Source organism: Carassius carassius, chromosome 23 (genome assembly GCF_963082965.1).
Source record: "Carassius carassius chromosome 23, fCarCar2.1, whole genome shotgun sequence".
Lineage (NCBI taxonomy): Eukaryota > Metazoa > Chordata > Actinopteri > Cypriniformes > Cyprinidae > Carassius > Carassius carassius.
In genome coordinates, this window is record NC_081777.1 from 7,501 (window position 1) to 225,000 (window position 217,500).

At 40.5% G+C, this 217,500-nt stretch overlaps 3 protein-coding genes across 4 annotated transcripts; 1 reads left to right on the top strand and 2 right to left on the bottom strand.

The window, feature by feature from the left end:
* Positions 1-16,387: 16,387 nt before the first annotated feature.
* On the bottom strand, positions 16,388-28,736 carry LOC132101839 (uncharacterized). 2 transcript variants are annotated; one of them, XM_059507053.1, is made up of 15 exons: positions 28,589-28,736; positions 28,154-28,301; positions 27,341-27,528; positions 27,159-27,263; positions 26,965-27,079; positions 26,699-26,834; positions 25,048-25,177; positions 22,232-22,387; positions 22,111-22,148; positions 21,977-22,006; positions 20,987-21,159; positions 20,365-20,786; positions 17,228-17,327; positions 16,862-17,111; positions 16,388-16,775 (listed from the first exon to the last, which is right to left on the bottom strand). In XM_059507053.1, the coding sequence occupies exons 2-15, from the start codon at positions 28,283-28,285 to the stop codon at positions 16,711-16,713; spliced, it is 2,040 nt and encodes a 679-aa protein (XP_059363036.1). In that variant the 5' UTR covers positions 28,286-28,301; positions 28,589-28,736; the 3' UTR covers positions 16,388-16,710. The 2 variants fall into 2 exon arrangements, with proteins under 2 accessions (XP_059363036.1, XP_059363037.1); XM_059507054.1 differs by having other exon boundaries at positions 28,154-28,346; positions 28,589-28,726.
* Positions 28,737-44,520: 15,784 nt separating this feature from the next.
* Positions 44,521-55,783, bottom strand: LOC132101173 (transaldolase-like). The gene is made up of 8 exons (XM_059505882.1): positions 55,618-55,783; positions 46,824-46,947; positions 46,642-46,749; positions 46,191-46,322; positions 45,841-46,016; positions 45,154-45,351; positions 44,934-45,079; positions 44,521-44,638 (listed from the first exon to the last, which is right to left on the bottom strand). Exons 1-8 carry the CDS (start codon positions 55,712-55,714, stop codon positions 44,606-44,608), a joined length of 1,014 nt encoding a protein of 337 aa, XP_059361865.1. The 5' UTR covers positions 55,715-55,783; the 3' UTR covers positions 44,521-44,605.
* A 41,031-nt stretch (positions 55,784-96,814) lies between these two features.
* LOC132101174 (tetraspanin-4-like) lies at positions 96,815-186,503 on the top strand. The gene is made up of 7 exons (XM_059505883.1): positions 96,815-98,230; positions 160,851-161,042; positions 173,318-173,392; positions 185,108-185,209; positions 185,326-185,457; positions 185,635-185,718; positions 185,789-186,503. Exons 1-7 carry the CDS (start codon positions 97,922-97,924, stop codon positions 185,855-185,857), a joined length of 963 nt encoding a protein of 320 aa, XP_059361866.1. The 5' UTR covers positions 96,815-97,921; the 3' UTR covers positions 185,858-186,503.
* Positions 186,504-217,500: the final 30,997 nt, after the last annotated feature.

Genomic DNA, 217,500 nt, shown 5'->3' on the forward strand with positions numbered 1-217,500 from the left:
ATTTAAATTCAAATAAAACTTTCTCCAGTTTAATTTAATTGTGCATTGATTCATTCATTTGTAAGAATCATTATTATCTTTATTATTATTTTATCTGTGTAAAAGCACGAGAAAAACCTACACACCAGTCTCCTCACCTTCAGGCATTTGCCCTAGAGTGAATATTTAAAAACAAAGTCATTTCTGAAATAAAATACTTATACATTTTCAAATAGAACAGAATAAAAATAATAAATTCAATCACAGTGGGGGAGTCTTCTTTGGTGTGACTGTAAATAATTTATTTTTTCGGTTGGTTTTCACAAAAAGAGGTAGTGAACACGTGAGAAATACATTGATAGATTTATATTATATATATTGTATATTCTGTTTATTAGATTCTACAAAAATACTACATATAAAAAGGATACTCGACAGTGCAGTACCTTTGTGTGACCACAAGATGTAGATGTCACATAACGTGTGAACCTGTTAAAATCATATACACGTGAAAAGGGAATGTTGTATATGTATGTATCTAAATGTATATTTAAATATATAGATATATAATTTTTCCAATAAGACTTTTTTACATACCATAAATATATTGTGACAAGAGACAAATATCTGTTTTTTTTATTTCTATAAAACTTTGATTCATAACATGAAAATCTTTTTTTTTAAGACAGTAGTATGACAATTTAATTCTAACAAGAATGAAGACAAAACACAAAGTCATTTCTGAAATAGAGCACTTATCGTATTGCAAATAAATGAACGATTCGCACCATACATGATGCCCCAAAAACACTAAGTCCCACCCATACATTCGAAAATCAAGTAAGTGATCAACTCCATATCTCGGCACCTGGTGGCGCTAGACCGACGAAACCAAGTGCAATCGACTGGGGAGGGGCCAAGGAGTATGATAAACCACGTTTCAGCTCTCTAGCAGATACGGATCACAAGATATGGGGGGTCGATCAATTCAAAGGTGATCAATCTTCGCATTTATCCCTATAACCTAACCCTAACCTAACTCTAACCCTAACTCTAACCCTAACCCTAACCCTAACCCTAACTCTAACCTAACCCTAACCTAACCTAACCCTAACCCTAACTCTAACTCTAACTCTAACTCTAACCTAACCCTAACCCTAACCCTAACCCTAACCCTAACTCTAACCCTAACCCTAACCCTAACTCTAACCCTAACCTAACCCTAACCTAACCCTAACCCTAACCCTAACCCTAACCCTAACCCTAACCCTAACGCTTATAGGGCTATTGGTGGGATCGACCCTGTAACTCGGCTCCTGGTGGTGTTAGAGAGACGGGACCGCCCGCGATCCAAAGCCCGCCCCCCGACACCCTACCTGGGCCCGCTCTGGTCTCCGTGGGACCCACAAGGCCCCGGGTATAGGCACCGAACCATATGTGATGCCTCACTCGCGCCACTTGTGCCAAAACTCAACAGGGCTCATTTTGAAGTGGAACATGACAGAGACGCCGGACCACTTACGTCGCGATCGGGACGAGCCCCTCAAAGACCCTAAACCCCTAAAGACATGAGAACCTGTGAAAACCATATACATACATACACAAATATACATGCACATATGCATATACACATATGTATTATACATCAGTTAAGTGTGATTTATCAAGATGAGTTTATTTTTTATCAATGCTATTGTAAATACATTTAAATTCAAATAAAACTTTCTCCAGTTTAATTTAATTGTGCATTGATTCATTCATTTGTAAGAATCATTATTATCTTTATTATTATTTTATCTGTGTAAAAGCACGAGAAAAACCTACACACCAGTCTCCTCACCTTCAGGCATTTGCCCTAGAGTGAATATTTAAAAACAAAGTCATTTCTGAAATAAAATACTTATACATTTTCAAATAGAACAGAATAAAAATAATAAATTCAATCACAGTGGGGGAGTCTTCTTTGGTGTGACTGTAAATAATTTATTTTTTCGGTTGGTTTTCACAAAAAGAGGTAGTGAACACGTGAGAAATACATTGATAGATTTATATTATATATATTGTATATTCTGTTTATTAGATTCTACAAAAATACTACATATAAAAAGGATACTCGACAGTGCAGTACCTTTGTGTGACCACAAGATGTAGATGTCACATAACGTGTGAACCTGTTAAAATCATATACACGTGAAAAGGGAATGTTGTATATGTATGTATCTAAATGTATATTTAAATATATAGATATATAATTTTTCCAATAAGACTTTTTTACATACCATAAATATATTGTGACAAGAGACAAATATCTGTTTTTTTTATTTCTATAAAACTTTGATTCATAACATGAAAATCTTTTTTTTTAAGACAGTAGTATGACAATTTAATTCTAACAAGAATGAAGACAAAACACAAAGTCATTTCTGAAATAGAGCACTTATCGTATTGCAAATAAATGAACGATTCGCACCATACATGATGCCCCAAAAACACTAAGTCCCACCCATACATTCGAAAATCAAGTAAGTGATCAACTCCATATCTCGGCACCTGGTGGCGCTAGACCGACGAAACCAAGTGCAATCGACTGGGGAGGGGCCAAGGAGTATGATAAACCACGTTTCAGCTCTCTAGCAGATACGGATCACAAGATATGGGGGGTCGATCAATTCAAAGGTGATCAATCTTCGCATTTATCCCTATAACCTAACCCTAACCTAACTCTAACCCTAACTCTAACCCTAACCCTAACCCTAACCCTAACTCTAACCTAACCCTAACCTAACCTAACCCTAACCCTAACTCTAACTCTAACTCTAACTCTAACCTAACCCTAACCCTAACCCTAACCCTAACCCTAACTCTAACCCTAACCCTAACCCTAACTCTAACCCTAACCTAACCCTAACCTAACCCTAACCCTAACCCTAACCCTAACCCTAACCCTAACCCTAACGCTTATAGGGCTATTGGTGGGATCGACCCTGTAACTCGGCTCCTGGTGGTGTTAGAGAGACGGGACCGCCCGCGATCCAAAGCCCGCCCCCCGACACCCTACCTGGGCCCGCTCTGGTCTCCGTGGGACCCACAAGGCCCCGGGTATAGGCACCGAACCATATGTGATGCCTCACTCGCGCCACTTGTGCCAAAACTCAACAGGGCTCATTTTGAAGTGGAACATGACAGAGACGCCGGACCACTTACGTCGCGATCGGGACGAGCCCCTCAAAGACCCTAAACCCCTAAAGACATGAGAACCTGTGAAAACCATATACATACATACACAAATATACATGCACATATGCATATACACATATGTATTATACATCAGTTAAGTGTGATTTATCAAGATGAGTTTATTTTTTATCAATGCTATTGTAAATACATTTAAATTCAAATAAAACTTTCTCCAGTTTAATTTAATTGTGCATTGATTCATTCATTTGTAAGAATCATTATTATCTTTATTATTATTTTATCTGTGTAAAAGCACGAGAAAAACCTACACACCAGTCTCCTCACCTTCAGGCATTTGCCCTAGAGTGAATATTTAAAAACAAAGTCATTTCTGAAATAAAATACTTATACATTTTCAAATAGAACAGAATAAAAATAATAAATTCAATCACAGTGGGGGAGTCTTCTTTGGTGTGACTGTAAATAATTTATTTTTTCGGTTGGTTTTCACAAAAAGAGGTAGTGAACACGTGAGAAATACATTGATAGATTTATATTATATATATTGTATATTCTGTTTATTAGATTCTACAAAAATACTACATATAAAAAGGATACTCGACAGTGCAGTACCTTTGTGTGACCACAAGATGTAGATGTCACATAACGTGTGAACCTGTTAAAATCATATACACGTGAAAAGGGAATGTTGTATATGTATGTATCTAAATGTATATTTAAATATATAGATATATAATTTTTCCAATAAGACTTTTTTACATACCATAAATATATTGTGACAAGAGACAAATATCTGTTTTTTTTATTTCTATAAAACTTTGATTCATAACATGAAAATCTTTTTTTTTAAGACAGTAGTATGACAATTTAATTCTAACAAGAATGAAGACAAAACACAAAGTCATTTCTGAAATAGAGCACTTATCGTATTGCAAATAAATGAACGATTCGCACCATACATGATGCCCCAAAAACACTAAGTCCCACCCATACATTCGAAAATCAAGTAAGTGATCAACTCCATATCTCGGCACCTGGTGGCGCTAGACCGACGAAACCAAGTGCAATCGACTGGGGAGGGGCCAAGGAGTATGATAAACCACGTTTCAGCTCTCTAGCAGATACGGATCACAAGATATGGGGGGTCGATCAATTCAAAGGTGATCAATCTTCGCATTTATCCCTATAACCTAACCCTAACCTAACTCTAACCCTAACTCTAACCCTAACCCTAACCCTAACCCTAACTCTAACCTAACCCTAACCTAACCTAACCCTAACCCTAACTCTAACTCTAACTCTAACTCTAACCTAACCCTAACCCTAACCCTAACCCTAACCCTAACTCTAACCCTAACCCTAACCCTAACTCTAACCCTAACCTAACCCTAACCTAACCCTAACCCTAACCCTAACCCTAACCCTAACCCTAACCCTAACGCTTATAGGGCTATTGGTGGGATCGACCCTGTAACTCGGCTCCTGGTGGTGTTAGAGAGACGGGACCGCCCGCGATCCAAAGCCCGCCCCCCGACACCCTACCTGGGCCCGCTCTGGTCTCCGTGGGACCCACAAGGCCCCGGGTATAGGCACCGAACCATATGTGATGCCTCACTCGCGCCACTTGTGCCAAAACTCAACAGGGCTCATTTTGAAGTGGAACATGACAGAGACGCCGGACCACTTACGTCGCGATCGGGACGAGCCCCTCAAAGACCCTAAACCCCTAAAGACATGAGAACCTGTGAAAACCATATACATACATACACAAATATACATGCACATATGCATATACACATATGTATTATACATCAGTTAAGTGTGATTTATCAAGATGAGTTTATTTTTTATCAATGCTATTGTAAATACATTTAAATTCAAATAAAACTTTCTCCAGTTTAATTTAATTGTGCATTGATTCATTCATTTGTAAGAATCATTATTATCTTTATTATTATTTTATCTGTGTAAAAGCACGAGAAAAACCTACACACCAGTCTCCTCACCTTCAGGCATTTGCCCTAGAGTGAATATTTAAAAACAAAGTCATTTCTGAAATAAAATACTTATACATTTTCAAATAGAACAGAATAAAAATAATAAATTCAATCACAGTGGGGGAGTCTTCTTTGGTGTGACTGTAAATAATTTATTTTTTCGGTTGGTTTTCACAAAAAGAGGTAGTGAACACGTGAGAAATACATTGATAGATTTATATTATATATATTGTATATTCTGTTTATTAGATTCTACAAAAATACTACATATAAAAAGGATACTCGACAGTGCAGTACCTTTGTGTGACCACAAGATGTAGATGTCACATAACGTGTGAACCTGTTAAAATCATATACACGTGAAAAGGGAATGTTGTATATGTATGTATCTAAATGTATATTTAAATATATAGATATATAATTTTTCCAATAAGACTTTTTTACATACCATAAATATATTGTGACAAGAGACAAATATCTGTTTTTTTTATTTCTATAAAACTTTGATTCATAACATGAAAATCTTTTTTTTTAAGACAGTAGTATGACAATTTAATTCTAACAAGAATGAAGACAAAACACAAAGTCATTTCTGAAATAGAGCACTTATCGTATTGCAAATAAATGAACGATTCGCACCATACATGATGCCCCAAAAACACTAAGTCCCACCCATACATTCGAAAATCAAGTAAGTGATCAACTCCATATCTCGGCACCTGGTGGCGCTAGACCGACGAAACCAAGTGCAATCGACTGGGGAGGGGCCAAGGAGTATGATAAACCACGTTTCAGCTCTCTAGCAGATACGGATCACAAGATATGGGGGGTCGATCAATTCAAAGGTGATCAATCTTCGCATTTATCCCTATAACCTAACCCTAACCTAACTCTAACCCTAACTCTAACCCTAACCCTAACCCTAACCCTAACTCTAACCTAACCCTAACCTAACCTAACCCTAACCCTAACTCTAACTCTAACTCTAACTCTAACCTAACCCTAACCCTAACCCTAACCCTAACCCTAACTCTAACCCTAACCCTAACCCTAACTCTAACCCTAACCTAACCCTAACCTAACCCTAACCCTAACCCTAACCCTAACCCTAACCCTAACCCTAACGCTTATAGGGCTATTGGTGGGATCGACCCTGTAACTCGGCTCCTGGTGGTGTTAGAGAGACGGGACCGCCCGCGATCCAAAGCCCGCCCCCCGACACCCTACCTGGGCCCGCTCTGGTCTCCGTGGGACCCACAAGGCCCCGGGTATAGGCACCGAACCATATGTGATGCCTCACTCGCGCCACTTGTGCCAAAACTCAACAGGGCTCATTTTGAAGTGGAACATGACAGAGACGCCGGACCACTTACGTCGCGATCGGGACGAGCCCCTCAAAGACCCTAAACCCCTAAAGACATGAGAACCTGTGAAAACCATATACATACATACACAAATATACATGCACATATGCATATACACATATGTATTATACATCAGTTAAGTGTGATTTATCAAGATGAGTTTATTTTTTATCAATGCTATTGTAAATACATTTAAATTCAAATAAAACTTTCTCCAGTTTAATTTAATTGTGCATTGATTCATTCATTTGTAAGAATCATTATTATCTTTATTATTATTTTATCTGTGTAAAAGCACGAGAAAAACCTACACACCAGTCTCCTCACCTTCAGGCATTTGCCCTAGAGTGAATATTTAAAAACAAAGTCATTTCTGAAATAAAATACTTATACATTTTCAAATAGAACAGAATAAAAATAATAAATTCAATCACAGTGGGGGAGTCTTCTTTGGTGTGACTGTAAATAATTTATTTTTTCGGTTGGTTTTCACAAAAAGAGGTAGTGAACACGTGAGAAATACATTGATAGATTTATATTATATATATTGTATATTCTGTTTATTAGATTCTACAAAAATACTACATATAAAAAGGATACTCGACAGTGCAGTACCTTTGTGTGACCACAAGATGTAGATGTCACATAACGTGTGAACCTGTTAAAATCATATACACGTGAAAAGGGAATGTTGTATATGTATGTATCTAAATGTATATTTAAATATATAGATATATAATTTTTCCAATAAGACTTTTTTACATACCATAAATATATTGTGACAAGAGACAAATATCTGTTTTTTTTATTTCTATAAAACTTTGATTCATAACATGAAAATCTTTTTTTTTAAGACAGTAGTATGACAATTTAATTCTAACAAGAATGAAGACAAAACACAAAGTCATTTCTGAAATAGAGCACTTATCGTATTGCAAATAAATGAACGATTCGCACCATACATGATGCCCCAAAAACACTAAGTCCCACCCATACATTCGAAAATCAAGTAAGTGATCAACTCCATATCTCGGCACCTGGTGGCGCTAGACCGACGAAACCAAGTGCAATCGACTGGGGAGGGGCCAAGGAGTATGATAAACCACGTTTCAGCTCTCTAGCAGATACGGATCACAAGATATGGGGGGTCGATCAATTCAAAGGTGATCAATCTTCGCATTTATCCCTATAACCTAACCCTAACCCTAACTCTAACCTAACCCTAACCCTAACCCTAACCCTAACCCTAACCCTAACCCTAACCCTAACCCTAACCCTAACCTAACCCTAACCCTAACTAACCCTAACCTAACTCTAACCTCTAACCCTAACCCTAACCTAACCCTAACCTAACCCTAACCTAACCCTAACCCTAACCCTAACTCTAACCTAACCTAACCTAACCCTAACTCTAACCTAACTCTAACCCTAACCCTAACCCTAACCCTAACCTAACCCTAACCCTAACCCTAACCTAACCCTAACCCTAACCCTAACCCTAACCCTAACTCTAACCCTAACCCTAACTCTAACTCTAACTCTAACCCTAACCCTAACCCTAACTCTAACCCTAACCCTAACCCTAACCCTAACCCTAACCCTAACCCTAACCCTAACCTAACTCTAACTCTAACCTAACCCTAACCCTAACCCTAACCCTAACTCTAACCCTAACCCTAAAACCACCCAAAACCTAACCAAACCACTCCAAAAACACTTGGGGACCCCCGAAAACCACTGGAAACCACTCACTAAGTCCAACCATTGACTAAGTCCAAAATTCCCTAAAAACACTAAGTCCAACCCCCACAAAAACACTAAGTGCAACCATATGACTAAGTCCAAAATTCCCAAAAAAGACTAAGTCCAACCATATGACTAAGTCCAAAATTCCCAAAAAACACTAAGTCCAACCCACCCAAAAACACTAAGTCCCACCCATACATTCGAAAATCAAGTAAGTGATCAACTCCATATCTCGGCACCTGGTGGCGCTAGACCGACGAAACCAAGTGCAATCGACTGGGGAGGGCCCAAGGAGTATAATAAACCACGTTTCAGCTCTCTAGCAGATACGGATCACAAGATATGGGGGGTCGATCAATTCAAAGGTGATCAATCTTCGCATTTATCCCTATAACCTAACCCTAACCCTAACCCTAACCCTAACCTAACCCTAACCCGTCCCTAACCCTACCCTTTCCACCCCAAGACACATCATTTTACCCCACCCATCCTAACCCTACCCATTCTACCCCTAATAAATTACATGGAGAATAACCCCACCGTCCCTAACCCTACCCTTTCCACCCCAAGACACATCATTTTACCCCACCCATCCTAACCCTACCCATTCTACCCCTAATAAATTACATGGAGAATAACCCCACCGTACCTAACCCTACCCTTTCCACCCCAAGACACATCATTTTACCCCACCCATCCTAACCCTACCCGTTCTACCCCTAATAAATTACATGGAGAAGTATTACCCATAAGTATTAATAATAACTATAAAAACCTTAATAAATAACACTTATTATTATTAAAAAAACAATACTCGTTCATACGTTTAAAAATCTCACTATCTGTGGTTCAACGATAAAAAGACCAAATATATGGGTGGTGCAGCGATGGGCCTAGGCCGTGGGGGCAGGCCTCGGCTGAGTCGGGAGAGCGGCCAGAAGGAGTATTGAAGGACTGCGCATTACCAGAGCTGGACTGTGCTTCAGCTCTTGGATTTTTTCTAATTCTAACTCTAACCCTAACCCTAAAACCACCCAAAACCTAACCAAACCACTCCAAAAACACTTGGGGACCCCCGAAAACCACTGGAAACCACTCAAAACCACTCAAAACCAACAAAGACCCCACCAAAACCACCCAAAACGTGACTAAGTCCAAAATTCCCAAAAAATACTAAGTCCAACCATATGACTAAGTCCAAAATTCCCAAAAAACACTAAGTCCAACCATTGACTAAGTCCAAAATTCCCCAAAAACACTAAGTCCAACCCCCACAAAAACACTAAGTCCCACCCATACATTCGAAAATCAAGTAAGTGATCAACTCCATATCTCGGCAACTGGTGGCGCTAGACCGACGAAACCAAGTGCAATCAACTGGGGAGGGCCCAAGGAGTATAATAAACCATGTTTCAGCTCTATAGCAGATACGGATCACAAGATATGGGGGGTCGATCAATTCAAAGGTGATCAATCTTCGCATTTATCCCTATAACCTAACCTAACCCTAACCCTAACCCTAACCTAACTCTAACCCTAACTCTAACCCTAACCCTAACCTCTACCTCTAACCTAACCCTAACCCTAACCCTAATCTAACCCTAACCTAACCTAACCCTAACCCTAACCCTAACCCTAACCTAACTCTAACTCTAACCTAACCCTAACCCTAACCCTAACCCTAACTCTAACCCTAACCCTAAAACCACCCAAAACCTAACCAAACCACTCCAAAAACACTTGGGGACCCCCGAAAACCACTGGAAACCACTCACTAAGTCCAACCATTGACTAAGTCCAAAATTCCCTAAAAACACTAAGTCCAACCCCCACAAAAACACTAAGTGCAACCATATGACTAAGTCCAAAATTCCCAAAAAAGACTAAGTCCAACCATATGACTAAGTCCAAAATTCCCAAAAAACACTAAGTCCAACCCACCCAAAAACACTAAGTCCCACCCATACATTCGAAAATCAAGTAAGTGATCAACTCCATATCTCGGCACCTGGTGGCGCTAGACCGACGAAACCAAGTGCAATCGACTGGGGAGGGCCCAAGGAGTATAATAAACCACGTTTCAGCTCTCTAGCAGATACGGATCACAAGATATGGGGGGTCGATCAATTCAAAGGTGATCAATCTTCGCATTTATCCCTATAACCTAACCCTAACCCTAACCCTAACCCTAACTCTAACCCTAACTCTAACCCTAACTAACTCTAACCCTAACCTAACTCTAATCTAACCCTAACCCTAACCTAACCCTAACGCATTTATCCCTATAACCTAACCCTAACTCTAACCCTAACACTCAAAACCAACACAGACCCCACCAAAACCACCCAAAACCTAACCAAACCACTCCAAAAACACTCAGGGACCCTCGAAAACCACTGGAAACCACTCAAAACCACCCAAAACCACTCAAAACCAACACAGACCCCACCAAAACCACCCAAAACCTGACCAAACCACTTCAAAAACATTCGGGGACCCTCGAAAACCACTGGAAACCACTCAAAACCAACACAGACCCCACCAAAACCACCCAAAACGTGACTAAGTCCAACCCCCACAAAAACACTAAGTCCAACCATATGACTAAGTCCAAAATTCCCAAAAAACACTAAGTCCAACCATATGACTAAGTCCAAAATTCCCAAAAAACACTAAGTCCAACCATATGACTAAGTCCAAAATTCCCAAAAAACACTAAGTCCAACCATATGACTAAGTCCAAATTTCCCAAAAAACACTAAGTCCAACCATATGACTAAGTCCAAAATTCCCAAAAAACACTAAGTCCAACCATATGACTAAGTCCAAAGTTCCCAAAAAACACTAAGTCCTACCCCCACAAAATAACTAAGTCCAACCATATGACTAAGTTCAACCCCCACAAAAACACTAAGTCCAACCATATGACTAAGTCCAAAATTCCCAAAAAACACTAAGTCCTACCCCCACAAAATAACTAAGTCCAACCATATGACTAAGTCCAACCCCCACAAAAACACTAAGACCAACCATATGACTAAGTCCAAAAATCCCAAAAAACACTAAGTCCAACCCCCACAAAAACACTAAGTCCAACCATATGACTAAGTCCAAAATTCCCAAAAAACACTAAGTCCCACCCCATTTAACCCACCCCCACCCCGCAACCGACCCTTACCCAAGTAAGGGTGCAGTACCATATCTCGGCCCCTGGTGGAGCTAGAGCGACGAAACCAAGTGCAATCGACTGGGCGTCCTCGAATTATTATACACACCAAATTTCAGACCTCTAGGTGCAAAACTTCAGGGGGTGCAATACCATATCTCAGCACCTGGTGGCGCTAGAGCTACCAAACTAAGTGCAAACGATCGGGCGCCCTCTAAATAGTATATATACCAAATTTCAGGCCCCTAGGACCTATAGAAACGAAGTGCACCCCACCCTATAGGGGGGTGCAATTTCGCATTTTACCCTATATACCTAACCCTAACCTAACCCTAACCCTAACCCTAACCCTAACCCTAACCCTAACCCTAACTCTAACCCTAACTCTAACCCTAACTAACTCTAACCCTAACCTAACCCTAACTCTAACTCTAATCTAACCCTAACCCTAACCTAACCCTAACGCATTTATCCCTATAACCTAACCCTAACTCTAACCCTAACACTCAAAACCAACACAGACCCCACCAAAACCACCCAAAACCTAACCAAACCACTCCAAAAACACTCAGGGACCCTCGAAAACCACTGGAAACCACTCAAAACCACCCAAAACCACTCAAAACCAACACAGACCCCACCAAAACCACCCAAAACCTGACCAAACCACTTCAAAAACATTCGGGGACCCTCGAAAACCACTGGAAACCACTCAAAACCAACACAGACCCCACCAAAACCACCCAAAACGTGACTAAGTCCAACCCCCACAAAAACACTAAGTCCAACCATATGACTAAGTCCAAAATTCCCAAAAAACACTAAGTCCAACCATATGACTAAGTCCAAAATTCCCAAAAAACACTAAGTCCAACCATATGACTAAGTCCAAAATTCCCAAAAAACACTAAGTCCAACCATATGACTAAGTCCAAATTTCCCAAAAAACACTAAGTCCAACCATATGACTAAGTCCAAAATTCCCAAAAAACACTAAGTCCAACCATATGACTAAGTCCAAAGTTCCCAAAAAACACTAAGTCCTACCCCCACAAAATAACTAAGTCCAACCATATGACTAAGTTCAACCCCCACAAAAACACTAAGTCCAACCATATGACTAAGTCCAAAATTCCCAAAAAACACTAAGTCCTACCCCCACAAAATAACTAAGTCCAACCATATGACTAAGTCCAACCCCCACAAAAACACTAAGACCAACCATATGACTAAGTCCAAAAATCCCAAAAAACACTAAGTCCAACCCCCACAAAAACACTAAGTCCAACCATATGACTAAGTCCAAAATTCCCAAAAAACACTAAGTCCCACCCCATTTAACCCACCCCCACCCCGCAACCGACCCTTACCCAAGTAAGGGTGCAGTACCATATCTCGGCCCCTGGTGGAGCTAGAGCGACGAAACCAAGTGCAATCGACTGGGCGTCCTCGAATTATTATACACACCAAATTTCAGACCTCTAGGTGCAAAACTTCAGGGGGTGCAATACCATATCTCAGCACCTGGTGGCGCTAGAGCTACCAAACTAAGTGCAAACGATCGGGCGCCCTCTAAATAGTATATATACCAAATTTCAGGCCCCTAGGACCTATAGAAACGAAGTGCACCCCACCCTATAGGGGGGTGCAATTTCGCATTTTACCCTATATACCTAACCCTTCTAACCCTAACTCTAACTCTAACCCTAACTCTAACCTAACTCTAACCCTCTAACCCTAATCTAACCCTAATCTAAACCCTAACTCTTTTTTCCTAACTCTAACCCTAACCCTAACCCTAACCCTAACTAACTCGGGGTATAAGAAGCTGCACACACAGCTCCCGAGTGAGAAGAGGAAAATAGATGATTTTTTGCTCCACCACATACATGGTGTTTAGAAATAAAAATTAAAAAAATTATATTGAGCCCTGAGAAGAAAAGATTTATTTTACACAAGTCATGCCTGAAGAAGACACAGAAAGCTGTCGAAACGTCGCGATAAAAGGCTTGTGTACTTGTATATAGTTTAAAATCTCCTCCCAAAAACCAACCCTAACCTTAACCACTTAGGCCCTGGGCAATAGAGCCCGGGACATTAGAGCCCTGATTGTTAGAGCCCTATACTGGGTGATGGGACACTCTGGTGTGTGCCAGTATGAAAGTGGAGCCTGCTTGGTGACCATGGGTGGGATGGACAGTGCAAAACCCAGTCCGATGCCCTTTGGGCATTGGGTCTGGGATCTATACTTAACTAACTCTAACTCTAACCCTAACCCTAACCCTAACCCTAACCCTAACCTAACCCTAACTCAAGAAAGGTGACTTCAAATGCTAAAAACAGCTATTTATCAGTGAAAAATTCCTGGGAAAAACAATATTGTCTTGCCAGACATATTTGTAGAAGCACAAGATGAGTCTAAGCTCAAAAATAATTTTGTATTGACCATCATATAAAAGTGTACGCAAAAACACAAAAATAGAAGGCCATTTGTAATATTGTATTTTTTAGAAGTTATCACATCCAACAGTTTTCCTTCTGTGAGGATAATATATAATTTTTTTTGTCATAACTTCTAGGATTGAGGTCTGGTAGAAGCGTGATGCCCCGGATTATTGTTTCCTGCTACCTCAAATCAGCTAGATTGAAGGAAATGTTCAAGAAAACCTCTTCAGTTGTGTACCTAAAGACCAGTGTACTTTCATGCACATTTTTCTGTTCCAACCGAGTGAAACACACCAATTTGAAAAACTAATGGAATGCATAGTCGATATAAGAAAACTGGCTGATAATTTCTTACTTCTAAATTCTGAAAAATAGAGGTGTTAATAATTGGACCTAAAAACTCTGCATGTAATAACCTAGAACACTGTCTAAGACTTGATGGCTGAGCCATGTTTCTAGCATTTGTAAAACTGCATTTTTCCATCTCAAAAATATATCTAAATTACGGCCTATCCTCTCATTGTCAAATGCAGAAATGTTAATGCATGCATGTATGACCTCTAGCCTTGAGGTCAAGCCTTGCTGCTGCAAGAGTTCTTACAAGAACCAAGAAGTATGACCATATTAGCCCGGTCCTGTCAACACTGCACTGGCTCCCTATCAAACATTGTATAGATTTTAAAATATTGCTTATTACTTATAAAGCCCTGAATGGTTTAGCACCTCAGTATTTGAATGAGCTCTTGTATACATTATAATCCTCCACGTCCGCTGTGTTCTCAAAACATTCTCAGGCAATTTGATAATACCTAAAATATCAAAATCAACTGTGGGCAGCAGATCCTTTTCCTATTTGGCACTTAAACTCTGGAATAACCTACCTCACATTGTTCGGGAGGCAGACACACTCTTGCAGTTCAAATCTAGATTAAAGACCCATCTCTTTAACCTTGCTTACACATGACACACTAATGTGCTTCTAATATCCAAATCCATTAAATGATATTTAGGCTGCAATAATTAGGTAAACCGGAACCGAGAATACTTCCCATGACACCAGATGTACTTGCTACATCGTTAGAAGAATGGCATAATCTAATATTAATCAGTTTTTCTCTTATTCTGAGGTCACCGTAGCTACCAGATCCAGTCTGTATCCAGATCAGAGGGTCACTGCAGTCACCTGGATCCACTACATATCCAGACCAGATGGTGGATCAGCACCTAGAAAGGACCTCTACATCCCTGAAAGACAGCGGAGACCAGGACAACTAGAGCCCCAGATACAGATCCCCTGTAAAGATCTTGTCTCAGACGACCACCGGGACAAGACCACAGGAAACAGATGATTCTTCTGCACAATCTAACTTTGCTGCAGCCTGGAATTGAACTACTGGTTTCGTCTGGTCAGAGGAGAACTGGCCCCCCAACTGAGCCTGGTTTCTCCCAAGGTTTTTTCTCCATTCTGTCACCGATGGAGTTTTGGTTCCTTGCCGTTGTTTCCTCTGGCTTGCTTAGTTGGGGTCACTTCATTTACAGCGATATCGTTGACTTTATTGCAAATGATTGCACAGACACTATTTAAACTGAACTGAGATTACATCACTGAATTCAATGATGAACTGCCTTTAACTGTCATTTTGCATTACTGACACACTGTTTTCATAATGAATGTTGTTCCGTTGCTTTGACTCAATGTATTTTGACTTGATTTGACTGGAGTGGAACCCAGTGTGGTCTTCTGCTGCTTTAGCTCTTCTGTTTCAGGGTCCAACATGTTGAGCGTTCAGAGATGGTTCTAAGCATCTGTACACAATTCCTGGAAGCTAAAAACATCCCAGTTCTAGCATGGCCAGCATACTCACTGGACGTGTCACCCATTGAGCATGTTTTGGATGCTCTGGATCGGCGTATACCACAGCATGTTTCAGTTCCTGCCAATATCCAACAACTTCACACAGCCATTGAAGAGGAGTGGACCAACATCCCACAGGCCACAATCAACAACCTGATCAACTCTATCTGAAGGAGATGTGTTTCACTGTGTTAAGCAAATGGTGCTTACACCAGATACTGACTGGTTTTCGGACACCCCTCTCCGGACCCCCAGTACAGTAAAACTGCACATTTTAGATAGGCCTTTTATTGTGGCCAGCCTAAGGCACACCTGTGCAATAATCATGCTGTCTAATCAGCATCTTGATATGCCACACCTGTGAGGTGGATGGATTATCTCGGCAAAGCTCACTAACACAGATTTAGACAGATGTGTGAACAATATTTGAGAGAAATAGGCCTTTTGTGTACATACTAGAAAAAGTCTTAGATCTTTGAGTTCAGCTCATGAAAAATGAGAGCAAAAGCCAAAGTGTTGTATTTATAATTTTGTTCAGTGTATATAAATATTATTATTATTTTTTTTTTACAACAGCCCCAGGTTAATGTCCGCTTTCATGATATCATAAGGAAAAAGATACACATCAACATTATGATAAACATCAGTCTTTATTCCTTCATACTGGTTTGGAAAACATGATTAAACTGTGATTTATTTCATTTATTCTTGTTTATAAAAGGCATAATATTATTATAGTTGCTTAAAAATAAAAGATTAGAAGAGCAGGAGTTGATTTGTTTCTTGATGCTACCTAAAACTTGTTAATGACTGTAAAGACATGAGGTATGATTTCCTACAATATGTGCTTTTTATGTGATTCAAGGATATGTAAAGAAACATCATAATGGTGGTTAAAATATAATTTTGATTAGTCACCAATTAACTGCTCTACAAAGTTCTCCAATGCATCATAACAGCTCAAGGGAGATGCACTAACACAAGCAATGACAGAGCAACCACCCAGATTGCACCAGTATCCAGAGCTGAAACAGAGAAAAGCAAAGATATTGTCAAATGTGCCGTGTAACAGAAATGTCCACAATGGCAATGTTAGTTTTAAAGCACTCACGGCGAGAAGCAGTAGCTGTTGTGGCCTGGCCAGTGGAAGGCTGAGCGACTGGAGTAGCAGATTGTGGTTTAGCTGCTGTAGTGCTGATTTCTGTGGCTTTAATGAGGGAAACGGGCCCTGAGCGCACAGTGTAGCTGCGGGTCATAATGCTGTCTAATATGGTCGGGTCTGGTGTTCCCGTACAGGGATCAGAACATCTGTCAGTTTGTTTCGTGGTAACACAAAGGTGCACTACACACTCAACATACATCTAGAAAAACAACACAATAGGGTTTAACAACAGGCATGCAGGAAGGAACCACCTTCACACACAACAGATATAAAGAGCCTATAGAGCATCATAAAAACACAGATAATGAAGCATACCGTGTCTCCTTTTATTCCCAGATCACCGAGATATAAGCGGAAAATCCGAACTGTTGAAGTTGATGTCAGGATCTCCAAGGTTCCATTTCCAGATACACAGCTGAAAAACAGAGCCATGTGACTGATGAATCTAGATTAAAGATGAAACAGGATGTGATAAATAAATAAAAAAAATAAATAAAAAAAAAGCATTGTGTACATAAATCAAGAGAAAAGGTGCTAAGAAATTGTGGCAGGGGGGCGTGGTTTAGCGAAGCTGGCAGCGGGAAAGAGAATCAGGAGACGAACAGGAGACGGCCTGGTCGAACGATTTAATCGCACACTTAAATCCATGATCCGGAAATTCGTTCAAGAAGATGCCAAGAATTGGGATAAGTGGCTAGAGCCCTTGTTATTCGCTGTGCGAAAGGTCCCACAAGCCTCCACGGGGTTTTCCCCCTTTGAGCTTCTCTACGGACGCCAGCCTCGAGGGGTGCTGGATGTACTGAGAGAAACTTGGGAGGAAGGGCCATCTAAGGGCAAAAACTAAATTCAGTATGTGCTGGACTTGAGAACAAAACTCCACACTTTGGGGCGGCTATCAATGGAGAATTTGTTACAAGCCCAGGACCGCCAAAGCCAGCTGTATAACAGGGGAACTAGATTGCGCAAATTTGCACCGGGAGACACAGTACTTGTATTACTCCCCACGTCGAGCTCTAAGTTATTGGCTAAGTGGCAGGGACCGTTTGAGGTCGCACGACAAGTCGGAGATCTCGATTATGAAGTAATGCGGTCCCATAGGAACGGGGCACATCAGATCTACCACCTCAACCTCCTCAAAAAATGGAATGAGGCGGAATCAGTGATGTTGGCAACGGTGATTGGCAAAGAGGATGATCTCGGGCCAGAGGCGAATGTCAAACCACAATCCCTCGCCCTGGCCCCAGGAGGAGATCACCTCTCGCCGTCCCAACTCACTGATCTAACGAAATTACAGGTGGAATTCGCCGACGTGTTCTCACCCCTACCGGGCAGTACCAACCTCATTCAGCACCATATCAAGACGGAGCCGGATGTGGTAGTTCACAGCCGTCCGTATCACTTACCTGAGCACAAGAAAAAGGTAGTTCAGTTCAGTTGAATTAGGTGCAATGCTCGACATGGGGGTAATAGAAGAATCCAATAGTAACTGGGCGAGCCCGATAGTTTTAGTTCCGAAAACGGACGGCTCAGTCTGGTTCTGTGTGGATTACCGCAAGGTGAATGCTGTGTCGAAATTCGACGCATATCCAATGCCGCGGGTTGACGAGTTGCTTGATCAGCTAAGCTCGGCTCGTTTTTATTCGACATTGGACTTAATGAAGGGTTATTGGCAGATCCCCTTCTCTCCATTATCCAAAGAAAAGACCGCTTTCATGACAACGTTTGGATTACACCAGTTTGTTACACTTCCATTTGGGTTGTTCGGGGCACCGGCTACCTTACAGCGCCTCATGGATAAGATTCTGCAGCCCCATGCTGCATATGCGGCTGCCTACCTAGATGATATCATTATATTTAGTAATGATTGGCAGCGGCATATGCAGAGGGGGGCTGGACTCACGGCAACCCAAAGAAGTGTGCGATTGGGCGTGTGGAAGTAAGGTATTTGGGCTTCCACTTGGGGCATGGACAGGTGCGTCCCCAAATTGACAAGACAGCCGCTATTGCGACCTGTCCACGTCCCAAGACCAAAAAGGAGGTAAGGCAGTTCTTGGGGCTGGTGGGATATTATAGACGGTTTATTCCTAATTATTCAGACCTCACCAGCCCTTTGACTGACCTTACTAAAAAGGAGGTGCCAGATACGGTCCAGTGGACGGAGCCATGTCAGCAGGCCTTTACCCAGGTAAAGGCTGCCCTGTGTGGCAGGCCGTTGTTACACTCTCCTGATTTTTCTCTCCCTTTTCTGTTGCAGATGGACACATCAGACAGGGGAGGGGCTGCAGGCCGGATGGCTCCCCGGCCTGAGTCAGGCAGTGGGGGTATGTGGCAGGGGGCGTGGTTTAGCAAAGTCGGCAGCGCGCGAGAGAATCAGGAGACGAACGGTAAGTGAGTGGTTTGGACGGAAACGATCAACACCTGTTTCTTGTTTCAGTAATTGGCGTGGAGAGAATATAAAACGCCAGGAGAGACAGAAGCAGTCGAGAGAGAGATAGACTGCTGAATGGAACCGGAAGGAGTTACCCAGAAGTGTTTGGCGATAGTGTGTGTGCTAGTGTCAGAATAAAACCATTGGTGTTTGTAAAGATTACTTTTTGTTTTATTATTAAAAACTTGTCAGCAGTCCATCCGACCCCTTGTCCTCTTACTTTCCTCCTACGAACTTATTACAGTAACTTGATGTGAGATTCCACCCATTATATCACAGAAATGACTATTAGTAATATTCAGAAGTGCCCTTTTGCTTTTTACTATTATTACGTATAGCATAGAAGTCTCTATGATACAGTCATGTATTTATGGCAGTGCAGATAGACTAAGAATGAACATCCTATAAGGGTAAGTCAATAAATAAGATTCAGGGGGAAATCATAAAAAAAATAAATAAAGACATAAATTTTTCCTTAACAAGCCATCTTTACATTAATAGTCATGTCGAGGATGAGGCATTGCTGGGCTGTTGTGGGTTTCCAGGGTGCTGATATGCAGCCACACAAGGTGTCTGAGGTTTTTAGTTTTTCTAGTGCAGGGTGGTTGCAAAAATCTCCATTCTTTTGAACACTTATTCAAATTACTAGTGAAAAAAAGATAGTAGGGAAAACGGGGGGGGGGGGGGGGTTAAAGTGAAATTTGGCCAAATAACGGGGAACCATACTTGGAATTTGTGCTCTGCATTTAACCCATCCAAGATCACACACAGAGCAGTGAACACACACCAAGAGCCACTGGAGTTCAGTTCTTATACAAGGGTCTCATCTCAGTCATGGGATTGAAGGTGGAAGAGAGCACTGTTTTTTCACCCCCCCACCAACAATCCCCACAGGACCTAAGACTCAAACCCACAACTTTTGGATCACAAGTCAGACTCTCTAACCATTAGGCCATGACTGCCCCGATAACTGATGCTATTAGCAGGAGAAATAGTTTTTATTTTGAGTGATGTTGCTACTAACCCTTGGTTCAGCAGTGGCCTTGCATTTGTTAAGTCTTCTGTTTCTGATTCTACACAGCGGCCCACCATGAGCTCAGCTCGAGCCAAAGAGCAGTTGGAGAACACATGCAGATCCAGCATGTCCATCCGGTCTGAAGCGCGTAGCTCTCGAGCCCCACGCACTGGCGGTGAGCTGCGCAAATGCGGCAGACTAGTCTTGCTGGCCATAGGACCCTTTCCGGGAAGGTGGAACTCCAGCCAGAAAGAAACGGCACCAAACGTCTTCACTTCTTCAGGAATGGAGATTTTAAAAGCTGGACCTTTAGCTTGTTGAGCAGGAATCCGGCAGGCGAGGGGCAGGATGAGAGTGGCCACGCGGCTTATAGTGGTGTTAGGATTGATGCTTCGTAAAGTGTTGGTGTACAGCAATTCTGATCCTAAATGCTGGATAATATAAAAAAAACAGATAACAATCAAATTAAATTAAAATGAAAAGACAGAAGCAGCATCATTCTCACCTCATGGTGTTTATTGACTTTCTTCTTTAACCCTCATTCTCTTTGTAGATTAAAATTTTCAATGCGAGATTACTTTACTATTAATTCCATTTATTAATAAATCTATTAAGTGAGAAGGTTTCATACCATCCTCTTGGTTCCGCAGCCCGTCAGAGGGAAGGTGGTGGTTACGTGGGTTAAGTTATAAAATACTGGACAGGTCGGATCATTCAGCTGGAGAGCAGAGAAATGCAGCTTCTCCAGGAAGGAGATTGGCAGCACTAGAGACATCTGCAGCTCACGCTCCTTACATTTCAACTCTAACAGGGAAATTTTCATGAAAATTATCTTTACATTTAAATGAAATGAGGGTGAGACAAACACGATGAGTAAGACTTCTGAAGACAGTCCTGCGCTTAAACTAATCATGATGGTTTTGAAACAACAGATATAGGTAGAATTGCTAGTGTTTTAGGTTTTTTGTGTCATGGTTTTATAAAAGTTTTGTATTTTTTTATTCTCTTCAAATAAAATATTGAATTTTATATCAGAAAGAAAAAAGAATAAAGATAAAATCAATCCAATACCTTTGGATTGTAATGGTGACTATAGCTGGTTAAATATATAGATGGAACACAAACAAAGTATGATTAAGAATGTAAACAGATGTAAGAATATCATTAATTTATTATGCAAACATTGACATTATTTGCTGACAGTTGAATGTTTTAATCTGTCGGGGGGGGGTTCTAAATATAAATTTTGTACTTCTAACAAATAAACAAAAAACAGAAGACATCTTTAGTGTTACAAATCATTATTGCTGCTGACATTAGGTATCACTATAGTTCAACAGGACAGTGCATTAGAGTATGTTTTGGTTGGTGTTTTTTGCTCTGTTCTGATGTGTGTGAGTTTAGTGTCCATGTGCTCTGTAATAAAGCTTTAGTTTGTTTCTGATTTCATTACAGATGCCTGTCACTGTTATGTGCAGTATGACATTAGGAATACTGCAACATCTGAGGCTTACAGTATCTGCAAAACCATTCTGCATATTAAGCAGTACAGGCTGAAATTGTGGAAGTGTAAAGCTTAGGTTTAATGATTTACAACAAAACCAACTAACGTCATTATTACCTGTTCCAGGCGGCAGAGGGTCTGTTTGCACTGAAAGAGAGTGAAACTACATGAAATAAAGATCACAGGCATTTGATCTCCCATTGCCAGTTTTTTAAAATAATAACAGGAAAACGAGAGTTAAACAATCTTACTTTGCTGAAGCCATATACACCTGATGTTAGACTGCAGGCTGTGAAACAAACAATAAGGTGTTTAACTGAGCTGTCAGTTGTATATTTGTTTTATAAAGAATTAGAGTTGATTGCTGACTACCTCTGAGTATTAGCAGCGAAACAAACGGACAGCAGATGGGCGAACTGATTCGGACCTCGGACCCAGGACAGCTTCACGGAGCTCTGGAAATTCTGGCCTATTTCCATTGTTGATATGAAGAGCCCCGGCGGACCAGTCACACCAATTTCAGACAAACTGCATTGAGAAATGACCAGGGATTTCAACTAATTTACTGAATAAATTATTTAGCTTTAAGTATTATGGTGCTTGTGTTTTTGAGTTCATAATGTGTGAATGATGTGAGAATTTAGATGATTCCTTTCTATTAATTAGAAAAGCATAAAACCAAATTGAATCATCAAAAATTATAACGACTACACACTTCAGTGCACCAGTGTGTTTATTCTGAATGGAGCAAACTTATCAGAGTAAAAGGAATTAGGAATTAATTCATGCACGCTTAGGGCCCTATTTTAACGATCTAAACGCAAAGTGTAAAGCGCATGGTGCTTGTGCACTCAGGGCGTGTCCAAATCCACTTTTGCCATTTTAACGACGGAAAAACGGGTGCCGTCTTAATAACTAATGGGCGTAACATCCAATATACCAATCAAAGTGTCCCTTTAAGAGCGAGATGCGCTCGCGCCATGGCGGATCACTATTTACATGGCGGGATTCGTTGTCGGAAAAGCTGAACGAAGAAACTGATCTGCTCGTGCGCAAAGTTAAAGCGCACGAGCAGATCATCCACGGTACAAGCAGTAATCCAACAAAGCTCCGCGCGATGAGTCAGTTAATATATATATGTTGTGTATTGGCATGATTGTTCAATTAATTAGCCAATTTCCTTCGTCATTATAAGTAGTAATAGGCTGAATTGCAAATAGGTAGCCTAATTCTAATACACACAATGACTATCCATCATTACATTTTTATATTTATGTAGCCTACAAAATAATATTCTTTTACACTGTAATCCTTTTGTTTTAAATATTTGGCATGTTTGTGTGATGCGCATCTGTGTGTAATAAGCAAAGTCAACACGCACTGTGGACCCGCCCAGAGGCGCATTTTCTACCAACGCGCTCTTTAAATAACAAAGCTCCTTTAAAATAGCAATACGCCAGCAATGTGCCTGAACACACCTCTATTTTAGACCAGCACGCCCATGGGCGCACAAATGAGTGCAAATGCATTTGCTAATTAAACAACGTGGCGCTGGACGGGAAAATGCAAACGGCGCCGGATTGAAACTAGAAAACACTTGCACTGCGCCTTGCATCGCATTGTGCCGGGTGTATGATAGGGCCCTAAGTTTACTGGACTTAAGTAATTCGGGTCAGACCAGGTGGAGGATGGATAAGAACCTGATCTAGATTACATCCCAGTCTTCTTCAAAATGTCAAAATGTCTTTTTATTTTTATTTTTTTGTTCAGCAGTAACAGCTGTTGAACATCTGGGCAGAGGTGATTCAAAGGAACCTTGACAACACATCTCTCTTTTTATAAATAAAACCATTGAGCAGTCTATAATTGTTCTGAACTTCGATTATTGTGCAAACAGACGATGTGTGTGTGCCAGGTTCAGGGCTGCTAATGTACTGTACTGTCTCTGACATGAATTCCGCTTGAAAAAACCTTGAATGTATTACTGCTGTGCCTGACTTTGTGCCCTTTTCATTTATTTTATGTTTTTTTTTTTTTGGACAAAATTCTGTCTATAAATAAACAAACCTCTAGCTCTATCATCAATATTACACTGATTTAATATTTAATAGCCAAATTCTCATCTCAATCATTTAAATGAAGCTGTTCTTGGAAATTGCAAAAAAAAAAAAAAAAAGAAAAAAAAAAAGAAAATATATATATATATATATATATATATATATATATATATATATATATATATATATATATATATATATATATATATATATATATACATTACATTTACTCATTATTTATTCATTATTCATTCATGAAGCAGACGCTTTTATCCAAAGCGACTTACAAATGAGGACAGTGGAAGCAATCAAAAACAACAAAAAGAGCAATGATATATAAGTGATATAACAAGTCTCAGTTAGGTTAACACAGTACACGTAGCATGGGCTTTTAAATAATATAATAAATAAAAAGAAAACAGATAGAATAAAAAAAGAATAGAGCAAGCTAGTGTTAGAGGTCTTTACACACACACAGAGACACACACACACACACTCACACACACACACAACACATATTTATATATATATATATATATATATATATATATATATATATGTATACACACAATTGCATAATAAATTAAAAGAAAATAGAATACAAAAAGATTAGAAAGGTAGTTAGATTTTTTTAAGAATAGAATTAGAATAATGAGTGTTAAACGTTAGAGGGTAAACGTAAATAAAGATATGTATATATGAGACTGCCACGCAAAAACATAAGTTTATTCAATAGGGTTAGGTTTTTATTCCACATCTTAAAATTCCAAGTGTCAGAACACTAACATTAGTACAATTACCATGTTACTACAGACTATATGTGAAAGTGATTGTGTCCTTTAATCTTTAAAACAACGGGAAGAAATGTAACATAACGATTTCATCATATATATATAGGCCTATAATTATAATTTGAATCTATTACTTGAACAGACAATGAACAGAGATGTGGTCTGCAGATGAGCTTCTGGTGTTTGAGCTGTGACATTGACAGCACTCGAATCCAGTGGACGTTGTAAATATACAGGAAAAACATGGCAGAGAACCAGACAGTTGAGTAGGTGTGTGCTACACTGTCAATCAGCGTATGACATCAGCACAAGATATAACTGTCCTGTGCTGTCAGCTCACCTCTGTACTCTTGAGTCCACTGTAATGTTGACATGGACCTCCTCAAAGGGCAGTACGTGGATTACAGTGCCTCCTGCTGGACTGACCCCTGTGAACTCCGGCACAACTGAGCAGCCAGCTCCGCTTTCAACTGCAATAGATCATTACACACTGTTAAACTGCCTACAAATGTGCATGGAACAGTCATATCTTATTCATCTTTTTATATGTTTAAATATATTAATCAAACGCTTTTTGTATTTTACATTTATGTATTTAGTCTCATATTTGGTATCACTTTAGTCACATGACACACAAAACCTTCAAATACACAGACTACACTCTAGTGAGATACATTCAAAAACACTTACAAAAGTGTATGACTATTAGAGTATAGCATAAATACAGGAGTGCAGATACAGTGAAATTTAACAATAAGCTTTAAGGTTTCTTTATATTACACTAATGTAAAATATATTTTACAGTAGATAAAAAGATTAGGAAAGATAGGTTGAGATATAAAACAACTGAATATTAACTCAATGCTCAATTAACTCAATTAACATTGTGCAACACAACACCATATTCACATTTACATTTAATCATTTAACAGATGCTTTTATCCAAAGCGACTTACAAATGAGAACAATAGAAGCAGTCAGGTCAACAAGAGAACAACAACAGTAAACAAGTGCCATGACAAGTCTCAGTTAGTCTAGTATAGAATGCCTAGCCAGGTTTTTTTTATTTTTTTTAAATTTCATATAATGTCAATTGTTGAATTCAGCATCCTCTGCCAGAAAGTATTACAGTGTTGGTAATGATCTTATTTGCCGTACTAGAGCAGTTTCTTACTATTCTGACAAAACACTCTCTATCTCCCATAGACACTCATCCAGCAAGAACACAGCACATGTAAGAAGTACAAATCAGTTCATTAGTTCATCAGTTAGGAGTTTGTGGGTGTACGATGTGCTAAAGTACTTACTGTACGTAGAACAGTACAATTTCTCTCATCTAAAGTGTGTTCTGTAATTACACTGTATGTGTAATTATTGTAAAATCCCTGTAGATGAGACTGTAGGCATGCATCCCTCATGCAAGAATATGGTCAACTATAGTGCTTTGCATTTCATCAAAAACAAATAACCTCTAACCCCTTCATTTCTCTTTCCCCTCCTCTTTCTCTTTGTCTCGCACCTCTAGGATTAATTTTCCCGAGATAAATGCTTGCTCTTTGAGTTCTTTGACACTTGAGGTAATTGGGCCAAGTGAATCATATATTGTGTGTCAGCAATCGAAGAGAAACTGTGATCTCACGGCTCTAATGCAAGTGTCCAGCAAACATGGGAACATCTTTAGTACTGGTGAATGAAGTTGGTTGAGAGAATCTGGATCATTTTTATTTTATTTGTTTGAACATTTGTTCTCCACATAATTCCTATATTTCAGATATGTTATAGAAGCAACATAATTATTTCATACCTTTATAACTTTGTTACTAAATGTTACTATATTACTAACTATTATGAAAAATATGACTGATAGAATGTATATATGATGTAGTTTCGCCCATTTCAGATTTTTCATTAGTTATATTTTTGAATATTTTTACAGCTTCAAGCTAGGGTAATTTATTAGTTCACTGTGAATATTCAGATGAAATGCTGACCTGTTATTAGGAGATGCACAGGTACAGTGGATAGCGGCTCAGCCTTGCTATCAGATGAAGGAAAATCCTCCACCATGATCAGAACTGAATACTGACCCAGACGGGCTCTACCTTCATACAGCAGTGTACATGTCTCCTTCCAGGGTTAAACACAAGCATTTTGGGAAGAAACCACATAATATTAAATATTGAATGTATTGAAAAAAAAATTATGTTACAATTTCATTGAAACAAATGCAAATATAGGTAAAGTAAAGATGTCTGACTTCATTAAGCTGCAGAAATTCACCAAGTTCAGTATTCTTAAAACGGCAGCGAATCTCATCTCCATCCAAATCCATCACATTCACCGGGATTTCTTGAGGACAAGCAGCTTGTAACCTGACACAAGAGAAGCACAGGTTTAAGACATACAGTATATTTTCGGTCAGTATTTCTGGGCATGGGAAGCACTGTTCACCTAACTGGAGGAGGAAGAGCCACAAACGGAGGCTGGTTAACACGGTTAGTGTCAGCTCTGACAGACAGATCTGCTCGTGAATCCAGTGGCACGGCTCTTTCGGATCTGAAGGGAGTGAACACAGTGTGAGATTTCAGTCGCTCCACAGGTGAGGGACACAGACAGAGTGCGTGATCACTCACCCGAGCTGAAGGGCAGATGTGTGGTGTTCAGGGATGTTCTTCTGCCACTGATGAAGACACCAGCCAGGTGAAGGTAAAGCCCCTGTCAGAGGAGAGGAGCTGAGCTGATCCTTGCAGTCTCCTCCGTTACACAGCTCATCCAGGGCCGGACACGGCAGACTGGACACCACACTGTAATGAGCCCTGACCTGCAGCACACAGCCGCCAAAAATTTAACACAATAAGCCCTGCCTGTGGCTCTTTATCCCTTGTTTGGCCTATGAGTGATAGTTCAGTTCTTTGTCTGTTCTTGTGTGTATATATATATATATATATATATATATATATATACATATTGTCTTTGTTTTAGTAAAGAATAATTTTCAAATAGTTTGAGCCTCAACTATCTTCTTCTTCACAACACAATGTGCCAAGCATAAGCTGCATCTAAATGTTAATAGTAAAATACTTTATTTTTAAAATCAATATCACATTTGCGATTGTGCAGATAATCAGTGAAACATCACTCTTTTTTCATGTGGTATTACTTAAATACATCATATGACATAAATATTAGACACAAACTCACTCATGGGAATTTATTGAATTCTTGGGTAATTTCTAACTGAATTCTCATAGGCTTTAAAGTGTGCAACATGCTCATGTCTACCCTCATTTCATTAAAACAATCACAATATTATTAAAGATGATACAGATGAACAATAAAGAGGGTAAATAAATTATGCCTGAATCAGAGGTTTTAAATCAAGACACATGGGAAAAGATACAGAACAGAGAAAGCAATATTGTGATTGTAGTTGTGATGGGTCTCACCGGCTGGGATCTGTCCTGGTCAAGCAGCTCAATGTTAACAGCTGCACCCAAAATAGATCCGGCAGTGATTCGGACAAATGGCAGCAAAATGACGGCCAGAAACCAAACACTGCAGCCCAGATCCAGCTTCATCACTGCTGTGCACGGGCTGATCCAGACCAACACAAACACAAAATATCCTTCACATTTCTCTCTGCTGACAGTAATATATTCAAAGTGTTAACCATCAAGAATCATCTAAATAGAATCTTCGTTAACTTAAGCTCCTAATTCAGTTTTATTATGATTTCCTCACAAGAAAACACATTTTTTCCTTATCAATCTTCAGATTTTAAAATACCTTGTACAAATATGTTAAAGCTTGCTTTAGCAGTTTAGCAGTCCTTTAGCAGAAGTATCTCATGTCATGATTGTGAAAGAATCAGAAACACTGACCTCCTGATGTCTGTCAGCCTTCAGAATGGTTTCCCTTCACTCTAATTATCGCTGGTTTGTCAGTAACTTGGATATTTTGGATAAATTAGAGAATGTCCCAAACTTCTGAACATCTTGTTTCCTAGCATCAATGTGAAAGTAAATTGTTGTAAAAGAGGGGAGCAAACTGGCTTGGCGAGATTTGTGAAGGCATTTATGTCTATTGTTAAGTGTTCACGTGTCAAGCAGTGTGAATGCCAGGAACAGACAATGTGTCGTGAAGCTCAACAAAGAAAAAAAACCCAAAACAAAACAAACAAAATACTGCTTCCTCTTTGAATCTCATAGACAGACACAAAACTCACAACTGCTAATGGCCAGTAAACTGAGAAAATGTACCGGCTACAAACATTAAACAGACATGAAGCTGAATTCTGTGATTGAGCTCTTAATTCTTCACACGTCAGTGAAGATCAAAGGTCATATGAGCTCTGTGTGCTCATGTTTCACAGAAACTGGTCCGGTCACATAAAGAAACACCCTCATATTTAACACAACTACACAAGTTAAATAACTTTCCACTGAGATGCTGGAAGGTGTCTTCTGTAGTTAATGGATTTTTTGTCTTTAGCCTCAGGAAGATGTGATGCCAATTCCACAGTTATAGTATTGGTAGTAATTTAATTAGTACATAAAGAAGCAATAGGCTAATTGGATGTTATAAGTTTAAACTGAAAAATATTGCTGTTTTATGAGAGAAGTCACAGACAATTCTGACAGCAATTTAATGACTGTAATGGGTTTGTTATCAAGGCACATGAAAATATGAAGATTTCTCCAGAGTATGTTGTGTTGGATGTTGAGCTGCTTCACTGCTCTCATGCATCTTATCATCACTGTTGCCAAGTCACCTTATTATACGTGACTTAGGGCTTATTTGTTCTTTTTTGTAAGTTGCGTGAAAAAAATCCCAGGTCGCGGGTTGTGTTTTTTTTGGGCTTACAGGTGCCTCTCAATAAATTTGAATGTTGTTGAAAAGTTCATTTAAGTAATTCGTCTCAAATTGTGAAACTTGTGCATTAAATATATTCAATTCACACAGACTGAAGTAGTTTAAGTGTTCGGTTCTTTTAATTGTGATGATTTTGGCCCACATTTAACAAAAACCCACCAACAAATTAGAATACTTCATAAGACCAATAGAACAACATATTAGTGAATTGATGGCCTTCTGGAAAGCATGTTCATTTAGTGTACGTACATGTACTCAATACTTGGTAGGAGCTCCTTTTGCTTTAATTACTGCCTCAATTCGGCATGGCATGGAGGTGATCAGTTTATGGCACTGCTGAGGTGGTCTGGAAGCCCAGGTTTCTTTGATAGTGGCATTCAGCTCATCTGCATTGTTTGGTCTCTTGTTTCTCATCTTCTTGACAATAGCCCATAGATTCTCTCTGGGGTTCAGATCAGGTGAGTTTGCTAGTCAGTCAAGCACACCAACACCATGGTCATTTAACCAACATTTGATGCTTTTGGCAGTGTGGGTAGGTGCCAAATCCTGCTGGAAAATGAAATCAGCATCTTCAAAAAGCTGCTCAGCAGAAGGAAGCATGAAGTGGTCCAAGATTTCTTGGTAAACGGGTGAAGTGACTTTAGTTTTCAAAAACACAATTGACCAACACCAACAGATGACATTGCACACAAAATCTTCACTGTCATCTTGGACAGTGTTTTCTCTACTTCCTTTTGGCCTTCTGTAGCTAATCGTAGCTCAGTGTAGCTGTTTTTATTTATTTTATTTTTTTTCTCTAGAATCTTTATTTTACCATCACTCTCTGTTTTTTAAAGTGATAAAATATAACTTAATTCACACCATATTTCTGATATTATCGATCAATCTTATCAGATTAATTTTGATCGTTCACTTTTGTTTTATATCCGTGAGTGCAGTACACCTGCAAAGCATTAGCACTCGTTAGCTTGTCATTAGCGTTTTCATTCGAACCTATCGCTGTTTTTCTTTTCTCCTCTCACTCGCTCCAGTTTTTCACAAGTTCATCAAACAACCGCAGTAAGAATATTTAATCAAGCACGGTGAGTAATGGCTTCTCCTGCTATTGTTATTTGCACCTCTTGGCACATGTACAGTTTATCTATCTCTGTCGCTGATGAGGGATTCACATGTGATAAATGCAGGGAAATAGTTAGGCTGACAGAGAAGATTTCAGAATTAGAGACACACATACAAACTTTAATTGAGGACAGTAAGAATGTTAGGTCTCTAGATATGGCTTTGGATGCGTCTAGCTCAGGGATTCCTGTACATTGTTTGGTTCCGGCAACAGAGCCCCTGCAGCTGGGCAACTGGTTGACAGTGAGGCAGCGTAGTCGTGGGTCAAAACACTGCTCTTCTGTTCCGATCAAAACATTAAACAGGTTCTCCCCACTCAGTGATGCACCCACTGAAAAACCTGATGAAAGTGCTCTAGTTATTGGTGATTCTATTGTACGGAACGTGAATATAGAGACACCAGCCACCATAGTCAAATGTTTACCGGGAGCCAGAGCGCCTGACATCTTGGCAAATTTAAAAGTGCTGGCTAATGCTAAACGTAAATACAGTAAGATTGTTATTAATGCCGGCACTAATGATGTTCGACTTCGCCAGTCGGAGATCACTAAAAATAACATTAAAGAGGTGTGTGAACTTGCAAGCATGATGTCAGACACTGTAATATGCTCTGGTCCCCTCCCTGCTTACCGTGGTGACGAGATGCATAGCAGATTGTCATCACTCAATGGCTGGATGTCTAAGTGGTGCCCACAGAATAACATAGGTTTCATAGACAATTGGACGAGCAGACCTGATTGGGGCAGACGTGACCTGTTGAAAAGAGATGGTCTTCATCCCTCCTGGGGTGGCGCCACTCTTCTCTCTAGAAATATGGCAAATAGTCTTAGTGTTTATACTTGACTAACTGGGGCTCAGGTCAGGAAGCAGACAGACTGGCTAAACCGACCGTCTGCTAGCTGCCTCACGTCACACAGGTCAGCTAATTCTCAGCACATAGAGACTCTTTCACCTAGATATCATACTATAGAGACTGTGTCTGTTCCCCGAACTAGAAAATACAAAAAACGTCCAAACCAAGTTAAGATTAACAATTTAATTGAGGTTCAACAAATAAAAAACAGATGCAATATGGATAAACAAATGATAAAGCTTGGCTTATTAAATATCAGATCCCTTTCTAGGAAAACACTTTTTGTAAATAATATGATCACTGATCATAATATGGATGTGCTCTGTTTGACAGCAACCTGGCTAAAACCTGATGATTACATTATTTTAAATGAGTCCACCCCCCAAGATTACTGTTATAAACATGAGCCGCGTCTAAAAGGCAAAGGGGGAGGTGTTGCTTCAATTTATAACAATGTTTTCAGGATTTCTCAGAGGGCAGGCTTCAGGTACAACTCTTTTGAAGTAATGGTGCTTCATATAACATTATCCAGAGAAACAAATGTTAATGATAAATCCCCTGTTATGTTTGTACTGGCTATTGTATACAGGCCACCAGGGAACCATACAGACGTTATTAAAGAGTTTGATGATTTTACATCCAAGTTAGTTCTGGCTGCAGATAAAGTTTTAATAGTTGGTGATTTTAATATCCATGTTGATAATGAAAAAGATGCATTGGGATCAGCATTTATAGACATTCTGAACTCTATTGGGGTTAGACAACACGTTTCAGGACCTACTTATGTCGAAATCATACTCTAGATTTAATACTGTCACATGGAATTGATGTTGATAGTGTTGAAATTATTTACAAAATTGTAAATTCTACTTCTTGTTACAAGTATGGAAGAACCATCACTTCTACCACAAAAGACTGCTTTTTAAGTTATCTTCCTGATGTATCCAAATTCCTTGGCATATCCAAAACCTCAGAACAACTTGATGATGTAACAGAAACTATGGACTCTCTCTTTTCTAGCACTTTAAATACAGTTGCTCCTCTACGCTTAAGGAAGGTTAAGGAAAACAGTTTGACACCATGGTATAATGAGCATACTCGCACCCTAAAGAGAGCAGCCCGAAAAATGGAGCGTAGCTGGAGGAAAACAAAACTAGAGGTATTTCGTATTGCTTGGTGGGAAAGTAACCTGTCCTACAGAAAAGCATTAAAAACTGCTAGATCCGATTACTTTTCTTCTCTTTTAGAAGAAAACAAACATAACCCCAGGTATTTATTCAATACAGTGGTTAAATTAACAAAAAATAAAGCCTCAGCAAGTGTTGACATTACCCAACACCACAGCAGTAATGAATTTATCAATTACTTTACTTCTAAAATCGATACTATTAGAGATAAAATTGCAACCATTCAGCCGTAAGCTACAGTATCGCATCAGACAGTGCACTATAGACCCCCTGAGGAACAGTTCCACTCATTCTCTATAGGAGAGGAAGAATTGTATAAACTTGTTAAATCATCTAAACCAACAACATGTATGTTAGACCCTATACCTTCTAAGCTCCCAAAAGAGGTGCTTCCAGAAGTCATAGATCCTGTTCTATTATTAATTCCTCATTATCATTAGGATATGTGCCCAAAACCTTCAAACTGGCTGTTAGTAAGCCTCTCATCAAAAAAACACAACTTGGCCCCAAAGAACTAGTTAATTATAGACCAATCTCGAATCTCCCTTTTCTGTCCAAGATACTAGAAAAGGTGGTATCCTCACAATTATATTCCTTCTTAGAGAAAAATGGTATATGTGAGTATTTCCAGTCAGGATTTAGACCGTATCATAGTACTGAGACTGCTCTCCTTAGAGTTACAAATGATCTGCTCTTATCATCTGATTGTGGGTGTATTTCTCTATTACTTTTATTGGATCTTAGTGCTGTGTTTGACACAATTGACCACAACATTCTTTTGCATAGACTTGAAAACTTTGTTGGCATTAATGGAAGTGCATTAGCATGGTTTAAATTGTACTTATATGACCGCCATCAGTTCTTAGCAGTGAATGAAGATGTATCATATTGATCACAAGTGCAGTATGGAGTACCTCAAGGCTCAGTACGAGGGCCGCTACTCTTCACGTTTTATATGTTACCCTTGGGAGATATCATCAGGAAACATGGTGTTAGCTTTCACTGTTATGCTGATGATACTCAGCTCTATATTTCTTCACGGCCCGGTGAAACACACCAATTTGAAAAACTAATGGAATGCATAGTCGATACATAAAAAACTGGATGATGAGTAATTTCTTACAGCTAAATTTTGAAAAAACAGAGGTGTTAATTATAGGACCTAAAAACTCTGCTTGTAATAACCTAGAAGACTGTCTAAGACTTGATGGTTGCTCTGTCAATTCTTCGCCATCAGTTAGGAACCTAGGTGTGCTATTTGATCGCAATCTTTTCTTAGCCACGTTTCTAGGATTTGTAAACCTGCATTTTTCCATCTCAAAAATATATCTAAATTAGGGACTATGCTCTCAATGTCAAATGCAGAAATGTTAATCCATGCATTTATGACCTCAAGGTTAGATTATTGTAATGCTTTATTGGGTGGTTGTTCTGCACGCTTAGTAAACAAACTACAGCTAGTCCAAAATGCAGCAGCAAGAGTTCTTACTAGAACCAGGAAGTATGACCATATTAGCCCGGTCCTGTCAACACTGCACTGGCTCCCTATCAAACATCGTATAGATTTTAAAATATTGCTTATTAATTATAAAGCCCTGAATGGTTTAGCACCTCAGTATTTGAATGAGCTCCTTTTACATTATAATCCTATACGTCCGCTACGTTCTCAAAACTCAGGCAATTTGATAATACCTAGAATATCAAAATCAACTGCGCGCGGCAGATCCTTTTCCTATTTGGTGCCTAAACTCTGGAATAACTTACCTAACATTGTTCCGGAGGCAGACACACTCTTGCAGTTTAAATCTAGATTAAAGACCCATCTCTTTAACCTGGCTTACACATAACATACTAATATGCTTTTAATATCCAAATTCGTTAAAGGATTTTTAGGCTGCATTAATTAGGTAAACCGGAACCGGAAACACTTCACATAACACCCTATGTACTTGCTACATCATTAGAAGAATGGCATCTATGCTAATATCTGTCTGTTTCTCTCTTATTTCGAGGTCACCGTAACCACCAGATCCAGTCTGTATCCAGACCAGAGGGTCACTGCAGTCACCCGGATCCAGTACGTATCCAGACCAGATGGTGGATCAGCACCTAGAAAGGACCTCTACTGCCCTGAAAGACAGCGGAGACCAGGACAACTAGAGCCCCAGATACAGATCCCCTGTAAAGACATGGTCTCAGAGGACCTCCAGGACAAGACCACAGGAAACGGATGATTCTTCTGCACAATCTGACTTTGCTGCAGCCTGGAATTGAACTACTGGTTTCGTCTGGTCAGAGGAGAACTGGCCCCCCAAATGAGCCTGGTTTCTCCCAAGGTTTTTTTCTCCATTCTGTCACCGATGGAGTTTCGGTTCCTTGCCGCTGTCGCCTCTGGCTTGCTTAGTTGGGGTCACTTCATCTACAGCGATATCGTTGACTTGATTGCAAATAAATGCACAGACACTATTTAACTGAACAGAGATGACATTACTGAATTCAACGATGTACTGCCTTTAACTGTCATTTTGCATTACTGACACACTGTTTTCCTAATGAATGTTGTTCAGTTGCTTTGACGCAATGTATTTTGTTTAAAGCACTATATAAATAAAGGTGACTCGACTTGACAGACTATGGAAATTTAACACTGGACTCCAAGGCAAGGCAAGTTTATTTATATAGCACATTTCATACACCATGGTAATTCAAAGTGCTTTACATACAGAAAAATAATAACAAAAATAAAAACAAGCAATTTTAAAATTTTGGAAAAATGATTTTAAAATGGAATGCATTTAAAACAGTTAAAAATATAAAATGATTTTACATAAAATACAGTGAATACCTAAAATACAGTTCAATCGCTTCGGACATCGCACAGTGCTCATTCAATAAATGCACAGCTAAACAGATGAGTTTTGAGTCTAGATTTAAATGGGACTAATGTTTTAGCACATATGATCTCTTCTGGAAGCTGATTGCAGCTGCGGGCGGCATAGATATAAACGAGTAAAAGTACTTTAAAATCAATCCTAAATGTAACTGGAAGCCAGTGTAAGGACCTGAGGACTGGTGTGATTTGCTCAGATTTTCTGGTTCTAGTCAGAATCCTGGCAGCAGCGTTCTGGATGAGCTGCAGCGGTCTAATGGTCTTTTTGGGAACTCCAAACAACTTGGGTTATGAGCTTCTCCACGCTTCCTCCAGACTCTAGGACTTTGGTTTCTAAATGAAATACAAAACTTGCTCTCATCTGAAAAGAGGACTTTGGACCACTGGGCAACAGTCCAGTTCTTCTTCTCCTTAGCCCAGGTAAGACGCCTCTGACATTGTCTGTGGTTCAGTAAATTCCTTAAACACATCTGTGTGTGGTGACTCTTGATGCCTTGACCCCAGCCTCAGTCCATTTCTTGTGAAGTTCACTCAAATTCTTCCATCAATTTTGCTTGACAATCCTCATAAGGCTGTGGTTCTCTCGGTTGGTTGTGCATCTTTTTCCCTTCCACTCAACTTTGCTTGGATACAGCCCTCTGTGAACAGCCAGCTTCTTTGGCAATGAATGTTTGTGGCTTACCCTCCTTGTGATGAGTGCCAATGATTGTCTTCTGGACAACTGTCAGATCAGCAGTCTTCCTCATGATCGTGTAGCCTAGTGAACCAAAGTGAGAGATCATTTTGAAGGCTCAGGAAACCTTTGCAGGTGTTTTGAGTTGATTAGCTGATTGGCATGTCACCATTTTCTAATTTGTTGAGATAGTGAATTGGTGGGTTTTTGTGAGCTAAAATCATCACAATTAACTTAAATGTAATTAACCTCAGACTTAAACTACTCCCTTCCGTGTGCATTGAATTTATGTAGTACACGAGTTTCACAATTTGAGTTGAATTACTGAAATGAACATTTTCACAACATTCTAATTTATTGAGATGCACCTGTAAATGCTGTACCCTAATACATCAAACATTCAACCCCCTCCTTCTTCTCCTCCTCCTCCTCAGTGGAGTAAAATCACATTTTACTTGAAGGTGTGTAAAACTGTAATCCCAAGCGAGTAGTTGATATAATAAACATGTAAATTTACACAAACATGCCACCAACAATGTGGTCCAAGTATTGAAAAGACTTGGAAATGTTCAAAGACTTGTTGAAAGATATCAGAGGGCCAGTATTTACGGGTGATCAGTGAGAGGACAGACCTTGTAATGGTAAAGTAGTTGTGTAGTAATACATTAGTTCAGTGTATCATTGAACAAAACTGTTTCACCATTTTTTAGCTTAATGGACATTCAGGCAAAGACAGAGCAGAACTGGCCCCCCAATTGAGCCTGGTTTCTCCCAAGGTTTTTTCTCCATCCTGTCACCAATGGAATTTTGGTTCCTTGCTGCTGTCACTTCTGGCTTGCTTAGTTGGGGACACTTCATTTCCAGCGATTTCATCAACTTGATTGCACAGATACTAGAGTCAGTCCTTGCTTTCCAACAGATGGTTCGTGGAGCAGTGAAGGATCCGAGTGAAGGAAAAATAGGATTGTCTTAGGGTAAGAACACACAGATTAATATAAGGGAGTCTGGTAAAGTTCAGGCACGTGAATGGTAGACCAGATGCTGAGCAAGTGAGATGAGAACACTGATAAAGGGCAGTTTGATTAGCTGCAGCAGGTGCAGGAATTAATAAGCAGGTGAATGTGATCTTGTGAACGTTGGTACAGATGACTGTAAATCTCTGACATTACCCCCTCACCCAGGGGCGGCACCTGATGCCCTAACATAATGACGGGGATGACCACAGCCTCTGGGTATGGGACGATTGGGGTTGTTTTGATGGATTCCTCCAGTAGTAAGTGGTCTAGGATATCATCCCGGGCCACCCAGGATCTTTCCTACAGTCTGTGTCCTTCCCAATCCACCAGGTACTTGAGCTGGCCACCCTGTTACCATTGAGTCAAGAATATCACAGAACTAATAGACCTCGCCTCTTCTAAGCACTCTGGGGGAGAAAGGGAAGACAGGTTTTAGAAGTGAGACGTGGATTATGGGATACATTCTGTACCTTGTAGGGAGTTGGAGCTGATATGTGATGTTGTTGATCTGCCTCTAGATTGGAAAGGGACCTATATAGCAGGGTCAGGGCAGGCGGGGGCAGAGATACTGGGTTGATTGCCAGACCTGATCGCCTGGCTGGAATTGAGGAGGGTCTGACTGATGAGCGTCTGCAAAGAACTTATGCCTCCACACTGCACACTGTAGGTGGATGTGTGCTGAGTACCATACCCTCTTGCTCACTCAGAACCAGTAGTCCACAGCTGGAACATCATAGGGCTCCTTTCCTATCAAAATCCTGGTTGGGACGTGTACCGTATGAACGGCGCATATGGTCACCCTACAAATGCGTGATGTCCGAACCACTGAGGATGCACGTCCAAAATCAGTGTACTTTGTATTGAGAAACGCGCGCAGACCTACATCACCAGACTATTTGCCTAATCTTCCCGGTACTTTAAATCACGGTGGAAACACAGAAAGCAACAGGTCTGGGGGGAAAATAGTTCCTGGGAAAAAAGTTTCTGTTTGCCTAATTTGTGAATGAAAACTACTTTCTTTAATGAGATAACTATGTGGTTATTGTGAAATTACTCTGGGTCTGGAGACAGGGGGGTTTCATGCTGTTGCACATTCATTTCACCACCATCCATTTTTGCGGTTTCATTCCTCCCCTAGACCAATCAGGAAAATGTAACACCCGGTCTGAGATTATGTCTTCGGGTAGACCCTAATTTCGGAACACATGGTGAAATAGACTCTCCACAGTCTCGAGTGCTGTGGGCAGAATTTCAGAGGAATCAACTTGCATGCCTTGGATAAGTGGTCCACAAAAAACGAGCACATACGTGAGACCTTCATAGTAAGGGAAATCTATGACAAAGTCTACTCCCATGTGTGACTAGGGTCTTTGCGGTACAGGCAGGGGAACCAGCTTGCCAGATGGTAGGTGTTAAGGGGGTTATGACATGTTTCAGACTGAGCAGCTGCAGATGTACTTGATGACATCCTCGGCCATACTGGGCCACCAGTACTGAGCCTGAAGGAGCATGAGGGTCTGGTGGCAGTCTGGGTGTCCAGAGCCCGGTATATAGTGTACTGAGCCCAGAAGGGATATCGGCGGGGAAGATGGCAAAGTATGTATTCCCTTCTGGCCTCCCTGTGGAAATGGCTTGGTTTGGGTGACATCACGGATGTGTTCGGTGTATAGGGCTGAGAATGAGGGCTTGTGGTAGAATGGGTTCTGGATCGGAAGGTGTTGATGACAAAATGGAAATGTGTGAAAAATAGGGCACAGTAGGCATGATGGGAGTTAAGGTGTTTAGCATCCCTAAGATATTGTAAATTCATGTGGTCGGTTATGACAGTGAATGGTGAAGAGGCTCCCTCCAGCCAGTGATATTAACTCCACCAGAGCTAACATGATGGCCTTTGTTCTACAGAGGTCAGTTTCCAGGAGAAATATGTACAAGGATGGAGGTGGGGAGGCTCACCATGGTACTGAGATAGCACGGCCCCTGCTCCAGTGGTGGAGACATCCACCTTCCACCACCATCCACGAAGAGGACTTGAGGATCTGGGTTATGAAGGATGGGGGCCATGCTGAATACTTCTTTGAGAATGTGAGAGGCTTCGTGGGCATCTGGGTTCCAGAATAGGAGTAAGGGCAACAGGACTGTAGTCATTAAAGCAGGATGGAGACGGCTTCTTCGGGACTGGAATGATTGTGGTAGCTTTGAAGCATGTGGGGACAACAGCCTGACTTAGTGAGATGTTGAAAATATCTGTGAAGACATCAGTGAGTTCTGCAGCACAGTCTCTCAGTACAAGCCCAGGGATGTTGTCTGGACCCGGAGCTTTGCGTGCATTGATCCTGCTGAGGGATCTCCTCACGCTGTCTGGGGTCAGCGTCATCACCTGGTCACTGGGAGAAGGTCTCCATCTCTGAAGGCAGCGTTCTGCATCTTCAGGAGTCTGCAGACCTCCCCTGTCATCCACGGCTTCTGGTTGGCCTGGACACTGATGGTCTTTGTGACTGTTACATCATCAATACACTCAGTGATGTAGGCAGTGACAGTTTCAGAGTACTCTTGGAGGTCCGTGGTGTTATTGTATGTGGCAGCTTGCTTAAACGTATTTCAGTCAGCGGTGTCACAACAGCCTCTGACAACCCTTCCAGCCACACTTGAACTAGTTTGTAAACTGGTTAGGTGACTTTAACGAGCGGGTCTGTATGCAGGTATTATCATGACAGTGATGTGGTCTGAGGCACCTAGGTGGGGGAGGGCCTTTTAAGCTCCTCTCTGTGTGGTGTAAACAAAGTCTAAAATGTTATTACCTCATGCTGGAAAGTTAATGTGTTGGTGTATATTTGAGAACACACTCTTTAAGTTTGCATGGTTGAAATCCCCTGCTATGATGAGAAAAGCATCAGGGTGGGCTGTCTCCTTCTCACTGATGTGCTGGTACAGTTCATTTGGTGCATCATTCCTGTTGTTGTTGAAGTTCGGAGGGATTTAAACAGCAACAAGCAGTGTGGCTGTGTATTCCCTCAGTAGACAGAACGGCTGTCACTTAATAATCATAAACTCCACCAGGGGTGAGCAGTGTTTGCAGACCACAACAGCATCGCAGCACCATGCATCTTTGATGAAAACACAAAGGCCACCTCTGTGGGTCTTACCTCCCACAACGAGCACTCGGTCCGCTCGATAGCACGTCAGCTGATTGAGCTGAATAGCGCCATCTGGAACGCTGTTGCTGAGCCATGTTTCCATGAACACAAAAACACAACAGTCTCTTACAGTTATCTGAGTTGAGCGTAGTAATCGTATGTAGTCCAGTTAATTGTCCAAAGAGCGTACATTAGCCAGTATGATGGTGGGGATAGCTGGCTTGAGTGGGTTAGCCATTAGCTTAGCCCAATACCTTTGCACTTACCCCTCTTCTGCTTCCTCTCACGCCGCTTGTGGCACCTCCGCTTTGGGCGAGATGTAGTAGTGGGGGTCGGTGATGGTGTAGGCCTCTGGAGCAGACCGAGGTCCCGCAGCTCGTCAGCATGCACGGAGTTTAACTCTAAAAATGTGGTTCTGCCGACATCCAGCAGAAACTCACGGCTGTATGTGCGCTTAAAGTCAGGTACACAAGTTAAAGACGTACAAAAAAACTGCAACTCACCAGACAAACAACACAAAAACACCGTTCTGATGGGAGCGAGAGAAGCCATTGGACCGCCGCCATCTTGATTGAAATTTACACAACCATTTAGTAAATAAGCAGTTAATATATTTAAAAATATAACAATTCTATATAAAATTATATTATTGTGTTTTATATATTATATACTATATTATTGTGTTATATACAATATAACAAAATATTTAGTTTTTGCTCTGTTTTGCCAACAAAAATATTACTTATAAACTATAGCTACAGTATAATTGTTGTGCATCTCAGAGAGACACAGCGGTGTTTATTTTTTTTTAATGAATCCACAATTTGAACGAATCTGGTGAACCAATGATTTAAAAGCCCATTCATAAAGGGAGTCGTTTACTGAACTCCTGAATGAATCAACCGTTTGAATGAATCGAATGAATGTCTCATTAAGACATTTACCGCCACCTAATGGCAGTTTTAAATTTCTTATTTAAAGTATTATTTGATAAAAAAACAAAAAAAAAAAAATATATATATATATATATACTTTTTTTTTTTTTTTTTTTTAAAGGTATTGGTCACCCCGAAAAATGTATTGTCATCATTTACCCAAACCAGAATGACATACTTTCTTTTGTGGAATATAAAAAAGGTATTTTGAAAATTTGGTTACCAACGATTTCCATTGCATTAATAAAAAAACTGAGATGTTTCTCAAATTATCTTCTTTTATGTTGAATAGTTTATGTAGGCCATTGTAGCCTAAATGTGTGATACATTTTATGTTGAAACAAATAAATTATTTCTTACTTTTGGTGGTATTTTCACAGCCAAATGTAGTTTGTCATTAATTAGATCAATTAATCGACACATAATGCGGTTTGAGTCTAACTTATCAGATAAGTCCTTCAAAGTATCTTGGAGAGGTCACAACATCTAACTATCGGGGTACCTCAGGGCTCAGTTCTTGGACCACTTCTCTTCTCTGTCTACATGGCATCACTAGGTTCTGTCATTCAGAAACATGGCTTTTCATAACACTGCTATGCTGATGACAATCAACTCTACCTCTCATTCCATCCTGATGATCCGACGGTAGCTATTCGCATCTCAGCTTGTCTAACAGACATTTCTTGCTGGATGAAGGACCATCACCTTCAGCTCAACCTTGCCAAGACAGAACTGCTTGTGATGCCAGCAAACCCATCGTTTCCATCACAATTTCACCATCAAGTTAGGCAAATCAACCATAACTCCTTCAAAAACAGCCAGAAACCTTGGAGTTATGATTGATGATCAGCTGACTTTCTCAGACCACATTACTAAAACTGTCCAGCCCTGCAGATTTGCTTCATTCAAAATCAAGAAGATCAAGCCCTTTCTTTCAGAACATGCTGCACAACTCAACCTCTTGTTCTGTCCAGGCTGGACTATTGCATTGCTCTCTTGGCAAGTCTTCCAGCCAGTTCTATGAAACCCTTACATTTAATACAGAAGGTGGCAGAAAGATACATTTTTAATGAGCCGAAAAGAACACATCACACCTCTGTTTATCAATTTGCACTGGCTACCAATAGCTGCGTGCATAAAATTCAAGGCTTTGATGTTTGCAGCACTGGCTCTGCACCCTTTTACCTAAATTCATTACTTCAGACTTTACTTGAGCCCTCTAGAAGCTTGTGTTCTGCAAGTGAACGTTGCTTAATTGTTCATCCCAAAGAAGCACAAAATCACTTTTACAGACTTTCAAATTAAAATTTTCCTCCTAGTGGAATGACCTGCCCAACTCAATCTGAGTCCTTACCCATCTTCAAGAATCGGCTTAAAACACATGTCTTCCATCTTTAATTGACTGACAAGTCTCATTTATTTGAATGAGACTTGTTATAGCACTTATATATCATTGCTCTTTTGTCGTTTCTGATTGCTTCCATTGTCCTCATTTGTAAGTCGCTTTGGGAAAAAAAATTGCTAAATGATTAAATGTAAAGTAATTCATTAGATGAAAAAAAAATTACCAACTGACAGCCCTAATATATATATATATATATATACTTCTACTTCTTAGTTTTAGAAGTAGAAGTGGCTTGGCTTTTAGCTGCATTCATCGCCATAGTTACTTAAACTCGACAGCTAACCTGTTCCTGGTCAGATTATGTTCTGGTTTAGGGATCTGAAATTTGACCAATCATCTTCAGGCAAAGTAACAGATCTCTGACGCAATAAACTGCCCCAGTTTCTCGTCCTCCAAATTAAAGGATGCTAAAGCATTTTTTTTAAAAGATAAAATTGTCTGATTTTTAGAGATGATTATTTTATGATAATAAAAATAATAATAGTAACCTTGAACCAGAAAAGACTGAGATTTAAAATATCTCTTATTATATCAATAGTCCATTACGCAAGTTATCTTATGAGAAAACTACATGGTTTGAGTGTTGGAACTAAACTTACTCTACAGAGCAGCTGCCTCCAAGGACGGAGTTTGACACCCCTGGTTTACAGACATTTCTAACATCAGGAATTATTAAATTGGCTTGAGAAAGCCAATTTACTGAAATCCTATTTAGGGGTGCTCCGATCACGATCGGCCGATCGTTAATGCGCATCTCGTCAGTAAAGCCGGTTCTCTAATCAGCGGTAAATTCCATCAGGTGCACGATTTCACAGAGCAGCTGTTACTACACAGAGCCGTTGTTAACGGAGAAGATGCGCAAATAAACGCTGCTGAAAATGAACGTGGATTTGCGCATCTTCTCCGTTAACAACGGCTCCGTGTAGTAACAGCTGCTCTATGTGAAATCACGCACATAGAGATCCAGTTCGAAGGAAGCATAATTAGATTTATGGTTTAAAAGGATTGCTTTTAGTTGTAATTCAAATTGTATGACTATTACAGATTAGACTGTAGAGAAATTTAAATCTACACGTAGCACAAAGGTAATAAGCTAGAAACACATCTATCTTACACCGTCAAGGCTTTTCAATATAATAGTATTACAAAAGGCCAAAGGAAGAGTGATTTTCAAGTCTTCCTATGGTATAACACATCTGGTCTTGATTATGATTGGCTGAGGCGTGTTTTGTAAACTGTAAAGCACAGGGTTATGGGGCTCATTGCTTAAACTGCTGAACCATCACAACTTGGCTCTAGAAAATTCATTACATTAAAAACCGTGCTTCAGACGGTGAAGAGAAAATGTGGAATCCCATTCATATACTCTGATAGAAGACAACAGACCTAACCAAAAAAATAAATATATATATAAATATATAAATCTTTAAAAAAGAAACCCTTACAGCTGGAATGAAGCACTTGTGCAGAAATATATGATTTTAATGATAGATACAAGATCAATCATCTCATCATCAAAACGTGGGTGGCTGGATAGACAACACTGATGCACTTCCCATGACAATTTAGGAGAAATGGATTACAAACTATTAAAGCTACAGTAAAAGCACAAAGTCTGTTGGTCTGCCGAGAGTTAGTCTGGGTTTATAGTTTAATCAAAGCACTCCATTAAAGGATCAGTTTCCTGTTAAAATGAGTGGCTTATAAACGCAGCACACTGTATTCTTTCTTAAGACTGCAGTCAGACACATCTTCTGCCCAGAGAGAGCAGCGGGAGAGAAGGGTTTGGTCCTCGAACGAGTCTCTCTGCTTCACTACTGGCCATTCTTCACGTTAAACATCCTTTCCTGAAACACAAGAGGAATAGAATAAAATAAAACCAAGCTGCAACTGCACATCACCATAAACAAAGTGCAAACAAGACAATATATGATTATGGGCTAACCCAATGTGTTTAACTGTGGTATAATACTACAGTTTCATTATTGAGCCTCGTCAAGGAGCTTAAAAAAAAAAAAACCACTCAGACTGCCTTCAGTTACAGAAGCGTTTAGATTACACTTCTGCATTCTGCAAATGTGATCACAAAAAATGCAAATGAATGACCAAAAAAAAAAAAGAAAAAAAAAAGTGTTTTTGTACCTTGATCATGGTCTCGAGTTTGATGGCGTCAGCTGCAAATTTGCGAATCCCATCAGAGAGTTTCTCCACGGCCATGCGGTCCTCGTTGTGTAGCCAGCGGAAGCGCTTCTCATCCAGGTGCACCTGCTCCAGATCGCACTGCTTCGCTGAAAGAGAGAGGAGTTTAAATGATCTGATGCGGGTGGTTCAGAGTGAGGGACACGTGTCAGCTGATGCTCACCTCCCTGCGGCGTGAGGGAACAGGTCACCGCGCTGTGGTCCTGACTGAGCTCTCCCAGCAGCCCCGGGGAGATGGTGAGCAGATCACAGCCGGCCAGAGCCTTCACTTCCCCCGTGTTCCTGAAGGAGGCGCCCATCACCACCGTCCTGTAGTTGAACTTCTTGTAGTAGTTGTAGATCTTGGTGACACTCTGCACACCTGAGAGAAAGACAGGGACACAAGACAGACGCTGACTGACCAGTGAAAGAGGGATATGGTCTGGTACAAACGGTTTTTAATGCTATAATATATAAATATTGGTGCCATCTACGAGAGAAAGGCAAGACAATAAACTGGATCACATCCAACTACTAAACTGCGCTTTTTTTTTTGTATAGTTGTATTTTATTTTATATTTGATCTGTAATGTTCTACTGTTAGTGTTTTCTGTATGCACCGGGGGTCTGAGAGTAACACAATTTCAATTCCCTGTATGCATGTGCTGTACTTGTGGAAGAACTGACAATAAAGCAGACTTGACAAAAACAGTGCAACCGCACAAAAACCACTGCCTTGAACCGAAGCAGGCGAGCACACAATGATACGCCTGGCGTGTGATATTGGTCCTACTCAAGACGCTTCACAATACAAGATGCAGAATGTTTCTCTCAGATCTAACAAGAAAAGTTCAGTTATCAGAGAACATGCCTGGATCTTCATGGGGCTCGTAGTTTTTGCGGTCGGTGTTTTCTTTGTACCAGTCCAGGATACGCCCCACGAAGGGCGAGATGAGGGTGACGTTAGCCTCGGCACACGCAACAGCCTGAGCGAAGGAGAACAGCAGAGTCATGTTGCAGTGGATCCCGTCCTTCTCCTCCAGCTCCCTGATGAAACACACACACAGACGTCAGCAGAGCAGCTCTCACTCCGTTTATTAATAACACAGCTGTATATGAGGCAGTCAGCTTCACATGGTGTTTGTGGTCATGACGGCAGACATGAGCAACACCTGAAGATGTGTGACACATGAACATCTTATAATCTTAATAAACACTCACTGTCCGGCCTGAATGCCCTCCCACGTGGAGGAGAGTTTGATGAGGATGCGCTCCTTACTGACTCCTGCCTCCTCATAGAGAGAGATGAGCCTCCGAGCACGAGACACCATCGCCTCCTTATCAAAGGACAGCCTGGATCACACACACACACACACACACACCTGTCACCAGACCTGCTCTCACTGCCTCAGCTCCATCTCTTCAGGAAGAGGAAGAGAGGAAAGAGCACTTATTTGTGAATGGAATATTCTTGATCGCTCAAGATTCACTTTAAAGCATAATCAGCTGCACTCATGGGATCTGTTATGTAGTTTGCTAATTTAACAATGTCATAATTAATATCAATAACTCCACTTGCCCTGCTGAAATATGTAGAATAATTATTCTGCCAGGGTGAGGTTTGACTTCAACCAGCGTACACTTCACTAGAGCAGATCATGGAGACTCTTACCTGGCATCGACTTCAGTGGAGACCCGGCCAGGAACCTTCTTTAAGATCTCCAAACCAAAGTTCACAAACAGCTTGTCCATGGCATTGGTCACCTGCTCCTCCTCACTCCTGCAATCACAGAGACACACATTAGACCTGTGAGAAACTGACAGAGATCAGATCAGTGTCCTCCGTGCTCTCACCCGCCGTTAGCGATGCCGTATTTGATGGCCTGCTCCACGAGAGGCTGGTAGATGGACATCTTAGCTGCAGCCAGGATCAGAGAAGGATTGGTGGTGGCATCCTGAGGCTTGTACTCTTCAATAGCTGCGGAGAAGAGGAAACGAGGAAGATTAAAGCGAGTGCAATCTCAAGAGTGTTCTTGAAGTCATCTGTCTCACAAACAACCCATTCTTAACCATAGGGCCGCGGCCCACGCTTGGGCCGTGAGCGCCACCTGGAGGGCCGCAAAAAAAACTTTACGTTTTTCACATGTGGGCCGCAGGACCAAACAAGTTATCAATTGAAGACACCAGAATGACCACTGTTAACCATGAGACAGTTACAATACACCATCCCACCACTAGTGGCAGTAATGCCTCAGTTGTTTAACAAACGCTAATAAGCAGAAGACACTCAGTAAACTGTAGCCTGTAGCAAAAGTTACGCCTGTTTCACCCCTGATTTCCACTGCACACATCTGCAGCGCGTTACGGCTCCGACACGGTTACCGGAGCTGATCGCGGTCACTCTAGTCTATGGTTGGGTTTACACCAGACGCTCCGCGGCACTTTTCAAAAGTGTCCCAGAAGTAGCTCTCCGCGCCGCTTCGCTAAAGATAGGGGCCTAGTCTATTTCTGACGCACCACGCGTCCAAACCACACAGTAAATACAAAATAGAGGTAAAAAAAAAATAATAATGTGCATTTCAAAAAACACCCTGTGCAGACTCCCAATCGTACTTCACATTACTATATTCATGCGGCCAGAAATAGATGACAAGAGGTTCATCCTTAAAAGTTGAAAAACCTCACATTATTATATGACACCACAGAACCCTTTCACAAGGACAAATTAAAAAAAAGGAAGTGGTGTGGAGTTTAACTGCAGGAGTTGCATGACTGGAACAAACAATTAAATCGGACAAAACATTAACATTTAGCCAACCATGTTAGATCACACAGAAATCAAGAAAAACAATGTTGGACCATAGGCTGTAGTGTTGGACAGGCAAATCACGTGGTCTCGTGAATCCTACCGCTGTGCTTCTGATCCGCCTGTAACGAGTCTATTTTTGTTGTGCTGCACGCGCTGAATTACAGCTGTTTCACACATACTCCGTCTGAAGTGCGAATGCGTTGCATGTTTTGTTTTACGCACCCATGTTAAAGGATTCCAGCGTTCACACTGCACGCGGCAGAGGTCTGTCAGTGCGTTCAGTACGCCTATATTTTTTCATTTGCACTTTATTATTTCATTTTTCATTTAAAACTTATTTAATTTAAAAAAAAATGTAAATTACAAAAAAATAAATCATACTGATAAGATAATACGATTCCTACTAATAAAAACTATAAGACACACTAAGAATTAATGAGCTGCTGGATTCATGAATATTAATTAGGTTTTGTGCGTTCGCTCGTACAGATTTGCTGAAATCAAAACAGGGACGATAATAGGTGAGCGCCAGCCAATGAGATTGCCGTTCACGCATTAGCTCCACCCACTACCGGAAAACCCGGCTGTTCTTAAAAGCTGAAGTCTTCCATAGGAACTCCGTTATTTTGACAGGAAATACAACAAATAATATTATTTAAATGTAACACGTCAATCCTCTCTCTCTCGCTCTCTATGTGAGAAACCGACGGCGATTTGTGCGGCTTAACACTTGAGTTTACGGTACACTATACAGGTGCATTGCGGATCCATTGAGGAAAAAAAAAAAAAAAAAAAAAAACAGATCGTGGCGAGTAAAATCAGAGAATTTATTAGCCATTGGCTAATATAAGACATCATTTAGTAGCCAGAAGGAAGATTTAGTCGCATATGAGAGTGATTTACTCGCAACGTAGAGGGTTGACTTACGATCCACAGAGCTATAACTTCTGAAAAAGTACTTGAGGAATGGAAATAAACTGCATCCCCCAGACAGCAGTTATTAGACACGCGCAATAAACACAAACGGTCCATATAATCCAAAACATAGGCGCCGATACCGTGGGTGCTCCGGGGCTCGAGCACCCACGGAAAATGAGCACCCACGTGTGCCAGTGCCAGACTGCCAGTAGGCTACATTTATTTAAAATTAAACATTGCAGTTGGCGCTATGAAGCGTCTGCCACACTGTGATTGGTTATGTTGTTGTCAGTTACAGTGACATAACCAGTCGCATGCATGTTCCATATCCTATCCACCAATCACAGCGTTTCTGAAAACGTCCCATCCCCCACTATACAGTGCCGTGCGAGTATGTAATCATTTACTGCTTTCCGTAATCACTAATCATTCAGACTAAAATGGACAGATTTGTTATAAAAAAAGCCAAACCTATTAATATTGATATATCGACATCCACCACAAGTGCCCTCTCAGATAATAAGCTATGTGCTTTGATCTTGATGTGTTGTCTATGTTATTCGTTCGCTATGAGACCTTGAGTAACAGCTGGTAGTACAGAGGGAAGAGAACGCAAGTCAGTATATTGTATAGACACACTAGGTAAGAAGTGAGCGCCACACATAGGGCTGGGCGATATATCGAACGATATGATCATGCGCATCTAATCAGTAAAGCTGCTTCCGTGATCACCGCTAAAATCTCCATCACCTGCTTATAACTGGAGTGGCATTTAATAGACAGAGCCGTAGATCGCTGACAAGCCATTAGCAATTAGTCACTTAATTATCTTATTAACTTTAACCCTTTGAGGACTTGGATATGACTTGAAGACTTGCTTGTGACTTGAAAGTCCCACCTCTGCTGTCTATTAAATGCCACTCCCATTATGTGATGGAGATTTTAGCGGTGATCACGGAAGCAGCTTTACTGATTAGATGCGCATGATCATATCGTTCGATATATCGCCCAGCCCTAGCCACACATTGTATTTCTGTTTTTGTTAGACAGTTTAGTTAAGGTGACGGATGCACTGAAGATTTCGGTTTATTTTCTACATTTTGCTTTGGTTAGATTAGGTTTAGATTAAGGATTGTTTTCTCATATTTTGTTCTTTCCTTTGGTGCCGCTTTCGTTCTTTTCCCATTTTATTGTTTGTTTGTTTACATTTTCACCTTGTACATAGCGCACATTATTATTTTACTGGATCTAGTGGCTTTGGCTTTTTGTGAATAAACGTCCAGTATTTTTTCTCTTTCAAAGTTTTGTCTGTCATGTTCTTCCACCTCATTTCATACCCAGCAGTACGTTAATATGTAAATGTTACAGTACATTCCCTAGACTCCTTAAAGTTCGTAACAGGGTTTAAATGGGAACATTTTTCTGCTCAAGTATAGGCCTATATACGGTTTAAAAGAGGAAAAACTAATGGACACAAAAGTAGCCTACTTTTGGACAGAATACGAGTTCTTTGTTAAATACATAAAATAAAAATATATTTTTTTAGCCTAAATGAATAATGGATTCGAAACCTCAAAGAAAAGCCATGCCACTATCAAAAGAAACCTCGAAACATAAATGAGGTAGACATTCCCAGAAACTCATTATTTTAGTCGCAACAATCGGTTAATGGAAACGCTGTCCTTTCGCAATAGTTTTTTAATCAATATTTACAAAACATTAATTTCCCAAGAAGCTGAACGCATTAGCGGTTACGTGTCAGTTAAACTTTTCATCTCCAATCCTGTTTGTATTTTTGAGAAGTGACGCTGTTGTGTTTGTTTCGGCCGCTGTCCATTAGCCTAAGGTTCTGAAATGCAATATTTTTTGAATAGCCTAGTCTATTTTTTTTATTTTTTAAATGGCGTGCGCCCTTGAGCACCCACGGAGAAAAACATAAATCGGCGCCTATGATCCAAAATGTTGCAGAATGCTGGAGGAAAATGAACTTACCTGGGTTTGACAGAGACGTGGCAGTATGCGGAAATGTGCGCGATAACATTCAACTCTTCACGTGATCTTGTATATCATGAGAGCGAGCTATAAAACATACTGTGAATAACGAACAGATATCACTCCGCTGGCGGCACTAACTTCAGCTGCAAACACTGCTCTGGGAACAACGCCACTGTTTGAGCCCGGTTTACACCGCCCTTCTCCACGGAGCTGCTTCAGACGATATTACACTTTATTGCATGTCGTACACACATCAGGGATGGAAATTAACTTTGTCACCCGGCAGGGTGAAACCGAATGCTATTGTTATTTACCCGCCAAGTTTACCTGCCGCAACACAAAATCACCCGCAATTGGCTGGTGGCGTGTGCTAATTTCCATCCCTGATATACAGTTATTGAATAATAGCCAATCAAGAACCGGTTCTGTCAGACGCGTTCGATTCGAGAACCGAGGAGCTGATGATACTGCGCATGTGTGATTCAGCGTGTGCAGACCGACACACAGAGCGTCTGAACCGAACTGATTCTGTGCTAGTGTTATGAGCGCGGGTAAACCGAAGGCTTGAATCAAGGGCAATCATCGCAAATGACGACATTACGTCGAGCGCAAAAGAACCGGTGAACCGTTTTCTTTAACCGGTTTATTGAATCGAACTGTCCGAAAGAACTTCTGGTGATCCGAAAACCGATGCAACCGGTTCTTGACTCGTGAACGAGTCAGTCTATTGTTCGTTATCTGGCTCGGCTCGGTGTTCATCTTCAGTTCTCTCTTCACAGCAGTTCAGTCAGTGTACTGTTTGAGTAAATCAATTACTCCGGGATATTGGTTTGTTTGAACTCAGAGGGAGTGTCAGCTACAATATAAAATGTTAACAGCTTAAGTCATTTGTGGATTAATGCGTATTGGAGACGTGAACCGTTTAAAACGATTCAGTTCGATTTGGTGAACTGGTTCAAAAAGATCCGGTTACATCGAATGATTCGTTTGCGAACCAGATATCACAAACTGCTTTGTTTTGAACTCTCTCACAACAGACACGGAAGAGAAGACAATGCTGAATAAAGTCGTAGTTTTTGCTATTTTTGGACCAAAATGTATTTTCGATGCTTCAAAATATTCTAACTGCCCCTCTGATGTCACATGGACTACTTTGATGATGTTTTTCTTCCCTTTCTGGACATGGACCGTACACACAGCTTCAATGGAGGGACTGAGAGCTCTCGGACTAAATCTAAAATATCTTAAACTGTGTTCCAAAGATAAACGGAGGTCTTACGGGTTTGGAACGACATGAGGGTGAGTTATTAATGACAATTTTCATTTTTCGGTGAACTAATCCTTTAAAGACTACTGACAGAAAAGGCCACAGATCAAAGCAACACAGATTTTACACAAGAAAAACAAAGAAAACCGTCAGCCTCCTTTTTACCAGCAGTGATGAAAACTCAAGTGCATAAGTATTTATTTCTATTCCCTACCCTTCTGCATTAAGGCCATCCTTAAAAATATTCTTGTTCAATTTAGCACAGACTCAATTTATTATTATTTTTTTTGCTTTTAGTCCGACCGACTTGCCGATTGTAAATTTGCGTTAAGACCGATCAATTATTTTTTTTACTCTTCAAACAACTAATACAAACGCAATAAAATACTATTAATTATATTTAAGTATTGTAAATATATAAATTGCCTTGGCCTACATACAAATGAAGGCTATCATATTTAATAAAAAAAAACCTTGACGTCATCTGTGTTTACACTGATGTCACACTGTGTCCTGTGCGTTCGCTTCGTCTCAGACTCTCACTCACTGTCAGAGTCAACGGCTCGCGCTTGGTAATGATGGCTGCGGCTGCAGTAAACTAAATGTTCGCGGTCACTGTTCAAAGTCATACGGGTTCGGGCACCATAATACATCTAAAACATTCATTAAAACAGCTCGACACCGCTTCAACTTGGCACGAAGTTCAGGAAAAACTGTGCCCAGATCTTTTCCCATCCCTTCTCCTCTCTAGTCTAAAACCGTGACCATGTCGACTGTCACTTTATGTTCGAAAATCTTTTGCACGAATCAAGCACGAATCAACCAACACAAGTTTCGAAAACGAAAATAAGAAAATGATTTTAACGACCTTTTCTCGGAGCGCGTCCAGGTTCGTCACACAGCAGCTGTCTCATGCAGTTTCGGGCTTGAATCACCTAGGGCTGTCAAAATAGATAAAAAAAAACTAAATTCTAATTTTTTTCCTTAAATATGATCAAAATTCGAATTGTATTCGATTTTAAATGCATAATTTCAGTTAAAGAAGAAAAGCTTTTTGCTTCTCTTGTGAGGCTCAAGATAGCGCATCGAGCAAAATATTACTGCATGTTTATTCAAAGCATTAGAATACATGACTGAAAAAAACATAATATTTAAAATCATTTTTATGAACCAATTATTATTACTTATTATTGCTTAAAGAACTATAAACAAAACAGCATCATGTATGCATGCATTGTTAAATAAATAAAAATGGCGGAAAACCAGTCACACAGGAGACATTTTTTCATTTAAAAACATGAGATGCGCGAAATATGCGTTCTGTGTGAACGGCTTGGTTTCAGTTTTGATGTAAACAAGATGTTCTCCACATTGATTTTTTTGTGTGGCTTCAACTGGATAGGCTAACATAACCTTATAATGCAATGACACATACATCGTCATCGCATCTCGTGCGCATACACGAGGTGAAAGATGAGAAAGCAGATACTGTGTGTCGAGCTCCTTCCGCCTTTGAAAGTTGTGTAGACACAGCTGTGTGCGCGGCGAGGTGGAATGGAGCACGGACCGGGGCTCATGCAGCTTCCTTAATGCACACCTAAAATTCATATGCGCATTCGAATGTGGATTTTTATTTTAAATTCGACGAATATTCGAAAAAATATTTGTTTTGATAGCCTAAGAAAATCGCCTATGCGATTTTTTTTTGTTGTTGTTGTTGGCTGTGTTTACGATTAAATTTCAACAACAACATGAAGCCTGCAGTAAATGTTTTGCGTTATGGCAGTCCACTCTGCTTATTGTTTTTCGAAAATGTTGCACTCCTGTTTGTCATTTCGCACGTAACTTCACGCAAATAAATCATCAGAAATATTGGTCTTTACCAATATATATTGAATCTTTACATTCCTCCTGCCTGTTGTCCGTGGATTTACCTATATTTGGTGTTATTTGCCGTATAAAACTTTAGACATGCAAAAAAAATCAATGAACACTCGTCACTCAAATCAAACAGGATTTTTTTTTTCACAAAAGTGACAAACCAAGAAAGAAAAGTAAACGTTCTCTTATTTGTAGGTTGCATTGATACGTAGCGGTGGATGCAAGTAAAACAGTACCTCATTTTTTTTCTCACCTGAAATTCATGCAATAAACATGTTTTTGACAAAGATTTAAATTTGTTTGTGGTCTATATAGCCTGCATCAAAATGAGGTTTGCAATGATGCGCTCGAAGGCACGGGTTGAAGACCCAGTCAGTGACGTCACGATATGCTAATTTTGTTTAAATTCATACCGACGTCATCAGAATCACAAAAATTTACTTTTTTTTTTTACATTGAAACTTGAAAAAAAGACCGACCTACCGACCCTTTTTTTTTTAAATTACTTCCTGCAAACCAAAATATTTTTAAGGATGGCCTAATCCGAGTATTTATATAATGCAGACGAGATACATATTTACATGCCAAATCAAAGCAGTTTTCGGTCTGCCACATGTATTCTTATTGGCTGTTTTTATCATTCATCAGCTGAAAAACAAAAGAACAGATGCATATATACAGCAGTGTTCAGGAGCATTCATCCAAACACTAGCTGTACACACACACACACACACACACAAGCTGTATACACACACACAAGCTGTATACACACACAGTGTTCAGGAACGAGTCAGCGGATCGAGAACCTCATCATCATGACAATGCAGAAACACACAGAAGAGTTTCATCCAGCTCTGCTGCTTGTGTAACAAACACTGAAATCACTGACCGCACGGCACACTTTCACAAGACAGTCTTGGGCAATTCAATCTGATGTAAGTTACAATTGTTCATACAACAAGAAATTCTGGATTTGATCCCACGCTCATTTCTGTGTCCCGGACAGACTTACACAGACATTACTGTCAAGAGCAGCTTACAAACTCTGCTCTACCTGCAGACTACAATCAGACAGAATCTAAATACTTTTGTACAAAATTAATGTGTAAATCAAGATTAGGCTTTGCATAAAAATTAGAGATCGAGTTGGTCATTTTGTGCAATAAGAAACCAATACATTTATTAGAAGATGAACTATTCTCGTGTTTCAGTAAGATCTGATTCCATCATGTGTATCCGCATTCTCAGAGGAAACACAATCCGTGCTATCAGAACTTCCAGTTCAAAGTAATCAGCCAAATTCAGAAATATTAATTAAGCCACGCAAGTACTGCAGCACAATGCACGTAAGATTATTAATATTAATTAGCAAAGCATTCAGTTATTAGTCGAGTGACAATCGCTCACTTTACTAAGATCTGCCTCTCGACCAATTAGATTGACTGCCTCTGTAGAACGCTTAATATTCATGAGATGAGCCGTGATCGTCCAATCACACTTCGCTTCCGGGTCTCAAGCTAGTTAACTCAACACGACACGTTTCTAGGCTCCCATTCAAATCACGTTTTAAATTAGATAACTGCCCTTCATACCGTGAGTGTAGAAAACACTCTATTGTGAAAACAGCAGTTCCTCACTGAGGGTTAACTTTAGCAATCATTAACCAAATAACGTCCAGGCGTTCTTCTAAGGAAAAAAGGAAGAGAGTTTTCTTCAAAGAGAGTCCATGATCGCGGCTGTCAGTTATAAACGTGTAAATATAAACATAAGAAATGTACCGTTAAAGTCGCCCGTGTCTGCAACCACCACCGTGTGTTTCTTGATCTGCTCCAGCGCAGACTCCATCTTTCGCCGTTTGTCCGGTGACACAGACATGATCCCGAGAAAACCGAGCTTTTATAACTGCACACGGAGACGCGACCGTCAGCAGCACCGAGAGAGAGAGCGGGAGCGCGCCTGCGTGAGGGCGGAGCCACTGCACTTGACGTCATCGCGTCACACCCAATGACGGAGGGATTGAGGCACACACTGCCAATTTAGCGACTTTGTCGCTAGATTTAGCGACTTTCCAGACCCTCATAGCGACTTTTTTTTTTTTTTTTTTTTTTTTTTCAAAAAAAGCGACTAGCGACAAATCTAGCGACTTTTTTTGACAGACCTTATTTAGACTCTGAGACTCTCCGGTAGTGTCGCACGAGCATGATCTCTCTCTCTCTCTCTCTCTCTCTCTCTCTCTCTCTCTCTCTCTCTCTCTCTCTCTCTCTCTCTCTCTCTCTCTCTCTCTCTCTCCCTCTCCCTCTCTCTCTCCCAGGGCGCGCACACGCCTCTCTCTCTCTGCATCTGCTCTATTTAGCCAGCGAGCAGAGAGGAGCAGCACTTTCAGTGAAAAAAAGATATCCTGTTGCTTCTAACTCTATTTTGCATGCAAGTATAGCCGAAATCACAGTACAGCCATTGTCTTATTCTTATGTGTATGTGATTTCATTAGACAATGTCGTGAATAGGATTTTAGTGCAGAGATTAACATCTGGAGCTGGTTATGCAGTCTTAATGGACCGCGTTTCAGTCATTATAATATTAATTCCGTTGTCGGACAACAGAAACATTAAAATATAATAATAAAAAAACGTTTTATTGAGAATTTTGGCTGCATAAAATGCAGTACATGGGCACAGAAAGGGCAAGATAATAGGTGTGTTCGACATCGGCTGCGGCTGGATGCAACCGATCGGCGAGAGTAGCCGCGTGCAGGTGGGGAGGAGCTGCAAACGGAGATATGAAGCCGGACACGTTGTGGCTCCCGTAGTTTGCTGCAATTACGTCAGTCATGGGAGATCACGTGGTTTTTGCTTACTTGATCGCGTTTAACCCTAATACTGTAAGCTGAACAAATGTGGGCAAAATAATTTTAATTAATTTTTTAAAAATACTTCCCTTGATCTGAGTGGTACAAGACTTGGTTACTTTTCCTAAGTTTGCCACCTGAACACGCAAAAAAAAAAAACGACTCGATTCTACAATGTTAAGTGGGTGAAAAAAAAAACTCCTTAATCCCGCTTTCGTGGACAAAAATGGGCACCCATAGGAATGAATGGGAAAAACTGTAATTCAGAGAATTTTTTATTATTTGTCAAATAAAAATCAGTAGATCCAATACAATGCATATATTATATACACAAAAATGAAGGGGTGATCCTGTACAACCTTCTCAACAGGGCAAAAACTCACACTCACACTCACACACATACACACACACACACACACACACACAAACAAACAATGCATTCAATGAGCCTATAACAGAGCTGGGATTTTTTTCTCTTTTTTTTCAAATAAAAACTCACTCACACATACAAAAATAAAGAATTGAATGAGCCAATGTCTGACCTTTTTTTTTGAATGATCCAATCAACCAGCTGGCTCACCACCCTCACACACACACACACAGGCACACTTCAAAGACGGATCAAAGTGCTACTGCAAGGTTGTTGATACTTCTAAACAAAACGTTTCTGCAGCATATGCTACCTAAACCTGCAATGGCAGTTATTTTATCAGTTCATTGGGAAGCAGCAAAATAGGAAAAAAACCAGCACTGTCTGTGGAAAATGCATGCAATACATCTGTAGAGAACATTCTCTTACAACTACCTGCTGCCACAAGTGCATGTAAAACATTAACATATAAAAACATATATATCTAAGCATATTTTGGCATCTTTGTATAGTCTCACCTAACACAGATATATATTTTTTTTTAAATTACAATTTTAACTTGTGATAAAGTAAAAAAAATTAAGAGGTCAAATTCATCATAACAGTGGTTCATAGAGTTCAACCTATATGCAGCAATTCAGTACTGCAGCCATCTAGTGGTTATTGATATTATTGTTTTATACTAACATAAGACACCAGATGGTCACAAAAGTCACTTCATCTTTAGGTTTTAACTCTCTGAACTTACTGGAATGATTTTTTTAATTAAGATAAATAAATATTAAATATAACATAAAAATAAGCATAATTTACATAAAAAATATGGTACTTTTAGAGGTAAATAAATTAAAAAATACCTCCAAAATAAAAAAAAAACACCATAAATTGATAGATTTTATTTTATCGAAGATAGTGATATAACATTTATTGAACACAAATTTTTTGATCACACCTGAGACCTCTGTGCCCACATTTGTCCACAAACACGGAATTAAGGGCTGTAATGTGAATACGGTATAAGGGTTAACCCTGTTTTTATACAGTCTATGGTTTAACCCTAAATGTGGGCAAAATAATTTTGATTTATTTTTAAAAAATACTTCCCTTGATCTGAGCGGTACAAGACTTGGTTATTTGTCCTAAGTTTGCCTCCTGAACACACACAATTTTTTTGACTCAATTCTACAATGTTAAGTGGGTGAAAAAAAAAAACTCCTTAATCTTGTATTTGGGTCAAAAATGGGCACCCATAGAAATGAATGGGAAAAACTGTAATTTAGAGCATTCTTCTTGTTTTTTTGTAAAAATGAATTAATAGATCCAATACAATGCACATCTAACATACACACAAATGAAGGGCTGAATCTGTACAACATTCTCATCATGGCAAAAACTCACACTCATACACACACACACACACACACACACACACACACACACAAACAATGCATTCAATGAGCCTATGACAGAGCTGGGCTAATGTCTGACCATGTTTTTTGGTATGATCCAATCATCCACCTGCCTCATCACCCTCTCTCTCTCTCTCTCTCTCTCTCTCTCTCTCTCTCTCTCTCTCTCTCTCTTTCTCTCTCACACACACACACACACACACACACACACACAAACAAACAATGCATTCAATGAGCCTATGACAGAGCTGGGCTATTTCTATTTATTTTTTTCAAATAAAAACTGAATTGAATGAGCCAATGTCTGACCATGTTTTTTGGTATGATCCAATCAACCACCTGGCACCTGACACCTTCAGAGTCAGATCAAACTGCTACTGCAAGGTTTGTTGTTACTTCCAAACAAAACGTTTATGTAGCATATGCTACCTAAACCTGCAGTGGCAGTTATTTTCTCAGTTCACTGCAAGCAGCACAATGAGAAGGAGGTTTAGTGCACCAGAAACCCTGGATATTCTCCTGGAATCCAGTGGGGAGGAAGGAGACCAGGCAAACTGTGGTTTGGAGTCAGCAGAGGATCAAGGATCTGAAACGGACAGTCAGACTGAGTTTGACCCAGATTATGTCGACACTGATGAAGACTCCGAGGTAGAGGATCCTGGTGTAGCAACGTATGCATCCAAAAATGGGGAAATTGTCTGGACTGCTACTGCACCTGACCAGACAGAATGGAGAGCAGCTGCAGAGAACATCATGAAGATGACTCCTGGGCCAACAAGATATGCCTGTTCACGTGTTGAGGACGTAAGTAAAGCTTTTGAGCTTTTTTTTCCTGAGCAAATTCAAAAGACACTGATAGAAATTACAAATTTAGAGGAAAAAAAGAGTCTTTGGAGAGTCATGGAATGAGGTGGATTGGGTGGACTTACAGGCTTATATTGGCCTTCTATTGCTGGCCAGGGTCTACCGTTCCCACAATGAGGCCACAATGAGCCTGTGGAACGCAGAAACGGGGAGAGACATTTTTTGTGCTACAATGTCTCTGCGAGCCTTTGAAGTGTTGACAAGGGTCATTAGATTCGACGACCGAGAAACAAGACCTCACCGATGGAGAGATGATAAACTGGCAGCGATTCGAGAAATATGGGACAAATGGGTTAAAATTCTACCGAAAATGTACAACCCTGGCCAAGCAGTTACAGTCGACAAATGTCTGGTACCGTTTAGAGGACGATGTAACTTTAAGCAATATATGCCAAGCAAGCCAGCCAGGTATGGCATGTCCGTGGGTCTCCAAGGGCACACCATCACCTGTGATAACTATTTGACGTCGTATGCCCTTGGCCAGGAGCTCCTGAAGAGGAAACTGGGCATGCTGGGAACTGTGAGAAAAAACAAACCTGAGCTCCCATCTGCGCTGGTAAAGACAAGGGGCAGAGAGAAATTCTCTTCAGTGTTTGCCTTCACCAATACACACACACTTGTGTCGTACTGTCCCAAAAAAAACAGAAATGTGCTCTTGATGAGCACAGTGCACAAGGGAGCCACGGTCAGCACAGTTGACGATAGGAAGCCGGATGTAATCCTGGATTACAACAAGACCAAGGGTGGACAGCCTTGACCAGGTATTTTTATTTATTTATTTTTTTTGCATTTTTTACAAATTTTCCTTTAAAAAATTGCTTGTGGTTTATAATTTGTAACAAATGTATGAATTGCTAAGTGATTAAATGTAAATGTACTTTTGTCAGTATAACGTTTGATTTTTATTCTTTTTCTGTGCGTGTTATTCAAGATGGTGGCTGCTTACACTTGTAAGCGAAAATCAAACCGTTGGCCAATGGTTGTATTTTCCAGCATGCTAGATGTGTCAGCTCTCAACGCCTTCGTCCTGTGGTCTGAAATAAATCGTGGCTGGAATGCAGGAAAGTCCTGGAGAAGGCGGATCTTTTTGGAAGAGCTTGGTAAGGCTCTGGTGTTCCCACAAATCGAGAGACGGAAGAGCGTTCCCCATGTAGCGGCCTCTCTGAGGATGCTGAATCAGATCAGAGGACAACCCTCCTCAGAAAGCATCCCTAGCACATCCACAGCAACTCCCCCAACAAAAAGAAAAAGGTGCCATGTCTGCACTTCCAACAGAAAAAAAACCAGCACTGTATGTGGAAAATGCAGACAATATATCTGCAAAGAACATTCAGTTACAATTACCTGCTGCCACAAGTGCATGTAAATATGTAAATAGTGTGAATAAGTAAGGGTTAATTCCCGATGAGGTGTCCATTATCAGGTTCCTAGGTGTACATTATCACTTTTTAATGGACACCCTGCAGCCAATCAGAATCGAGTATTCACCCAGACCATGGTATAACTATTATTGTTTGTTCTTGTCACTTATTTAGTTTATGTATGTTCTTACCTGTTTGGTACCAATTAGTTATTTAAATTTGATGTTTTGTGTTTGAAATAAATGATAAATGATCTACTACTGTGTCTTTTCCTTATAGAATGGTCATATTTATCTAAGCATATTTTGGCATCTTTGTATAGTCTCACCTAACACATATATATATTTTTTAAATTACAATTTTAACTTGTGATAGTCAAAAAACTTAAGAGATCAAATTCATTTTATACAGTGGTTCATAGAGTTCAGCCTATATATGCAGCCATTAAGTACTATAGCCATCTAGTGGCTATTGATATTATTGTTTTTTGTTAATTTAATACCAAAATGAGACACCAGGTGACAGCAAAGTCACTTCATCTTTAGGTTTTAGCTCTAAGAACTTATTGAGTTCATCACAAGTTCATCAAACAACCGCAGTAAGAATATTTCATCAAGCACGGTGAGTAATTGCTTCTCCCGTCATTGTTATTTGCACCTCTTGCCACATGTACAGTTTATCTATCTCTGTCGCTGATGAGGGATTCACATGTGATAAATGCAGGGAAATAGTTAGGCTGACAGAGAAGATTTCAGAATTAGAGACACGCATCCAAACTTTAATTGAGGACAGTAAAAATGTTAGGGCTCTAGATACGGCTTTGGATGCGTCTAGCTCAGGGATTCCTGTACATTGTTCGGTTCCGGAAACAGAGCCCCAGCAGCAGGGCAACTGGGTGACGGTGAGGCAGCGTAGTCGTGGGTCAAAACATCGCTCTTCTGTTCCGATCAAAACATTAAACAGGTTCTCCCCACTCAGTGATGCACCCACTGAGAAACCTGATGAAAGTGCTCTAGTTATTGGTGATTCTATTGTACGGAACGTGAATATAGAGACACCAGCCACCATAGTCAAATGTTTACCGGGAGCCAGAGCGCCTGACATCTTGGCAAATTTAAAAGTGCTGGCTAATGCTAAACGTAAATACAGTAAGATTGTTATTCATGCCGGCGCTAATGATGTTCGACTTCGCCATGTCGGAGATCACTAAAAATAACATTAAAGAGGTGTGTGAACTTGCAAGCACGATGTCAGACACTGTAATATGCTCTGGTCCCCTCCCTGCTTACCGTGGTGATGAGATGCATAGCAGATTGTCATCACTCAATGGCTGGATGTCTAAGTGGTGCCCACAGAATAACATAGGTTTCATAGACAATTGGACGAGCTTTTGGAACAGACCTGACCTGTTTAAAAGAGATGGTCTTCATCACTCCTGGGGTGGCGCCACTCTTCTCTCTAGAAATATGGCAAATAGTCTTAGTGTTTATACTTGACTAACTGGGGCCCAGGTCAGGAAGCAGACAGACTGGCTAAACCGACCGTCTGCTAGCTGCCTCCCGTCACAGAGGTCAGTTAATTCTCAGCACATAGAGACTCTTTCACCTAGATATCATACTATAGAGACTGTGTCTGTTCCCCGAACTAGAAAATACAAAAAACGTCCAAACCAAGTTAAGATTAACAATTTAATTGAGGTTCAACAAATAAAAAACAGAAGCAATATGGATAAACAAATGATAAAGCTTGGCTTATTGAATATCAGATCCCTTTCTACGAAAACACTTTTTGTAAATAATATGATCACTGATCATAATATAGATGTACTCTGTTTGACAGAAACCTGGCTAAAACCTGATGATTACATTATTTTAAATGAGTCCACCCCCCAAGATTACTGTTATAAACATGAGCCACGTCTAAAAGGCAAAGGTGGAGGTGTTGCTTCAATTTATAACAACGTTTTCAGGATTTCTCAGAGGGCAGGCTACAAGTAAAACTCGTTTGAAGTAATGGTACTTCATATAACATTATCCAAAGAAACAAATGTTAATGATAAATCCCCTGTTATGTTTGTACTGTCTACTGTATACAGGCCACCAGGGCACCATACAGACTTTATTAAAGAGTTTGGTGATTTTACATCCGAGTTAGTTCTGGCTGCAGATAAAGTTTTAATAGTTGGTGATTTTAATATCCATGTTGATAATGAAAACGATGCATTGGGATCAGCATTTATAGACATTCTGAACTCTATTGGTGTTAGACAACACGTTTCAGGACCTACTCATTGTCGAAATCATACTCTAGATTTAATACTGTCACATGGAATTGATGTTGATGGTGTTGAAATTATTCAGCCAAGTGATGATATCTCAGATCATTATTTAGTTCTTTGCAAAATTCATATAGCCAAAATTGTAAATTTTACTTCTTGTTACAAGTATGGAAGAACCATCACTTCTAACACAAAAGACTGCTTTTTAAGTTATCTTCCTGATGTATCCAAATTCCTTAGCATATCCAAAACCTCAGAACAACTTGATGATGTAACAGAAACGATGGACTCTCTCTTTTCTAGCACTTTAAATAAAGTTGCTCCTTTACGCATAAGGAAGGTTAAGGAAAACAGTTTGACACCATGGTATAATGAGCATACTCGCACCCTAAAGAGAGCAGCCCGAAAAATGGAGCGCAGCTGGAGGAAAACAAAACTAGAGGTATTTCATATTGCTTGGCGGGAAAGTAACATATCCTACAGAAAAGCATTAAAAACTGCTAGATCCGATTACTTTTCTTCTCTTTTAGAAGAAAACAAACTTAACCCCAGGTATTTATTCAATACAGTGGCTAAATTAACGAAAAATAAAGCCTCAACAAGTGTTGACATTTCCCAACACCACAGCAGTAATGACTTTATGAACTACTTTACTTCTAAAATCGATACTATTAGAGATAAAATTGCAACCATTCAGCCGTCAGCTACAGTATCACATCAGACAGTGCACTATAGACCCCCTGAGGAACAGTTCCACTCATTCTCTACCATAGGAGAGGAAGAATTGTATAAACTTGTTAAATCATCTAAACCAACAACATGTATGTTAGACCCTATACCATCTAAGCTCCTGAAAGAGGTGCTTCCAGAAGTCATAGATCCTCTTCTGACTATTATTAATTCCTCATTGTCATTAGGATATGTCCCCAAAACCTTCAAACTGGCTGTTATTAAGCCTCTCATCAAAAAACCACAACTTGACCCCAAAGAACTAGTTAATTATAGACCAATCTCGAATCTCCCTTTTCTGTCCAAGATACTAGAAAAGGTGGTATCCACACAATTATATTCCTTCTTAGAGAAAAATGGTATATGTGAGGATTTCCAGTCAGGATTTAGACCGTATCATAGTACTGAGACTGCTCTTCTTAGAGTTACAAATGATCTGCTCTTATCATCTGATCATGGGTGTATCTCTCTATTAGTTTTATTGGATCTTAGTGCTGCGTTTGACACAATTGACCTTAACATTCTTTTACATAGACTTGAACACTTTGTTGGCATCAGTGGAAGTGCATTAGCATGGTTTAAATCGTACTTATATGACCGCCATCAGTTCGTAGCAGTGAATGAAGATGTATCCTATCGATCACAAGTGCAGTATGGAGTACCTCAAGGCTCAGTACTAGGGCCGCTACTCTTCACGCTTTATATGTTACCCTTGGGAGATATCATCAGGAAACATGGTGTTAGCTTTCACTGTTATGCTGATGATACTCAGCTCTATATTTCTTCGCAGCCCGGTGAAACACACCAATTTGAAAAACTAATGGATTGCATAGTCGATATAAAAAACTGGATGACGAGTAATTTCTTAGTACTAAATTCTGAAAAAACAGAGGTGTTAATTATAGGACCTAAAAAGTCTGCTTGTAATAAACTAGAACACTGTCTAAGACTTGATGGTTGCTCTGTCAATTCTTCGTCATCAGTTAGGAACCTAGGTGTGCTATTTGATCGCAATCTTTCCTTAGAAAGCCACGTTTCTAGCATTTGTAAAACTGCATTTTTCCATCTCAAAAATATATCTAAATTACGGCCTATGCTCTCAATGTCAAATGCAGAAATGTTAATCCATGCATTTATGACCTCAAGGTTAGATTATTGTAATGCTTTATTGGGTGGTTGTTCTGCACGCTTAGTAAACAAACTACAGCTAGTCCAAAATGCAGCAGCAAGAGTTCTTACTAGAACCAGGAAGTATGACCATATTAGCCCGGTCCTGTCAACACTGCACTGGCTCCCTATCAAGCATCGCATAGATTTTAAAATATTGCTTATTACTTATAAAGCCCTGAATGGTTTAGCACCTCAGTATTTGAATGAGCTCCTTTTACATTATAATCCTCTACGTCCGCTACGTTCTCAAAACTCAGGCAATTTGATAATACCTAGAATATCAAAATCAACTGCAGGCGGCAGATCCTTTTCCTATTTGGTGCCCAAACTCTGGAATAACCTACCTAACATTGTTCGGGAGGCAGACACACTCTTGCAGTTTAAATCTAGATTAAAGACCCATCTCTTTAACCTGGCATACACATAACATACTAATATGCTTTTATTATCCAAATCCGTTAAAGGATTTTTAGGCTGCATTAATTAGGTAAACCGGAAACACTTCCCATAACACCCGATGTACTTGCTACATCATTAGAAGAATGGCATCTATGCTAATATTTGTCTGTTTCTCTCTTGTTCCGAGGTCAACGTGGCCACCAGATCCAGTCTGTGTCCAGATCAGAGGGTCACTGCAGTCACCCGGATCCAGTACGTATCCAGACCAGATGCTGGATCAGCACCTAGAAAGGACCTCTACATCCCTGAAAGACAGTGGAGACCAGGACAACTAGAGCCCCAGATACAGATCCCCTGTAAAGACCTTGTCTCAGAGGAGCACCAGGACAAGACCACAGGAAACAGATGATTCTTCTGCACAATCTGACTTTGCTGCAGCCTGGAATTGAACTACTGGTTTCGTCTGGTCAGAGGAGAACTGGCCCCCCAACTGAGCCTGGTTTCTCTCAAGGTTTTTTTCTCCATTCTGTCACCGATGGAGTTTCGGTTCCTTGCCTCTGTCGCCTCTGGCTTGCTTAGTTGGGGACACTTCATCTACAGCGATATCGTTGACTTGATTGCAAATAAATGCACAGACACTATTTAACTGAACAGAGATGACATCACTGAATCCAATGATGAACTGCCTTTAACTATCATTTTTGCATTATTGACACTGTTTTCCTAATGAATGTTGTTCAGTTGCTTTGACGCAATGTTTTTTGTTTAAAGCGCTATATAAATAAAGGCGACATTAAAGGTGACATTGAAATTATATTTTAATGTAGTTAAAAAAAATGGTTTGAGGGTTAAGATGTGTATAAGTGGTGTTTTGGAAGGGTGTCTTCCAAAACAAGATAACATATTGGATATATACTTTAGCAGTATGACATGGGTGTTTCTGCTAATACAAAATGATAAAAGTAACCTATAAAAAAATTCCCTGATGGGTATGTGTTTTTTAAGAAGGTTTCAGCAACAGGATTTACAGTACCCTCCTGCTGAGCTCTTTTTAACATTTTAAACATAACACCACTGATTTTCATATACAGAAAAGCACAATTCTGTTGGATTTATATTGTGATTTAGACCAACTATTTGAAAGTGAACAGAATGTTGTCAAGTTGTTAAGTTGAAGTTACAGCAAGTTGTTAGCAGTTTGCTAACCACATGCAGGTGAAGTATAAACACAGCAAAATAAACTAGACAATATGAAGAAACCAAACAAATGGAGGAACATAATGTATTATGTATCATTTGTATAGGAGCATACATTTATGACCACATTAGATTGTATGTTTTTACATTTTTACATAACATTTTAGCATTAAAAATGCTCATTCGAATAGGTTATGCTGCTGAATACTGTAAAAGGTCTGTATAAAAAAGAAAGTCATGCAAAATAAACATACACAAACTCTATATTAACAATAAAGTAAATACAGTAAAACAATATTTAATAAATATCATTTATAAGATGAAGATGACATAAAAACGTATTGAACTGTTTTAAAAGTCCATATGAGAATTTCTGAAACTGAAGTCGTCGCAATAAACTTGAAACGCACATCATCGGTGTCATCAGTGAATCCAGCCAATCGTGGATCAGTTGTGTCGTCATCAGAACCTGTGCAGCCGCTCTTCAGAAGCTGCGCTGGCTGAGTTCTCCGGCTACTCTCGAATCGCTCTCGCGGTACTTTGATGGCACACGTCACAGTCACGTGGCGTCAGCGCTGTATCAAGTCAGACAAAATTTCTAACCGGCATGCACTGCTTCAAGTCAGTCGACGATCGGTTTTGGTTTTATTTGTAGTAAAACCATGGTTAATTTTCATAAGGGTATACTGTCCATTGAAAGAAGTTGGCAACACTGCACACACCTCACATCCAGCACTTATGCCGCGTTTCCACCGAAATTACCCGGAACATTTGTACCAGGAACTTTTTTTCCCAGGAACTTTTTTCCCCCCAGACTTTCTGCGTTTCCACCGCGGTGTAAAGTACCGGGAAGATTAGGCAAATAGACTGGTGACGTAGCTCTACGCGCGTTTCTTAATACAAAGTACGCTGATTTTGGACGTGCATTCTCGGTAGTGCGGACTTTGTGCATTCGACTCGGGAGTGTGATGCCCACGATGACGTAAATCTGCAAACAGCAGCATATACTTGATAACTTTAGTCAGCTGACCATGGCTACTATTTTCCTCTCTGTATATTTACAATAAAACGAAATAGGATATCAAACACCTCTGCCTCCTTTTGTTTTCATTTAAACATAATAACAGCTGCAGAAATGTACTTAGTTCAGGGATATGTGTATATATACAGCCATTACAATGAAACAAAATATTATATAGATTTGCCTTTTTTATTTTCATTTTAACATATAGATAAATTGAATACAGACCAAAGATAACCTGTTAGATTTTCCCAAAACGAATTATATTTTATGTTTAACCACTAAAGAGACATCAGAGCCAGCGGCACATATCAGAAGGTCTAGCCGAGGAGAGGCTGCTTCTCGGCGGATACATGCGCACTGAGCTCCCGATGATCGCGTGGAGTTCACCGTCTCTGAGATCGGCGAAACACATTTTTAAATAGGCGCTGTCTTTATAAATAAACCACAGATTTCAGTTTTAAACAACTACATTCTCGCCTGAAATACTTTTAAAATTACATTTCATGACACAATAACAGTAATATTTTGAAAATGTTGATCCGAATAAATGGTGGTTGAACTCAACCAATCAGGATGTTTAGCGGCCAAGTCCCGCCCCCGAAAGTTCAGGAACTTTGAAAAAGTACCACCTCACCAGCAGGGACTTTCTGAGGGGCATTTTTTTACCGGAACTTTATTTAGTTCCTGGTCCCTGCGGTGGAAACACACCGAGTACCAGGCCAAAGTCCCTAGTTCCTGGGTAAAGTTCCTGCGGTGGAAACGGGGCAATAGATACTAGGTGTGTTCGACATCGGCTGCGGCTGGATGCAACCGATCGGCGAGAGTAGCCGCGTGCAGGTGGGGAGGAGCTGCAAACGTAGTTTGCTGCAATTACGTCAGTCATGGCAGATCACGTGGCGTTTGCTTACTTGATCGCAGACGAGCTGGAAGCAATAGAAAATCCATTATTTTTGCAATACATTGAGCATGATGAGCAACGAAGGTGAGTAAAGGTTAAATATAAAAAGTATATTTTTAAACAAATTATAGACACATTATCAATTTAGCTTTAAAGTTACTAGACCTATACCTAGAATCGAAAAATTATATGTTGAATAAAAATACTGTATCGAAAGTCTAAAGTCTTTGCAATGATGTAATAGCTGTTTTTTGTAATCAGTAGCTCTTGTTGATTGCCTTTTAACAATAATTATTATTTTGGTTTAATTAGAGAGAATGACTCATTCTGACAAATAAATAATTTAGTTTTACTCAAATTTTAACACTTCTAATCTGTATAAACTAATTATTTAATTAAAATCCCTATTCAACATAAAACACTGATAATAAATGTTTGACTAATGTTACATGTGTGTTCAGGTAGGCTACATGTACTGTATATAGTGAGTACAATTCCTCTTGTTCTTATATAGAATGGTTCCAAAAATAGACAATTTTGTGGAGGATGTTGTCCCTCTCTACAGTCTCTCAGAATTTAGAAGTCATTTCAGGCTTTCCAGAGAACAAGTGGAGGTTTGTACTGGACTGGTTAATATAAAATTCATTGAACTATTACAAGTGTTAGCATGTTGTCTTGATTACCTATTTTTCTACCTTTGCAGGATGTCATCACTACCCTTGGTCCTGTGTATATGAATTTACAACAGACCAAACTGCCATTCACCAACAGTGTTCTTGCCTGAATCAGGAGTCATATCGTGGGGTGGCAGATAGATTTAACATGTCAAAATCCACTCTTGCCAAGCATCTCTATGAGTTTTGTTACAATATTAACACATACATGGCCCACCACATATCCTGGCCCAGAGGTCAAAGGCTGGAGATGTCAAAGTTAGGGTTTGACACAGCAGGCTTCCCCAACACTTCCCCAGCCTGCTGCATTTTGTATAATCTTTGTTTAGAGCCCAGTGATCAAGTTGTTGTGGTAGGTGATGGTGTTGATGATGAACCATACCCCCAGCAACCCCACAACACTAATGCATGTCATTATAGAGACCAGATTTGTGGCCAGATCTAACTTGTATGTGTATACTTAACATACAAAACAAAAGATGAAAAGTAAAGATTTGAATGTTCAGAAATATTCAACAAATGATAAAACAAACAAACAGATTTTGTGTTGAAATAAAGAAATTTGTTTTATTGAACAAAATTAGTTTGTCATTAGAAATTGTTATTTGGGGGAAAAAAACATAGGACATTTTGGGGAAAGGTGTAAATCAAAAAAGATAACATCTTTAGATTATAATTTTATTGGGGTTCATGTGGGTTCTGTAATAGATGCATAATTTGCTCTTGTCTTTTCCCCATTTTTTTAGCTCCTCCACAATTGTTCCCAAGCTGGTCACCATCTTTTTTTCGAAGGACCTTCTCCGCCTCTCCTTAAGTCGCCGCCATCTCCCCAGATCTGGCCTTACCAGGGACTCAAGCACAGCATTCCTTCTCTCTGCATGCTCTTCATAAGCATCCAGGAATTGTAAGGGTTGTGGTCGTCTTTGCCTTCTTGTGATGTTTGCATTTTGTATGGTAGCAGTTCCTGGCTGTTCATCCATACTAGCACCTACCGGCTGATCTTGAAGAGAAGACGTTGTGGGCCTGCTTGTGGAAGAGGTCTCTTCCAAACCCAGAGGTGTGGAGTGAATGGTGCCAGGTGGTGCAGTACCGATCCCCGATGACCCAAATAACTCATCCATTAGCCGGTGGGGATGGATGTGAAACGAAAATGACCAATGTTTCAGTCTTGTAACACATGACAATGTTATTTCAGAAACAAAGTAAAGCAGTCTTCAACTTACTGTATAGTACTCCCAGGTGACCTTCGCTTCCCCAGTTGCACGGCACCTGTCTTTCACTCTCTTATAAGTAGTTAACATGTTTGCTAGTTGTTTTCGAATTTTGTAGCCCTTTAGTGAGAATAAGTTTTGTATTTTTTTATAGAATGCCATTTTGTTCCGAAAATAAAGGTGCTGATGAGTTTCTGTAAGGTCCAGTAGAAATAGTGTCATTGTATGTGTTATTTCTGTAAAATGAAGGGGATAAGGAGAGAAAAAGCTCAACAAAGAAAATTATGTAATTTAACAACAGTATTGCCATTTATCTTCCTTACAGTATTTGATGCAATACCTTGAGATTCATGCCTGTCTGACTGGAAGGAAGGGGATGAAAATTGAATGGATGCTGAAGGGTTTCCACACACTGCACCAGGTTGCAGAGTGGAAGGTGGTGGGTCCTTGACAGTGGAGGTAAGTAGTACAGGGGGCCTAGTGGTAGTAATGGGGCATTGGCTGGTAGATGGTGGAGGTGGTACAGGGGGCCTAGTGGTAGTAATGGGGCACTGGCTGGTGGATGGTGGAGGTGGTACAGGGGGCCTAGTGGTAGTAATGGGGCACTGGCTGGTGGATGGTGGGGGTGGTACAGGGGGCCTAGTGGTAGTAATGGGGCACTGGCTGGTGGATGGTGGGGGTGGTACAGGGGGCCTAGTGGTAGTAATGGGGCACTGGCTGGTGGAGGTGGAGGTGGTACAGGGGGCCTAGTGGTAGTAATGGGGCACTAGCTGGTGGATGGTGGGGGTGGTACAGGGGGCCTAGTGGTAGTAATGGGGCACTGACTGGTGGAGGTGGAGGTGGTACAGGGGGCCTAGTGGTAGTAATGGGGCACTGGCTGGTGGATGGTGGAGGTGGTACAGGGGGCCTAGTGGTAGTAATGGGGCACTGGCTGGTGGAGATGGTACGCCTTTTTGGACTGAGTTTGGAGTCGTGCCTATACCTCGACGCTCGCTGGACCCTGTAAACGCCTGGCTGGTACCTGTCGTCGGCCCGGAAAAGGTGTTCCAGCCCCGCGGCCCTTGCTCTCCTCGTCTCCGCTGGCACGGAGTGAATCACAGCAACTTGCGCTCTTTGTGTCGGGTTTCACGAACATCCAGTGCCGCGGACCCGCCGGTTCCTGTCAGGTTTGGGCTGGTAAATGCTAGATCTCTAGCAAATAAGACTTTTGTATTAAAGGATTTTTTCACGTCCCGAGGATTGGATTTCCTCTGTGTAACTGAGACATGGCTGAGCGATGGTGAGTCTAGCGCTTTCACTGAATTTGTACACCAAGATTTCCGCTACTTTAACTCCCCGCGAACATCTGGCCGAGGAGGAGGAATAGCGACTGTATATAAGAGTCATTATAAATGTAAACAAATTTTGTTGTCCTGTGCTTTCAGCAGCTTTGAACTGAGTTTATTTGAGATAGGTCGCCCCCACACAGTGTTGTGTGCTGTGGTCTATCGGCCCCCTAAGTACAATAAGGACTTTTTAAATGATTTTTCTGATTTTCTGGCTGAAATCATGCCTAAATATGATCGTGTTCTTATTGTTGGGGATTTTAATGTTCATGTGTGTTGTCCTGATAAGCCAATGGCAAAGGGGTTTTTAAACCTCATTGATTCTTTTAATCTTGTGCAATCTGTGTCTGGACCCACACAAGAACATGGACACACACTTGATCTTGTTTTATCATATGGTTTGCCTGTTCTTAATCTAGAGATATGTGGCGCAGTGTTTTCTGACCATATGCCTGTATTATTTGAGACTGCTCTTGCCTGTCATACAGTTAAACCTCGCGCTGCTGCACGGCGCTGTCGCATGATTAACCCTTCCACTGCTGTTCAGTTCTCGGTTGCGTTCAATCAGAACTCCATCACTCCAGAGTCTGTATTGCATACAGATGAGCTTTGCTCATGGTTTCACTCCACCTGCCAAACTGTTTTAGACACTGTGGCTCCATTAAAATCCAGGCAGCCTAAAACTAAATCTGAGCCCTGGTTAAACGACATGACTCATGCGGCCAGACGTGAGTGCCGTAGAGCTGAGCGCAAGTGGAAGAAGGACAAACTGCAGGTGTCTCTTCAAATGTTAAGGGATTGCTGGCGTCATTACCAGGAAACTGTGAAAGATGCCAAAAGAAAACATTTCTCAGATATTATTCTGGCAAATTGTCACAAGCCTCGTGTTTTGTTTAACACCATTGACTCACTTTTAAATGCCCCGCAGAATGCTTGTATGGAAGCATCCCCTGTTATGTGTCAAAACTTCCTTTGCTTTTTTTATTGATAAGGTCACTTCTATTAGGTCTCAAATTGTCCCTTCAGCTTCAGACCCTTCAATCTCTGTCCCCTGCTCGGCTGTCTTTGATAATTTTGAGCTGGTGACTTTTTCCTCTTTAGAGGAGGTTGTTGGTCATTTGAAGCCCTCAGGTTCTCCATATGATGCTGTCCCCCCTCGAATATTTAAGGAGGTTTTCCCCACTGTAGGATCATCTGTTGTAGCAGTTATAAATAGTAGTCTGACCTCGGGTGTGGTCCCTGAAATTTTAAAACATGCAGTAGTTCAACCTCTGCTTAAAAAACCTGCTATAGATCCATCAGTTCTTGCTAATTTCAGGCCTATTTCCAAATAGCCTTTCCTTTCAAAAATCTTGGAGAAGATTGTGTACAGTCAACTATTGGCTTTTTTGGGAGAACATAATATACTAGAGGTTTTCCAGTCCGGTTTCAAGACCTTGCACAGCACCGAAACTGCTCTTTTAAAAGCTTTTAATGATATATTTTTAGCTACTGATTCTGGTGACTGTGTTATCATTGTGCTTTTAGATCTAACTGCTGCATTTGACACAGTGGATCATGAAATATTGATTTCACGTTTAAGGCAGTGGGTTGGCATCAGTGGCATAGCACTGGAGTGGTTTAGGTCATACTTAGCGGATCAAACTTTTTGTGTCAGCTTAGGTGACTCTGTATCCTCCTCTGCTCCTCTCTTGTGTGGGGTCCCACAGGGCTCAGTCCTCGGCCCTCTACTTTTCTCTCTGTATTTGCTTCCACTTGGTTCCATACTTAGAAAGTATGGCATTTCATTCCCCTGTTATGCAGATGACAGTCAGATTTATGTACCTCTTAAAAAGAAAAATTATAACTCTGTTGGACAACTACTCAATTGTCTCGACGACATAAAGGCCTGGATGGTTCTGAACTTTTTAAATTTTAATGATAAAAAAACAGAAGTGATGGTTTTTGGAGGCACCACTGGGACCCCGCCTGTAGATCTGGGCTCCTTAGCACCCTATATTAAACCTAGTATCACAAACCTAGGAGTTAAAGTGGACCCTGAGCTTAAATTTGACAGCCAGATCAAAGCTGTTGTCAAATCAAGCTTCTTTCATTTAAGGCAGCTGGCCAAAATAAAGCCAATTCTGTCAAGACAACATTTTGAAACTGTTATCCACGCCTTAATGGTGCAAACACAAGATGGTATGCGGATGAACCACAACTATGGTCAACGGATGGCGTCAACAGCAAGTAAGATGCTACTGCGGGGCAGCCACCTCACCAACCTTGTTTGTTGCACGTCTGTGCACCACGTGGTAACCGGCGTGGAGGTCCAGAGAGGCAGTCTGGTGGGGGCACGACGCCAACTGCCTTTTTCACTGTGCAAGGCGTCTTGACTGGAGGAGTATGTGGAAGCCCTGTGGCGATGAGGGGAACGCAACATCAGTAGGCTGAAGTAGCTGGGAGCTGATAGCGTAAACCTTGCACACAGGCGGCTCATAGCTGATGGTCGCAGCATCGCTGAATCCTGAGTGCCAGTGGGCTGAGGCAGCACTGTGAGTGTATCGGCAGCCCTTTTTAGGGAAAGCACTGCCTACCCCAGAAGGGGAAGCCCCTAGAAAAGGTGGGGTAAAAAAAGCGTGCTCAGAATATATCCTGGCTGGTTTACTGCTGCCAGCGGGACTTCACCTCAGCGGTCGAAACAGGAAAAGTAAAAAGTTGATTGTTGCGTCATGGAATATCCGCACTATGCTAGACGGAGTTTCCAGACCTGAGCGGAGAACAGCTCAGATTGCAAAAGAACTACAACGATATAGAGTGAACATTGCTGCCCTTCAAGAGACCAGGGTTGAGGGTCAGGGTCAGGTGCAAGAGGAAAACTACACCTTCTTCTGGGTTGGGAAGACAGAGGGAAGGAGAGACGCTGGTGTGGCTTTTGCTGTCGACAACAAGATCAAGCTGACAACTCTGCCAACATTCGTCTCTGAGAGGATGATGGTTATATGTGTACCAATTGATAACAACAGACATCTGACCATTGTCAATGTGTATGCCCCAACCATGACCTACCCAGATGAGGAAAAGGAGGCATTCTACCAGGAGCTGACAACGATTGTAAGCAGAGTCCCCCCACAACACAAGCTGTTAATTGTGGGTGACTTTAATGCAAGGGTGGGAAGTGACTGTAAAACCTATGCTGGAATCATTGGAAAGTTTGGCAAAGGTAAAAAGAACACCAACGGAGACCTCCTGCTTAACTTCTGTGCTCAACAAGAGCTCTGTCTCACGAACACCTTCTTCAGTCAGCCAGATAAGAACTTATTCACATGGAAACACCCACGCTCTGGACACTACCATCTGTTAGACTACATTGTTACCCGTAGGAGCGGGCTTCATGAGATCATGTGCACCAAGGTCATGCGTGGGGCGGAGTGTTCTACTGACCATTACCTTGTGAGGTGTCAGATTAGGCACAAGATAACCGTGCCAAGGAGAAAAACTAAAGGCACAACCCCGAAAAAACTTGACCTTGGAAAGCTTGCAAATGAAGAGCACTGCAGAAGACTGGCTGAAACTGTGTCATCTGCAGTAAATGGTGCAAAAGTCAAAACAGTAGGATCAGAAGACATTGAAGAAAAATGGCAGGCACTGAAGAAGGCTGTCTATTCTGCAGCAGAAATTACCTTAGGTCACCCACAGCGTAGAACTCCTGACTGGTTTCAGGAACATGATGAGGAGATCCAGAAGCTGCTGGATGAAAAACACCTCCTGCATAAGCGACATCTGCAGGAAAACTCTAATGGGAGTAGGGCTGATTTTGCTGAGATCAAGGCCAAAGTACAGAGAGAGGTGAGGCGAATAAAGAACGACTGGTGGTGTAGGCAGGCAGAAAAACTGCAAAGCATGGCTGACAACCATGATTATCTTGGATTGTTTACAGGGCTAAAGGCCATCTATGGTCCAAGGAGCAATGCAGTGGTACCTGTCAAGTCAGCAGATGGAGGAAAACTCTACACTGAACTATATGAGATTCAGAGTAGATGGAAAGAGCATTTCTATAATCTGCTAAACCAGTAAGGATCCGCTGAACCAGATGCCTGTAAATGTCAATGTCACCTTTATTTATATAGCGCTTTAAACAAAATACATTGCGTCAAAGCAACTGAACAACATTCATTAGGAAAACAGTGTCAATAATGCAAAAATGAGAGTTAAAGGCAGTTCATCATTGTATTCAGTTATGTCATCTCTGTTCAGTTAAATAGTGTCTGTGCATTTATTTGCAATCAAGTCAACGATATCGCTGTAGATGAAGTGTCCCCAACTAAGCAAGCCAGAGGCGACAGCGGCAAGGAACCGAAACTCCATCGGTGACAGAATGGAGAAAAAAACCTTGGGAGAAACCAGGCTCAGTTGGGGGGCCAGTTCTCCTCTGACCAGACGAAACCAGTAGTTCAATTCCAGACTGCAGCAAAGTCAGATTGTGCAGAAGAATCATCTGTTTCCTGTGGTCTTGTCCTGGTGCTCCTCTGAGACAAGGTCTTTACAGGGGATCTGTATCTGGGGCTCTAGTTGTCCTGGTCTCCGCTGTCTTTCAGGGATGTAGAGGTCCTTTCTAGGTGCTGATCCACCATCTGGTCTGGATACGTACTGGATCCGGGTGACTGCAGTGACCCTCTGATCTGGACACAGACTGGATCTGGTGGCCACGGTGACCTCGGAACAAGAGAGAAACAGACAAATATTAGCGTAGATGCCATTCTTCTAATGATGTAGCAAGTACATAGGTTGTTATGGGAAGTGTTTCCGGTTCCGGTTTACCTAATTAATGCAGCCTAAAAATCCTTTAACGGATTTGGATAATAAAAGCATATTAGTATGTTATGTGTATGCCAGGTTAAAGAGATGGGTCTTTAATCTAGATTTAAACTGCAAGAGTGTGTCTGCCTCTCGAACAATGTTAGGTAGGTTATTCCAGAGTTTGGGCGCCAAATAGGAAAAGGATCTGCCGCCTGCAGTTGATTTTGATATTCTAGGTATTATCAAATTGCCTGAGTTTTAAGAACGTAGCGGACGTAGAGGATTATAATGTAAAAGGAGCTCATTCAAATACTGAGGTGCTAAACCATTCAGGGCTTTATAAGTAATAAGCAATATTTTAAAATCTATGCGATGCTTGATAGGGAGCCAGTGCAGTGTTGACAGGACCGGGCTAATATGGTCATACTTCCTGGTTCTAGTAAGAACTCTTGCTGCTGCATTTTGGACTAGCTGTAGTTTGTTTACTAAGCGTGCAGAACAACCACCCAATAAAGCATTACAATAATCTAACCTTGAGGTCATAAATGCATGGATTAACATTTCTTCATTTGACATTGAGAGCATAGGCCGTAATTTAGATATATTTTTGAGATGGAAAAATGCAGTTTTACAAATGCTAGAAACGTGGCTTTCTAAGGAAAGATTGCGATCAAGTAGCACACCTAGGTTCCTAACTGATGATGAAGAATTGACAGAGCAACCATCAAGTCTTAGACAGTGTTCCAAGTTATTACAAGCAGAGTTTTTAGGTCCTATAATTAACACCTCTGTTTTTTCAGAATTTAGCAGTAAGAAATTACTCGTCATCCAGTTTTTTATATCGACTATGCAATCCATTCGTTTTTCAAATTGGTGTGTTTCACCGGGCTGCGAAGAAATATAGAGCTGAGTATCATCAGCATAACAGTGAAAGCTAACACCATGTTTCCTGATGATATCTCCCAAGGGTAACATATAAAGCGTGAAGAGTAGCGGCCCTAGTACTGAGCCTTGAGGTACTCCATACTGCACTTGTGATCGATAGGATACATCTTCATTCACTGCTACGAACTGATGGCGGTCATATAAGTACGATTTAAACCATGCTAATGCACTTCCACTGATGCCAACAAAGTATTCAAGTCTATGCAAAAGAATGTTGTGGTCAATTGTGTCAAACGCAGCACTAAGATCCAATAAAACTAATAGAGAGATACACCCACGATCAGATGATAAGAGCAGATCATTTGTAACTCTAAGAAGAGCAGTCTCAGTACTATGATACGGTCTAAATCCTGACTGGAAATCCTCACATATACCATTTTTCTCTAAGAAGGAATATAATTGTGTGGATACCACCTTTTCTAGTATCTTGGACAGAAAAGGGAGATTCGAGATTGGTCTATAATTAACTAGTTCTTTGGGGTCAAGTTGTGGTTTTTTGATGAGAGGCTTAATAACAGCCAGTTTGAAGGTTTTGGGGACATGTCCTAATGACAATGAGGAATTAATAATAGTCAGAAGAGGATCTATGACTTCTGGAAGCACCTCTTTCAGGAGCTTAGATGGTATAGGGTCTAACATACATGTTGTTGGTTTAGATGATTTAACAAGTTTATACAATTCTTCCTCTCCTATGGTAGAGAATGAGTGGAACTGTTCCTCAGGGGGTCTATAGTGCACTGTCTGATGTGATACTGTAGCTGACGGCTGAATGGTTGCAATTTTATCTCTAATAGTATCGATTTTAGAAGTAAAGTAGTTCATAAAGTCATTACTGCTATGGTGTTGGGAAATGTCAACACTTGTTGAGGCTTTATTTTTCGTTAATTTAGCCACTGTATTGAATAAATACCTGGGGTTATGTTTGTTTTCTTCTAAAAGAGAAGAAAAGTAATCGGATCTAGCAGTTTTTAATGCTTTTCTGTAGGATATGTTACTTTCCCGCCAAGCAATACGAAATACCTCTAGTTTTGTTTTCCTCCAGCTGCGCTCCATTTTTCGGGCTGCTCTCTTTAGGGTGCGAGTATGCTCATTATACCATGGTGTCAAACTGTTTTCCTTAACCTTCCTTAAGCGTAAAGGAGCAACTTTATTTAAAGTGCTAGAAAAAAGAGAGTCCATAGTTTCTGTTACATCATCAAGTTGTTCTGAGGTTTTGGATATGCTAAGGAATTTGGATACATCAGGAAGATAACTTAAAAAGCAGTCTTTTGTGTTAGAAGTGATGGTTCTTCCATACTTGTAACAAGAAGTAAAATTTACAATTTTGGCTATATGAATTTTGCAAAGAACTAAATAATGATCTGAGATATCATCACTTGGCTGAATAATTTCAACACCATCAACATCAATTCCATGTGACAGTATTAAATCTAGAGTATGATTTCGACAATGAGTAGGTCCTGAAACGTGTTGTCTAACACCAATAGAGTTCAGAATGTCTATAAATGCTGATCCCAATGCATCGTTTTCATTATCAACATGGATATTAAAATCACCAACTATTAAAACTTTATCTGCAGCCAGAACTAACTCGGATGTAAAATCACCAAACTCTTTAATAAAGTCTGTATGGTGCCCTGGTGGCCTGTATACAGTAGCCAGTACAAACATAACAGGGGATTTATCATTAACATTTGTTTCTTTGGATAATGTTATATGAAGTACCATTACTTCAAACGAGTTATACTTGTAGCCTGCCCTCTGAGAAATCCTGAAAACGTTGTTATAAATTGAAGCAACACCTCCACCTTTGCCTTTTAGACGTGGCTCATGTTTATAACAGTAATCTTGGGGGGTGGACTCATTTAAAATAATGTAATCATCAGGTTTTAGCCAGGTTTCTGTCAAACAGAGTACATCTATATTATGATCAGTGATCATATTATTTACAAAAAGTGTTTTCGTAGAAAGGGATCTGATATTCAATAAGCAAAGCTTTATCATTTGTTTATCCATATTGCTTCTGTTTTTTATTTGTTGAACCTCAATTAAATTGTTAATCTTAACTTGGTTTGGATGTTTTTTGTATTTTCTAGTTCGGGGAACAGACACAGTCTCTATAGTGTGATATCTAGGTGAAAAAGTCTCTATGTGCTGAGAATTAACTGACCTCTGTGACGGGAGGCAGCTAGCAGACGGTCGGTTTAGCCAGTCTGTCTGCTTCCTGACCTGGGCCCCAGTTAGTCAAGTATAAACACTAAGACTATTTGCCATATTTCTAGAGAGAAGAGTGGCGCCACCCCAGGAGGGATGAAGACCATCTCTTTTAAACAGGTCAGGTCTGCCCCAAAAGCTCGTCCAATTGTCTATGAAACCTATGTTATTCTGTGGGCACCACTTAGACATCCAGCCATTGAGTGATGACAATCTGCTATGCATCTCATCACCACGGTAAGCAGGGATGGGACCAGAGCATATTACAGTGTCTGACATCGTGCTTGCAAGTTCACACACCTCTTTAATGTTATTTTTAGTGATCTCCGACTGGCGAAGTCGAACATCATTAGCGCCGACATGAATAACAATCTTACTGTATTTACGTTTAGCATTAACCAGCACTTTTAAATTTGCCAAGATGTCAGGCGCTCTGGCTCCCGGTAAACATTTGACTATGGTGGCTGGTGTCTCTATATTCACGTTCCGTACAATAGAATCACCAATAACTAGAGCACTTTCATCAGGTTTCTCAGTGGGTGCATCACTGAGTGGGGAGAACCTGTTTAATGTTTTGATCGGAACAGAAGGGTGACGTTTTGACCCACGACTACGCTGCCTCACCGTCACCCAGCTGCCCTGCTGCAGGGGCTCTGTTTCCGGAACCGAACAATGTACAGGAATCCCTGAGCTAGACGCATCCAAAGCCGTATCTAGAGCCCTAACATTCTTACTGTCCTCAATTAAAGTTTGGATGCGTGTCTCTAATTCTGAAATCTTCTCTGTCAGCCTAACTATTTCCCTGCATTTATCACATGTGAATCCCTCATCAGCGACAGAGATAGATAAACTGTACATGTGGCAAGAGGTGCAAGAAACAATGATAGGAGAAGCCATTACTCACCGTGCTTGATGAAAATTCTTACTGCGGTTGTTTGATGAACTTGTGAAAAACTCTTTAGCAGAAGTGACTTCACTTCCTGTTATGGCTGCAGCGACAGGCTCATGGACAAACTCTTTAGCAGAAGTGACTTCACTTCCTGTTATGGCTGCAGCGACAGGCTCATGGACAAATTTTTCACCGTAGATGCTGCTGCTTTGTTCACCGAACTGCTCTTCTTGACGTACGCTGCGTGTCCGTGGCTAAAAGTGGCTAAAAAATGGCTAAAAGGACACCAGAGTCGTGATGACCTCTGCTATGAGATCACTATGGAAGAGCTTGAGAAAGCCCTAAAGGCCACAGCAAGCCACAGAGCACCAGGTCTAGATGGAATCCCCTCAGAGGTGCTCAAGAAAGGAGGAAGAGTACTCAGAGAGGAGCTCCTGAAACTTTTTAACAGCTGCCTTGTCCATGAGTGTGTACCTCAGGACTTCAAGGATGCACTGATTGTCACAATCTACAAGAGAAAGGGAGACCGAGCAGACTGTGGAAACTACAGAGGCATTTACTTGTTAGCCATTACAGGCAAAGTTCTGGCTAAAATCATACTCAGTCGGCTCAAAAGCATTGCCGAGCAAGTCTTACCAGAGAGTCAATGCGGCTTTAGGTCAGGGAGATCTACCACTGATATGATTTTTACTCTACGGCAGCTACAGGAGAAAGCAATGGAGCAACATCAGTCTCTCTTTGTGGTGTTCGTAGATTTCTCAAAGGCATTCGACACGGTCGATCGAGAAACTCTTTGGAAAGTCTTACAGATCTATGGATGCCCCGAGAAGCTTGTTAACATCATCAAGCAGTTTCACACAGGGATGAAAGGACAAGTCTTCATTGGTGGGGGAACCCAGTGAAGTCTTCGAAGTTAACCATGGTCTGAAACAGGGATGCGTGCTTGCACCCACGCTTTTCTCGCTATATCTCACAGCTGTGTTAGATTCAATGGGCCTTGATCTGCACAAGGGGATCTTTATTCGCACTAGGACAGACGGCAAGTTTTTCAACTTAGCCCGACTTAGAGCAACCACCAAGACCAGAGAACTATGCATCCGGGAGCTGCTCTATGCAGATGATGCTGCTCTCGTGGCTAACAACATTGAAGACATGCAACATATAGTAGACCGGCTTTCGTGGGCAGCAGACTTGTTTGGACTGAACATTAACATCTCTAAGACCGAACTTTTGTATCAACCACCACCAGTGTACTCCAACAATATGAGAGAGCCACAGCCAGTGACGGTGCATGGAGTGCCCCTGAAATCTGTCAAGGCCTTCACATATCTGGGCAGTACAGTGACCTACACAAACTCCTCAGATCTAGAAGTCGAGAGGAGAATTCAGTCTGCTACCAAGGCTTTTGGCTCTCTCGAGAAACGCCTCTGGAGCTGTCACGACATCTCGTGCAGAACAAAAGTGAAAGTCTACAATGCTGCTGTATTTCCTTGCCTGCTCTATGCCACCGAGTGTTTAACGCTCTACAGCAGGCATATCAAAATACTTACACGAGTTCAAATACGTCATCTACGTGCCATCTTACACATTAGATGGCAGGATCGAATCCCAGATGTAGAGGTAATCCAACGAGCTGGCTCTGTCAGTGTTGAAGCCCTTATTACATCATCACAACTGCGATGGGCTGGACATGTGCGCCGGATGAGTGACAGCCGACTGCCCAAAGCAGTTTTTTACGCAGAGCTAAAAGAGGGCAAAAGAAGCCGTGGTGGTCAAAAACTGCGTTTCAAAGATGCCCTGAAAAGGCATATGAGGAACACCGGGATCTCCCCGGAAAGCTGGGAGGAACAGGCCCTGCAGCGTGAGAAATGGCAGCGGAGATTGAAAACAGCAGTCGCAGCTGTTGGGAAAAAGCGTCAGAAAGAAAATGAGAAAGCTCATGAGAGGCGGCATTATTCCACTGCAGCAAAAGACTTTGTCTGTAGCAAATGCCATCGCTGCTGTAGATCGAGAGCAGGCCTTCTATCCCACATGAGAGCTGGCCTACAATAGCCTCCAATCCAGACAGTCATCGTCGATACACGACGGACTGCCGATGATGATGCAGATGACAGTCAGATTTATGTACCTCTTAAAAAGAAAAATTATAACTCTGTTGGACAACTACTCAATTGTCTCGACGACATAAAGGCCTGGATGGTTCTGAACTTTTTAAATTTTAATGATAAAAAAACAGAAGTGATGGTTTTTGGAGGCACCACTGGGCCCCCGCCTGTAGATCTGGGCTCCTTAGCACCCTATATTAAACCTAGTATCACAAACCTAGGAGTTAAAGTGGACCCTGAGCTTAAATTTGACAGCCAGATCAAAGCTGTTGTCAAATCAAGCTTCTTTCATTTAAGGCAGCTGGCCAAAATAAAGCCAATTCTGTCAAGACAACATTTTGAAACTGTTATCCACGCCTTTGTAACTACACGGCTGGACTACTGTAATTCACTATATGTGGGGGTTAGTGGGTCCTCCATCACCCGTCTCCAGATGATACAAAATGCAGCAGCACGTCTTTTAACGGGCACACGTAAACATGAGCACATTTCCCCCATTTTAGCTTCATTACACTGGCTGCCTATTCAATTTAGGATCCATTTTAAAATTCTGTTATTTTCTTTTAAATCACTAAATGGTCTTGCTCCGCCATACCTCTCTGAGCTTCTACACTTTTATAAACCCGTCCGCTCTCTCAGATCAGATGATCAGCTGCTCCTGACTGTGCCTAAAACTAAGCGTAAGCTCAGAGGGGACCGTGCCTTTGCTGTATCTGCCCCTAAACTATGGAATGATCTGCCTATGCATGTTAAGCAGGCCTCTTCTTTATCTGTTTTTAAAACCCTTCTTAAAACCCATCTTTTCTCTTTGGCTTTTGACACCTAGTAAGAAGTCTACTTTATTTATTTGATTCAATTTGTTACTTTGAATGCTTTTATTGTGTGGTTATAAATGGTACATATGTTTATTTTATCTATTTTATTTTTATTTATTTATTTATTTATTATTCTGTACAGCACTTTGGTTAACTTTGGTTGTTGTAAAGTGCTTAACAAATAAAGTTGGTATGGTATGGTATGGTGGTACAGGGGGCCTAGTGGTAGTAATGGGGCACTGGCTGGTGGATGGTGGGGGTGGTACAGGGGGCCTAGTGGTAGTAATGGGGCACTGGCTGGTGGATGGTGGAGGTGGTACAGGGGGCCTAGTGGTAGTAATGGGGCACTGGCTGGTGGATGGTGGAGGTGGTACAGGGGGCCTAGTGGTAGTAATGGGGCACTGGCTGGTGGATGGTGGAGGTGGTACAGGGGGCCTAGTGGTAGTAATGGGGCACTGGCTGGTGGAGATGGAGGTGGTACAGGGGGCCTAGTGGTAGTAATGGGGCACTGGCTGGTGGATGGTGGAGGTGGTACAGGGGGCCTAGTGGTAGTAATGGGGCACTGGCTGGTGGATGGTGGGGGTGGTACAGGGGGCCTAGTGGTAGTAATGGGGCACTGGCTGGTGGATGGTGGGGGTGGTACAGGGAGCCGAGTTGTAGTAATGGGGCACCGGCTGGTGGATGGTGGTTTCACAAAACTGAGGTTTAGGGGTGCCGGCGACCTAGTGGATAGGAGGTTGGAGAAGCTTTGTAGCACAAGCTGGGCCACTGAGGAGAGCTGTTTGGAGAGAAGATTGTAGATGTGGTCAGTGTCACTCAAGAATTATTTCCTGTATATTCTTGTTCATTAAGTAAATGTGTACCTTTTGTTTCAACTGCTGATACTTTCTCCATGACAGAGGAAAGGAGCATTTGATCTGGGGAAATAAATGATAAATAAAACACTTGCACAAATCATTGGTGACTTGTAATTATTTCACAGTCATGTGGTTTACTTACCATTTTGCATCCTTTCAGCAATGTCCTTGGAAACCGTTAGCATGACAACATTGCCTTTGCTGTCTAACACATTAATGGTTACGTTCCATTTTTTTGTGTGTTACATAGGGTAATGCAAGTTCTTTATATATCCTAAGGAACCATGGGACCATAGCCAACACCTGTTCCATTCATTATTACTTATAGTTACCAACAATTGCAATTACCATTTTAAGTCCACTTTCAGTTTTGGCTCAACATTTGTATCAGTGATTTCCATTGTTTTCATGATTTACTGATTAAGTAACTCTATGTATTAATGGTATTAACACACGTTTAAGATGTGTGTATAAGTGGTGTCTTCCAAAACAAGATAACATATTGGATATATACTTTAGCAGTATGACATGGGTGTTTCTGCTAATACAAAATGATAAAAGTAACCTATAAAAAAATTCCCTGATGGGTATGTGTTTTTTAAGAAGGTTTCAGCAACAAGATTTATAGTACCCTCCTGCTGAGCTCTTTTTAACATTTTAAACATAACACCACTGATTTTCATATACAGAAAAGCACAATTCTGTTGGATTTATATTGTGAATTAGATCAACTATTTGAAAGTGAACAGAATGTTGTCAAGTTGTTAAGTTGAAGTTACAGCAAGTTGTTAGCAGTTTGCTAACCACATGCAGGTGAAGTATAAACACAGCAAAATAAACTAGACAATATGAAGAAACCAAACAAATGGAGGAACATAATGTATTATGTATCATTTGTATAGGAGCATACATTTATGACCACATTAGATTGTATGTTTTTAAGATTAACATTTTAGTTATTAAAAATGCTCATTTGAATAGGTTATGCTGCTGAATACTGTAAAAGGTCTGTATAAAAAAGAAGTCATGCAAAATAAACATACACAAACTCTATATTAACAATAAAGTAAATACAGTAAAACAATATTTAATAAATATCATTTATAAGATGAAGACGACATAAAAACGTATTGAACTGTTTTAAAAGTCCATATGAGAATTTCTGAAACTGAAGTCGTCGCAATAAACTTGAAACGCACATCATCGGTGTCATCAGTGAATCCAGCCAATCGTGGATCAGTTGTGTCGTCATCAGAACCTGTGCAGCCGCTCTTCAGAAGCTGCGCTGGCTGAGTTCTCCGGCTACTCATAAATCGCTCTATAGGCGGACAAAATTTCTAACCGGCATGCACTGCTTCAAGTCAGTCGACGATCGGTTTGCGCAGAGCTCCATGAAGTCGAACAAGCCTACTGTCTATGACATCCAGCAGAAAACACGAGGTTGATCCCTCCACATCTAAATGATCATCAATAAATCTGTCTGTACATTTATGCATATGTAGCCTACTATAGTTTTGTTTTATATATTAATTGAATACCTGAGTATTGTTTGAGTTTTTCGCAAAAAACAATATTTCTGTTTTTCTTTATATTTCTGTTTCCTTTCACAACCAGCATTCATTGCTGCATGCTGTGTTTTATGTTATTAGATTAATACTTCACACTTGATTGAGGAACGTAGACCTCTGAAGACTCGAGATCATACTGAAACCACAGCATATCTGTTGATTTAGAGACTTCAAACAATATTCAAGATTCAGATTATTTAATATAGCTTTTAGTTGTGTTTTAGCTCAGGTATAAAATAATGGCAACAAAGGGAAACTAAAATGGCAGATGAAAGTGCGAAACAGAGCACAAAGACACGAACGAGCTGTTAAAACCATAGACTGTAAAAAATATGGACAAAGCATCTGTGACGTCACCCATAGACTTTCTGAAGAACGGGTTTGAAGCCGTTTATGGGGGGTATGGGCTGCGCCATCTTGGAATATCTTGGGAAATCCTAACCCCGCCCACCTTCTGACGCAGCGCGCTTCACTCAGCTCGCTCTGCAAATTCGGTTATCTCTGTGTATATTTTAGGCAACGAAATATGTTATAAAACACCATACTAACTATTTTCGTTTTCATTAAAAGAAGTCTTAAACATTATAGCCACACAAATGTGGTTCAGGCAACGCATATTGATGATATTCAACCACACATAACGTTTGCCTATTTATGAAAAAACAAAATATAAAACACAAACCTGCCTCTTTTCATTTTAAATATAATATAAAAATATTAAACATTTTATGGTCCAGGCAATATGTGCATTTGTACTAAACAGATTTTGCAGTAAACAACATTACAGATCATCTTCGTTGTATTAAAATTTAAAATGACAAAACTCAACCCAGTCTCTTTTTGTTAAATTTCAGTTTTATCAATATTAGCCATTATAAAAGTATAAGTAAAAGGTATAAGAAGCTATACAAATAAAGCAAACAATTCAGTTAAACATACAAAGTCTAACCATACATCGGTAAAGTTAAATAGCTTATAAAGTTATGAAACTTCCCCTCAGCCAAAGTGAAGTGACATTCAGCCAAGTATGGTGACCCATACTCAGAATTTGTGCTCTGCATTTAACCCATCCGAAATGCACACACACACAGAGCAGTGAACACACACACACACTGTGAGCACACATCCGGAGCAGTGGGCAGCCATTTATGCTGCAGCGCCCGGGGAGCAGTTGGGGGTTCGATGCCTTGCTCAAGGGCACCTAAGTCATGGTATTGAAGGTGGAGAGAGAACTGTACATGCACTCCCCCCACCTACAATTCCTGCCGCCCCGGGACTTGAACTCACAACCTTTCGATTGGGAGTCCGACTCTCTAACCATTAGGCCACGACTTCCCCTAACCATTAGGCCACAAAACGATTGCCCAGGGAAAAAAATATAGATTTACGAGACCAAAAATCGCCCATTAGATATACACAAGATGAATTATATCTCACTACAGAGACGCCAGAGTCCGCGGCATTGGCGGCAAACTTTAGAAGGTCTAGCCGAGGAAAGACTGCTTCAGGCGGGGTACATGAACGCTGAGCGCCCGGTCATCGCTGGATCAACTGGATAAAATTTTCATAAATCTTTAAATAAACCACAGATTTGAGCTTTAAACAACTACATTCTCGCCTGAAAACCTCTTAAAACTACATTTCATGATACAGAAACAGTAGTAGCGCTTCTTGTTGTCATTCTCCGTGGCGCTGCCTTGTCAGCTGTCAATCAAGCTGTCACTCAAAGTTAACCACACCCTTATTGTCATATATTTTATATCTAAATACGATCTAAACTAACGAGTTAGAAAAAAAATCACCCCCCTCACAGTTGTCATGCACTCGGAAGCTATCGAAAAATACAATAAAAGTCCATGGGACCAACTTGTAAAAACATGAATTTATGCTGTGAAAACGGACATTTTAACATGGGGGCTATGGACATTTGCTCCCTTTTGGGACCTTCCCCTGGCGGATTTTCGATGTATTGCAGTTTTTCGCACTTCCGGGTAGGCTTCATTTTTCAGATCAGAATGTTGCCGGTCGGTTAAAACAGAGATTAAAGCTATGAAACTTGCAGGATGTTTAAATGGTATAAAAAGTTCTCTTATATGCCAAAAGATCATGGCATGACCCTTTAAAAGAATAACAAGATAAGATGAAGAAAAACTTCTGGTACAGGAGAAATAACAGAAGTGAAGAAGCATGATCTTTAGACCAAGATTTGGTACTGAACTTAATAATCAACACCTTATAGAACAGAATAAGGGGAAATGTTAAAGAAAATTCAGACTTCAATCATAAAGAAACTGTAGCATGTCAGATTGATCTGTAATGAAAAATAAATGAAAAGCATTTCTTCTACAAAGAAATCCTACACAGCCATTGTTTTAAATGGAGTATCTAAAGATAAAGAACAAGTATTCATTCCAGTGACTATAAAAACAATTCAATTCAATTAAAAAAACAGATTGTTTCTTACCCTCCAGCAAATGGCGGTAAAGCTCCTTTTGATGTTATAAAAAAATACAAAAACAAAAAAAAAACTCAAGAAGAAGCAGAAGGCCGCCGCTAGAGGGAGACAGACGCTGCGTCAGAGACACTCTTCACCGAAGAAACAGAAAACTCATGATCTTTATTCTTTACTAAACCTTTCATTTATTGAAGAGCTCGACAAACAGTTTGACACGGGAGTAATTAAGGTAAACATAAATTCAGGCAACTCTAACTGTTATCTTTTATAATATAACAATAATATAACAATAACAGTCTGTTAATAGTAGAAAATTGTTAGCTTGAATGCAGTGTTAAGTCACTTTGGATAAAAGCATCTGCTAAATGCATGAATTTAATTTAATTTAATTTGATTTAATAAGTAAAAAGTTGAAGAGAAAATTGTATAAACGGTGCTTCTACGTGTACAACGCGTGATCTAAGCGTATGCTTCCATCGCTATGGTTACATAAAACCGTTAATCAGCTCTTTAACACTGTTCGCTGAACCATTGCTTCATAATCCAGCGATATTTTATAATATAATATAATATAATATAATGATTCAAACATGGGACTTTCAGTCAGAGATTCCAGCGGTTCAGCACACGTTCAGCTAATAAAACAGATAAACTGTGTTATCAAATGTTGGTGATGATAGTTATAAGACAGAATATACTGAAGTTTAAATACAATTCTATGAAGAAGAAAAAAATTCTTTATGAAAGTCTGGCGTGAAAGTACTGTAAATCTAGAATTATATGCGTGTTTGGCCAGCAGATGACACTAATGCCAGTCTTTCCATGAATTATGTTTCAAAGTAGAAAGAAATCCTCGTTTGTCTCAGCTCTAAAGTAATCTAGATGCATCTTCTTATTAGGCACGCAGATCAAAACAATGCTTTTTAATATCTGCACTGCATGAACACCAAGCCTCAACACTGTCACAAACTCATGTTCAAGTTCACTTCAACTTATTTCTATTGCAGTGAGATGTTAGAGATTTTTGAAGTAGACAAAGATGAGCGGAAAACCCATATTTTAGTCCAGTCAGAGTATAAAAATAGAGTCTGAGTTAAGAAGAGCATTCTTAAGATGTTTGCCGTCGGTCCCTCCCTGAGTCTGACCACAACCACAACCAGAACAAGAAACACTCCAGAAACACCAGAACCATGTGAAACACTCCAGAAACACCAGCACCACAAGAAACACTCCAGAAACACCAGAACCATGTGGAACACTCTAGAAACACACGAGAAACACTCCAGAAACACCAGAACCAAGAAAACACTCCAGAACCAGAAACACACAAGAAACACCCCAGAAACACCAGAACCAAGAGAAACACACAAGAAACACACAAGAAACACACAAGAAACACTCCAGAAACACCAGAACCACAAGAAACACACCAGAAACACACGAGAAACACTTCAGAAACACCAGAACCAAGAGAAACACACGAGAAACACTCCAGAAACACCAGAACCATGTGAAACACTCTAGAAACACATGAGAAACACCACAGAAACACCAGAACCACGAGAAACACTCCAGAAACACCAGCACCACAAGAAACACTCCAGAAACACCAGGGGTCTCATTTATAAAACTATGCGTAGGATCTTTACTAAAAGTTTACGTGCGCCCAAAAGCCAAAAAATATTCCGATTTATAAAACCGTGCGTACGCACACCTGTAAGCAATGTTCCCTTTATAAATCACAGATCACCCGCAGATGTGCGTACGTGAACCAGCCTCATATCCCGCCCTGTACACGCCCATTTTTAACCATAAATAGTCAATGCAAATCACCTCATGATTGCTGATCAGCATGTAAATGAGAGTGGAATCCCATATATACCTGGAAAACTGGCATGCGACCCGCCAATTAATTAATCCAAGAAAGTGAAAACGTGCATTTCTGTTAGCCTAATTTTAATAATGGCGACAGGTGAGAAAAGAGGAAAAAAACGTAATTTCTCAGATACTGAGATTGAAACACTTGTAGGGGAGGTGGAGGCTCGGAAAACTGTGTTATTTGGTGGCCACAGCAGTGGGGTCACTAATAAAAAGAAGCAGTGCGAGTGGCAAAGTATTGCTTCTGCCGTCAATTGTGTCAGTGGGACAGAACGGACAGTTGCAGAATTAAAGAAAAAATGGTCCGACCTGAAGGTATACAAATTTTTTTTTTACCAACATATTACATTTGTGTTTTATTAGGCTATATACCTATATAAATAGCAATATTGATTTTCAAAAAGTTTTATTTACATGTGCTTACAGTATGCAAAATATGTGAAATAAAGATTCTCATTCATTCAAGGTGGAGGCAAAGAGAAAACTGTCCTCCCACCGCCAGAGCGTGGCTGCAACTGGTGGGGGCCCATGTACAGCTGATCTCACATCAGTGGACCGCAAAATCGCGGCTATAATTGGGGAGGTCAGCGTGTGTGGTATTGTGTCGGAAAAGGAGGGAGACACTGACGTGACTGAAACCACAGAGGAGCAAGGTTAAACCGATTTTTAATCATTAACGCTGTACATTTGAGTGTGTGGGGTGATAAATGGATAAATGTTGCCAATTGTTTGTCCTCCAGTCCTTCCGGAGTCTGAAGCTGTAAATGAACAGGAGGTTCAGGGTGAGGGGTTCTCAGATGCAGATGCACAGCGTCCGGCTCAAAGCAGTGCCCCTTCTGTGTCTGGCACGTCCAAAAGTGGTCGGGTACTCACTGACGCAGTCCTGCAGTTACAGCGAGAGACAATAAACGCTGTCAACAGGGTTGCAGATGAGCTACGGCAGATGAGAGAAGTGATGCAAGAAATTGCACAATCATTAAAAGATGCAGTTAAAACATGAACCTTGAGTTTTGTCTTTCTTTACAAACGCCGCATGACATCCTCACGGATTCTTGCACCTCGTTGATATCCCTCTTGTCGGCCAGGGGGCTGTGGCTCGGGGTCGTAATGCTGGGGTAGAGGGAGATCAGGAGGGAGAGGAATACCGTTTCTCAGTGCTATATTGTGCAAAACACCACACGCCCTGACAATCTTGCACACTTTTGCTGGATGGTATAAAAGTCTGCCACCCGAGGCATCCAGAGCACGCCATCTGCATTTCAGGATGCCGATGGCACGCTCCACAACTGCGCGGGCACGAGAGTGGACCTCGTTATAATGAGTTTCCTCTGCGCTCTGCGGGTTTAAAAATGGGGTGAGGAGCCAGCGTCTCAGGGGGTAGCCACTGTCGCCTGCAGGTTATAATTATATTAAAAACAAAATTGTTACAGTTTCTACTTTTTAATATTGTTAAACTCACCAAGAAGCCAGCCATCACGTACTGCGCCTGCATTTAGTCTGTTCCCTACACTGCTATGTGTCAAGATAAAGGAATCATGTGTTGAACCAGGCCAGCGTGCCACAATGTTTGTGAGGGTCATGTTGGAGTCACATATGATTTGCACATTAATAGAATGCACATGCTTTCTATTAACATAAGCAAATTCATTTTCAGATGGTGCCCTTATAGCAACATGAGTGCAGTCAATTGCGCCGATTACATTTGGGAAACCAGACATTGCTGCAAATTGCGTTTTAATTTCGGCCTGTTCTCGCACAGTGTAGGGGAACCTGATGTATCGACTAACCATATTAAGTATACCATTTAAAACGACAGATATTATGGCACTCAGGGACGGCTGTGATATACCAGACCTATAGGGTGAGATGATAGATTCCAATAGAATTATTTCATATACAAAAAGGTCTTAGAGACAAATTTGAGGATTACTTATAGTTTTTTTATATTATTAATTTACCTGTCTGCCAATTCCCGCTGGAAACAGCCGGTTGCCAAGAACCCCATAGTGGTGAGGACTTGTATTTGGACTGGGATGGCATGGTTCCGGCGTGTTGCCCTCTCTAATACTGGACCCAATTCAGCACATAGATCCAAGAGCACAGCTCTAGGGAATCTAAATCGGCTTATTAGCCAGTCATCATCATGGGCCAGGAAATCATCATGGTCCCTGAAAACTCGTTCTCTCCTCTCCTCTCCTCACAAGAAACACTCGAGAAACACCAGAACCACGAGAAACACACAAGAAACACACGAGAAACACTCCAGAAACACCAGAACCACGAGAAACACTCCAGAACCAGAAACACAAAAGAAACACTCCAGAAACACCAGAACCACGAGAAACACACAAGAAACACTCCAGAAACACTCCAGAAACACCAGAACCACGAGAAACACTCCAGAACCACAAGAAACACTCCAGAAACACCAGAACCATGAGAAACACTCCAGAAACACCAGAACCACGAGAAACATTTGAGAAACACCAGAACCACGAGAAACACACAAGAAACACTCCAAAACCACAAGAAACACTCCAGAAACACCAGAACCACGAGAAACACCAGAACCACTCCAGAACCACAAGAAACACTCCAGAAACACCAGAACCACAAGAAACACTCCAGAAACACTCCAGAACCAGAAACACTCCAGAACCACGAGAAACAAACAAGAAACACTCCAGAAACACCAGAACCACGAGAACCACTCCAGAACCACGAGAACCATGAGATTCTCTGAATCTTTGGATGATATTATGCACTGAAGATGATGATAACTTCAAACTCTTTGCAATTTTTCTCTGAGAAACTCCTTTCTGATATTGCTCCACTATTTTTCGCCACAGCATTGGGGGAATTGGTGATCCAGAAACACTCAGAAACCACGAGAAACACTCCAGAACCAGAAACACACAAGAAACACTCAAGAAACACCAGAACCACGAGAAACACTCCAGAAACACCAGAACCACGAGAAACACTCCAGAACCAGAAACACAAAAGAAACACTCCAGAAACACCAGAAACACGAGAAACACACAAGAAACACTCCAGAAACACTCCAGAAACACCAGAACCACGAGAAACACTCCAGAACCACAAGAAACACTCCAGAAACACCAGAACCATGAGAAACACTCCAGAAACACCAGAACCACGAGAAACATTTGAGAAACACCAGAACCACGAGAAACACACAAGAAACACTCCAAAACCACAAGAAACACTCCAGAAACACCAGAACCACGAGAAACACCAGAACCACTCCAGAACCACAAGAAACACTCCAGAAACACCAGAACCACAAGAAACACTCCAGAAACACTCCAGAACCAGAAACACTCCAGAACCACGAGAAACAAACAAGAAACACTCCAGAAACACCAGAACCACGAGAACCACTCCAGAACCACGAGAACCATGAGATTCTCTGAATCTTTGGATGATATTATGCACTGAAGATGATGATAACTTCAAACTCTTTGCAATTTTTCTCTGAGAAACTCCTTTCTGATATTGCTCCACTATTTTTCGCCACAGCATTGGGGGAATTGGTGATCCAGAAACACTCAGAAACCACGAGAAACACTCCAGAACCAGAAACACACAAGAAACACTCAAGAAACACCAGAACCACGAGAAACACTCCAGAAACACCAGAACCACGAGAAACACTCCAGAACCAGAAACACAAAAGAAACACTCCAGAAACACCAGAACCACGAGAAACACACAAGAAACACTCCAGAAACACTCCAGAAACACCAGAACCACGAGAAACACTCCAGAACCACAAGAAACACTCCAGAAACACCAGAACCATGAGAAACACTCCAGAAACACCAGAACCACGAGAAACATTTGAGAAACACCAGAACCACGAGAAACACACAAGAAACACTCCAAAACCACAAGAAACACTCCAGAAACACCAGAACCACGAGAAACACCAGAACCACTCCAGAACCACAAGAAACACTCCAGAAACACCAGAACCACAAGAAACACTCCAGAAACACTCCAGAACCAGAAACACTCCAGAACCACGAGAAACAAACAAGAAACACTCCAGAAACACCAGAACCACGAGAACCACTCCAGAACCACGAGAACCATGAGATTCTCTGAATCTTTGGATGATATTATGCACTGAAGATGATGATAACTTCAAACTCTTTGCAATTTTTCTCTGAGAAACTCCTTTCTGATATTGCTCCACTATTTTTCGCCACAGCATTGGGGGAATTGGTGATCCAGAAACACTCAGAAACCACGAGAAACACTCCAGAACCAGAAACACACAAGAAACACTCAAGAAACACCAGAACCACGAGAAACACTCCAGAAACACCAGAACCACAAGAAACACTCCAGAACCAGAAACACACAAGAAACACTCCAGAAACACCAGAACCACGAGAAACACACAAGAAACACCAGAACCACGAGAAACACACAAGAAACACTCCAGAAACACCAGAACCACGAGAAACACTCCAGAACCAGAAACACACAAGAAACACTCCAGAAACACCAGAACCACGAGAAACACTCCAGAACTAGAAACACACGAGAAACACTCCAGAAACACCAGAACCACGAGAAATACTCCAGAAATAGAAACACACAAGAAACACTCCAGAAACAACAGAACCACGAGAAACACTCCAGAAACAACAGAACCACGAGAAACACTCCAGAAACACCAGAACCACGAGAAACACCCCAGAACCACGAGAAACCCTCCAGAAACACCAGAACCACAAGAAACCCTCCAGAAACACCAGAACCACAAGAAACACTCCAGAAACACTCCAGAACCAGAAACACTCCAGAACCACGAGAAACACTCCAGAACCACGAGAACCACTCCAGAGCCATGAGAACCACTCCAGAACCACGAGATTCTCTGAATCTTTGGATGATATTATGCATTGAAGATGATAATAACTTCAAACTCTTTGCAATTTTTCTCTGAGAAACTCTTTCTGATATTGCTCCACTATTTTTCGCCACAGCATTGGGGGAATTAGTGATCCTCTGCCCATCTTGACTTCTGAGAGACACTGCCACTCTGAGAGGCTCTTTTTATACCCAATCATGTTCCCAATTGAACTAATAAGTTGCAAATTGGTCCTCCAGCTGTTCCTTATATGTACATTTAACTTTTCCGGCCTCTTATTGCTACCTGTCCCAACTTTTTTGGAATGTGTAGCTCTCATGAAATCCAAAATGAGCCAATATTTGGCATTACATTACAAAATGTCTCACTTCCAACATTTGATATGTTATCTATATTCTATTGTGAATAAAATATAAGTTTATGAGATTTGTAAATTATTCCATTCCGTTTGTTACTCACAGTTTGTACAGTGTCCCAACTTTTTTGGAATTGGTTTTGTATAATCTGCTGAGATTAATGTTGAAAGGAAAACTGCTATGAAATATATCATATTTTGTGAGAAAATGTGACATGCAGCAGCAAAGTAGCCACTAATTTTAGAATGAACACTCCAAAGTTAGTAAGAAACAAGTACTGGATTTCATTCCGGGCGGTGTAATCAATACAGATCTTAAACGCTCATGTAATCTGAGTCATTTATAGTTAAATTTAGTCATTTTGCAGATGCTTTTATCTAAAGCCACTTACAGTCTGGGGATACATAAAGTGATTCTTCTTAAAGAGGCAGACAGACATAGGAAGTGATCGTAACACCAAGTTTTAGACATTTTTCAAATAAGTACAAACTAGAAAGGAATAAAGGGGAAGGTTTTTATTTATTTATTTATTTATTTTTATTTTTTTTGATCACTATAACATTGATTTTATATTTCTAATGCCATGTCACATAAATGTTAATATATTGTAAATATAGTAATATAAATAATTTTTGGACTTCATGTTTTATCCTAGTAGACAGAAAAGCTGATTGTGAGCCCTGGTACCTTGCTTTATTAAAGGGAAGGGGAAATCAAGGATCTTTAGGTCATTAATTCCAAACATTTTACACATTGTTTGCATGCATTTGATTGCATATGTGTTTTAAATCAAATCAGATGAATGTATAGTCCTCTAAAATATATGCACCTGTCATTGATTAGACAGGGTTAGATTGGATCAGAAGATCTGAACAGAGAGACAGAAGCGCTGCTGATAATGAGGTTTAGACACACTGTCTGCTGATGAGCTGGGCTGCATTCATGTATGTTGGGAATAAAAGTATGTACAATATGTTTTTAGAAGAAGAAATATGTTGAAGGATTTGATGAAATGAGCTCTGTAATACTGAACATTTTTGTTAGCGGGTTAATTAGCGCACTGTATCCTGCAGTCAGAGGAATCTTAATTATCAGATGTTATTTGTGCATCACAGTATCAAACAAAGGCACACTGCCATTTACTCTAATCATGATGAATGTCAGCGAGCATGTTTCATGCTGATACAAGCCAGCAGCTCATGAATACAAGAGAGAAACAGGAAAACAGAAACCAGGAAAAAGAACCAGAAATGAAAGAGTGTTGTAGAGGAGATATTCTGCATCACACTGCTGTAATCACTAGATAAGAGGAGATGTGAGATACAGAGAAGCTGTGTTAAAGGAAGATGGCGAGCAGCGGAAGATGATTGGATGAGCAGTGAGGAGGCGTGGCCAGAGTCTGAATTATTTGTGCCACAGTTGCTGGAGAGAGAGAGAGTGTGTGTGTTTGAGGGGGTGTATGAGCGCAAGGATAATCACAGAGAGACGGGGCGGTGTGGATCCTGTTCTGCGGCAGCTGCTGGGTTTTTCATCCCGTGAGGATCAGTCTCTGCTTTATACCTGGAATGAGCAACGCTTGACACATCGGAGGACAGAAGAGGGTCGAAGGAGTTAAGCTGTGAACACTTTGCCAGACCTCTAAATCCTGAAGAAAACCTTCCCAACCGAGAGGAACAAAGACGCACAGGTAGAGGAAGAAGCATCAAGAAGAAGCATGGATAAGGGATGTCGAATTTAAGGAGAGAAACTGACTGCAGGTTTTCCATAAAATGAGAAGCAGGATAAGGGACAGGATGAAGAGATGATGCATTGTGGCAAAACTGAAGACTGAAACCTTGACTGGCAAAGCAGGACAAGCCTCTGTGTATTAAGAAGCGTGTCGGTTCATCTGTATTCATCTGCTCATTCATGCTGTATGGGAAACCTTCAGATGATTTGGAGGTCAAGAAAATACTGGATTATTTTGCATGGTCCAGCCATGAGCAAGACTTCTCATTGGTCCCCTAGTAGATGTCCAACAGGACAAGGGTTGTTCATATGTTAGGAGGCCAGAGGCACGAGTGTCAGCATGCACATGTCAGAAATGAATCCTGTTAAATGTATGGTTGTAAAGAGGTTAACTGCCATGCATCATCTTCCCTAATGAAGCAGCATTAGAGCACCTATGCCATTGATTGAGGCTCCAGAAAGGATTAATTTCATTGCAGGAAATTACTGAAGTGCATGTGAAAGATATTAATTCTGCAGTTTAAAGTGATTAAAGAATGCCAAGGACTGTTGGATTTTATTGCTACACTTCTTAACGTTTGCCTTGTGGACCAAAGACCGCTGAGTTTCTATTTAAAAACTGTATACCCTGATTCATCAAAAAAAAAAAATATATATATATGTATATATTAATAATAATAATAATAATAGTCATGTTGTAAGGGTTGTGGGCTTGTGCTTTCCAACTTGCCATCTTATCACTTTCCTTATTTTGTGACTTCAGTCTTGTAAAAGTGGGCATCATTTGGCCCCTGGGGGTCCGGGCTGCCCCGGCCCCGGCCCCCAAACCAAAAATGCGTCGCTCTAGTACAGATGAGACCCCGTACCGCCGGAGTCCGTCTCTGGACAGCAAGGGCTCGGCGCCTCTGCGCTACAGCGGCGAGTACGAGTACCACAGCTCGCCCTTCATCTTCGGCCTTCGTACCACACCGGGCTCAAAGAAAGCTACAGCCAGCTACACCACGGCACAGGGACGGAAATACGTGGTGTTTTACCTCGACCTGTCCTTCATCTTTCTTCTAGAGCTGCGGCGCTGCAGGATGGCCGAGGGCTGCCTGAGGGCCCTGAGATACGGGATGGTTTTCTTCAATCTGCTCTTCTGGGTGAGTCTGATTCCTCTTCATTTAATCTCTGCTCTTATTCTGTCCAGACGGCTCTTCTTGAGGGAAAATGTTAAAGGAATAGTTCACTCAGTCAGTTCAGTATTTACTCATGTCGTCCAAAACACGAATAATAATTAAAATCTTAATTTTCTATAGTGCCTCTGAATGTTACATCTCAAAGTGCTTTACATACACAAGTAAAACAACAACGTACATCATATGAGGATTATAAAATAAGCAAGAAAATAAAATATTCATTCAAAACACTAATAATGTTAAATTATTACCAAAAATTCAAACAAGTTTTAAGGCGAGGTTTAAAAATGCTAAGAGATTTGCATGACTTTTCTTAATAGGTAAGAAGTTCCATAGTTTTGGATCTAGTGAAGAAAAAAGCCTGATCTCAATTGATCTTAAACAGATTGACAGAAGAGTTAACAGACCAGTTTCAGATGAGTGAAGATCTTAGCGAGTTAAAAGTTTAGACAAATATTGAGATACCAGACCATGCAAAACCTTATGAGGAATCATCAGGATTTTAAAATCTACCCTAAACCTAACAGGTAGGTAATGTGAGGACTTCAAGATAGGAGTGATTTGATCTCTAATCCTAGTTCTAGTTAAGATTCTAGCAGCCAGAGTTCGCATGACCTGCAATTTGTTTAGGGTAGCCTTTGAAACCCCAGCCAACAAAGCATTGCAATAGTTAATACGGGAATATTCAGAAGTGTTAATCAGCTTCTCAACAACAGGGAAGGAAAGCATTGGACGTAATCTAGAAATATTTCTAAGATGTTTAGGTATGTTAACAGTATTCTGAATATGAGGCTCAAATGTTAGATCACCCCCAGATTTTTTAGTTTTGTCCGATACTCCATGATAGAACCACTGACAGTTAAAATAATCAACCCAGCTTTACACTATTGATGGGGTGAACCAATGAGCATGATCTCACTGTTTCACTGTAAGGACAGAACATTTTGCAACATCCATTCTTTTTTCTTGGAAATACATAGATAAGTCAGTGGCAATATCCTTGTGGACAGCGTGATGACACTGCTACGCTTCGGGCGTACAGATCACATCCCCTCCTTTCTCTCCCACTTCACCTCCTGTCTAATAATGGTCCTATCATAATAAAGCAAAACACACACAGACAAAATACACTGAGTCTTGTTTGGTTTGACTGAATCTTAATCAAGCTTACTTCCCTCGGTGCGGATCTTTTGAGGTACATCAGATCTGTAACCTGCCATTTGTATCTAAAATCATGGAAAAGACCATGTTGCCTCTCAGCTGCAGTCATTTCTAGCTCGCAACAATCTCTTTGATATTTTTTAGTCTGGTTTTCGCACACGGCACAGTACAGAAACTGCGCTAGTAAAGGTTCTCAATGATCTATTACTTTCTGGCGATTCAGGCAGTTTATCAATTCTTTTATTACTTGACCTTAGCTCAGCTTTTGATACTATTTGTCATAAGATACTACTTTCTCGCCTTGCAGAAGTTGATATCTCAGGTTCTGCATTATCTTGGTTCTGCTCATATCTCACAGATAGGCAATACTTTATCTCACTGCACAGGTCCAAATCTCCTAGTGCCTTGCTCAAACAAGGAGTTCCCCAGGGCTCAGTTCTTGGACCATTATTATTCATCCTCTATATTCAGCCTCTTGGCCAAATAATTCATCGTCATGGTTTTAACTACCACTGTTCTACCACTTCTAATGCTGATGACATCCAGATATATACTGCTTGTCAACCAGATTCTACCCAGTCAATGACATCCTTATCTTCATGTGTCAGTGAGTTAAAGGATTGGCTACATTCTAATTTTCTCAGTCTGAACTTGAATAAAACAAAAATTTTAATAATTGGTCCCCCATCTCTAATAAAAAATAAAACTGATTTTTCTAGCTTTGACCTTGGCGCTTTTTCTATTTTTTCATCAGCTACTGTTAGAAATTTAGGTGTCATTCTAGACCCATCTCTAACCTTGGATGACCACATTACCAAACTCTCCAAAGCTGTTTTTTTTTTTTCAACTACGTCGAATTGCACAACTTCTTCCTTTTCTGAGTTGAAAAGATGCGGAATCATTAGTGCATGCATTCGTTACCACTCGCCTAGACTATTGTAATGCTCTTTTCTCTGGTTTACCAGCTCACTCCATTGTTCATCTGCAGTACATTCAAAATTCTGCTGCCAGATTATTTGTCACGCTGTCTAGTCTCTGTTTCCCTGGGTGTCCACTAGTGGGCTCACTTCCCCATAGGCACTTCCCCGTAGGCACTAGAATTCCTCTAGTCTGGTCCTGTCTTCACAGTAATTGCACTCCGGTTAATTGCACCAGGTGCAGTCACTTGATTGTCATTAGCCTCCTTATAAATACCTGTCTTTCCCTGTTGTTTGTATGGAGTCCTTACCCTTCGTGTATGCAGCATTCTCGACATCCGAGTTTCCCCTTCATCTTCTCGTCTCCCGAGATTGACCCTAACCTCTCGTCTTCCGAGTTCCCTTTTCTGTTCCCTCCTTTGTGTATTTGTTTTGTTTATTTTTTGGACTGTCTGTTTGGCTTTGACCTCTTCCTATTTTTGAAACGATTTGGATTACCCCTTTGATAAACATCTGCTATTGGATCTCGCTCTCTCCCTGTGTCTCTCTGCTGCGCGAATCGTCACATTATTAACTTCAACAAAAAAATCTGCTCACATCACCCCTATTATATTTAAACTTCACTGGTTGCCTGTATCTATTCGTGTGCAATACAAAATTCTTCTGCTCACCTTTAAGGCACTAAAAGGTCTTGCTCCCTCCTATCTTTCCGACTTACTATCTTCTATAACTTCTTGTACACTCCGCTCTTCTAATTCTGAACTCCTTTCTGTACCTAGGTTCCGCCTATCTTCAATGGGCGGCAGGTCCTTTTCCGTTATTGCACCCAAACTTTGGAATTCACTTCCCCTGGCACTCAGAACAGTCACCTCTTGTAGTGAATTCAAATCAAAACTTAAAACTTATTTGTTTAATCAACACTATCACTAATTTGCATGTGTATTTGTCCGTTTTGTTTTCCATTTTTATGTGTTCACTACATAATCTTTATTATATGCAACTGCATTATTTGCAATATTTGCATTGGGCAAATGTCCAATGAAATTGTTCATTGTTATTAATTTTTGTTGCTTTGGTGTACAATGTTCAGCGTCCTTGAGCTCGGGAAAGGCGCTATATAAATTAAACCTATTATTATTATTATTGTTCTGGAGATCTGCCCTCCTGCAAAGTTCAGGTCCAACCCTGATCAAACACACCTGAACCAGCTAATGGAGATTAACGCTTCAGGTGTGTTTGATCTGCGTTGGAATGAATCTCCATGGCTCTACATTATGCTCATACTCATATGTTTTTCGTTGTAGTTGTTTTTTAATTATTCATTTAGAATCAGTTGTGTTTGTTGCAACTGTTATTTTCTCACTGCTGCCACACAGTGCATATATTTGAGTAATAATAACCCTTCCTGCATTAGAAGACTGACAGTAAACATGAAGCATAGCGATATCAGCTCTGCTCACTCTGCTTCTACATCTGTGTGTGTGTGTGTGTGAGAGAGAGAATGTGTGTGTGTGTGTGTGTGTGTGTGTGTGACAGTGTAATAGCGCATGTCAGGTGAGCTGGTGTATTTTCCTCTCTGCTGACTGCATCTCTGGACGTCGTCCCTGCTCCGATTTTCAACATAAATGCTTTTAAAGTGTCTTTGTTGTTTGGAACAGCTGATCTGTGTTGGACAACATGAATTATTATTTTGTTCACACTAACTGAAATGTGTTGTGAGGAAGAGCACATTTCCAATTTTTGACAATATTCAATGTACACCATTTTTCCATTTTCTCTCTGTTTTATTTATTTATTTATTTATTTATTTATTTATTTATTTTTAGCTACCCATGAAAAAAAACATTTGGATTGTAAAGTTTTTTGTAACAAAGTGTATACTGCAAAATCAATACTTGTTGAAAAAAAAACGAAAAAAAAAAAAAACGATCTGGGGCCGGATTCACCAAACATTCGTAAGAATAAAATTCTTTTTAACTGCCAATTTCTTCTTATTTTCTAACTTCAGAAAAAAAAGATAAGAATATTTTGTATTCCCCAAAAAATCTTCTTAAGAATGTTCTTATCTTTTTTCTTAAGATTGTTCTTAAGACAAAACCTAAGAAGAATTCAAATTCAGCCCCAGCCCCAGACTTGTCTTAAATCCCGAACAATAATAATTTTTCAATGAATTTATTGGGTTATTTCACATTATTTGTAATATTTAAGCATTACAACCACAGCTACATATAATACACAGGAGGACTAGGGATGTGCACGAGTTTTCTGAAGGGACAGCGCTGACCGTTAATGTAAACTCGATCGCTCATGATTAGCCTGTGTGTGACGCTGCTTTTTGCTGACTTCAAAACTCATTAGCAATTCTAAAACGAGTCAGATAGGGAGCTTTAAGTGAACACCGTTAATTTTAGCTTATAAATACATAATGTTTGGCAGTATTCAGCGCATATGAATGCACAGGACGCATTTGCTGTAGAAGCGCAGACTCACATACCGGAATAGTTCACACAGATGAGAGCGCAAAACCACGGAACAAAAATGAATGAAACAAATCGCTGCAGCTTGAGACAGACTATTTCAAAAGTAACTGTTCAAAAACACGCTGCATTAAAAACGTGAAGCTGAGCGCTAGTCAAAGTCGCAACAAAAATATACAGTTCATGGTGCGTGCTTATTATGATTATTAGTTAATCTACAGGAAGCGCAAAAAGACAATCGTGTGAGTTTAACAGTGCGTCATGAATTCATTCAGATAACGGCTGTCATTTTCTTAAGAAAAATGTTCTTAAAAAGATGTTCTTAAGAATATATTTGAGAACATATTAAGAATTTTTCAAGAATTGCACTTAAGAACATTCTTACGAACTTCGTGGAATTTATCTTAAGAAATGTATTAATAATTTATTTTCGTGAATCCGGACCCTGGCCCTAATGACCACTTACTGTTTTTTTTACTAAATGTGTACGAAAGGAACATTTAAAATAGTGTTCATTTAAATTTGCCCATTGCCCAATATAAAAATTATACAAAAATCTCCATATTATTATCAATCATTGTATTTTCAGATTCAATTCTGCATTTAATTACAGCTGTCAATCCAGAAACTTTGCAATGTTGCTAGTTGCCATTGCCATCACTGAATCTGTCACTCACTTCAGCACGTGATAAACAGAAACCTTTGACGCTTTTCACAGAAGCGTTAAACAGAAGATTCAAATCAGCGTCTATCAGCCATCAGCCTGCGAGATTTGAGTGAAACACTCTTTATAAGCAGAGCATTTAACGTTATAGCGATATACACAATATTCCCTAATTTTATATCATCAGCAAAGACATTGTGTTGATATTGATAATATTCAATATATCGGCCATTCCTAATAGATTACGGTTGAAATCTCCTGACCTTGTCATCAGATCACCCAAATCTATTTAATGGCAGATTAAAATAATAATAATCTTGTTTTTAGGCTGCAATATTTTTTAATTGTTGTTCTATTTTCTATCTGATCTTGAGGGGGTTAGAAAGTTGAGGCTGACACACATTCATTTCTTTCCCAAGACACACACCCACATGCTCACACACACACACACACACACACACACACACACACACACACACACACACACACACACACACACACACACATACACACACACGTTTGTTTTTGTGTAAAGTGTGTTCATCCCATAGGTGTAATGGTTTTTATACTGTACAAACTGTATATTCTATGACCCTACACCAACCCTACACCTAACCCTCACAGGAAACTTTGTGCATTTTTACTTTCTCAAAAAAAAAAAAACTCATTCTGTATTTATAAGTGTTTTGAAAAATGGGGACATGGGTTATGTCCTTATAAGTCACCCTCTCCTTGTAATACATGTGTCATACCCATGACATTATACAGAGTTGTGTCCTGATATGACACAAAAACAAGAGCACACACACACACACACACACACACACACACACACACACACACACACACAAACAACACATATACACACACTTACACACAAAACAAGTTCACCAGAGAATGCTCAGATGTTTTTTAGTGACAAGCACACAGGTGTGTTATGTTGTGGTGTTGAATGCTAATGGCTAACTATGGTTGTTTAGTGCAGGGCATGGCTTGTTTACCTCTAAAAGCAGTTTCTGAAACACTTCCACCCAAGAATAAGCATTTTACCCGCTGTGTGTAATTATACCTCATTGTCTAAAACCATGTCCGTCAACACCTATAGTTTAATTGTTTGTGTGACTATTGAGAACTCCTTGTGGTTCAGTACTCCTGCCTGCGGGTGTCGCTGTTGGACAGTGTTTTCTCTACTTCCTGTTGGCCTTCTGTAGCAAATTGTAGCTCCGTGTAGCTGTTTTTATTTTATTTTTTCTATAGAATCTTTATCTTACTATCACTCTCTGTTTTTAAAGTGGTAAAATATAACTTAATTCACACCATATTTCTGATATTATCGATCAATCTTATCAGATTAACTTTGATCGTTCACTTTTATTTTATATCCGTGAGTGCAGTACACCTGCAAAGCGTTAGCACTCGTTAGCTTGTCATTAGCGTTTTCATTCGAACCTATCGCTGTTTTCTTTTCTCCTCTCCCTCACTCCAGTTTTTCACAAGTTCATCAAACAACCGCAGTAAGAATATTTCATCAAGCACGGTGAGTAATTGCTTCTCCCGTCATTGTTATTTGCACCTCTTGCCACATGTACAGTTTATCTATCTCTGTCGCTGATGAGGGATTCACATGTGATAAATGCAGGGAAATATTTAGGCTGACAGAAAAGATTTCAGAATTAGAGACACGCATCCAAACTTTAATTGAGGACAGTAAAAATGTTAGGGCTCTAGATACGGCTTTGGATGCGTCTAGCTCAGGGATTCCTGTACATTGTTCGGTTCCGGAAACAGAGCCCCAGCAGCAGGGCAACTGGGTGACGGTGAGGCAGCGTAGTCGTGGGTCAAAACACCGCTCTTCTGTTCCGATCAAAACATTAAACAGGTTCTCCCCACTCAGTGATGCACCCACTGAGAAACCTGATGAAAGTGCTCTAGTTATTGGTGATTCTATTGTACGGAACGTGAATATAGAGACACCAGCCACCATAGTCAAATGTTTACCGGGAGCCAGAGCGCCTGACATCTTGGCAAATTTAAAAGTGCTGGCTAATGCTAAACGTAAATACAGTAAGATTGTTATTCATGCCGGCGCTAATGATGTTCGACTTCGCCAGTCGGAGATCACTAAAAATAACATTAAAGAGGTGTGTGAACTTGCAAGCACGATGTCAGACACTGTAATATGCTCTGGTCCCCTCCCTGCTTACCGTGGTGATGAGATGCATAGCAGATTGTCATCACTCAATGGCTGGATGTCTAAGTGGTGCCCACAGAATAACATAGGTTTCATAGACAATTGGACGAGCTTTTGGAACAGACCTGACCTGTTTAATAGAGATGGTCTTCATCCCTCCTGGGGTGGCGCCACTCTTCTCTCTAGAAATATGGCAAATAGTCTTAGTGTTTATACTTGACTAACTGGGGCCCAGGTCAGGAAGCAGACAGACTGGCTAAACCGACCGTCTGCTAGCTGCCTCCCGTCACAGAGGTCAGTTAATTCTCAGCACATAGAGACTCTTTCACCTAGATATCATACTATAGAGACTGTGTCTGTTCCCCGAACTAGAAAAAACAAAAAAACGTCCAAACCAAGTTAAGATTAACAATTTAATTGAGGTTCAACAAATAAAAAACAGAAGCAATATGGATAAACAAATGATAAAGCTTGGCTTATTGAATATCAGATCCCTTTCTACGAAAACACTTTTTGTAAATAATATGATCACTGATCATAATATAGATGTACTCTGTTTGACAGAAACCTGGCTAAAACCTGATGATTACATTATTTTAAATGAGTCCACCCCCCAAGATTACTGTTATAAACATGAGCCACGTCTAAAAGGCAAAGGTGGAGGTGTTGCTTCAATTTATAACAACGTTTTCAGGATTTCTCAGAGGGCAGGCTACAAGTATAACTCGTTTGAAGTAATGGTGCTTCATATAACATTATCCAGAGAAACAAATGTTAATGATAAATCCCCTGTTATGTTTGTACTGTCTACTGTATACAGGCCACCAGGGCACCATACAGACTTTATTAAAGAGTTTGGTGATTTTACATCCGAGTTAGTTCTGGCTGCAGATAAAGTTTTAATAGTTGGTGATTTTAATATCCATGTTGATAATGAAAACGATGCATTGGGATCAGCATTTATAGACATTCTGAACTCTATTGGTGTTAGACAACACGTTTCAGGACCTACTCATTGTCGAAATCATACTCTAGATTTAATACTGTCACATGGAATTGATGTTGATGGTGTTGAAATTATTCAGCCAAGTGATGATATCTCAGATCATTATTTAGTTCTGTGCAAACTTCATATAGCCAAAATTGTAAATTCTACTTCTTGTTACAAGTATGGAAGAACCATCACTTCTAACACAAAAGACTGCTTTTTAAGTTATCTTCCTGATGTAACCAAATTCCTTAGCATATCCAAAACCTCAGAACAACTTGATGATGCAACAGAAACTATGGACTCTCTCTTTTCTAGCACTTTAAATAAAGTTGCTCCTTTACGCTTAAGGAAGGTTAAGGAAAACAGTTTGACACCATGGTATAATGAGCATGCTCGCACCCTAAAGAGAGCAGCCCGAAAAATGGAGCGCAGCTGGAGGAAAACAAAACTAGAGATATTTCGTATTGCTTGGCGGGAAAGTAACATATCCTACAGAAAAGCATTAAAAACTGCTAGATCCGATTACTTTTCTTCTCTTTTAGAAGAAAACAAACATAACCCCAGGTATTTATTCAATACAGTGGCTAAATTAACGAAAAATAAAGCCTCAACAAGTGTTGACATTTCCCAACACCACAGCAGTAATGACTTTATGAACTACTTTACTTCTAAAATCGATACTATTAGAGATAAAATTGCAACCATTCAGCCGTCAGCTACAGTATCACATCAGACAGTGCACTATAGACCCCCTAAGGAACAGTTCCACTCATTCTCTACCATAGGAGAGGAAGAATTGTATAAAATTGTTAAATCATCTAAACCCACAACATGTATGTTAGACCCTATACCATCTAAGGTCCTAAAAGAGGTGCTTCCAGAAGTCATAGATCCTCTTCTGACTATTTTTAATTCCTCATTGTCATTAGGATATGTCCCCAAAACCTTCAAACTGGCTGTTATTAAGACAGCCTCTCATCAAAAAACCACAACTTGACCCCAAAGAACTAGTTAATTATAGACCAATCTTGAATCTCCCTTTTCTGTCCAAGATACTAGAAAAGGTGGTATCCTCTCAATTATATTCCTTCTTAGAGAAAAATGGTATATGTGAGGATTTCCAGTCAGGATTTAGACCGTATCATAGTACTGAGACTGCTCTCCTTAGAGTTACAAATGATCTGCTCTTATCATCTGATCGTGGGTGTATCTCTCTATTAGTTTTATTGGATCTTAGTGCTGCGTTTGACACAATTGACCACAACATTCTTTTGCATAGACTTGAACACTTTGTTGGCATCAGTGGAAGTGCATTAGCATGGTTTAAATCGTACTTATATGACCGCCATCAGTTCGTAGCAGTGAATGAAGATGTATCCTATCGATCACAAGTGCAGTATGGAGTACCTCAAGGCTCAGTACTAGGGCCGCTACTCTTCACGCTTTATATGTTACCCTTGGGAGATATCATCAGGAAACATGGTGTTAGCTTTCACTGTTATGCTGATGATACTCAGCTCTATATTTCTTCGCAGCCCGGTGAAACACACCAATTTGAAAAACTAATGGATTGCATAGTCGATATAAAAAACTGGATGACGAATAATTTCTGACTGCTAAATTCTGAAAAAACAGAGGTGTTAATTATAGGATCTAAAAACTCCGCTTGTAATAACCTAGAACACTGTCTAAGACTTGATGGTTGCTCTGTCAATTCTTCGTCATCAGTTAGGAACCTAGGTGTGCTATTTGATGCAAATCTTTCTTTAGAAAGCCACGTTTCTAGCATTTGTAAAACTGCATTTTTCCATCTCAAAAATATATCTAAATAACGGCCTATGCTCTCAATGTCAAATGCAGAAATGTTAATCCATGCATTTATGACCTCAAGGTTAGATTATTGTAATGCTTTATTGGGTGGTTGTTCTGCACGCTTAGTAAACAAACTACAGCTAGTCCAAAATGCAGCAGCAAGAGTTCTTACTAGAACCAGGAAGTATGACCATATTAGCCCGGTCCTGTCAACACTACACTGGCTCCCTATCAAACATCGTATAGATTTTAATATATTGCTTATTACTTATAAAGCCCTGAATGGTTTAGCACCTCAGTATTTGAATGAGCTCCTTTTACATTATAATCCTCTACGTCCGCTACGTTCTCAAAACTCAGGCAAGTTGATAATACCTAGAATATCAAAATCAACTGCAGGCGGCAGATCCTTTTCCTATTTGGCGCCCAAACTCTGGAATAACCTACCTAACATTGTTCGGGAGGCAGACACACTCTTGCAGTTTACATCTAGATTAAAGACCCATCTCTTTAACCTGGCATACACATAACATACTAATATGCTTTTATTATCCAAATCCGTTAAAGGATTTTTAGGCTGCATTAATTAGGCAAACCGGAACCGGAAACACTTCCCATAACACCCTATGTACTTGCTACATCATTAGAAGAATGGCATCTACGCTTATATTTGTCTGTTTCTCTCTTGTGCCGAGGTCACCGTGGCCACCAGATCCAGTCTGTGTCCAGATCAGAGGGTCACTGCAGTCACCCGGATCCAGTACGTATCCAGACCAGATGCTGGATCAGCACCTAGAAAGGACCTCTACATCCCTGAAAGACAGCGGAGACCAGGACAACTAGAGCCCCAGATACAGATCCCCTGTAAAGACCTTGTCTTAGAGGAGCACCGGGACAAGGCCACAGGAAACAGATGATTATTCTGCACAATCTGACTTTGCTGCAGCCTGGAATTGAACTACTGGTTTCGTCTGGTCAGAGGAGAACTGGCCCCCCAACTGAGCCTGGTTTCTCTCAAGGTTTTTTTCTCCATTCTGTCACCGATGGAGTTTCGGTTCCTTGCCGCTGTCGCCTCTGGCTTGCTTAGTTGGGGACACTTCATCTACAGCGATATCGTTGACTTGATTGCAAATAAATGCACAGACACTATTTAACTGAACAGAGATGACATAACTGAATCCAATGATGAACTGCCTTTAACTATCATTTTTGCATTATTGACACTGTTTTCCTAACGAATGTTGTTCAGTTGCTTTGACGCAATGTATTTGGTTTAAAGCGCTATATAAATAAAGGTGACTTTGACTTTAAGTAAATGTGATATAAAGAGTAATTAGTGTAAAAATTATACAGTAAACGGGGCAAATGTAATGTCACTACACAAGTGTTAGCAGTGTAAAGATATTCTGGTGTTTCTAATGAAAGAACACTAGTTAGTTCTGTTTAAAATAACACCAAATACAGCACATCTAACCACAGAGACATGCGTCATATTTATAATAAGCTGGATCCGTGTGACCTTGAAGTTGAAAAAGGGTTAAAAAAAGACAAATGAAACAAACACCATCCCACTTTTAGCTTCAGCAAATTTCTTAAAATGTGTAAATATTTGTTATGAACATACAAAGACTCAAAAACTAAAACTGACCAGGTCTTATGGAGATGAGCAGAAATGGGGTTCAGAATCAGAAATGCTCTTACCAAAAAAAAGTATACTTTTAGAAGTATATCATTTATTTTATTAAGTATACTTAAGTAAAATGTAAGTATATATATATTTATTTAATTAATTATTTGATCAAAAATACAGAAAATAATATTTTACAGATATTGTGATATATTATTACAATTTAAAATAATTGTTTTTAAATCTATTATACTTTAAATTATCATTTATTTCTGTGATGCAAAGCTGAATTTTTAGGATCATTATCACATGATCCTTTAGAAATCATTCTAATATGATGATTCATTATCAAAGTTGGAAACAGTTCTGCTGCTTAATATTTTTTCAGAACATGTAATACTTTTTTTTAGGTTACTTTGATGAATAAAAAGTTAAAAAAAAATGTTTTTAAAATATAAATATTTTGTAATAACAATATACACTATTGGTCAGTAATTTGTGGTCAGTAATTTTTTTTTTTCTTTCTTCTTTTTAAATAAAATCAATACTTTTATTCAGCAAGGATGTGTTAAATTGATAAAAAGTGATAGTAAAGAAAATATATTATTAGAATATATATTATTAGAATTTTTGTTTTATTTTGAATAAATGCAGTTCTTTTTAACCTTTTATTGATCAAATATATGAGACAGCAGAACTGTTTCCAGCACTCATAATAAATCAGAATATTAGAATGATTTCTAAATGATCATGTGATAGACTGGATGTTACATGTGACACTGAAGGCTGGAGGAATGATGCTGAAAATTCAGCTTTGCAGCTTTTTGAAGTATTCAAATAGAAAACTATTATTTTAAGTTGTAATAATATTTCACAATATTACTGTTTTTTCTGTATTTTTGATCAAATAAATGCAGGCTTGATGAGCAGAAGAAACTTCTTTCAAAAACATTAAAAATAGTAATGTTTCCAAACGTTTGGTCTGTACTGTATATATATATATATATATATATATATATATATATATATATATACATATATATATATATATACACTCATCTAAAGGATTATTAAGAAACACCATAGTAATACTGTGTTTGACCCCCTTTCGTCTTCAGAACTGCCTTAATTCTACATGGCATTGATTCAACAAGGTGCTGAAAGCATTCTTTAGAAATGTTGGCCCATATTGATAGGAGAGCATCTTGCAGTTGATGGAGATTTGTGGGATGCACATCCAGGGCACGAAGCTCCCGTTCCACCACATCCCAAAGATGCTCTATTGGGTTGAGATCTGGTGACTGTGGGGGCCATTTTAGTACAGGGAACTCATTGTCATGTTCAAGAAACCAATTTGAAATGATTTGAGCTTTGTGACATGGTGCATTATCCTGCTGGAAGTAGCCATCAGAGGATGGGTACATGGTGGTCATAAAGGGATGGACATGGTCAGAAACAATGCTCAGGTAGGCCGTGGCATTTAAACAATGCCTAATTGGCACTAAGGGGCCTAAAGTGTGCCAGGAAAACACCCCCCACACCATTACACCACCACCAGCAGCCTGCACAGTGGTAACAAGGCATGATGGATCCATGTTCTCATTCTGCCAAATTCTGACTCTACCATCTGAATGTCTCAACAGAAATCGCGACTCATCAGACCAGGCAACATTTTTCCAGTCTTCAACTGTCCAATTTTGGTGAGCTTGTGCAAATTGTAGCCTCATTTTCCTGGTTGTGCGTGTTGTGGCTTCACAAATGCTTTGCTGCATACCTCTGTTGTAACGAGTGGTTATTTCAGTCAAAGTTGCTCTTCTATCAGCTTGAATCAGTCGGCCCATTCGCCTCTGACCTCTAGCATCAACAAGGCATTTTTGCCAACAGGACTGCCGCATACTGGATGTTTTTCCCTTTTCACACCATTTTTTTTTCTTTGTAAACCCTAGAAATTGCTGTGCGTGAAAATCCCAGTAACTGAGCAGATTGTGAAATACTCAGACCGGCCTGTCTGGCACCAACAACCATGCCATACTCAAAATTGCTTAAATCACCTTTCTTTCCCATTCTGACATTCAGTTTGGAGTTCAGGAGATTGTCTTGACCAGGACCACATCCCTAAATGAATTGAAGCAACTGCCATGTGATTGGTTGATTAGATAATTGCATTAATGAGAAATTGAACAGGTGTTCTTAATAATCCTTTAGGTGAGTGTATATATATATATATATAGTATAACAGTAGCAATATTTGAGTACACAACAAGTTTACCTTTTGTTTTTATTTTGTATTGCAACTTTACTAAAAGGGAACTTAAAGGTATACTGATAGTTTACTAATTATGCCACGTTTCCACTGAGATTACCTGGAACAATTCTACCAGGAAATATTTTCCCCCCAGACCTGTTACTTTCTTTGTTTCCACCACGGTCTAAAGTACTGGGAAGATTAGTCAAATAGTCTGCGCGTGTTTCTCAATACAAAGTACGCACATTTTGGACTTGCATCCTCGGTAGTTCAGACTTTGCACATTTGACTCGGGAGTGTGATGTCTGCGACAGTAATTCTGCAAACAGCAGTGTACTTGATAACATAAGTCAGCTCTCCTTGGCTACTGCAATTTTCCTCTCTGTAGATTTACAATAAAACAAAATAGGATATCAAATACCACTGTCTCCTTTCATTTTTCATTTAAATATAATAATAGCAGCAGAAATGTATTAGTTCAGGAAAATGTGTATATATACACAGCCATTACAATGAAACGAAATGTTATATCAATTGCTTCTTTTTATTTTTATTTTAACATATAGATAAATTGAATACAGACCAAAGATTCCCTGTTAGATTTACCCAAAACGAATTATATTTTATGTTTAACCACTAAAGAGACATCAGAGTCAGCGGCACATATCAGAAGGTCTAGCCAAGGTGAGGCTGCTCTCGGCGGATACATGATCACTGAGCTCCCGCTGATTGCGTGGAGGTGACCATCTCCGAAATCAGCTAAAAACATTTTTAAATAGGCGCTGTCTTTATAAATAAACTGCAGATTTGAGTTTTAAACAACTACAGTCTCGCCTGAAATACTTTTCAAATTACAATTTTAATGACACAATAACAGTAATATTTTTTAAAATTATCCAAATAAATGGTGGTTGAAATCACAGTGCTGCGTGAACTCAACCAATCAGCATGTTCAGCGCCCACGTCCCGCCCCCGAAAGTTCTGGAACTTTGAAAAAGTACTACCTCGCCAGCAGGGACTTTCTGAGGGGCATTTTTTTTACTTTATTTAGTTCCTGGTTCCTGTGGTGGAAACACACCGAGTACCAGCCCAAAGTCCCTAGTTCCTGGGTAAAGTTCCAGTGGTGGAAACATGGCTTTAGTACTCTTTGAAGTATAGTCTCAGCAAACTAATAGTTTAGTAGTTTTATACTGTAAGTGTACACATAAGTTCTTTAAGTGAACTTTACATCATACTTTAAGTATACACTTAAAGCATGTCCCTATTTAAGAATGTGTAAATATTTTGTTATATGAATACCTAAACATACAAAGCATAAAAAGAATGAACAGGGTATCTGCTTGGAAACAAAAACATTGTATTTTAGTTTCATGCATTCTTTTTTATAAACATTTGAATGTGGGTAAGTTTCATAAATAAAAAATTTAAAAATAAATAAACAACATTTTAAACAAAAAGCTGAAAAAAGACTATGAACTGTATTCAGAATGATAATCAAAACGTAGATTGAGTCCAAAAGCTTGACAATCATTATTACCTATTAATGGGTCAACATTTTATTTTGCACAGCAGTTTGTAAGTGTTTTGCCTTGTTTTCTCATAAGATTTGATTAGATTGACTTCAACACTCTGCTCGCCTCATTTGATCTCAAGTGAGTATCTATTACAGCTACTGACAAATCAGGCAACCACTGGACCTCATCTACACACACTGTTACTCCATGGACAACACTTTCTCATAACTTCTAACCTCACACTTACTCCTGACACAGCACACACTCCTCCACAGGTCACCTTTTGATGCAGCCTACGCTCACTCTCTCCATCTCGCCTATCTTCTGTGGTTTCATCCTCGCTTCCTTCACTCTCTCAGTTTTCAGCTCTGGACACAAACAGTGCTGTTGACACTCTTTGCCCCACTCTAAACTCTTGCTTGAACAACTTTTGCCCATTGTCATCCAGACCAGCACGCACCGCCCCATCTGCCCCTTGGCTGTCTGAGGTTCTCCGTGAACATCGCTCTAAACTCAGGGCTGCAGAGAGGAAATGGCAGAAATCAAGAAACTCTACTGGCCTCAGTGTGTATCAGTCTCTCCTCCCTTCCTTCTCTGCAAAAGTCTTCACTGCTAAAGCAACATACTACCACAACAAAATTAACAACTGCTCTGACTCTCGCACACTTTTCAAAACTTTCTCTTTTCTTCTTAGTCCACCTCCACCTCCTCCTTCATCGATTCTTACAGTCGATGACTTTGCAGTTTTCTTCACAAATAAAACAATAACCATCATAGACCAATTCTCCACACGGCAGACTGGTGATAACTTCTTAACGATCAATACACACACTCTATATCTTCCTTCTCTCCACTCTCGGAGACGGACGTTTCCAAACTTCTCCTGTCCAATCATCCAACTACTTGTCCACTTGATCCGATCCCGACTCACCTCCTTCAAGCGATCTCTTCTTCAGTCATACCTTCGCTTACTCACGTTATCAACTCCTCTCTTCAGTCTGGTACATTTCCCACAGCATTTAAGCAGGCTCGGGTAAGCCCACTGCTCAAGAAACCATCTCTAAATCCAGCGCTTCTTGAAAACTACAGACCAGTATCCCTTCTTCCATTCATTGCAAAGACACTTGAGCGAGCTTTGTTCAACCAGCTCTCTATGTTCCTTGTACAGAACAACCTCCTGGACAGCAACCAATCTGGCTTCAAAAGTGGCCACTCAACTGAGACTGCTCTGCTCTCGGTTACTGAAGCCCTGCGACTAGCAAGAGCAGCTTCAAAATCCTCAATACTCATCTTGTAGGATCCGTCTGCTGCTCAGCCTCAGAAAGATGGTCATCTCTGGAACCACACTCCTGTGGTTTAAGTCCTTTCAGTCATTCAGAAGCATGGCTTTTCTTATGGCTGCTATGCTGATGACACTCAACTCTACTTCTCATTCCAAACAGATGACCCGATGGTAGCTGCTCGCATTGAAGCCTAAGTGACATTTCTAGCTCAATGTATTACCATCACCTTCAGCTCAACGTTACTAAGACAGAACTGTTTGTGATTCCAGCAAACCCATCGTTTCATCACAACTACTCTATACAGTTGGATTCATCAACCATTACTCCTTCCAGGACAGCCAGAAACCTAGGAGTTGTGATGGATCATCAGTTAAGCTTCACAGACCACATAGCTACAACGACCCGGTCCTGCAGGTTTGCCTTATACAACATTAGGAAGAATATACCCTTCCTGTCAGAGCAAGCCACCCAACTTCTTGTCCAAGCTCTTGTTCTCTCCAGACTGGACTATTGTAATGCTCTCTTGGCTCTTCCTGCATGTACTGTCAAGCCTCTGTAACTGATCCAGAATGCAGCAGCGAGGGTTGTCTTCAATGAGCCAAAAACAGCTCACGTTACTCCTCTCCTCATCAGGTTTCACTGGCTACCTGTAGCTGCTCGCATCAAATTCAATGTACTGATGCTTGCCTACAAGATAACTACTGGCACATCACCAATATACCTAAACTCACTAGTTCAAACTTATGCACCCTCCAGAAGCTTGCGTTCTTCAAGGGAACAATGCCTTGTGGTGCCATCCCAAAGAGGTTCAAAATCACTCTCATGGTCCTTTTCCTGGACTGTGCCCAGCTGGTGGAATGACCTCCCAGTCTCAATTCGAGTCTTTATTCATTTTCAAAAAACAGACACATATTTTTAGCCAGTACTTGGCCAACTAATACTAGCACTTACCTTTTCTTTTCTATTCTATTCTTAAAAAAAATAATAAAAAATGTGCTACATGTTTTGTGCTAGACTAACTGAGACTTGTCATGGCACTTGTATACTGTTGTTGTTCTCTCTTTGGCCTGATTGCATCTATTTTTCTCATTTGTAAGTTGCTTTGGATAAAAGCATCTGCTAAATGATTAAATTTAAATGTAATGTAAATGTGAAAGCCTCTGTTGTTTTTCGGTTTCTTCTTCGCTGTTTCCATGTTTTGGAAATTCTGTACATAACGTGTGTAATATCGCCCCCTACCATATAACAATGAAAACATTCTTGAAGCACAAGTAAATACATTTAGTATATTTTTTGAGATGTACATAACAAGTAGACTGAAATTATACTTTCCTATTTTTAGTTAAAAAGAAGTATACAAATATGGGGAAGTCGTGGTCTAATGATTAGAGATTATGACTCGTAATCTAAAGGTTGTGAGTTCGAGGAACTGTAGGTGGGGGAGTGAATGCACAGCGCTCTCTACCTCCTTCAATACCATGACTGAGGTGCCCTTGAGCAAGGCACTGAACCCCCAACTGCTTCTTTGGTACTGTAGCATAAACGGCTGCCCACTGCTCCGGGGTGTGTGTGCACGGCTGTGTGTGGCTGTGTGTGTGTGTGTGCTTTGGATGGGTTAAACCAGGGGTAACCAACCCTACTCCTGGCGATCGACTGTTCTGCAAAGTTCAGCTCCAATCCTAATCAAACACACCTGAAGCAACTAATTAAGGTCTTCAGGATCACTTAAAAATTAAAGACAGGTGTGTTTGATTAGGGTAGGAGCTAAACTTTACAAGACAGACGATCGCCAGGAGCAGGGTTAGTTACTCTTGGGTTAAATTAATTCTGAGTATGGGTCACCATACTTGGCTGTATGTCATGTCACAAAAAAGTATAAGACACATTTTATGGCAGACTACACGAAAGTGTACCCGTCTTATAGGTGTCAAACATAATGACAGTCTTGCTCAAGCATTGCCCATGGCGGGTTATATGATTGCAAAAGGCATGTTGAGGTGAGTTGACAAGTTTCATTTTATCTGCATATTATTCAGGCTAGTTGCCAAGGCTACATGAAAACAACCAACTCCTTAGACCTGTTTAAAGTTGCAATGGAAAATAAATAAAAGCAGTTTACATAAATTGTATAAGCAGATTATATAAATAGTAAAAGTAATCTACATATTTAAACATAATTAACGAATAATTACATAGACTTATAGCTTATAGAAATAATATTTTATGCTTTTATATCTGATAGGGACCACAACATATTAGGGAGGCTAAGCGCAGGGAAGGCTGCTCCAATATATCTCAGTTCTCCCATTCAGATAGGCAAAGTCTCACTGAGAAGGTGACTACAGCTGAGATGTATTTCCTTCCTTTTGGGGGGGGGGGGGGTACCTCCCTGAAATGACTTTTTGCAGGTTGGAATGTCTGTGAACATTAAGACTGATTAGCTCTTGCCTAACTACTAGTTGGTCAGACTAGTTATTAAGTCTTAACACAGAGGCCTGTAGAAAGAGTCTGTAGAAAGGTCTCTTTATTGTCATCTTTAAGTGATTGTAACTGTGACTTTAATAACCTACTGTGAGCAATTAAGGCCTTTTTACACACTTAACTAGTTAACCCTGTGTATTCCTAATCTGGGGTTAGCTGCATAAAGCCAGCATACACTGTGTAATTTCCATCTGATTTTGAGCCGATTTTGTATGACTTTTTCTTGAGTCTGGAATAATTTCAGCGTACGAGCGATGGTTGGATAGCGGGATGAATCTCTGACATGTCAGTTCCAGGTTCGGTGGTCCCTTGTGTTTGTTTGGCTTGTATAAATTGAGGAGTCAAGTTTATCTCGATATAGAGTGAGCACATCATTCCTGAGCTCTGGCTTGACATCGCATGCGATTTATTCGAACAGAGTATGCCGGTGTTACGTCCTCTGGGCTTAATTGTTTATCACGCACACACTGACGTCACAAGGCAAAAACCCCGGTTATACTGTCCACACGACAACACTGCAACCGGCGTTTCTGAAAATGCTCACCCTGGCCGTAGTTTTCAAAAATGTTCGGTTTCGGTGCCCTGAAACTGCGTTTTCGTGTGGACGAAAGGCCGCACCGCGTTAAAAATGTCACGGTTATAAAAATACCTGTGTCCGTGTGGACAGGGCCTGAGAGGCACGTTGGTCACTTGACATGTGGGCCGTCGCTTGATGTGGTTTGGCGTTGTGAGCTTGCTGTTTGTGCGTGTCGCAGAGCTCTGCAGTATTGGTGGCTGTCGTTCTGCCTGCCATCTCCTGCCCCAGACATTCATCGCATTTGTTGTTCTGGCAATAGCTGTTGTTGGGTTGTTGCTGTTTGAGTGAGAGTTCTTTGTTCTTATGTTTGCTTTAATGTAACCTTATGTTTGTTTTGAAAGCCGTAGAGAGGAGGTTGCCATTTGCTTTATAATACCTTGTTTTGGGACAGCTAGGGAGTTAAGGGGAGATTAATATTTTGTTTTGGGTTTTTGTTTTGTTAGTTAATGTTTTTGTTTGTTGTTTTGGGTATAACCCCTCCTGAAGATTCATGCTTCCTGTTATGTTACTTTGTGAATTAAAAGCTTTCTCTTATAAATCTACTCTCACTCTGTTGTGTTTCGTGAGCTGGGACAGGAGAGGGGTGGGCATAGTCGCTAAACTTTCTTCATTTTTATTTTTTTTTTTACTTTTGTCCTGAATCCCTAACCCTAGACTGGGGAGGACGTGACACCGGCTTTAGTTATCCATGATGTTAAAGCTGTGTTTTAAAACTAGTCTGACCAACTAGCAGTAGGCAATGGGAAATTAGTCTCCGTCCTTTTGGATAAGACGTTAAACCGAGGTCCTGACTCTCTGTGGTCATTAAAAATCCCAGGATGTTTTTTGAAAAGAGTAGAGGTGTGACCTAGGCATCCTGGCTAAATTCGCCCATTGGCCTCGACTATCATTGCCTCCTAACAATTCCCATATCTGCTGGTTGGCTTCATCAATCTGTCTCCTCTCCACCAGTAAGCTGGTGTGTGGTGGGCGTTCTGGCGCACTATGGCTGCCGTCGCATCATCCAGGTGGATGCTGCACACTGGTGGTGGATGAGGAGATACCCCCTGATTAGACCAGTCTGTCTTTTTGAAACTGAACATAAGTTATAAACAGCCTTGAAGAACATTGAGACTAGTCTAAGCAGTTTATGCAGCTGGTTCCAGAGGTTAAACATGCTAGATTCTTATCCCCGGGTTAATGTCTTCTATTTGCATATTTGTGCCGTCAGACTCATTGATTGGAGGAATGCAGGATCTGACCGGTTTTCATAACACCAATAGTGTGTATTCTCATGTTATATATTGCCCTGTTTTATTAATTCCCTGAATGGATTTTATAAACTACAAATCCGATTCCAAAAAAGTTGAGATACTATACAAATTGTGAATAAAAACGGAATGCAATGATGAGGAAGTTTCAAGTTTCAATATTTTATTCAGAATACAACATAGATGACATACCAAATGTTTAAACTGAGAACATGTATAATTTTTAAGGGAAAAATAAGTTGATTTTAAATTTCATGTCATCAACACATCTCAGAAAAGTTGGGACAAGGCCATGTTCACCACTGTGTGGAATCCCCTCTTCTTTTTATAACAGTCTGCAAACGTCTGGGGACTGAGGAGACAAGTTGCTCAAGTTTAGGAATAGGAATGTTGTCCCATTCTTGTCTAATACAGGCTTCTAGTTGCTCGACTGTCTTAGGTCTTCTTTGTCACATCTTCCTCTTTATGATGCTCCAAATGTTTTCTATGGGTGAAAGATCTGGACTGCAGGCTGGTCATTTCAGTACCCGGATCCTTCTTCTACGCAGCCATGATGTTGTAATTGATGCAGTATGTGGTCTGACATTGTCATGTTGGAAAATGCAAGGTCTTCCCTGAAAGAGACAACGTCTGGATGGGAGCATATGTTGTTCTAGAACTTGGATATATCTTTCAGCATTGATGGTGCCTTTTTCAGATGTGTAAGCTGTCCATGCCACACACACTCATGCAACCCCATACCATCAGAGATGCAGGCTTCTGAACTGAGCGCTGATAACAACTTGGGTTGTCCTTGTCCTCTTTAGTCCTGATGACATGGCATCCCAGTTTTCCAAAAAGAACTTCAAATTTTGATTTGTCTGACCACAGAACAGTGTTCCACTTTGCCACAGTCCATTTTAAATGAACCTTGGCCCAGATCTGGATCATGTTTAGATATGGCTTTTTTTTTGACCTATAGAGTTTTAGTCAGCAATGGCGAATGACACGGTGGATTGTGTTCACCGACAATGTTTTCTGTAAGTATTCCTGAGCCCATGTTGTGATTTCCATTACAGTATCATTCCTGTATGTGATGCAGTGCCGTCTAAGAGCTGAAGATCACGGGCATCCAGTATGGTTTTCTGGCCTTGACCCTTACACACAGAGATTGTTCCAGATTCTCTGAATCTTTGGCTGATATTATGCACTGAAGATGATGATAACTTCAAACTCTTTGCAATTTTTCTCTGAGAAACTCCTTTCTGATATTGCTCCACTATTTTTCGCCACAGCATTGGGGGAATTGGTGATCCTCTGCCCATCTTGACTTCTGAGAGACACTGCCGCTCTGAGAGGCTCTTTTTATACCCAATCATGTTCCCAATTGACCTCATAAGTTGCAAATTGGTCCTCCAGCTGTTCCTTATATGTATATTTAACTTTTCCGGCCTCTTATTGCTACCTGTCCCAAATTTTTTGGAATTTGTAGCTCTCATGAAATCCAAAATGAGCCAATATTTGGCATGACCTTTCAAAATGTCTCACTTTCAACATTCGAAATGTTATCTAAATTTTATTGTGAATAAAATGTTTATGTAAATTATACCATTCCTTTTTTACTCACAATTTGTACAGTGTCCCAACTTTTTTGGACTCGGGTTTGTATAAAGGTAAAAATAAAACTCTCTGTTCTCTACAGTTCTTGTTTTTTTTCATCACCACTTGACATTTTTCCCCCCAAACACTGAAACTACTGTCTATGTAACACACGTGTTTCCGTGAAGGCACAGAGCATATTAATATGAAGCTAAGGGTTAAAGAAAGTTAAAGAAAAACGTTAAAGAAAGAGTTAATGTTATTATTGGAGTACAGCATATTATCTCAATAAGCTCTAATGAACTTTAGTATAAAAGAAATCTAAATACTGAGAGAAATGGTTAACTGCTTGAACTCTGATGATGTTACAGCACAGTAGACCACTGAAAGGCTCAATACTAAATCTTAGAAAATATGAAAGCCAATCTATGAGGCACCTATGCTTTTAAAGTGTCAGAAAAAAAATTAGAGTTTAGGAAGAAGGAAAATACAAAAGCAAAACTCATTCTGCAATCTAAATATAGTGACAATTCATTTTGTATGGCCTAAAAAATACAGCATCTTACATTTCTCTCATTAATAGTATCAGTTAGTATCGTCATGGCAACTATTTTTCATTCAGTATTTCCCAGCCGCTCATGTAAGTGCAAGTAAATTGAAACATGTCCATTATAGCATTTGTGCTGCAACAGTTTTATAATCTACAGACCATTCAAGCCCTGATTTTTATCCTGAACTATGAATAATTAGCCTGCAGTCATTTCCACTGGAATATCATAGTTTTCTCTCTTTCTTCATCATGGGAGATGACATGTTCGGTTCACTTAGTATTGTTGTGGCCACGAGATATTAATTTGAGGGAACAACATTTTTTTCTTGTGGCCACGAGTTTAATGCGTAAACAAACCAGCGTGACCATAGCAACCCGGAGTTATCAGAGATTTAATCGTTAATATTTTATTTTGAATTATTATATTTTTTATTATAGAAAATATTTCATTATTAAACTATTATATTAACCATAGGTCTTGGCTACTGGACTTTATTATGTGCGATAGTCAGCATTCAAATGAAGATTATCATGAATAAATGTTACATAAAGTGCATAATAATAAAATAGGCCTAAAATAAATTTTTATAAGTCCATTAACTGATGGTCTTTTCCCCATGACATTTGTATATTATTATTATTTTTATTATTAGACTGTTATTATTGGTTATATTTTACATTTGTTTATATTCATATTTTGCTTAATTTCATAATTTAATTTCATATTTTGATTAATTTACTTCACATTCTGCATACTTTTGTAAAAAAATAACCAATAAAGCTTTGATTATGCTGACTCCAATATTCAGATGTACTGGTCTCAGTGTAATGTTCACATATAGAAATGAACAATGATTATGTTAACAGATTTGCGATGTTAGCATCATAGCAGGTAAAGTCACCTTTATTTCTACAGTAGTTTATACAATAGTCTAAGCTTCACAGAAATAGACAGGAAAATAACAGAATCGATGAAGCAAACTTTAACAGATATGAGACAAATTCACATTCAGCAGTGAAGCAGCTGAAGACAATAGAGTCATTATTCAGATCAAATCAGTTCAGTGTTGTTAATCTGAACTGAACCAACAGTGTAAAGTTCATCATTTTTAAACGAGTTAAATTCAGCTATAAAGCAGCGCTATAGAAGATCAATGCTCAACAGTATATTTGTAATCTTCTCATTCCATATTCTTTCTCTAGATCTCTTCGGTCATAAATGTGAGCCTGTTTCTCCCTCGTTCACATTTTAAAACTAAAGGTGACCAGGCTTTTTCTGTGGCAGCTCCTAGGCTCTGGGACAGTCGTCTCCTCCACATAAAATCTTCCCCTTCTATTTCTTTGTTTAAATCCTCTTTGAAAACCCATTTTTATTCTGTATGTTTTAATTTTGTTTGAGGGTGTAAAATTGAATTTGTCCCTTTGTCTGTCTTGATTGGGTATGTTTTACTTTGTTTTATATTTAAAGAGTTTGGTACCAAAATGCGATAAACTCCATAAAAAAATAAAAATAAAAAGTTTCCATCAAAATCAGTATTGTGTTAATTTGACACAAAATGCGATATTCGATGAGTTATTGGGTCATGTTTCTCCCTTTTTTTCCAAACTGTGACAAACGGCAGTCCATTTTTTGCAGAACGAGATATATCCTCTCAACCAATTACAGTGCACTATTCCACGCACTCTAGACAGTAACAACCAATCACCGCGCACCATTCCACGCACTCTAGAAAGTAACAACCAATCACAGTTCACCACTCCACGCACTCTAGACAGTAACAACCAATCACTGCGCACCATTCCACACACTCTAGACAGTAACAACCAATCACAGCGCACCATTCCACACACTCTAGAAAGTAACAACCAATCACAGTTCACCACTCCACGCACTCTAGACAGTAACAACCAATCACCGCGCACCATTCCACGCACTCTAGAAAGTAATAACCAATCACAGTTCACCAATCCACGCACTCTACACAGAAACAACCAATCACAGCGCACCATTCCACACACTCTAGACAGTAATGGCAGTGCTTTGAATACAGCTGGCATCTTAGTTTTCCTCATCTACTTAGTACTTTTTGATCAACAAATAAGGGCTGCACGATAAATTGCATGTGATTGTCATGTGAATCTCGTCAGTAAAGCTTGTTCTGTGATTAATAGTACCGGTAAATCTCCATCACGTGCTTTCAGATGGAAATTATTCAGATGCATTTAATACACAGAGCCGTAAATCAGTGACAAGCTACACTGCACATAGCACTAGTCAGCAAAATGAATGTAACATGGCAAAGATTAATGCACTTTTGGAAGCTGGATGTAAGGGAAATGTCATTTTGGAATTTCTGTGGTCTAATGTGATATTGTTAAGGCTTTTGTTCATGATGAAATTTAATTTTATTGCTTTAATTTATAGCATTAACAAGATTACCCGTTTAATTCATTTTGGAAGCGATGACTGATGAATGTATTTTTAATCCAGTGCCTGTAGGCCTATATAAAAAATATAAAATATACAATTTTATAATAAATCTTTGAAAATCAAAACCTGGATTTTATGTTATTATAACCTAAAGATACTATGTGAAAGTTTGAAACAGAAAATATAATCTTTCCACTTTCAAAATGGATTTATTGCGTTTTGGAACCAAATTTTCATTTGTTGTACAGCACTTTGGTTGCAACTCCTGTTGTTTTTAAATGTGCTTTATAAATAAATAAACTAAACTAAACTGACTAAAGTTTCAAAAGATTCCTTGCTGTTTTGCAACTGTGATACTGTGACCTTGACTGTGATATGGATGAAATGGCCATACCCAGCTACATATGAAGAGATGTTGCTAAGGTGTTGTTTATCTCCACAAAAGTTTTATGTTCTACTGTATATTGTATTTGGAAAACGTTCTGATTTTCAGTACAAATGACACCCTAATTGCAATGAAGTACTGAACGATTTTACAATGTGGTGAGAAATGAATATTTTCATGAATCTGCAGTACTTTCTCATGTGTTGTGTTTGGCCAATATATTCATGTACTTTAACAATATGTTTAAGATTGTGCCCAGCAGTGTCTAAGTGGTTCAAACTGAATCCAACATGTGTTTGCCATATGGTACCAAAACTGGGTTTTGTTAAATTATTGTAAAGTTTTGAATGAAGTGCTTCATTTTACAAAAGATCTGAGATGTTCTGATACTTGTTTGTGGATGTGTTAACTGTTTAGTGTTTTGACAAAATGAGCCTTGTTTTTAAAATTGTGTCTAAGCAATAGAAAAAACTGTAAAGTACATAAATATATTGACCAAACACAACACTAGAGAAAAGTACTGCAGATTCATGAAAATATTCATTTCACACCACCTAAATATAATAAGAACTTTATCAATGATTTTTCTGACTTTTTGTCTGGAATTATGTCAAACTATGACAGGGTTTTAATAGTCGTGTCACAATGGACTGGCATGAGGTGTCTGAGGTGGGTCTCGAACCCGGGCCTCCCAGTTGGGGAAAGCTAGTTCTCTACCTTTTTTTTTTTTTTTTTTTTTTTTTATTAAGAAATTTCAATCAAGAAAATACAATATATTAAACACAATCAATAGAAAATACAGAAAATTGTCTTTACACATCTCTACATTACACATCTTTCCTTTACATATATAATTTAAAAAACTCTTCCACTTTCTGGCAACTTCCACATTAAATCATTTAAAACAGAACAAACTTTTGGGGTAAAAACATCATAAAAAGAGTCTAACATATTTACACCTTTAAAGTACACATACAGTCTTTCAATATATAATTCTGTTTTTCTTTTAAACACAGTCCAAACATCCAACACAATTTTTTCCTTTTTAGCCACAGTTCTTCTGTCCCATATTGCACTTTTCATTAGCATTACACACAGATTAATAAAATTTTTGTTTTGACACTTTTTTTCCCAACCAAACATCACAACTCTGTTCCATTCCATTACATTTTCATCCCACTCCTCAGTCACATCTTTAATTAAACATTTACATTTACATTTCCTTAAAAAGTCCTCTAGCTCTGTACAATGTAAAAACATATGTAAAATCCCCTCTTCCTCTTCCTGGCACACTTTACACAGAGCATTTTCTTCCATTCCTATTTTATTTAAAATAACCTCAGTAAAAACCACTTTATGCCTTTATAAAATACTCCAAACATTCCAATTTTGTTTCCACACATTTCCCCGTCATGTTTCTCCATATACACTCTTTTTTTAAATCTTTGAATTTCTGCACCCAGTAACCATTTGCAATCGGCTCTTTAGAAACATCATCTCTAAAAGCACAATAAATCATTTTCACAGTACTTTCCTTAAAATCATACAGTTTTTCCCCTAATTTCACATGAATACATTTCTCTTTTGGCTCTCCTTCCATACTTTCTATTCTTTTAATCCACTCTTTAGGTATTGCATTTTTAATGATTTCATATTTATTTTTTATTACTTGTTCACTGTAATCTTCTTTTGCTTCCTCCATTGCATCTACAATAAATTGTGTCGGTAAAAACCCTTCTTTAAATTCATACAAAACATCTCTCACTCTTGTTATCCCCACTTCCATCCATTTCTTTAAAAACATTTCTTTGTCTTGTTTTAAAATGTTTTTGTTTAAAAACAGAGGTTGATTTAAAATGTTTTCTCTCCCATGTGGATCATACTCAAATATGTCTAAAAATATTCCCCAGGCACTAAAAATTTCTCTATAAAACTCTGGTAATCTTTCTGTCATCCAATTCTTCGTTTTCATCCATAAAATCCCATCCCCCATGTTAAAATCCCCACATTTGTTTAAAAAATACTCCATTGTCTTTTTCCATGCAGTTTTGTGACCTTCATCTAGATATTTTTTTACTATTTTAATTCTTAAGCTATTTTTTCTCTGTTCCACATCAATTAATCCCATCCCTCCCTTCCCTGCTTCTCCTATTAATGTACTATCTGCAATTCTTGAAGGTTTACTATTCCATAAAAAAATCTAAAAAACATTTTTTCAACCCATACTGGCATAGCAGTCACAAATAAAACATACCACAACTTTGACACCATTAACACATTTAAAATTAAAACCTTCCCTTTTAAACTTAATGTCCTCAATTTCCAAAAATTTAACCTTCTTTCAATTCCTCCTACTATTTCTTCCCACATTTTGTCTTTAACATTCTTTTCGTCTTTTCCCATTAGAACACCTAAAATCTTTATTTCTTTTGTTCCTTTAAAATGAAAATAATCTGTTAAAACAGTCACTCCTCCAAATCTCATATATATAGTTTTTTCTTTATTTATCTTACCTCCTGATCCCCTACAAAACATCTGTACTACTTCCATTACTTTATTAACACTGTCTATATCTTTAACTATTATTGTTGTATCATCCGCATATTGAAATATTTTTTCATTTCCCCCACTTCCTTCAATGTTTATCCCTCTTATGTCTTCGTCTATTTTAATAGCTAATCCCAATGGTTCTGCAACTAAAGAATATAAAAGCACTGATAATGGACATCCTTGTCTTATAGACCTAGTAATTTTAAAACATTCAGTTAAAAAAACGTTACGTTGTATTCTTGTTATTGCTCCCCTATATAAAATTGTAATCCACTTAACAAAATTTTCCCCAAACCCGTACCTTCTTAAAATTCCAAATAAATATTCATGCTCCACTCTATCAAAAGCCTTTTCGAAATCCAAACTAATAACATATCCTTTTTTGTTTTTTTCTTTCATATATCTTATTCTATCTATTATACTTAAAGTTGTGTCCGCTATATCTTTCCCTTTAACTCCATACACTTGATTTGTTTCAATTATGGTTGGCATTACCTCTTTCAATCTGTTGGCTAAAACTTTTGTTAAAATTTTCAGATCTGTATTCAGCATTGTAATTGGTCTATAATTTTTTTAAGTCTACTTTATCTCCTTTTCTTTTATATATCAACTTTATTAATCCCATCCCCATTCTCTGATTCATTTCCTCTTTCTTAAAAATGTTTTCATATACTTCTTTTAAAATACTGGTTAAAAAATCTTTAAAAACTATATAAAATTCACTCCCCAAACCATCTATACCTGGACTTTTATTTTTGTTTAATTCACGTATTGCTCTTTTTATCTCTTCTTCTCTTATCTCTTCATCACACTCTTTTTTTGTCTACTTCTCCTACTGTTGTTTTTATTTGCTTTAGTAACTCCAATTTCTCTTCTTCCCTCAACCCCTCAGTCCTAAACAGGTTCTCATAATATGCTTTTACTTCTTTTAATATTTCCTCATTTGTTTCCAACACTACACCATTTTTTCCTCTTATTTCTTTAATCATTCCAGCTTTCCCTCTTATTTTTTCTAGATCAAAGAAAAACTTTGTACATTTTTCACCCTCCACAGTATATTTAGCTTTACTTCTTAGTCTTGCACCTTCATATTTTTTCTCTTCCATTTCTTTCAATATTCCCTCCAATTCTTTTATTTTTTGTATATCTTTCCCATTCTCATTTAATTCCTTTTGCAATTTTTCTCTTATTTCTCTCTCCTTCTTCCTCTTACATATCTGTATTAATTTGCAATACTTTATTGTGAATTTTTTTACTAAATATTTAACATTTCCCACCATATCCTTTTATCTTCACTGTACATTTCATTCTCCTTTTCTTTTTCAATAATTTCTTTAATACTTAACACATACTGCTCATTCTTCAAAACCTCTACATTTAAAACCCATACACCCGGCCCTCTTTTCACTGAACTCCAGTCTACTTGCATAAAAATTGGTTTATGGTCACTTAAGCTTGATTCTTCATATTTAATATTACCGATACAACCTTCAATGTTCCTTGTACATAAAATAAAATCAATCCTTGTTTTACACATTCAATTCAATTCAATTCAAGTTTATTTGTATAGCGCTTTTAACAATACAAATCATTACAAAGCAACTTTACAGAAAATTATGTTTCTACAATATTTAGTAGTAGCTAGTAGTTTGTGCACATTTGACAGGATTTTAGAAAAATAAAAATAATAATAATAATACAAGACGTAGTCAGCTAGATGATGAACTATCAATATTATTAATTAATAGTAATTATAGGATGCAGTCACACATGTAGCAATAATTGTTAGTTCTGTTTGTTGATTCAAGGTTAGGATCATCTGGGGTCCGAACATTATCAGGAAGGCTATTCCAGAGTTTGGGAGCCAAATGTGAAAAAGCTCTACCTCCTTTAGTGGACTTTGCTATCCTAGGAACTACCAAAAGTCCAGCGTTTTGTGACCTTAGGGTGCGTGATGGGTTGTAGCGTGGTAGAAGGCTAGTTAGGTACGCAGGAGCTAAACCATTTAGGGCCTTATAGGTAAGTAATGATAATTTGTAACAGATACGGAACTTAATAGGTAGCCAGTGCAGAGACTGTAAAATTGGGGTAATATGATCATATTTTCTTGACCTGGTAAGGACTCTAGCTGCTGCATTTTGGACTACCTGTAGCTTGTTTATTGACGAAGCAGGACAACCACCTAGAAGTCCATTACAATAGTCCAGTCTAGAGGTCATGAAAGCATGAACTAGCTTTTCTGCATCAGAAACAGATAACATGTTTCGTAGCTTGGCAATGTTTCTAAGATGGAAGAATGCGGTTTTTGTAACATTGGAAATATGATTTTCAAAAGACAAATTACTGTCCAATATAACACCCAGATTTCTGACTGTAGAGGAAGTAACAGTACATCCGTCTAGTTGCAGATTGTAATCTACAAGATTCTGTGTGGTGTTTTTTGGTCCAATAATTAATATCTCTGTCTTATCCGAATTTAATTGGAGAAAATTATTTGTCATCCAATCTTTTACATTTTTAACACACTCTGTTAGCTTAGATAATTGGGAAGTTTCATCTGGTCTCGTTGAAATATATAGCTGAGTATCATCAGCATAACAGTGGAAGCTAATTCCGTATTTTCTAATAATATTACCAAGGGGCAACATGTATATTGAAAATAGAAGGGGACCTAGGACGGATCCTTGTGGCACTCCATATTTTACTGATGATAAATGAGATGACACCCCATTTAAGTAAACAAAATGGTAGCGATCGGACAGGTAGGATCTAAACCATCTTAGAGCCTACCCTTGAATACCTGTATAGTTTTGTAATCGATCTATGAGTATGTCATGATCTATGGTGTCGAACGCAGCACTAAGATCAAGTAAGACTAGAAATGAGATGCAGCCTTGATCTGACGCAAGAAGCAGGTCATTTGTAATTTTAACAAGTGCAGTTTCTGTGCTATGGTGGGGCCTAAAACCTGACTGAAATTCTTCATACAGATCATTTTTATGCAGGAAGGTGCTCAATTGAGCAGACACAACTTTTTCTAAAATTTTAGACATAAATGGAAGATTTGAAATAGGCCTATAATTTGCCAGTACACTAGGATCTAGTTTTGGTTTCTTAATAAGAGGCTTGATAACCGCCAGCTTGAATGGTTTTGGGACGTGACCTAAAGATAACGACGAGTTAATGATATTGAGAAGCGGTTCTTCGGCTACAGGTAGCAGCTCTTTTAGTAATTTAGTGGGTACAGGATCTAATAAACATGTTGTTGGTTTAGATACAGTGATAAGTTTATTTAGCTCTTCCTGTCCTATATTTGTAAAGCACTGCAGTTTATTTTTGGGTGCGATGGATGAAACTGAAGTGTTAGACGCTGTAGAATCTACATTCGCTATTGTATTTCTAATGTTATCTATTTTATCAGTGAAGAAATTCATAAAGTCATTACTATTTAACGTTGGTGGAATATTTGAATCAGGTGGCGTCTGGTAATTTGTTAATTTAGCCACTGTGCTAAATAAAAACCTTGGATTGTTTTGGTTATTTTCAATGAGTTTGTGGATATGCTCGGCCCTAGCAGTTTTTAGAGCCTGTCTATAGCTGGACATACTGTTTTTCCATGCAATTTTAAAAACTTCCAAGTTAGTTTTTCTCCATTTGCGTTCAAGACTACGAGTTACTTTCTTGAGAGAGTGAGTATTACTGTTATACCATGGCACAGTACGTTTTTCTCTAACCTTTTTCAATTTGATGGGGGCAACAGCTTCTAATGTATTAGAGAAAATAGTGCCCATGTTGTCAGTAATTTCGTCTAATTCATGTGTATTTTTGGGTACAAATAGCAGTTGAGATAGATCAGGCAGGTTATTTGCGAATCTGTCTTTGGTGGCTGGAACAATAGTTCTGCCCAGACGGTAACGCTGAGACATATAGTTAATATCAGTTATACGCAGCATGCACGATACAAGGAAATGGTCTGTAATATCATCACATTGGGGTACAATATCTATAGCAGTAAGATCGATTCCATGCGATATAATTAGATCTAGTGTATGATTAAAACGATGAGTGGGCCCGGTGACATTTTGCTTGACTCCAAAGGAGTTTATTAGGTCAGTAAACGCAAGTCCTAATGTATCATTTGCATTATCAACGTGAATATTAAAATCTCCCATGATTAGCGCCTTATCAACTGTAACTAGAAGGTCTGAGAGGAAATCTGCAAATTCTTTTAGGAATTCTGTATACGGCCCTGGTGGTCTATACACAGTAGCCAGAGCAAGAGATACATTAGATTTCTTTTGCATGTCTGACAGTGTAACATTTAGCAGAAGTATTTCAAAAGAGTTAAACCTGTATCCTGTTTTCTGGGTAACATTGAGAATATCACTATATATTGTTGCAACACCTCCTCCACGACCAGTCTGACGGGGCTCATGCTTATAACAGTAGTTTGGTGGAGTAGACTCATTTAGACCAAAATAATCATTTGGTTTTAGCCAGGTTTCAGTCAAGCAGAGTACATCAAAACTATTTTCTGTGATCATTTCATTTACAATAACTGCTTTGGGTGTGAGTGATCTAATATTTATGAGCCCAAACTTTAAAAATTGTTTTTGTTCATTTACTTTACATTTTTCTGGTTTAATTACGATAAGATTTTTTCTAGATCCTACATTATATTTTGACCTCACTATTCGGGGAACAGACACAGTCTTAATAGTTTTTACAGCACAAGTACTTTTATCATTTAAGCGGGTGGAACAAAACTCATCATAATAGTTATTAGAGAATTGTCTTACTAGTCACATGGAGCGAAGTGTCCTGGAGATGTTGTCAGAGAGCAGCTCCGCTCCGATTCTGCTGGGGTGTAATCCATCAAAATTCCCCACTAATTGCCTCCTTGAATATTCTTTCTTTTTTTCATTTCTTTCTCTCCATACATCAATCATATTATTTTCTTCCATTAATAATTTCAGTTCTTTTCTTCCTTTATCATTTTTAAAAACCATTCCCTCACCCATTTCTAATTTACTGAAACCGGTATTAAAATCACCCATCATAATAACCTCTTTATGCTTTTTTAAAAAATCTCTTAATACATTAAAATATTCCTTCTTTTCATTCTCTACAGTCGGTGCATGAATATTAACTACAATAACTTTTTTCTCCTCATACTCAATTTCAACCGCAATACATTTCCCATCTATGTCATTATATATTGTTTTACATGATACCCCACAGTTTTCTTTTATTAAAATCGCAACTCCTCTTCCCAGCCTCCCATCACCATTGTTATAAAAAATCTCTCCGCTCCACCTTTTCCTTATTTCAGTCATGTACTCTTCCCTCCAGTTAGTTTCTTGTAATAAAATCACATCCTCTCCTTTACACATTTCTTACACCTTTTCAAATTTACCCATGTCCATCAGTCCCCTTGCATTAAAAGTAACACAACTTAAAACCATTAAAAGTAATAAAAATAAATACATAAAAACCATTATTCTCCATCTTCTCCCTCCAGCCCTCTTAACACTTCATATCTGTTTACACTTTTTACTCTGCCCCTTGTCATTAACTTTTTTATTGCATTTTCCACATTTGGTTTTACCTTTAATGTTCTCCTTCTACTTTGTCCTCTCTCCCCTCTGTCTTTTCCCATGTTGTCCATCCTTGTTTCTTCTCCACTGTCCATTTCTTTGTTTTGATCAAACATTCCTTGTCCATCACTCTCCACATTATCCAAAAGATTTTTAAAACTGTCCGATATTTCCATTTCTGTCCATTGGGTATTCGGTTCTCCTGTTTGTTCCTCATCCATATCATTCTTTTTTCCTTCTTCTTCTTTCTCTTGGTTGCCTGTTCCTCGTTCTGTTTCCTTTTGTGGTAATCCTTCATCCCCTTGTCCTTCATCAATATCTCCTTCCTCTTCAGTGTTTCCTTCATGCACCTGTCCGTCCACCCGATGCTCCAGACCTCCTTCCTCTCCCTCCATCCAACACACACTTGTTTAAAATCTTTTGACACTCCGGGCATCTGACTGCATTGCAATCCCTTGCGATATGTCCCCTTTCCTCGCACTTGTGACACTTAAATTCAGGGCATTCTTTAAGCAGATGATCCGGGCTCATGCACAGCTTACAGGTCTTCACCTGGTCATCACCCTAAAGTACTGCGGCCGTTCTGCTGTTTCCAGCTTTATGCTGTAGGCCAATGATGCCACCTCCTTGGGGAATCTTACTTTTAAAAACCTTGTTCCATCCTCTATTTCAGTGCCCGGGTAGCATCTTCTTTTTAATTTTGATATGGGATTAACTCCCCATCCCTCCAATTTTCTAAAAATGCCTTTATCATCAAGGTAGACGGGCAGGTGCATGAAGGAAACAACATAATCTCTATTTTGCAGTTTCTTTATCTCACAGTTCACTCCTTTAATTAACAATCCCTCAGTCAGTTCATCACATGTTTCTTATTTTTCCATTGTCAGTTCATATTCCTTTCCTTGTCTTGGCCTTAGTGCTAAAATTTTACCATATCCACATTTTTCCGTCACCGCTTTAATAATATCCACAGCTCTCACCTCATTTACGTTCTCCACATTCACAATCACAGTTGCCTCCTTTAAGAATTTCCTTTCACCAAATTTATCTCTTGCATCTTGTTTTTTACAGTGTCCTGCTCGTTGTCCATACTCCAGTCCAGGGTCGTTTGCCATGCGTGTCTCTCCAGCCAGTCCAGAGTCGTTTGCCATGCGTGTCTCTCCAGCCAGTCCAGAGTCGTTTGCCATGCGTGTCTCTCCAGCCAGTCCAGAGTCGTTTGCCATGCGTGTCTCTCCAGCCAGTCCAGTGTTGTTTGCCATGCGTGTCTCTCCAGCCAGTCCAGAGTCGTTTGCCATGTGTGTCTCTCCAGCCAGTCCAGAGTCGTTTGCCATGCGTGTCTCTCCAGCCAGTCCAGAGTCGTTTGCCATGCGTGTCTCTCCAGCCAGTCCAGTGTTGTTTGCCATGCGTGTCTCTCCAGCCAGTCCAGTGTTGTTTGCCATGCGTGTCTCTCCAGCCAGTCCAGTGTTGTTTGCCATGCGTGTCTCTCCAGCCAGTCCAGTGTCGTTTGCCATGCGTGTCTCTCCAGCCAGTCCAGGGTCGTTTGCCATACGTGTCTCTCCAGCCAGTCCAGGGTCGTTTGCCATGCGTGTCTCTCCAGCCAGTCCAGTGTCGTTTGCCATGCGTGTCTCTCCAGCCAGTCCAGGGTCGTTTGCCATACGTGTCTCTCCAGCCAGTCCAGGGTCGTTTGCCATACGTGTCTCTCCAGCCAGTCCAGTGTTGTTTGCCATGCGTGTCTCTCCAGCCAGTCCAGTGTCGTTTGCCATGCGTGTCTCTCCAGCCAGTCCAGTGTCGTTTGCCATACGTGTCTCTCCAGCCAGTCCAGTGTCGTTTGCCATGCGTGTCTCTCCAGCCAGTCCAGGGTCGTTTGCCATGCGTGTCTCTCCAGCCAGTCCAGAGTCGTTTGCCATGCGTGTCTCTCCAGCCAGTCCAGAGTCGTTTGCCATGCGTGTCTCTCCAGCCAGTCCAGAGTCGTTTGCCATGCGTGTCTCTCCAGCCAGTCCAGTGTTGTTTGCCATGCGTGTCTCTCCAGCCAGTCCAGAGTCGTTTGCCATGTGTGTCTCTCCAGCCAGTCCAGAGTCGTTTGCCATGCGTGTCTCTCCAGCCAGTCCAGAGTCGTTTGCCATGCGTGTCTCTCCAGCCAGTCCAGTGTTGTTTGCCATGCGTGTCTCTCCAGCCAGTCCAGTGTTGTTTGCCATGCGTGTCTCTCCAGCCAGTCCAGTGTTGTTTGCCATGCGTGTCTCTCCAGCCAGTCCAGTGTCGTTTGCCATGCGTGTCTCTCCAGCCAGTCCAGGGTCGTTTGCCATACGTGTCTCTCCAGCCAGTCCAGGGTCGTTTGCCATACGTGTCTCTCCAGCCAGTCCAGTGTTGTTTGCCATGCGTGTCTCTCCAGCCAGTCCAGTGTCGTTTGCCATGCGTGTCTCTCCAGCCAGTCCAGTGTCGTTTGCCATACGTGTCTCTCCAGCCAGTCCAGTGTCGTTTGCCATGCGTGTCTCTCCAGCCAGTCCAGTGTCGTTTTCCATGCGTGTCTCTCCAGCCAGTCCAGTGTCGTTTTCCATGCGTGTCTCTCCAGCCAGTCCAGTGTCGTTTTCCATGCGTGTCTCTCCAGCCAGTCCAGTGTCGTTTGCCATGCGTGTCTCTCCAGCCAGTCCAGTGTCGTTTTCCATGCGTGTCTCTCCAGCCAGTCCAGTGTCGTTTTCCATGCGTGTCTCTCCAGCCAGTCCAGTGTCATTAACTTTTTTATTGCATTTTCCACATTTGGTTTTACCTTTAATGTTCTCCTTCTACTTTGTCCTCTCTCCCCTCTGTCTTTTCCCATGTTGTCCATCCTTGTTTCTTCTCCACTGTCCATTTCTTTGTTTTGATCAAACATTCCTTGTCCATCACTCTCCACATTATCCAAAAGATTTTTAAAACTGTCCGATATTTCTATTCCTGTCCATTGGGTATTCGGTTCTCCTGTTTGTTCCTCATCCATATCATTCTTTTTTCCTTCTTCTTCTTTCTCTTGGTTGCCTGTTCCTCGTTCTGTTTCCTTTTGTGGTAATCCTTCATCCCCTTGTCCTTCATCAATATCTCCTTCCTCTTCAGTGTTTCCTTCATGCACCTGTCCGTCCACCCAATGCTCCAGACCTCCTTCCTCTCCCTCCATCCAACACACACTTGTTTAAAATCTTTTTGACACTCCGGGCATCTGACTGCATTGCAATCCCTTGCGATATGTCCCCTTTCCTCGCACTTGTGACACTTAAATTCAGGGCATATTTAAGCAGATGATCCGGGCTCATGCACAGCTTACAGGTCTTCACCTGGTCATCACCCTAAAGTACTGCGGCCGTTCTGCTGTTTCCAGCTTTGTGCTGTAGGCCAATGATGCCACCTCCTTGGGGAATCTTACTTTTAAAAACCTTGTTCCATCCTCTATTTCAGTGCCCGGGTAGCATCTTCTTTTTAATTTTGATATGGGATTAACTCCCCATCCCTCCAATTTTCTAAAAATGCCTTTATCATCAAGGTAGACGGGCAGGTGCATGAAGGAAACAACATAATCTCTATTTTGCAGTTTCTTTATCTCACAGTTCACTCCTTTAATTAACAATCCCTCAGTCAGTTCATCACATGTTTCTTCTTTTTCCATTGTCAGTTCATATTCCTTTCCTTGTCTTGGCCTTAGTGCTAAAATTTTACCATATCCACATTTTTCCGTCACCGCTTTAATAATATCCACAGCTCTCACCTCATTTACGTTCTCCACATTCACAATCACAGTTGCCTCCTTTAAGAATTTCCTTTCACCAAATTTATCTCTTGCATCTTGTTTTTTACAGTGTCCTGCTCGTTGTCCATACTCCAGTCCAGGGTCGTTTGCCATGCGTGTCTCTCCAGCCAGTCCAGGGTCGTTTGCCATGCGTGTCTCTCCAGCCAGTCCAGGGTCGTTTGCCATACGTGTCTCTCCAGCCAGTCCAGTGTCGTTTGCCATGCGTGTCTCTCCAGCCAGTCCAGTGTCGTTTTCCATGCGTGTCTCTCCAGCCAGTCCAGTGTCGTTTTCCATGCGTGTCTCTCCAGCCAGTCCAGTGTCGTTTTCCATGCGTGTCTCTCCAGCCAGTCCAGTGTCGTTTTCCATGCGTGTCTCTCCAGCCAGTCCAGTGTCGTTTTCCATGCGTGTCTCTCCAGCCAGTCCAGTGTCGTTTTCCATGCGTGTTTCTCCAGCCAGGCCAGTGTCGTTTTCCATGCGTGTCTCTCCAGCCAGTCCAGTGTCGTTTGCCAATAATCCGTCCATTGTACAAAAACACACAAAAAATTAACCACCCTCCAGCCAGCAAGATGCTGCTGTTAGGTGGTTTAAAACTGAAAAACCACACAAAAAATAAACTAAAGTCCAAAAACAACTCACAAAACAAACACTAACAGAAAAATCAAAATGGAGGAGAGCCTTCCTCTCCCAACTGCAGCCAACACTTCATGTAGCTCTCTAGTGCCCTCAGGTTGGTATGGCCGTAAGCCATAGTTCTCTACCTCTGGTCTAATGGGAAGAACAGTTTCTTAGAAGACCCATGTGCAGAAGGAAGAGCAAACTCAGAGGCTCAGGTCACTCAAAGGCAGGCAGTCTTTACTTGGTCTCAGTAGTAAAATATAAACAAAATATCAGTTACAGCTTTACAGCACAAAACAGAAGGTAGTCCAATAGGAAACTGGAAAATGAAACTTAACAGGTCTACAACACAGGTAATACGTACTGGGCAGGCTCAAGACTGAACACAGTACAATGAAACTGCCAAACTTAAATAGGTCAAAGTACAGGTGGAACACATTAAATTAATGAGCAGTCTTAATTAAAGAGTTCACGGCCGTTAGTGCCACCTAGTGGCCTGGAGAGTTCTCTCATTAAGGTGCAGGGGGTGCCCACCAATGGTTGGGAGAGTAATTACACGTGGTAGCAGACAGCGCTCCCTAGTGGCTTGGAGAGTCATTACAGGAGGAGTCTTACAAGTTGGCGACTTTAATATACATGTTTGTTGTCCTATGAAGCCACTAGTCAACGATTTTTAAAATGTTATTGACTCTTTTAATTTGGTCCGGTGTGTGACAGATCCTACACATGAGCATGGGCACACATTAGATCTTGTTTTATCATGTGGTTTGCAAATTTGTAATCTTGTAGTCTTTTTCAGATCACATACCTGTTTTATTTGAGATCTCTCTCCCTTATTCTAAACCGAGTGGACCAGGTTGGCGATGTTGTGTGTTTAACTCTTTCAGACATTGTTGCACCTTTTAAAGTTATGCGTTTTAAGCCAAAAAGTGAACCATGGTTGAAGGATACTACTCGTGCTGTCAGACAAAAGTGCAAGAAAGCTGAACGACAATAGAAGAAAAACAGATTACAGGTGTCTCTTGACATCTTAAAAGACATCTGGCATAAATACCAAAAAACTGTAAAAACTGAGAAAACAAAATAACTTTCTGACATTATCTTGAAGAATTCTCACAAACCTCAAGCTCTTTTTAGTACAATTAATGATGTACTAAATGGGCCTACCTTTCAACTGACTTGTTCTTACTCATTTCCAGATGTTTGTGAGAAGTTTTCACAATTTTTTATAGGTAAGATAGAAAATATTAGAGCACATATTTTACCTTCCTCTGAGGACCCTTCTATTATTGTCACCCGCCCTGCTGTCTTTAACCAGTTTGAGCCTGTGTCTTTATCTTTTCTGAAAGATATAATTGATCAAATGAAATCATCCGCCTGTTTTACAGATGTTGTCCCTCCACGTTTTTAAAAAAAAGTTTTTGAAACTATTGGGCCCAAAATTCTAGGAATTATAAATAGCAGTCTGATCACAGGTGTTGTACCACAGGGCTTCAAACATGCAGTAGTACAACCACTAATAAAAAAAAACAATCTTGACGCATCAGTTTTCTCCAATTACCAACCTATTTCTAAACTTCCATTTCTTTCGAAAATACTGGAGAAAGCTGTATTTATACAGTTGCAATCTTTTTTGGAATTACATGGAATTATGGAGTTTTTTCAGTCTGGATATAAAGCCCTTCATAGTACAGAAACTACATTCTTAAAAGTTTTTAACGACCTCTTATTGATTACAGACTCAGGAGATTCTGCTATTCTAATGCTGTTAGACCTTACAGCTGCATTTGATACTATTGATCATAATATTTTGATCTCTAGGTTGGACCACTGTGTTGGTATCAAAGGTATTGCTCTAGAGTGGTTTAGGTCATATCTGTCCGATAGGAAGTTTTCTGTTTGCCTTGGAGACTTTGTGTCCCAAATGGCACCTTTTCCTTGTGGAGTCCCTCAGGGGTCTATTCTTGGCCCAATGCTGTTTTCCTTGTACATCGTTCCTCTGGGGTCTATCCTGAGAAAGCATGGCATTTCGTTTCACTGTTATGCAGACGTCACACAACTTTATCTGCCATTAAAACGAAATGATAACAGCTCTGTAAAAGACATTACAAAAGACATCACAGACATTAAAGCCTGGATGGCCATGATTTTTTTTACATTTTAATGAGAGTAAAACTGAAATTGTGATATTTGGCCCAAGTAGTACCCATGTGGCCCCCAACACAGAATTGGGTTCCTTAATTCCATATGTTAAATCATCTGTTAAAAATCTGGGAGTAATGATGGACGGTGATTTTAAACTTGAAAAGCAGATAAATTCTGTGGTTAAAGTCAATTTATTTCAGTTAAGGCCCTTGTCTAAAGTGAAACCTTTTTTGTAATTTAAAGACTTTGAAAGAGTTATACATGTTTCTATCTCCTCTATGCTGGTGTCAGCCAGGCAACCTCCGTGAAGTTGGCACCCCATAAAAAGAAATAATCACCAAAACTATGCCATTCTTTTGTGCTACGTTGTGCTGATTTGTGCCGCAGAAATTAACGTTTGTGCTGGTTTGGTGTTTGAGATATTAAACATTCTTTTTTTGACCGTGTGACGTCACTCTCCACCCCATGTCGCCCAAATTGGTCTAAACCAGCGCAGTTCATTTGTGCTCGATTTGTGCCCGTTTGTGCCGTTAAAACAAACACTGTATCTATTTTCCTTCCGTAGATACAAACAAAATATTTTCGGAGGCTGTGACGTCACTCTCCACCCCAGTTCGTCTAAATCGCACAAAACGGGTGTCATTTTTTGTGCCGATTTGTGCCGGTTTGTGCAGTTGAAATGAACTTCAAATATATTTCTTCTTCGTAGAAATAACAAAAATAATTCTGGGCAGTGACGTCACTCTCCACCCCATGGCGTCCAAATCTCTCCAAACCGGTGTCATTTGTTTGTGCTCGATTTGTGCTGTTAAAAGAAACCCTGTAACCATGACCGAAGCAGCACAAACGAAAATATTACTGGGACAAACCAGCACAAAGAGGCACAAACAAACGAGTGTATTTGGGGTGGATTTGGAGTATGTGGGGGGCTGAGTGACCTCAGAATGACATATAATTATTGTTTTAATATCTAAAAAACTAAAGAGGCATTAAAAAATGTTTGCAGCACAAACGTAGCACAAACGATTGAGACTATTTTGCTGACGTTTTGCGTTGGGTGGGGGGCCAACTAAACGGAGGTTGTCAACCTCTCCTCCAAAGATTTTGTGATGTCTAAACTAAAGAATGGAATAAATTATGATGGTTCTTTCTATGGCACAAACCTGCACAAATCGAGCACAAACGAATGACACCAGTTTGGAGAGATTTTGAAGCCATGGGGAGGAGAGTGATGTCACTGTTTGTAAATAGTTTATTTTTGTTATATAAAATAAGCAGTCATAGTTACAGGGTTTCTTTTAACAGCACAAAACAGCACAAATCGAGCACAAACGAATGACACCGGTTTGAAGAGATTTGGACGCCTGTTTTATATCCTTCCATCTCCTCCGTGGGACTCGAGACCGGTGGGTCGAGCAAGTGTCGCTCATTTCCAATCACTCCACCGGCCTCGCTCTGTTCCCATGGCTCTCAGCCCCGCCCCACTCGTCACATAATTATTTTAACCCAAGCTAAAGAATAAGAATGCGCATTTGATCAGATGCAACTGCAGCCACAATTTAAGTGATGAATTATTTGAATGCTTGGCACAAGAGATGCATTTTTAATCTAGATTTAAACAGAGAGAGTGTGTCTGAAATCAAGTCAAGTCACCTTTATTTATATAGCACTTTAAACAAAATACATTGCGTCAAAGCAACTGAACAACATTCATTAGCAAAACAGTGTGTCAATAATGTAAAATGACAGTTAAAGGCAGTTCATCATTGAATTCACTGATGTCATCTCTGTTCAGTTTAAATAGTGTCTGTGCATTTATTTGCAATCAAGTCAACGATATCGCTGTAGATGAAGTGACCCCAACTAAGCAAGCCAAAGGCGACAGCGGCAAGGAACCGAAACTCCATCGGTGACAGAATGGAGAAAAAAACCTTGGGAGAAACCAGGCTCAGTTGGGGGGCCAGTTCTCCTCTGACCAGATGAAACCAGTAGTTCAATTCCAGGCTGCAGCAAAGTAAGATTGTTAAGAAGAATCATCTGTTTCCTTTGGTCTTGTCCTGCTGGTCATCTGAGACAAGGTCTTTACAGGGGATCTGTATCTGGGGCTCTAGTTATCCTGGTCTCCGCTGTCTTTCAGGGCAGTAGAGGTCCTTTCTAGGTGCTGATCCACCATCTGGTCTGGATACGTACTGGTTTCGGCTGACTGCAGTGACCCTCTGATCTGGATACAGACTGGATCTGGTGGCTACGGTGACCTCGGAATAAGAGAGAAACAGACTAATATTAGCTTAGATGCCATTCTTCTAATGATGTAGCAAGTACATCGGGTGTTATGGGAAGTGTTTCCGGTTCTGGTTTACCTAATTAAAGAGGTTAAAGAGATGGGTCTTTAATCTAGATTTAAACTGCAAGAGTGTGTCTGCCTCCCGAACAATGTTAGGTAGGTTATTCCAGAGTTTAAGCGGCAAATAGGAAAAGGATTTGATAGGGAGCCAGTGCAGTGTTGACAGGACCGGGCAAATATGGTCATACTTCCTGGTTCTAGTAAGAACTCTTGCTGCTGCACTTTTGACTAGCTGTAGTTTGTTTACTAAGCGTGCAGAACAACCACCCAATAAAGCATTACAATAATCTAACCTTGAGGTCATAAATGCATGGATTAACATTCCTGCATTTGACATCATTTGTCATTTGACATAATTTCCCGGACCCCGAACATTATCAGGAAGGCTATTCCAGAGTTTGGGAGCCAAATGTGAAAAAGCTCTACCTCCTTAGTGGACTTTGCTATCCTAGGAACTACCAAAAGTCTAGCGTTTTGAGACCTTAGGGAGCGTGATGGATTGTAACGTGGTATAAGGCTAGTTAGGTACCCAGGAGCTAAACCATTTAGGGACTTATAGGTAAGTAATGATAATTTGTAACTGATACGGAACTTAATAGGTAGCCAGTGCAGAGACTGTAAAATTCTTTAAGCTCAGTTGGAAGGAGCTCAGTTGAGCAGACACAACTCAAAAATTTTAGACATAAATGGAAGATTTGAAATAGGCCTATAATTTGCCAGTTCACTAGGATCTAGTTTTGGTTTCTTAATAAGAGGCTTAATAACCGCCAGCTTAAATTGTTTTGGGATGTGACCTAAAGATAACGACCAGTTAATAATATTGAGAAGCGGTCCTTCGGCTACAGGTAACAACTCTTTCAGTAATTTAGTGGGTACAGGGTCTAATAAAAATGTTGTTGGTTTAGATACATTGATAAGTTTATTTAGCTCTTCCTGTCCTATAGTTGTGAAGCACTGCAGTTTATCTTTGGGTGCGATGGATGAAACTGAAGTAGAATCTACATTCGCTAATGTATTTCTAATGTTATCCATTTTATCAGTGAAGAAATTCATGAAGTCATTACTATTAAACGTTGATGGAATGTTTGAATTTTTGTTAATTTAGCCACTGTGCTAAATAAAAACCTTGGATTGTTTTGGTTATTTTCTATGAGTTTGTGGATATGCTCGGCCCTGGCAGTTTTTAGAGCCTGTCTATAGCTGGACATACTGTTTTTCCATGCAATTCTAAAAACTTCCAAGTTAGTTTTCTCCATTTGCGTTCAAGACTACGAGTTTCTTTCTTAAGAGAGTGAGTATTACTGTTATATCATGGCACAGTACGTTTTTATCCTTTTTCAATTTGATCGGGGCAACAGCTTCTAATGTATTAGAGAAAATAGTGCCCATGTTGCCAGTCATTTCGTCTAGTTCATGTGTATTTTTGGGTAAAAATAGCAGTTGAGATAGATCAGGCAGGTTATCTGTGAACCTGTCTTTGGTGGCTGGAACAATAGTTCTACCCAGACAGTAAAGCTGAGCCATATATTTAATATCAGTGATACGCAGCATGCACGATACAAGGAAATGGTCTGTAACATCATCACTTTGAGGTACGATATCTATATCAGTAAGATCGATTCCATGTGATATAATTAAATCTAGTGTATGATTAAAACGATGAGTGGGCCCGGTGACATTTTGCTTGACTCCAAAAGAGTTTATTAGGTCAGTAAACACAAGTCCTAATGCATCATTTGTATTATCAATGTGAATATTAAAATCTCCCATGATTAGCGCTTTATCAACTGTAACCAGAAGGTCTGAGAGGAAATCTGCAAATTCTTTTAAGAATTCTGTATAAGGCCCTGGTGGTCTATACACAGTAGCCAGAGCAAGAGATACATTAGATTTCTTTTGCATATCTGACAGTGTAACATTAGGCAGAAGTATTTTGAATGAGTTAAACCTGTATTCTGTTTTCTGGGTAACACTGAGAATATCACTATATATTGTTGCAACACCTCTGCCATGACCAGTCTGACGGGGATTATGCTTATAACAGTATTTTGGTGGAGTAGACTCATTTAGACCAATATAATCATTTGGTTTATCAAAACCAGAGTATATCAAAACTGTTATCTGTGATCATTTCATTTACAGTAACTGCTTTGGGTGTGAGTGATCTAATATTTATGAGCCCAAACTTTAAAAATTGTTTTTGTTCATTTACTTTACATTTTTCTAGTTTAATCACGATAAGATTTTCTCTAGATCCTACAATAAATTTATATTTTGACCTCACTATTCGGGGAACAGAAACACTGAACAGCATCAGCCCGGGAGGATTCCATCGCAGCTCTCCGCTCTCTCAGCTGGGGCTGCCTCACCTCCAGGTCGCGAATCTGCTTCTCCACTGCCTCCAGCTCCACCGAATGCAGCTCGAACGTGTCCTCACTTGCAATCAAAGGTATACATACTTCCGCCATTAAAGCAAGTAACAGTGAGTAAAGCAATGGTAATGTGTGTGAATAGAGTATTAGCAATGCAAGCGCGGTTAGCAGCAACCACGCTGCCGATGCTAACAGGCTATAAGCTAATAGCGGACCCGGGAGATCAAAATAAAACTAGTGATAACGAGGTGCTCTGATTGTTTTTGTTGCAGAATACGATAGAGGATATATTCACACGTTATCGAAACGGAAATGGTGTAGAAAATTGATTTTTAAGATAAAAAGTAGTCGATAAAAAGAATATAGTGACGGAGCTCAAACACAGAACAAACGGCAACAACAAACAGGAAGTGACATCAATGAGTCACTAATCCATGTCACAGTCAAGGTCCTCCCTTGCAAAACAGCGAGAGAAGAATCTTCTCAAAAGACAAATCCATCCTTACACAGACTCTGTATCGATTACAGTTTTTAACAATTTTTGCACTTATAACTGAACCTTAATGTCATTTTTCAAAACTCTAGACACAAAACTCTAAACAGTCATTATATGTAACACAGGCTGTCCAGTGTTCAAAACTTAGCATTTTGTGTTCATATCTTTAAAGAAGCCTTTCCAAAAGCATTGGTTCAAAAAAACTAATTTATTATGAAATATCATAGGAACATTACTTTAGATGACCCACACACAACATACCCATAGTTTCACTGTTTAGTTGTATATACAATTAAATATAGTTGCTAAAAACACATTATGCAACTTTCTTTATAGTTCTCCACATTCATACATCACTGTAATGGACTACAGAGAAAAGTACAGACACTGTTATCTTTGAAAGGAAATTTATGAAATAATCAACTCACAGCAGGTTTAAAAAAAAAAATTATAAAAAAAAAGATAAAAATAAAAAAGATTCTGAAAAAAAAAAAAAAACTACAGTAGGCCTACAATAAAATGTAAACTGGAGTGTTCCTCACTGCATTTCTGTGTTTTTATCAAACCTGTCTTGTGGATTTGGCCTCAGGTTTTTTGCGACATCATAATGTATGTTTTCATTATGTTACGTGCCTCCCTGGTCTAGGGTCAGGGATGGCAGAAACAAGGAAATGTTTAAAACAAGGTAGAAGACAACTTTTCTACCGACCACCTGGAGACCTTCTCTCCTGTCCCAGCATGCCACAGAAAACCATACAGACTGGTCACGGTCTAGAATTTTGGTTTATTTAACAAACTCAAAGAAAGATGCTTAGCATGGAGCAAAATAAAGTTCAGGAGGGGACCAGGCCAAAATAACAAACATAACAGGTCTAACTTACAAAAAGCAGTACTTTCTAATCTCTCAAAACAAAATCCAAAATAAACAACAAAAGTCTTACCTTATTCCCTTTCTAGCCAAAAACAGGTGAAAACATGGACAATAATAGAAATGGTGTCCTCCTCCATACGGCTCCAAAATTAATTAAACTTTCACCTTAAGGTCTAACCTTGGGAGCTTACTTGTACAAAAACAAATAAACCACAACTCTCCAAAGTTTCAAACTGTATACACAAACAACAATGTAAACAGACAACTAGCGCGCGCGCACACACGCGCGCGCACACACACACACACACACACACACACACACACACACACACACACACACACACACACACACACACACACACACACACACACACACACACACACACACACACACACACACACACACACACACACACTATGGTCTAGCGCAGGTGAAAAGTCCCCAGAGGCAGCAAAGGCCAAGAAGGGCACACTTCAGATGGAGTCTTCAGCTTTTATCCACAAGCCTTCCTTCCAGCAGCCAATCAGAGCAACCAGGTGATCTTCATTAAGCTTTTGGATGGTGTAGAGAGATTAGAGAGACAAAACACTGCCAAAACAAACTGTAATCAACATAGTGGCAATAATTAAATACTGCACAAATAACACCTTATACAAATTACGCCTAAGGACGTAACAATTAGATGAAGCCCCAATCCCAATTCTATTTTATACCCCTTGCCCTTCCCCTACCCCTCCGCCTACCCCTTCCCCTTCCCCACAGAGTGTCAAGGGGTAGGGGAGAAAATATTCCCCTAAGGATTGGGACACCACTACTATGCCATCACACGTCATCATTCGTCCTCTAGCTCTTACAATACACACATATACTGGTGTGCATAAGAGTCTTTAATTAGTGTTCTGTATTAATGAGCTGCTTACTGACACACACACACATATCAAAAATCGTGCAGCTCACACATCCAGGAGAAAATAAACTTGTCAGCGCTGCCCCACAACTTTTATCAAATACAGTTTAAATACTGAATCGCTACATTATATTTTCCAGAGACGAGAGGATGCAATCGCTGTTTTTAAGTAAACTCACTCTAAAAAGATAAAAGCACAGACGCGAATACATGCTACTTCCATTTCTCTCTCTCTCTCTCTCTCTCTCTTTCTCTCTCGAAGATGAGAAAATGGTTTAGGGATTTCTAATTATTGGGGGGATTAGCCCCCATCGATGTCTCCCCATCGATTAACATGACCGTTAATATGAACTCACAGTTGAATGGAACATAAAACAAATGATTACTTTTCGTTAAAACTTTATTTATGCCAAAAAAGCTTACATTATGTGTCTTTTTGTTCGCTGTAGCAGCCATGTTGACAAGATAATTCATACCCCTTCGTTTGAAGTTTGGTCCCGAAAAATCTTCATTTGAAGGGCTATCTTGCCCTTCCCCTTACCCCTACCCCTCCAACCAAAAGAGAATCGAGACACCCCTACCCCTTCACGTGAACGCGTGAAATGGAGGGGTAGGGGAAATGGGGGTAGAATTGGGATTGGGCCGAAATCTTGGAAAATCTGGCATGGCAAATAAAGGCCTGACGTTGGTCTCCTGTGATGTCACTGCACTCATTATTTATGGCCTGGATAAGAGTGACTTGTCTGTGAGGGTGTCTGTTTTGAACCTTTCACCTCATGTAAGGAAAGGGGAGTATGTGGGTAAATACAAGGTCTGAAACCATGATTGCACTTGGTGCTGTTGTTAGGAATTCTGGGTCCGCTGCACTGATCTTGCTGTGGGGCCTCCTCAAAATCACATTCAGTGGGGACCACCTCACCCAGCGAACATCATTCTGGGCCGCTCTCAACCTCTGCTTCATGTCATGGACAGGTTAAAGCCTGCCTCATCCAGAAATATGAATGGCTTTCATCAGCTTCCAGCTCTATCACCCTCTAAAAAAGACATGTATTGTATTGTAGGAAAAAAAATAATACTGATAACAATGATATAGAATCTTTTGGGAATCTTTTTTTTCTCCCAAGTACAGGCATCTTGAAACTGATCATACCTGAACATACTCAGTTGCTCCACTTTCAAAATTTAGACATTTAATATTGTTTGCCATTTTCCATTAAAACTATGCTTTAAGAGTAATGCAACAGTTATGTAGCATTTTGAGCAGTTGTATCAATTGATAGTTAGATCAATGTAATGAAACGAATAGACACACAATTCAGATGCAATGTGTGAGCTGCATTTTGAAATAGCAATACTTTGATGTTAAATTCTGTCATTTTGAACCAGTTATTTTAGTTCAGTAAACAAAAGCTCTTTGTTTGGTTCATGTGTATTCTATCAAAGCATTTGGAAAAAGTGTTGTGTTTTGAAAAATGTGCATTTTGATCGTTTGCAAATTATATGTACTGTAGTTTGAAAAATGACATGAAGTTTCTGTTGTCAGTGCAAAAATGATTGTAAAAAAACCTGTAGGTCACAGGCCTCCTCCATTTCTTGAATGAGGGTATAACATAGGGTCAGAGATCATAAACCTTCCACTGCATACCAGGGGCAGACTGGGACCAAAAAGTGTCCCTGCACTTTCTGGCTCACAGCAGCCCACAACATCATAGCATCCGCTGCGTTTTGATGTCATTTATTAATTTAATATTTAAGTAAACAGTTTAGGGATTTTAACCAATAGGGCAACTAATCCTCCGTTGAAAAAAAAAAAAACCTGCGTGCAGCAGCTGTTCATTTAGCGACTCCTAGTGAGCGATACATGCTCATCATCACGACACAAACATTCTCCTAGAACTCACACTTTGCATTAAGTTAACAGATCCATACAAATCATGCATGAAACAGAAGTTTATAAACTCAAACGATAGCTTTATGTGCTTTACAGGTGAACTTGAAGTCTTTATTCATTCACTTTATTCAGATGTTCAATAATAGATCATCTTTGCCTCGGTAATACAAGTTCATGATCCAATTCGTGAATAGATGGTTCTTTTGAGTCAATCTTTTAAAATAATCATTTATTTTGTTGAAGGAAACCAGTGTGGAAACCAATGGTTCACAAACTGTATGGATCTGAGGTGCAGGGCTCATAAAATTGCCTGCTCGACGTCCTGGGACTATTGTGTTTTCCAGTCGTGCACCCATGACCCATGGGCTGTCTATAGTGATGTCAAACTCCTAACTTGATTCACGTTCTTCACTCGCTTGAAGGGGTGAAACGGGTCGTAGTGGATCGTTTGCACTTGTTTCTAAATCTTGCCGATTCAAGTGTTTTAAACAATTCGCATGCATTCGGAGCTTGCGCGCCCTCATTCAGAGCACGCGCTGAGAGTAGCAGACAATGCGCGTACACATGAATTAGTTCATCTTTTGCGTATAGTAACTTCTGAATGAAAACATACACACAAAATTATCTCAAAATAATAACCTGCTACTCAGAGAAATTTGCTGTAGGCAAAGGGGCCGTGTTTCAAGATACGCAATGGAGTAGACCAAACTAAACATTGAGGGAGGGCAAAACACTCATGCAAACAAAACACACTCCATGTCGGCCGCGCGATCGACTCACTCATCCATTCGCGTAGAAAAGAGATGTAACATTATGATTTCCGTAATTTATATATATATTAGTGTACCAGGTGGGCCGGCCCACATTGGCTAGCGGCCCACCGGGAAAAGTCCCGGTGCTCCAGATGGCCAGTCCGCCCTTGCTGCATACAGAAGGGGAAAAGGAAAGGAAGAACGTGTTGTGGGAGGTACTGGAATAATGGGACCAGACACCTAGTCTGTCCACTGCTTACTCTGTCTAAAAACGTTTGTGGTCGGTGTTGTAAGGACCTATTGTGGCATGAGGACCCCATTCTGCGTGATTGCAGCATATATTGTGATGTCAGGACCACGTTGACCTGGGACATTCAAAAGAGCTCTCTGGCCAAAGATGTGTTTCCCTATTCCTCTTACTGCACCACTGCCTTTTATTTTTGTTGAAGACAAAAATTCACATGGTAACTTTATATAGTGCTTACACCTTGATTGTTGAGTTTACGGTTAAGCACCTAAGTGTCTGCACACCTGATGGCCGTGTCTGATAAATAGGTTCATATGTGTAGTATTTTGGAAAGTAGTGTCTTGAAATGGCAAAGAGGTGACATTATGTTAGATTTCTGTGTCTAATGTAGAGAAGTGTGTTTAGTGTTTTGCAAAAGTGTGAGGCTGAGAATGTGCGTATAGTTGTGCAGATCTGGGCTGAGGTTTTGCTCTTTGAGTGTAAGGTTTCACTAGCTGTGTGTTATTTTGAATTTTAGTGTGTAAGGAACCGTAAAAAACTGTTAGTGAACATTTTATGTCTAAGTGTTTTCACATATGATCACTGTGTTTAGGTCAAGTCAAGTCACCTTTATTTATATAGCGCTTCAAACAATACAGATTGTGTCAAAGCAACTGAACAACATTAGCTATGAAAACAGTGTGCCATCATTGAATTCAGTGATGTCATCATTCAGCTCAGTTCAGTTTAAATAGTATCTGTACAATCATTTGCAATCAAGTCAACAATATCGCTGTAAATTAAGTGTCCCCAACTAAGCAAGCCAGAGGCGACAGCGGCAAGGAACCAAAACTCCATTGGTGACTGAATGGAGAAAAAACCTTGGGAGAAACCAGGCTCAGTCGGGGGTCAGTTCTCCTCTGACCAGACGAAACCAGGAGTTCAATTCCATCCTGCAGCAAAGTCAGATTGTGCAGTTCCTGTGGTCTTGTCCCGGTGATGGTCTGAGACCAGGTCTTTACAGGATTTCTGTATCTGGGGCTCTAGTTGTCCTGGTCTCCGCTGTCTTTCAGGGCAGTAGAGGTCCTTTCTAGGTGCTGATCCAGCATCTGGTCTGGATACGTACTGGATCCGGGTGACTGCAGTGACCCTCTGATCTGGATACAGACTGGATCTGGTGGCTACGGTGACCTCGGAATAAGAGAGAAACAGACTAATATTAGCGTAGATGCCATTCTTCTAATGATGTAGCAAGTACATAGGGTGTTATGGGAAGTGTTCCCGGTTCCGGTTTACCTAATTAATGCAGCCTAAAAATCCTTTAACGGATTTGGATATTAGAAGCGTATTAGTGTGTTATGTGTAAACCAGGTTAAAGAGATGTGTCTTTAATCTAGATTTAAACTGCGAGAGTGTGTCTGCCTCCCGAACAATGTTAGGTAGGTTATTCCAGAGTTTAGGTGCTAAAGAGCTATCAGTAGAGTAGCATTAAAATGACAGTGTTTCCCACTTTTAGTGTTTAAGCAATTAACAAAAAAAACTGTGATTGTTAAGCAGAAATATAATTTTCTGTGAAGATGCTTTGAAATTTGTATTGTGAAAAGCAGTATAAAAATGAATGTGAATTGATCTGAATATGTAATGGCGTACCTGTGGGCACTTTGCCCACTGTTGTAAAGTGTTCAGTAACGTGAATGTATATACGCTGCTAACACTAACTGAGCATTCAGAGTAACCAACAGGATTTTAGATTCTCTATGATTTTCTTGGCTTTGGGAAAGCTTTTTAGCAAAATGGTTCTCCACTGGACATCAACTGAGAAGAAATCCCTAGAAACAAGCAAGAAAAAACTCTAATCCTACACAGGAGGCTTTAAACCCTGCATTACAACGCTTCTTTTCACAGATTTCAGAGAGAATCCAGTGCAACATGTTCTGTTCTATTTTATTTATATAGCACATTTAAGAACAACAGACGTAGGCCAAAGTGCTTTACAAATCAGACATAACACCATATAGTCTAAAATTCACATCACAAAGATAGATACAATTAATTGCAAGAGAGAGGAGAGAAGAGATGTCTTTAAATGAGTTTTAAAAACATCAAGAGTGGCACAAGATCTAATAGGGAGAGGTAAACTATTCCATGAATGAGGAGCTGCAACAGAAAAGGCCCTGTCTCCTTTTGATTTTAATCAAGACTTGGGAACTAGATGGAATCTTTGTGTAGATTGTAAGGGTCTGATGTATGCTTCTGAAGAAGTTCACTAATATAACATTTAAACCTTTAAACCAAATAATAATAACTTATACTTAATTCTGAATTTAACTAGATGCCAATCTTGGTGTTATACTTCAAAATTATCTAGTCCTAGTTAAACCATAGTACAAGGAATAACAATAGTCCAGTAGAGATGATAAAAGCATGGATAACAACTTCCAAATCATTAAAATACAGGAAAGGTTTCAATTTTGCTATATTCCTTAATTGGCAAAAACCACCTCTTAACCACAGAATTAATGTGCTTATCAGACTTTAACTCTGCATCAAAAATTATATCAAAACTCTGGATGATTATGTACCTTAGATTTAAATGAATCTAATTGATTAATTATGGGTTCAGAAACACTCTGAGGGTCAAACACTGTCACTTCGGTCTTTGATTCATACAGATAATAGCCAAAGGAAGCACATGTTCATCTGTGCTGCCGAGTTGTTTGAGCATCACAGGACAGTGCTCTTTCTGAAAACAGTCTGAGATGTATAGTGAAACTCTGTGCTTTCCTGGGGGTCACTGAATATTTTGCTCAGTGCAATCTGGAGCATTTATTGATATAAACCTGACGTACTTCTGATTACAGGCCTCCCGAAAGATTCATTGGCTTGCCGTGGCAAATAACTGCTCCGCTGATCAAGCTGTGCTCAGCATAAAACTGTCGATAGATGACTTGCCTAGTCAGTCAACACACGTGACTTCATTCACTATGCAAATTTACATTTAACATTTACATTTAACCATTTAGCAGATGCTTTTATCCAAAGCGACTTACAAATGAGAACAATAGAAGCAGTCATACAAACAAGAGAACAACAAAAGAAAAAGATGAGTCTTTAGATGTTTTTTTTTTTTTTAAATGAATAAAGACTCTGCTGTTCGAATTGAGATTGGGAGGTCATTCCACCAGCTGGGCACAGTCCAGGAAAAGGTCCATAAGAGTGATTTTGAACATCTTTGGGATGGCACCACAAGGCGTCGTTCCCTTGCAGAATGCAAGCTTCTGTAGGGCGCATAAGTTGTGGAGAATTGTTCACTGATGGTTCTTGTCTTATTGGAATAAAATGAATAAAGGCGGCCTGGGATCAAACTACAACTTTAGCTTTTTATCTTTGCTCTACAAATATGGGATGAAAAATGTAATGCTATATAAAAAAATGGATTCAGTGTTGCTGCTGCTGAGCTCCAGAACATCTACACCAATGTAGACAGCATTTTAAGGCATTATAATTGTAAGCAGTATTCAAATATACTTCATTTTAGCCAAATTCCAAGGCAGCATCCCATACGTTCTTTGTAGAGAAATAAATCCCATACTGCATTGTGACAAGTGTAACCCCTCTCTCCCGGGTTCTCAAAGCCGCACCTCGTTCTTGAACCTCAGTCTTCGGCATGGGAGGCGGATGCACTAACAAGGAGGCTAAATGACTGCAGCCACTAACACATCTCTTGAGATCAGGGGAGTGAGGTTTTATCTGCACAGCACCTACTCACTGGCCTCTATTACACTCACCCCCCAAAACCTCACTCCCACCTGGGTCACAGCACCAATGTAACCCCTCTCCAAGCTCCTCACTGCCACACCTCTTTCCTGCTCTGAGTTGGTCTTGAACCCCAGTCTTCAGCATGGGAAACAAACACACTAACAAGGAGGACAAATGACTGCAGCCCCTAACTTCAGTTGCTAGTACAACTCTTGAGATCAGGGGAGTTTTTTAGCTGCACGGCACCTGCTCGCTGGCCTCCATTACACAAGCTCAGTAAAAACATCCTTCCAAAACTGTGGAGAGTAATGTCAGATACAAATATAGTTCATTTAATACTGAAAAGCATTGATTTAAAATGATAGAAAATGGGTTAGTTTACCCAGTATTTTGTTTGCTGTGTGTTATTTCTTATCTTACAACAAAGTATTGAAATCAGTTGTCTCCTGTATGCTTTGTGTAACGAGTGCCATTTCATAAGTGTGTGTGAGTGAGTGTGTGGGTGTGTGTGTGTGTGTGTGTTTTTTGTGTGTGTGTGTGTGTCTGTGTGTGTTTGACTAAATGTGTCATGTTTATGACATAAAAATAACATATGTTTATGCATTTTGAATGGACTACAGGATGATCACAGAATGGCAGAGCCTGGACTGTGTGTGTCTGTCCTGGAGCTCAGCTAATGGCTCGGCATACCTCCATAAAAATATTGCAGTTAGGCAGCATTTAGCTGATGCAGCTGCGTCCCTGTATCTGCAGCACACCGGCCCTGGGGAATACGCTGACCCAAATCAGCAAGACAAACACGCTTCACACCTGCATATACGAGTTAGCGGCCGCTAATGATGACGAGGCAGGAGAGTGTGGAAAGCAGAGTCTATGTGAACCGCATGAATGAAGGGTTAAAGGAAGTGAAGGAGAGGAAGAGAGAGACAGAAGAACAGGTGTGTGAGCAGCAGGGTGCTGGAGAGACAAGAAGACGCCTAGGAAGTGATCCAGACCTCCTGCATCCTTCACACACAGGCTGAGACTCAAACCATACTCAGAGCATCACTGACATCAAACAATCCAGCCAAATGTATCCATTATAGTAGTGTATTTCTACAGAATGGTCTAAATCCTTTAGACTTGAGAGAGAAACCTGAAGCAATTCAAACCAAATGCTTCAGATGAGGCTCATCAGATCAGAATCTAGTGAAGCTGTTTTTACTGTCATTCGCTTCATCTCATCTGACCTTTGTTCTCATCAGATTTAAAATAAAATTAAATGATCAAATTAAATGAATTATCTTTCATTTTCATTTGCAATGAGATAAAATTATAAATCAAAAAAGTATTGTTAAAATCCAGAAATAACCCTGCTGTCTATTTACAGCATTCTGTTTTATTTAGTGCCCAAACATGCTTACATCAAAACGTCTCGGGTTACTTATGTAAGAGTGGAGCTTGACCTACCGCATGTTCCAAGGCTGGAACTGTCAGCAGTAGGTTACCTAGCTGAGGGAGCATAAACCCAGCTCTCAACAAGAGAGGGGGCTCGACCTACAACATACTAGTTAGAATCAGAAGGATAAGTGTACTGCAAGCTAGCCAAAAACTTCAGCACATCAGAGAGGCAGAGGAAGGGCCTAGTTCACCTGATGCTGTTGGCTACAGGTGCTCTGAAAAAACAGAGAATTCATCTCTCACATGACAGGAGAACCCCAAATTCAGAAAGGAGTAGCGCGCTCATAGGCCTTTTTTTGGTAAAGGTGAGCACTGCTAAACTACCATGAGAACAGCCCATGGACCGAGGAATCCAACTCCTCAAAAGTGGAGAGAATTCAACTCTCACATGAGAGGCTCAAGTGTTTGACAGGAAGTGCCATGCTCACAATAACCCTCAACCCTCTGTGCAATCTTTTTCAGTCAACTCAACCATATGGCTGTAAATAAAGTGTCCCCAATTAAGCAAGCCAGAGGCAACAGCGGCAAGGAACCAAAACTCCATCGGACAAGTCAAGTCAAGTCACCTTTATTTATATAGTGCTTTAAAACAAAATACATTGCGTCAAAGCAACTGAACAACATTCATTAGGTAAACAGTGTGTCAATAATGCAAAATGACAGTTAAAGGCAGTTCATCATTGAATTCAGTGATGTCATCTCTGTTCAGTTTAAATAGTGTCTGTGCATTTATTTGCAATCAAGTCAACGATATCGCTGTAGATGAAGTGACCCCAACTAAGCAAGCCAGAGGCGACAGCGGCAAGGAACCGAAACTCCATCGGTGACAGAATGGAGAAAAAAACCTTGGGAGAAACCAGGCTCAGTTGGGGGGCCAGTTCTCCTCTGACCAGACGAAACCAGTAGTTCAATTCCAGGCTGCAGCAAAGTCAGATTGTGCAGAAGAATCATCTGTTTCCTGTGCTCTTGTCCCGTTGGTCGCCTGAGACAAGGTCTAGTTGTCCTGGTGCAGGAAGTCCCCACCTAACCTCGGTCAGGTGGAGAGCTTGTTGTTATAGGGGAATTAGGAAATTAGAATTAAGAAATTAGAATTAGAAAACCCCCAAAGGGAACGAGTAGATACTCAAGTATCGCTCTGATCTGGACAAAAGCACTGATGCCTTGTCTGGATCATATCCCTTAGGCCTTGCCTACCTTGCTTTGACCCGCGATTCCTCCTACACCTACCCGCAGGTGAGTGAGGTGTGCGAGCCGCGACACTAGCATTCTGTGCCATCTCTGATCCTGAGACCGAGACGGACCACGACCCCTATGTTATTCAGGCTCAGACCTGGACCTTCTTGGAAAGAAGAATTTGAAGGCTGTTGAGCGCACCCTTGCCTCCCTGAACTTCTCGACCATCATCTCAATGGAAGTACAGAAAAGTTCATAAGGCAAAACCGGAGCATCAAGAAGAAAGCCCCTTGCTTTCTTCCTGATATCTGCCAGGTTCACCCATCTGCCTAGTAGCACTGAGAGCGAGATCTTTGGTGCGGTGCATCTCAGCTACCTCATCAGGAGAAAAGCCCTCACCTTTATCAGGTCTTTCAGAAGATCAGCCTGAAATGCCTGGAACACCACCATTGTATGCAATGGAGCCACAGCCTGACCAGCTGCTGCGTATGCCCTGCCATTTAAGCGAGATGTATCCTGAAGGGGCTTAGATTGCAAGAAGGAAGTATTAAGAGAGGACGTTTCACCCATAGAGAGATAGCTAGCCAGCATCTCCTCTATAAGAGGCATCCTCTAATAGCTGTTTTTGAGCATTGCATAGATATTGGCATAACTCATATTCTGGAATCGATGGATCCATGAGGAAAATGGTCTCTTCCATCTTTTCTATATATAGAGATCAGGTAGAAATAGAAGGCTCACCTGAGCTGGAGGGCTCGGGTCAGAAAAATAATGCTCATCAAGACAACCTCGTGACATCCCCTTCTCAGCCTGCTGAGATAACCTCCAACAGCTCATCATACACAGAGCAGAAGGATTGAGAAAGCGCAGCCTCAGTTTTTTTGCCATCCTCAGACATCTCCTGCTCTTTCTGGGCAAAACCCAGCAGAGCACTAGCCTCAGACAATATTAAAGAAATAATATCATCCTCCAGCAGCGCTCTCTCATCCACAGCCGACAAGCATGAAAGGGAAAGCCCCTCTCTTAACTCATCGAGTAGAGCAATCTGCGATCCCCACAAGCTCATTCTCCTCTGTGCCTCGGCAGCGGCGGGTCGTGAACTGCGAGAAGAAGATGGCTGCCCCTCTTTCCTCAAAAAAAGAGACAAAAAATTTGCGAAGCTTTTTAATCGGAAAACACTCAAAATGCATGCAAATTGCCCCTTCAAGGACATCACGTGTGTGCACTTCGCTCAAACAAAAAACACAGAGATCGTGTGTGTCATCAGGTGTCAAATATCGATGACATAGATGCACACATCCTATAAACGTTTTGCTAGTGCTTGCCATGATATAATAAAGATTGCTCTTACCATGTTCAAAATGCACACTTCAAACAAAACAGTCAGTAAAGATGAAGAAGAGAATGACTTGTTCTCCAGGTGAATATTTATCCTATAGTTGCACCGGTAGGGATGTCATGGGCTCTCGCCAGCCAACGTGTTGTTAGTGTTTTTTCAATGTATGCTTCAGACATGGGTCACGATGAGGTGTTCCCCATAGCAACCCCTAGAGGACGCAGTTTGAAGTTCCCTTGAAAGGGATAGTTAAGTGATGGTTCAAATAGATTTTCAGTCATCTAGGTTATTGTAGCAAGCTTTTATTTAATATATATATATATATATATATATATATATATATATATATATATATATAATTATCAGGCATCAATCTTTTTGTTTATTGAAGATGTTTTTTCTACTTCATATCTTATTGGCTCTCTCACTGTGTTCACAGGGTGTATCAGTATTTGACCATTGAATCTCTGTTGCTGTAAATGGTGATTGCAATGTGAAATGAATCTCAGTTACAGATGAAAGGACAGTGATGTAGTGTATGAGCCCATTACACATCTGTAATGACAAACACAAATAAATAATGGAGCAGTAGCAGCACTCAGATTCGGAGACAGAGAATAAACTCACATCACAAACCCATGTCCAAAGATACAGTCTGATCTGAAATCATTTGATTGCTTTATCATTTATAAACACGACACAATCAGAAAGCACATGAGTGAAAGTCATTCGCGAAGGGGTCGGGTGGATCAGGGTCATTTTTTGGTCATAAATGGGTGCCTGATAAAACTGTGCAATGACTGATCCATGTTCACTGATTCTATAAAGATATTTAAAAGTCTATACTTCAGCATTAGGTGCCTTAAACTATTATGTACATTGTTCCATAAATGAAGCATTTAATACAGTGTGCTAATTGTGTACACATTTTGTCATCTTGAGAATTCTTGTGAGATTGGCTTTGCTCCGGGTTGGTTTTGGATACACGAAGGGTTTAAGGTTAGATTTATAGCCAGGATAAAGAGTGTGATTATCTGAGTTCAGAAACTGAAGTGATCAGAGCGTAATTTACCAGCACCTCACACATATACCTTTTAACATTAATGAAAAGACAGACGCAGGTTTGGAGTCATTAGACTCATTTCCATCCAAACACTCTGACTAGTTGACACTACAGCAGCAGATTTGGCCATTATATGTGAAGAACATTTATTGCATGAACCTCACATTAACATTTACATATATTAAGTTCTTACAATAAAGCAGCTTAAGAAATTAATTGCAGAGCCAACAGTATTGAGGTTACAGCACAGGTGATCATCTTATTCCTGCCTCTTCATTTGGGCTCGGCATCAAATGATGACTGACGGTGATCAGTTAAAGAACGTTTGTAATGAATTAAAACTTCCTAGTCATCGGCAAGAAGGAGGCGGGAACCGGCAGACAATCAAATAACATTTTAATAATACAAAATAAACACAAAACAAATAAAAATCAAATAAAAACCAAAACACAACTAAAAGCCCAGGCCTGGTCCTCTCTCGTCCTTCACTGTCGTCGCTCCAGTTTTATATCCTTCCATCTCCTCCGTGGGCCTCGAGACCGGCGGGTCGAACAGGTGTAGCTCATCTCCAATCACTTCACCGGCCTCGCTCCCACGTCCCTCGGCCCCGCCCCACTCGTTACATACCCCAATCGCCCCTCGCAGGCCGGGGGGGGTACTCCTGAGACTGCGCTCTACCCCCCCCCCTCCCTCCGGGGGGGACCGCTCACGGGGACCTGCGGGAACCTGGGGGTAGGACAGATGAGGCGAGAGAAAAGGAGATGGAAGGAGTGACAGAGACGAGAGAGGGGAGAGAGGGAAAAAAATAAATAAAAAATTCCGGTTCCCAGACGCACTGCTGTTCGGCCCTCCACCAGCTGGGTGATCTCCTCCGCGGTGCCTGGCGGTACACTGGACGGCCCTCGGCGGACGGCACGACACTCCTCCGTCGCCTGGTGGACGGCGACGGCACCTCCGGTTTTGGGCAGCCGGCAGGAGTCCCCCGTTCCCTGCTCCTCCCCGTTCCGGCGGATGGCAGCAGGCTCCGGCCACCTGGCGAACGGCGCCGACTCCTCCGCTCCCTCACAGATGGCAGCCACCACTCCACATCACGGACGGCCGCCAGCGAGCTCGCCCGTCCCTGGCAACTCACTCCAGTCCACCGCCTCGAGCGTCCATGGCGGCACACTCCTCGTCTGCTCGATGGCACCGCGGATTCACCACAGCGGCGAGGGATCTTCAGCAGCGCGTCCCTCCTTCTCCCGGGCTTCGGCACCACTGTAATGATAAAACCTTCATATTCATCAGGAAGAAGGAGGCCGGAACCGGCTGACAATCAAATAACATTTTAATAATACAAAATAAACACAAAACAGCGCACCAGCCCCTCACGGACGACTGGTGCACTCAAATAAAAACCAAAACACAACTAAAAGCCCAGGCCTGGTCCTCTCTCGTCCTTCACTGTCGTCGCTCCAGTTTTATATCCTTCCATCTCCTCCGTGGGCCTCGAGACCGGCGGGTCGAACAGGTGTAGTTCATCTCCAATCACTTCACCGGCCTCGCTCCCACGTCCCTCGGCCCCGCCCCACTCGTCACAAGGTTATTTCCTCATTACTCGGCTGGTGAATATAAGGATTTTAGCATAATTGTTCGCTTCCAGTTTCAGTTGTAATTTAAAAATATCTAGGAAATCAGAATTCATTACAGTCAAAGGGAACTGTCTGCCTAACAGTCACAACTTTTTAACTTAATACAAACACACACACACATGCATGCACACAAAGCTGATCTGGTGGATGAAGCAGTTTAGAGTTACATTTCAATTTGAACTCATTTTAAGGATATATGAGAAGAACTGGATTTAATTGTTATTATTATTTTATTATTATTATTATTATTATTATTATTATTATTTTGTGAATTAAGGACGCATGCTTGAGTACGCGTCAATCGGACATCTTAAAGGACTGAAACAGACCCTTTTCAAAAAAGATTTGAAAGAAGACAACAGATATTGAGTCACCATGGTGTTCTGCAGCACTTTACATCCGTCGTATTGACAGACTGCGTTTTAATGAGCCAGAGCAATGTTTTATACATACAAGCACAACTCTCTCGGATACACGAAGGGTTTAAGGTTAGATTTATAGCCAGGATAAAGAGTGTGATTATCTGAGTTCAGAAACTGTGAAGTGATCAGAGCGTAATTTACCAGCACCTCACACATATACCTTTTAACATTAATGAAAAGACAGACGCAGGTTTGGAGTCATTAGACTCATTTCCATCCAAACACTCTGACTAGTTGACACTACAGCAGCAGATTTGGCCATTATATGTGAAGAACATTTATTGCATGAACCTCACATTAACATTTACATATATTAAGTTCTTACAATAAAGCAGCTTAAGAAATTAATCGCAGAGCCAACAGTATTGAGGTTACAGCACAGGTGATCATCTTATTCCTGCCTCTTCATTTGGGCTCGGCATCAAATGATGACTGACGGTGATCAGTTAAAGAAGGTTATTTCCTCATTACTCGGCTGGTGAATATAAGGATTTTAGCATAATTGTTCGCTTCCAGTTTCAGTTGTAATTTAAAAATATCTAGCAAATCAGAATTCATTACAGTCAAAGGGAACTGTCTGCCTAACAGTCACAACTTTTTAACTTAATACAAACACACACACACATGCATGCACACAAAGCTGATCTGGTAGATGAAGCAGTTTAGAGTTACATTTCAATTTGAACTCATTTTAAGGATATATGAGAAGAACTGGATTTAATTGTTATTATTATTTTATTATTATTATTATTATTATTATTATTATTTTGTGAATTAAGGACGCATGCTTGAGTACGGGCCAATCGGACATCTTAAAGGACTGAAACAGACCCTTTTCAAAAAAGATTTTAAAGAAGACAACAGATATTGAGTCACCATGGTGTTCTGCAGCACTTTACATCCGTTGTACTGACAGACTGCGTTTTAATGAGCCAGAGCAATGTTTTATACATACAAGCACAACTCTCGCTCAGTGAGAAACAGAACACGACCTATTTAATCATTAGAAATGGACAATTCTTGATTAGTGGCATGTCGATTGAATAATAAGTGTGTGTACGAGCCTGTTATTGTATAGTTTTGAGTGTGTTGTTCTCTCTCTCAGCTGGGCGGCTGTGGGATTCTGGGAGTGGGAGTTTGGCTTTCCATCACGCAGGGAAACTTCGCCACGCTCTCTTCGTCTCTACCATCGCTCTCCGCTGCCAATCTGCTCATCGCTGTGGGAAGCATCATCATGGTGATTGGCTGCCTGGGCTGTGTGGGTGCGGTCAAAGAGAACCGGCCATTACTCCTGAGCGTAAGTAAATCAAACACACTAGCATGCTTAAAGAGGAAGGAGCAAACTAAACACCCTGTTTGAGTCAGTACAGTACATATACTAATCAGAAGCATAAGAAATACTGTTTCATCTTAAGGTGATGTGTTTGATGTTATTAATTTGAACCACAATTTTACTTTCTGCTCATTGTTCAGATAATAAGATGTAGTAATTGAGTGGCAATATTGATGTTGATCACAGTTTGATGGCTCCTGTAATAGAGGCACTAGGAGGAATTCGTATTAGCACCTGTGTGTAAAGCTTATTAGCATTTCACTCCATGAGGAACAGGTGAAAATGAACACGTCTGTGAGGATTCAACCCAGCATTTCTGCTGTGAGCTGACAGGACAGCAAGATTATTTACAAAAGCTAATTGCCATAATGTCTTGGTGTTAATAAGGATTAACAAGAAAAATTGAGAGGTATGATTTCTACCAGCGTACATGACAGCACAGTATTATAAGCTATAGTAATTAGATCATTCAAACATGACTGTACTGAATACGTCACCATTCGCTGTTACACTGGGGCAACAGTACAGGGGCCTGTACCATGAAGCTGGATTAGCTGGCTAGCCAGGTAAATTTCAGGTTAGTTTGCACCAATCCTGGTTTTTAGGTACCACGTGAGTGTCTTGGCTTTTAGCAGCATTCATTGCCATAGTAACTTTTACTCCACGGCTGACCTGCTCCAGGGCAGATTATGTTCTGGGTTAGAAATCTCAAACTGAAGCTGGACCAATCAGATGTGAGAGAAGTGACACATGTCTGACACAAAGTCACTCCCCCAGTTTATCTTGCTCCAGATTAAAGGTCACTAATGCAAAAAAAAAAAAAAAAAAGCAAACAGAAATCTGGCTTTAATGATAATTACTGAGTCATTTTATGATTTATATAATTATCGTGATTCATATTATTATTATTTATCTTTTACACACAAGCAATTTTAGTTTAACAGTTATTTATCAAATTATAAATCATTTATTTTAAATAAATATTAATGTATACAGATCATGTAATATAAATAAGCTGTATTATCAAAAGATTGCACTATTTAAAAAATAAAAAATCTGAAGAACTCACTGATGTCTTCACAGACATTTTCAACAACTCACTGAGTCAGGCTGTTGTTCCGACATGTTTCAAAACTACCACCATCATTCCAGTTCCGAAGAAGCCATCTCCATCCTGCTTCAATGACTACCGTCCTGTTGCACTTACCCCCATTCTCATGAAGTGCTTTGAACAGCTAGTCATGCACCACATCAAGTCTGCCCCCCCCCCCGGACCCCTTCCAGTTTGCATATCAGTCCAACCGCTGCTGCCATCGCCACTGCCGTCCACTCAGCACTCACACATCTGGACAAAAAGGACTCATATGTCAGAATGCTGTTCATAGACTTCAGTTCAGCATTCAACACAATCATCCGTCAACAGCTCATTTACAACCTGGTCCAGCTGCTGTGCAACTGGCTGTTGGACTTTCTGACTGGAAGACCTCAGGCAGTACGGGTAGGCAGCAACACCTGCCGCACCATCACACTGAACACTGGGGCCCCCCAAGGATGTGTGCTGAGCCCCCTCCTCTTCACTCTGCTGACCCATGACTGCACACTGACACACAACTCCAACCTCTTCATTAAGTTTGCATATGACACGACTGTGGTGGGTCTCATTAGCAACAAAGATGAGACAAACTACAGGAGCGATGTGAGCCGCCTGGCCAGATGGTGCAGTGACAACAATCTCTCTCTGAACGTGGAGAAGACGAAGGAGATTGTTGTTGACTTCAGGAGAGCGCACACTCAGCACGTTCCTCTGACCATCAATGGTGCCACTGTGGAGAGAATGAGCAGCACCAAGTTCCTTGGTGTGCATATCACAGAGGATCTCTCCTGGACTGAAAACACAGCAGCACTGGCCAAGAAATCACAACAGCGTCTCTACTTCCTCCGCAAACTGAGGAGAGCCAAAGCCCCGGCCCCCATCATGTATACCTTCTACAGAGGCACCATCGAGAGCATCCTGACGAGCTGCATCACTGTGTGGTATGGCGCCTGCAACCCGTCCTGCCGAAAGACTCTGCAACGCATAGTGAGAGCAGCTGAGAAGATCATTGGTGTCTCTCTCCCCTCCCTCCAGCACATTTACGGAACCTGTCTCACTTGCAAAGCCGTCTGCATCTCAGGTGATCCCACCCACCCATCACACAGCTTCTTCAGTCTGCTGCCATCAGGGAGGAGACTGCGGAGTCTCCAGGCCAGGACCAGCAGACTGAAGGACAGCTTCATCCACCAGGCTGTCAGGAAGCTGAACTCCCTCCCGAACTTCTCACTACCTCATTCTCCATGGAACTGACGTTATTCTACTACCTCATCAGTCAGTTAAATTAATTAACTGCTCTTGAGCCCTTTTTCACTTTAATTAAACTTAATAAGGGTTTTTTTTGCACTAAAAATATTTTATTTGCACTGTTTTTCACTTCTGTGAGTGCGATCAGCTGGTGTGCTGATCAGCATGATCGCTCGGTCACGCCCACTCACACACAGAACAACAAATACACGAGACATGAAGAAACTAGTGAATTCATGAACCGTGACAGTACCCCCTCTCCTAGAAACGCCTCCTGGCGTTCCCCGACTCCCTTACCTGTCGATTGTAATCATCAATAAGGGAGTGATCCAGGATGTCTCTTGCAGGAACCCAACTTCTCTCCTCCGGACCGTAACCCTCCCAGTCCACCAAGTACTGGAATCCGCGTCCCCTCCGCCTTGAGTCCAGAATACGGTTAACCGAATATGTAGGTTCCCCTTCTACGAGACGCGGCGGGGGAGGAACCGGGACAGGCGGATTAATATGAGAATGAAACACAGGTTTTATTTTGGAAACATGGAAGACGGAATGAATCCTCCTGTACACTGGAGGGAGTTTGAGGTGGACTGCCACCGGGCTAATGATTTTGGTGACAGTGAACGGGCCGATAAATTTGGGAGCAAGTTTATTAGAGACGGAGCGGAGAGGAATGTTCTTGGTAGAAAGCCACACTTTTTGACCCATGACGTATACGGGAGGCCTAGACCGGGGGCAATCGGCTTTGGCCTTGGTGCGCACTCCTGCTTGGAGTAGAGTCTTGCGGGCTCTAGTCCAAGTGTGATGACACCTCTGGACGAGGGCGTGAGTGGAGGGAACCGCAACTTCAGATTCCAGACTAGGAAAAATTGGTGGCAGGTAACCTAGACTACATTCAAACGGAGATAGGCCCGTAGATGATACTGGTAGCGAATTGTGGGCGTACTCCACCATAGACAGTTGTTGGCTCCAAGAGGAAGGATTCTTGGAGACCAGACATTGCAATGTTCTCTCCAAATCCTAGTTGGCTCTCTCAGTTTGGCCATTGCTCTGGGGATGAAACCCTGAGGACAGACTAACAGTCGCACCCAGTAATCTACAAAACTCTTTCCAAAATTTGGACACGAATTGGGGTCCTCTGTCATAAACCACGTCAGTCGGGAGGCCATGTAACCAAAAGACGTGGTTAACGACTGTTAACGCTGTCTCCTTGGCTGAGGGTAATTTGGGCAAGGGAATGAAATGGACCGCCTTCGAGAATCGGTCCACCAAGGTCAAAACTACCGTGTTACCCTGAGAGGGTGGGAGGGCGGTGACAAAATCTAGTGCGATATGGGACCAGGGTCTCGAAGGGATCGGCAGCGGTTGAAGGAGCCCATCTGGGGGTCGATTGGAAGTCTTACCAGTGGCACAAACTAAGCAAGCCAAAACAAAACTTTGAACGTCACGAGCCATACGTGGCCACCAAAATCATTGCTTGACTAAAGATGTAGTCTGACTGACTCCTGAATGGCAAGCCACATTGGAACAATGCCACCACTGAATAACGTTGGACCGTAATCCCTCTGGCCCAAATAAACGGTTGGGTGGACAGCCGACCAGAGGCATTACCCCTTGTAAGGCCGTCTTGACCTTCGATTCGACCTCACATGAGAGTATGGAGATAATTAGGGTCTCCAGAAAAATGCACTCGGGAGTAGACGGGTGATCGGAACGGTCAAAAATGCGTGATAAAGAATCGGGCTTGATGTTCTTGGAGCCTGGGCGGTACGAGAGAGTAAAGTCAAAACGTCCGAAAAAAGTGCCCACCGAGCCTGCCTGGAGTTCAATGTTTTAGCGATTCAAATATATTCCAGATTCTTATGATCGGTCCAAATGATAAAAGGTACCCCCGACCCTTCAAACCAGTGACGCCATTCTTCCAATGCTAACTTGACTGCCAACAACTCTCTGTTACCAATATCATAGTTACGTTCGGCAGGGGACAAGCGGTGAGAAAAAAACGCGCAAGGATGCATTCTGTCGTCTACGGGAGAACGTTGGGATAGCACTGCACCTACCCCCAACTCTGACGCATTGACCTCCACCACGAACTGATGTGATGGATCAGGGTTAACTAAGATAGGGGCTGTAACAAAGCGGCCTTTCAGTTTGGCAAACGCAGCCTCAGCTGCGTCAGACCACCTGAACGTAGTTCTGGGGGAGGTCAAGGCGGTCAGAGGCGAAGCTAGTTGGCTGAAATTGCGAATGAACCGCCAGTAGAAATTGGCGAACCCCAGAAACCTCTGTAGGGCCTTACGGGAATCTGGACTTGGCCAATCCACCACAATCCATCCGCCTTAACCTTCTCAGGATCCATACGCATTCCCTTCGGACAACACAATGTACCCTAAGGAACAGACTGTGCATGAAAAGCGCATTTCTCCACCTTGACAAAAAGCCCATTATCTAGCAGTCTTTGAAGCACTCGTCGAACGTGCTGCACGTGCTCCTGGAGAGAAGAAGAAAAAAATCTATATGTCATCCAGGTAGACATATATGAACTGATCGACCATATCTCGCAGCACGTCGTTGACGAGTGCCTGGAAGACTGCTGGGGAGTTGGACAAGCCGAAGGGCATGACCAAGTATTCAAAGTGCCCCCTAGGGGTGTTAAAAGCAGTCTTCCATTCATCCCCCTTCCTGATGCGGACCAAATGATAAGCATTACGTAAGTCAAATTTAGTGAAGATCGACGCTCCCTGCAACCTCTCGAAGGCTGAAGACATCAACGGCAAAGGATAAGTATTCCTTATCGTGATGCTGTTCAACCCCCGGTAGTCAATACAAGGTCGCAAGGATCCGTCCTTCTTCCCCACAAAAAAGAACCCCGCCCCCGCTGGAGAAGACGAAGGACGAATGAATCCTGCTGCTAGAGAATCAGAAATATATTTCTCCATAGCCTCTCTTTCTGTAACAGAAAGTGAATATAATTTGCCCTTAGGCGGAGATGTACCTGGCAGGAACTCTATGGCACAGTCATAGGGACGATGTGGAGGAAGAGAATCAGCTCCAGACTTACTGAACACCTCCTTCAGGTCCTGATACTCCGTGGGCACGTTTGACAATTCCACTGCTTCCTCCTGAAACACAGAAACAGACGAACAGGCAGACACAAGACAGGACTCATGACATTTACTGCTCCATTCCACCAGTGATCCTTGTTGCCAGTCAATCTTGGGGTTGTGTTTAATGAGCCAGGGGTGTCCTAGAACAATGGGTGCGAGGGAGGAGTCCAGAATGTAGAAGGAGGTAGTTTCCGTGTGATTGTCAGATACGATGAGTGTAATGGGTTCTGTGGTGAATGAAATGGTAGGAAGAGCTTGACCGTTAAGAGCGTGAACTGAAATGGACTGGGTGAGAGGTAACAGGGGAACTTGAGTCTTGCGTGCGAATGTCTAGTCCATGAAGTTACCCTCTGCCCCGGAGTCCAGAAGTGCCCGACAGACATGTGTGTTGGCTGACCATATTAGTCTTACCGGGAGGAGCATAGATGTTGATGAGGTCTTCTCAGCGGAGATCCCACCCGACAATAGCCTCAGATTTACTGCCGGGCTTGCCCCTTTTACCGGGCAGTAGTAAGCAAAATGTCCCGCAGTTCCACAGTAAAGGCAAATGCCCTGGGTCTCCGCCTCTCCTTCTCCTCCCGGGAAAGCCGAGCTCGCCGAACTGCATGGGCTCGTGATTGTCGGCAGGGCTTACCGCGTCTCCGCCACTGAGCGTAGATCTCTTTCTGGACCTGGTCAGCCAGCCAATGCAAGAACATATCCCACTGCGCCTCCTCGTTCCACTGACACTCTACCGCCAAAGTCCGGAACTCGATAACGTAATCTGATACGGATCTTCCGTCTTGCCTGAGGTCTGCGAGAATCCGTGCTGCTTCCCTTCCCGCGACCGCGCGGTCGAACACCATTTTCATCTCTGCGGCGAGTGTCTGGAACGAGGCGCAGCAGGGATCTTGGTTCTCCCACACCGCCGTTCCCCATAGTGCTGGCCTCCCAGTCAGTAGCGTGAGTACAAATGCCACTTTGCTTTGTTCAGTGGCAAAGGTCCTGGGCTGCAGAGATAAATGCATTGAACAGCGTGTTAGGAATGCTCTGCAATAGTTAGGCTCACCGTTGTATAACTCGGGGACCGTTAGGCGGGGCTCTGACTGGGTAACGCTCTGTGGTGGTCCGGGGGGAGCGGCCCGGTGTGGGTGGCGCAGTGGAAGTTTGTGGATGTTGTAATTGCTGGGTGAGCTCGGACACCTGCACCACAAGAGCTTGAATAGCCCTACCCGACTCAGTCATGTTCCTCTCCTGGGCATCCATCCGTGAAATGCTGGCTTTGATAAATTCCTCCAGATGAGATCAGGATCTGCTTGCTGTTGCGACAATAAAGCATGATCGCTCGGTCACGCCCACTCACACACAGAACAACAAATACACGAGACATGAAAAAAACAGTGAATTCATGAACCGTGACAGATTTTTAGGCTCTACTGTTAGTGTTATCTGTATGCACCGGGGGTCTGAGAGTAACGCAATTTCGATTCTCTGTATGTACATGTACTGTACATGTGGAAGAACTGACAATAAAGCAGACTTGACTTGACTTCAAGATGTTTCTGGAGTGCTTGCTGCTTCCATCTTGTGGTCAGATCGTTTGGTTATGATACAAGAAGCGGAAGCAATAATGCAAGTAAACTCTTTATTAAGAGTAGAACAAAACACAGAGAAGTACTGGAGCTTGGGTGGGTTGGTGGTGCAGGGACTCGATGGTCAGCGTGCTGGTGACAACAGGTGACGGTGAATCCAGAGAAGTGAACATCCAGACAAGACTAACACCACGAAGACAGCGAACAGGAACTAGAATCAGGAACAGGACTGGAGACAGCACACGACGACACACACTGAGGACACCAAAACAATGATCTGACAAAGAGAGGAGAGATGCAATGAGCTTATAAGAGTGAGTGAATGAGCAGCAGCTGGTGTTGGGAGTGCGATCAGCTGGTGTGCTGATCAGCATGATCGCTCGGTCCCGCCCACTCACACACAGAACAACAAATACACGAGACATGAAAAAACCAGTGAATTCATGAACCGTGACAGATTTTTAGGCTCTACTGTTAGTGTTATCTGTATGCACCGGGGGTCTGAGAGTAACGCAATTTCGATTCTCTGTATGTACATGTACTGTACATGTGGAAGAATTGACAATAAAGCAGACTTGACTTGACTTGACTTCAAGATGTTTCTGGAGTCTCTGCAGCCCCGCACTCTTCAAATGTCTACCTCATTGAATATTTTAATTGACTCATTAGATTAGTAGTTAGGGTTAGGGTTAGACACTAGTGCAGGGGTGGCGAACGTCGGTCCTGGAGAGCCGCAGCCCTGCAGAGTTAAGCTCCAACCCTAATCAATCCTCACCTGCCTGTAGCTTCCTAGTAACCATTCAGACCTTGATTAGTCTGTTCAGGTGTGTTTGATTAGGGTTGAAGCAAAACTCTTGGAAAGCTCTGGTTTCAAACAGTAGTTCCATGATTTTGTGAGGTTATAGTCAAATGTTTATAGTGATTCAATGCCATTCAGTTATCATCTCAAAAGAAATACAGATATTTAGATTTTCTTAATCCAGTAAAAATGTCTATGCCAGTCCTATCAAATAATGAGTCAAACGGAGCTCACAGCTAATTTCACATCCAGGTCATTCCTGTTTGAAAAGGGAATGTAAAGCGAGGTGAACACCATATAGTTCTGACATGGAAAGAACAGTACAGTATATGATGCTGAACACAGCCCTTTGATTTTAAGGTTTGGAATTTGTTTGTGGTGCCCGAGGGCTTAAACAACGCTGTCCTTATTATTATTTATAATGAGGAGCCATACGCAAATGATACTTAACTGCAGACTGCATTTTTTTTTCTAAAGTTATCTATTTATTCCTGTAGTGAAAGTGAAAATAAATTATGGATTTTAATAGTTTTAGAAAGAAAAACGTGCATAAAAGTTGTTGTTATCTTTAAGAGAAGGAAGCATTGAACATCTAAACAGGCATGTCTGCAGCACACCTGGTTTTGCTTGGTAATATGTATGCAAATGTTTTTAAATCTATCCTTACACTAAATACCTAATTCAATACACTATGATTATAATGTTTAGCCCTAATTGCTGATGTTGATTTAGTCACATTCTCTGTTCCTTGGCTCTGTGTTTTTGGTTCACTGCTGGAACGGAGCAGCGAATGTCAGAGCAATCTATGAATATATAATGCTGTTCACCTCCAAGATTATCTTAGCCTGAAGATGATTTACGATTAAATATTCCACATGGGCGATGATGCTGATGTCATAAGGCCTGTGCTCTCTTGTGTGTGTTTAGCACTGTGATGATAACACCCAGTCACACAAAACAACATCTTTATTCCCCATAGATGAGACCAGGAGGAGTTAAAGATGACATACCATAAAATACATTTTGGACTTTTCCACTGAAAATGTTTTTCTTCTCAGCTTTACCTTCCATTAGCTGATAATAGTGACCCTTGGATGTTTTTGAAGACATTTACATAAATGTCTAAGTAGAAGCTGCTATAAATTATCCAAAATAATGGCCTAGAATTTGTTTTTTTCTAACAAAATATGGTGTGCAGATAAACATATAAATATGTAAAAGAGCTTTTTTATGGTGACCAAGTATGGTGACCCATTCTCAGAATTCATGCTCTGCATTTAACCCATGCAAAGTGCACACACACACACAACAGCATTACTTGTTGAACCTTAGCTCACTCTGAAATCTTATTTCTGATGGTTTTGGATCAAGGTGATTGTCCAGATTCTACCATGATTTCTAAAGCGACTGGAAGTGTGAGAGCTGTTATGGGTCAATGAATATGATCTTCTCAGTTCACAGTTTGATATAGTTTGAGTGCTCTAGGGAGTTTCTGAGGCACAAGCTCAGTGACATGAGAAATTAAGGTTAGCTTGACAAGCAATTAATCATTTAAACAGTCAGTGCAGTGCTGGTGAATCACATGTGCTGCGTCCTAAATCACTCGCTCATTCACTGCTCCCTGTAGAGTTCATGATGTTTTGTCTAATACAATCTGTTTGTGCATAGGGATTAATCCAGCGGTTCTCAATTCCAGTCCTTGTGCCCCCAGCTCTGCATATTTTGCATGTCTCTATCTGTGTTAACACGCCTGATTCAGATAACCAGCTCATAAGAAGTGAGCTCAGTGTATAAACGGTGTTCCCATTGACAGGCTCCCTACACAGTGTTCATTGCTCCCTACTCCCTGAGCAGGGTAAGTGTTGTAACAGTCCATAGTTCTGTTACTATGGTTTTAGTAGGGTGTGGTACTACTCCTGTCCTCTAGGGACCCTAAATGGATCTTCTCATCTAGCTTAAATCCCAGTGAGGTACTAGAGGAAGGAGAGATCTGTTTGGTGAAGTGGAAGCATGGGCTGAGTCCCAATTCGCCTACTTATACTACGACCTAAAAGTATGTACTTTTTTTTTGTGAGGAAAAAGTACATACTTTTGAGTGTGTAGCAAAAGAGTATGCACGTTCTGGGACATACTTCCATGACGTCATGCAACGTGAACGACAACGTGGTTGCCTAGTTACGCACACCACAACTGTTAACGTTTCATTCATTCTTGTATGTCCAAAAAATTTTTATTTACTATTCCCATCTTTTTTTCTCATCGTTTTTTTTCACAATACATTTACAATGTGTTCTTCTACCAAGTTGAGGAGTGAAGAAGCAGGGCGGCGTCGTCGTAGAACCAAACGCAGGTAGTTTGTGAGGCGGCTGGTTCTGACGTTCATGTGCAATGTGTTTAACGAAAGCTACTTATTTTAAAGTTCAAATATTTAAAGTTTATAGTATAACTATTGTTTACCGTATTTTATACTTAATTTTATACTTATGTATATAACTCAAAAATACCCAGATGAAAATGAACCATGCTTTTACTATAGTAAAAGTGTAGTAACCATGGGCACATCTCCGCTGCTGCATCCGGCTGCCATGTTTACATCACCGCAAAGCCATCGCAAAGCTCCTCCCTCCCGCACGCAATGGGTTGTGGGCAATATTAGCACTTAGAGTGTGCATTGATCTGCACTTCGAATTCTAACCGGAAATAGTAGACCATCTGGGTATCTTTGGAATACTCTTTGCAACATACTACGATTTGGGACGTACTAATTCTAGTTTCGCATACTATTTAGGTTGGATAGTATGCGAATTGGGACTCAGCGTATGTTTTCTCCTCAAGTATTCCAGGCAGTAGAGTCCAGATTGAGAAATGAACTCTTTATTATTGGTAGAATCACTACTAAGATGTACAATGGGGATGTGAGGAGCATTTCCACTGTGACACGACTTCATAGAAACCTATAGTGGATCTACCAGGAATATTCATTCCCCACGACTAAAGCCTCAATTGGGAAGCACATGGTAGATAGGGATCAGGTTGGATTTTTGTTTATTGCTCATTGAAAAAGACATTGTCAGCATCATCAGCCTCTACATCCTCTACATTGGGTTTAACAGACAGTCTCCAACGGACAGTTGAGATTCTAAATGGACAATGGTCGTATAAGGTTTTTCATACCAAAAATTCACTTTGGTTTACTATGATGTTTGTCTTTATGTTTACGGGTTTTGTTGATGGCACTTTCCATTCTTCTTGAAATGAGTATGCTGATTTAGTTTGCTTTATTTTTCCTTGTCTGTTGTTTTTGCCTATTCTCCAATATTCAATAATAACTTATTACTCTTCTATCTGTGTTGGTACAAACTTTATTTCCTATCTTGGTTGACATTTGAGTGAACAGCATTTTAGGTGCTTATATTAAATGTGGTTGGTGGGCCCCTCCCTTAAAAATTATCAGTAGCTGTGCCTTTCAAAAAGCGGAGACCGGTTACAGATTGGCGCCTGAACAGGAACCATCAAACCAGTAATTTATCACCTTAACCTGTATTCATGTCGCACAGAAGGGTCAGTCAGACTGCTCAGGATGGGGATGAGGACGTGCCCAGTGAAGACTTTTCAACTTGGTCTTTCACCACCAGAAGAGTTTACTTCACTTTGGAACATTCACTCACGGATTTCTGCTGGGACTAGACTGGAATTGAGAAGCCTGGATTAAACCAAACAAATAACAAACATCCAGGACTGTATTTATTTATTTTTATTTTTATTTTATAAGTTTTCCTATAAAGCACAGTCCTATTCAAAGTGGCCAATTCGTCTATACAGACACATGAAAAAAAGGCTGTCAGTGTCACTCACTTTACAAAAAACAAAAACCCACCTTCAGAGCTTTATCAGCAAACTTCATCAGTACAATCACAAATATTGCAATGATTTGATAAAACTTCCAATAAACAAGAAAGTAATATTAAGTGGGTTATATTTTAGAACAGAACAGTTCTGTGGCTGTGAGCATTTTTGTTTCTAAATGAATCTGCATTTTTTTTTAATTGGTTTTGGATCCGTTAAGTGAATAAATCAACGACAATGCATAACTCATTAAGGTTGTTACCTTGTTAATGCTGTCACCTACTGCCAGTTTTAGTTGCATTTTAATGTATTATTCTATTCTTAAATATTTTTTATATAAAACATTAATTTTTCGCTTAATTTACATGCAGTTTTAAAACATTTTGCCACATTAAGCAGTCTGTGTAAATTCACTAAAAAACACATCAGATGCAGTTTCTCTCCACTTCTGCAGGGCATAGATGGATTTTTTTGTACTGATTTCACTGATTAATTACAGTCATTATAAAATGCTGGAAAATACTGATTTATCATCGATATTGATATATCATCTAATAATCTCTCTGTTTGTGTTTCTACAGTTCTTCATTCTGTTGCTTATGATGTTATTGTTGGAGATTCTGTTCATGATTCTGTTCTTCGCATATCAAGATGAGGTACGTACAGAATGGATCTGCCTTATTCATTATTTTATATTACTACTTCGATTGTTTTTGGTCATTGACAGCATTCAAAGCTCACATTTAATTATAATGACAGAAAAACTCCTCAATCGGCCCACTGTCTCAATGATATCAATCCAGATTTACTTCTCACATAATCACACCCAAATCAATATTCTGTTATGACCACTATCGTCAAAGGTGAATGAAAATTAGCATACAGTTTGGATTGGTGGTATGGTTCTGTTCTGGGCAAGAACACCCTGCACATCCATGCAGTCTAGCAGACAGAGCAGCAATACCCCCCAAAACAAACCATATGTGACCCTGCCTGTGAAAACCCAGCTAAAGTCTTTTTTTTTAATTTACTGTTTTCTACATAAAATCTACCTTCACAACGATGTAAAACATTCTGTGAAAATATAACCTTTATATCTTTATTATTGACTAAGGCTATGTCAAAGATTTAAATCATATTGAAAATAATGGCTGAAGTCAAACTTTGATGCTTATTATCTCATAATTATGTTTTAAGCCTTTAGCCTGGATTTCACAGGCAAGGTCACATATGCCATATCCCCCAACACAAAATGACAGTGAAAATCTCAAAGCCTTAAGCAACAAGCATGTAGCCTTTACCCAATGAAGGAAACAAGAATATTACCAAAAACCTGCCAAGGTAATATGCATGAAGCAATGCTACTTCCGAATCAGGCACTTTGATCAATGCACAAAAACTTGCACTTACCCCACGGTCCCATACTTATGACCAGAGTGATTTCTCCCAGCTTAATGCACATTACAACAGCTTGTGCGTGCAGTATATCAGTGAAAAATTATTTTGAGAAACATTAACCGCTTTGGCAGTTATACGGTTTTACATTTTTTTTATGGCAAGTTGTTTTGGAGTTATTGCTGTTTATTGTTGCATGTGTGAGGAAAATCGAACATAAACTCAACCCTGATGTGAAAGAATGTATTTAAGTTAACAACTTGAATAGAGGTGAAGTCCATCAGGGGAGTGAATTCCTCTCGCTAAATTCCTGATTGCACAATTCCTAGTAGTGAGCATAGACTGTAGTGAGATGATGGTGTTTGCCTGTTGAATTCACCATTAATTAGCTATAGAGCAATGCAAAAGCTGGTGATAATGCTGAAGGACCTTATATATCATAGTGTTATAATTGTGTTAGTGTTCCTATAGCTCAATAGGTAGTGCATTGCCTTATGAAGCGCAAGATTGGGGGTTCGAGTCCCTGGGAACACATGATAGCCTGAATGCACTGTAAGTCGCTTTTAGCATCTGCTAAATGCATAAATTTAAATTTATATATGAGTGCTGTGATTGGCCTATAGATGGATATGGATCAGCTGGGAGTCAGGTGATGCAAGCTTGACTGACGTGACCTGCCAGAACTGACCCTGCACTTGATTTCCATGACCATGAGTTGATTTGTTATGTAGCCTAGTAAGAGGAGTAATGTATGGACAGACAATCATTATCACAAAACATATATAACCCCAAATCCCTATAATTCCCAGAGCTCAGATCTTCTATGATGGCTGATCAGGTTTGACATCTAATATCTTTGGTGTCTGTGTTCCTCATGACCTAACATCACTGACAACTAATTTCAAGAGCTTCATCAAAATCATATGGATTTTAGATGAAGATGTAGATCCATTTAGTTCTTCATGTATAAACTTCAGTCTTTACCTTTCTTGGCAGGTTCACATAGGGATAGCTTTGAGAGCACTTTAAGTTGACCCTTAACCCTAACCCTAACCCATGCTAGTCAGTAAGTTATGGGTTAGGCAAAGGCAGCGCTAAGGTCCACAGTTCTTCTGCTGTTTTTGTTTGTTTCTTCTATACAGTGGTTCTCAACCTTTTTGGGGTATTTTTAATTGATTAAAAATACAGAAGTGTTTTTTTACAGTACATTATTTGAAAATAAGTATAATAGCATTCATTTACAGAGTTTTTAAGCATTCTTGTGCTTTGGCGATGTTGAGGTTTCTGACATGTGCTGTTGCCCCAAAGGTTAAAAAGACTTTTAGAATACATATGTTTAAAATATATCCACAGGGCAATTTTTACAGAAGTACAGTGCCCTTAAGGTGACTTGTTTGGTTTACTTAGTTTTGTCGTGGCCATGACATAATGACTCTTTGGAACGTGCTATGTCGTGGCCATGAGATATTAATTTGTGGGAATGTCATATTAACTCATGGGAATGTGATGTAATGTCGAGGCCAGGAGATCATTTTGTCGAGGTAACAACATCCTTATGTCATGGCCTCAAGATGCTATGTTGAGGGAACGACATGTTTTTCTCATGGCCACGAGTTTAATGCGTAAACAAACCTGCATGACCATAGCAACCTGGGATTATCAGAGATGGATTCATTAATATTTTATTTTGAATTAAGAAATTATTATATTATTTATACATAGAAATTTTATGCATTTATTTTATGCATTTATGAAATTTTATGTAAATGTCGAGCATTTACGGTACGCTATTATTTACAAAAGTATTCAGAACGTTAAGGAGATCGAAATTGAAGCAAAAACATTTACATAAATTAAAAAAATAACCAATATTAATAGGCTAATAATAATAATGTGGTGAAAAGACTACCAGTTAATGGACCTACAAGACTGTAGGATGGATTAAAAAAAAGTTTTTATATTTTATTATGCACTTTATGTAATATTTATTTATGATAAACTTCATTTGAATGCTGACGTTCGCATGTAATACATAGTCCGGTAGACTATGCATATGGATATAGCATATAATCCATATAATATAGCATATGCATATAGCATATGGTTAATATAATAATTTATTAATGTTCAAATTTCTATGTATAAATAATATAATAATTTCTTAAAATATTTCTATAAAATATTAATGAATCCATCCCTAATAATCCAAGGTTGCTATGGTCAAGGATGTCTTATTGCTAAGGATGTTGTTACATCGACAAAATGATCTCCTGGCCTACATAATATCACGTTCCCACGAGTTATTTAGTCGTGGCCATGACAAAACTAAGTAAACTGAACAAGTCACCTTACGGGTACTGTACAGAAGAGTACAGAAGAGTTCCTTTTCTGGAACTCTTGAACACTCCATTTATTGCTGTGATTTTAACACTAAATCTTGGGGGGATGTTGTAAATGAATTAATTAATCAGTGAAACATGATATAATTAATCAATGAAAATGAATCCTTATAATTTAATTTTAGGCCAAACAGACATTCATTATATCAGACCCCATCAGGCTGTAGTTGATGTTTTTAGTTTAAGATCAGCTTACTGTAAAGATTCAAGCAGAAGAAGATACAGCATGGGTCTCAGATCAGTCACAGAGGATGGGTCTGTGTGTGTTTATCAGTGAGGTGTGTGTGTGTTAAATTACTAATCTAATTCTGACAGATTGACAGAGATGGTGTGAAGGTGATGAGACATCACTCGTATCTCACTGCTCTCATATGGAGGTTGTATAGAGATTAGTGGTCGACCGATATTATTATTATTATTATTATTATTATTATTATTATTATTGACAGCTGATGCCGATATCTTGGAAAGCAGGGTGGCTGATTGCCGAAAGCTGCTATAATTGTATTTATTTTAATGAATATTTAAGAAATTTTAAATCATTTGACAATGGATTTAAAAATAAATGTGTAAAATTAACATACGCATACTTTAGATGACAAAGTCTTTTTCACAAATAAATCCATCCATCCATCCATCTTCTTCCGCTTATCCGGGGCCGGGTCGCGGGGGCAGCAGTCTAAGCAGAGAACCCCAGACTTCCCTCTCCCTAGACACTTCCTCCAGCTCTTCTGGGGGGACACCGAGGCGTTCCCAGGCCAGCGGGGAGACATAGTCTCTCCAGCGTGTCCTAGGTCTTCCCCGGGGTCTCCTCCCAGTGGGACGCACCCGGAACACCTTCCCGGGAAGGCGTCCAGGAGGCATCCGGAACAGATGCCCGAGCCACCTCAGCTGACCCCTCTCGATGTGGAGGAGCAGCGGCTCTACTCTGAGCTCCTCCCGGGTGACTGAGCTTCTCACCCTATCTCTAAGGGATCGCCCAGCCACCCTGTGGAGAAAGCTCATTTTGGCCGCCTGTATCCGGGATCTTGTCCTTTCGGTCATGACCCAAAGCTCATGACCATAGGTGAGAGTAGGAACGTAGATTGACCGGTAAATCGAGAGCTTCGCCTTGCGGCTCAGCTCTTTCTTCACCACGACAGACCGGTACATCGACCGCATTACTGCAGAAGCTGCACCGATCCGTCTGTCAATCTCCCGTTCCATCCTTCCCTCACTCGTGAACAAGACCCCAAGATACTTAAACTCCTCCACTTGAGGCAGGAACTCTCCACCAACCTGAAGTGGGCAAGCCACCCTTTTCCGACTGAGGACCATGGCCTCGGATTTGGAGGTGCTGATTCTCATCCCAGCCGCTTCACACTCGGCTGCAAACCGTCCCAGTGCATGCTGAAGGTCCTGGCTTGATGAGGCCAACACGACAACATCATCCACAAAGAGCAGAGACGAAATCGTGTTGTCACCAAACCTGACCCCCTCCGGCCCCTGGCTGCGCCTAGAAATTCTGTCCATAAAAATCATGAACAGAACCGGCGACAAAGGGCAGCCCTGCCGGAGTCCAACATGCACCGGGAACAAGTCTGACTTACTGCTGGCAATACGAACCAAGCTCCTGCTCCGGTCGTACAGGGACCGGATAGCCCTTAGCAAAGGGCCCCGGACCCCATACTCCCGGAGCACCCTCCACAGGCAGCCGCGAGGGACACAGTCGAATGCCTTCTCCAAATCCACAAAGCACATGTGGACTGGTTGGGCAAACTCCCATGAACCCTCCAGCACCCTGTAGAGGGTATAGAGCTGGTCCAGTGTTCCACGGCCTGGACGAAAACCACACTGTTCCTCCTCAATCTGAGGTTCTACTATTGGCCGGATTCTCCTCTCCAGTACCCTGGCATAGACTTTCCCAGGGAGGCTGAGAAGTGTGATCCCCCTGTAGTTGGAACACACCCTCCGGTCCCCCTTCTTAAAAAGAGGGACCACCACCCCGGTCTGCCATCCCAGAGGCACCGTCCCCGACTGCCACGCGATGCTGCAGAGGCGTGTCAGCCAAGACAGCCCCACAACATCCAGAGACTTGAGCTACTCAGGGCGGATCTCATCCACCCCCGGTGCCTTGCCACCAAGGAGTTTCTTGACTACCTCGGTGACTTCAGCTTGGGTGATGAACGAGTCCACATCTGAGCCCTCAGCCTCTGCTTCCTCAATGGAAGACGTGACAGCGGGATTGAGGAGATCCTCGAAGTTTTCCTTCCACCGTCCAACGACATTCCCAGTTGAGGTCAACAGCTCCCCACCTCTACTGTAAACAGCGTTGGTAGGGCACTGCTTCCCTCTCCTGAGGCGCCGGACGGTTTGCCAGAATCTCTTCGAGGCCGACCGATAGTCCTTCTCCATGGCCTCACTGAAGTCCTCCCAGGCCCGAGTTTTTGCCTCCCCAACCACCCGGGCTGCAGTCCGCTTGGCCTGCCGGTACCTGTCAGCTGCCTCAGGAGTCCCACAAGCCAACCAGGCCCGATATGACTCCTTTTTCAGCTTGACGGCATCCCTTACTTCCGGTGTCCACCACCGGGTTCGGGGATTGCCGCCTCGACAGGCACCGGAGACCTTACGGCCACAGCTCCGAGCGGCCGCTTCGACAATGGAGGTGGAGAACATGGTCCACTCGGACTCAATATCTCTAGCCTCCCTCGGGATCCGGTCGAAGCTCTGCCGGAGGTGGGAGTTGAAGATCTCTCTGACAGGAGACTCGGCCAAACGTTCCCAGCAGACCCTCACAGTACGTTTGGGTCTGCCGAGTCTGTCCAGCTTCCTCCCCCGCCATCGGATCCAACTCACCACCAGGTGGTGATCAGTTGACAGCTCCGCCCCTCTCTTCACCCGAGTGTCCAAGACATACGGCCGGAGGTCGGATGAAACGACCACAAAGTCGATCATCGACCTACGGCCTAGTGTGTCCTGGTGCCACGTGTACTGATGGACACCCTTATGCTTGAACATGGTGTTTGTTATGGACAAGCTGTAACTAGCACAGAAGTCCAATAACTGAACACCGCTCGGGTTCAGATCAGGGGGGCCGTTCCTCCCAATCACGCCCCTCCAGGTGTCACTGTTGTTGCCCACGTGGGCGTTGAAGTCCCCCAGTAAAACGACGGAGTCCCCAGTCGGAGCACTTTCCAGCACCCTTTCCAGAGACTCCAAGAAGGCCGGGTACTCTGCACTGCCGTTCGGGGATAGGTCTCACAAATAAATATTTAATACAAATATATTTAAAAAGGAAGTAAACACTGTAACCAACAGAGCACTCAGTATTCTGGGAAGTTTGTGTGCATTGGGAATCTTTTTTTTTAAATATACCTAAGGTAACACTCATTTTACATGGAGCACATTGGAAATGACATGAATATGACAGTAGGAAAAAGCATGAAGTGCTACCTAATTTGAAACCATGAGTTTAAAGTTTGTGGATCGTGTGTCTCAATGAAGCTGAACTCTCCTCCTGTCCATATTCAGTTCACACAGACTGACCGTCACGCAGAGAATATGTGATCATGCAGGATTCAGGCACACATGACAAGATCTCACAACGGGATTTGACAAGTGTGCATGGTTTGTGAAATGAAATGTTCATTAGTCATTCAAAGATTTGTTTAAATTAAATAATTGGGTATTTGCTGAATGCTGACAGCAAACAAGAAAGTATTATCTTTGTCTTTCTATTACTCATAATATAAAAGCAATTGTTATGATACTTTACGAATTTTAATTCATTTGTTTAACTGTTCTAGCTGATTATTACTTCTATCTGTATTAGACAGAACTGTTAATGACAACAGCGAACGAGAGGGAGAATGTGATCACTGTATGCTCAGGTCATTCTCAGCACTCTCAAAATAAAAGTCCCATCTCGAACACATCGGCCAAACTGGAAAACTTATTGGCCGATATTAGAAAAATGTTAAATATCAGCCGATATATTGGTCAACCACTAATAGAGATGGAGATCGATTCCAGCCTGAAGAATGCAATTTTTAGAGATGTGAGTTAAAGAAACACATGATACCGTCATTGTCAGATTTTAATACTGTTTTGATGAACGTGTTTGGATATTCGTGTTTCTCTCTGTTCAGTGTGACTGAGCTCTAATGGTAAAGAAAATATCTGCTGAAGACTTAAGATCACTGCAAAGTGAACTTAGCATCCTTAAAGAGAATTTGACATCTGGACTGTGGTCTCCATTGGGAAAAGAAAAAAAGTTCATAATTGAATAATAAAGTTATTTTTGAATTGATCTATAAGAATGGAAAGCGTTTGTCTTGTAGGTTTAGGGTTTGTCATTATCAATGTCTTTAATTAGATTTTATCACTGTCGTTTTTGAACTGAAGTGAGCTCGAGGAATAAAGTGATTTACACACACATCAGCAGAACATGAAACACGCTGCTGGTGATGAGGATCCGCTCAGATCTAAAGGGAGAGATTACACTGACACACTGGCAATATAAGGTGGAAAGTGTGTTATTTTGTAGATAGTTCCCTTTCAAGTTCTTTTTCGAGTACTGCATTCTCTAGGGGTCGCTATGGGGAACGGCTCATTGTGACCCGTGTCTGAAGCATAGATTGAAAAACACCAACAACACGTTGGTTGGCAACAGCCCATAACGTTACTACAAGTGCGACTATATTATAAATTGGCGCCGGGAGAAGACTTTATCCACTTCTTTGTGTTCACTGACCGTTTTGTTTGAAGTGTGCTTTTTGAACTGGATAAGAGCAATCTTTATTCTATCATCATGGCAAGCACAAGCAAAATGTTTAGAGGATGTGTGCATCTGTGTCATCGTTATTTGACAAACACAATTGTGTTTTTTTTTTGTTTAGCGAGAAGCACGCACATGATGTCCTTGAGGGGGCAATTTGTCTGTATTGTGAGCGTTTTACGATGAAAAAGCTCCGCTCTCTTTTGTCTCTCTTTTTGAGGAAAGAGGGTCAGCCATCTGCTTCCTGCAGTTCAGGACCCGACACTGCTGAGGCACAGAGGAGAATGAGGTCCTGGGGATTGCAGGTGGACCTTGCCAATGAGTTTAAAGAGGGTTTCTTCTTTTTCGTACTCGTCCGCTGTGGACGAGAAAGAGCCGCTGGAGGATGATGTTATTTATTTAACATCATCTCATCCGGGGACCAGTGCTCTTCTGGATTCGGCCCAGAAAGAGCAGGAGATGTCTGAGGATGGTGAAGAAGCTGAGGCTGAGCCTTGCCAATACTCCTGCTCTGGATATGATGAGCAGTTGGAGGTTATAGATTTAGGACTTGCTCTGGAAGTAGGCTAAGAAAGTGACACCGCAAGGTCATCTCAATGAGCATTATTTTTCTGGCCATAGCCCTCCAGCTCAGCTGAGTCTTCCATTTCTTCCAGATCGCCATACAGAGTTCGAGAAGGAATGGAAGAGGCCATTTTTCTCATGCATCCATTGATTCCAGCATATGAGTTATGCCAATATTGAGGCAATGCGCAAAAATTACTACGAGAGGATGCCTCCTGTAGAAGAGATGCTGGCTAGCTATCTCTCTATGGGTGAGTCATCCTTTGTTAATACTCCCTCCTTGCTATCTAAGCCTCAAATCCTCCATTCCAAGAAGGTCCAGGTCTGAGCCAGAACAACATAAGGGTCCTGGTCCATCTTGGTCTGAGGATCAAAGACTGGCACAGAAGGCCAGTGTCACAGCTTGCGCTTCTCACCCAGGGAAGGTGTAGGAGGAATCGCGGGTCAAAGCAAGGTAGTCAAGGCCTAAGGAATCTGATCCAGACGAGGCATCAGTGCTTTTGTCAAGTGTCTGGTTCCGGCTTCATGGATCATGCGGCCAGGTAATAGGCTTCTGCATGAGCATTCTTAATCATCAGGCCCCGGGCATGTCATTTCAAAATTTCATTGATGTCTGGCTAGATTGCTCAGAGGGGCTTCCTGGTCCGGGGGAACCGTGAGCAGACACCGCCACTGCCTCAGGGGAGCTGTGAGCGGACGCCGCCTCCCCCGCCTCGGGGAAACTGAGAGCAGATGCTGCCGCCCGAGAGGGTAGTGAGTGGATGCCGCTGCCTCTGGAGCTTTCAGAGCGGCCACCGGCGTCTCGTGGGAATCCTGAGTGGACACCGGCACCTCGTGGGAATCCTGAGGGGACGCTGCCGCCTCATGGGAATCCTGAGAGGACACCGCCACCTCGTGGGAATCCTGAGTGGACACCGGCACCTCGTGGGAATCCTGAGTGGACACCGGCACCTGGTGGGAATCCTGAGGGGACACCGCCGCCTCATGGGAATCCTGAGAGGACACCGCCACCTCGTGGGAATCCTGAGCGGACACTGCCACCTCGTGGCAATCCTGAGCGGACACCGCAGCCTCTGGAGCTCTCTGAGCACACACCACCGCCTCGGGGGATTCGCGAACAGCCACCGTGACCTCGGGGGAAGCGTGAGCGGCCACTGCCACCGCCTCGCAGGGAACATCATGGGTAGGCTTCCCCACCCTGACAGCTGAGCCGCTCTCCTGCAGAGCCAGGTTGATATAGTATAGTCCTCCAGAGTCTCCTCGGGGTGGCAGAATGGCATAAGGGACCTGAAGGGCTCGGCTAGGCCTCCCCAGAAGCACACCATAAGGCAGGTCCTCTCTGTAGCCGACAACTGAGCAGCCCCCACAAAGTCCCTGGTGTAATCCTTGATGGCCCGATCTCCCTGGTGGACATCGAGAAATCTCCCTGCTGGACCCATGTTTGCTGGCTGTATTCTGTCACAGCGCAGTAGGACGCGCAGAGGAAGAAACAGAGTCTGGGTCCAAGTGCAGGGAAAAATCTTTTAATTAGAATAAAACTTAAACAAAAAAGCAAACAAGGCAAAAACAAAACAGAAACAAATCACGGGAACAGAGGAGACGCAGCCAGCTATGAGGAAGGCAGACGGATCACAGGGAATTATGGAGGAGCTGGTATAGATGATATAGACACGTGTTTGTAATGGTGCCGCAGCCTGTCATAGGACCTGGAAGGAGGCATGAAAACCCTGCCGTGATGCTTATTTAACACACATTTACATTTCTAGAGCATGCGTGCACTCAAATCCGGTCTGGAGAAAGACACAGAAACACTCTGAGGATGGCTTTCACTGGCAGCTTCAACAGAATAGATTGCTGTCTTTCTAACTGCCTTTTTCCTGTTTTTCTATTTCCTCTCTGTTTGTGGTGTTGAATAATTAATTGATGACAGTCTGTTTGGCCGATTGATGACGGAAGTGCAATTCCTCTGTAGTAAAGACTGCAAACCCTCATTTTTTACTCATATGCCAGTGATCAGAAAGGGATGATATTCCATAAACACATCACTCTCATATTTAGAGAGGAACAGGTTAAATATTTTAATGTGAATTATTAGTTTCCACCTTAGTTTTCTGTCTTTGTGTTTACTGCTTCTGTCAAGAGATTCATCAGTCTGATCATATTTAATATGCGTATGCATATGTACCATTGCATATTAAGTAAACTTTTTGCTTTAAAGTAGTTTTTACAGAAAATTAAACAAATGATCGCTCCGACTCTAATATAAAACATGCCATCACAGCTATGTGTTCATCGGCATCAGAATTTAATGTGCCGTGTTGTGGTGAAATCTCCCACAGCTTACACTAATGAACAATATGATTTGCCTAATTGATTATTAACATTAAGGAATTTAACTATTTATAGAGCTGCCTTTCATTATATTGCTGTTTCTGAATTTAGTGCTAAAATCAGTGAAATTTCTAATTTCCTTTATTGTACACACATTAAATGCTACACTCAATGGGCCTCATGCATGAAACTCCAATACAATCAATGCTTTTCTGTGAAAATCACATATTAATGCATTCACAAGTAAACTGTTACACCAAATTTAGTACAACAATTTTTACAACACCGAAAATTAAAGTGTGATGTGTTTAATGGATGAGGCTCATATGTGCAACTATATGCACAGTTTTTGTGTGTCCTTGGCATATCAGTGACAGATATTAATTGTTTCTAAATGTATCTGTAAATGCAGCAGAAGAACTATCAGGAGTATCATCTGTCGCTCTGAAGAATCACAGCGTGTGTAGATCAGTTATAGTCACGTACAGTATGTAACTCATTACTCACAGTTTGATCCAATGCCTGTGGACTCAAGAACAGGCTTGCTTTCACCTGCGTATGTTTTCAGTGTGTTGAAAACAATAAACTTTAAATGCAAACACCGTGTGTGTATTATGTTAAATTGAGCTGTTAAAATGTAAAGCATGTTTAAGAGTAGTTACACTGATTTACTGACACTTATATTAATGGTACATTTCAGGGACATTATTTTATGTTTGACTGTAATTGGATTTGGCACATTTACAGAAACTGGATTAGACTAAGGGTCCTTATCCTAAAAACAAGATCAGGGTGAGATTAAATAATTTTTGTATCAACATTCTGTGACAGAATGTCAAGTTATGTCCATGTATGTGTCAGAAAATGAGAGTCAGGTGTTAATGTCATTCTTAGGTGAATGTGCTTTTCTTTACGGCATGTTCTAGATTGATCTGTATGCGCAAAGCGACCTGAAGAAAGGCCTGCAGCTGTTTGGGACTGAAGGAAACATCGGCCTGACCAATGCCTGGAGCATCGTCCAAACCGACGTACTGTTACTGCATTCATTTCTATGCTCGAGATTATTGGTGTAGCACTGTAAGATATGATTGAGTGTATTGAAGGAAGGAGACATGAAGATGGTATGTGTGTGTGTGTGCCGTAGTTTCGCTGCTGTGGAGTGACCAATCACACGGACTGGTTTCACGTCTATAACGCGACGCGTGTGCCGGACTCCTGCTGTCTGGAGTACAGTGATAACTGTGGTCTGGAGAATCCTGGCACCTGGTGGACAGCGGTAAGAAGCTTCATAAGCTTTGGCCTCTGAAGAACACAGAGAACAGTTTAGCAATGCTCTTCTGTCTCCTGTGTTGATGTATCTTCTGAGTGAAATAGACAGACAGAAAGTCTAGTGTAAATGTGGTGTTGTCCATCTCTCTCTTTGCTGACTGAGCACTGTGGTTTGTGTCCACAGCCGTGTTACGAGCGAGTGAAGGGCTGGCTGCAGGAGAATCTGGTGGCTCTGTGGATCTTCGCTCTGTGTACGGCTCTAACACAGGTACTGAACACTTATCACAACAGTCCATACACGAAAGCTCAGTGGTGATCATCGTTACGTGTGTTTGCAGATCCTGGGGCTGGTGTTCTCGATGACCATATTCTGTCACGCTGTAAAAGTGGAGACCTTCTACGCATAGAGATGCAGAACCGGACCAAACACATTCCTGCTTCTCCATCCAAAACTTGTGTCCGTCACTGTAGAAATCAGTCATCATGTTTCGCTTACACACTGCTATTTGCAAAATGATTTTATAAGCCAGATCAACTGAAATAACAGCTCTTTATTGTGAATATTTAAGGGACATTCTTTTTTTGGTTAGGGTTTTCTTTGGTCTATTTGTGAAGAAAATACAGAAATTTTAAAGAGGGAAACGGGAAACTAATTTTATATTTGTATAATTTCATATTAATATACATGAAATTAACATCCACTGTTTATATTTATTCAGAGCGAGTTCTCAATAGATTTAAAAGGTAAGATTTTAGAAAACATTTTTGTATATTTGACTTATTTGGCATAGTCTTTAAAACAAAAAGTAATAAAACAGACACATTTTACTTGAGCAAATAAAGTACTTCCCATATGTAGGAAGAAGCACAAGTATGTTCAGCAGAGCTGATTCAGTTAAAGAGCAAAAGCACAGATTAACGTTGTGGGATTGATTGTGGGCTCAAGAACCGATTGTACACAATGTGTGTCCTTTCTGTGCCAGGCAGTTCTACATGATACATTCTACATCGCTGCCTGTTTAGCCCCACCCACCAATTCTACATCGCTGCCTGTTTAGCCCCACCCACCAATTCTACATCGCTGCCTGTTTAGCCCCACCCACCAATTCTACATCGCTGCCTGTTTAGCCCCACCCACCAATTCTACATTGTTGTTTATGAGAGGGAAAGCTGGGACCTGTTTCAGAAAGGAGGTTAAGTGAAAACGCTGAGTATGTTAACCCTGAAATGAGGGAAACTCTGGGTTTTCCATTTCAGAATGGGAGATTTGTCAAACGCAGTAAAGCAGGATAACTCAAGCCCGTTTCCGAAAGAGAGGTAACTTATACTCCGAGTCAGTTACCATGATAACTTATATCATGAACCTAACCTGGTCGGGAGCAGGTTTTCTTCTGTAAACCCAGAGTTTCTTTTAGTCTACTCCCCCTTTTTAAAGTACAAGCGATGTTCATACTCCATTCATTCATTCATTCATTCATTCACTGTCACACAAGGTTAAAAACGACTTGCGTGAATAATGGCTTCATTGGTGTAGGCAGTAACATGTATGGTGCTGAGAACTGACTTTTAATGCGATTGACAGGTTTCTTCTTACTTGTCCCATCATATATCACATTAGAATTTATTTTCAATAATAAATAAATAAGTGCCTAACGAGTGTTTAATAATGATAAAAGTATTTATAATTTTAGTAAGCGTAATCATTTACAATCTGTTATTATTGCATCCTGTTAATATTCAACAATACTGAGGTGCAAATATTATGTATCTGCCAGTATAAAGTATAAAGAGCATCTAATTATTATTGACACTTAGCTTGTTGGAAAGAAAACAGTAAACTGTAAACAGCATCTAGAGCTATTTGCACTTAGCCTACTGTAAATAGGATCTATCACTAAGAAGTACAGTAGTGGCCAAAAGTTTTGAGAATTACATAAATATTAGTTTTCAAAAAGTTTGCTGCTAAACTGCTTTTAGATCTTTGTTTCAGTTGTTTCTGTGATGTACTGAAATATAATACCAAGCACTTCATACGTTTCAAAGGGTTTTATCGACAATTACATGACATTTATGCAAAGAGTCAGTATTTGCAGTGTTGGCCCTTCTTTTTCAGGACCTCTGCAATTCGACTGGGCATGCTCTCAATCAACTTCTGGGCCAAATCCTGACTGATAGCAACCCATTCTTTCATAATCACTTCTTGGAGTTTGTCAGAATTAGTGGGTCTTTGTTTGTCCACCCGCCTCTTGAGGATTGACCACAAGTTCTTAAAGGGATTAAGATCTGGGGAGTTTCCAGGCCATGGACCCAAAATTTCAACATTCTGGTCCCCGAGCCACTTAGTTATCACTTTTGCCTTATGGCGCGGTGCTCCATCGTGCTGGAAAATGCATTGTTCTTCACCAAACTGTTGTTGGATTGTTGGAAGAAGTTGCTGTTGGAGGGTGTTTTGGTACCATTCTTTATTCATGGCTGTGTTTTTGGGCAGAATTGTGAGTGAGCCCACTCCCTTGGATGAAAAGCAACCCCACACATGAATGGTGTCAGGATGCTTTACTGTTGGGATGACACAGGACTGATGGTAGCGCTCACCTTTTCTTCTAAGGACAAGCCTTTTTCCAGATGCCCCAAACAATCGGAAAGGGGCTTTATCGGAGAATATGACTTTGCCCCAGTCCTCAGCGGTCCATTCACTATACTTTCTGCAGAAGATCAGTCTGTCCCTGATGTTTTTTTTGGAGAGAAGTGGCTTCTTTGCTGCCCTTCTTGACACCAGGCCATCTTCCAGAAGTCTTGGCTTCACTGTGCGTGCAGAAGCGCTCACACCTTCCTGCTGCCATTCCTGAGCAAGCTCTGCACTGGTGGCACTCCGATCCCGCAGCTCAATCCTCTTTAGGAGACCATCCTGGCGCTTGCTGGACCTTCTTGGACGCCCTGAAGCCTTCTTTACAAGAATTGAACCTCTTTCCTTGAAGTTCTTGATGATCCTATAAATTGTTGATTTAGGTGCAATCTTAGTAGCCACAATATCCTTGCCTGTGAAGCCATTTTTATGCAACGCAATGATGGCTGCACTCGTTTCTTTGCAGGTCACCATGGTTAACAATGGAAGAACAATGATTTCAAGCATCACCCTCCTTTTAACATGTCAAGTCTGCCATTCTAACCCAATCAGCCTGACATAATGATCTCCAGCCTTGTGCTCGTCAACATTCTCACCTGAGTTAACAAGACGATTACTGAAATAATCTCAGCAGGTCCTTTAATGACAGCAATGAAATGCAGTGGAAAGGTTTTTTGGGATTAAGTTAATTTTCATGGCAAAGAAGGACTATGCAATTCATCTGATCACTCTTCATAACATTCTGGAGTATATGCAAATTGCTATTATAAAAACTTAAGCAGCAACTTTTCCAATATTTATGTAATTCTCAAAACTTTTGGCCACGACTGTATGTTAATTCCACTTAGTGTAAATAGCCACTGCTGTATTTTTCTTACCCTATTGGCGGATCATTTGTAAAATAAAAAACTGCACTTAAATTATATATATATATATATATATATATATATATATATATATATATATATATATATATATATATATATATATATATATATATTTCACCTGTGATATTATAGCACTTATAAGATTTTAACTTGTATTGAGTCTGAAGTATGCAGATGTATTTTTGTCAGGAGCTGTTGCCATGGTGTATTGTAATATCGGAGCTCCATTGATCAAGGCTTTTCATAGTCCTGGTCCACGCGCTAAACTCAGAGTTAACCTACTCAGAGTTGACTGAACTAACACAATTCAGCTTTTCTGAACCCAAAAACTCAAGAGTTTCCCATCTCAGAGTAAGTCAACTCAGAGTTCAAGTTATAACTCAGAGTTGGATGAACCATCTTATTTAAACGGACCCCAGGTCTACACAGAAACCAAACAATAAAGATGCTCTGAAGACAACAAGATGCTGTGCAGTGCCAAGCTGTGGAAAAACAGTTAGCTTTGTCTTCCTTATGATCCCAATTTTAGGGTTAGGGTTAGGCTTTTTTAATGAAGATACAGACCACATTAATAAGAACTCTGTCCTTTGTTTTACTTTATTTGTATTTGCGATTCAAACAAGATTGTAAGATTTGTTAAAAAACAAGGGACAATTCGACACAGGATTTTCAGAAAGATTGAAACTAAATGCTGTGACCATTTTGGATCCAATATTAAAGTTGCAACTGTGTGAGTGTGGGGAACTGTTTTTATTATGTGATCACTATTGCTTTGTTTATTATTACAGCTAATTTAACAGGAATCACATGAGTATTTCTGCGTTTTTAACCTAAATCACAGCAGCGTTCATCTGTGAGGAATGTAGCTTATCATTCATATGTGCTCCTGTGGCTCAAGTGGTAGAGTGTTGCGTAGCAGCTTAAGGTTGTGGGCTTGATTCCCAGGGAACACGTGTTAAGTAAAAAAAAAAAAAAAAAATGTTAGCCTGAATGCACTGTAAGTCACTTTGGATAAAAGCGTCTGCTAAATGCATTAATTTAATTTAAAATTTATACACAACTGTTAGCCAATCACAGCATAATATTTAAAGGTCTGATGAGGGGGGTAAAACAGGACAGCAAATAGCCTATTGCTTCTAAATTATGTTTATGTAAAAATTGTGATAACATTATAAGTGGACCTCAGAGAACAGTACCAAATAACAAGCAGAGGCAGTTCATCATCCCTTTAAAACTGAAAAACAGATCCACCACAAACTCACGGTCGACTCTCAGATACCTTCATTTTAACAGTATTTGTATAATTTTATCATTTTGAAACTAACAAGCTTCTGTTTGTGAAATGTTTCACTTGATGGAAGCGTTTAGCTGAATTCATTTTGAAATGAAAAAATGTAACATGTCAATGTATTCCTGTATTTGGATCTACATTTCCTATACCTATGAGAAATAATGGAAATAAATATGTACAAAATTGAGAATAATTAATTTATTGAATTTCCTTTGCCATTTCAAATACTACTGGTAGCATTATATATATCAATCAGAATGTGTTATGATTTCATTAGTAAATGCAGTAAGGGCAGCAACACTATTGTTCCAAAGCATTTACACTAATAAATAAAGTTATATTTTCATGATATTTCACGAAGAATGTAACACAGTGCTTCCCAAACCTGTCCTGGAGGCCCCCCTGCCCTGCACCTTTTGTATGTCTCCATTATCTAACACACCTAATTCCACTCATCAGCTCGTTAGTAGAGACTGCACGAACTAAATTGGGTGTGTCTGATTAGAGAGACATATAAAATGTGCATGGCAGGGGGTCCTCCAGGACAGGTTTGGGAACCACTGATGTAACAGAATCCAGTGTGACCTTTTTGTCAAGTCAATTCACCTTTATTTATAAAGTGCTTTTAACAATACAGATTGTATCATGCAGCTTTACAGTATTAAACAGGAAAATAGTGTGTCAATAATGCAGAAGGACAATATTTTCAATTAAAGGCAGTTAATCATTGAATTCAGTGATGTCATCATCCAGCTCAGTTCAGTTTAAATAGTATCTGTGCAATCATTTCAATGATATCGCTGTAAATGAAGTGACCCCAACTAAGCAAGTCAGAGGTACCAAAACTCCATCGGTGACAGAATGGAGAAAAAAACCTTGGGAGAAACCAGGCTCAGTTGGGGGGCCAGTTCTCCTCTGACCAGACGAAACCAGTAGTTCAATTCCAGGCTGCAGTAAAGTCAGATTGTGCAGAAGAATCATCTGTTTCCTGTGGTCTTGTCCTGGTGCTCCTCTGAGACAAGGTCTTTACAGGGGATCTGTATCTGGGGCTCTAGTTGTCCTGGTCTCCGCTGTCTTTCAGGGCTGTAGAGGTCCTCTATGAACGGTATGAACAGCAGCACACCTGTCAACATTGGTTGACAGATCGGCTGCGCCTGATAGCTCAATCAGTGACTCCGCAGGCAGAATTAGCAGACACACTCCATATGCAACTACAATACTAACTTCTCATGAGAAAATAAGATCAAAGGTTGAAAAAGTTGCCCAGAAACATGCATTTCACAGCATTCATGGCACAAAAGGCACAGGTTTGTGGAAAATCACAAGCAGTGAAGGACATACTGCCTTCATAAATCCATTAGACGAAGGCATTTCAGTCATTTTTGACACAATCCCTGGGTTCAGACGTGTCTTTTTGCAGATTCAGCACTTCAGCTTTCAGGTTATTAATGCACAGCATGAGATTTATCTGATGATGAAAATGAAACAAGACTCTCTGTGTTTATATTCTCTGGGCATCTTTTGCCATTTTGTGTAAATGGAATTGAATTTTGCTAACAAAATGAGTTCATGTGTGCTTGTGCTCTCTTTAAATAAATTACACATGCTTTATCTTCTGCAATGTCTTTCTCATGTTCTCAGTGTCATTTTTGTCCTGATGCTTTTGGGGCCACTATATGCTTACACACTTTCTATATAATTAGATCTGTAAATATACTGTATACCCCCTACAAGAAACAAAACTAATGCACGGATTAGAAATCAGACAAGTCTGGTCAATCAAGAGAAACTAACTGAATGTAACCTGTTCAATAACCAGATACAATACTGAGTCGACCCCTCCGATGAAATAGTGTTTCAGGGAGACCAGTGGACTTCACAAAAACCCACAGCAAGAGTGTAAATGTAATCCAATTCTGCAGTAAAGCCACACACTTGGCAACCCTGATAAACACTTTCACTAGCTAGGACCACGCCACAAACAAGCTATGAAAAGAGTAGAAAGAGGATGAAGGGGTTGAGGGAATGGGATGACAATCAGGTTGATCAGGGCATCTTGAATTTATGTCTCAGAGAGACTCAGAGTGGGGGTACCTATTTAGGCCAGACAATGAGGACCCCCCGAAACAACCTGATAGAAATATAATGTGGGATAAGGTTGGCTGAATGGATGAGAAAGGCAGGGAGGGGTGAATTCGAGAGAACGAGACTAGCAGTGCGGTATGAGGTGGCCCGGTATAAATGGAGGTTTTTAGAAGTCAGGTGATTGTTTGGGGGGCGTGACCCTGCTCTGAATCTTTGTTAATACCAATTAACTCCATTTCACTATATAGGACCACACCACAAACAAGCTATGAAAATGGGGAAGAGTAGAAAGAGGATTAAGGGGTCGAAGGAATGGGATGAAGGGTTGAAAGGAATGGGATGATGGTCAGGTTGATCAGGGCATTTTGAATTAATGGCTCAGAGAGACTCAGGGTGGGGGTAACGTCTCTAGCATATATTTAGGCCAGACAATGAGGACCCCCAAAGTTGGGAAGAGCTGAGTTAAGTGTGAGCTCTGAATGCCTGATCATGCGGAGAGGATGCAGAGGCTAATTAGATGGTTAACACAGGTTCTTGTTTTCGTAAGCCTTTAGAAGTACGAATGTGTGAGAATGAGAAAAGCTGGGCAAACGTAGCCAGTGGTTATTCGTAGGAATAGTTGATCAAGTAGGTTTAAAAATGCACATGGGGATCCGAGGACAGAATGAGCGTAAGATATTAAGTTTTAGATGGACGGTAGGTCGGTTGATGGGAAAGGAAGCTTTGAGACAGTTCCAGCCGGAGAGGTATCCTGGAGATCATGCTTGGAGCAAGGCAATTAAGAATGGCTTCTTGGGAAGCCTGTTTGGTGTTTGGTCTGTGGTATGACCGACGAGGGATGAATGTTTATTCTGGAGCCAAGTCTAACTTCTGAAATGGGAAAAGAAACAAAGAGTCGGTTACGAGATTGAGGAGTCTTGATATAGGAGTTGCTCAGAGGAGGAATTGTTGTTGAGTAGATTATGTGGGCCTATGCATGAATTGCATAACTGCCAAACATAGTCATCCCTTGTTTATGATTTCAACTTCTGCTGCATAGTCTGAGTGGATGAGTAGATTTGGACTATTCAAACCCCCAAGGATGGCTGTTATGACTATGCGATATGTTTCATTATGCTGTGGACTGCTCTTGACTGTGGATTGTAGGAACTGAATTCCGGAGGCTGTTCAGAATCAACCCAGCAGCCACCATATTAACTGCTGAAGTCTATTTAGGGTGTTGCATCAGTATAGAGTTGGATGCAGCTGGGATGAGAGATGTAGATATTATTTAACGAAATGTTGTTCCATTTGTTGCCGGAGGCACAATTCCATTGCGTGTTTATCTAATGTGACTCTGTCGCAGGGGAAGGGATGGTTTTTGCTTTTGACAGAATGTCTGATGTGAAGGATTTCCCTTGAAGTATTATCTGGATGGCATTGTTACGGTGGCCTAGAAGTCCTGGTAGCTGACACTTAGTACATCTGTCTAGCTCAGATGAAGGGTGAGGCTTTGAGGTTTCTACTCTGATAATGTAAGGCAGAGCTTAGTGAAACATAGATTGGTGTGGATATCTTCATTATGGTGGTGCAGATGAAGGTGCAACTGTCTGAAGTCTTCGAGGAGGTGAAGAACGTGAGTATACTGTGGTTGTTAGTAAGAATCCATTGTAGCTTCAGAAAGAGAGACTAACATCCTAGGGCTGCTTCTGCAATCAAATGTGGCTCACGATGAATTAATGGCACCTTCCCAGAAGCCTCACCGGATTCTTAATGGACAGGCAAGACTTGGCATTTAGTGGTATCGGCTTTGGCCAACCAAGCTGTTGTGGTTGTCGAATCGAATGTGGTTGTGATGATATGGTTAATGGTTGGAATGCAAGTGTCGTGGAGAGAAGATAAGTTGATTTAATTTAGCCTCTTCTGCTAGTGGCCTGTCGAATATGTCAGGTTCTTGATAGGAGTGCGGAGGTGCTTTGCAAGTCAGTCTGCTGGTGTCATAGGGTTATATGAGAGCAGGAGTTTCTCGCATGGCTCTGTCACAAAATGCGCAGGTGTGAAGGCGCCTGCAGTTAGACGAGAGGAAGCCCTGACAATGGCTGAAAGAAGGGTGGAAGAATGGATGTTGAAGGAGGGGGGAGGAGGTAGGGGAAGGTAAGGAGAGAGTGCAATTGAGAGGTAAAGAGAGGGAAGAATAGGCTGAAGGAAGGGTGGAAGAAGGGATGTTGGGATGAAAGGATGTTTGTGAGTGGGGTGTGTTGCAAGATGCAGTAAGGGAGGGAGGAAGGGAGGGAGGGGGAGAATCGAAAGAGGTTTTGGAAATAGAATTGGAGGTTGAAGGAGACCGGCTGGCCTTTGTGAGCAAACACTACAGAATATGCAATGCTCAATAGGTCATTCAATCGCAGGAAGCCCTCTGAATGAAAGAGCCGATTAGTAAGTCAGCACGTCACTGCAGCTGACATTAGAAGTGTCCCTTTTGCTATAGAAACAGTCAGCGCTTAGGACTGCGCGTTCACACTGACTGATCTAGCCTGAATAAGATAACGGTGCTGTTGTTAGCTGCAGGATCGTCCACCTGAGGTGCCGCCATGGTGGTGGTGTTAGCTGCAGTTTTAATAACGTTATTTGAGCAGAAGTAACAACATTATGACACAGTTGATGTCAAATTTGTTAGAGATTATTAGAGATGCAGAGCCATATTCCTGTAAACAGCTGAAGTCAGGGTGGGAAAAAAGGATGTTGGGATGAAAGGATGTTTGTGAGTGGGGTGTTTTGCAAGATGCAGGCAGGCAGGCGGGCGGGAGGGAGAGAATTAATAGAAGATTTGGAAATAGAATTGGAGGTTGAAGGAGACCGACTGGTCTGTGTGTGCAAAGACTATAGAATACCCAAGATGTGCCACTCCTTTAGTTTTGAATGGGGTGAGGGACAGTGAATGGGCATCAGGAATTTAGAAATAGTTATAGATAATTATTAGAAAACATGGAGCCGTATTGCTGATCATTTGTTTGTATACTTATTAAGCCATACCAGCATATGTGGCTATATTTCATGGTGAAAATCAGTTAATACATAAATCGATCTGTACACAAGTATGTAATACATATGAGTCAAGGGGGAACAATTTAGAATGTTCAATTGAACCAGTCAGCGTGTCTTTGGGCTGTGAGCCGTACTGCTGTTATCAGCTAGGGTATAGGAATGGATGTTGGGATGAAAGGATGTTTGTGAGTGGAGTTTTATAAGCAAACTGTGAGCATAGAGAAGAGAAGAGAGATCAGACTGAGCGAATGCAGGTGGAATTATGTCTTACCTGTCGCTGGGGGGTGCTGCTTTTGATGTTGTGGAGGAGAATTCTCGTGACGTCACGTGTGATGGAGAGTGACTCCCTAGGAGTTGCCAGAAGTGCTGAGGGCTCAAAGTTTGTCATGACAGAAGTTTTATTGATACTGAATATAGTTGAAATAACTATTTGTTATCTGCACGATTGAATTGGATACCTTGGATTTAAGTGCGTGTTCAAGGCGACCCGTGGTTCAGTTGTCCTTGGCTCTGGATTCTAAAAAACGCAAGCGATGATGGTGATCTTGGCCCGCGGATCCCACTGACGGAGAGGGTAGAGTACGGGAACAGCTCAGAAACCTCCCGAGATGAGCCTGGGAGTAGACACTAGTGGCCCAGAATGTGCGCGACTGAATGCGACCGCTCCGAAAGAGACTGCGATCTGGATGATGAGAGGTGATCCTTGAGTGTCGCCAGTGATATTGAATCGAACAGAGCGACGTCCAGCACAGGCAAGTCCACCTGTCCTTTGAGAGAATGAGACTAGCAGTGCGGTATGAAGTGGCCCGGTATATATGGAGGTTTTTAGAAGTCAGGTGATTGTTTGGGGCGTGCCCCTACTCTGAACCTTTGTTAATACCAATTAACTCCATAATGTGCAAATTAATGAGGTCATGTGACAAAGTAAATGTACTGTTTGATACATGTATTACTGGATGATTTTTTCTGTTTAAAATACTGATTATTTTTTATTAGTATACAGTATGTAGTGTTCTTTTAGTTTTCCACTCTGAACATACTGAACTGTGTGAATGAAACACACCATTACAGTCATGTGACTATCTCTAACATACACACCTGTGAGACAAATAATTATTTTACAAATATACAGATGTGGTTAGTTGTTTTAACAGTTATATATGTTACTGAATATTACTTCTGCTGCGGTTTCTCTTTTCTAATAGTAACAGAAGTAGTTCAGCTTCAGATGTGTTCAGATCGATTTGTCGAGATGTTTTTTGAACCCAGAAGCTGCTTCTGCTCTTTCAGATGTAATTGGACTCACATCACATTCTCAGAGGAAAGATCTCATGTGTCCCTGCAGCATAAAAACATCATCAGTATCATAGGTATTTGTAGCAATAGCCAACAATACATTGTATGGGTCAAAATTATAAATTTTTCTGTTATGCCAAAAATCGGATATAAATAGGATATTAAGTGAAAAATCATGTTACATGATGATGCAAATTTCCTACAGTAAACATATTTAAACTTAATTTTTGATTAGTAATATGCATTGCTAAGAACTTCACTTGGACAACTTTAAAGGTGATTTTTCTCGAAATTTAGATTTTTTTTGCACCCTCAGATTCCAGATTTTTTACATAGTTGTATCTCAGCCAAATATTGTTCTATCCTAACAAAATGTGTTAGTTGTTTGTTAACATAATTCTCACTTTCAAAATTGACACTTGTGACTGCTTTTGTGGTCCAGGGCCACATATATACATACATACACAAACACATTCATAAATGCGCACACACACACACACACACACACACACATATACACACATATTCCCCCAGACACTTGAATTATGATTTGGCTCCATACAATAAGCCTCTCTCTTTCTTCCATTACAGCTTCACTGATCAATAATTCATCCTGATTTCTCTTCCTCTGCAATAAAACACCCACATGATCTTATGGCAGCAGTGTGAACGCTGTAGTGTGACACTCGCTTTAATCTAAGAGTCATGATATGAGGTAATATTTCTCTCTGATTCATAAATCTCTAGTTGAGACTAGAGTTGATTGCATATAGCAGTGCATTATATGAAACACCTGAATGTGAAAAATCCTCTTTTACTGCAATAACAATATTCAATATGATTCCTAATCAAGAAAGATGAATGAAGAGTGTAATCTTGCAAGTCATCAACAGACTATATAGATATATATATATAGCCTACAGTCGTGGCCAAAGGTTTTGAGAATTACATAAATATTAGTTTTCAAAAGGTTTGCTGCTAAACTGCTTTTAGATCTTTGTTTCAGTTGTTTCTGTGATGTACTGAAATATAATTACAAGCACTTCATACGTTTCAAAGGCTTTTATCGACAATTACATGACATTTATGCAAAGAGTCAGTATTTGCAGTGTTGGCCCTTCTTTTTCAGGACCTCTGCAATTCGACTGGGCATGCTCTCAATCAACTTCTGGGCCAAATCCTGACTGATAGCAACCCATTCTTTCATAATCACTTCTTGGAGTTTGTCAGAATTAGTGGGTTTTTGTTTGTCCACCCGCCTCTTGAGGATTGACCACAAGTTCTCAATGGGATTAAGATCTGGGGAGTTTCCAGGCCATGGACCCAAAATTTCAACATTCTGGTCCCCGAGCCACTTAGTTATCACTTTTGCCTTATGGCACGGTGCTCCATCGTGCTGGAAAATGCTTTGTTCTTCACCAAACTGTTGTTGGATTGTTGGGAGAAGTTGCTGTTGGAGGGTGTTTTGGTACCATTCTTTATTCATGGCTGTGTTTTTGGGCAGAATTGTGAGTGAGCCCACTCCCTTGGATGAGAAGCAACCCCAGACATGAATGGTGTCAGGATGCTTTACTGTTGGCATGACACAGGACTGATGGTAGCGCTCACCTTTTCTTCTCCGGACAAGCCTTTTTCCAGATGCCCCAAACAATCGGAAAGGGGCTTCATCGGAGAATATGACTTTGCCCCAGTCCTCAGCAGTCCATTCACTATACTTTCTGCAGAAGATCAATCTGTCCCTGATGTTTTTTTTGGAGAGAAGTGGCTTCTTTGCTGCCCTTCTTGACACCAGGCCATCTTCCAGAAGTCTTGTCCTCACTGTGTGTGCAGATGCGCTCACACCTGCCTGCTGCCATTCCTGAGCAAGCTCTGCACTGGTGGCACTCCGATCCCGCAGCTCAATCCTCTTTAGGAGACCATCCTGGCGCTTGCTGGACTTTCTTGGACGCCCTGAAGCCTTCTTTACAAGAATTGAACCTCTTTCCTTGAAGTTCTTGATGATCCTATAAATTGTTGATTTAGGTGCAATCTTAGTAGCCACAATATCCTTGCCTGTCAAGCCATTTTTATGCAACGCAATGATGGCTGCACTCGTTTCTTTGCAGGTCACCATGGTTAACAATGGAAGAACAATGATTTCAAGCATCACCCTCCTTTTAACATGTCAAGTCTGCCATTCTAACCCAATCAGCCTGACATAATGATCTCCAGCCTTGTGCTCGTCAACATTCTCACCTGAGTTAACAAGACGATTACTGAAATGATCTCAGCAGCTCCTTTAATGACAGCAATGAAATGCAGTGGAAAGGTTTTTTTGGGATTAAGTTAATTTTCATGGCAAAGAAGGACTATGCAATTCATCTGATCACTCTTCATAACATTCTGGAGTATATGCAAATTGCTATTATAAAAACTTAAGCAGCAACTTTTCCAATTTCCAATATTTATGTAATTCTCAAAACTTTTGGCCACGACTGTATATATATATATATATATATGGGTGTGTGTGTGTGTGTGTGTGTGTGTGTGTGTGTGTTTGTAGTATTAAAGAAGCACAAAAAGAGATACAAATTAAACTCCTTTTTCCAGATACTGTAGGTTTTACTTAACGTATACACTTATTTAACGTCTTTTGTTGGTTAAAATTAATGACATAGGTGTTTAATTCGGAATGCTGTCCTTTTCAGTCGGAAGGCATTCATCAAATACTGACACACGTTCAGTTTTCACACACCTGTTCACGTTCACTTAATCCATAACCGACTGTATTTACGTGAGATAATCTACACAATAAACATCTGAACTGTTGTGTGTGTATTTGAGCGCTTAGAACTGATCGTGTGCTGTAAATGAGAACTGAGGAAATGGAGCGCGGGCGCTCGGGAGAGAGAGAACATCTATCGGCGTAATTCCGCCTATCAGCCTTCATTAATTTTAAATTATTATTTTTTTTTTTTTTTTCGTTTTATTCGTTTTATTATTTATTAGCGCGCCGTGCATTGATTGACTGTCTGCAACTAACTAAACACCGTCACTGATAAGCGCGCTAAAGCAGGACCAAACCATGTCATGCAGATCAATATGCATGTTTTATTTTTTGGTCAATGGGGATATTTAACTTTTATTCACAAAATAAAATAAAAGACATCATTCATTTTATTATTATTTGAAATATACTCAATGATGATGGTTTATATAGTGTATAATATAATACAAATTTTAAATTAGTTTTTACCTATTTGTTTGGCCCCCTGTCAGCCAGGGGCCCTTGGAATTGTCCTAACTTTTCCCCCCTATATGGCGCCCATGATCTGATAACACTAGTTTATGGCTCAAAGGAATGGGCAAAGCTACTCTTAACTCAAGTCTCTCTAAAACAAACACATAATGCCCATAAAAAAGGTCTCTTCTCAAATAAGTTCATAAGAAAACCTCTCTTTGAATGAACACACATATCCTTCATGTCATTGTGAATATTATTGTGTAACAGACACCTGGCAGTTACTTAGCCCGCAATTACATTCCTCACCACTAGGGGTATTAGTGAGACAACTGTGTTTAAATAAAGAGACATGTGAGCAGTAGAATAAATTACTAATAACTAATAATGCTAATTAATTGCTGACCTCCTTGGTCAAACAAAGTCCTGTAGGGAAAGCGTCTGTTTCATGCTTAACTGTAAGTAAAACGTTCATGTTAATGCTTTATTTACTGGTAAAATATAATCTTTGTGCTTATTGAGTATAGGGGATTTGATGCAGATAAATAACAGGAGGCATTTTGTGTTTTGTAGAAGGACTTTTCTGTATCTCTAAATGAATTTGTACCAACTCTGTGGTCCTGGTTGGGATTATCTCACATTAAATACTTCTACGAGGTTCATGATTTGGTTGTTGCTATGGACTGCTTTTGACGGGAAGTATATATGTTTGATGACTGTCATCTACAATTATTGGGTGACGTTTACCATCAAACCTCCACATCCTTTGATTCCTTGAAGACAATCAAGACTGGCATCTTACCTTAACCCATATATACAGAACTCTGTATATACAGGTGATGGTCATATAATTAGAATATCATCAAAAAGTTTATTTCTTTCACTAATTCCATTCAAAAAGTAAAACGTGTTTATTATATTCATTCATTACACACAGACTGATCTATTTCAAATGTTTTTTTCTTTTAATTTTGATGTTTATAACGGACAACTAAGGGAAATCCCAAATTCACTATTTCAGAAAATTAGAATAATGTGAAAAGGTTCAATATTGAAGACACCTGGTGCCACACTCTAATCAGTTAATTAACTCAAAACACCTGCAAAAGCCTTTAAATGGTCTCTCAGTCTAGTTCTGTAGGCTACACAATTATGAGGAAGACTGCTGACCTGACAGTTGTCCAAAAGATGACCATTGACACATTGCACAAGGAGGGCAAGACACAAAGGGTCATTGCAAAAGAGGCTGGCTGTTCACAGAGCTCTGTGTCCAAGCACATTAATAGAGAGGCGAAGGGAAGGAAAAGATGTGGTGTAAAAAAAAAAAAAAGTGTACAAGCAATAGAGATAACCGCACCCTGGAGAGGATTGTGAAACAAAACCCATTCAAAAATGTGGGGGAGATTCACAAAGAGTGGACTGCAGCTGGAGTCAGTGCTTCAAGAACCACTACACACAGACGTATGCAAGACATGGGTTTCAGCTGTCGCACTCCTTGTGTCAAGACACTCTTGAACAACAGACAGCGTCAGAAGCGTCTCGCTTCAGAAAGGACTGGACTGCTGCTGAGTTGTCCACAGTTATGTTTTCTGATCAAAGTAAATTTAGCATTTCCTTTGGAAATCAGGGTCCCAGAGTCTGGAAGAAGAGAGTAAAGTGTAAAGTTTCCACAGTCAGTGATGGTTTGGGGTGCGATGTCATCTGCTGGTGTTGGTCCACTGTGTTTTCTGAGGTCAAAGGTCAACACAGCCGTATAACAGGAAGTTTTAGAGCACTTCCTGCTTCCTGCTGCTGACCAACTTTATGGAGATGCAGATTTCATTTTCCAACAGGACTTGGCACCTGCACACAGTGCCAAAGCTACCAGTACCTGGTTTAAGGACCATGGTATCCCTGTTCTTAATTGGCCAGCAAACTCGCCTGACCTTAACCCCATAGAAGATCTATGTGGTATTGTGAAGAGGAAGATGCAATATACCAGACCCAAGAATGCAGAAGAGCTGAAGGCCACTATCAGAGCAACCTGGGCTCTCATAACACCTGAGCAGTGCCACAGACTGATCGACTCCATGCCACGCCGCATTGCTGCAGTCATTCAGGGGAAAGGAGCCCCAACTAAGTATTGAGTGCTGTACATGCTCATACTTTTCATGCTCATACTTTTCAGTTGGCCAAGATTTCTAAAAATCCTTTCTTTGTATTGGTCTTAAGTAATATTCTAATTTTCGGAGATACTGAATTTGGGATTTTCCTTAGTTGTCAGTTATAATCATCAAAATGAAAAGAAATAGACATTTGAAATATGGCATAATGAATGAATATATTATACAAGTTTCACTTTTTGAATGAAATTAGTGAAAGAAATCAACTTTTTGATGATATTCTAATTATATGACCAGCACCTGTAGATCTTTGTGTGCATTGTTATTGCAATATGGTTTGAATGTTGTTTATTTGTTACGAGTCTGTTTTGGTGTTTATATATATATATATCATAAGTTTACAAAAGGTGCTTCTATTGCTGTTTTTTTATTTTTCTCTTTTTCTCATTTCTCATTTCCCAGAGGAAACCTACCCAAACAGCATGCAATGAAGATGTCCACAGTTTTTGGCAGCACCTACATCTGTGAGCAAACTTTTTCCCGCATGAAGCAAACCAAGTATTCAACAAGGAACAGACTCACAGATAAACACTTGCATCAGACCTTGACAGGGCCGGCCCTGACCAATTTGCTGCCCTAGGCAAGATTTTACCTGGCGCCCCATGCATCACAGCCCATTTCACCCTGTCATTGTGTTCATGATTTAGCATATATATATATATATATATATATATATATACACACACACACACACACATTACAGCAGAACTGTTTCCAACACTCATAATAAATCATCATATTAGAATGATTTCTAAAGGATCATGTGATAGACCGGATGTCACATGTGACACTGAAGAATGGAGTAATGATGCTGAAAATTCAGCTTTGCATCACAGAAATAAATGATCATTTAAAGTATAATAAATTGAAAACAAATTATTTTAAAGAGTAATAATATATCACAATATTAAATTTTTTCTGTATTTTTGATCAAATAAATGCAGGCTTGATGAGCAGAAGAAACTTCTTTCAAAAACATTAAAAATAGTAATGTTTCCAAACTTTTGGCCTGTACTGTATCCCCCCAAAACTGCACAACTGTAGAGTAAAACATTAATAAAAAAAGTGATAATAAAAAATGCGTCTTAAAACTGACATGATTGTACAAAATCACAGTCTGGGGACTCAGAACTCAGAACAACTGCTAACATTAAGTTTAAGGTAAAAATAACTGCCATGAAATTATAGTATCTTACTCCTATGCAATAAATTGTTCTTTCACTACATCGCTTTACCTCTGTCTTTATCCTTTTCTCTTCTTTTTGGCACTGTATCTATCGCAGACTATGCTCATTTATAATGTGTCATGTAAATTCGGCCTTCCGTCCCAATCAGGAAACTTTCACCGTGTCTAGAACTGGCGCGAGCTGCTGTTTCTACGAGCTGTGTGTTAACAAAAGCAGTCCTGTCTACATTGGATGCGGCGTCGGGCACGCTACACAACAAATTACCCACAACTGATCGTGCGCGCTCTGTTTCTGACGCACTTCAAGCACTCGATGGGCGGGGGAAGATTGAAGAGCCGGACTTTTTTTTTTTTTTTTTTTTGCTTTATTTGGTAGTATTTCGAATTAATGGTTTTTAAATAGTAGCCTTTTATAAAAAAAAAAAATTCACTCGTTCACTCATTCTGGCGCCCCTATGGATGAGTGGTGCCCTTAGCATTTGCCTATACCGCCTATGCCGCGGGCCGGCCCTGGTTATGAGAGGTGGAGGTGTAGCTGCTCTATTTAAAGATGTCTATCAATGCAAGCAAGGTTCATTTGGTCAGTACTTGTCTTTTGAATATCTAGGGATTGTGCTGAAAGGTGCTCCACGCATTCTGTTTATTATTATTTACAGGCCTCCAAAATACTCTCCAGCCTTTGTTGAAGAGGTCACAGAAATGTTATCAATGATTTCTCAGAGTTTGACTGTTTTGCTATCGCAGGGGATTTTAATATTCACATAGATAATGCAGAAAACAAAACTACAAAATAAATGGTAACTGTTCTAAACACTTTTGACTTGACTCAGCATGTGCATGGACCCACACACAAAGGTGATCACACTCTAGACTTAATCATCAGTAGGGGTCTAAACATTTCATCCATTGTTATTAAGGACATAGCACTATATGATCACTTCTGTATTTTCTTTGATATTTTGATGTCTGCTACAACAATCTAGATCAGTCTCTGTCAGAAGGAGATGCATTAACGAGAACACAAGTGTACTATTTATGGAGGCTATATCTTTAACACCGAGCATTTCTGCAGACTCTGTTGATACTCTCCTTGATTCCTTCAACTCAAAAGTTAAGAATGTTATTGATGATATTGCTCCAATAATAGTCAGTAAGAAAAGAAACAGACAGAAATCAGTTCGGAGAAGATCAACAGCAGTTCAGACTATGAAAAGAAAAGCAGAGCAGATATGGCGGAAGACAAAACTTGAAATTCAATATAGCATCTATAAAGACAGCCTTCATGCTTTTAATGTGAAACTAGCCACAGCTAGACAGAATTTCTTCTCAAACCTTATAAACAGTAACTTAACACTCGTACTCTTTTTGCCACTGTTGAGAGACTGACAAACCCCCCAAGTCAGATTCCCAGTGAAATGCTCTCAGACAGTTTGCATCCTTCTTTTCTGAGAAGATCATCAATATCAGGAAGCGATTAGCACATCCTCAAGTAATGCAGAGGTCAGACAGATTAGGCCACAATATCAAAAAGATGCTATGTCTATTTTTGAAGCAATTGATAGCAAAATTCTGGAAGACATAGTGCAGCACCTAAAATCGTCAACCTGCTATCTTGACACACTTCCCACATCTTTTTTCAAAAATGTGCTTAACTGCTTAGAAGCAGATCTTTTAGAAGTGGTGAACGCCTCACTTCTTTCTGGGACTTTCCAAACTCCTTAAAAAATTCAGTTGTTAAGCCCCTCCTGAAAAAGAGCAATCTTGATAACACCATTTTGAGCAATTTTAGACCAATATCTAATCTTCCTTTTATAGGTAAAATTATAGAAAAGGTAGTTTTTAATCAGCTGAACAAATACTTAAACTCAAATGGATACCTGGACAATTTTCAATCTGGTTTTCGACCGCATCACACCACAGAAACAGCACTCATTAAGATAATAAATGATATTCGCTTAAATTGTGACTCTGGCAAAATATCGGTGCTAGTATTGCTAGATCTCAGTGCTGCGTTTGACACTGTCGATCATAACATACTACTAGAGAGACTGGAAAACTGGGTCGGGCTTTCTGGGATGGTACTCAAATGGTTCAGGTCATACTTAGAAGGGAGAGGTTATTATGTGAGTATAGGAGAGCATAAGTCTAAGTGGACGTCCATGACATGCGGAGTCCCACAAGGGTCAATTCTTGCACCGCTCTTGTTTAGCCTGTATATGCTTCCCCTAAGTCAAATAATGAGAAAGAACCAAATTGCCTATCACAGCTGTGCTGATGATACCCAGATTTACCTAGCCTTATCTCCAAATGACTACCGCCCCATTGACTCCCTCTGCCAATGCATTGATGAAATTAATAGTTGGATGTGCCAGAACTTTCTTCAGTTAAACAAGGAAAAAACTGAAGTCATTGCATTTGGAAACAAAGATGAAGTTCTCAAGGTGAATGCATACCTTAACTCTAGGGGTCAAACAACTAAAAATCAAGTCAGGAATCTTGGTGTGATTCTGGAGACAGACCTTAGTTTCAATAGTCATGTCAAAGCAGTAACTAAATCAGCATACTATCATTTAAAAAACATTGCAAGAATTAGATGTTTTGTTTCCAGCCAAGACTTGGAGAAACTTGTTCATGTCTTTATCACCAGCAGGGTGGACTATTGTAATGGGCTCCTCACCGGCCTTCCCAAAAAGACCATTAGACAGCTGCAGCTCATCCAGAACAGATTAAAGTACTTTTACTCGTATATAAGTCACTAAATGACCTAGGACCGAAATATATAGCAGATATGCTCACTGAATATAAGCCTAACAGAGAACTCAGATCATTAGGATCGAGTCAGGTAGAAATACCAAGGGTTCACACAAAACAAGGGGAGTCCTCCTTTAGTTACTATGCTGCCCACAGCTGGAATCAGCTTCCAGAAGAGATCAGATGTGCTAAAACACTAGTCACATTTAAATCTAGACTTAAAACCCATCTGTTTAGCTGTGCATTTATTAAATGAGCACTGTGCAATGTCTGAACTGATTGCACTATATTTTCACTGTTTTTTTATTTTATGTAAAATCATTTTCTAACTGTTTTAAATTCATTTTAAATAAGTAAATTTTTTAATAATTTTAAAAGTTTTAAAATTGCTTGTTTTATTCTTGTTATTATTTTTCTTCATTACTTTATTTTATGTAAAGCACTTTGAATTACCATTGTGTACGAAATGTGCTATATAAATAAAATTGCCTTGCCTAACATATAAGGAACAGCTGGAGGACCAATTTGCAACTTATTAGGTCAATTGGGAACATGATTGGGTATAAAAAGAGCCTCTCAGAGCGGCAGTGTCTCTCAGAAGTCAAGATGGGCAGAGGATCACTAATTCCCCCAATGCTGTGGCGAAAAATAGTGGAGCAATATCAGAAAGGAGTTTCTCAGAGAAAAAATGCAAAGAGTTTGAAGTTATCATCATCTACAGTGCATAATATCATCCAAAGATTCAGAGAATCTCGTGGTTCTCGTGGTTCTGGTGTTTCTGGAGTGTTTCTTGTGTGTTTCTCGTGGTTCTGGAGTGTTTCTGGTTCTGGAGTGTTTCTGGAGTGTTTCTTGTGGTGCTGGTGTTTCTGGAGTGTTTCTTGTGGTTCTGGAGTGGTTCTGGAGTGTTTCTCGTGGTTTTGGTGTTTCTGGAGTGTTTCTTGTGGTTCTGGAGTGTTTCTTGTGTGTTTCTCGTGGTTCTGGTGTTTCTCAAATGTTTCTCGTGGTTCTGGTGTTTCTGGAGTGTTTCTTGTGGTGCTGGTGTTTCTGGAGTGTTTCTCGTGGTTCTGGTGTTTCTGGTGTGTTTCTCGTGGTTCTGGTGTTTCTGGAGTGTTTCTCGTGTGTTTCTTGTGTGTTTCCCTTGGTTCTGGTGTTTCTGGAGTGTTTCTCGTGGTTCTGGTGTTTCTGGTGTTTCTGGGGTGTTTCTTTTGTGTTTCTGGTTCTGGGGTGTTTCTCGTGGTTCTGGTGTTTCTAGAGTGTTTCTCGTGTGTTTCTTGTGTGTTTCTCTTGGTTCTGGTGTTTCTGGAGTGTTTCTTGTGGTGCTGGTGTTTCTGGAGTGTTTCTTGTGGTTCTGGAGTGTTTCTTTTGTGTTTCTGGTTCTGGAGTGTTTCTCGTGGTTCTGGTGTTTCTGGAGTGTTTCTTGTGTGTTTCTCGTGGTTCTGGTGTTTCTGGAGTGTTTCTTGTGGTGCTGGTGTTTCTGGAGTGTTTCTTGTGGTTCTGGAGTGTTTCTTTTGTGTTTCTGGTTCTGGAGTGTTTCTTGTGGTTCTGGAGTGTATCTTTTGTGTTTCTGGTTCTGGAGTGTTTCTCGTGGTTCTGGTGTTTCTGGAGTGTTTCTTGTGTGTTTCTCGTGGTTCTGGTGTTTCTGGGGTGTTTCTTTTGTGTTTCTGGTTCTGGAGTGTTTCTCGTGGTTCTGGTGTTTCTGGAGTGTTTCTTGTGGTTCTGGAGTGTTTCTTTTGTGTTTCTGGTTCTGGAGTGTTTCTCGTGGTTGTGGTGTTTCTGGAGTGTTTCTTGTGTGTTTCTTGTGTGTTTCTCGTGGTTCTGGTGTTTCTGGAGTGTTTCTTGTGGTGCTGTTGTTTCTTGTGTGTTTCTCGTGGTTCTGGTGTTTCTGGAGTGTTTCTTGTGGTGCTGTTGTTTCTGGAGTGTTTCTTGTGGTGCTGTTGTTTCTGGAGTGTTTCTTGTGGTTCTGGTGTTTCTGGAGTGTTTCTTGTGGTTCTGGAGTGTTTCTTTTGTGTTTCTGGTTCTGGAGTGTTTCTCGTGGTTCTGGTGTTTCTGGAGTGTTTCTTGTGGTTCTGGTGTTTCTGGAGTGTTTCTTGTGGTGCTGGTGTTTCTGGAGTGTTTCTTTTGTGTTTCTGGTGTTTCTGGAGTGTTTCTTGTGGTTCTGGAGTGTTTCTTTTGTGTTTCTGGAGTGTTTCTTGTGGTTCTGGAGTGTATCTTTTGTGTTTCTGGTTCTGGAGTGTTTCTCGTGGTTCTGGTGTTTCTGGAGTGTTTCTCGTGTGTTTCTCGTGGTTCTGGTGTTTCTGGGGTGTTTCTTTTGTGTTTCTGGTTCAGGAGTGTTTCTCGTGGTTCTGGTGTTTCTGGAGTGTTTCTTGTGGTGCTGTTGTTTCTTGTGTGTTTCTCGTGGTTCTGGTGTTTCTGGAGTGTTTCTTGTGGTGCTGTTGTTTCTGGAGTGTTTCTTGTGGTGCTGTTGTTTCTGGAGTGTTTCTTGTGGTTCTGGTGTTTCTGGAGTGTTTCTTGTGGTTCTGGAGTGTTTCTTTTGTGTTTCTGGTTCTGGAGTGTTTCTCGTGGTTCTGGTGTTTCTGGAGTGTTTCTTGTGGTTCTGGTGTTTCTGGAGTGTTTCTTGTGGTGCTGGTGTTTCTGGAGTGTTTCTTTTGTGTTTCTGGTGTTTCTGGAGTGTTTCTTGTGGTTCTGGAGTGTTTCTTTTGTGTTTCTGGAGTGTTTCTTGTGGTTCTGGAGTGTATCTTTTGTGTTTCTGGTTCTGGAGTGTTTCTCGTGGTTCTGGTGTTTCTGGAGTGTTTCTCGTGTGTTTCTCGTGGTTCTGGTGTTTCTGGGGTGTTTCTTTTGTGTTTCTGGTTCAGGAGTGTTTCTCGTGGTTCTGGTGTTTCTGGAGTGTTTCTCGTGTGTTTCTTGTGTGTTTCTCGTGGTTCTGGTGTTTCTGGAGTGTTTCTCGTGTGTTTCTTGTGTGTTTCTCTTGGTTCTGGTGTTTCTGGAGTGTTTCTTGTGGTTCTGGTGTTTCTGGAGTGTTTCTTGTGGTGCTGGTGTTTCTGGAGTGTTTTTTGTGGTTCTGGAGTGTTTCTTTTGTGTTTCTGGTGGTTCTAGAGTGTTTCTTTTGTGTTTCTGGAGTGTTTCTTGTGTTTCTGGAGTGTTTCTTGTGGTTCTGGAGTGTATCTTTTGTGTTTCTGGTTCTGGAGTGTTTCTCGTGGTTCTGGTGTTTCTGGAGTGTTTCTCGTGGTTCTGGGGTGTTTCTGGATCACCAATTCCCCCAATGCTGCGGCGAAAAATAGTAGAGCAATATCAGAAAGGAGTTTCTCAGAGAAAAAATGCAAAGAGTTTGAAGTTATCATCATCTACAGTGCATAATATCATCCAAAGATTCAGAGAATCTCGTGGTTCTCGTGGTTCTGGTGTTTCTGGAGTGTTTCTTGTGTGTTTCTCGTGGTTCTGGAGTGTTTCTGGTTCTGGAGTGTTTCTGGAGTGTTTCTTGTGGTGCTGGTGTTTCTGGAGTGTTTCTTGTGGTTCTGGAGTGGTTCTGGAGTGTTTCTCGTGGTTTTGGTGTTTCTGGAGTGTTTCTTGTGGTTCTGGAGTGTTTCTTGTGTGTTTCTCGTGGTTCTGGTGTTTCTCAAATGTTTCTCGTGGTTCTGGTGTTTCTGGAGTGTTTCTTGTGGTGCTGGTGTTTCTGGAGTGTTTCTCGTGGTTCTGGTGTTTCTGGGGTGTTTCTTTTGTGTTTCTGGTGTGTTTCTCGTGGTTCTGGTGTTTCTGGAGTGTTTCTCGTGTGTTTCTTGTGTGTTTCCCTTGGTTCTGGTGTTTCTGGAGTGTTTCTCGTGGTTCTGGTGTTTCTGGTGTTTCTGGGGTGTTTCTTTTGTGTTTCTGGTTCTGGGGTGTTTCTCGTGGTTCTGGTGTTTCTAGAGTGTTTCTCGTGTGTTTCTTGTGTGTTTCTCTTGGTTCTGGTGTTTCTGGAGTGTTTCTTGTGGTGCTGGTGTTTCTGGAGTGTTTCTTGTGGTTCTGGAGTGTTTCTTTTGTGTTTCTGGTTCTGGAGTGTTTCTCGTGGTTCTGGTGTTTCTGGAGTGTTTCTTGTGTGTTTCTCGTGGTTCTGGTGTTTCTGGAGTGTTTCTTGTGGTGCTGGTGTTTCTGGAGTGTTTCTTGTGGTTCTGGAGTGTTTCTTTTGTGTTTCTGGTTCTGGAGTGTTTCTTGTGGTTCTGGAGTGTATCTTTTGTGTTTCTGGTTCTGGAGTGTTTCTCGTGGTTCTGGTGTTTCTGGAGTGTTTCTTGTGTGTTTCTCGTGGTTCTGGTGTTTCTGGGGTGTTTCTTTTGTGTTTCTGGTTCTGGAGTGTTTCTCGTGGTTCTGGTGTTTCTGGAGTGTTTCTTGTGGTTCTGGAGTGTTTCTTTTGTGTTTCTGGTTCTGGAGTGTTTCTCGTGGTTGTGGTGTTTCTGGAGTGTTTCTTGTGTGTTTCTTGTGTGTTTCTCGTGGTTCTGGTGTTTCTGGAGTGTTTCTTGTGGTGCTGTTGTTTCTTGTGTGTTTCTCGTGGTTCTGGTGTTTCTGGAGTGTTTCTTGTGGTGCTGTTGTTTCTGGAGTGTTTCTTGTGGTGCTGTTGTTTCTGGAGTGTTTCTTGTGGTTCTGGTGTTTCTGGAGTGTTTCTTGTGGTTCTGGAGTGTTTCTTTTGTGTTTCTGGTTCTGGAGTGTTTCTCGTGGTTCTGGTGTTTCTGGAGTGTTTCTTGTGGTTCTGGTGTTTCTGGAGTGTTTCTTGTGGTGCTGGTGTTTCTGGAGTGTTTCTTTTGTGTTTCTGGTGTTTCTGGAGTGTTTCTTGTGGTTCTGGAGTGTTTCTTTTGTGTTTCTGGAGTGTTTCTTGTGGTTCTGGAGTGTATCTTTTGTGTTTCTGGTTCTGGAGTGTTTCTCGTGGTTCTGGTGTTTCTGGAGTGTTTCTCGTGTGTTTCTCGTGGTTCTGGTGTTTCTGGGGTGTTTCTTTTGTGTTTCTGGTTCAGGAGTGTTTCTCGTGGTTCTGGTGTTTCTGGAGTGTTTCTCGTGTGTTTCTTGTGTGTTTCTCGTGGTTCTGGTGTTTCTGGAGTGTTTCTCGTGTGTTTCTTGTGTGTTTCTCTTGGTTCTGGTGTTTCTGGAGTGTTTCTTGTGGTTCTGGTGTTTCTGGAGTGTTTCTTGTGGTGCTGGTGTTTCTGGAGTGTTTTTTGTGGTTCTGGAGTGTTTCTTTTGTGTTTCTGGTGGTTCTAGAGTGTTTCTTTTGTGTTTCTGGAGTGTTTCTTGTGTTTCTGGTGTTTCTGGAGTGTTTCTTGTGGTTCTGGAGTGTATCTTTTGTGTTTCTGGTTCTGGAGTGTTTCTCGTGGTTCTGGTGTTTCTGGAGTGTTTCTCGTGGTTCTGGGGTGTTTCTTTTGTGTTTCTGGTTCAGGAGTGTTTCTCGTGGTTCTGGTGTTTCTGGAGTGTTTCTCGTGTGTTTCTTGTGTGTTTCTCTTGGTTCTGGTGTTTCTGAAGTGTTTCTTGTGTGTTTCTGGTGTGTTTCTTGTGGTTCTGGTGTTTCTGGAGTGTTTCTCGTGTGTTTCTTGTGTGTTTCTCTTGGTTCTGGTGTTTCTGGGGTGTTTCTTGTGTGTTTCTGGTTCTGGAGTGTTTTTCTTGGTTCTGGTGTTTCTGGAGTGTTTCTCGTGTGTTTCTAGAGTGTTCCACATGGTTCTGGTGTTTCTGGAGTGTTTCTGGAGTGTTTCTTGTGGTGCTGGTGTTTCTGGAGTGTTTCTCGTGGTTCTGGTGTTTCTGGGGTGTTTCTCGTGTGTTTCTAGAGTGTTCCACATGGTTCTGGTGTTTCTGGAGTGTTTCTTGTGGTGCTGGTGTTTCTGGAGTGTTTCACATGGTTCTGGTGTTTCTGGAGTGTTTCTTGTTCTGGTTGTGGTTGTGGTCAGACTCAGGGAGGGACCGACGGCAAACATCTTAAGAATGCTCTTCTTAACTCAGACTCTATTTTTATACTCTGACTGGACTAAAATATGGGTTTTCCGCTCATCTTTGTCTACTTCAAAAATCTCTAACATCTCACTGCAATAGAAATAAGTTGAAGTGAACTTGAACATGAGTTTGTGACAGTGTTGAGGCTTGGTGTTCATGCAGTGCAGATATTAAAAAGCATTGTTTTGATCTGCGTGCCTAATAAGAAGATGCATCTAGATTACTTTAGAGCTGAGACAAACGAGGATTTCTTTCTACTTTGAAACATAATTCATGGAAAGACTGGCATTAGTGTCATCTGCTGGCCAAACACGCATATAATTCTAGATTTACAGTACTTTCACGCCAGACTTTCATAAAGAATTTTTTTCTTCTTCATAGAATTGTATTTAAACTTCAGTATATTCTGTCTTATAACTATCATCACCAACATTTGATAACACAGTTTATCTGTTTTATTAGCTGAACGTGTGCTGAACCGCTGGAATCTCTGACTGAAAGTCCCATGTTTGAATCATTATATTATATTATATTATATTATAAAATATCGCTGGATTATGAAGCAATGGTTCAGCGAACAGTGTTAAAGAGCTGATTAACGGTTTTATGTAACCATAGCGATGGAAGCATACGCTTAGATCACGCGTTGTACACGTAGAAGCACCGTTTATACAATTTTCTCTTCAACTTTTTACTTATTAAATCAAATTAAATTAAATTAAATTCATGCATTTAGCAGATGCTTTTATCCAAAGTGACTTAACACTGCATTCAAGCTAACAATTTTCTACTATTAACAGACTGTTATTGTTATATTATTGTTATATTATAAAAGATAACAGTTAGAGTTGCCTGAATTTATGTTTACCTTAATTACTCCCGTGTCAAACTGTTTGTCGAGCTCTTCAATAAATGAAAGGTTTAGTAAAGAATAACACACCTAGGTTCCTAACTGATGACGAAGAATTGACAGAGCAACCATCAAGTCTTAGACAGTGTTCTAGGTTATTACAAGCAGAGTTTTTAGGTCCTATAATTAACACCTCTGTTTTTTTCCGAATTTAGCAGTAAGAAATTACTCATCATCCAGTTTTTTATATCGACTATGCAATCCATTAGTTTTTCAAATTGGTGTGTTTCACCGGGCCGTGAAGAAATATAGAGCTGAGTATCATCAGCATAACAGTGAAAGCTAACACCATGTTTCCTGATGATATCTCCCAAGGGTAACATATAAAGCGTGAAGAGTAGCGGCCCTAGTACTGAGCCTTGAGGTACTCCATACTGCACTTGTGATCAATATGATACATCTTCATTCACTGCTACGAACTGATGGCGGTCGTATAAGTATGATTTAAACCATACTAATGCACTTCCATTAATGCCAACAAACTCTTCAAGTCTATGCAAAAGAATGTTGTGGTCAATTGTGTCAAACGCAGCACTAAGATCCAATAGAACTAATAGAGAGATACACCCACGATCAGATGATAAGAGCAGATCATTTGTAACTCTAAGGAGAGCAGTCTCAGTACTATGATACGGTCTAAATCCTGACGGGAAATCCTCACATATACCATTTTTCTCTAAGAAGGAATATAATTGTGTGGATACCACCTTTTCTAGTATCTTGGACAGAAAAGGGAGATTCGAGATTGGTCTATAATTAACTAGTTCTTTGGGGTCAAGTTGTGGTTTTTTGATGAGAGGCTTAATAACAGCCAGTTTGAAGGTTTTGGGGACATATCCTAATGACAATGAGGAATTAATAATAGTCAGAAGAGGATCTATGACTTCTGGAAGCACCTCTTTTAGGAGCTTAGATGGTATAAGGTCTAACATACATGTTGTTGGTTTAGATGATTTAACAAGTTTATACAATTCTTCCTCTCCTATAGTAGAGAATGAGTGGAACTGTTCCTCAGGGGATCTATAGTGCACTGTCTGATGTGATACTGTAGCTGACGGCTGAATGGTTGCAATTTTATCTCTAATAGTATCGATTTTAGAAGTAAAGTAGTTCATAAAGTCATTACTGCTGTGATGTTTGGAAATGTCAACACTTGTTGAGGCTTTATTTTTCATTAATTTAGCCACTGTATTGAATAAATACATAGGGTTATTATTATATTATATTATATTATACATAGGGTTATTAAGAGAAGAAAAGTAATTGGATCTAGCAGTTTTTAATGCTTTTCTGTATGATATGTTACTTTCCCGCCAAGCAATACGAAATACCTCTAGTTTTGTTTTCCTCCAGCTGTGCTCCATTTTTCGGGCTGCTCTCTTTAGGGTGCGAGTATGCTCATTATACCATGGTGTCAAACTGTTTTCCTTAACCTTCCTTAAGCGTAAAGGAGCAACTTTATTTAAAGTGCTAGAAAAGAGAGAGTCCATAGTTTCTGTTACATCATCAAGTTGTTCTGAGGTTTTGGATATGCTAAGGAATTTGGATACATCAGGAAGATAACTTAAAAAGCAGTCTTTTGTGTTAGAAGTGATGGTTCTTCCATACTTGTAACAAGAAGTAGAATTTACAATTTTGGCTATATGAAGTTTGCGCAGAACTAAATAATGATCTGAGATATCATCACTTGGCTGAATAATTTCAACACCATCAACATCAATTCCATGTGACAGTATTAAATCTAGAGTATGATTTCGAGAATGAGTAGGTCCTGAAACGTGTTGTCTAACACCAATAGAGTTCAGAATGTCTATAAATGCTGATCCCAATGCATCGTTTTCATTATCAATATGGATATTAAAATCACCAACTATTAAAACTTTATCTGCAGCAAGAACTAACTCGGATGTAAAATCACCTAACTCTTTAATAAAGTCTGTATGGTGCCCTGGTGGCCTGTATACAGTAGCCAGTACAAACATAACAGGGGATTTATCATTAACATTTGTTTCTCTGGATAATGTTATATGAAGCACCATTACTTCAAACGAGTTATACTTGAAGCCTGCCCTCTGAGAAATCCTGAAAACGTTGTTATAAATTGAAGCAACACCTCCACCTTTGCCTTTTAGACGTGGCTCATGTTTATAACAGTAATCTTGGGGGGTGGACTCATTTAAAATAATGTAATCATCAGGTTTTAGCCAGGTTTCTGTCAAACAGAGTACATCTATATTATGATCAGTCAGTGATCATATTATTTACAAAAAATGTTTTCGTAGAAAGGGATCTGATATTCAATAAGCCAAGCTTTATCATTTGTTTATCCATATTGCATCTGTTTTTTATTTGTTGAACCTCAATTACATTGTTAATCTTAACTTGGTTTGGACGTTTTTTGTATTTTCTAGTTCGGGGAACAGACACAGTCTCTATAGTATGATATCTAGGTGAAAGAGTCTCTATGTGCTGAGAATTAGCTGACCTCTGTGACGGGAGGCAGCTAGCAGACGGTCGGTTTAGCCAGTCTGTCTGCTTCCTGACCTGGGCCCCAGTTAGTCAAGTATAAACACTAAGACTATTTGCCAAATTTCTATAGAGAAGAGTGGCGCCACCCCAGGAGTGATGAAGACCATCTCTTTTAAACAGGTCAGGTCTGTTCCAAAAGCTCGTCCAATTGTCTATGAAACCTATGTTATTCTGTAGGCACCACTTAGACATCCAGCCATTGAGTGATGACAATCTGCTATGCATCTCATCACCACGGTAAGCAGGGAGGGGACCAGAGCATATTACAGTGTCTGACATCGTGCTTGCAAGTTCACACACCTCTTTAATGTTATTTTTAGTGATCTCCGACTGGCGAAGTCGAACATCATTAGTGCCGGCATGAATAACAATCTTACTGTATTTACGTTTAGCATTAGCCAGCACTTTTAAATTTGCCAAGATGTCAGGCGCTCTGGCTCCCGGTAAACATTTGACTATGGTGGCTGGTGTCTCTCTATTCACGTTCCGTACAATAGAATCACCAATAACTAGAGCACTTTCATCAGGTTTCTCAGTGGGTGCATCACTGAGTGGGGAGAACCGGTTTAATGTTTTGATCGGAACAGAAGAGCGGTGTTTTGACCCACGACTACGCTGCCTCACCGTCACCCAGTTGCCCTGCTGCAGGGGCTCTGTTTCCGGAACCGAACAATGTACAGGAATCCCTGAGCTAGACGCATCCAAAGCCGTATCTAGAGCCCTAACATTTTTACTGTCCTCAATTAAAGTTTGGATGCGTGTCTCTAATTCTGAAATCTTCTCTGTCAGCCTAACTATTTCCCTGCATTTATCACATGTGAATCCCTCATCAGCGACAGAGATAGATAAACTGTACATGTGGCAAGAGGTGCAAATAACAATGACGGGAGAAGCAATTACTCACCGTGCTTGATGAAATATTCTTACTGCGGTTGTTTGATGAACTTGTGAAAAACTGGAGCAAGGGAGAGGAGAAAAGAAAACAGTGATAGGTTCGAATGAAAACGCTAATGACAAGCTAACGAGTGCTAACGCTTTGCAGGTGTACTGCACTCACGGATATAAAACAAAAGTGAACGATCAAAGTTAATCTGATAAGATTGATCGATAATATCAGAAATATGGTGTGAATTAAGTTTTATATTATCACTTTAAAAAACAGAGTGATAGTAAGATTCTAGAGGAAAAAAAAACGGCTAAACAGAGCTACGATCAGCTCCAGCAAGGCCAACAGGAAGCAGAGAAAACACTAACAGCAACACCCTGCAGTCAGGGGGGGGGAGGGGGGGGTCTAAACAAAGTGTAAAGACTTGATTACTACTTTTGCAAACCACTGGTAAAGATAAATAAATATGTGCCAGGAATCAAGTGTTGATATAGATGTGTAGCTATAGTAGTGCGGATGGCTGTGCCAGGCTAGTAATCTCTTCTACACAATGAGGCCTGCTGGGGGTCACTTCTATGTTATATAGCTGGCCCAGCCTGCCCCCCATTTAAGCTTTAACCATTTTTCCTATGCCAACTGTATGTGTGTGTGTGTTAGACTAGTTTAAGTGTTTATTTAGGTAACAAAGTCTTATTTGTATCACACTTGAGGTTGTTCATTGTTTGCTCATAACTGAAGTCCCTACTCATGCAGATTTTTGCTACATGTTCTTAGTATTGTACAATAAGAAAGTTATTTTCCTTAAACAGGAAATTAACATTCTTAGAACTGACAGACAGATGACACTGAGAGGTCAAGTAAATACTTTCAGCAGATCTTGTAAATATTTATAATAAATTATGACCAGTTATGATTAATCATATTCCTCCTTTAAGCTGATTCAGTTCATCCACTCGTTAACCTGAAGCAGAAGGGTCAGAGAGGACAGAAACAGATGTGTTCTGCTGGTCACCAGATAAACCCGGCTGTGGACTGGAGAGTATCACTCGTCTGCTTGAAACTATCTACAGGACACTTCTCCAGTCCTGGGTTTCCAGGAATTTTGGAAAATGGACAAAGACTGACACTCCTCTTCCTTCAGTCAAGCATGCACACGATCAGTAATGGCTTTCTGGAGTCGAGCGATGCTGCTAAACTGCTGATTCTTCTGTCACACATCACACTCTCTTGCTTCTCATAATAAAATAATGCACTCTAATCAATATT

What these genes read in the sequence shown, in the direction of transcription:
- LOC132101839 (XM_059507053.1), bottom strand. Translation starts at nt 28,285, where the DNA reads ATGAAGCTGGATCTGGGCTGCAGTGTTTGGTTTCTGGCCGTCATTTTG. An exon ending in ACATCTGCCCTTCAGCTCGG is followed by an intron (nt 27,264 to 27,340) that starts GTGAGTGATCAC and finishes CACTCCCTTCAG; the next exon opens with ATCCGAAAGAGCCGTGCCAC. An exon ending in TGTGCATCTCCTAATAACAG is followed by an intron (nt 25,178 to 26,698) that starts GTCAGCATTTCA and finishes GATCTATTGCAG; the next exon opens with TTGAAAGCGGAGCTGGCTGC.
- LOC132101173 (XM_059505882.1), bottom strand. Translation starts at nt 55,714, where the DNA reads ATGTCTGTGTCACCGGACAAACGGCGAAAGATGGAGTCTGCGCTGGAG. An exon ending in AGACACGGGCGACTTTAACG is followed by an intron (nt 46,948 to 55,617) that starts GTACATTTCTTA and finishes TCTTCTCCGCAG; the next exon opens with CTATTGAAGAGTACAAGCCT. An exon ending in AACTCGAGACCATGATCAAG is followed by an intron (nt 44,639 to 44,933) that starts GTACAAAAACAC and finishes CTTGTGTTTCAG; the next exon opens with GAAAGGATGTTTAACGTGAA.
- LOC132101174 (XM_059505883.1), top strand. Translation starts at nt 97,922, where the DNA reads ATGCGTCGCTCTAGTACAGATGAGACCCCGTACCGCCGGAGTCCGTCT. An exon ending in GGAGCATCGTCCAAACCGAC is followed by an intron (nt 185,210 to 185,325) that starts GTACTGTTACTG and finishes TGTGTGCCGTAG; the next exon opens with TTTCGCTGCTGTGGAGTGAC. An exon ending in CTGGCACCTGGTGGACAGCG is followed by an intron (nt 185,458 to 185,634) that starts GTAAGAAGCTTC and finishes TTGTGTCCACAG; the next exon opens with CCGTGTTACGAGCGAGTGAA.